We start from the raw sequence: 242,202 nt of genomic DNA on the forward strand, positions 1-242,202 counted from the left end.
GGCTGTGTGTTGATGACTTTCAAAACACGTCACAAGAAGGACGTGTACTAAATCTGCATCAGTACAGCAGTGGACATGCGACATGTTTTTCCTTCTGTATTTATGCTGACGTTTTGTTATTTACTTGTTTCTTTTAGAACATTTTTTCTTGTTGAAAAAAATGTACTGGTTTTGACTTGTTTTTCTGTGGGCACACATGATGGTAAGGTGGCTAAGAGGCACCAAGTTAAAAAAAACATTTCTGAACTTTCAGCATGCCTCGGTTACGACCCTGCAGCTGATTTCGTGCCTGAAATCAATTAAGCGATAATATAAAAGATCACCCTTTTGTCCGAGATTGCGGATGACTGAAGACTTTGCTGGTGTTTGTCTTTCTATATTCGATTCTTTTTTAAAGACACTTGGCTATGTTATTTTTCAACTTAGTTGTTATGTTGTCTTGGTTACGACTTGGTGCCAGTCATGCGTGAAAGGTCACCATTCAGTCCCATTGCTATCCAAGATTGTGGATAACTTAAGACATTGCTGGTGTTGTTTTTTTGTTTTTTTTTATGTTCAGTTCTCTGCTTAAAGACTCTTGGCTACATTATCCTGGTTAAAATTTTGGGGCTACGTGAAAGTTCTTTTGAATTCTCTTCTGGAGTCTGAAATTAAGGCGTTTCCAATTTGTTAGATGTGGTGTGCGTATTTTCTATTTAATATACCAACTATTCAAACTGTGGGTGTGTGTGTATGTGTGTGTATATATATTTATATATATATATATATATTGTAATAAATAAAGAGTCCTTTTCAAAATAGAAAAAGGTTAGGGGGTTGTCCCCATATATTGTCGTCCAGACAGAAATGAAAAGAAGATGATTCAAAATGACTTTTCAGTACAAAGTGAATAATGTATTGCATCAAAATGACGTTTATATAACAGATGGAATGATGGGAGAGGAAATGGTTGGCAGGAAATGATTGGAGGCGGGACCACGGAACAAACGTCATCATGAGTAGACCGGAGTAATCGATTGTGGAACCGGAAGTGACATCATCAGATTGGAACCGGAAGTGACGTCATCGCGGCCATTTTGGAATTGAATCTGGAAGTGTTTATTTTTCTTCCGGTTTTCTGTAGATAGAAAGAGATTCAGGTAAGCACCACGTGATAAACCCTTGTCTCGCGAGATTTCACTCACCTTTAGGCTCTTTGACTGCCTCCAACTCGCACGTGTGTGACAATATATAAACTTGAAAGTGCATCTTATGAGAGAGACTGAAGAGTGAGATCGTTACGGGCCATTAAGGAGGCAAGCGGGATGTTGGGTTATATAGCATGATGTGTGGAGTACAAGTCAGGGAGGTTGTGCTTAAGCTGCGTAACTCACCAGTGAGGCCAACAAATATTGAGAAGTTGCTTGCATCATGGATATACGACCACAATCAGAAGCGTATCCCCCTAAGCACCATGATGATCACAGCAGAGTTTAAAAGTCATAAAGAAAAAGCAGGACCTCCATACGAGTGTATTCAACCTCTCTCCTATGATTCTGAAAGTATTCCTATTGATTTGAATTGAAATGTTACCTGGATGTAAGCTGATCAAACAGGCAGTGCGTATTACTGAAACGTCGGGTACTAAAAGTACGCATTTTAAACGTGGTGTGATTGTTATCTTTTGTATCCAACTTTGAGCTCATTGCAGGAAAAAGTTTTTTGCTGAATGGCACAAGAATATAATTACTACAACACTGCCGTTTCCTTGAAAAGATGAGGATAAAAACTTCAATGTTACGTGTTTCAAAGTGAATTCTAAATATAGAGGCCATTTTCAGTGAACCTTTATACAGCATATGGTGTAGTGCATCCTAATACTTGGTCGTATCTGAATTTTACCTTGTGCTTATCTCGGATTAGTTTTTTGGAAATGCGATCTCAGTGCTTTCGTTGCATATCAGCAAATCCAGATTGAATGGCCAAAAAATAACACCGACGTTGGACAAAAGATGACTGGAAAAGCATATTATAGTCCGAATCCTGGAGTCGTCTTTACTCTGTTGTAGATAACATTGGTATTTTGTTTGTATTGAAGGATGAAACAAATTGAGGTCCTGTAGATGGACACTCCTAAACACCAGCAAAACCAAGGAGCTGGTGGTGGATTTTAGGAGACCAGGCCCCTCATGTACCCCGTGATCATCAGAGGTGACTGTGCAGAGGGTGCAGACCTATAAATACCTGGGAGTGCAGCTGGATGATAAACTGGACTGGACTGCCAATACTGATGATCTGTGCAAGAGAGGACAGAGCCGACTATACTTCTTTAGAAAGCTGGCGTCCTTCAACATGTGCAATAAGATGCTGCAGATGTTCTACCAGACGGTTGTGGCGAGCGCACTCTTCTACGCGGTGGTGTGCTGGGGAGGCAGCATAAAGAAGAAGGATGCCTCACGCCTGGACAAACTGGTGAGGGAGGCAGGCTCTATTGTAGGTACGGAGCTGGACAGTTTGACATCCGTGGCAGAGCGACGGGCGCTGAGCAGACTCCTGTCAATCATAGAGAATCCACTGCATCCACTGAACAGTGTCATCTCCAGACAGAGGAGCAGCTTCAGCGACAGACTGCTGTCACCATCCTGCTCCACTGAAAGACTGAGGAGACCCCACACTATGTGACTCTTCAATTCCACCTGGGGGGGGTAAACGTTAAACGTTAACATTATACAAAGCTATTGTCTGTTATAGCTGCATTTTATATCACTCTTTAATTTAATATTGTTATTTATCAGTATGCTTCTGCTGGAGTATGGGAATTTCCCCTTGGGATTAATAAAGTATCCATCCAGACAGACAGACAGACAGACAGACACTTTATTGATCCTGAGGGAAACACATTCCCAGGTCCTTCTGCTCTAATAACCAGTTAGCTTTAACACCTGCCTAATTAGGACTAAGCTAAAGGAGTTGACCATTAGGGCACTGAAGGAATGTTTGCTGATAATCGGGCATTGAAGCCACATGTGAATAAAAAAAGTTAAAAATCAGTAGTTTCGAGCAGTAAGGAGCCGTTAGCAAAACTACTAAGGTTGTAGGTGTATTTTTAAATTCATTTGCCTAATTTTAAAAAATGCATCAATTTCTATCAAAAGCCTGAGTTCCCTCAAAAGCTTGCATATTGTAATCTTTTTATTTAGCTAGTAAAAGGTGTCATTTTGCTTGACTTCTCACTACGCCAAAAGTATGAAAATTTGTAAGTGTGTCCAGACTTTTGACTGGTTGGGTATGTTTGATCAAATTTCTATTTTTCTTTCCCTAAAAGTTTAATGGAAGCCCATTCCCAACCCAGTTGTATAGCACACAAGACACAGCCCAGTCTGGGATGAGATGCCATGGCACACTTCTACACAAGGCCACACTCGCTCGTAGGATAAGTTATGGAGAAAAACCCATGCTGATAAACTGTGGCCCTGATACAGACTGCCTCTTTGGGTTCCAGGAGGAATGATAAGACATCCCTGTAGCTGCGTTTGCCAAGAATTTCCAAATAGTTCAAGTGCATCTGCCAGAAAGCCTTTCAAGCACTAGTATGACTATCATTAAGAAAATTCCATTAACTTTAACTTTGCAGGGTACAAATGTAGATACCATAAAGGCGTTTCTGCACTTGTTTGACTCGCTGTCTGTACTGTAAACTCCACAGACCAAGTGGCACCATTTTAAAGATATTTAGTGAAAGTCAAAGCAAATAGTTCACATATAAAAATAAGGAAAAAAGTTGGTAATACACCCCAAAAAATGGGGGGAGGAACTTACGGTATTCTGCTTGAGGGTTAAGAATCTAGGTTACGTTTCTCAAAGATTTATATATCTTAACTCCTTTACCGCATTTACTTTGTGAAAGAACCAGCCTCGGCACACACAAAAAGGTTTGACGCAGCCAACCGTATATTGTCCCTGGCTGCAAAAAGTTACGAAAATCGGCACTGATGTTCCACACTGAACTCTGCTATTCTGCCAAAGATGGCGGCTTTAAAGTAAGTGTTGTCATTAAGTTCGGAACCGGAAATGATATCCGTCTTGAGGGCCGGAACTTGAAGTGACATCTGTCTTGAGGGCCGAAACCGGAAAAGGTTGAATCAGTCAGAATTTCCCATATTTGGTCTGCAGAAATAACAGAAGAAGGTGTAATGGACCCTGCCACCTCCTGGTCTTGTGTGGAATTACCTTCATTTGGTCCACTCAGCTTCCTGTTAAGCGCACGTTTGTGACAATGTACGTAATGGTCCCCTTCATGTCTGTCTGTCTGTCTAATTGTTCAGGTCTCTTTGTAACGGTCTAACTTCAATCTAAGGGCTATTCTGTTGTCGCACAGAGCTGATATTAAGAACGTTCCACTAACTTAACCTTATAGGGGTTAAACGGAGTCTTTCAGTATCTATAAGGTAGGGTTACCGTTAACATTAACTCAAGGATTTAGCTTCTGACAGTCCTCACTGACTGCATTTACTCATTGATTGATTGATTGATAGATAGGACAGACATCAATCAATCAATCAATCAATCAATCTATCTATCTATCTATCTATCTATCTATCTATCTATCTATCTATCTATCTATCTATCTATCTATCTATCTATCTATCTATCTATCTATCTATCTATCTATCTATCTATCTATCTATCTATCTATCTATCTATCTATCTATCTATCTATCTATCTATCTATCTAGTCAAAACCAAACTGTGCAAAACAAACGAAGCTGCCGACTGAGACGGCTCAGGCCGTCTCGAGTGGCGTCCGCTTTCTGAACAAGACCCGCCTTGAGCAGTTTCTTGTTCAGAATGGAAAACTCACTTCTGAATCTGCATCTGAACTTTTTAAGCTTCTTCGCACCTTGAGCGGACAGTCTTACATCAGCACATCGGGTTTTGGCCAGGGAGTTCTCGCCACTTCATGAAATGGTTGCCCAAAGTAGCACATACACTGGTCATTTCTAGTAATTCGGACTTTGGCCACACCTCTCGGCCAAAATGCGAAACGGCTAGCCAATTCAGGAACTGGACGAACTTTGTGTTTTGGCCGTAACATATACGGTAATTAAACAGGCAACAATTAAAACTTAAATGCAGCTGCTAAGAACTAAAACGGGCAATTAAGGCTTTTGAATTGTAACAGGCCAAGTAACTCAAATCCCAAGCATTGCTTTAGTAGTAAATAAATGGGTTCTAATTAAGAAATTGGTTGAAGTGAAAACCTGCGGACCTCCAGCACTGTTTTTGAGGACCTCTGATCAACAAAGTAATTTAAATTTGTCTTTGATGAATGAAAGCGCTAACAAGGCCTAGAGTTCAATAGCAAGTTTCATTATCAGCAAGGTCTGAGTTCTGATTGGGGAAACCGGCTGGAATGAAAACCTGCAGCCACTGCAGCCATCCAGGACTGTGACTGAGGACCCCCGGACTCTACATCATGTGCATTTTCGGTCTTTTTAGTGTGGGCAGAGATGCTTTCATAAATGATGTGAAAAGGCTTGTTTGGACGGAGATTGTTTAAAATCACTCTAACCTAGTAGTGTTGGCGTACCCTAAATGAGAGAGCCAGCCTCACACGGCTTCGAGTCGGAGGGCACGTCGCTCTTGAGGAATACATTTGCTGGATCTCTTTGCCATGAAGATGACAGATTTTTGTGACTCCCTCATGACTTCCCAGCAGTTTGAAATTTCCTGTGGTGCCTTGAAAAGTTTGTTGCGGTCGACACATTTTGGCAGCCTTTTCACTTTTTCCACACTAAAGATGAGAAAGTGTTGTTCTGGCTCCAAAGTTTCATAGGCCTCTCCTCGCAGACCATACAGAACGTCTGTTTCCCGTCGTTTTTTTCAAGTTGCCATTGCGCTGCTCTGTTTTTCTCGGTCTTGCACGTTTGATTGTATGCTGTGTACTCAATCGGAGCGCTCGTTGGTTGTCAGCTCATCTCAACGACTTGTGACAAAGGTCGTGCCCAGTCACGGAGCACAGTAACGTATGGTAGCCAAGTTGCAAGGAATGTCGCAATACGTATCAATTATAAAGCAATTTGCTCCTATTCTTTTGCAGCGAAACGGAAACTCAGCCTCTCACCGGGGCAGCCATGTAAATACTCAGACGCTTTCAGAATTAATTTGCCATTCAACAGCACGGCACAGAAACGTTGCTTGGCTCCTTCCGTAACGAGCTGCTGCCATGGGTCCAAAGTTGAAAGCGCAGAGGGGTGGCACAGTAAATGACTTTCAGACTTGAAGATTGTCAGGTTTAATATCCAACTAGACGTTCCAAAGGGTGGATGTGACTATCCGCTCCTCAGCAAAATGCAAGTGTTGTGTTCGCCAGCCTCCACCTAATGCTTAACTGTCCTTGTGATTCTTTCACAGACACGTGACACAGACGATACGGACGATGTGGAGATTGCAGTGGACAACGTTGCCTTTATGGATGAATTCTTCAGTCAGGTGAGCCGACCCGAGTGACAAAAGCCAGCATGGGATGTTTCGGGATTGTGAAGCATCCAGCCATTGGCCGGCCGGCCTGCCTTCTGCCTACAAGCCCCCTGTCAGGTGTTTGGGAGAGAACTGTCTTCTACTGCAAACAGACAACCCTCATTTTACATAGTGCCTTTTAGTACGAAAGAACATCTCAAGGTATCTCATAAGTGCACAGCTGAAATACAAGTGTACAGTGGTGTGAAAAACTATTTGCCCCCTTCCTGATTTCTTATTCTTTTGCATGTTTGTCACACAAAATGTTTCTGATCATCAAACACATTTAACCATTAGTCAAATATAACACAAGTAAACACAAAATGCAGTTTTTAAATGATGGTTTTTATTATTTAGGGAAAAAAAAATCCAAACCTACATGGCCCTGTGTGAAAAAGTAATTGCCCCCTGAACCTAATAACTGGTTGGGCCACCCTTAGCAGCAATAACTGCAATCAAGCGTTTGCGATAACTTGCAATGAGTCTTTTACAGCGCTCTGGAGGAATTTTGGCCCACTCATCTTTGCAGAATTGTTGTAATTCAGCTTTATTTGAGGGTTTTCTAGCATGAAGCGCCTTTTTAAGGTCATGCCATAGCATCTCAATTGGATTCAGGTCAGAACTTTGACTAGGCCACTCCAAAGTCTTCATTTTGTTTTTCTTCAGCCATTCAGAGGTGGATTTGCTGGTGTGTTTTGGGTCATTGTCCTGTTGCAGCACCCAAGATCGCTTCAGCTTGAGTTGACGAACAGATGGCTGGACATTCTCCTTCAGGAGTTTTTGGTAGACAGTAGAATTCATGGTTCCATCTATCACAGCAAGCCTTCCAGGTCCTGAAGCAGCAAAACAACCCCAGACCATCCCACTACCACCACCATATTTTACTGTTGGTATGATGTTCTTTTTCTGAAATGCTGTGTTCCTTTTCCGCCAGATGTAACGGGACATTTGCCTTCCAAAAAGTTCAACTTTTGTCTCATCAGTCCACAAGGTATTTTCCCAAAAGTCTTGGCAATCATTGAGATGTTTCTTAGCAAAATTGAGACGAACCCTAATGTTCTTTTTGCTTAACAGTGGTTTTGCGTCTTGGAAATCTGCCATGCAGGCCGTTTTTGCCCAGTCTCTTTCTTATGGTGGAGTCGTGAACACTGACCTTAATTGAGGCAAGTGAGGCCTGCAGTTCTTTAGACGTTGTCCTGGGGTCTTTTGTGACCTCTCGGATGAGTCGTCTCTGCGCTCTTGGGGTAATTTTGGTCGGCCGGCCACTCCTGGGAATATTTACCACTGTTCCATGTTTTTGCCATTTGTGGATAATGGCTCTCACTGTGGTTCGCTGGAGACCCAAAGCTTTAGAAATGGCTTTATAACCTTTACCAGACTGATAGATCTCAATTACTTCTGTTCTCATTTGTTCCTGAATTTCTTTGAATCTTGGCATGATGTCTAGCTTTTGAGGTGCTTTTGGTCTACTTCTCTGTGTCAGGCAGCTCCTATTGAAGTGATTTCTTGATTGAAACAGGTGTGGCAGTAATCAGGCCTGGGGGTGGCTACGCAAATTGAACTCAGGTGTGATACACCACAGTTAGGTTATTTTTAACAAGGGGGCAACAGAGGGCCATGTAGGTTTGGATTTTTTTTTCTCCCTAAATAATAAAAACCATCATTTAAAAACTGCATTTTGTGTTTACTTGTGTTATATTTGACTAATGGTTAAATGTGTTTGATGATCAGAAACATTTTGTGTGACAAACATGCAAAAGAATAAGAAATCAGGAAGGGGGCAAATAGTTTTTCACACCACTGTAAATATTCAAAAGAAGTGGAACACAGGCAGGATGAGCAACCTGTTGGAGATGACGCCATGAGTCAACGAAAGAGGCAGGGATTGAACTTGAATTATATATAGTGCCTTTCTGTAGTGAAAGTATCATGAGGCCCTTCATTACTACAGAGCTGCATTTGCTCTCTGTGCGCCTGTACAGATGAACTGACTTGCACGTTAGGAAAATTCTTTTAAACAATATCTGCAATCTCCCCTCTAATGGTTCCAATGGGTGCACCCTTGTTACATCAGATGTAATGAAGCCTGCATGTGAGCAGCCCGAGGTCAGTATGGCAAGACTGAAGAAATATGGGAGAGCGTTGGCTTGTGATGCCTGGGAGAATTTGCATAACCTAGTTACAACATTTACAGTTTGCACCAATCAACACAAAGGAGCCCAGTTTATACCCTGTGTTTTATTCTGAGAGAAAAGTCCTACAATATCTGGATATATTTAGTCTTTGGCAAAACCTCCATCCATCCATTATCCAACCTGCTATATCCTAACTACAGGGTCACAGGGTTCTGCTGGAGCCAATCCCAGCCAACACAGGGCGCAAAGCAGGAAATAAACCCTGGGCAGGGCGCCAGCCCACCACAGGGCACACCCACACACCAAGCAGCACACCAGGGACAATTTAGAATCGCCAATGCACCTAACCTGCATGTCTTTGGACTGTGGGAGGAAACCCACGCAGACCCGGGGAGAACATGCAAACTCCACGCAGGGAGGACTCGGGAAGCGAACCCACAGGTCTCCTAACTGCGAGGCAGCAGCGCTACCACTGCACCACCGTGCCGCCCTTGGCAAAACATCTTCTCATTAAATATGAGCTATAAACGGTGGGTTCAGAACATATTCAGACCCCTTCTTTTTCTGCACACTTTCTTGTGTTGTAGACTTAATTTTAAATGGGTGAATTTGCCATTTTTGCCCATTAATCTGCATTCTCAAACCCATAATGACAAAGTGAAAACATGTTTTCAGAAGCTGAAAACTCACCCCTAGAAGTATTCAGACCCTTAATTCAATACTTTGTAGAAGCCCCTCTGGCAGCAATTTTAACTTTGTTTTTTGGTTCGCGCTCTACAGGTTTGCACACCTTGATTTGGGTTTACCTCATTCTTCCTGGCAGATCCTCTCAGGCTCCGTTAGAATGTATGGGAACACGTGTGTAAACTGCCATCTTCAGATGGTCCATGGGGTTCAAGTCTGGGCTTTGGCTGGACTATCAGGCACACTCGGAGACTTGCCCTAAAGCCACTCCAGTATTGTCTTGGCTGCGTGTTTCAGGTCATCGCCGTGCTGAAAGGTGAACCTTCACCCCAGTCTGTGGTCACGTCCACTCTGGAGTGGGTTTTCTTCAAGGACCTCTCTGTTTTTTGGCTGCATTGGTACCCCCTCTCAATTCTGACCAGCCTCCTTGTCCCTGCCACTGAGATGCAACCCCACAATACGATGCTGCCACCACTGCTTCACCGTAGGGATGGTGCTGGGCAGGTGATGAGCAGACGTTGTGCCCAGAGTTCAATTTGTGTCTCATTAGACCAGAATATCTTTTTCCTCGGTTCTCAGAATACATTAAATGCCTTTTGAGTACTCGTCCATCACAAAAGTGCTGCTGAGATGGTTGTCCTTCCAACAGATTCACCCATCTCAGCAGGGGACTTCTAAAGCTCAGTTAGAGTGACCTTAGGGTTCCCGGTCTCTTCCCTGACCAAGTCCCTTCTTGCTTGCTTACTAAGTTTAGTGGGACAGCCAACTCTGTGAACCACATCTTCCATTTCACAATTATTGAGGTCACCTGGGAACACTCAAAAGCATTAGAATTGGTTTTATCCATTTGTCCTGATGTACTCTCACCACCATTTGGTCACAGATATCTACAGAGGGTTCCTTGGACTTCCTGGCTTGGTTTCTATCCTGACATGCAGCATGAATTGTGGGACCTTCTCTATACGGGTACACGTGTGCCATTGTAAATGATGTCCAGTCAATGTGGTTTGTCACAGGTGGTCTTCACTCAGGTTCCAGACACTTCTCAAGGAGAATTAAAGAAAACGGCACACACCTGTGCACAATTTGGAGTGCCACAGCCAAGGGTCTGAATATTTCTAGGAATGAGAGATTTTGGTTCCACACCTTTCTGAAGGAACTTTTTCACTTTGTCATTATGGGTTGCTGAATGTTCATTGATGGACAAAAATGGTTCAGGGGGCAAAATTGTCTTCTTCATTTGGCTGCTCCCGTTAGGGGTCCCCACAGCAGATCATCTGTTTCCATCTCTTCCTGTCCTCGTCATCTTGCTCAGTCACACCCATCACCTGCATGTCTTCTCTCACCACATCCATAAACCTCGTCTTAGGCCTTCCTCTTTATTTTCAGCTCTATCCTTAGCACCCTTCTCCCAATATACCCAGCATCTCTCCTCTGTACTTATCCAAACCAACACAATCTCACCTCTCTGACTTTGTCTCCCAACTGTCCAACCTGAGCTGACCCTACAATATCCTCATTTCTAACCCTGTTGTGGAATTAATGTCCACATATTTACCAGCAGGTCCAGCTTCCCAGGATCAAATCCTGCCCATGATTGTTACCTCCGTGGAACATTCATCTTTATGAATTTTCTTTGGTGTACCCCAGGCTTTCTCCCACAACTCCAAAGACTTTCATGTTGGATGCATTGATGGTTCTAAATTTGCCCAATATTTTCAGGGGACCCCCCTACAGCAGACTGGCATCATGCCCAGGGGCTGCTTCCTGCCCTGTTCACAGTGTTACTGGGGTAGCTCTGGCCTTCCTATGACCCTGAATTGGATTAGGTTGTTTGAAGAATGCAATATAACAGCTTTTATTTTATATAGTGCCTTTCAAGGAAACACCTGGGGGTTGGTGGCAGAATTGGCACTCCAGCCACCATAAAAGTCACACTGTTCCATCTGAACTAGTGTGGTGCTGAGGTGTCACCCGCTGCATGGCTGCACTTGGGTCCTAATCTGGGATCCTGAAGTTGATTTGTCATGTGGTGGGTGCGTCAATGTGCCATATCAGTGTGTGCTCCTCTCAAGATTGAACACCACACCAAAGTGCTTAACACAGGAGTGTGTAATCTTTTTGCACGTACTACATTTCAGTGCCCGCTCCAGGGCTGTGTCCTGCCTTGTGCCCAGTGCTGCTAGGATGCCTGCAATTTGAATTAACTGAGTTTGACTGAGAGGATGGGATTACACCAGCAACCTCTGTATGTTGTAGTCCCAACCCTGTGCCCACACTGCCAGCTCACAATAATGAAATGAATGCCCACTTCATTTTATGCATTGCGTCTGTAGCGCGAGCACAAGACCATTTACAGTAAGTGACACTCCCGGGGTATGGAATGTGATAAATACTGCAGTCTTGTGCTTTACAGGCAATGCAATGGTGCCCAGGCAGCTACACCGCCAATGTCGCTCACTCTCTCTTGCTGTCTTCCTTCATTTCAGATTGAGGAAATCCGCAGCAGCATTGACAAGGTTGATGAAAATGTTACTGAGGTGAAGAAGCTATACAGCATCATCCTTTCAGCTCCCACAACAGACCAGAGTAAGTAGCTATAGGTGGCCTTTTTGCATCTGGGATTGGATATTGATAAACAAAATGGCATAGATTTTGGGGGGGGGTTAGGGGTGGCAAGGAGACCAGTTGGTATGGCCATGGCCTTCTCAATATTCTATTAGTATGACCAGAAGCCTTTTACTAAGTCCTGGTGTCCGGTCATTAGGAGTCAAATTCCTGACGTAGAATAAAGACCATGAGGCCCATGGCCCATTATGCCCGACAGTCCTTAGGTGTCCAGTCAGAGATTTATTTAATGTGCTGCAGGTTGACTAGCTTTTGAGTTAATGACCCTATACACACTTCTGTTGGGATAGTTTGGATATTGTTTTTATGCCCACAGGCCTCTATTAGATGTTGGGTTCTGGATGTCTATTAGTGTGACTTTTCTAGGATTCAGGGTTCAGAAAACCTATTGGTGTGACCACAAACGGCCTCAATTTGGTTTCAGGTCAGGATAAAGGCTAATATGCACACCATCTTCCATTTCTTACCCAGTTAGGATAGTAGTGATTGTTATACCTGTTGGCCAGTGACAGGTTGTAGGTGGTAGTTAGTGTAATCAGAAGGCTATTTTAAGCAACCATACAGAGCAGTGTTAAGTGTACACACAGGCATCTTGTGGTGTGTCCAGTTAGAATTCAGCCCATTAAGTGTCCAACCAATGTAACGTTTATTATATCTGTAGGACTTCACAATCAAATAATATTAATCACAATTACTAGAAGAAGATCTGCCATCAAGGCATTCTTAGTGCGTGGCAAGGGGTCTTTTCACCAATCCCACCTGCTAAGCTCGATGACACGAGGGAGTATCTGTGCGATGAGATGATCAAGGCGGCCCACCATATGCCATAAGTAACAATAAAGTCGAAATGCTCCTCGGGTAATGCTCGATGAAGCAATGGGAGTATTTGTGCAAGAAAATGATCAAGGGGGAGTCCCCCACCTTGCCTCCTCTCCCCATTCACTGAAACTCAGTGTGAAGAAATGCCAAGGGAGAACCGGGGGGTGATGAAGCAAGCAAGTCTCTTACCTAAATCAAAAGAGAGAAATGACGCACTACATTAAACGACACAGAGTTGTCTCACTGCACAGTATTATCAACTCCCTGCTAATTAGCTAAGTCACTCAGGAATTTTTTTTTGGGTGGGGGTCTTTTCTTGATCCCCTGACAATTATTATTTTGACTACCGTGATACTCTAATTATGGATAGTGATGTTGACTGCATACAAATTAGTACTCTTACTCTGTCAGCGATTGAGCTTTTCAAGTCACAGACTGCTGTAAATTGCATGTTATTGTTATAATCTGGCACAGACGTACTCACTAAGTGTGAGGATACACGCGAATCAGAGGCACGTGCATCATATGACTCACTACAAGCGCAATGCTAAAGGAATGTTTTTGGAGTTTGATCATAAGCAACATCTTTTAAAAAGTGAAGGTTATTTTTCTTTTCTGTTTGCAACAGCTTCCAAGAAAATTGAGAAGCATAGTTAATGTTAAGCCTAGATCATCTGACATATTTTACCGTATTTACTCATGTACCACGCGCCCTCGTGTAAGAATCGCACCCTAATTTTTGCAAAGAAAATCGTTTTGCCCTGTGTATGACGCGCGTTGTGATTGTATAGGAAGCGTTGAGAGAGAGAGAGAGCGCCAGCAAGCGAGCGAGAGAAGGAGCGTGAGAGAGAGAGAGAGCGAGAGAAGGAGCGCGAAAGAGAGAGAGAGCGAGAGAAGGAGCGAGAGAAGGAGCGCAAGAGAGCGAGCGAGCCCAAGCAGAAGAAGTAAACATTACAGAATTACATTTCCTTGTGTATGACATGCACCTGATTTTCTAATGCTAATTTTCAGGAAAAAATGTGCACGTGGTACACGCGTACATACGGTAGATGTACCAAAACAAAACGGACCAATTGTAATTTGGAAATACTTTGTTTTCTGTATCCTGTGCAAAACTGGTAAACGACTGCATGCAAACAATTATACAGCCCTTTAAAGTTCAACCACAGAATCCAGTAGGAGGAGAGCATGAAAGCCAAACAGGCAGCACCAAACCCCAGTCACGTTTCGTTTGCAGCACAGATACAGTAGCCGTTACCTGTTTACGCCATCGAAGGTCTGTATACAACAGGGTATCAAAAGCAAATTTGGAAAAACCGTGATCACCGTACTTTGTTTATTAAAAAGGAAAGGCTCCAATTAAAACAATGCCCAATGAAGGTTTTAAATAACTTTGGGCAAGAGAAGACATTCCATCCTGCAGTTATTCTTCTAAAGTTAAGTTGCCTTTACTTTGTTCTAAATCATCTTCGTTTGGCTGCTACCATTTAGGGGTTGTCACAGCGGATCATCTGTCTCCATTTATCCCTGTCTTTATCAGGCATCATTTTCTGAAACACCGGCTGCTTTCATGTCCTCCCTCCCCACATCCATAAACCTCCTTCTTGGCCTTCCTCTTTTCCTCTTGCCTGGTGGTTGCCCATGTGCCCTTTGACAAACATTAGCCAAAATATTGTTTTTTTTTTTCCTTTTTCTCTCTCTTTGCCAGCCTCCCTTAAAGCTGTGACTGGTGAATCGCCCTGGCAGTAGTTGTTGTATGCTCAGTCTTTTTAATCTTAGCCTCTGTAGCTTGTAACTCCTTCAGAGGTCCCATAGATGTCAGGGTGGCCTCCTCCACATGTCATCTTCTTTCACAACCTTTGTTTTTGTGGGTAACCTGATCTTGGCAGATTTACAGCTCTGCCATTCTCTTACCATTTCTTAACGATTGACAGAAATTGATTTCAAGGAACAGTCAGTGTAGTATTGGATTGGTACTAAAAGTTTTCACTTTGTTGTTGATACCAGCATTCACACCTTAGTACCACTACTAAAACAGTTCTGAAGCAAAAAAAGCAGTAACTCCAAACTCCATCTTGCTCGAGTCTTCCAATGAACCACACAATTGTGTGCCTCCCTGGTGTGCTGGGCCATCACACCGCACTATGCACCTTTTCCCAATTAATAGAATAAAGTTTGTGTCTGATAAAACCTTGATTTAAAAACAAAAAAAAAATCAATTTCCATCAAAAACATGACATTTTCTTGGTGACCCCAAACTTTTGACCGGTACTGTAGATTGGCTTAAATAACAAATTGAGGCATCAGGATCAGTGGTATCATAAATTGGTACTTTAAATTAAGGAGTCGGGATCGGTGGTACCATAAATTAAGGGGTCAGGATCAGTGGTACCATAAATTGAGGGGTTGGGATCGGTGGTACCATAAATTGAGGAGTTAGGGTTGGTGGTACCCTAAATTGAGGGGTCGGGGTTGGTGGTACCATAAATTGAGGGGTCGGGGTTGGTGGTACCTTAAACTGAGGGGTCAGGATCAGTGGTACTATAAATTGAGGGGTCTGGGTTGGTGGTACCCTAAATTGAGGGGTCGGGGTTGGGATCGGTGGGACCATAAATTGAGGAGTCGGGGTTGGTGGTACCATAAATTGAGGGGTCGGGGTTGGTGGTACCATAAATTGAGGGGTCGGGGTTGGTGGTACCATAAACTGAGGGGTCAGGATCAGTGGTACCATAAATTGAAGGGGCGGGGTTGGGATCGATGGTACCATAAATTGAAGAGTCGGTGTCGGTGGTACCATAAATTGAGGAGTCAGATTTGTAGTCAGTGGTACCAAAAATTGAGAACTCAGTGTTGGAGTTGAAGGTTTTCTGTATGGACTCCACAGCCCTGCTCATCGAGAAGTACAACGTATAGAATACAGCGTTGAGGAATAATGAATATGAGTGTTTTGAACACTGTAAACCGAAGAGAAGCTCGCCTATCTGATGCCTCAACAGAACAGAAACAAAGGATCGAGATTGAGACTGAATTTGCTATGCCTTTTATTCTTTCATACAGTGCTAGTTCCGTCGGGCAGCATGCTATATTGGTCCTCACAAAAAGAGGCGATCAAGGCTGCTCTGGAACATCGGCGCTCAGTTGGTAAATTTGACTTGGGCAGTGATTTTTCAGTCATGTAAATTGACTGTGATCGGAAAATCTGCTATACTCCACAACTATAAGCCGAGTAATGTGCCATGTTTATTTGTGCAGCTGCAGGCATTTATTAGGTGACGGGATTACTGTGCCGATTAACATGGCATTAGGCCTCTGTTAGTTGTGTGGTCAGTATACAGGCTAGTGTACAAACAGGCCTTATTTAGGTGGCAGGATGAGGACTCGGATTATTGTGGTCACAGTACTTTTCTTGTATACTAATTCCAGAATCAGTTAGTGGAGCCTTCATTACGTTTCAGGATTACTATGCACATTAACATGACATCAGGACTCAATTAGGTATTAGGGTCAGTATCCCTAAAGGCGTTTCCTCAGTGCAGTGCCAATAGGGGAACCATTTCTAGTTCCCAAAAGACCCAAATGAGGTTCCAGAAAGAACCCACTCCATATGGTAAATAACTAAGAATAGATGGTGAGAGATTTGTGAAATACCAATGAGTCATGATTTTGAAAGGACCTTAGCTGCATACGAGCGGTGGACCCAAAGTAACTAATTTTTTTCTGGAGGCTGGAGGGGCGTTACTACCAGACTGCCCTCTGCATCATTTAGCCAAGTGGCATCGTTGGGGAAAGTTCAGAAGCTCTATAGTGTAATTTTGTTTTCGTCTTTGTCGATTTTGTGATGGCAGACTTGAAAGAATAATGTGTTTGTATCAAGTTCTGTTTCCTTTTGGGGAAAAACAGCAGCAGAAGCTGTCACAATGCTTCGAGAGGCTTTCAAAGAAGAAGCTTTGAGCCAGGCCAGGGTTTTTACCTTAAAGCGCTCAAGTGATTGCGCGATACAATGCAGAGAAAATGACCCAAATTGTGGCGATCAGGCGAGTGGCTTCTGCATCACGACAACTCTACGGCGCCTACAGCATTGACTGTGTGGCAGTTTCTCACAAAACGTGGGATGACAACAGTTTCCCCCCCACTCCCTGGATCTTGCACCTTGCGATTTTTTTTTTTCTTATTTCCAATAATGAAGAGGGACCGTAGAGGAAAGCATTTTCAGGATGACGAGGATGTCAAGAAGCAAACAACAGAGGCACTATCACTTTGCAAGAATTGCAGAACAGTTTTGAACAATGGAAAAAGCAGTGAGACAAGTGTATTGTGTCTCATGGGAGAGTATTTTGAAGGCGATTACATTTTGGAAATGTTCTGAAGAATATATGACTTTTTTGAAAAAACATTCTTTTTATTTTTGAGTCCCCCCTCGTACAGTTCAAGCATTGTTCATGTCTTCGTAATTTGTCGATGCCATGCTAGGTAGCCTACCAAACATGAAAGATTTTCAGGTTTTTTTTCTACAAATTTGGAAGTTTTTCAAAGCACAAAGAACCAACTTCATATACAAAGAACCGGCCCCAGAATGAAATGGTGCCTGGTCAAGCAGTGGCTGTAAGAGGAGCCACACAGCCCAGTAAAGAACCAGTATGGTGCCATTTAAGAGTGCAGTAGCTCCCTGACGTGAACTGTACATCCTTTCTTGTACAGAGTGTCTGGACTCTGGCCACTTGTCAAGTCGCTTGTGTGTTAATGACTGCAGGTGTACAGCGAGCTCATTAGCTCCAGAGATAGTTTACAAGCCCAGCGGGGTGTAATCTATAGAGAGAATGTTAGCCTGGCAGAAAGAAAACAGGTGTTGCTGCTCTAAAGAGCTGCTTGGTATAAGCATCTGTCCATCAAGTGGCATTTCCCCAGTCCGAGCAGGCCCAAGAGCTGCAGATTATCAGATAATCTGTTTGCTGTGTGAGATGACGTTGCACAAGTATGTCCAGCCAGTGAGTCTCTGTGTAATGCAGGCTGGTGTGCTGAAGCTGTAGAGGCAAACTAAAAAAAAAAAAAGATAAATTCTGGAAGGCTCAGTGTGTGGGGGGAGGGCAGGAGGGTTTTGATTGGTTCAGAATGTGAAAGGTTCAGGAGATTAACACTCAAGTTGGGGCCAAGCACCAGTATGAACTATCACTGCCATCTGCTCAGTTTGCTCGAGAGAGAGAGAGTTTGTGTGTGGGAGGACGGCACATGGGCTGGCAGCAGCCAGATTGACATTTAAACTGCCCCAGAGGGCAAAGGAGGTGTGAAGAGATCACCAAAGAGCTTGTAAATCTGCCACTTCAAACAACCCCTGCAGTGGCAGCAAATTCTAGTCCAGCTCAAGGGTGGCAGCACCTTGTGGCACTAGTTTCAGATGGCATTACCAAGGTGCTTGGCTCTCAAATGGTACTTTGAGTTGCCATTCATGACCATATGGTGCACCTCCAGTAATTCTGGCTCTTGGGTTGCCCTCTGCTCGCCGTGCTTATCCTCTTTTGTTGGATCTTTATTTCAGAAACCAAAGATGACCTGGAGACATTAACAAATGACATTAAGAAGCTAGCAAACAGCGTACGGAACAAACTCAAGAGTAAGTATAAGGGGCACAGACTGGGCGCAGTTCATTTAACAGCTGTTTGTGTTTGAGAATGGTGGCAAAATTGGATGACATCGTGAAAAACCCCTCCAGGAGGTGCTCTCTCTTGGAGCACTTTTAGCCACAGGCTCATTCCTCCATGGTGTGCTTTGAGGATCTTTTCTGCCCACTGCCTTCAGGCAATTCAGTGTTTTCTCCCGGATCAGTCATTTAAGTTGTGGAGCTAACCCGGACACAGACAGGTGGACATGTTGTTTTTCACCACCACACGTTTTATTTACACAAACAATTTACAGATATGGTCACCCAGACCCAGTCCATTAGTGCACAAAACCCCAAACACGCTCAGTCCTGGCCACAAATGCCTTTCTTCAGGCCGCCTCCACACCTCTCCTGTGCTTCGTCCTTCCGCCTCCCGACTCCAGGCCTGAATGAATGGAGACGTCCCTTTTTATGCAGTTCCCGGATGAGCACCAGGTGTTCCTGGCATTTCTCCCTTGGCCACGCCCCAGCGTGGCGGAAGTGCCGGCTGTCCTCCCAAAGTCTTCCCCCCAGCACTTCCTGGTGTGACGGAAGTGCTGAGGTACCAGGTCCCCAAGGCATTGGGGCGCCTCCTGGCGGTGACCACGGGCCCCTACAGGGTGGGGCTTCCATGCCCTCAACCCGTGGCCCCCAAAGCAACCAGGAAGGCGGCCCCCACGTGATCCAGGGTGGGCTTTGACCCTCTTCCGGTCCCTCACGGCGTCCCGGCCGGGTCGTTGCCCCTGGCATCCCTGACAAAGTTCATTTTGAAATACCAGCAGCCATACCACATGCATTTCAGAACATGTCATCCACCTAAAACTAAGAATGTTTGGGCCCGGCTAGTACTTGAATGGGAGACCATCTAGTAGAAGTTTGGGTTGCTCCTGGAAGACGTGTAGGTGAGGGAAGCAGGGGGCACGGATCCCTTTGTATGGATACCAACGCCCCAAAATAGTGATGGAGGGCACTGTGCTGTAAAACTGAGGTCCTGACTTTCTGTGGTCATAAAAGGTGCCTAGGCATCCTTCATAAAGAGCAGAGTGTATCCCACTGTCCAGGCAGAATTGCCTTCCATGGCCTAGTCTTTCTGGCCCCCTAATCACCCCCTGTCTCTAATTGGCTGTCTCTCTCACCATTCACCATCTAATAGCTTGTGTGTGGTGAGCATACTGGTGCAATAATGGCTGCCGTAGCATCATCACTCATCATGCATCAGTGGTGGTTGAAGTGGCTCCCCGCTCACTAAAGCGCTCTAAGTAGTGAGAAAAGTGCGATATACATGTAAAGAATTATTATTATCTGAACAATATGCATGTATTTGATTGTTTTTAGGTACTTATTGATCGATTGATTGATAGATAGATTGGCTATATTTGTCCTGTGAGACTGTACCTGTGTTTTTTATGTATCTGCTCTTGTATGCATCTGAATTTCCCCTGGGATATTAATTAGGCTTATCTTATCTAATGCAATTCAGGTATTGAACGCAACATCGAACAGGATGAAGTACGGTCATCAGCTGACTTGCGGATACGGAAATCCCAGGTAACTGTTATTTCAAATGTGTCCTTGACTTTGCTGTGTCACAGGTGGTGGTTGGGTGTGGGGAAAGCAAACACCCATAAAGATTTATGGAAAATTCCCATGCCAAATTTTGCTAGAGGGAAAATTGCCAAGGACTGGTATAGACCCTCAAGTAATGGTGTCTTTCTTTGTCTTGGCAGCACTCCGTCTTGTCTAGAAAATTTGTGGAAGTGATGACCAAGTATAATGAGGCCCAAGTTGACTTCCGGGAACGGAGTAAAGGGCGGATACAGAGGCAGCTGGAGATCAGTGAGTACAAGTCACCGGTGTGCCTCCCTCGGCTGCTTCATTTGAATAGGCAAATGTCCAGCCGAAAACATGATGCGACATTCTGGGCTGGAAACCTGAGGCTGGTAGAGTTGACAAAAAAACACATGATGTCATTTTGTGGAACCACATTTGCACATCTCTCTTTGTTACCTGAGTTGTTTTCAGGAGACTAAACATGGTAACTGGTGGAGCTCCTGCTTTTGTTATTTCAGAATCTGACATTTGGGATGATTCTCCACATATAGTTACATGCAGACAGACACACAACTGATACCTGAGATAAATACAAGACAAAGAATGTAAACATAGGCATACAAAATGCAACTGAAATAATTATTTAGCTGTATGTAAAAGAGTTTTGCAGGATGGGAAGAGGGAGACCCCAGACACCCCAGACTGACCAAGGACAGCCAAATTAACCATTTGTGAGCTGGATGGCCAATATCTGCTTTTTCTGATGTAGTTTAATCTGTAACATCTGGCAGATGGGAGCACTTCAAAGAGGTTGTGGCCTGGATGTGAGGAGTTGTTGGTGATTTTCTCTGCCTGCTTCATGACTCTGGAGTAGTACATCTCCTGTGAGATGGGAAGACTGGTGCCAGTGATCTGTTTGGCAGACCTGACTATTCGTTGTAACCTGTTCTTGTCACGTTCAGTTGCTGATCCAAATCGCAATGTAATAGATGAGCTGAATAGAGATTCCATATGTTTATATATCTGTGTATATGGGGTGTGTGTGTTTTATATTTATTTATATATTTATATATATATATATATATATATATAAAATGTGTGTGTGTACATATTGTAATGGACAAACATAACTCTTATCTGGCCAGGACACCTTCTTAAGGGAAGATTTGGAGGAAGGAGCTTACATGTGGCAGTACCTCTCCTGGAACAACAGAGGGCAGTCCCACTTGCTTGCTATGGTGCCATAAATTTGGAGCATGAACGGTCAACCGTGTTGGGGGCTGTGGCCACAGGGAGTGCATGGGGAATGGATGAGCCCTTCTCTGCAGGGCTGCCGCCACACCCTGACAGAGATTACGGGTCACCTGGAATCCTTCTGGGTGCTCTACAAAAGGAGCTGCCTCACTCCATTCAGGGAGACCGAGTCAGGAAGAAGGGAAACAAAGCTTGCCGGGAGGAGTGGAGGTGGAAAGAGAGACAAAGAGAAGAAAGAAGGAAAGCTCTCTGTGCTCTTTTACTAGGGCTTTGTGCCATAATATGTTGGAGGGAAACATGGGAAGCGTGTCCCACAGTTGAATAAAGCCTGTGTTGTGCTGGAACAACTTCTTGTGTCTATTGTGTTTGGGTGTTTCCCCCCCCCCCGCGGGTTACCTATGTATGTGTGTGTATATATATATGGCAAACCAGAAGTGGCAGGGTCATTTGCCCTCATTGGGCGGTTTCTCAGCAATTTGGGAGAAAGAAGGAGATGAAAATGTTAGCGCCCCCATCATCCAGAATGGTTATTACATACCTTGATGGAGACCGTAAGGAGATCCTCTGATGTGGATGTGTGTCTATATGTGTCTATATGTGTATATATATATATATATATATATATATATATATATATATATATATATATATATAATTTGTGTGTTTGTATGTATAAATGTTTTTATATATAAAACACTGCATGACCCTGATTGATTTACTCACTTGTCTATCAATAAAAAAAAAATTGATATTTCTATAAAGTAATGGAAAGTGCATTAATTTCATGAAAAGTACTGTACAAATCTATACTAATAAAATTTCTCCAACTTCCCGTGTAGGTAGAAGGCTGAAATTTGGCAGGCTCATTCCTAACAGCTTACTTACAAAAGCTGGTCAGGTTTCATTTCGAAATTCTACGCGTAATGGTCATAACTGGAACCTATTTTTTTGTCTATATACTGTAATAGACTGCAGCTCGATGGCCGTGGGAGGCGGAGTTACGCCTCCCACATAATTGAGTGCCTGCCCATATAAGGTAAATATTCGTGGGTGAAGGACTGTGCTTAGCATATTCATAAGTAAAAATATCTGAATCACAAACTGATGTTAATTATATTTTGTCCATGAATACTTATTAAATAATTCCAAATAGTCTGTACACTTCTTTTCATAGCTTTTCAGATGGTTGTGCTGCTTCCAGACATGTATTTTCGTAGTAAAGCATTTAACCAATCACATTTCAGCCATCATTTGTTGCCAGGCAGAGAGGCCTTCACAATCCGTTGTGCAGGCACTCAAACACAGAATAAATGTCGATTAACCTGTTGCTTCAACCAATCAGATTTTGAGTTGGAGTCAGTAGGGCCCTGTAGCAGGCGTACGGCGACGTCACCGTATTCAGACCCATTGATTGGCTAGAAGCTGCAGGTTCGATTTTCAGCATTAGCTTCAATGGCGATAGAAAAGGGACTTTTTGATGGAACTGAGGCACACGGATAATCCGTACGACAGAGTGATTGAACTGTTTTTGAGGAAAGAGAGGAAGATGGATTTTGTTTACAAATAATCCGAATTTTTGGTGAGTAAAATGTTGCGATTTTCCTAAATAATATTGCAAGTTTATGAGTTATTATTGATGTTTTTATGTGTGTCGGCTGTAGCTGCAGTAGAAAGGAACTTGTTCACCCCTGGTTTGTCTATTCAATAAAGGCATTTATTGTGGCTACAGGAGTTATCTATCTGCGATGCAGCGGCTCTTTATACTGTATTTCTGCATATTAAGAGGTTTTTATAACCATAAATTATTTTTTGAGGGGCGGGTTGATTCAGATGGAGCAGTACTGAAGGCCTAGGTGTGAGATACACGGTCCGCCAATGGACCAGATGATACGTAAATTTAATGAACATTACAACCCGAAAATAAACAAAACTGTAGAGAGGCCCATGATTAAATGAACGGTAAAAAAGTAAGAGCATCACTTTTTCCACATTTTCTTATGTTACAGCCTTATTCCAAAATGGATTAAATTCATTTTTTTCCTCAGAATTCTACATACAACACCCCATAATGACAACGTGAAAAAAGTTTACTTGAGATTTTTGAAAATTTATTAAAAATTTTAAAACTGAGAAATCCCATGTACATACGAGTATTCACAGCCTTTGCTCAATACTTTGTCGATGCAACTTTGGCAGCAATTCCAGCCTCAAGTCTTTTTGTATCTGATGCCACAAGCTTGGCACACCTATCCTTGGCCGGTTTCGCCCATTCCTCTTTGCAGCACCTCTCAAGCTCCATCAGGTTGGATGGGATGCGTCGGTGCACAGCCATTTTAAGATGTCTCCAGAGATGTTCAATCAGATTCAAGTCTGGGCTCTGGCTGGGCCACTCAAGGACATTCACAGAGTTGTCCTGAAGCCACTCCTTTGATATCTTGGCTGTGTCCTTAGGGTCGTTGTCCTGCTGAAAGATGAACCGTCGCCCCAGTCTGAGGTCAAGAGCGCTCTGGAGCAGCTTTTCATCCAGGATGTCTCTGTACATTGCTGCAGTCATCTTTCCCTTTATCCTGACTAGTCTCCCAGTCACTGCCGCTGAAAAACATCCCCACAGCATGATGCTGCCACCACCATGATTCACTGTAGGGATGGTATTGGCCTGGTGATGAGCGGTGCCTGGTTTCCCCCAAACGCGACGCCTGGCATTCACACCAAAGAGTTCAATCTTTGTCTCATCAGATCAGAGAATTTTGTTTCTCATGGTCTGAGAGTCCTTCAGGTGCCTTTTGGCAAACTCCAGGCTGCCATGTGCCTTTTACTAAGGAGTGGCTTCCGTCTGGCCACTATACCCATACAGGCCTGATTGGTGGATTGCTGTAGAGATGGTTGTCCTTCTGGAAGGTTCTCCTCTCTCACCAGAGGACCTCTGGAGCTCTGACAGAGTGACCATCGGGTTCTTGGTCACCTCCCTGACTAAGGCCCTTCTCCCATGATCGCTCAGTTTAGATGGCCGGCCAGCTCTAGGAAGAGTCCTGGTGGTTTCGAACTTCTTCCACTTACGGATGATGGAGGCCACTGTGCTCATTGGGACCTTCAAAGCAGCAGAAGTTTTTCTGTAACCTTCCCCAGATTTGTGCCTCGAGACAATCCTGTCTCGGAGGTCTACAGACAATTCCTTTGACTTCATGCTTGGTTTGTGCTCTGACATGAACTGTCAACTGTGGGACCTTCTATAGACAGGTGTGTGCCTTTCCAAATCATGTCCAGTCAACTGAATTGACCACAGGTGGACTCCAATGAAGCTGCAGAAACATCTCAAGGATGATCAGGGGAAACAGGATGCACCTGAGCTCAATTTGAGGCTTCATGGCAAAGGCTGTGAATACTTATATACATGTGATCTCTCAGTTTTTTTATTGTTAATAAATTTACAAAAACCTCAAGTAAACTTTTTTCACGTTGTCATTATGGGGTGTTGTGTGTAGAATTCTGAGAAAAAAAATGAATTTAATCCATTTTGGAATAAGGCTGTAACATAACAAAATGTGGAAAAAATGATGCGCTGCGAATACTTTCTGGATGTACTGTGTATGTGTGTGTATATATATATATATATATATATATATATATATATATATATGACAGGAACACTCATAACAGTGACAAAACTATTACATTGTCAATCATGCTACGTTCTTTTCAAAACGTTTCCTTTTATTTTTCATTACTTCTTTAACACACTACTTCTCCGCTGCGAAGCGCGAGTATTTTGCTAGTATTATTATAAACGCCATTTGCTAAACTGCACCCTGTGGACAGCCTTACCCCATTGTCCAGGATATCAGTGCTGGTTTTGCAGAACTCATAGGAAACAGAACTGAGACCAGAAAGGCTGCCTTATTTTGTGAATTTTAATTAATAATATTAATGACAGTTGATTTATAAATCAGGAAATCCTATCTTGGCAGCGGGGTGGTGTTGTGGTTTGGCACTGCTACCTCACAGCTTCCTAGAATGGGTTTGAACCCCACTGTGGTCACTGCCTGTTCCCCCCCCCGCCTTGTTCAAGTGACTTTTTCTCCTGATAGCCTGGTTTCCAGTCACAGTTCTGACTCTGTATCTGGCCAGGCATGAAGGTGCCTTGGAAAGGACTGACACCGCACTTGGAAAACGAATGGTGGTTCTTATCAGCACAGTACATGCAAGGCAAGCTTTCAAGTGTCTGTCCTGAGCAGAACAAACAGAGGAACTTCTTGACGAAATCTGAAATGGTGACAGTTTGATGTTACTTAAAAGTGACCTGATGGTGATGTAATCAAAGGAGGGATTCCAAGTGGCCTAAACAAGATGAGGTGGCACAGAGGTTTGGCCTGCTACCTCCAGTTTCCAGCCTGTTCACAGACTCTGTGGAGCTTTCAAGCTGTCCTGATGTGTTTTGTTTCTTTTACCTTCATGTCCTTTGGTTTAGTCGTACATCTCAAATATGTGCAAGTTTGGTTTACTTCATGGTTTACATGATAGAATGTGCCAGGATGACGTGCATTGTCCTGCTGCCCCACCCACTGGTGGCTCATGCACTCAGGCACTCTGAGTAGATGGTATAAATCAGCAATGGGAGTGTGCTCCTCTCTAAGTGAGGCTCAGCCGCCACGTTCTTGTAGGGGGCCTGTTTGGGAAGTTGTCTACAGTGTGCTGCTCACTTGTATGAATTATTCAATCGGTAACACCAATCAGTCATTTTCTAACTCGCTTAGTCTTGAATAGGGTTGTGGGGGGTCCATCACAGGGTGAATAAACACCCCAACCACACACCAGGACCAATTTAGTATCTCCAATCCACCTAACCAGCATGTCTTTGGACTGAGGGAGGAAACCCACTCAGACATGGGGAGAACATGCAAACTGCACACAGCAATGCCACAGGATACAAGCCCTGGTCTCTTTACCACGAAGCAGCAGTGCCATCCCTGCGCCACCATGCCGTCCCCAAGTTCATGGATATAAACCTAATACCAAGCATTGTTCTTTGAAGGTTGAAATGAACCACTGGTTTTGAACTCTCTTGTGCCGCCCAATCGGTAACCTGAGGTCTCATTATTTATAAACGCATTTGGCAGTTCAGTGGTCACCTTAACAAAATGGGGTGAAGACGGGTGATTTACAGGTTGATTTTAGGAGGAAGTGCAGCACTTTAAAAGGAGACAAAATAATAATAAAAAAAAAGGTAGTTATCGACTTCTATGCCTTTGGGCCATTTCTTAGAACATAGGCGTAGCAGGAAGAAAATTTCTTTTTTAAGTGCTTTTTTTTAAATCGCTATTGTCTCTTAAGGAAGTTAAAATAAACAAAAATGCTTGGAAGCTGAAAAGAAAAACATGACAAACGTGTCTCATTTTACCTTCATATTTGTTTACATGCCTGGAAGCAACATTGGCGAGGTGTTGCCAAGCTACGTTCGTGAATAACAAATAGCACTGAGAAAACCGGAGGAAAACAAAATGAGAAGGAAAATGACGATTTTTAAACATAAGGTGTTACGACGAGGACTTGTAGTGATAGTACGAGGGCGCATACAAGTAAGTGTTTCACTGTAGTGCCGACCATACGGTGGAAAACTAAAACTGGAGTCCACAGACAGTGTGAATATTAAGGGTGTGATGTCTAGTGACACGTTTACTGACTGTGTCTTTGTGTCTGTGTGTACAGTATAGGTGTGCCTTTATACACTGGATGTGTGTGTGTCTGTCTGCACACAGGTCTTGTCATTTTCTTACCCACTTAATCTAGACATGGGCCGCGGGGGGTGCCGGAACCTATCCCAGCTAGCATAGGGCGCAAGGCAGGAACAAACCTTGGACAGGACCAGAGCTATGGAGTCGGCAAAAATGTACCGACTCCTAATAAATTTAAATTGTAATGAAAAAAGTATACAGCAAGTTGAAATGTCCCATTTCACAAACAGTAGTCCTAATGAAGCACTTCTCTGATGTAAGAATGAAGCCCAGTGCATAGTTGTGTGACGTTCAGATGAGCGATTATACAACCTGACATTCACAGATTGTAATCCGGATTATGGCACATTACAAAAAGTGTTTTCATTTTATCCATCCATTATCCAACCCGCTGAATCCGAACACAGGGTCACGGTGGTCAGCTGGAGCCAATCCCAGCCAACACGGGGCACAAGGCAGGAACTAATCCTGGGCAGGGTGCCAACCCACCGCAGGACACACACACACACACACACCAAGCACACACTAGCGCCAATTTAGAGTTGCCAATCTATGACTACACTGCTGCCAACACCCACTGGACTAAGATTATACGCTGCCATATAAATACTTGCACATGTTTATGTGAACATTGTACACATAAGCATGTTGAACTTGGTACTTGAAAATAACCAGGGTACAGTTTCTGTCATAATGTAACATACTGTCAATCTCAGCTGTTTAAGAATACGGCATTCTGACTTGATTTCTACCTACCTACTTCTTCGTCTTTTTCTAGTTCTAACTTTATTTAAAACTCTGTCTAGTTTAAATGCATATTGCACATTCTCTAGTTTAAAATGTGTCACTTATTTATTGTCTATTTCATATGCCTATTTATTCTATATTCTCTGTTATGCTGTTCTATGTTTGTCTACACTGAAAAACCTGGAGCCACGTCTCGTCTCTCTATGTACCTGTACAGTGTATAGCAGAGATGACAATAAAGTTGACTTTGAACTTTTTGAACTAACCTGCACGTCTTTGGACTGTGGGAGGAAACCCACGCAGACACGGGGAGAACATGCAAACTCCACGCAGGGAGGACCCGGGAAGCGAACCCGGGTCTCCTAACTGCGAGGCAGCAGCGCTACCACTGCGCCACCATGCTGCCCGTTTTCATTTTATTTCAGATATAATGCGTTTATCAAGTGTAATAATGTAGGTGGAGGTGTGCGCTACGGCCTGATGTGTGTTCAGGGGTTCTTGTCTTTTAACTGGCCAACACAGTAGAGGGTCATCTTCCTCGCCAGTAGTTCTGTGGTTAAATGGCGTGTATGTTGCCTTCCTTCAACCAACATGGAAAATACCTTAGCATATTAAATACAGAGGAGTCGGAGTCAGAAGTACCGGAGACTAAGGAGTCGGAGTCAAAGGATTTATCTACCGACTCCACAGCTCTGGACATGGACGCCATTCCATTGCTGAGCAAACACACACGCGGACACGAGGAGAACATGCTAGGAGGTCCTGGGACACGAACGCTGGTCTCCTTACTGTGAGGCAGCAGCACTACCACTGCAGCATCCTGTCGATCACATATAAACGTATGTGTGTGTGTGCGCGCCAAAGAAAAAGTTATTTTAATTATACTGCCAATAAAAACGTCTTAACATTGATGTCATACACTTGATGTGTGTGTGTATATACAGTGGATGCCTTACGTTTGTCTATTGCTTAGTCTGCTTAACCTTTTGTGAATGTCTTCAATTTAAATAAGTTCTTACTATCATCCAGTATTTTTTTTTTCAGTCCATCACGTCCTCAATTTCTGACGAATATCTCAAGTTCACAACACGTGGCTATTGAATGTTCGGTTTTTCATTCCAGCAAACTAGTTAATTGCTGGTTATGCAATGAATTTAGAAAGTATTCAGACCCCTTCATTTTATTGTGTAGATTTCATTTTAAATGGATGCATTTCCCTTTTTTTTTCCTCTCCCCATCAGTCTACACCCATAATAACGAAATGAAAACCTTTTTACAGAAAGGTTTGCAAATTTGTTAAAATTCTAAAACTGGAATCTGTCATTTATAAATGAATTCAGTCCCTTTGTTGTGGTGCTCCTCAATTGTGCTCAGGTGCCTCCTGTCTGCTTTAATTCTCCTTGAGATGTTTCTAGAACTTGATTGGAGTCCACCCTGCGGCAAAGTGAATTGATTGCACGTCATTTTAGACAGGCACACGCGTACCTGTGTGTAGAAGGTCTCACAATTCTCACTGCGTGACAGGATAAAAAACAGACTGTGATGTCCAAAGAACTCGGCAGTAAAAGTCTGATGAGGCATGCATGAGAACAAGGAGGAAAAAAACATTTCTGAATCTTCTCAAGCAGCGCAGTTGCCTCAATAATTGTGAAATGGAAGACATTTGGAACCATCAGGACTCTTCTTAGAATTGAATGAGTAACCGGACAAGAATGGCTTTGGTCTGTAAGGTGACTAAGAACCCAGTGGTCACTCAGAGAGATTCAGAAGCCTTCTGTTGAGATGGGAGAACCTGTCAGAAGGCTTACCATCTTAGCAGCGCCCCAGCCATTTATTTATGATGGCAAGATGGAAGCAACTGTTTGAAGAAGAAGCGTATGACATCTTGTTTGGAGGCACCACTCATCACCTGCCTAATAGCAGCAGCCAGTCTAGCAGAGCTGGAGGGGATCTGCCAGGAAGAATGGGATCAACTGGCCAAAAATCTAAGTGTGCAAAGCTTTGTAGAGACTTACCCAAGATGACTGGAAGCTGTCATTTCTGCCAAAGGGGCTTCTACAAAGTATTGAATTAAGGGCCTGAATACGTCTATGAAAGAGAGATTTCAGCTTTTGATTTATACTAAATTTGCAAACCTTTCTGAAAACACGTTTTTAACTTTGTCATTATGGGTTACTGAATGTAGACTGATGGGTAAAAATGGTAAATGTATTTGTTTAAAATGAAACTTACAACACAATAAAGTTTGTAGAAAATGAAGGGGTCTGAATAACTTTTGAATCCACTGTGTGTGCGTGTGTGTGTGTGTGTGCGTGCGTGTGTGTGTGTGTGTGTGTGTGTGTGTGTGTGCATATGTGTGCACTCGCCAAGCAGTGGACTGTCCAGGGTTTCTTCATGCCTTGTGCTCAGTGCTAACTGGTATAGGCTCCAGCACCCCAGGCAATCGTGGTCTGCATTAAGCAGGTTAGAAAATGAGATGAAGTGACAACATTAAATATATAACACAATAAAGTGTGCAGAAAATGAAGGAATGAAGGGGTTTGAGTAACTTCACACATGTGTATATACAGTAATCCCTCCTCGAACCTGTTGCGTTCCAGACCCCTCCGCGATAGACGAAAATCCGCGAAGTAGAAACCATATGTTTCTATGGTTATTTTTATATATTTTAAGCTCTTAAACTCTCCCACACTGTTTATAAATATTCCCCAGAGTTATACAGCATAATCCCTTTGTATTCTCTTAGATATTAGGTAAGATTCATTGAAATTATGTATATAAACACACTGTTTATATACAGTAAAACCTAAATATTATTTTAAAGATCTCGAGTGTCTCCGATATCACATATGTTACAGCCATTACGATAGACAGGCCAGCAGCAATAAATACGTACAACGCAAGAAAAATAGTATACAGTAAATGTGTGTACAGTGACACGAAACGTACGTACATGTACTAAGTACTGTAAGTAGAAAATTAATTATGGTTACTCACCAACAATGACACGATGACTTGACCGATAACAATGAGTTTAATTTTACTGCACAACAAAGGAGAGCGTTACAGCTCTTCTAAAGGAGCCTCTTCAGGCGATTGTGTAGCACGTTGTTCTTCTTCAATCCAAATCTCTAAAGCAGATTCCATCCAGACTACTGCCTTACTACATCCACTTACAACTCGTTTTGCACCCTGGTTAAAAGGACACTGCGGCCGTAGATCTTATATTCCTTTCCTACTTTTTAAATAAAAAGAATCGTAGCCTCATTAATGCTGTAATGGCGTCCTACAGCAGTGTAGCTTTTCCCTTCCTTCAACAAATCCAAAACGTTTACCTTTTCGGCAGTCGTTAACATCTTCCGTTGGCGCTTGGGCATGGCCCCTGAAGCAGTAGCAGGAGCAGATCGTTTTGGAGCCATAACAAAGGGCTTGACTACGCACAAAGATAAACACAAAAGAGCACAAAAGTTAACTCTTTACACAGCGAAACACGTTGATGCTGAATGAGCGAGACGAGACTTCCTGGTTAACGCAGCGCAATTGAATTCGGTGCTCCATCGCTGAGCCAGTCAGCACACAGGAACTTTACTGCGTGCTCTGATTGGTTAGCTTCTCAGCCATCTGCCAATAGCGTCCCTTGTATGAAATCAACTGGGCAAACCAACTTAGGAAGCATGTACAGGAAGTAAAAAGAACCATTGTCCGAAGAACCCGCGAAGCAGCGAAAAATCTGCATTATATATTTAGATATGCTTACATATAAAACCCGCGAAAGCGAGGGATTACCGTACATGGATACATTCATATATACCTATGTACATATACAGGTGTGTATATATACAGTATACATATATCCATATACACATACATACTCACAAACACACACACAAACATCTACAAAGCACATGTAAAAAGGACAGATGAATAAACTAATGCACCAGGCCCGTCTGAGGATTGGCAGTCTGTGCTTTCGCATGTGTTGCCTGCAGCATGTCTGACTTTTAAGGAGGCCCACTATCTATTACTACAAAATGTCAGGATAGTCACTTAAATTACCAAATCGTTGCTGCATAATAAGAGAGGTAATCTGTTATAGTCATATTTATTTTACACACACATGGAATAAGTGACCAAGTAGTGTGGTGGACAGTAGGACTTTAGGGACTTTCAAAACTTGATGTTATTATGGAAAACACTAAATGGATAGGACTGTTCTAATGTTCTTATACTTTTTTTTTTTTTTTAAAAGTGATAATTCTGCATGTTTTTTGTTCCTTCTGTACTATTAGGGGTATGAATTGTGCAGAGTTCATTTCTTTTTCAGTAAATATTTTTCACGATTGGTTTCCAATGTATTTTCATGCCTTTCTTGACCCCTCATTTTCTTTGTGGGCGCTGTCATTTGTTGTGCTGGTAGCTATGGTAACTAGCTCCGGCCGTGTGATTGACACGACCACGTTAAGGTCATTCCCTAGGATCTCTGAGTTGTCCATGATTGGGCTGAAAACAAAAGGCTCTGTGTGTTTGATAAATTCCACGTTAATTTGAACCTTTACAATAATTATTTCAACAACAATACTGCTCTGCTAGAGAACTAGTGAAAGTTTTTGATAGACAACCGGGAGAAAAGACACATTTGAAAGCCGGGCACATCATTACCAAAGCCAAATCGCAGGACAAAAACCAAAGTCAAAAATACTAATGCGAGTCAGGAAGAAGAGAAACTTTCAGGAAAAGGATTCGATTTGAACAAAAACGTGATTGGCAAAAAGGGTTTGGGAATCCGACAAATTCAGACAGAAAGTGAATTATTCATTGACTTTTTAAAATCTGCCAAACTGGTGACAAAATTTACGAACTTCAAGTACACACTTCTAATAACACGGGAGTACAACTGACGATGATCGTGAAACAACTAAATGCTGGTGAAAATGGCCCACCCACATAAATTTACAGAATGAAAACAAGCTTGTAATCCACAAACTAACAGTAATAATCAGAGTCTTGGGAATTAAAAAAAAAAAAAGTCCAAGAGCTCACAAAAAGCGGGGGATTTCATTCAGAAAATATTAAATAAAACCTCAAATTAACAGATTGGAGTTATGATTTGTGTTTTGATGAAAGATATGGCAGGTTTCTTTGGTTTTCGAATTAGACTCAGTTCTCGATTACGTTTCTTCTTCCAGTCCCTCTGTAAATGAAAACGAGGTCTGCTTTCTTCTCTCTAGTGTATGCAGAATACAGTCTGATGCAGAACAATGCTGCTCAATGTTGCCCGACCTTCAGTTGGATTCCTGGCTAACGTGTCAGCGGTGCTGAGTTGGCCCTTTGTTCACATGACTGTCCTCTTAGTAACGCTGGCTCCACCTACATGCTGTAGATGTGCCCTCTAACGGACTATCACGCCATCCATGGTCATCTCTACCTCTAGATATGTCTGTAGTGGATATATCACACTGCATCATGTTATCCTAAATTGGTAAAAGTAAGAAAAAGTAATCGGCCGGCCAATGAGTGAATGAGATGGGTCCAGCCACAGACCTCCTGTGGACAGCCAATTGGAGTGCAGGTTTTTGTCACTTGGTGTAACCAGATGTTATCATTAACAATCTAGAATAAAGCGACAATCTCCTTCGCGAGCTCTGGAGGTCTTCAACTAGAGTCTATTTGAATTTTAAAAGATGTAAATGGCTCATAAATGAACTCAAGATTGTGTCTAATATAAAATGTCTCCGTCACCTGAAATACTATCTGGTTGAATGTTGCCTTTGGTGCTAAACTTCTTGCTGTTCTCTTACTCCTTTTCTCTCCCAGCTGGAAAAAATACCACAGATGAAGAACTGGAGGAAATGCTGGAGAGCGGGAATCCGGCCATTTTTACATCAGGGGTAAGAGAAAATAGAGTCACAATGATCCGTCTGGGAAGAGATGGGTGAGAAACAGGGAGGGACAGGACCGGAGCTTACAGGGTGCAGTTGTGAAAGAACAGACACATCAGGCTGAAGAGGGCAAGAAAAAGTTCTAATACTGTGTCGACTTTTCCAGATTATCGACTCCCAAATCTCCAAGCAAGCACTCAATGAGATAGAATCTCGGCATAAAGACATACTAAGACTGGAGAGCAGCATCAAGGAACTTCACGACATGTTTGTGGACATCGCCATGCTAGTGGAGAATCAGGTTAGTAAAGGGATGCGGCAAGGAATACAACTGGGACGCAATGAGATGAAGAAAGAGTAGTGTGGACTAGGTGATCTCGGGGATCTGAGAAGCCCACGTTGGGGAGAAAACAAAAAAAAAAACAGATCTCTATATAGCCATATGTGGAAAGACTGGGACCAAACCATGCCACTGCATGCCATGCTGGGAGGTATGGTGCATTGATAAAAGCCAGGGCCTTGTGTATGAACAGAACACGTGTTTAACTTGGCATCTACCAGTTTGATCAAACTGGCTTATGAAACTAGCCTATAAATGTTGTAAGCTGGTGTAGTGTTCCTCACCACTTTTGGTATCATGACCCACCTTTTCCCCCGTAATAAGTGTTGTTGCGACCCACCTTGGGGATTATACATGCATGATCGTCAGAGTGATCAAGCATGGTAGTCAGGGCATAGATGGGATCCCTCATGAACAGAATACGATCTTTATAGCGGTAGGGTGAGAGAGCGCAGACCCACTGCGCGACACATTCGTGACCCAATAACGATATAAACAATCGCAATTCGTGGCCCCTAGTGGTTGAGAACCACTAGGCTAGTCAAACCACTTGTCGAGAATTCTGCATAGTTCTGTGTATGCCACATCGAAAATGCAAGCAAGTGCATCTTGGAACTAAAGGGCATGTTCTACTCTGAGAAGCTTTAGAGAATTCAGCATCTTTAGTCTTGAGCCAGAGAACGTCCTGTGGACAAATGATCTGTAAATACTGGAGGATGAGTATAATATCAAGGGAAGTGTATTTTAAGCCCTATTCAGACGGGATTAGTTTCATACCAAGACGTGGAGGTAATGTAATTATCACTCGAGGACCTCTGAAATTTTAGTCCTGTCAGTAAGTTTTTACAGACCGTACGTTCAAGTCTCAGTAGACATCACAGAGCCTTTTACGTTCTACATAACGTCTGTAAAAAATAACTCCATAATAATAATTACTTTAACCAGTGTCTAAATGGGGGGTGGGGAGAACTGCTAGTACTCTTAATTGTGAATAACAGGGTGAGGTATCGAAGGTGCACCGTTATGTATAGTTTATAATGAAAAGCACTGCTGAAGGCTGAATGTGTGACCGGACATGATGATGTTGTTATAAATAAGAGTTGATAATTTGATCTGAAGTGACGGCATGCAAACAGTAACTAACGGTACTCGTAAGACAAAAACGGCAAAATGCCAGAATGGAGTACTAGTTCTGTGGACCACCAGGGGCGTACCGCTCCCCAAACCTCGACAGACAGGCTGAGACACAAGTTCAACACAGCACACATTTTATTCATCAGTGGGGAAATTCTTTTTTGTTGCACCCCTCTTCATAGTACAGTACAGTACAGTACAGAAGCACCCACTCATATGCCACACAGTCCTTTCTCGCTCTTCTTTGCCTCCACTTCCTGACTCTGGCTCATTGCTGTGAGGCTGGCAAGTCCTCTTAATAGTGGTAAACCCGGAAGTGCTTGTGTTCTTCTGTCCATATGGACTGTAAGCACTTGTGGGTTAGACGGAAACCCCATGCCATATGGCTCCTCCATTTTGACTACACCAAGGGTACCCAACAGGTCTGAGATAAAGACCTCTAAGTCCCTTAGTGCCCTGTGGGAATCTGGGGCACCGCTACAATCCAGGGGAGCTGCCATCTAGCGTTCTGAGTGAAGCAGCGCCCTAAAGAAGGCCGCCTTACCCTCAATCCTTCCACTTCTTAGGCATCCCAGGGCAGGTTGGGCTTTTACATGCTCACTTCAAGCATTGACTTTACTCTGCCTCCTGGTATAAAGCTAATTACATCCAAATAGGGCTTAAGTTGGAAGCCAAGGGACACTTCTTCATGCACAGGATCATGGAAATCTGGAACAAACTACAGAGTCATAGAGTTGAAGTGGAAGCCTTGACAACTTTTAAAAAAATATGTGCATAAGATACTAAGGTAACCTTGTTTACTGTTATGAGATGACACCTCAGAATTATTGTGAGAAAAGGATAATGGACTGGAAAATGCAAAACACACACCACAGTCGAGATCAAGCAGAATGCAGAGGCCAAAACTCTAAGACAAGAAGCATGAGTAGCCAAAACTAAAAGGTGAAGCAAAAAATCAATGTCCATGAACTGAAGAGGATTTCAGAAAAACTTGGAAAGATTAGGGTCATCCACAGAGGGATAACCAAAGACGTGAACACCACCATATTTAGAGTGTTGTGTCTGAAAACATCAATGACACGACAGAATTGGTCATGTGATGCTGGACAGAGTGTTCCATAAACAGTGGAAACAAGGTGTTAATAAAAAATAAACTCTTCCAATTCAAGTCAAAATAAAATTTAATCCACAGAAGATCCTTAAAGGAAAAGTTGGGTATTTTTCAGTCGAATTTATGTCTTTACAAATAACACAAAATTGTGTTCTAAAGTTCTATAGGTGGGCCTCAAGGATCAATACTTGGTCCTCTTCTCTTTTCTCTGTATATTTGTTCCTTGGGCAAAGTTATTTCTTCTCATGGCTTCTCCTACCACCTTTGTGCTGACAATGCACTGGTCCTTCTCTGATTTCCCTCTTATAGTCCAAAGGTTCAACCCAGATCTCCAGTTGTCTCTCTGCAATCTCCTTATCACCTTAAGCTTAACCTTTCAAAGTCTAAGATATCTTATACTTGCCCTCAGATTTGTCTCTGATGCATCACCCTCAAAGATGTCACCCTTATACCCCATCAGTCATGGTCAAGAATCTTGGCACAACTCTGGACTCCTCACTTTCATTCATCAAACATATATTTTCAATGGCCCAGTCCTCTCGTTTCTTCTCTTCATAATATTCAAAGGATTTGATTCTTCCTGCCTAATTATGGCACACCAGTCCTTTTTCAGGCACTGGTTCTCTCTTGGCTGGACTATTGCAACTCTCTCCTGGTGAAGCTTCCTTCTCGGATCCTCGTTTCACTCCTAATACTCCTCTGCTTCAGTCTCTCTATTGACTTCCTGTTGCTGCGAAGATCCAGTTCAAAACTCTTGTCTTGACCCACAGCTCTCTGAATGGTTCTGCTCTTCAATATCTCCAATCCTGGGTCTCTCCTTATGTCTCCTGAAGAAGTCTCCAATCTGCCATTGCTTATCTGCTGACTGTTCCTCCTCTTGTCAGACATGTCAAGACTGGACATTTTTTTTTTCTCCATTTCTTTACTCTGAAGATGTGGAATGATCTTTCTTAATCCATTTGAATAACACCCAATTTACTTTAGGCATCTTTTAAAGCACAATTTTTTATTAAATATTTTGGATCTGTTTAGTTTCCCTCCTACAAGGTGGCTGCTGCTGCACCGAAAGAGTTTAGGATGCTGATTTTTGTAGTATTCTAACTTCAGGGATAATTATGTAGTTCTAATTCCCTTGTGTTCTCTGTTGCTTTTGATGCTCATACCTTCATTTTCATATGTATTTAACCTACATTGCAACTTGCCTTGGGTGGCACGGTGGCGCAATGGTAGCACTGCTGCCTCGCAGTTAGGAGACCTGGGTTCGCTTCCTGGGTCCTCCCTGCGTGGAGTTTGCATGTTCTCCCCGTGTCTGCGTGGGTTTCCTCCGGGCGCTCCGGTTTCCTCCCACAGTCCAACGACATGCTGGTTAGGTGGATTGGCGATTCTAAATTGGCTCTGGTGTGTGCTTGGTGTGTGGGTGTGTTTGTGTGTGTGTCCTGCGGTGGGTTGGCACCCTACCCAGGATTGGTTCCTGCCTTGTGCCCTGTGTTGGCTGGGTTTGGCTCCAGCAGACCCCTGTGACCCTGTGTTCGGATTCAGCGGGTTAGAAAATGGATGGATGGAAGTAACTTGCCTTAGATAAAGGCATCTGCTAAACATATATATATATATATATATAATCACTAAGGGCACGCAAGACAGAGCCCCGCCCGCCAACACTAAGACCATGGGATACGCTCGACAGAGCCCCGCCCGCCAACACTAAGACCATGGGATACGCTCGACAGAGCCCCGCCCGCCAACACTAAGACCATGGGATACGCTCGACAGAGCCCCGCCCACCAACACTAAGACCATGGGATACGCTCGACAGAACCCCGCCCACCAACACTAACTCTCCTACCGCCTTAATGGGATACGCACAACAGAGCCACACACGCCAACTGTAACCTTCCTCCCGAGTCCAGCATCGCTTTCGAGGCATGCAACAACTCACCAAACACAGACTCAGTCGCTTTCGTCTGTGCAAAAGTCCACATGCACCTTTGAGCCACATTGACTTTACACCGCATGCAACACAGAGAGCCATGATCGCCAACTTAGAGCCCTGCCCACCAACTCTAAGACCATGGGATACGCACGCATTTAGTGTATAAATGGATATAAATAGTTGCATGTAAACGATTCGCCAAAATCTGTTGTATGTAAACGATACTGTTTAAAACATAATTGTTTTTTCATCAGAAAACCCGGTTTCTAAGTCTACCTGTATTAGTTTAAATGGCACTTTTACCACTCGCAATATGGCGGACGCGCTGACTTATCATGTCGACTGGGCAACACAGTGAATGCGGCGTCTGTCTATATACGTCTATGTTTTCCGCAGCCTGCTACAGGAAGGTACTTTCTCGACCATTGGCATTGGTTTCGCTCCTTGCTATTTTTGTTATACTGCGACGGTGGTTTCCTAAGCCTTTGTTATACTGAATTCCTTTCTCACCATTTTCGGTTCCTATTCTTACACCGCCATATGCTACAGCGGGCTTCGGCTAGTTAATAGTAAAGTCTGAGTTTCCTATAAATAAAAAAAAAAAATAAAATACATAGCCTGTCCTTGTATTTTACAATACAACCTTATGGGGCCTGAGGTGCCACTGGAAGATAAACATGCCTACCGTGTTTCCTACATGTTTGTGAAAACAAAATAAATGTGGATATTATAATTTTGTCTCATATTGCTGGTACTGTGCTGTGGTGGTGCAGTGTCCGCACTGCTCCCTGGTGTTAAAGAGCCCCAGGATCACTTCTCGGAAGACTTTGTCTTCATATCAGCCTGGTGCTGCCACCTAGTGTGTGAGAGCCCTGTGTTCCAGTCCTGGAGGACCTTGTCTTTATTGTACACTCTCATTTTTTGCCAAATTTCCCTCTGGAGACAAAGATCTGTCTATCTATCTATCTACCTGCCTACTATATAGTACCTTTATCTGTCTTTTTCTGACTGTCTCCCCCACAGTGATATCAGTTGAGCTCTCCCTGTGTCAGCCCCTACTTTATAACCAGTGCAGAGGGGAATGTGTCTGTTGTTTGAGCTGTTTGTGTGTGTTCACGGTAGGTAGAAGGTTGTGTGTGTGTGTGTGTGTGTGTGAAATGAACAGCCTCAACACGCACAAAAAGGTTTGGGGCGGCCACCCATACATTATCCCTGGCTGCAAAAGGGTTTAGAATGAGCACTCATGTGCACTGACTCGAGTCCTCAACTGAACTGAACTGAACTGAATTACTCTTCAAAGCATGGCGGCGTTAAAGGCCATGACCGGAAGTGACATCGTGGAACCAGAAGTGATGTTCCTCTGGGCGCCGGAACCGGAAGTGATGTCTTTACGGGTGAATCAGGCAGGTTTTCCCATTTTCAGTCTTTAGAGACAACAGAAGAGGGTTTAGTGCACCCCACTGGGCCTGGCGTGGAATTACCTTCACTTGGTCCATACGGCTCCCTCCTAGTCGCACGTGTGTGACGAGAGTTTGCTCCGTGAGACTATGGGCTCTGGGACAGACCTGCCTGATGACCCCCTGCCCGCTTTCACTCCTTCCTTTGCCCTCAATTACATTCCTTGAGCTCCTTTCTCCTTATTCTTATCCATAACCCCAATTTTGTCCACTCTTCACTGTGTCACACTCTGCTGCCGTCCTCCAGTTCCCCATGACACATTTTTCTTTGTGTTTTGTCTTTAATGTGTGTGTTTTTATTTACTCTCTTATTTTTTTGGTAGTATCAATTGTAATAATCTGTTTATTTGCTATTGTTGCCTTGCTTGCGGAGGAGTATCTACACAGGTAATACATAGATATTTCTTTTTCTTTCTTTTTTTTTTTTAAATTACATGTTGAAACCTTCATGAGAGGCTGTGGCATGCTGGGTGCCTAGAAAGCAACTGTTGAACCAGCAAGGTGCAGTGTGGCTCACCCATTGTCATGTGCCTGACTCTGGCCCGCTTGACGGAACAACCATACCATCATGCACCGTCTTGCCACCTTGTGACATTGCTTTTCCCTTCTTAAAGCCCCCTACCTGTGACAAGCCACACCATTGCTGTCTACATCTTATTAGCAGAAAACTGTTCCACACTTCCCCTGACTCTCTCCAACTGAACACCTGTCTTGTGTTTGTGTTTTTCACAGGGAGACATGCTGAATAATATCGAGATGAACGTGTCCCAGGCGGTCGATCACGTTGCAGCAGCCAAAGAGGAGACCAAGAAAGCGGTCAAGTACCAGAGCAAGGCGAGAAAGGTGTGTCTGTTTCAGCTGCCTGGGAGCTAATGGCTTCTCTGCCTCTGTTTCTCTCTTTCTCTTTCTCCCTCCCCACTCCTGCCACCACCCTGCACCTCTGCTTCCATTTTCCCTTCCTCCTTGCCTCTCCTCCTCCTTTCTGCCCCTCTCTTTCTTGGTTTTCTTGACCTAACCCTCTAGGGGAGCATGATTGACAGAATCGAAAGCAATATGGACCAATCGGTGGGATTTGTAGAAAGAGCGGTGTCTGAAACAAAGCAAGCTGTTAAGTTCAAGAGTGAGGCACGCAGGGTGAGTTTTGGTTTGCTTGTGTTTTGTTGTGTGTTTTTTATGCCTATTCCTCTCAGCTGGGGTTTTAAGAGGAGCTGTGAAGTTTCCTGCTCCTGTGTTTGTAAGGTGTGTTCCCTCCTCGTACAACAAATAGATAAAGGTATTCCACAAGAAGTATTAAAGACAGAAAACCAGAACATTAAGATTGGGGAAAAGAGGTGAAAACCAGAATTGACATATCGTGAGTTGTGTGAACTGAGGAATTTGGATTAGAAGTAGTGATCCAAGTAATTACCAAGACAGTTGTTGGCCTTCCTGTCCAGCACAGTTAAAAACCTTTTGAAATTGAGACATGCGGCGAATGACATCTAACCTAAAGGGAAGAGGCTGAAATTCAAACTGATCATTTCCTTCCTGCACACAACTGGAAGCCGGCAAGCATACGGTTTCCTTGGTACATGACATACACGTCCTTCCGAGTCTAGTGGGATCAGACAGCAACCTTCCTTCACCTCAGTCATTTCCAGTAATGTTAGAAAGAAATTGCTAATTTCCGGTAACCGCAGCAGTGGCTAATGGGTACCTGCAACCTTTCACCTTCTGGAAAGAAAAAGTCTGAACACCCTACACCTTCCGTTTAGTCAAGATGGTTTATTTTAGCCTTTGGTCACTTCTGCATCATTTACAGCTCTCCTTGAGGGTTCAGGGAGTCCATGAGCCACTGAGGGTCGTTCTGTTTCTCTCTCTCTGAAATAATGCAAAGGAGACGTTTTAGCTGAGCAGTCTGAGAACTTTTTGTCGAGGTAATGGCAATGCTGAGCCACCTACTTTTCATCTTTTCAGAAAATGATAATCATTATAATTGTGGTCCTTGTGGTGCTTGCAATTGTTGCATTAATAATTGGTCTCTCTGTTGGACTGAAAAGGAGTGGATGACGGGCCTTGTGGTCTCCAAAGCGTAAGTTATTGAGAGGATAAAATGTTCCTTGTTGGGATTTGGGCTAATGGTGACACTATTGCATCACTTTAGTCAGTGGGTTTCGTTTATAAGTTTAAGGAATAACATTTGTGTGTTTCTTTTCTGTTTAATAGTATCATTGGTCCTAAGGTTTGGGATGAGGGGCTTATCTGCTGGGCTATTTTGCATTGGTTACTGATTATCCATTTACTAACATGTAATATGTGTAGTGAGTCAACAGTACATTATGCTTTGTATTCTCTCACTAATAATTTTATCCTACTTCTTACACCAAGCAAATGAAAACTGTGGAACAACTCGTATTCCTAATTTATTTCACAGTATGTAATCACTTAAGTAATAAATATCTTGTATCCCACCCCGGACACCAAATAAGAATCCCATCGCTGTTAAAAAGCAATCCTAAATGGCCCCATAACATGTATCCTACTGTCAATGCCAGACAAATCAAGTATTATAGAGTACTTATCCCACTTCTAACACCAAACAAGAATTCAGTCTTCTGTTTCATATCATGAATTAGTAAGAAGTGTAAAATAAATGAATTAACAGTTTGTATCCTACTCCTGACACCAATCAAATTTGTATATTTTAAATATATTAATTTACCGTATATACTCGCATATAAGTCGGATCTTGAAACCCATAAAACGGGACACGACTTATACGCCTGTTCAAAAATGTGACAATTTATTTTTTTTACATCTTCTTGCCTCCTCCAATCTCGCACCAGTTTCTCAGACACATCGGCTTTTGTTGCAATTTCTTTTGCCACTTCAACAACTTTTAATATAAAACCAACTTCACATTTTCTTCTGATCGAACGCTCCATCGTAGATAAGGGATGCTCTTACGATAAAGGTGTATGAGGGTGTAAGATACAAAAAAAAAACACCACAAAACAGTGCAAATGTCGCTTTGGAATAGTTTGGGTATTACCGTGTGGTCACGTAGGCACCGTTACAGAAGAAAAAAAAGGCTGTGTGCTCTGTGGTTACTCTCTCAGGTGGGCATTAGCATATCATAATCTCTTGGATCAATAGCGTTAGTTTTCCGCATTTGACTTAAACGACCGACATTATAAAATACTGGAAATAATTTGGTAAAATCGAGCCCCGACTTATCCGCGGGAGAACTTAAGTGCGAGTATATACAGTACATATATTAACTTAGAATATAAGTCACCACTCACACCAAGGTAATCTTCACACCTATTTGTATTTGGAGTCGCACATTAATACATTTGTATTTTCAAATGTTTTTAGGAAAAAAATGTTATTCTTAAATGATTATGATCTCCATCCACACTATCTTTTTGCCATCATTAATGAAAGTATCTCCATGCACACTTAAATGACTGAAAAACGTTTGCCTACGCTGGACATAATTGTGTCGGCAGAAAAAAAAAAATCTTTGAAGGTTTGGTAATGCGGCCGGTCATGGGATTTATCACAAACGGTAGTGACTGCTAAGTTCTGTGCCTTTTGCACACGTATCCAGCATTCCAACTGCACAAGAGGCATTTTAGATGAACACATGTAAGCGATACAACAAGCACCATGGAAGCAATTCTTCCATGTCTGATATATTGGAATATGTTTTTTTCAGTGAAGAAAATGCAAAGTTGTTATGAGCAAGAATTGATTTAAAGTCTGCGTTTTCAAAACTCTCCGTTTTCACTCATCTACACTGCAGCGCAGAGCCAGTATTTTCAGAAATATACACCTCTGGAGAGCATTTTCAGATGGTTCTGTTTTTCCGAGGTTAAAATGTTGGGGCAGTGTGGATAGAAATGTGAATACTGAGACAAATGGCTATGTTTTTAAACAAAAATATAGTATTGTGGACGTAGCTCTAGATTGCGGTGAACACATGACATGAAAATAACTTTTCAGTTGTGTTTAGTTGTATAAATATAATGAAAAAACACTGGTATTCTATTAATAACATGGAGTTAAAATATCTACTGATCCTTGTAGACCGTACTGCCAAGGTCGAGAGGAAAAGATCTGGGTCCTGTTTATCACGTTGAGAGACAGAGAACATAATATTTGATATTAATAATTAAGATCCTATTACCAGTATCTATTCTGACAGAATGAGAATTAAACGTTCTTAGTCTCGAGCAGAGGCGACAGCATAGGAGCCAAATACATGTCTTCAAAATTCTCAAAGGCTTTGATAAAGTAGATCCAGCAGAATTCTTTCAACTTCACAATGAATCACATACTTATGGAAAGTATCGTGAAGTGCATTTAGAACTAAAGCCATGAAGCACTTCTGAGTTGTGGGAATCTGGAACAAACTAACCAAGACATGTAGTTGAAGCAGAAACCTTAACAAATTTTAGGGAAGTATCTGGATAGAGACAGAGAGATTGGAATGGCTTAGCTATTGTTGTGGAAAAATACTGTCCTCCATCTTCAAAGAAGGCAGCCACGGAGTCCAGATGAGAATGCAGAATGCTTCTTTATTTGCACAGAGTTCTGAACAAATGTCTCAGTCCATCGATGTGTCTGCTTTTATACTTTTTCTAATTACTATCACCTCATCTAAGACATCATGTTATCTCTTAATATGCTGAACTTCATTACCTCCTCCAAACAGCTAACGCCAAAAGTAATTTCTGTCTCGTGTCGATTCTCCCGTTATTCATTAAAATTGGTGTTTTGTGGATTGTCCTATTGATATTAGCACTGCTTCATAAGGTTGGAGGGAGGGGTGTATGGGCTTTCCCATCAGTTTAATTCTGTTTTCTGGAGGGGTGTTTGTTACTCATTTACCTCATTCAAATCTTGGAAAATTACATTGGTAGCTTCTCTAAAATGAAGAGTCTTGTGCTTTCAGTGTTGAGTTACATTTGGTTAACCCTTGAGTTATACTCAATCCTTTTCCTTATGTTTAAACGTTTACGGCGAGATAAATTGTAAAAGTTTATTATACACAGTACATTAAATAAGAATTTCACACTAGTAGCTAAACAAACAAGTCTGATGGACTTAATGGTCTCCTCTCATTTGTCAAATTTTGTATGTTCTTGTGTATCTAAAGAAAGAAAATATCGACAGTCCTTAAGCCACAACAGAAGCTGAAGTAAAAATTTTATTTTCCACTAATAATACGAGGTGTGGCAGAAAAGTAATGAGACTGATTTTTTATTTACCAATGTTTTTATTTTTTTCAAACATCAATGTTATCCCCTTCAAAGTAGTTCCCTTGGGCAGCTGCACACCGATGGAGACGTTGTTCCCACTGTTGGTAGCAGCGCTGGAAGTCTTCGACCGGTATGGTCTTCAGCATGTCCGTTACACTCTTTTGGATGTTTTCTAAATTCCCGAAATGACGTCCTTTGAGGACATTTTTCTGTTTAGGAAAAAAGAAAAAGTCACACGGACTGAGGTCAGGTGAATAAGGGGGCTGGGGAACCACAGGAATGCCTTTTTGAGGTCAAAAATTCTGTTATGGAGAAGGCAGTTTTTCGGCACCATTTTGGCACAGACCTTTTGCATGTGCAAATGTTCAGTCAAAATTTGATGAATGGTAAATCTGTTCAAATTTAATTGTTCACTCAACATTCTTAATGTTAAACGACGGTCTGATCTCACAAGAGTGTTCACACTTTCGATGTTTTCATTGGTTTTCGAAGTTGAAGTCCTCCCTGAATGGTGTTCATCTTCAACGTGTTTTCTGCCTTCCAAAAATGATTTGTGCCAGCGAAAAACTTCAGCTCGGGATAAAGAATGTTCCCCATAGGCCTGTTTTAACTTTTCAAATGTCACACTTGCCGTTTAATGGCACAACGTTGCTCCAAATTCCGCTGTTCCATTTTGCGTGACGCACAACCAAAAACACAACTTCGCTAATAGCAGTCACAAAAATCACGTAGTTAACGAAAGGAGTTGAAACTCGCACTGAGCTATGGGAGGGTACTGATGCACGTGCTCTATCAAGGACAACAGCGCAGCGTTGCCAGATCGCTTGCAGTGTTGCCAGTCTCATTACTTTTCTGCCACACCTCGTAACATGGAAATGCAATATCATTTATTCTTTATAAAGTTCATGTAAGTGTTAACCTTGGCAATAATAATGTAGTGCTCTTCTTAAAACCTTCACGTACATCATATGTAACAATATAACAAACTACACGAATTACCGTATCCTGCAGTCCTCGACGTTGCATTACACTAACTATACTATGCAGTCGCCAATGCTGTTAGAAGAACTGATGGTGATGAATTCTGTGCCCCCCTTAAGTGACACACAGTAAAAATCAGTCCCAGCAGTCTTGTGCCTTCCACTTTCGGTGTTGTGTCATGCATGTCCATTAAATATTTGTGGTTAAAATCATGAGGCTGTACCCCTCATGTCAGACAATCCTTGGCTCACTTTGGTTCAGATTCAAAGCTTGTGTAGGGGGACTACTAAGGTGGGCTTCCTAACAGTTAGGTGGCCCTTGCCCTGTATTATTTCATATACCTTTTACGCCCCCATACAGGTAATGCTGCATTTCAACAAATATTTATGGACTTGCAATTATTTCTTCTGTGCCAAAAAATATCCAGATTGTGCTGTTAACGGAGAAGCAGGATTTGGGGTAACGAATTTTATTACCACAAATGTTTGTGATGTCTGTTGGACCGCCAAACACAATGCATTTTGGGTATTACATGAATTATTAAAATACACTTCAATAGATGGTGCAGAGCAAACGTTAACACTGAGGGCTTCGTTGATTACTTAGATTTCAACCCGTCTTAGATGAGTAGCCACGTTAGTTATGTCATTAACTATTTTCTCTCCATTGTGCATGAAAACATGAATTTCAATTCATTTCTTCGCCATTACTACAAAATATATGGGCTAATTAAAATAAAAAGTATCATTTCTGGGTGGAGTATTCCTTGTACTACTCTGTGAGAACAAAACCAGCAAAGAGATGAAAATGGGTGGCCTGTAAAAACTCCACCAAGTATTACAAGCATTCAGGAAGTGCGATGTGACAATGCAGCACATTTCGTCCTTTCTACAATGAGAACTTTCTCTGACTCAGTTTGCAGTTTTTTCCACTAGATGGCACAAGTATTCTTTTTTTGTTTCCCTGCTTGGTAAACTTGGGCTTACCTCGAGCTCATTTTATGCCAGTATTGAAGTACTGTAAATGCTGACAACAAATTGGTGGTGTTTTGTCAAAATGTGTCCCCTTCATTCCTCCATGACATGCCGTTGGTAACTACAATTGTGTGGTTGAACCCCTACACTTACATTTATTTGCTTAGCAGACACTTTTATTTAAGGCACGGGTGTCGACCTCCGGGCCTGGAGGGCCGCAGTGGCTGCAGCTTTTCATTCCCACCCTTTTCCTGATCAGTGACCAGTTTTCACTGCTAATTAACTTCTTTTCCCTTCATTTTAATAGCCTTGTTTTTAAGGATTTGGTCCTCTGGATTGATTCTTTTCTTCATTTAATGGCAGACAAACAGAAATGAGCCAACAGATGAGCAGCTAAACTGGGATTTCAAACACCAACCAATCTCTTAATGAGAATCTGATTCTTGCTGTTAATTAAACTCGTTATTTAGTTCCATGGCTTGTTGCTGCTCTCATTCTCCCACAGCAGACATTTTCAAAACTGCTGATATTCTGTTTTTTTTTGTTTTTTTTTTTTCTAAGTACGCCGTCAAGATGTTTTGGTGACCTGAGAGATCAGCCTTACCAAGACCTTCACCTTTCTCTATTTTCACATATTGTGTGATGGCCACAGGTGAGCTGGTTATCTGGTGGCTCGTTTTGTGTCTCATTATTGTTTTGCTGCTAATTAAGGAAAAAGAGACGACTCGGGGGGCCTGAGTCAAGTTAATTAACACTAAAGCAAATGAAGTTATTTAGCAGCAAATACAGGTCACTAATTAAAAAGGTGGTTAGGGTTAGGGTTCTAAATGGTTAGAATGAAAACCTGCAGCCACTGCGGCCCACCAGAACCGGAGTTCGACACCCGTGATTTAAGGCGACTTACAAAAGAGGTCAGCAGAAGCGAGTAAACATCAGTCTGGGGCAGGGGTCCTCAATCCCAGTCCTGGAGAGCCGCAGTGGCTGCAGGTTTTTGTTCTGACCTGGTTGCTTAATTAGAAAGCAATTCTTGCCAATAAAGCACTAACAAGCTATGAAATTAAATTAACTCTGCTATGTCAAGTCATTCTCATATCCTAGATTTTCTTTCCCTTTCTATCATGCAAATGATTTGAAGGCTAAAATGGACGAGTAATTCTCAGTCCTTCACTTTTTTCTCTTCGTTCTTCTTCCAAGTATTTAATTAAACCCATTAGTGCAGATAAATACACACAGGTGTAAATGTAAAGAAGCTAAATGGAGAAATGCTGCTCTCTCTTGTCATTTGCATGTTATTGATAATAAGGAGCAATTAAAATAGCTGGTCAAGACAAAATTAAGCAATAAGGGCTCAAAATCACTAAAGTGAAGCAGAAGTGTTACTTTAGCAATAAGTGCTTTTTATTAAGCAACTGGATTGGAGCAAAAACCTGCAGCCACTGCGGCTCTCCAGGACCGTGATTGAGGACCCCTGGTCTGGGGGGAATGTTTGGCAGCAACTGTGACAGGACAAGATGACAAAATTGATCACCACAAGTGACAAACTCAGAACAAAATGCAAGTGAGTTACGATTTGCAGGGTACAAAAATGGATAAAGACAGAAATGCACCAAACAGGAGAGTTCCCATACGAGGTAGGGGGGTCAGCAGTTCGGATAGAGGCGGACAGCTCATTTCACCAGCTAGGGGCTACACAAGAAACGGCTCTGAGTTAAGACTTGGGTGGCATCACCAGACGCCTTTCATCGGCAGATCTGAGTGGTCAAGGAGGATCTCGGGACCTCACACGTATGTCCATATTCATAGGTGCTGACCCTCTGCAGACAGGCATCAAGGATTTCAACTTAATACGTTAGATTTATTTTACTTAGCAGACAATTTTATCCAAAGGAACTTGCAAAACAGGTGAACAAAATCAAGTAAACATCAGACTGTCCTGTTTGGGCATGAGTGTTACAGGATCAGGCTAAACACATCTGGATATTTCTGGGCACATGGCATGCCTCTGTGTCTTCATATTGGTGTTTGGGTTAGGGGGTCTGAGGTCAAAGGGGGTTGTGTGCTGAAGAGCATCTTGAGGGCACCTTTCCTTGGGGATCCCTAACTCTGTGCTCCTCTCTTCTTCCTGCAGAAACTCATCATCATCATTGTGGTGGTGACAGTTGTACTCCTCATCATCCTGGCTATAATCCTGGGCACAACCCTCAAGTGATCGCCCACCCCGTCCCCACACTTTACCCAGTCTTCCCTTACTGTGGTAGCATCTACAATGGTTTCCATCCAGTCTTCCTGTTCACCTCACCCCTCCTCATCCTCCTCGACGCTTTCCACGGTCCCCTATCCTGGACTCGGCTGGCACAGAAATCGCATGGAAGCTGCTCCCTCCAACAGTCTGGTGGAATTCCTGCTCCTTGTTGTTGCCTCCATGCCTCCCTTATAGGATTAAGAACTCCATGGATGGCTAACGTGGCTCTTCCTCGCACTTGTGTCATATTTACACACACGCCGCACACATCAAACAGTCGTGTGCATGGGGTTCTTTTTTATGCGTGGATTGTTGTCATAAAGGCTGCTGTTGGTGGTCCCCGTGTGTGCTGTGGGTGCTCAGAAGCAGATTTGCACATTCGGTCCTTAGCCGGGCTCAGGGGGCCACGAGCGACGACTCTGCCCCACCTCCATTTTTTTCTTTATGAGCTATGAAAGTTAAGGTGCCTTTTTAACATGAGTTTTGTTTTACGGGGGTCCTTGATTTTATCTTCCTATGGAACTACACTCAGGATCCGGGGGTTTGGGGGCTATTGGAGCTGCCTTGCCAAAGATGAAGACTCCCGGCATAGTTTTGGGGGTCCTGACCAGCCATTTGCAATGGCGCTGTCACCCCTTACACAACCAAAGCCCCAGAGACCTGGCTCCCATGAAGAAAATATGTATTTTTTTTTTAACAAAATAGTACAAAATGTTGATTCATACTAGAACTTTTTAATGTATACATTCCAAGAAGAGTTGTGATTTTAATTTATTTTGCAATAAACAAACATGGCTGAAAAATTAAACAGAATGTGTACTTTCCGAGTCAGCTGGAGGCCATGACCCCCATTTGATGTGTGAGCTGAAGTGCCAGCTTTGGAGTGGACTTCATTCCCAGACCAGCAGAGGGCGCTCTAGGTCTCGGAGTTGTGTTCGTCATTAATAGGCCAGCTGGCTGTGTTTTGTTCATTTTAACTGTAACCAGTGCCCTGAAACTGGAGCGGTGAGATCCACCAATGGACTCTGAGCAGATGTGGGGCCTTCAGACCAGCAGGGGGCGCACTGAGCCACTGGAGAAGCAGTTGTGTGGTGCTTTGTTGATAACTATTTGGACTTTTGGGTCACACCAGTAAGTGTCTGAGTGGTCCCCTAAGGCGTTGTAACATTTCACAAACTTGAAGCTGATTAGGAATGTTGGGTTTGACAACTGCAGTTGCTGATCTTGTCGCTGGAGAACGTCAAAATACACAACTAGATTTCGCAGGGGTACGTCAAACTAAGTTGATATCACATGATATGACTAGGGTTCGCAGGACAATTTGAACTTGATGACTACAGTTGCTGAACTTTTTCTGGAGGATGTCAAATTATACAATTAGAATTCACAGGGTATGTCTAATTAAAGTCAAAGTCAAAGTGAACTTTATTGTCATCTCAACCATATACAGTACAAGTATACAGATAGACGAAATTGTGAAGCTCATGGTCCACAAAGTAATAACATGACGTGCAAATAATAAATTTATAAATAGAAATAAAATTTAAAATTAAAACACAAGACAAAGAAGTAGTAGCAATATTAGATAGATAGATACTTTATTAAGCCCAAGGGGAAATTCACATAATCCAGCAGCAGTATAATGATACAAAGAAACAATATTAAATTAAAGAGTAATAGAAATGCATGTAAAAGCAGACAATAACTTTGAGTAATGTTAGCGTTTACTCCCCTGGGTGGAATTGAAGAGTCGCATAGTGTGGGGGAGGAACGATCTCCTCAGTCTGTCAGTGGAACAGGACAGTGACAAAAAGTCTGTCACTGAAGCTACTCCTCTGTCTGGAGATGACACTGTTCAGTGGATGCAGTGGATTCTTCATGATTGACAGGAGTTTGCTTAGTGCCCGTCGCTCTGCCACAGATGTCAAACTGTCCAACTTTACTCCTACAATACAGCCTGCCTTCTTAACAAGTTTGTCCAGGCGTGAGATGTCCTTCATCTTAATGCTGCCACCCCAGCACACCACCGTGTAGAAGAGGGCACTCGCCACAACCGTCTGGTAGAACATCTGCAGCATCTTATTGCAGATGTTGAAGGACGCCAACCTTCTCAGAAAGTATAGTCGGCTCTGACCTTTCTTACATAGATCATCAGTATTGGCAGTCCAGTCCAATTTATCATCCAGCTGCACTCCCAGATATTTAAAGGTCTGCACCCTCTGTACACAGTCACCTCTGGTGATCACGGGGTCCATGAGGGGCCTTGGCCTCCTAAAATCCACCACCAGCTCCTTGGTCTTGCTGGTGTTAAGATGTAAGTGGTTATTGATGTGTAGTTAGCAATATGAACATTAATGCAATGTTATGGTATTTGCAATCTAGATACATAAATATAGTCAATCGATATGTAATATAATAAATAAATAATAGATATAGATAATACAGAAATTATCAGTGTATGATAATCGTTGTTTAAGACGTGTAAACAATGACAGGTCAGAATGTTTCACAGCAGAAGGATATCAAGTGTGTCAAAATCCTTAAAGGTCAGTATGAGATTTTCAGTTCTTCTCTACATGCACACTCGTCTTTGCAGGACAGTGGTTTGCATGTATAAAAGTTCTGTTTTTAGAGGTGGTTGAGGCCGTGTGGAAGATCCCAGGGGGGCAGTCTGGTAGCTTGGGGGTAAAAACTGTCCTGCAGATCTGGCAGATTTGGCTCTGGTGCTGCAGTATCTTCTCTTGGATGGCAGAAGTGTGAAAAGTCCATGGGGTCCTGCTCAATGCTGCAGGCCTTGCGGACACTGCGTTTGTAAAATATGTCCTGAGGTGAAGGGAGAGGCACCCCAATAATGTTCTCTGCTGTCTTCACCATCCTTTACAGGCACTTGCGGTTGGATATGTTGCAGTTTCCATACCAGACAGTGATGCAGCTGGTCAGAACATTCTCAATGGTGCATCTGTAGGTGAGGATGGAAGGGGGAAGACTTGCTCGACTCAGCCGCCTCAGGAAGTGTAGTCTCTGCTGTCATTACACATTACACGACCTCTAGCAGGAGGGGATGTTAAACTTGATGATGAACGCAGCTACTGATCTTGTTGCCGTAGGATGTCACATTACACGACCGGTACTCATAGAGTACGTCTAAACCAATGTCACATGACGCAACTTCAAGTAGGAGGGGATGTTAAACTTGATGATGAACGCAGCTACTGATCTTGTTGCCGTAGGATATCACATTGCATGACCAGAAATGACAAGAGTGTACCACTTTATATGACTTCTAGTCGGAGAAGATTTTGAACTTCACAACTGCCTTTGCTGATCTTGTTGCAGGAGGATATCGCATTACATGACTGGGGTTAATAAGACATGTCTAATTAAACCGATGTCACGTTACGTAACTTCTAGTGGGGGGGGGGGATGTCAAACTTGATGACTGTGTCACCGATGTTGTTGCTGGAGGATATCAGATTACATATCTAGTATTCAAAGTGTGTGTCTAATCAAACCCGGTCACATCACATGACTTCTAGTAGGGAGGGTACATCAAACTTAATGACTGCGTCGCCGATCTTGTTGCTGGAGGATGTCGCATTACATGACTGGTGATAATAAGGTATGTCTTAATTAAACCGAAGTCACGTTATGTAACTTCTAGTGGGAGGGGATGTCAAACTTGAAAACTGCTTTTGCTGATTTTGTGGCTGGGAGATGTCCGATTACACGCCTAGTTTTCCAAGTGTGTGTCTAATCAAACCGGTCGCATCACATAACTTCTAGTAGGAGGGTACTTCAAACTTGATGACTGCATTGCTGATCTTGTTGCTAGAGGATGTCACATTACACGACTAGTATTCATAGCGTATGTCTAATTAAACCGATGTCACATTGCATGACTTCTGTTAACTCTTTCAGGGTGGATGTCGACTTTTGTCGCAATTCAGGGGTAGAGAACAATAATCCGCTGTAAACTGTGACATTTTAGTTTGACTCTCTTTGGTAGAAGGAAAGTTAGCTTCATTGATTTGACCTTGATTTATTTTGCGTGCATAAGTGGTGAATTGCAAACAATCTCTAAAATGGCATCAACATCTGGTGAGAGACCAACGTGAATGTGCAAAGCCAAATACTCGGTGGATGACATTTTGCCTATTTTCCCTGAAACGGACTCGGACTTGTCAGGCTCCTGATTTTGATGCAAGTGATCCGGAGATGGAGATCAAAAAGAACTGTGAGGTACCAGCATTAGCTGACCGGCCCCCAGCTGATTGCAGTACTGAACCCATTCGTGCAGCTGATGTGCCTGCAGTAATGTTCACCTGGTAGGACCGCCACTTACGATGACAACAGCTACAAAACAGCAACTGCCACAGGAAGACAATCAAGCATCAGGCCCACCATGTATTCCTGCTGGCCATCGAGCCACCCTCATTAGTAGCCGCTGCTGCCAGAGACGCCGAACAGGCAACCAACTGCGGCCACAGCACACAACAACAGACATTTATCTGTGGAACCATTGCTTTGTGTGCTTTTCAGAAAACTGAGTTTTTTGGAAAAAATTTCTAGCCGTCAAAGAGTTAAGTCGGGATGTCAAACTTGACGAGTGGAGTTGGCTGCAGTAACCCTAACCCTACTCTTGCCACCTGAGGAGGTCGTATTACATGACTTCTAGTAGGAGGAGATGTCAGACGTGATGACTGCAGTCAACTGTAGTTGCTCATCTTATTTCTGGAGGATGTTCAATCACACCACCAAAAATTACAGGGCATGCCAAATTAAGCCAGTGTCATATTGTAAAGGATTAGCAAGGAGGGAGTAAGGATAGCTATGATGAGGATGAAGAATGGAAAGGCCGATGGTCCAGATGACATACCTGTGGAAGCTTGGAGGTGTTTAGGAGGGATGGCAGTGGAGTTTATAACGAGATTGTTTAATGGAATCTTGGAAAGTGAGAGGATGCCTGAGAAGTGGAGAAGAAGTGGACTGGTGGGCCGATATTTAAGAATAAGGGGGATGTGCAGGACTGCAGTAACTACATGGGGATAAAACTGATGAGCCACAGCATGAAGTTATGGGAAAGAGTAGTGGAAGCTTGGTTAAGAAGGTGAGGTGATGATGAGTGACCCGCAATATGGTTTCATGCCAAGAACGAGCACCACAGATGAGATGTTTGCTCTGAGGGTGTTGATGGAGAAGTTTAGAGAAGGTCAGAAGGAGTTACATTGCGTCTTTGTGGACCTGGAGAAAGCAGATGACAGGGTGACTAGAGAGGAGCTGTGGTATTGTGTGAGAAAGTCAGGAGTGGCAGAGAAGTACATAAGAGTTGTACAGGATATGTACGAGGGAAGTGTGACTGTGATGAGGTCTGCGGTAGGAGTGACGGAGGTGGGATTACATCAGGGATTGGCTCTAAGCCCTTTCTTATTTGCAATGGTGATGGACAGGTTGACAAACGAGATTAGACAGGAGTCCCTGTGGACTATGATGTCTGCTGATGACATTGTGATCTGTAGTGAGAGTAGGGAGCAGGTTGAGGATACCCTGGAGAGGTGGAGATCTGCTCTAGAGAGGAGAGGAATGAAGGTCAGTAGGAACACCAAGACAGAATACATGTGCGTAAATGAGAGGGAGGTCAGAGGAATGGTGAGGATGAGGGAGTAGAGTTGGCGAATTTGGAGGAGTTTAAATACTTGGGATCAACAGCACAGAGTAACGGGTATTGTGGAAGAGAAGTGAAAAAGAGAGTGCAGGCAGGGTGGAATGGGTGGAGAAGAGTGTCAGGAGTGATTTGTGACAGACGGGTATCAGCAAGAGTGAAAGGGAAGGTCTACAGGACGGTAGTGAGACCAGCTATGTGATATGGGCTGGAGACGGTGGCACTGACCAGAAAGCAGGAGACAGAGCTGGAGGTGGCAGAGTTAAAGATGCTAAGATTTGCATTGGGTGTGACGAGAATGGACAGGATAAGAAATGAGGACTTTAGAGGGTCAGCTCAAGTTGGACGGTTGGGAGACAAAATCAGAGCGGAGAGATTGCGTTGGTTTGGACATGAGCAGAGGAGAGATGCTGAGTATATTGGGAGAAGGATGCTAAGGATAGAGCTGCCAGGAAAGAGAAACAGAGGAAGGCCTAAGAGAAGGTTTATGGATGTGGTGAGAGAGGACATGCAAGTGATGGGTGTAACAGAACAAGATGCAGAGGACAGAAAGATATGGAAGAAGATGATCCGCTGTGGCAACCCCTAACGGGAGCAGCTGAAAGAAGATGATGATATTCCATGACTTCTAGGCAGAGGAAATTTCAAACTTAGCGACTACAGTTGCTGATCTCGTCACATGAGGATGTCAGGTTACATGACTAAATTTCTCAGGGTAGGTAAAATCAAGCCAATGTCGTATCGTACGACTTCCAAGTCAGAGGGGCAGTCAGTTGGAATAAAAAATAAAAATAAACGGACTGCTGCAGTGCACTTGACTTTCTGATATTGGTAACTTATTGCCGCCTCTGTGTAGAAGAACAGCAGCAACACACAGGTGCCCCCTTCGGTGCGGCACGGTACTGTCTGCCTCACTATGTGCCTTTTCACTGCAGTTTTATGTCCAGTCAGTAAGACTAGATCTGTCACACACATTCATTAAAGATATTAGCCAGACTGTGGAAACTCAGGGTGTATAATAAATGTGTCAGCAAACATTATATTGGCGACATACAGAGAGACAGCGACAGGCATGCGCCAATTGCAGGCATCAACCCCGTGAGAGCGCAGTCTGAGGTGAGGCTCATCGCTGCAGCACGTCACATTTCTCTCCTGTATTTGAACAGACAGTGCACCAATTCAGCGATTCTGACTCTAAAAATAATCAAAATAATTGGAATCATATAGAAAATAAATTAATAGCACAGATCAGTGGACACATTTATTTTATGTTGTCATTATTAGTTTGTTTTTTTTTCCTGCCTCCCCTGACCGCACATACCTGAACCCAAGAGTATGTGAACTGTACAAGGATTGTACTCTTTAGTCTGACCAGGCATACATTTCAGAGTTCTCACAGATTTATTATTAAGTAATGCATTGAGTGGGAATTGAATCCTTGCCTTTAGGGGTACGCTGAACCAAGAGGTAAGCTTTACATTTGAATGTTTGGTAACTGCAATTTGACCAGCAGGGGGCAGACTGAAGGCAGAGCCCTGAGATTTTCTATTCCACTGGTGAGTAGCAGATGCTGATTTCATGTACCGTATTTACAACTGAATAATGGCTGGCATTTGTGTCTTCACCAATAAGGATCACACTGAACCCTGGCCATGACTACTGGGGTGTAATGCAATCTGCGGCTTCATCAGTCGGGGTCTTCACCGACTCCTGGACTGGTGAGTAACGGGCAAGTTTGCCAACTGGGGCACAGCACACTGATCTCATGAATAGAGAACTTAAACATGGCTGGCATTTGCATGTGCACCAATAAGGATCACACTGGACCCCCGGCCAAGACTACTGGGGTGTAATGCAATCTGCAGCCTGATCAGTCTGAGGGGGCTAACCTGACTCCTTATAGGAGTGACATTTACCTCTGGGTAGGCTGCAATTCTCTATCCTAACCAGGAGTGGACATTAAGAATCCACATCTGGAAGATTAGCCAACGGGTGCCCCACACCATGGGCTCTATTTATTTTAGCCCGGTATTTTAAAGCGTATCCAGTTCCTTTCCTCCAACTGAATTGTCCACATCAAATTTTATTTTTTTTTCTGCCCCATTTACTGGCTTCTTTCTCAAGCTTTTTATTCTCACTCTCCTCTCCCTTTTCTCCTATCTGCAAACTTCCCTCCCTAAAACAACTGTGACCATGCAGAAGAAGATCATGATCATGGTCTGCTGCATTATTCTGGCCATCATCCTGGCATCCTCCATCGGCAGCGCCTTTTCTTAGGGCCCGGGAGCAGCACAGACACTTCTCCAGGTCAGTGTAATGATCCAGCTTCCCGTTCCCAGCATGCCGTGTATGATTTTGTGTGTGTGCGAGACTCCCAAGTATTAAAGTCCACATTGAGTCTGGACTGAAGCCAGGGAGCACGTCTTCACTCAAAGACTTGTGGAGCCATGGAGTTGAAGCACAAACCCTGAAGACGAATCTGGATGAGATATGGGGGCGGCTTTGCTATTAGCTAAAGAAAACGAGCGTGATGGATTGAGTGGCCCCCTCTCGATTTGTCTTATGCTTTAGTCACTAATGATTTCTTTTGTCTTACAGGATTCTTTCTGGAAGATGGCCGTGCCCAATATCGTCCTTCTGCCACTGATTATTGTCTTTATTTATTTATTTTGTTAAAATTGGTGGGAACACTTCGTTAATTGAGACCAATCCAAAAGCTCAACCATCTTCATGTTTCCAGACCGTTGCCATGTCTCCACCTTGGCACCAGTTTTCTGTCCAATTCTAACTTGCCCAACACCCCAACCCCACGCGTCCCCAGTCATCCCCATCTTTGGTGAAGGAGGCGTTGTGGGGTTGGACGTCTGTGTGCTGAGCGAGATGTGAGGAAGACCATGTGTTTCAAGACAGGGGTAGCACCGTGGCAGAATTTGCTCAGTTAAAGGTCAGGGTCCGCATTTGGCATATTAGGACAGTCATGTGAAAACGTAAGTGCACCCAATAAAATGTTTCTCAGTTTTTAACGGCAGGTTAGGTGGACCGGTGATGCTAAACTGGCCCCTAATGGACGGGTGTGTTCATCCTGTCATGGACTGTTTGTCATGTTGTTATCCTGCCTTGTACATGATGCTGCTGGGACAGGCTCCAGCTTCACTTGCTCAGGAGAAGCAGGTTTAGACAATGGAGGATAGCTGGGTTTTGTTCTTCTTTGCTTTTTCCGCTTTTAGAAAAGGACAGATGGATTATTTAAGAGATAAATTCCAATATTGAATCAGTTATTGAGCAATTGTTCAATTTTGTAGTCGCTCAATTACTGAAACGAATGAATCGATTAACAGCTTGATAAATACGCTAACTGTCTTTCCATTTGCCATAAAGCATCTTTCTAGTGGCTTTTCATTCTAAGTAAGCCCCAAATTGTCAACTGAAAAAACTTGCACCTCATCAGCCTCCCACTTGACTTTTATTAATAATAATTATAATTCTTCACCTTTATATAGCGCTTTTCTCAATTCCAACAAAGCACCTGCTAACCAGAATGTGAAATTGTAATTAATTAATCAGATTTATTTCAAGGACTGAAATAATTTAATTAACTCACTAATCAATAGATCAGCTCATTAAACTGATCTATTTATGAATGAATTATTGAACAGATTGACTGATTCCCTATTTGCCATAAAACTTCTTTCAAGCTAATCTTCATTCCAACCGAACCCCAGATCTGTGAGCTAAAAAAACTTCCACTCTATTAGCCTCACACTTGATTTTAATTCCAACAAAGCACCTGCTGACCAGTATGCCAAATTATAATTAATTATTCGCTTATTTTTAATGACTCTGTTATTTAAAGTTCATTTAATTAACTAATCATTCACTTAATGAATTGATCAACTCATTAAACTAATCGATTCATTAAATATTGAACAGATTGACCGTCCTCCTATTTGCCATAAGACATCTTTCTAGCTGTTTTTCATTCCAACCGAGCTTACCTAATATTCACTCCAAGTGAGCCCCAAATTGTGGACTGAAAAAAACTCCACTTCATTAGCCTCACAGTTGATTTTAATTCCAACAAAACACCTGCTGACCAGAACGCTAAATTGTAATTAATCAATCAGACTTATTTTTAATGATTCGGTTAATTGGAATTAATTTAATCAGTTAATGAGCTGGAGTAATTGCTCATTAAACTGATCTATTTATTAATTATTGAACATATTGACTCTCTTCCTATTTGCCATAAGACATCTTTCTTTCCAGCAGCTTTTCATTACAACTGAGCCCTACTTGTTATTATTTGAAATGACCTAATATACCTACCAAACGACTGTTTAAATGTTAATCAGTACCCTGAATTTAGAGAAATACAAAGTCATTTTTATATTAAAAGTCTAATTTTCTTTCCAAGTATCTTATTGAATTGATCTTTTTTGAATGAATTAATAAACATATTGAATGTCTTCCAATTGGCCATAAAACTTCTTTCAAGCTGCTCTTCATTCCAACCGAACCCCAGATTTGTGAAGAGACACACTTGATTTTAACAAACCATCTGCTAACCAGTATGCCAAATTATAATTAATTATTCACTTATTTTTATGACTCAGTTAATTAGGTTAATAAACTATTCATTCAGTTAATGAATTGATTAATTGATCAACTCATTACATCGATCAATTTAGTAATTAAATGGCTGTCCCACACAGCTGCGCCCACATAGTAGTGAAACGGGAAAAACTTTAAAAATCAATTTAAAAAATTAAAAAAAATACAGTTCTGGCCAAGCGTCAGGTAGGTACGCTCCACAGTCAAATGGTGGCACTGTATCTGACTGTGTTCAGCTCTGACGGGAGAGGGGAGAAAAGCACGAGGCCGTGATATCTCTGCTAGTGAGCAGCTACCCTCTAAAACACACGCAGCTCTGATCTCTCTCTCTCAAAAAAAAGTCAAACGTTACTCTTTAATATTAGCTAGAGGATTATTGAACATATTGACTCATTCCAACTGAACCCTACTTGTTACTTGGAGTCTTGTTGTTGAACAAGCCACACACCTTTAATAGCTTTTCATTGGTTGGACTCTTAAATTTGCTACCTCCTGACTCGTTACCTTTCGTTGAAGTCTAGAGAATAATAATAATAATAATTCTTTGCATTTATATGACGTATTTCACTACTCAAAGCGCTCAAATCACAGACTTTTCCAAACACACACTGTGAATATTTGAATGATGTATTCAAAATGTATAAGAACGATACAATCACTTCTGAGCTATTAGTTAAAACAGATTGCTTCTTTATTAATTGAACTTATACGAAAATAAACCCATATTTTCATTTATTTGTAAATAAATTCAGTTATTTCCAAAGGGTTCATTCATTTTTACTTGCCACTTTACCTTTCTGCAGCGCACATTTGGACGTTGAATGAATGCCGAGCTGCGGGAGACTGCGCAGCACGCCAGGCCAGTGCGCGTGCGCAGTAACAGGCGCTACAATTTCGGTGGTCGCTTTTCTCCGAACTCGTCATTGGAAATACGCATGCGCAGGGTCTTGTGCCAACCTCTTTCCTTGCCTAGCCAATTTAGATCGTGATCAGAGACTTTGTTCGTAGTGGAGGATTATTAAAAGCGCTTGAAAGTCCCAATCTAATTAGTTTAAAGTCTCAATAACTCAGCGACATATTTGGGGTAACTGGCCTTACAGATGTCTCATAGCGGTTTTTGATTTGAACTTAAATAATTATATGCTAAAAACAGCAAGATGTGTTTTAATGTCATAAAAGTATCGCAGCGACATTTCCTTGCAACTGTGGCTTTACAGTGGTTTGAACGGGTTAGGTGTTTCGGAAGATGTTCGTGCAAGAGCCATTTAACTACAAACTCAATTCTAAACATATACGGAGAAAAAAATTAACAGCTCGGAGATTTGATGAAGAGAAATGTGTGCGAACTCCGTTCCTTCGTCTAATGACTTCAATCGGCTGCGTTCACGTTTGATGAAGCGAACAGAAACGCTTGGTTTTTGGTGCGCCCTAGTGGCCGATTTATGAAAGTGCAGCACACTTTGTGTCCATCAGCGAGTAACTTTCCTTGTGATTTCTTGTCAGCGTTCTGTCCCATCTTTTCACCACCTCCTCTCCCCTAGTCTCATTCCATGTCCTCTTCTCTCCTACCCCCCTCAATTCAGTTAAAATCCCTCTGGAGGAGCCGACCGAGACTTAGCTCAATCCAAACTTTCAGTGGAGTGGTGATAAGGCATATTTTCTGTATGTTTTATATTTACTTCTTAAGTATGGGCAAATATTTGTTTTTGAATGTACACCTTTTGATTTGTGTGACTTTCTTCTGTGTCTTTGTTCTTCTCATGGAAAATTTGAACAGTGATGTTGATTAAAGGTTGGATCAAGTGGCCCAAGACTCGATCTTCCTTTTATGCCTCCGAAAGGTTTTGATATTATTATTGCATGACTGACCCCTTTATCTGAGTTGACTTACAGCATTTGAGATACAATCAGTTACATTTATTTCATTTTTAATTTTTTTCCAATTGAGGCACGGGCAGGTGAAGTGATGCTCATGGTGACACAGTGGTGTCAGTAGTGGGATTCCAATCAGAGTTTGAAGTCCAAAGCATTAACCGCTATGCCACACTACCTCCCTCATAGATGGGGGCAACACAAAAATAATGTATCTGATTTCTCTTAGCTCAGGTGGGCTCCTTTCACAATGTTTTCCTAATGAATTCCCGGGATCTGAACTTGAATCCGCACTTCCAGTAAAGTAACCAGCTCAGCTATTCTGGTCAATGGAGAAATCTGTTGGCTCAAATGGCTAATCTGGCTTCTAACTGCGAGGGTGACTTATTTTTTTTTTTTTGCAAGCTACTTGCTCCATTTGAGATTCACACTACATATTTAGTATTGGAAATATATCATGGTGGGGTGACCCTAAAACTGGATAAGGTGGTTAGTAAAGTGGGTGACTGGTTAGACTTGGACAAAGGCAGATCCATTGGCTCCAGAGGCTAATCCAGCTTCTGACTCTTCTTTGCAGTCGACTCGTTTCATTTGAGCTCCACAAGTTTCACGTGAGAACACAAAATCAATTTGGAGTCAATGACCTGCATTTTTGGTATTAGAACTATAATGTGGCGGGGCGACCCTAAAACTGGATAAGGTTGGTAGAAAAATGGATGACGGGATGTACTCGGACCAAATGAACACCTCGCCACTAAACAACAAGGAAGCAATATATATTATATTATAACTGTGAAATAATCGAAAACTTTTTATGAAACAATGCAACGCATTTTTTTTGGGTGGGAATAAGTCTCCGCACTGTTACGGTCTCAATAAGTAAGTAAAACCAAACTGTGTTTTTAGCGTTTACATCAGTGTTTCCCAACCTCAGTCCTGGGGGGCTGCTGTGGCTGCTGGTTTTTATTCCAATCAGATTCCTAATCAGGGACAACACCTGATAGCACTGATCTCATTTAATTAGCTGCTATTTATTTTCTCTTATTCTACATTCAGAAAAAAGCACAGCAGCATGACTTACATTTATAAGACATTTAGAAATATTTCTGCTTTTGCTATTGATTTAAATGCCTTTTGTTGATTTCATTCTATTTTGCCCTTTCTCTGTGCAGTTTTTCCCCTTCGTCGTATCTTATCAATGACAATTAAAAACAAGCAGAGCAGACATGCTGGCAAACAACATGGAATAATCAAAGGCTGCAACTACTTTAGCATCAGACCCATTGATTAGTAAAAAATGGATTAATGAAACAATTAGAACACCTAGAAAAGTAGAATGAAAATCAAGATGGAAATATTGTTAAAGAGAAAAAAAATACATTATTTCCATATAACTGCTATATATTGTATATGTGTATATATATATATATATATATATATATATATATTATATATATATATATATATATAATTTTACCAAACTTAGTTTTCTATATTGTTCCGGAAACAACGAACAACGAGTGAACCCATCACTTAATTAGCCCAGGAGTCCAATTAAAAACAGAAGCTGGTGGGAAGAAAAACCTGCAGGCACAGGGGGTTCCCCCGGGACCGAGTTTGGGCAACACTGGGTTACATCAAGACGTTAACAATAAATCATAGAAGCGCATTTAATAACTTTATGTATTTTGACCACTAGGGGGCGTTGCAGCACCTCAAACGCCACACGCAAACGCAAAGACACAAGTCCCAGTTTAATTGAACGGCTTTGCTCTTTAAATACCTTCAACAAGAGGCACACACAATACAATTCTGCAGACTCTTTCCTCTCCTCCACTCCTCCAGGCAAACTTCGTCAGCGTCAATCCCGACTCTGACTCGCCTGGATGAGGTCGATCGGCTCCTTTTATCTTGGACACGGGAGTACTTCCAGGACTAGCAGAAATCCTAAAAATCGGGAGTGGTCTCCCTTAGACTTTCTCATATACTCGGATATGAGGATGGGTATTTGAGGAGTAAACCGCAAGACAATGATTATATTTTTATATTATGTACATTAAAGAACCATTAACAACTAATCAAATCAAATTAATAATATATTGAACAATTATTATAAAAGTAAAGTTGAATAAATCGGACTCTGCTGCTGCTTGAATAAAAAAGGTAAAGTACCACTTCTGGTTAGTGGAAATAGCCCAAAAGTTGATGGAAATGTATGTTTTGTACCTAATACTTGTATGCAAAATTTGGTTGACCAAAGTGAAAGCAAACTCAAGTTATCGAGTTTACATACCGAACACACACTCACACAGACATAATTCCAAAAATGGTATTTTTGGACTCTAAAACGCTGAGATTCATCAAAATCTCGAAATTGAATTTTTGGACCATTCCAATACTTCCCCTATATTTTGTATACAAGAAAGTAAAAAGTAAGGATTGTGAACCCCTTTAGCTTTCTCTAGCCGCCTGCATGGAACCCAACAGGGCTGCCCCATGGGACTACAGGTCCCAGTATGCCCTGCGCGTGTTCGTGTGTGAATCCGAAGCCAGGGCGGCTGCCACCTAGTGTACTGGAGGAATAAAATGTCCCGAATAAATAAACGGTCTTCTTCCGTTATACAGTACTGGCCTCCTGACTGGGTAAGGATCCCTGTTTAGTCTCGGCTGGGATGCCAGTTCCTGCATGCCATTCATTATAATACCTACATATTTTTAGTTGATTCAAAATCATTCAGTACCCTGCACATTCCGCACACCTAATTCTGTTGTAGATTCAATGTTAAATGATTAATTTGCCGGCTATCATTTTGTAGATTTTTTTTTCCTCTACCTGCACAGTCCACACTTTGAGCACCCAAAATTAGGTCTCCTTACTGCGAGGCGGCAGTGCTACCACTGCACCACACAATTGATTCTATTTTAAATGGACAAATTAGCTATTTTGGCCCATCAAGCAACACTCAATAAACCCGTAATGACAAAGTGAAAATATGTTTTCAAAAAGGCATGCATTAAAAACCTTGTTAACTTTTAAAAAGTTTTGGCTACACAAACGGACATGATGGATTGAAAGTTCTCCCCTTGTTTGTCAAACACTTTAATTTTTTTGTATGCTCATTCTTTACTGCTCAGTAATCCGTCTTTTCACTTGTCGATTACTTATTATTCAATGTAGCGACACGCGTTGTGAGCCAACGTGTACAAATGTAGCGAAACTCACAATTGCGTTAGAGTGACATTTAGCCCCGCCCCCATCACCGCCCCTTCTCCCATAAGGGATTTCATTCCTTCACTCCGGTGGCTTTGCTGCAAAAAAGGCAAAAGGGAAACGGATCGCCGGTAACTTTTTCCACGTACCATTGCTGTAAACTCTACAAAAAATACAGCTTCACGCTAAAGTCCAGAACTGAATCGTGTCTGTTTTATGAACCGGTGAAAGCGCTACGCAAATACACATCGGAGCCGTTCAAGTGTTTGTAGCCGGGTGAGTCCAGATCTTCCTCCACTGAAGCGGCCGCTGCAGTTACAGAAGGTAAATGTAAAACAATAAGCCCATCGACTGTATGAGGATGAACTGAATTTCCACTTATTGATGACTCCAAGCTACACACAGATGGATGCGCAGCGGACAGAACGGAACACTGAATGTCCTTCCATTAAGACGGTCATCGTGGGAGACGGGAGTAGCGGCAAGACGTCTCTCCTGGTGACATTCGCCCGCGGGGAGTTTTTGGAGGTTTGTTCGCTTATTAGAGCAAAACATCATAATGTGAACTGTTGCTGTCCATTGTTAAAATGTCAGGGGTGTGTATGGGGGGCTGAGCGAGTGCACGAGTTCCAGGATACATGACGGTGAAACCACCGCTTCTCAATAGCTGCATTGTGTTTCTCATATAATGCCATGCACAAGTGGCTTAACTCGCTTCCAGTTATCTACTTATTCACGCAGCGTGATGTGCAAACCAGTTACTTATTCAACGCTAATAGAAAGACACAATGTTTGTGGTCCCGTTCCACACGACCCCCTTTTGGCTTTTTTTTAAATTCACTGACGACCCACTAGCAGCAATTGGAAAACTCACCACTGGTGAAACACGCGCGATCGAGGAGACCACCCTGGTGAAACACGTTCGATCGGGAGACCCTCGCAAATCGGTTTGTGTTACACCGTACCGGCAGATAAATAATGCAAACCGGAGACCCGCACCAGAGCCTCAACTGCAACGACCTGAACACTTCGTGATCGACGTAAAATGGAGCCGTAAGTCTGCCCATGACAGTATAATGCGACGCTGATGTTAAAAAAATCCACATTTTAAACATGCACAGGTACAAATGAGTTATATCATTTTGGGCCACTGTAATTTTTACAGTTTTGATAAGATATAAACATCTATGTTAAATTGCAGTTGACTTTTGCCCTGTACAAGGTGGATACCTGGATGGAATTGACTGGCAAAGTTAACACATCCCCATATCAAATTATTAGGATTTACTGTGATGTTTAATGGGCACCAATATATAGTCAAGTGCCTTTGGGCTACTCTAATCTTTAAACTTTTGAGAAAATACAGAAGAATAAACAATCAGATTTGCTGTGATATTAACCTTCACAGTTTTGTGACAAGACAGATGTCTTTGTTAGGATACAGTTTAGTTTTACCTGTCCAACATGAGTACCTGAGTGAAACTCACAGGCGAAGATTAGCACATTCCCATATCCAGTGAATGGGATATAAGCAGGTTCGCCAGGAAGCTGGAGTCCCAGTGTGTGGGCACCTGGGGTGAAACTGACTAGTACAGCTGGGAATAAAATGCCAGCCAAATAAGTCATTGACTTTAGAATGACCTGGACTCTGTGCCCAGGGCAGTATGTTAACTTTCACATGTTCTTCTGAAAACCAGGGGAGCCATTTTTGGGAACTCCAATGTCCTGGCTAAATTGTCTATCATTGAGTCAACATTCTGGCCCCCTAATCGTCCCATTTCTGAATGGCTAACTCTCTCTTTCACTCCTTCTCTCTCTCTCTCTCTCTCTATCATATAGTGCCTTTCACATTATCTATCTATCTATCCTACCATTCACATCTATTATATAGTGCCTTTCACATTATCTATCTATTATATAGTGCCTTTCACATCTATCTATCTATCTATCCTACCTTTCACATCTATTATATAGTGCCTTTCACATTATCTATCTATCTATCTATCCTACCTTTCACATCTATTATATAGTGCCTTTCACTCTATCTATCTATTATATAGTGCCTTTCACATTATCTATTTATCTATCTATCTATCTGTATGTAATTATCTAATGGGTGCCTAAAGACTTTGTTTTAATAAAACAAGAGCATTTCCCCTCAGACACACCTGTGACAGTCTGAAGACTAATAATAAGAGCACAGGTGAGTAAGTGGCTGGCAATCCGACCAAAGGCGCCCTGTTACATGGAGGCTGGCGACTCAGCTGGGCTTTGCTGTTCTCCCGGCCTACTGCTTGTGAACCAAAAGCCTCGACTTCTGCAGAAGTGGCTAAATGGTTAAAGTTCACAATCAGGACTGGAATGGAGACACAACCAATGCACTGCAGTGTGACTGGAATTAGCAAAAGCTTTGTGGTTTGGTAGATGTAGGAACTGAATAAGGGGCTTAGAAACAGAAAACTTCAGTTCTGTATCCTTGTACTCAGTAATAATCGGTACCTTTGTTAAGGCTGCCTGGATCTCGTGAGGTTGTGAGTTTAAAGTAATTTACTCAGTCCGTGCACTATTTGTTCATTTAATTCAGTGCGCCGTTAAAAGTCGAGGCTTTCAAACATTATTTGCAATTGCTACCCAAATAATTTGATTTTCCTGCTCATTGCTTCCATTTTCCTCTCTTCATAAACCATCATATCATGCTCTCCAATACCAAATCACCCAGTGCTTCCATTCAATTCAGATGATCTGTCCAGACTCCTAAATCAAGACCGTTTACTCTAATTATTTATTACCTTAGTGGTTCCAGCCTGTCTATGTACAGTAGGTGGTTTGAAATGCTGTAACAGTCTCCAGTTTGTGTGCCATATATGCTTGTAGTAGTAGGGTGGGTGTTGTACAGGGTTAGCCATTACGGACGCAATGAGAAGTCAAGCAAAATGACACGTTTTATTGGCTAACTAACAAGATTACAATGTGCAAGCTTTCAAGGCAGCTCAGGTCCCTTCTTCAGGCAAGATGTAAGCTGTAACTGCTGTGATAAAGACCCATTGGGATCAGTAAAAAAAAATAAAATCTACCAATTATAAAAACTCACGGCGCAAATAATTCAGAACACCTGTGCACCTGCTTACCCATGCAACTCTCTAATCGGCCAATCACATGGCTGCAGCACAATGCATCAAATCCCTCAGATGCAGGTCAGGAGCTTCAGTTAATATTCACATCAAACACATCAAAATGGGCGGAGAAAATGTGATTTTGACTGTGGAGCAAGACAGGCTGGTCTGAGTATTTCTGTAACTGCTGATCTCCTGGGATTTTCACAAACAACAGTCTGCAGAGTTTACTGAGAATGGTGTCTTCTTCTTCTTCTTTCGGCCACTCCCGTCACAGGTTGCCACAGCAGATCATCTATTTGTATATCTTCCTGCCCTCTCCATCTTCCTCTGTCATACCCATCACCTGTATGTCCTCTCTCACCACATCCATAAACCATCTCTTAGACCTATCTCTTTTCCTCTTCCTTGGCAGCTCTATCCTTAGCACCCTTTCTCTCAATATACCCCTCATCTCTCCTCTGCACATGTCCAAACCAGCTTGATCTCGCCTCTCTGACTTTGTGTCTCAACCGTCCAACCTGAGCTGACCCTCTAATGTCCTCATTTCTAATCCTGTCCATCTTTGTCACACCCAATGCAAATCTTAGCATCTTTAACTCTAACACCTCAAGCTCTGTCTCCTGCTTTCTGGTCAGTGCCACCATCTCCAGCCCATATAACAAACCCAAAACAAGAGCACCACAGATGCAATGTTTGCTCTAAGGGTGTTGATGAAGAAGTATAGAGAAGGCCAGAAGGAGCTGCATTGCGTCTTTGTAGTGTGAAAAACAAACAAAAAAAATTATCCAGTGATCATCAGTTCTATGGAGAGAAACGCCTTCTTGATGGGAGAGGTCAGAGAAGAATGGCCAGACTGGTTTGAGCTGACAGAAAGGCTACGGTAACTCTGATAACCATTCTGTGCAACTATGGTGAGCAGACAAGCATCTCAGGATGCACAACACGCCAAACCTTGAGGCAGATGGGCTACAACAGCAGAAGACCACTTTGGATTCCACTCCTGTCTGCCAAAAGCATAAAGCTGAGGCTGCAGTGGGCACAGGCTCACCAAAATTGGATGGACAAAGACTAGAAAAACGTAGCCTGGTCTCAACAATCTCAATTTCTGCTAAGGCACGCAGATGGTAGGTACCAACAGCAGGAATCCACATACTCAGACTGCCTTGTGTCAACAGTTCATGCTGGTGGTGATAGTGTAATGGTGTGGGGAATGTCTTCTGGGTACATTTTGGGCCCATTAGTACCAATCAACCATAACTTGAATGCTACAACCTGTTTACTGTTTGTGTAACATTGCTGACCATGGGCATCCCTTCATGGCCTTAATTTAACCATCTGCTGATGGGTACTTCCTGCATGATATTGCAGCATGTCACAAAGCAAAAGTCATCTCAAAACTGGTTTCATGAAAATGACAAGGAGTTGAGTGTCCTTCAGTCAGTCAATCAATCTGACTCCAGTAGAAAACCTTGGGGATATGGTAGAACGGGAGATTCAAAGCCTGACAAATCTGCAGAAATTGAGTAATGCAATCATGTCAACCTGGATGAGAATCTCAAGCGAATGCTTCCAACATCTTGTGGAATCCATGGCACAAAGAATTGAGGCTGTTTTAAGAACAAAAGAAGGCTTCACCCAGCATTGGTATTGAGGTTCTAAGAATGTGTTCAATGACTGGTTATACGTTGTCATGCGTGAGTGTCCAAGGGCCACTCTCTGAGTTCCACCCTGGACCCAGAGGGGGCGCTGCCACTAACTGTCTCGTCTTCTTCTTCCTCCACAGTGCAGAGACACCGCCCAATAAGGGCAACTGACTCCACCTCTTCTGGTTCCTGGCCCATAAAAGCGCGACCGCCAGGATGGAGGCATCACTTCTTACCCAAGCAACCAGAGCAAATGAGCTCCACTCTCGCCAAATGACAAACTAAATAGTTGTAATGGAGTTAGCCACGCTATTTTGGTGGCAGTATTTTGTGCTTCCTTTATATGCCATCGTGCCTTAATTTTGTTTGAAACCTTGAGTAAACACTCTAAAATTTATTTGTGTATCACCCTGTCATTCCTTCAGATGACCACAACATAGAGTGTTACAATGCTTAATGGCCAAATCTGTTTGGGTGTGATGCCAGCCTACCCATGATTCTGTCCATCCAAGTCTATAAAATGTTGCTTAGCCCAGTCATACCTATCTTTTTATGCTCAGATTTTTCCTTCTCTACCAGCTTCCCCACCTACCATGCAGGGAATACGCTGTTCAATATTAAACTGGAGTATAGTAGCTCACTGCTCCCACTCTTTTGACAATTCCATTGAACTCCATTGACTGCTTCCTGTCTGTCTACTCTGTGTTCACCTCTGTCTTCCATGTCTGGTGCTCTCTCAGTACTAAGCATCCACCCATCACCCAACCCGCTATATCCTAACACAGGGTCACGGGGGTCTGCTGGAGCCAGTCCCAGCCAGCAAAGGGTGCAAGGCAGGAACAAATCCCGGGAAAGGGCACCAGCCCACCGCAAGGCACATTCTTAACCATTACCAAGGTAAAATCTGGTCTTTTCCCCCATGTCTACTAGTCCACCTTAACAATCTGTCCTGTCCATTCCACTCTTCGCCTATTTGTGCCCACTACTCCCACCAGATCTCTCCTGTTTCTTAATACTTTTACAGAGTTCAGTGCTCCCACTCTGCCCACGTGTTCACCTCACTCTCACAAACTGAAATCGCCTGCTGCTTTTATTTCCTCAGGATTACATCCCCACAGTTTTTGAGAGGTACACAGCTAATGTCACTTCAGGAAGTCAGAAAGCTGAAATCCACCTGTGGGACACAGCAGGTATGTCTCACAAATCCTTAAATTCCTATCATTCAGGAGCTATCTCTCTCTTCTTTTTTGGGATTTTGGATTTTGTTTTGTTTTTAAGATTATTAACCAATTTATTTATATTTCTTTCTTTCTCTCAAGCTTGTGTAAAGTTCTATCTATCTATCTATCTATCTATCTATCTATCTATCTATCTATCTATCCATCCTGTTAAGTCGGGTCATGCTGTAAATCATGTGATGTTTTTTTTTACTCTGTTCTAATAGGCCAGGAAGAGTATGATAGGCTCCGGCCCCTGTCCTACACGGGCGCCAATGTGGTACTCATTTGCTATGATGTCACCAATCCCAGCAGCTATGAAAATGTCTTGACGAAGGTGAGGCGGCCTCACGCTGGGCAAGTTGCATTTGGTCTTTCCATTCGAGTTCAATGAAGTCACTTTTAAGTTGAGCTTGAACTTACAGTTGCTGCTACAACTAATTTGACTTGACTAACTTTGGCTTCTAAATACAAAAGCTAAAAGTACCGACATTAGCTTTCCATTTAAGCTTCCAACCTTAGTGTTTTGGTAACCCAAAACATCCCAAGGCACACCACTGTTCTATTAAACACAAAAAACATTCTATCTTATACACTTCCTGGACTCTCCAAAGTGGCGGGACTAGCAGCGAAGCTGCTAAAAAGCAGCTGTGACATCAGCGTTTGCAGACATGGCGCTTAGTGAGCACTTTGGGCGCATCCCCAGCTGCTTCATCCCTCTGCCCGCCGCTCTCTGCCTCAAAGGCAACTTGTATGCCCACTCCACTGTTCACCGGCCCTATGAGACTCACTGTGAGACTCGCTGAGTCCATCCAGGCAGATGGACTATAGCACCCAGGAGACACGTCTGAAGTGCTCCAAGTGCTGTGTCTGTAACATCGTTATCGTGGTGCTGCTTTTAAGCCAGCTTCTCCAGGTAGTTCTGTGCTCCACTGACAATACTCAACCTCCTGAGTAGCTTGTCACTCTCAGAATTAGACCCAGGTTGCGTTACAATATTATTTCCACGGCACACCTGCGTAGCTCTCATGGTGCACCACTGTGCCACGGCACACAATCAGAACCACACTGTTAACTACAGGTGTTTTAAAGAAAAACTGAATTTTCTGCTGTCCCTATACATCACAGTGAAAGGGCGGCGCAAGGTGGTGGTTAGTGCTGCTACCTCACTTATCCACAGTCCTGGTGGCTATCTATGTGATGTTTGTATGTTTCTCCTATGCGAGTGTAAAGGTACAAAGCTGGAATGAGTGAATTGGAGAAAGTTACCTTTGATTAAAGAGAGTTTCTATGCCACATATCTCCAGTTCGATAATGGGAGTCTATGAACCTGGAACTGTTTCCATCCCACGTCCTTCTGGATTCTGTGATGGAGCAGCGCCCCACATGCATTTGGTTCCTCTCTTATGGCACCTGCAGCAGGAAAGGCTCAGGTTTCCATGCGTGGCTACAGTAGTGTTTTTTAGCATCTAACCAACTTACTGTATAAAGTTTAAAAACAATATCTCTCAATGCCTGATCATTAAGAACATTATATTAACATGCAACTATTTATGTCAAGTCGTTTTCTTTTTCTTGTTTTTTAATTTTATTTGAAGAAAATAACATTCTATACAATCAAGTCTGACTTCTGCAAGAAAGAAGATAACATTACATACCATGAAGTCGAAGTTAACAAAATAGAATTCAACTCCCACCCGAGAGAAAGAGAGGAGAGCCAACAGCAAGAACAAATCCTTAAAAACAGCAAGCAAGGGAGAATGTCCTTCTCCCCGCTATAAATGCTTATTCTAAAATTGTATTAATTAGATCTATTATAAAATATAATCTTGAGACGAGACTATTGCCAAGAGATTTTTTCAAGTCCCGCCCTCCTCTCAACCATTTACGGCTAATGGTCCACGCCTGCGGTCCTCTTACCTCTCATTCGCGTGAATGATTTTGTCAGACACAGTTCCTGCGCTCTCAGTGCTTATAAATTTTTACGTTTTCCTCACTTTAAGTTCCCAATAAAAGAAAACTTATGTCCAAATCTTGTTGAAGAATTTCATCCTGAAGGGTTATCAACAGAAGAAATGAGTACATGAGCAATCCTAGCAACGAGAAACGATGAAGTGAAACAAATTAACGTAAAAATTGTTATTCGGTCACACAGCAAATTGGTTAAATGCGTATCAATAGACTCTGCTGAAACAGTTGGTGGTAGTGGTGGTGTGGGAGATGAAAACATCAACTTACAATATCACGAAGAATATCTACAACCATTAACACCGTCCGGTCTTCCACTGGCCGAATTACTGTTGAAAGAAGGATGTGTCATAATGTTATTGTGTAATGTATATATGAGTGATGCTATCCAATAGGACAAGATTAGTTGCATTCAAAATTGGTCGAACAATTTTGACATGTAAAATTTTAACAGGTGACGAGAACGGTAATGTAGTACATCTTCCGTGGATAACTTTAGACACCAAAGGAGATCTTAATATGCTATTCGTATTAAAACGTTTACAGTTTACCGTTAGAATAGCTTTTGCTATGACAATTAACAAATTACAGGGACAAACATTCGAAAAAGTCAGTTTATTTATTAGAGAGAAAGAAACGATATTCACTCACGGGCAGTTATACGTTGCGTTGTCACGATGTAACTCCAAACACGGAATCAAAATTCAATGCAATATTGACAAAAGTTAATTCCAAATATTGTTTTAAATGAAATGTAAGTTTAAAAAGTATTTGCAGGTTGATTTCAAAGCCAAACAGAACGAAAATGTATAACGCAACGAAAACCTCTAACACAACATGAAACATAATTTTCTTTCAATTTATTACATTTTACAATTTTTTACTATGGTTAATTACTTATTGTAATGTAAAATAGTTAGGTCTATTATGCATATGTAATAATTCCCATGAAAATAACAATCTGTTTAAATTGTACATCTGCTTCCCCATATGTGAGCCGGCAGAGCTGCAAAGTGGCTAACGTGTAGCGCCTGCCCAGAGATTGGCGAGCGAAGCGAGTGTGGGGCACAGCCCCCTAGTAGATTAAAAAGAGTTTTACATAGATTCTCTAAGCTAGAATTAGATTTCTTCCAATTTCAAATTCTATAGAACATCAGTTACCCACTGACTTACAACAGGTTGGCTGGGATTCTTCCAGTTGAGCAAGATAAGTCTATGTGCTGGTAGTGTGGTACAAGCAATTACAATCAAGTTGTCCTTCTCCACTTTAAACCCATCCAGGTGTCCACAAAGCACAGTTGTTAATGGGTTATGAATGATTATGACACCAAGGCTGTCTGATGAGCATTCACAGATTTTTTACTAAAATTATGTTAATCTGGTGCACTTCCAAAATATGTGTCCCAGTGAAGTTGTAACTTGATTGCAGTGTTTGCGGGGTGGATCGTGCCCTGGATACAATTTGGAAAATTTTAAATGAGATAAAAGTTATCGATGAAAGATTTTAAGTTGAATGATTGAATGCTTTGTGTGTATGGAGCTGGAGTGTATTCTATGCATGTCTACCGTCCACTCCTTTTCTGAGATACTAAGTGAAAGATCCTTTCCCCGCTGTACCCTCGGATGTTTGAAAGGAAGAGACTTAAATATGTTTTTACAAATTATTGAGATGCTGTTTGTGTCTTGGAGACTAATCAGTATTGCCTCTGGAATAGAAATGGGTGGGAGGTGTGGAAAATTGATTAGGTTCCTATTAGCAATGTTTCTGATTTGAAAGTAGTGGAAAAAATGCGTTGATGGGAAATTAAATTTTAAGCATAACTGTTCATAAGATGCAAAGTGTTTTAATCCTGAATATTTTCCAAAGATTAAATACTGTGTAGGTTTGAGAGGGAACAAAAAGTGGATTATCTTACAGCCACACCAGTTTGACTGTGCCTGATCTTGTCAAGTCAGATTCTAACCCAGTTAATCCTGACCAGGGTGTTTGGGGGTGCTGGTGCCTATCAAGCTAGCATAGGGCGCAAGGCAGGAGCAAACCCATGACAGGTTGCCAGTCCATTGCAGGGTGAACACACACACACACACACATACCTCAAACACACAATAGGGCCAATCTAGTGTCACCAGTTCAACTAAACGGTATGTCATTGGCCAGTAAGAAAAAACTGGAGCACCAGGAGGAAACCCACACAGACATGGGAAGAACATGCAAACTCCACACAGGGAGGACCCGGGACACGAACCCTGGTCTCTTTATTGCAAGGCAACAGCTACCACTGTGCCACCGTGCCACTCACAGCTATTTATATAAACCTTAAATAATCACATCACATTTTTAAAAGTGGGGATAATATTTGAAAATGTGGATATCCAATGTACAAATGTGAAATAGTTGATGAAATACTGTTTTTCTGTGTTGTGTATGGAAATGGAAATGTTATTTGTCTTGTTATAGACACAGTTCTGTTCTTTCAAAAAAGAATTCAATAATCTCTGTGTACCCTCATCCTGTCTCCCTTCTCTTTTAAAGTGGCATCCTGAAGTTAAACATTTCTGCAGAGGGGTTCCATTCTTGCTCGTCGGCTGCAAGACAGACTTGCGTAAAGATAAAATCCACCTGCGCAAGTTACGAGAGAGTGGATCTGAGCCCATTACCTACTCTCAGGTAATCTAACCGGCATATTACCAGCTGACTGGTGAGTCTCATACTTACTCACTGATGGAGAGACTCAAAAAATGTTTATGTTCCAGTTTGAATAACAGAAAAACATGTTGTGCCACAGCAGAGAACAGTTAGCATCAGTTGTATGGGACATCAGCCTTATTTAAAATGTGGTCATACAGAACTACAGCATTCACTTGCCTTTCTGTTTTCTGATAGAGATAATCCAAATGGGTGGCGCAGTGGTAGTGCTGCTGCCTTGCAATTAGGAGACCCGGGTTCGCTTCCCGGGTCCTCCCTGCGTGGAGTTTGCATGTTCTCCCCGTGTCTGCGTGGGTTTCCTCCGGGCGCTCCGGTTTCCTCCCACAATCCAAAGACATGTGGATTGGCGATTCTAAATTGGCCGTAGTGTGGGTGTGTTTGTGTGTGTCCTGCGGTGGGTTGGCACTCTGCCCAGGATTAGTTCCTGCCTTGTGCCCTGTGTTGGCTGGGATTGGCTTAAGCAGACCCCTGTGATCCTGTGTTCGGATTCAACAGGTTGGAAAATGGATGGATGGATAATTTGGTGGCTACCACATCTGAAGTCTGCCTTGTTGCACAATCCATTTACACTCCCAAGAAAGGGTGGGAAGGTGTTGATGAACAACAAATACTGTAGCTTTGCTTTGTGCCCTCCACCACCATAACCTATTATCTATTTGATTCATCAAAAATTTCAATGTTCGGTTTTCGCTGGATCTCAACATTTTAAGGTCCCGGATACTGAAAACATCGATATCACAATGATGGGTGTATACTTGTCTGTGTGTGTGTGTGTGTATGTCTGTGTGTCACAGTTTCGTGAAGATGGTCTAGAGCTAAAATGGCTGGAAGGAAAAATACCAAACTTGACACTTAAGCCTGTTATGAGATGACGATGTGCTGATTAGTTTTTGAGCCAAATCATGTACGAGCAAGAGTCACTGTAGAAGAACCCTCAAATACTGTAATTCTGCAATTAATTATGAACTCTTCTCGTCAATTGCTATCATAATGACCTATTTTATGATCAAAAAGGTCTGCATCACAGCGGTGAATAATTACTGAAATGTTATAGAATAGTTTGGGTAACACAAAGCCTATTGATGCTCACGTCTGAATTTTTTTTTATATATATTTTGATTCATTTCAGGAGCCCTACAGCCTGTGCATAATCCGGCTATAGGTCAAAGTGCTGATCTAAATGTTGTGTATAAAGGGAGATGTCACCACTGAGGCTCTATAAATTATGTTTCTGTATCAGAAGCTACTAGTTTAATTTTGCATAGTGCTCCTCACGGAGTACAGGTGCAGAGCGCTATAAATAAATCAATTTATACATATGAACACACAGAAAAAGATCACAATTTCAGTAAGATTAACGTAAAAAAAAAATCACAACACAAGTCCATTAACATTATACAGTAATTAAGAAATGATCAGTTGATGACAGAGGTCAGGAAACAGTAACTCCGTGGTGAGCTGTGTCCCTGATGGAATTATACTTCTGGTGGGGTGCATGGCACATTATAATAGAATGTCACAATTCTGGTGGCCTAGGCCAACCAATCAACCTCCCCCATTATTCAGTATTTTAAGTGTAGGATGAACATACTGTAGTAAGAAGTAGACTGAATTCTGTAGAATTTCAAGGCTCCCAATATCTTGGGTGTCACTTTTCGTTGGCAGTAGAAGTCACTTTGCAATGAGTGACCGACATTTCCTGAGAAAATTAAACCTCTGTGGGGAGGGGGTCCCATAGTTGGTTTTTACAATCAAGTCATAGTCAAAAACCAGACAAATATCCTGCAATATCATAAGGACAAGCTGGGCAGTCTAATAAGGAGATTAAAACATTCTATCCTTGGATTACAAAGATCCCAGTATATCTGGTGTCATCACTGGCCATGGGCAGAAGTAGCATCCAGTCTGGCAATATATTAGTTCATTTTATTATTATTAACAAAAAACAACCAAGAGATGGGTCTACAATTAAGGAGACAGAATCATAGACAAAACTGAATATAAAATTGAAACCGAGTACCAAACCCAAAACTCTAATCAGAAATTCTTATCATAAATAAATGTTGCAATATCCTTGGAGTTTTTGCCCCTGACCATTAGTTCATAGATAACTAATAATCCAAGATGGCACAGGAATGAAGTCACCAACACAACTAAAATAAACACTCAAAACTAATCCCAGGTGTGCACTGGGATGGATTGTGGCTGAGGTTTTTGTTGAGGATCAGCACCTTCAAGTCTGAGGTTATGATTCTCAGCTGGAAAAAGGATGGAGTGCCCACTCTGGGTTGAGGAGGAGAAGCACGCCAAACAGAGAAGGTTTAAGTATTATGTGGTCTTGTTCGGAAGTAAGGGAAGAGGGGACTAATAATAATAATAATAATAATTTATTACATTTATATAGCGCTTTTCAAGGCACTCAAAGCGCTTTACATACAAGGGGGGGATCTCCTCAACCACCACCAGTGTGCAGCATCCACCTGGATGATGCGACGGCAGCCATAGTGCGCCAGAACGCCCACCACACACCAGCTTACTGGTGGAGAGGAGACAGAGTGATGAAGCCAATCAGTGTATGGGGATGATTAGGAGGCCATGACGGTCAGAGGCCAATGGGCAAATCTGGCCAGGATGCCGGGGTAACACCCCTACTCTTTCCGAAAGATATCCTGGGATTTTTAATGACCACAGAGAGTCAGGACCTCGGTTTAACGTCTCATCCGAAAGACGGTGCTTTTTTACAGTATAGCGTCCCCATCACTATACTGGGGCATTAGGACCCACACAGACCACAGGGTGAGCACCCCCTGCTGGCCTCACTAACACCTCTTCCAGCAGCAACCTAGTTTTTCCCAGAAGGTCTCCCATTCAGGTACTGACCAGGCTCAACCCTGCTTAGCTTCCGTGGGCAACCAGTCTAGGGCTACAGGGTGATATGGCTGCTGGCTGAGAGATTGACAGGTGGATAGGAGCAGCATCAGAAGTTATGCGGACATTGCAAAGCTGAAAGCTCTCGATTTGTGTTCCTTCGCCTAACCTATGGCCACCAGTTTTGGGTTGTGACTGAGAGAGCTATATTATGCATACAAGCTTGGACATGAGCTTTATTTGCAGGATGTCTGGGCTCAGACTTAGAAGTAGGGTGAGGAGCACAGACATTCATTGATGAGCTCAAAGTAGAGCTGCTATTCCTCTGTAATTGAAAAGTATCAGTTGAGGTGGTTTGGGCATCTGATTAGGATGCCTCACTGCGAAGGTGTTTTTTGGGCATTCCAACTGGAAGGAGACCCAGGACATATTGGAGTGATTATATCTCTCAGGTGGACTCAGTATCCCCTTGGAGCAGTTGGAGAAGGTGGAGGGGAAAAGTAACGTCTGGGTATCTTTACTTAGACTGCTTCCCCTGTGACCTGGACCTGGATAAGCAGTAGAAAATGGATGGAGTTTTTGATGGCAGTTATCCTATATTAAGTACAGGCCAATTAATTTATTTCCTGAGGTATGACCCCCCCCCATCCCAATATTTTCTACAGGTATCCATGCTTTAGTTGAGATACCTTGCCTCGTTTAAAAGGACTTGTGTGTTTTAATTGATCAGGTCCTGCCTAGGACACCATCATCATGATCTGGGATATTTTGAGAGCCATGTAAAAAGTCAGAGACTTCTTTCATTTCGTCTGCTTGCACTTAGCCTGGAGCTCTCTTTAACAAACACCATACATAGTATACATCCCTCATGAAACTGAGGCAAGTCTCAGACGTGTCTCATTTTCGAATAAAGCTGGTGCCAGACGGCTTACCCGTGACAGTCAGCCCACAGCCAATTAAACAGAAGCGTCATTGTCCTTCGATGCTGTGTACCTGCCTCTCTGCAGACCTGGCGTCTGTTTCGGAGTCCCATAGGATTCTTTGTAGGATGTTCCTCTGCGTAGCCATGGTGTCAGTTTCAGGAGCCAGTGGAAGGTTGGTCCAGACACAATAGCTCTTGATGTCTAATGAAGTAGAAAACCTAGGCCAGGCTGCTCAACATTTCCCCCTGTAGTGCTAACTAATTAGAACAGGTAATGTTTAAAGGGGGCAGCTCCCTTGGGGAATCCACTTTGGTGGTTCAAACCTACAGAAAGGATATCCCACAGGCCTTATCAAAATTCATGTTGTTGTTGTTGTAAAAGATGGATCTAATCGTGGATGCTTGGAGAGCAAACAAAACACTGTACTGAGTAGCTCAGTATGATAGAGTCTATTATGAAACAATCTATATTCAATGAATGAATGAATGAATGAATGGTGATACTATTCATATTTCTAGTGTTGTTTATTAGCGTCTTACATGAATAGGACAAGTGCCAGAAACAAAGAAATAAGATTTATAGTCAACAACGGGCAGGCTCATGGTTAGATCTAAATCTTCAACTCTCCATAACATTTTGTATCATATCATATGGATTCTTTCTTGATAAATTACTCCTAGACAAATTTCTTCAGGCACACCAGGCATAAGCACCAGTTGCAGAGATCAGATCTCACTGCCTGTGGCGCATTATACTGCTGCTGGCTAAGCGATAAACCTGCAGTCATGAACTGGTGTGCTGATGACCAACCTATGCCGGCATTAGCTGTAAAAAGACTGCGATTCAAAAAAAAAACTGGCCACTATTGTTAGCAGTTGGGCACCATAATGCATAAAGCTTTCACATAAAATGTAATGCTGAAATCATTTTAAATTTACATATGCCAGAAACTACTTTTGACAGAACCATAACTGAGGCTTTAAACAATGGCACCAAGGAAAACGCTGCAAAAAAGGGGAAAAACAAAAACACAAGGAGAAAGAGACAACATAACGTCCTCAATTTAGCACACCTACATTTAAGGTTGTAGGGGGATGCAACCTATCCTGGCACCATATAGTGCAAGGTAGGGATCAACTCTGAATAGGGAGCCAGTTCAAAGCCAATTTAGCGTCCTCAATTTACATAACACCCATGTCCTTTGGGAAGTGGAAGGAAAAGCAGAGTGTCTGAAAGAAAACCCTTAGAGACACAGTGAGAACATATGAAATTCACACGCATAATGACCAAACATGGGATTCAAATGCAGGAATCCATAGGCAGCACTGTTGGGAAAAATAACAGCTGGGGTACGTGCTTCTTGAATTTGCGGTTATTACTGTTTTTTTATTGTGTTTTCAGTGGTTGCCCCTAACTTGTTAAAGTCAGGTTTGTGAAATATATTTTATTACTGTACCAAAAATATTACAGATAACTGGACATTCATCCATTCATTATCCAGCCCGTTATATCCTAACTACAGGGTCACAGAGGTCTGCTGGAGCCAATCCCAGCCAACACAGGGCGCAAAGCAGGAAACAAACCCCGGGCAGGGCACCAGCCCATCACAGGGCACACATACACCCACATACCAAGCACACACTAGGGACAATTTAGGATCACCAATGCACCTAACCTGCATGTATTTGGACTGTGTGAGGAAACCCACGCAGACACGGGGAGAACATGCAAACTCCACGCAGGGGGGACCCGGGAAGCGAACCCGGATCTCCTAACTGGAGGCAGCACGGCTACCACTGTGCTACCGTGCCGCCCATAACTGGACATATTTATATATTTTTTTGCAGCTTTTCTAGCTCTTATTGAGGTACTATATCCTTAGATATTTATGTAATAAGCTATATAAAACAGACATGTTTCCTGGGAAATCCCAACTGAGTGCAAATACTGGAATGACTGAAATTGGGCACAGAGAGTGTTTTATTGTGGGAAACTCTTTAAACCAAGCTTTTCCCACCACAGCCACAAGTACAAATATGCACAAGCACAACTTCTTTCTTTCTTTCGTCACTGCCTCTTCCGCTCCTCTCCCAAGCTTCATCCAACTCTGGCTCCCTGATGGTTGGCAGTTTCATTTTATTCCAGCTGCCCCTGATCTTCCACGCACGTAGTCTGTCAGCACTTCCAGGTGAGATGGAAACCCCATAATATAGGGACTAATTGTTGAAATGTTATAGAATACATAGATAGATAGGTAGATAGATACTTTATTAATCCCCAAGGGGAAATTCACATACTCCAGCAGCAGCATACTGTTAAAAACAATATTAATTAAAGAGTGATAAAAATGCAGTGCAAGTTAAAAAATGCAAGGTGGAGAGTGCGAGGCAGGTATACCAGACAATAACTTTGTATAATGTTAATGTTTACCCCCCCCACCCCGGGTGGAATTGAAGTGTCGCATAGTGTGGCGGAGGAACAATCTCCTCAGTCTGTCAGTGGAGCAGGACGGTGACAGCAGTCTGTCGCTGAAGCTGCTCCTCTGTCTGGAGATGATCCTGTTCAGTGGATGCAGTGGATTCTCCATGACTGACAGGAGCCTGCTCAGCGCCCGTCGCTCTGCCACGAATGTCAAACTGTCCAGCTCCGTGCCTACAATAGAGCCTGCCTTCCTCACCAGTTTGTCTAGGCATGAGGCGTCCCTCTTCTGAAATAAGTTGCCAGTTGTTAGTTTGGGTAACTTGGTTCCTAGGGTGCAAAGCCTACTGATGCTCACATCCCAATTTTAGTTTTTTCCAACTAGAGCACAGACAGGTGAAGTGACTTGCTCATGGTCACCGAGTGTCAGTTGGGGGATTTGAACCCAGATCCTCAGAATTTGAAATCCAGAACCTTAAACTCTATTCCACACTACCCTGTGTTGGAGCTATCAATTGTGAAATAAAACATTTAATCTCAATATTATTTTAGAATAAATAAATCAGAGCTGCAAATATCATACAATTAAAATAAAAAAAACATGTATAGCAGAAAAGTGTGGTCACTTTGTTGTGCTTTTGACAAAATTATTACTTATTGATCATTCAGGGTGATTTCAAATAAAACAATGAAAATCTACACCATGTTTTTTTTGTCCAAACAGGGCAAAAACTTGGCACATCAGATTGGAGCGGCCATGTACCTTGAATGCTCATCCAGGCTGCAAGAAAATGTTGCGGCCATCTTTTCCGAGGTGGTCGTTCTGGCAAGCAGCTCGGAGAAAAGACAGAAGTACAAGTGCAGGAATGGGTCTGGCTGTGCCGTTTTCTAAGGTGGCCTGCCTCTCCATCCCAGGTGGTCTCCGTCCTCCTCTTGATTTTTTTTTTCTTTTCTAAATACTGTAGATCTGAAAAATAAAATATTCATGTGAGTTCTAATTCAAGAGTAAAGGACTGTCATTTCCCAAACCGTACTCTGTTCCAGATTTAATGCAGTTTAATATTTGATTAGAGAAGAACTGTCACTGATTAAAGGAGTGTTGCATATTGAGAGCCTCTGTGTAAAGCGATACATCTCTTATGGTGAACTTTTACCATCATTTTTTTTTTTAGAGGCACAAATTGACTAAACATTGTCTAAAAAAGCACACATGTGCCTGCATACGTAAGGTCCCACAATTCACACTGCATGTCGTGACCAAAACCAAGCTATGAACTTCAAGGGGCTCTCCACCAACATTAGAAAGATTTAGACCGGTGATTCCCAATGTGGGTCAACTTGATTTTTCTAGGGGGGCAATTCGAGAATTTAGGTACGTTAAACAATTTATAAAATGGAAAAAACAGAAATTCACTGTTAAAAATGATAGAAAAAAAATTATTTTTATTTTTTACAGACACACATTTATATAAACATAGAAGGGATGGTGGAGAACCCTTTAATTTATGATTTTACAGCTGGCTTGGGTTTTTTTTTACTTAGAAATGGTTTTTACCATTAAAATAATATGAATTGTAACAATGTTTATAACATTTTGCAATATAACAAAAATATAAAATGATCAAAACATTACAGAAAATGGTGCCATTAAAGTTTTTATATTATTACATGTTCTCAAAACTGTATTTGCTGCATTTTCATATTACTTCATATTATATTATTATTATTTTTTTTTTTACAATTTCTTAGTGATTTCATAGTCAATACTTCAACTATCCTTTACCTCTTTTGTTTCCATGTTCTTTGGAAGCTTGTTTAGACCAAATTAATGACATTATGGGCTTCCTCCACGTGAGTAGGAGTTCACTTTTTGAATAGGTAATAATAAGAATAAGGTATATGTTACAGTGGGGGACATCATGATTTTAGAGAGGCCTAGGTGGGGCATGGCCAAAAAAGGGTGGGAACCACTGATTTAGACGTTCCCACTTACCTGTAAAATACTGGTCAGTCTTGAGGACTCAGACAGAATTTCCGTAATATATAAAACTATTTTGCAGTCCCTCACTTTCAAATATCCAAGAGAAAAGTGGGAAAAGGATCCCTTGCTCAATTTTTCAGAAAAGATTTAGACGAGAACAGGGCATTCAACCCAATAAACCTCGCCAGTCCTTTCCACTTAATTCCTCCAAAATAACAGCATTGAAGACCCCTAAAGTCCTACTGTCTGCCACACTACTTGGAAGCTTATCCCATGTTTCTATTGTTCTCTGTGTGAAGAAAAGCTTCTTAATTTATGTGCAAAATTTGTCCAGTTGTATAGCCTGAACATTTCCTCCTCCTTCTGCGCTTGGATAAAGGATTTCTTCACTCTGCCCAACAAACTGCTAGAATTGGCGCCCACATCACCTCTACCTTCACACTCAGCACCAGCTCCCCTCAGGGCTGTGTACTGAGCCCTCTTCTCAATGCCCTGTAAACTTATGACTGTACATCTAATTACTGATGACTCCACAGTGGTACGTCTCATAACCGGTGACAAAGAGTCAGCAGACAGGGACGACGTGCAGAAGCTGTCAGTGTGGTGCTCCATGGACATTCTCTCACTCAACACCCACAAAACTAAAGAGATGATCATTGACTTCAGGAGGCACAAAGCAGAGCCAGCCCCACTCTACATCAACCTGCATCTCTGAAGACCTGTCCTGGACAGCAAACACTCTGGCAGTGGTCAAAAAGTCCCAGCAGCAACTGTGTTTCCTGAGATTTCTCCGGAAAGTGGAAATGAAGGGGAAGCTGCTGTTGACCTTCTACCACTCAACCATCCATCCATCCATTTACCAACCTGCTGAATCTGAACACAGGGTCACGGGGGTCTGCTGGAGCCAATCCCAGCCAACACAGGGCACAAGGCAGGAACCAATCCCGGGCAGGGTGCCAACCCACCGCAGGACACATACAAACACACCCACACACCAAGCACACACTAGGGCCAATTTAGAATCGCCAATCCACCTAACCTGCATGTCTTTGGACTGTGGGAGGAAACCGGATCGCCTGGAGGAAACCCACGCAGACACGGGGAGAACATGCAAACTCCATGCCGGGAAGCGAACCCGGGTCTCCTAACTGCGAGGCAGCAGCGCTACCACTGTGCCACCGTGCCGTATCACTCAACCATTGCGGTTATTTTAGCAGACTATATTTCAACACGGTATGCTGGCTGTACAGCAGCAGACAGGGAAAGCTCTGCAGAGGGCAATATCAATGGCAGTGAAAATCATTGGCTGCTTTCTGCCCTCCCTGGAAGATATCTCCAGTGCCCCAATGCCTCTGCAGAGCCAGGAAAATCATTAAAGAGCCTTCTCATCCTGGCCACTCATTGTTCACACTACTGCCCTCCGGCAGGCAGTACAAGATCATTAAAAGTAGAACAAAATAATTTTTTTATCCTTAAATTTAAAATTTTAAAAACTCATAGACTGTTATGTATATATATATATATTGTGTATTATGTATATATATATATATTATTTCCAGTATGTACGATGATTACTTTAGTGGATAATAATTTCCAGCCCTTATTTATCTATGGTACAGTATTAATTTGTTCATGGATGCGTGTTTTTATATCATTTGTTTGTCGTTATTTGTTGTACTTGCACCGTTTACAGGTGTACCTTTTACAATTTCATTGTACTGGTAGAGAAAAGCCAAGCAAAATGACACCTTTTATTGGCTAACTAAAAAGATTACAATATGCAAGCTTTCGAGGCAACTCAGGCCCCTTCTTCAGGCAAGGTGTAATCTTGAAGAAGGGGCCTGAGTTGCCTCGAAAGCTTGCATACTGTAATCTTTTTAGTTAGCCAATAAAAGGTGTCATTTTGCTTGGCTTTTCTCTACATTCATAATGGCTAACACGGTACAACAACCTAATTGTACTGGTACAATGACAATGAAGGCTTTCTAATTCTAATTAACACATTTCCATCTGTACCCCTATGTTCTTGATGAACTGAAGTCTCAGTCTCAATCCATTGGACTAATTCCCATCATGATTTTAAACACCTCAATCAGGTCTGCACTTCATCTTCATTTGCTTAAACTGTAAAGGCTCAGCTCTTTTAATCTTTCCTCATAACTCACCCCCTGTAGTCCTGGAATCAGCCTAATCGCTCTTCCTGGACTTTTTCTAGTGCTGTTATGTCCTTTTGTCTGAACTGTAAAGGCTCAGCTCTTTCAATCTTTCCTCATAACTCACCCTCTGTAACTCTGGAATTGGCCGAGTCGCTCTTCTCTGGACTGCTTCTAATGCTGCTATGCCTGGAGGGCCCAAAATTACACCCAGTACTCCAGATGAGGCCTCACTACTGTGTTATAAAGCTTGAGCAGAACCTCCTGTGACTTGTATTGTACAAATAATTTCTTGTTAGGCTGAGGGGTGGGCTGCTTATGGTTTTGGCATACTATAACGGCTTGTAGTATAGCTTCTGAAGGGGAGGTGTTGTGTGCAATTGGTAGCCCGGAACATCCCACACAAACCTTAACAAAGACCTGAACATGACTGGCCAGGAAAGGCTGCAGACATCAAATAAGCATTCAAGGATAAACCACAAAGAGTCACACAATGCAGCAGGTGAAAGACTCTCCTTGATGTGTCCACACAGCCAAACTCACCTTAAAAAGCAGCAGCAGCCGCACCATATCACTGTGAATCATTTTTTTTCCCCTGATCCATTTGGCACATGCAGTGCATACGGTATATCACCCAAGTCCTATGTCACCTAGCAGCTTAAACTGCAATGGATGTTTAACCCGACAACGACCTCCATGTCTATTCTCATTTGAACCAATAAATCATTCCTTGACTGAGATTTTGGAATAATTTCATTGTTCTGTTTTCTGTATGATGGTATTCAAGCAAGCAAGATCCATACATCTAAGTGTTCTATTTTCATGGAATGTATTAACCTCTTAAGAAAATGTTTTAAAACGCCACTTGCTAGTGTTTTGTTTCAAACCCCTTTGCAATCGCGCCTTTAATGGCTCAAATCCATCCATTTATTTGCTCACTTCTCCAAGCTGATAGCCAGTGCCTGTCCTGGCTGCATTGGGCACAAGGCAGGAAATGACCCAGGACAAGGCAACAGTACAGTATTTTACACCAAACACTCATACCAAGCCTTTACTTTGAATTTCCTTAACCAAAGAATGTCTTACTCCAGGGGTGGGCAAAGTCATTCCTGGAGGGCCGCAGTGGCTGCGGGTTTTTGTTCCAACCCAGTTGTTTAATTAGAAAACATTCCTTGCCAATAATTACATTTCATGACTTGTTAGTGCTTTAACTCTGCTATGTCAAGTCATTCTCACATCCTAGGCTTTTTTTCCATTCTAAGGATATCATCCAAATACTTTGAAGTGTAAAACGGATGGGTAATTCTCAATCCTTCACTTTTTTCTCTTCTCTTTCCTCCCAAGTATTTAATTAAACCAAATAGTGCACAGTAAATACACACAGGTGTAAAGGGTAACAAGTTAAAATGGATAACTACTAGTTTCTTTTGTCATTTGCATCTTATTGCTAATAAGGGGCAATTGAAAACCTAGAATGTAGCTGTTTAGGACTTAAATAAGCAATAAGGGTTCAAAATCTTAATGAGGGAGAGAACTAAAATGAAGCAGAAGTGTTTCTAGAACAATAAGTGCTTCTTATTAAGCAATTGGGTTGGAACAAAAGCCTGCAGCCACTGTGGCCCTCCAGGAATGAGTTTGCCCACCTCTGTCTTACTCCAATCCACCTTTGCCCCGATGTTTTTATGGTAATAACTATTGTGACCCTGTAGGGGGTGTTGCAGCACCCCAAAACCCTGACACAACCACAGTGACGCAAGTCCTGGGTTAAAATATAAGTTTATTATAATAAATTACCTAAAGAAAAGGCTTCTTCAAAGACCAAAAAAATGATATTTGATTTTAAGAGACAGAAATCTGTATGTTCACCTGTTGTAGTTCTGGGAGAGGAGGTAGAAATAGCGACTGAATATAAATACTTAGGAACTTACCTAGATAACAATCCTAATCGGAATACAAATACAAAAAAATTATTCTCTAAATGCAACCAACGCTTATTTCTCCTCCATAAACTCAAACTATTTCAAGTAGACAAGGACCTCATGTTGTCCTTTTATAACAGTATGATCCAGTCTGTGATCACTTTCAGTTTATTAGTCTGACAAACCAAAACTCAAAAAAGCTCCAGCAGATTACGAAGCATGCAGCTAAAGTTATTGAGGCTGATGTAGATGATCTGACTAGCGTGTGCGTGTCAGAGGGCAATGTTAAAGAAACTGGAAATCATCTCAACTGATGACAGTCATCCATTACATGTAGAACTAAAGTTCAGTAAATCAGGAAGGAGAGTCGCTTTGAAAACCCACATAAATCGCTCCAGAAACTCCTTTCTTCCTAGTGCTATACGACTTTAATAAGAAATATCGGAGATAATGATTAAGGTTTTGATATATACAGTATTCTGTAACCTTTATTTTTTTGGTGTAAATATGTGTTATCTAACTGCTTTACTGTAACCTTTCTTGTTTTTATTTGTCTGTTTTATTTCATTCTATTTGTTATTAGATGCAACTGAGAAAGCAAATTTCATGTTTTCTTGTGTAAGCATGACTAAATAAAGAAACATTAAACCTTCTTCATAATACTAATAATAACCACAACACAAGCACAACTTCTCTTCTTCTCTAATCCTACACTCCTTCCAGGCGAGCTTTGTCCTCTTCCACCCGAATCCAACTCGCTTGGATGAAGCGTAGAAACTTCATTTATACCACACGGCTGTAAGGAAGCAGTCTCCTCCTGTCCATCCATTATTAAGGCCTCCTGGCCAGGAAAGGTACCACTATTCAACCTGGTCTGGATCTCTATCCATCCACATCCTTCCTTTGGAAAGCCCTCCTGGCCAGGTCAGGAACAATCCATGCCAGCTGGTATACCAGCCAACCCATGTCAACTACTATTTATATTATGAGTCTACTTTTTTCAGTATACACCAGGTGTTAAAGGATAAGCAAAATATTTTTCCATTAAAAGTTATTTTTCGCAGTCATGGTATATATTAATTCACCACATAAAACTGTCATTTAAAAGCAGGGCTGTGGAGTCGGTAGATAAATGCTCCGACTCCGACTCCTCAGTTTCTAAATCTTCCGACTCCTCTGTATGTATATACTATGCTAATGTATTTTCTACATCCATTGAAGGAAAGGAAGGCAACATACATGTCATTTCACCACAGAACTACTGGCTAGGAAGCCAACACTCTACTATAATGCCAGATTAAAGACAAACACAATTGATTGGCAGCCGCAGATTGCGGGTGTCCACATGGACGGGCAGATCCAGCTTGCCGAAAATCTCGACCACCGCCCCCATCCAAAGTAATGTGATGCCTCTGTCTGCTGCAGTGGCTGTCTCCTCTGTCAGCCAGACGGAAGTTTAGTGCATTGTGTCACTCACCGGCCAGCTGATCAGCAGAACGAGCCTCTGCTGGAGACCGGTAGGGAGATCTGTGTTCTCGGCTCCTTCGGCCCCCTTCACTAGCGCATAGCGAAGGGGAGCCGACGGAGCTGAGAACACACCAGATGATTTTTCAGGCGTTTGACGCGTGATGACTCGTTGAACGGCCGAAAAATCGGCAGTGCATCTGTAAATGTATGGGGGGCTTTAGGCTAGGTTCACAGTTCCTCTAACAGTGGAACACGACACAATGGAAAGCGGTGCCGCACCTTACCTGTGCATTACATCCCATATAGTGACGCATACAGTCAATGAAAAGCATGCTTCATGGTTACTTGACATGTTCGTTTTGTGGTAACATTATGCACTGCATGCATTGGGCTTTATTCTTACAGCAGAGAAGTAGTTCATTATGACTGTTTGTGAATTGGGACATTTCAACTTACTTTTTTAATTCCCATTTAAATTTAGTAGGAGTCGGAGTTGGTTAACTTTTTGCTGACTCTGACTCCAGGTACCCAAAATTGTCTCTGACTCCTACACCTCAGCCCTGTTTAAAAGTGAAGCATATTTTATCAGTTTTTAAAAATGAACAGCTTGCTCTTGCATTTTGTAATGGATCAACTGAGCAATGAATTACCAATGTAAAAATAAGCCTTAAAACATACTGAATGCGTCCACTGATTTGATTTAAGAAAACATGCCTTCTGCAATTCTAAGGTACGTGTGTGACAACAAAAGTAAACTGGAAATAATACATTTTATCACAGATTCTCTGTACTTTTTTCTCAAGGTAAGGGTATATTTCTTGCTCGCGTCGCAGCTGCAGTGGCCGCCTCGTGTGGAGTTACGACAACCCATGGTGTGCTGTGTGCATGCACAATGAAAAAAGAAAATACACATAAAATAAAAATGGCAGAATGTGCCATAAAGCACACTGGTGCCAAAAACCAATTATGAATTTTTTTTAATGTATGAGGAGTCACTCTTTTCAAGGATATGGTAATAAAAGAAATAAAGACAATGTTCTTAGAGTGAAAACTCACTGACAATAATACCAATCAATCAATAAATACACAGGGAGAACATGCAGACTAATTGTGGGCAAAGGAATGACAGCCGTGCTTTACTCGGCCTAAGCTAAAACATTTGTACCAAACTTACTAAACTTGAATCTGAATAAACTTAGGCGAATTGGCATTGTTAAACTGGCCTGTATGTGTGTGTTTGTGTTCACCACATAATGGAATAGCACCCTGTCCCTGTGTTGCATCTGATTCTTAATGGGATAAGCTCCAGCTTCCCCACGATCCTGTCCTGTATAAGAGGGTTAAGGAGATACATGAATTATTTTTACTTATTCAGGTCCTAATTTGGGATCCTGAGGTGGTTCATCGTGTGTTGGGAGCAGCAATGTACTGTATCAGCGGATGCTCCCTACCTCCTCCTGTGCCTATTTTGGAAAAAAATATATGAACAGAATAATGGATGGAAGATAGTGAGGGCCCAAAAATTATGATGATGATGTGATTATTATTATTATTCAAACATTTTTATTACTATTCAGGTGTTGCTTCTGCCTTGCAAACTATGACTGCTGGGATAGGCTCCATCTAACCCATGACCTGCTCTGGATAAGTAGGTGAGGAAGATGGATGGATTATTATTAGTGGAGAAAAACGTACAAATAGCATCATTGATTGAAGATGTTGGAGACAGCAATAATTATTATAATTACCGTTGGGTGGCATTATTGTCTTGCAGTAAAGAAGAATGAGGCTTGTGTCCTGGGTGTCCCCTACATGGAGTTTGTAGGTTCTCCACAGGAGCTCAGGTTTCCTACCACATTCCAAACAAATGCAGGTGAGGTGGAATGGCATTACAATTGTGGCACGTGTGTTTGTGTGTTCACCCTCCAAAGGGACTGGCACCCAGTCTTGCATCCAGTTCTGGTTGGGTTAGGTTCCATCTGTACTGTGATGGATGGCTGGCTGGCTGGCTATAATGTTTGTTCATTTCGTGTCACTTGACTGCAGGCTACGCACAAGCTCAATACTCTGTCACTGAAGTACTTGCTTTCATTATCAATCCAGTGGAAGCTGGCACTGTCCGTATAGTGAGAGAGTATACGCGACCAAGTTACTTTTATTAGTTATTATTGTTTTGTTCTCTACAGAATGAAGATAGCAATTCACATCTGGGCATCAACATTCATTGTTAATAAGAGTGACTGGCAATGACTTTTTAGTGAATCCATGGCCCTGGGGTTGAACGATTCCAGGGAGGAAGAACAACGTGGTAGGTGCCAGACACAGCCAGTCTCCATTTAAAATGGATGAATTTCACAAATTCCTCCTTGAAACGTCATAGATCCGCCGTTTTACAATACGTGTGTAATCTCAAGTCATGGATCAATACTCAATAACATTCTTGGCTTGAATAATTGATGTATTCGATTCGTTTCAAGGCCTTATCACACTGTGAGTCCAGTACCAAATAGCTCCATTATAAAATGCAAGAGTTAGATAATTATTTATTAAAATGTATAAAATATGCTTCACTATTGAACGCGATTTCAAGTGGAGAATTACTAACTTAAGACTTAAAAATACCGAATTTATCCTTTTTTGTTTTTACATAGTCGCCAATCAATTCAGCAGCAGATCGTTTAAACTGTAGGAGAAAAGCCTACTTGAACATGTAAAAAAATCTTTGCAAAAAAACACCGAAAATGATCTTACAATCGAACTAAAACCGAATCTTGATCCGTGTCAGTCCGTTTGGACACATTTACTAAAAAACAGCAAATAAACAGTTGCCTAACGCGCAAATCCTTTGGAAAACATACACATATAATATCAAGCAAAGTCGCTTTAACTTACAAAACACAGTGTCAGTATTCACTTTCTTATATTAGAACATCATCATGATAAGTTTCTAAAACAGGTCTGAGGTGAAACGAGCTTGCTTTAAGTTTCAGAAGTCCGTAGATTTTGTACAGCTTTATAAATGTGACTAACGTAAAGCCTGTGGATTCCCTCTACAATCTTTTACATGTCACTAGCGTCAACTTGAACAGCTGCATGCAATATTAACACATTTTCAATTCATATAATTTAATTTTTAAGACGAATATTTACTTTTCACCATTCTCGCGACTCCACTCCACAGCGCTTATGCGAACTTTTTATCAGGAGGCATACTCACGCATGCGCGGATCCATAGTGCATGTACGCGCGCACGCACGCACACACACACACACACACACACACATCTGCGCATGCTCCCTCAGCCAAGGCGGGGCGGCAACCACCTGGCCTGAGGTAACGACACGCGGAAATCTAGAAGGTATGGGCCTGATGGTAGAATGACACTTTTTTCATTCTTTGCTTGGAACTGCTTTAAGTTTCTCCATATTTTGAGAATTATCACTGATTTCTAGCCGACTTTCCAGAATTAATAATTATCAAATTGTCAAACGTGCTCCTCCCGCCCAAACACCCAATCAATAGGCAGCACTTCACTTTTAAATCTCCAATTAAAAAAGACACAACGATGCCGAATGTGACTTGTGAGCACAAACCACGCCCACCACTTTAGAAGCCAATCATTGGCAGCCGGAGCCTTTTAATGCTTAAAACGCCCAATCAAAGACTAAAAGCTTAAGCTATGGGCGAAGGCGGGCTTCATTGTCAGGAAGGCGGAGACTTTTATTTTCAATTGGGTATCTTCCTTGGAATGACACCCCAGCTACCCATTCATAACCTCTTCAACTATGACGGACAGGTTCCGCCAAGCAGTTCACCTTTCCCCTCGCTAAGCCGATTGGTGGAAGATGCTGCTCATGACCCCCACGTGGGTGCGGTTTCAGCTGTTTGGCCAGACTGAGAACGCCTGTTCAACGAGCTTCTAAATTGACTTTAGTGCTGACCAATGAATTGCAAGATAGCCCACACTTCTCATCTGTAATTGGGCAATGAGGCGCGTAGGGGCGGAAACACCGCGGCGGGCGAGCTGGTGTGTGTGTGTTATGTGACGAGTTGAAAATGGCGGAGCGGCTAGAGGGACGGCAACTTTAACGGAAAACGAAAACAAAATATTATTTTTTTAAAGAAAGAAGTCTATTTTTTATTACCGAACCGCACAAAACTTTAAGAGACTCCGGTATACGGTGGAGGAAATACGAAGTCTATGATTGAAGATTTAATTTAGGAAAGCTTCAAAGATAAGAAAGCGAAAGAGCCGCTTTAAAGCAGTACTCCCTCTTAAGCACACAGCCTACCAGTCTGCCTGCCTGCACTTCTGGGTCTTTTTATATAATAACTTCGACACTTGAGCATGGTCGTGAACGTCATGCTTCTGCACGTCCAGCGCCCCATGCTCTGATTACCTTGTGGCAGACAGTTTGGTTCCTGAGACTAAGAGGGTTACATGTTTTTCGACATTCTATGGTTTTCGTTAGAAACTGCAGCGAACTACACCAGAAAAGCCTTGCAACTGTCCCAGCTGATAACGTTAAGAGATTGAAATCCACTTTGAACCCTACCCGAGTCTCCGGACCGCGACTGGCATTCAGTTTGCACTTTTTTAAGGAAACACTTGGTGTCCTGAGAAAATAAACTGCAACAACAGGAACGCCCACAGTTCTGGTACCCGGGGTAGTCCAAAAGGATGGAGCAGGAAGCCAAATTGCGCTACAGCAAGCGACTGGTGAGTGGTGGCTTTATGGATACATAGAGTGGAGCTTGTATTGGAGGATACTTGCTGTTGAGCTCTTCGTTGTTGTCTAGTCCCAGAAAAGACGCACGTGGATTTGTATCCTCTTGTTGTCCAGTGTCATCACCTCGAAGCCAGTGTGTTGTAGTAACCCCCCCAGATTGCATGGCTACACCAGCTTCTTGCACATGTTGAGCTTACTCAGCCTTGTATCGGTTTGGATTGATTCACAAGTGATGAAGGGGGCAAGGTTTTGGGCACAGTTTGGTGATCAGATGCGTACACAATCTCAACCGAATAAATCCACACATACTGCTGGGGATCTGGTGATGGTGCTTCTACCTCCTTTGCCACCCATGTGTGAGTGTGGAGTTACTGGGTATTGCGTTTATATGGATGATTTGGTGAAAACAGTTGATCTCTTTTTATTTTTGCATTTTGTTTTTAATAACATCCTTTGTCTAAATCCACGAAGTCCAATTTTTGATACTTTGATTGCCTTGCATCCGCTGGTATTGGAGGTTTCAGCCACTCAAGGGGCATGTTGGCACACTCTGACCCAGTTAAGATTCTTCTGTTATTACTGTTATTATTTGGCAGTTTTGTATTTTGCATGGGCAGCCTCTAATACATTTGGCGATGCCTTTACTATATAGTATAGTATATTGCACCTTTGACGCTTGGGAAGCCAAAAGAATATTATCTATTGTGGTGTCACTGATTAAGTTTTGAATAAATGCAATTTACTTAGTCTTGCTAATCAGAAACCTTATGTTTTACTAGCAGTAGCCCCTGCCTTTGCTTCGGATAAGTAATTCAAAGGTAAAACTTATCTAACTTTTATTTCTCAGCAGAAGATGCCTAATTAATATTTTTTATTAAATTATTTCAGGGATCAAAATCTAGGAAAAAGCGCTATCCTTAAAATCCACTGTAGTAAAAAGGAATCTTTTATTCTTAAGGGAGTGGCTATTAAAGGGCTAGGACCACCGATTAAAAAAAATATAAAACATATTCTCATACTATTGATCAGCAACCCCAAAATAACATAAAACACTCCATCTGCCTGTGATACCAGTCCTCATTTTTTTTTTTTCCAAGGTTTGTTAAAAGGAATAATTTTGATACCTTGAATCCCATTAGGGATTTCCAAAAAAATAATTGTAATTGTTATGAACACCAATCCTTGATTGTGTGCTAGTCAAAAAATTTTAGCAGAAGGGCAAATCTCCCAGACACATCATTGCTTTTCCCAGGTTGTCTGTATCGCTAACACTCTATAGAAATACACCAGATGCAAAGAAAAGCAAATTGTTGCCAACAGTTTACATAGTGCTCAGGCGTTTGTCGTGATGGGATGTCTTAGTAAAGTATGGCTTCAGCTGTATGCATATAAAGTTGTTTTTTTTGTTTTTTTTTGTAAATTTATTGTTACCCGGAAAATGCCAAAGGGTTTGTGTGGCTCTTTTACACCAACAGTTAACAATCCATGCTCCTAAATCAATCAGATTTTCAGGGAATACGTACATTATGGATAACCCCACTGGGCTACGAAAGGCAAATTGTCTTTTAATATATTGAATCTAAACTCGAGGATCTGTATTCAAATCATCAACACTAATACCAGACCACACTTTTGGATTTTTATAATGAGTGTTACTATTTTACTGGCAGATCCAGAATTAAATAGACACTGTTGTACACCACAATAATTAATTGCATTCAACCTCTTTATTATTTTTATTACTCCCTAATGGTCTTTTTTCACTAGTGAGATATTAAAAATACAATTTTTTAATGCAAGATTCTTCATTATACTGTATTTCTCAAAAATCACAATGGACTTTTTTTCTAATCATTGGCTGTGGTGGTTTAAAAGCTCTACGTAGCATGCTAGCCCCCACTTCAAGTAGATTTTCAAGAAAGGAGCACACCATAGTTGAATGGTGTGGGCTTGTCATGTATGTTAACAATGAGATATTCACAGTAATTATTGCTGTAAGTTTACTGACTTAGAATGAATTATTTCTAACAATTTTAACTTCAGGGAACACACCCTTTTATTAATTATTTGCTTACTTGGCTGATGCCTTTATCCAAGGGCGCTTACAATATTTTAGATACCACTGATTACATTTTTTTTTTTTTCCCCAACTGAAGCACAGGTGGGTAAAGTGACTTGCTCATGGTTGGTAGCAGGGTTTGAACCCACATTCTCCTGGTTTGAAGTGTAAAGCTTTAACCTCTACATCAATCTGGGTGTCCTGTCACAATGCATTATTTGTTAGAGTCTTGGACTGGAATGAATTGTCTTACATTTACATAGGTGTCACCATCATAATAATTCATGACAACATACCTTTTTTGATTGTTTTTTTTTTTTTTAACCGCTGGGCAGCTTTTCAATACATTTCATAACCATGGTCATACATTGTGAAAAAATTATGATTTAAAGTTCAAAGGGTCAGACAACCATGTGGTGGTGTGATAAAGGCCACAAGTTTCAGGTTTAATATGACAAGGCTTATCTGAAGTCATCTAATTTATCTCTGCTGAAACTAATCTCTGTGTTTCAGTATTAAAAGGAATGTTGTGATACTGCAATGAAAACAAAACATTTTACAATGTTGCCCATTTTGTGCAGCACAATATAAAAATGATTATATTTTCACTAAAAACGTGGAATTTCAATTTTTTTTCTTTCCCTGTAGACCATGCATTTAGTGATTTCCAAATGTTGCTTGGTGGAAAAATGGTAGTTCATTTTTATGGCCAAATTTTGCATGTAAATGTAGTACTTGGGTGTTGTACAGTGTTAGCCATTGTGAATGTAGTGAAAAGTCAAGCAAAATGACACCTTTTATTGGATAACTAAAAAGGATTACTATGTAATCGAAGTTTTTTGTTAATTGTAATTTTATTTTTCTTTATTTTTGTCTTCCTTACTCATTTAGTATACATTTTTGTTGATTGGTGAATATAAATACATCATTCATTTTTTTTACCCCCAAATCTTTCTATTTCAGTTCATTATCATGAGCCATAGCATTCCCTGGCATCCGTGTGCTTAAGAAAGATACAGATCATGAATAGCCTGTTTATTGGCATTCTAACTCATGAGTTCACATATTCTGATATAATGCTACTTTAATGTCACCAGTCAGCGTAACCCATGTGGCTTTTGGATGCGGGCAGTAACAATTGTACCACTGTGTTACTTTGATAACCTGTTACTTTATTTCTTTTATTGTGGTTTTCAGGTTTGCATTTATCAATAAGCTCATACATATGTTGCGACAGGGAACTGTCACTGTTGCCTAACCTTTCTATTCTATTCATATGCCCCCTGCTCGCTTTGCTCGCCCACCCCCGGGGTTGGTTTACCGGATGTACAATTTTTAAAGAGATTATTTTCATGGGAATTGTTACATATGCATTATTTTCACTTTTACTTTAAAACGTTTGTAAAAGCAATATTTGTCTTTTATTTTCGGCCTCGGGCATGGTTAAATCTCTTTCTCACGGAACGTATAATGCTGCTTGCGTCGGGGGGTTAACGCTGAACACATGCTAAGGAGATGCGGTTGGAGCATCTGCTGTCTTGCTGCTGGCGAGATGTGTGCTCTGCTTGTCGCGCTTCGCATCAATCATTTAAAAGCCTGTACAGCAGCTGTCCTTTTGCCACTTTGCATCTCTCCTGCTTAAGTTGTTAAGGGGGGGAAGCTGAATGCTCGCTAAGGAGATGCGGATGGATCAGTTTCTGGCTTTGTGCTGCTTCTGCCAAGGTGCGTATTCTGCTTGTCGTGCTGTATGTCGATCATTTAAAAACCTGTACAGCAGCTGTCCTTCTGTCTCACTGCCTTGTTTCATGGGACATCAAATTGTCTTCCGAGAAGATCACGTCTCGTCTCCCTCCCAAGATTTCCCAAGTTTTTTATTTTTATAACAGAGAGATATTAATACCAGTAATGGTGGACTGCACAATAACGTGCATTGATTACACTTGACTTATAGTTTTCATTCTCTTTCTCTGTACGTTTAGCATTCATTTGCTCAGAGGCTGATGCGCTTGCTGCTTCCTGAGCAGCTCTTCTTTTCTCCACCCTAGTGGCCCGCTTCTTCTCTTCTTCCATCGGCATCTTTTCGTGTTAAAACTGATTAAGTCCTTGTTTGTGTTGCAATTACTTAGTGCATTTTTCCTTAATTTTTCACTTAAGGTGGCACTTAAGTCTTCAATCTGCCTCAAGATTGATTTAAGATATGAAGAGGTAGGGGAAGTGATGGCGAAGGTGGTAGGGAATGAGAATGGTTCCCGTACGCAAGCGTGACATGGCCTGCCTGCTGCTGAGAGTTGATTCTACAATAAAACAAAAATAAAATAAAGAGTAATAAAAATCATCGTCCCAAAAAGCGTACAGTAGAGGTCACGTAGTATATGTGTATCAAATTTCAGTTCAATAGGTGAAACGGTTTGTGAGCTACAGGTGATTTTAAAATCCTGGACAGACAAACAGCCCTGGTAGCATATTATATGTAAAGATAAGGAGAGCTAGACTCCTCTGACAGCAAAAGTTTGTTGCGTTTCCCCGCCAACCCTTGATGAAGTAGTCTCAGAATTTCCCAATAACTTTCCGGATTTCTCAGAGCCAAAAACCCACTGACATGATTAGCTTTTGTGCTGCCCACCTAATGCCTTTCTGTCTGTATTTGCTACTCCTGTTCAAATCAAATGAGCTACAAAGTGTTGAACTGGAATTAAGCTATGTTTCATAAAACTAATGGAAAGCTATATTCCAGGTTAAATATCAGGTGAAAGAGATCTCCAGCCAGACTGAATCGGCTCAATTAGAAAATTTCATAAGCCATTGAGTGCAAGAAATATTTATTTTTTGGGTGTGAGGATAATTGGGCAGCTGAACTGGTTCACCAGTATTTTTGTGCCCACCTCAGACAAAGAATAGTTGATAGGTGGTTGCTCTAAACACCAAAATAGTGACTAAATTAATCAGGGTGTGTAGATGTGTGTGTGCAGCACAATGTAAGAGTTTTTATCCATTTATGGGTAATCTTTGTTCTTTTATTAATGTTGTAGATGAATAAAGTTTATGGTCATTCCAAAACGGTTTATGAGTTTAAGTGAGGAAAAACAATATGGTGCCACTATAACAGAAATATGCATTTTTTTTTATGTAGTCTCTGATGGTTTTGGTGTTTGAAAATTGAAATATTGTGTCTTTGTATTAAAGACATTCTGGTGATGACTTGATGATGATGATTTGACTAGTGCATGTCAGAGGATAATGTTAAAGAAACCGGAAATCATCTCAACTGATGATAGTCATCCATTACATGCAGAACTAAAGTTCAATAAATCGGGAAGGATAGTTGCTTTGAAAACCCACACAAATCACTCCAGGAACTCCTTTCTTCCTAGTGCCATACGACTTTTCAATAAGAAATATTGGAGATAATAATTAAGGTTTTTGATATATATCCTGGAACCTTTTTTTTTTTTTTTTTGGTGTAAATATGTATTATCTAACTGCCTTACCTTAACCTTTTCTTGTTTCTATTTGTCTTTTATTTCACTCTGTCTGTTATTAGATGCAACTGAGAAGGCAAATTTCATGTTTTCTTGTGTAAACATGACTAAATAAAGAAACCTTAAACTTGTCCGAGTCAAGAAAGAAATTGACACCTATGGTGCCTTTCATAACAGTTTTCAGTTTGTTATGATAGTAGGATACTGATTAGCACTGTTAATGCTTGTATCATTTCAAAACCTCTTGAAAATGCACATTTGGTCACTTTGAACACTGGCAGAGTAGATGACAATAAGTTTGGACTTCATGTCAAATACATCTTTATTAAGTAAACTGGCATTTACTGCTTGAAAAGTAAGAGTGGCTCACTTGTTTCTGCGGGTTTCATTTACAAGGATTTTTTCATTTTGTTTTTAGCCCAGTGTTTCCCAACCTCGGTCCTGGGGGCACACTGTGGCAGCAGGTTTTTGTTCCCACCAGCTTCTGTTTTTAATTGGACTCCTGGGCTAATTAAGTGATGTGTTATTTCCCAAGTTCTGTGTTTTGGGAACAATATAGAAATTAGAAAACTGTTTGGTTAAAAAAATATATATAAATATATTAAAATGTACCAAGCAGTTATATGGGAATAATTATTTTTTTTTTCTTTTTAACAATATTTTCATCCTACTTTTCTAGGTGCTCTAATTGTTTAATTAATCCATTATGTACTATTTAGTGGGTCTGATGCTACAGTAGTTGCAGCCTTTGATTGTTCTGTGTCGTTTGCCAGCGTGTCTGCTTTGCTCATTTTTAATTGTCATTAATAAGATACAAATGTAGGGGGAAAACTGCACAGAGAAAGGGCTAAATATAATAAAATTAACAAAAGAGAGTTAAGCATTTAAATCTATAGCAACATTAGAAATGTTTCTAAATGTCTTATAAATATGAACATCATGCTGTTGTGCTTTTCTGAATGTAGAATAAATGAAAAAATACCAGCTAATTAAATGAGATCAGTGCTATCAGGTGTTGTCACTGATTAGGAGGCTGGTTGGAACAAAAACCTGCAGCCACGGTGTGCCCCCAGGACCGAGGTTGGGAAATACTGTTTTAGCCTATGTTGTTTACATTTCTCATTTATTCAGTTTGTTTTAGCTCCTTTGCAGTCACTGATATGAGAAGTCTTGCTTTTATTTCTGAATGGCACTTTATCAGTTTAATTTGAGTAAATTGTCTACCATTGTTTTTCCTTATCTTTTGTATATTATAAATTCTGATCTTAAAGATTTGTTGTTTTTTTTTTTCTCTGACCAAAAGCTGTTTAACAATTTGGTACAAATCAGTAAGTAACCAACCACTAACACTGTACTGTTTACAGATGTTTTTCTCTTGAAGAGGCTATTTTATTTTTTTGTTCAAAAAAAAAATGTGGGAAACAAGGGAAAATTAAAAAATGTGAGGGACCTTCTCTCTTGTGGCCTGTAGAAAGTTTTTGTTGACTCCTCTCCCAAACCCCTATGTAAGATACACACAGATAAGATTTTTTGACTTCGAGATGCTGACCTTTGATTAAAGCACAATGATAGCAATTAAGAAACTGGTTGGGGAGTGCAAACCTACAGCATCTGCAGCTCTATATGGCCAAGTTTGCTGACACCTGCTCTAGCTTCTAGATCACACTTGAACTTCTCTGAAACAGAATTTACAAAATGCTTCTTTAATTCTTTTACTCGACACACCATCCACTTTTATAGTTGAAGGAAGCTAGAGCAAATCCCTGTACAAAGCAAGATCCAATCTGATCAGACCGCCATTCCTTTACAGGTCAAGTTCCTAAACCAGTCATACAAGTCCATTTTTTGATCTTGAAGTAGGAACCAAATATGCACATGCTTAATTATTTGGACATAGACCACTTTATCTTCAGTCAAACAGTGTTAAAATTTTGAATTTGGTATCGATACCAGCTTTAGGACCTCCAAACCCTCTGTCGTAATCCAGCCTCACTAATGTTTTGCACAGTTGCTTGCCTCCCTGGTGCACCACTTCTCTTTTAATGGCTGTGAAGCCTCGATTAAATGGAAGTAATAAGGGGATGGGGTCCCCGGAGAAGTTCTGGTTGCATTGAAGTGTGTGGTTTTGTTTTGTGAAATCTGTAAAATGTGTTGACTCGGAGAAAAGCTGCTGTTTACTTCTAGTACCCCAAATCCCAAAGTGCTGGTAACATATATTTTAATACTTGGTTTTTTATTTGGTATTTTTCCTGTACCAGTATACTGTGCAACCCTGACTCTAAGTAACTAGATTGTCTAATTTCTGAAATAAATCCTAGAAAACCTGTTAAGGGCTGAGCAACTGAAATAACTGAGGGAAAAATAATTGGCCTTCAAAATGTCTTTTATAGTGAACATCAGTATACTGATAAGATAATCACATAATAGCTGTGAAGAATCTGTTAAAGAACAAGAACAATTTGGTATTATACAGATAACTTAGCCAACTAATCTATGAAGTGCAAATAAATGTACAGCATTAATAACATCATGGCACTTGCCAAATAGTGTATTTGTACACTATAAACATTTTGTCACCTGAGTGCCACATGTTTCCTTGCAATGAATCTTGTTCAAAAAATCTGGTCTCCTATAGCTTTCTGGATACATGTTTACACTGCTTGCTTCATATACTGTAATTCTGTATGTGTTGTATGAATATTCTGAGAATTTGTGAAACATTTGCTTTTAGCACACAGACATTTTCCTGTAGAACGTTATCCAGAAGTTGGACCGATTTGGCTTTTTGGCTCATCTTTATACTGGTACTCCTTACATCAGGTCGCTATATAACTGAACATTCTGAAGCTTGGGGGAATGGCGTTTTATTTCTGTGTAGTATGGAGTATACCAATTACAGCAATGGCATCGTCGTCTATAAATAACACTAGGAACGACCCAAAAGAATAATTTTGTCAATGAAAGACCATAGTAGTAGGATAATCATTATATGAGTAGAAGAAATATATTTGCTTTAGGTAATTAATTGTGAACATTTTAGAACGTGAATGTTGTTGCTTTTAAACAGAGGCTTAATATTGCCTTTGTGTTTTAGTCAGCTGGGACCTGCTCATCATGCATCCTGGTGTCTTTTCTCTTTGTTTTCATCTGAAGACATTGCTGCAGTTAATGGCCCTCTAGTCTAATTTTCAGTCTTAGATTTGCCATAAGTTTGGAGGGGAAAGCTACTGTGTATCACACTTTGTGAAAGTATTTGTCTGTGTGTGACATGACATGTAATTCATGAGACAATCTCGTTTTGTAAACCACTTAATCTGCACATTAAATCTGCATTTATTTAAATTATTTGAATTTTTATTTTTACAAAATGCATGGATCTGTATAGTTTTATAATTGTAACAGAATTAAAATTCATTCATACTGTATCAATACATATTGTGTGTTTTATATATTTATTTATTTGAATTCAGGATTACGCCCGTCACTCAACACACGCTGTGTGTTTATGTCCAAAGTAGTCCATCACGTTTTGGCTTCCATAAGTGTACTTTTAATATATTAGGTTTCAATGAACATTATCTTTATGAAAGAATTTTTAAGTGTAGCTTTGCAGAGCGTTCATATTTTGTAACAGAAATATCCTGAAACTCGAAATATTTATTTGTGGTAGTTTACATTAAATACATTATAATTACAAGTGCACATATGGAAGGTTGCTTGCTTTGCTGCACCCCATTGTTGCACCGACTTTCTTTTTTAAGTTGATAATGAATAGCAATCATTGGCCTCCCAATGGAGGTTTACATGACTGAACTCCAGTGGGGCTCCTGCACTGTGACTGCAGAATCAGTTTCTTTTAGACACTTGAAACCTCCTGAGTAGGAAGGGGTTTGTAGGGTAGACAGACTGCTAAGGTGTCATATGTTCAGCAGTTGTAATCTTTTTTTTATTAATCGTGTAAATCTTAAGTGTTTGCAATGAGCATGTTTTAATATTTGGAAAGATTCTAAATGTTTGTGTTTGGGGACGGAAGGCTACAGTGCAGTTTAAGGAAATTTGTAAAATAAGACAATTATCACCACAGTAATTAACTGAAAAATGGAGACATTTGTCCACTTGGGTATTTGTGCAGATGTTGGTTTCTTATTTATCACTGCATTCCCTTTATATATTACCATGTACTTTGTGTCATTACACATATCTAATAAGTTTTAGATTAATCTTTATAGGCATATATTTATTTTTAACATTAACAAAAGAGATACTACTGAAATACCTAATTGCAAAAGGGGAAAATCCTTTCAAGGTTTGTATTTAAGATCCATTATTTATTGTCGGCAGTGTGTATGTGTGTGTGTGTGTGTGTGTGTGTGTGTGTGTATATATATTTATTTAGTTTTTATTATATATATATATATATATATTATATATATAATACACAATACACACGTGTGAACATAAAACTGCTGTAATTAAGGGTAAAGGGTATAATTTGTCCCCAACATTACGCCAAATTTTAATAATAACATATTGACTAAAAAATACACTCCAATTGTATTTAATGTTATCCTTTTTAATTTACAAAAAAAAAGAAATTACAGCTATGAAGGACAATATCCTCATCGCCAGCACAATGCTGTTCGTTACCAACCATTCAGATGTAGATGTTACATTAACTCAAAATAGAAATGCATGCTAATAAAATATCTGAATTGTATGACAGGGCTTAACAAGCTTTCCTTTTTATTTGTATCTCTGCTGCTGCTGATTTCATCAAGGGCAGTGAAAAACCTATAAAAATACATGGCTTTCCGGCCCCAATCAACCAAGTGTTACATGTTTGTATACAGTGAGCAGTGGTTTATTTCTGTGGTAATGGTTTATGCATGGGTAATTCACTTTAGCAAAACAGTTTGGAAACTTCTATCAGCTGTTCTCAGGTGTGTTCTGCAGACCACTTGTGAACTTCAAACATGAGTCAGATTTGACTTTCCTCAGATAAGTGACTTCTAAATTGCTCAGATATGCCAGCTCCTGTCCAGCATCCTCGCTATATCCATTGAAGACACTATCTGAATTTCTTGCTAGTGGTAAGCAGTGCTTCACTACCTTTGTTGTGGACAAGCATGTAGAGAAGGTTCACAATGAACCAACAAAATGAATGAAAAAGAATTCAGAATATTTTTAATGGTGGGTGGATGAAAGGAAAACATGCATATCATTTTGCTGCTTTTTACGCATAGGTTCCTGTACTTCTCACATTATTCTGTATAACTGTAAATCTTTAAATATGCTGTTTGTTACTACTGCATGGTTCTATTAGTACAGCATCATATACACATAGATATTACAGCAGGGACCCTTGTGTTGTCCAAGATTTTTTTCCTTCTGCTACGTTTCCTAATTCTCAACTAATTATTGGTACTGAAACAATTATTTTCCAAGTTAATTTTTAATTTATTTTTGGGGAACTCCTTGTTAAGACTCCTGACATTTAATTCTGTGTGTTTTTTTTTTTTGGTATAAGTATGGCTAAACATAGAAATTTCTCAATTTCCTCTACATGTAAATCTCGTGCTACTGCACTTGTTTAAATATAGAATAAGAGAAAAAAATAAGACCAATGAGATAAATTAGAGCCATAATAATTCACTCATTGTGAAACTGGTTGGAATAAAAACCTGCAGCCACAGTGAGCCACTAGGACAAAGAAGAAGAAGAAACAGATCTAACTTGTTCCCATTGTGCAGCTGTCTGCACTCAACAAGGCACATTTTAATTAACAGAAGAGTAAGAAAGTAAAGGACTGACAATTGCTGTTTTGCTCTGGTTCTCAAATAATTTGGATGATATCCTTAATGTAATCAGAATTATTTGACATGGCAGAATGCATGGACCAACGAGCTGTTAAAATTAAATAAGTTCCATTATTGCCAAGGACTGGTGTCTAAGCAATTTAGTTGAAATGAAAGCCTGCCGCTTTTGAGGTCCCTCTAGGACTGAACTTAAGGACCCCTGTACTATAATAATAACTTTTACTTCAGCCCTCTTCTTTGATTCTCTGCTCCTTTTTGCTTTATACGAGTTCATCCTTTCTTTCTCTTGCTCAACATGTCTTGATACTCGGTCCCCCTCTTTATTGATCTTTATTGATCACTAAAAATAAATTTGTCGCTTTGCAGATCTTTTTTTTTTAAATTCCATTCGATGTTGGCCAATTTCGCATGGTTGGTGATGTGCGCTCCATCACTGGTGCCAGTCAGCCTACTGTTACACTGTGTTCATGGTCATGGCTGAAATTCTGGACTAAAGCTTAACACCAGAAACAATGAATATAGTATTTTTCATATATATACCTTTAGTAATGTTATGCTGAATTAGGCTAACAGGAGGCTGTTGACTGTAGGAGGTCTTTAGCAAATTAGCGAAACACTTGCAGGAAGCCTGTTTTCTTTTAGGTTTGAAGAAATATGATTGCTATATTTTCACATTTTGTTTATTATGAATGAGTACAGGAGAACAGTCACTTTCTCTGATCCTTTAATAGCAGAAAGGAGTCCTTCATAGGGGATTTTTGAATAATTCACACCATAAAATGATGCAGTTGTTTTTGGGAAAATACACCTGAAAAGAGTAGTCCAGTGACATCATTGATCTAGTATTGCAGTTGGGAAAGAACTCAAAATCCAAGAATTAGAGCTGCAGTTAGGGGCCGGACTGGCTCGGTGTTTGTGTTTTAAAGAAAGAAAAAAATACTACTGTAGTACGGATGTTTTAGTGAATTTTTTTAACCTGTTAATCTATTGTACTATGGCTGGGCGATTAATCGAAAAGTAATTGAAATCGACATTCAGAACCTATAATGATCAAATTTTTCCAGGTCGATTATTTCGATTATTTTCCCTTTAAAAACACTACCGCGTGTGGAGTCACGTGACCCCGCTCCGTTTCGTTACGCTATTCCGCCGACCTGCTGAGCATGGAGAGCTTAAACACTGACGCAACTGAGCAACAAGAAGCTTGTACCAAAGAAAAACGCAGTCTCCGTCATTTGGACATATTTTGGCTTCAGTAAGGATGACATCAAACAAAATGAAGTCAGATGTAGACACTGTAGAAAAACAGTTTCGACGCCCAAAGGTAACGCCACCAATTTGTTTCAACACTTGAAGCACAATCAAGTTACTGAATATGAACAGTGCATGACTCAAAAAACCAAAAAGAGACTGACAAGCCCCCAGCAACAAGTGCCTCCGCAAAGCAGATGTCGATAACACAAGTGTTCACAAATGCCACACAGTATGAGAAGAGTTCAAGAAGATGGAAAGAAATAACTGACGCTATTTGTTATTACATCGCAAATGATATGACTCCCTTGGCTACAGTGGAGTGGAGCGGAGCAAAGCGGGTTTAAACACCTTGTTAAAACTCTCGACAGAAGATGCACTGTGCCATCGCGATCACATTTTTCTAAAACTGCACTGCCAGACATGTACAAGACATGTTGTAAAAATGTAGCTGCTGAACTGAAAAATGTTCAACACTTTGCAGCCACATCTGATCTCTGGTCAAGTAGGACGATGGACCCATTCTTGAGCCTTACTTTGCACTACATTGACGACGATTGGAAGCTGCGCCAGAGATGCCTTGAGATGGCATATTTTCCAGCCGATCACACGGCAGATATGATTGCGCAAGGTCTGAAAGATATGCTTTCTGAATGGGACCTCGCGGAAGAAAAACTTTCAGCCATTACGACAGGCAAGGGTGCAGAGATGAGCAGCTATTTGGTGTCCCCCATGCTGGATAGTGAGGCAAATCCACTGGACTGGTGGAGGAAGCATCATGTACACTTTCCCACTCTAAGTAAGGTGGCAAAAAAGTATCTCTGCATACCAGCTGCTAGCTCCCCGTCAGAGCGGGTTTTCAGTTCGGGCGGAAACATTGTTACATGTCTCAGGTCCTGCCTGAAACCTGAAAAGGTTAACATGCTCGTGTTTCTTAATAAGAACTTAAGAGTAAATTCATGTTCATATAGTGACATGACAAGATCGCTAAGATCACCTCATGCAACAGTGTTTAGAGAGTTCGATTTTCATTATAACAATTTGTTGTTTACATTGATACATTGCACATTAAAATATTTGCAGGAGATGCAAGAAATGCACTGTTTAAAATATTATTTACAGGGTATATAAGAGTTTTTATTTAGAAGAGATACTGCTTATTTTTTACTTTTAATAGGAAAAACATTAAAAATAATTTATTTTGTTTCCAAAAGTGCAAGTTATTTATTTTTACTTTTTTTATAAGAACAAAGTGACTGTTCTTTTTAGGCAATGTGTGCTTTAATTTCAGTTGTTCAACATTGATGTTCAATAAATAATCACAGTGTGTTTTCTTCAATTATTTTAAAATCAAGTAATGCACCCTTCATTTAAAAATCTCTCACTTGTAATATGTGAGCATATTTACTGTACAAAACTTGTCAGTGAACTATGAGGGCAAAAAAATAAATCAAATAATCGTTCATTAATCGTAATCGAGTTAAAATGTTCAATTTAATCGAGATTTTGATTTTAGGCCAAATCGCCCAGCCCTATATTGTACTACCGATAACTGTTAATTACTATCCCTGTAGGTTGAGATACTGTGCTGCATTTTTTAACATTGAAGAGCTTTCTGAGAAGTAACTATTTTATTAATTTACATTGAAGGGTTGGCCTTTCTCAGTCAGTCATTCATTCTGTTTTTTGTGCTTATTGAATCAGAACGAAGTCAGATTAATAGCCAATTGAGCTTTTGGGGGAAAAAAAAAACAAATAGTGCAACTCCACAAACAACTGTGCTGAACTTAAAGTACTGAGAATGAGTTCTTTATGTCCTTTTTATTTATTATTTGATGTTTCATGTTTGTGCAGTGTGCCTTTTGAAACGTGCCTTATTTTAATTGTTTTTTGTAGTAGTTTGATGTGAATGGTGATATACAGTATTAACGGTGTATTGAACTGTTGAGATGCGATGCACACATTAGTAAAAACACAGAATGCAGACTGCTTGTGGAGGTCTGCGTTTTAAGGACCACATTTCCCTACTGACAGGGCTGTTGAATCCTGCTGGAAATGAATTCTCTGCTTGTTTTTAGTAATCAGCTTGTTTGCACTGTCAGCAGACACTAAACTGATGAATCAAATTAGTTACCAATATTATAATTTTACAGATGTTCCTCCAAATTATTTTTATTAATGGGGTGCATGTAACTATACCAGATTTTTTTTTTTTATTCAATGCCATTACCAGTGAAATTTCATGATACAGTACTTAATACCATGGAAAAAAAAGGAAATCCCATTCAAAGGCTTTTTGGAAGTACCTCTATTATTCAAGTGAGCAATATTGTTCCTTTTTCGCTAATAGAATGTAAAAATGATCAATGCTAACTGTATTCGCAAATTTAAAGCACTGGTATATCTAGTAGATTACTGACTATAGTTTAAGTATTATTGACTTTGATAAATATCAAGATACAATGCAGGATTTCTGTTTTAAGGTGTGATGGACATGAGAATTTCCCCTATTGTAACAAGTGGGGAATATTACAGTCTTTGGGGGAATTTCAAGATAGGTTTTGTAAAGAATAAAATTGCTACAGATGACCTGATTTATCTTCCCATGTACACATTCCAAACTTATTCTGACATTTCTCCCAAGTAACTGAAAATACTGCTTAAAATCAATACTAAAAATAAAATTTCAAACATTAGTATAATTCTTGTCGATACTATTAGTGAATTCCAAGATAATTCAGTTTTTGTAACAACCTGCTTTTAAAAGCTGTTTTGTCAGAGAAATGCTCCTTTTGGTTTGGAGCGTTTGCTGTTGTAAGATTTTTGCATCATTCACTTGTTAAAATACTAAAGGGGGGTATTTAATGGATGAGTCAAATTGATTTAATTATCAAATGACACAAAATCCTAGTGATATACTTACCCAAATCTTTAACTCCATTTTTTTTTTTTTTTATTTTACATTTAATCAAACTGTAAAGCGAAACTTGTCAGTTTAATATTCGTCTGTTATTTCTGGACTTCTGTAACAGGAGAAAGTAGGGTGAAATGACACCTTTTATTGGCTAACTAAATAAACAGATTTGAAATTTAAGCTTTCGGGGCAGCTAAGGCCCCTTCATCAGGCAAGGTGTAACAAAGAAACTGAAAAGTACTCTAGCTTAAATTTGGAACAGCAAAGTGATTTTTTTTTTCTTTCATCTTAACAACCTTTTTGTTCAGATGTTAGCAAAATTAATAAACCTTAGATGAATTAACTCTGAACGAAGAGAACAATGAACTAATAAAATGTAGAGATAAGATAACCATCACTAGAGAAAGTCCTGTAAGGTTTTTTGAAGTGCATTGTCTGTAAGATAGACCTCTGACGTAGTCAGCTGGTCAATCAGTCTGTTAGTCCACATATCTGGTCATAAAGCTCTTGTCTCTATTCAGACAATTTTGTAGAGTATTGATTTTAAGCATAAGTTTATATTCCCATTCTCTCCGCGCCTGTTGGGTCTTGCATTTACCAATAAGCACAGTGACCCTGAGATCCTTTATGCTGTGGCCATTACTGTTAAAGTGTGCTGCCACCGGAAGATCAACACTGATCCGATTGATATGAAATCTATGCGAGTTCATTCGCTGGCACAGTGTCTGAGCAGTTTCCCCTACATACAGTCATACATACATACTCTCCTTGAGACAAGAGTTTTATGACCAGATATGTGGATTAACAAACTGATTGACCAGCTGACAGCTTTTGTCCGAAACTCTGTGTGGCTCAGCAGCTTGTGGCACAACTCCCTGCCAACAGAACAGGTGTGGCACCCATGCACACATCTACACGACAGATCAGGTAGTTATACCCCATTGCCAGCAGGAGCATAAAATAAAGGGTTCATTCACATGCAAACCTGCTAATGCGGTCTACCTAATCATGTGCATGAGGTACCCCAACACTGGACTGTATGTAGGGGAAACTGCTCAGACACTGTGCCAGCGAATGAACTCGCATAGATTTCATATCAATCGGATCAGTGTTGATCTTCCGGTGGCAGCACACTTTAACAGTAATGGCCACAGCATAAAGGATCTCAGGGTCACTGTGCTTATTGGTAAATGCAAGACCCAACAGGCGCGGAGAGAATGGGAATATAAACTTATGCTTAAAATCAATACTCTACAAAATTGTCTGAATAGAGACAAGAGCTTTATGACCAGATATGTGGACTAACAGACTGATTGCCCAGCTGACTACATCAGAGGCCTCTCTTACAGACAATGCACTTCAAAAAAAACCTTTACAGGACTTTCTCTAATGATGGTTATATCTACATTTTATTAGTCCATTGTTCTTTTCTTTCAGGGTTAATTCATCTAAGGTTGAAAGTCTCCATTCCTTTATCAGGATTATGTAAGACACTTTATTAATAAGCAATTTATCTTGCCATCATTTCAACTCGCATCTGATCAGTCACAGTTTTTTCTCTTTCAAGGCATGCATTAATGTATTTCTCTCAAAGCACACACTTATCTCATTTCTGCTCTAACTCCGAATGGGATAAAAGTGGAAATAACTAAAACCTGTGTGTGTGTGTTGTCTCTTTTTTTAAAAATAATAAGCATCATTCCTGTTGAAATTCTTCTGCCTTGAACACAAAGCATTTCTAGACATGTAATGTTTTTCTTTGAAACATTTCAATGCGTTACTGTATCGTCACCACAGTTTACCATTTCCATAAGTAGTTTTTACTTGCATTTTCACATATTATTGAGCTTTTCAAAGTAATTCATCTACTTTTCAGTCACACAAGTGTCAATTCTGACGTACACGCAGTACTACGGATACCGTAAGAAAGCTATTGCCGTTAAGTTTTCTGCCTTTTGTTATTGACTTGGTACCAAAGTGTCCAGTTCTTGTGACAGTCCCATTCATTTACTAATGGGGGGAGTTCCTCAACAAAGCAAAGAATAATAGTGAATAATGTCTTTTCACAACAAAAAAGAATGCATGCAACTTCTTCATTGAATTACTCTAATAGCATATCCACAAAAAAGCTTATGTGCACATTTTAATTTGAATCTCATTTACAATAGGCATGTACGCAAAAAAAATGAACATTTCTGGTTGAATTCCACTTTCAAACTTGTTACAATAAGTAACAACACTGTTGTTGTCTGTGCATGTCCATTGCACTCTGGCAGCCTGCGCATGTATTTGCTTCGAGCATGCTGTTTCAGTGGCTATGAGTAGAAGCATCCACAAAATAACCTTTCCACAGGCAAATGTTCAAGTGATTGCATTATTCCTTTTCTTGGCTGAAATAGTATGTCTCAATATTTCAGAAATAACTATATTTATGTTGATAGGCTGAACATACCATGTTAAACTTGGTAACATAATCTCAGTGCACCTTACATGGTACACTTTACTTTTTAAAGTACCAAGTACCTAAATACAGTATTTGTCTTATTGAAAAAAAAAAATACAGCGGGTCCTCGGGTTACGACACAATTCCATTCCTACGACAGTGATGTAACCCGAATTTTGGTGCAAGTCGAAACACACCCTAGCCTAAGTCACTTACTTATTCTAACACATTTGCAAAATCATAATCTAGAACGTAAAAATAAAACTAAGCCACAGAAAAAGGAAAAGGACATAAATATACTGTACCGTACACTGTACGGTAATAACAGAAAAAAATAAGTGTTGGAAAAAAAAACCTTTTATTCCTTCTTATGTCTCAATTTTTTTTGAAGTTTTTAAGGGAGTGAGTGTTGTAAACTCGAAATGTATGTCAAGACATTGTAACCCGAGGACCCCCTTTACCTGAATTATAATTATTCTAGCAGCCCTGAATGTGAGGCAAGAAGCACACATATTGGGTTATTTGCAGGGCTCAATCACACAGCCACTCAGAAAACAGTGAACTGCGTGAAATTCGTTAACAGAAACCGATATAAAGCATCAATTTTACTAAACGTATAAAACTCAAGAAAACTGTCAAAGGTATCGTGTTTGCTTCAGATTCACAATGTCCAAGCATTCTGACAAAAGAGAACTCCGGAAAATTACTTGCGCAAGTAAATGTGGATTATTAAGAAATCAGGTTTCTGCCTTAATCTAGATTGGTGTGCATATAAATGCACTAAATGTTTCCAAGCCGCATACTAAAAATAATACAAGGTTATGATTATTTTACCAACCAGTTTTCATAAAGAAAATAAAAATGGAGCACCGCACAAAAATAAACATCATTCACAACTTGGATGCAGTGTGACTCCTTTGAAAACACACAACATTTTAATAAATTAATTCAGTTTGCTATGAGATTGGATTCTGCAATGTCATTCTTCCATATTAGTGGTCAGAAAGATTAGGCCCACCCACTAAATGTAAGTGTAGATGTGTAAGTGTATGAAAAGATACTGTAAATATACCACAGTTACTGCAAACCTCTTTTAATCCACACAGGCAGTTTCATATGGGATACACTAAGGCAGTATGTATCCAAAGTTCACATAAAGTGAACAAGAGCAGTTTTAACCCCCAGACAGCTTAGCTTTATAACATGTGTGTTTCTAAGAGCTGTTTTTTTTTTTTATTTTTTTTTTTATATAATAACTCCTTTGAAACAACAACAACTCCGACCTAAACATGGACATAAGAGGTCTCAGTAAAGTGTTAGCCAGCAGAGTTAAAATGAACTTTGGCACTGATTTTTCACCGGTGAGATGCTTTGCTGTGAAGAACTTTACACTTGTGTAATAGGTAACTTTTTATTTTACAGCATCCATATAAATAACTTGACTACCAGAGATAGCTTTGTAAATCTGATGTATTTCACAATCTTTTATTATGTATATTATTTTATTTAGTATTTCTTTATTTTCATGGGCTGAAGGCTGATATTTGTAATCATGAGATTTTTGTTTTTACTCATGATTTGGGGGCTTTGCTCGCCAACTCCTCGGCCTGTGCCATGCGCCAGCCATTTCATGTCTCTGGATTTCACTTTCACCAAACAACAAATCTTTTAATTCTCGCAAATACGCCTCTTCATTGGGAAGAAACACTACTTTTCCCTCATGGCAACACAAATTAGACGATCTACAAATCTCCGACTTAAAGTTTAAATCCGAACAATATATTTGATCTCTTTTCGCTGTTCTGTTATCTCACTGAGTAGTAATTTCCATTTGTTTGCACTAATGTGATCTTTACTATCATTTTTTTGAGACTTTCAAATTTTAGTACTTCCATTATCTCTAACCTGGTCTGCATGTGTATCATGCCGCTTTTGAATTCTTTACATTCTACTTTGTCATCTAATCTTTGTCTTTTATTTGCAGCCCCAGGTGTGGTTAAATCTCTTGGCACAAAGTCTCGCCTCGTCTTGCCGGACTTGAAAGTATCTCTCTGGAAAAAGTCACGTCTCATCCCAGGCTAAAAAGTCATGTCTCGTCCCAGGATTTCTTTTTAATATAATAGAGAGATAGGATCACAGATAACTGTATATACTTGAGGCTGTGAAATTCCTCTGCTTTCTTGTTGTATCCGTTTGTTGCGCTTTGAGGGATGTGCTTGTCGGTCTGCTTTTGCATATACCAAGTCTAAGTTAATCTACTAGCTTTTTAGTTATATACCATTGGCCTACTCTGACACCATGGTACTAGTTGAAATTTCTAGATCTGCCTTTGGGATTATACGTTTATTACTTCAGTTTCACCGTGGTATTATTTGCTCCAGACATTTAACTTTTAAGTGAATATGTATTTAGTAAAGTTAAAAAATAAACTAATAAACAAAGTGCTTCATTATGGCTTCCAATTTTGGTCAGTTTTGAAAAGTCCATTCACGATGCAGAAGCCTTAAAACTAATTTGTTTACTTTAAGGTGGAAAGTATTGCTTTGTTTTAAATTTATAAGTGCTTATCTGAAGTAATTATACAACAGTACTTTCTGCCTTTATTGAAAGATGCATCTTTGTCATTTTATTGTGAGTTTCCCTTTACCCAGTGTTTTGCAACCAGCAGTTTCACAATCAGCCAGTCATTTTATCCATCCATCCATCCTCTCCCGCTTATTCGAGATTGGGTCGTGCGGGCAGCAGCTTGAGCAGAGATGCCCAGACTTCCCCAAGTCCACCAAACCTGACCCCCTCAGTGCCCTGGCTGCGCCTAGAAATTCTGTCCATAAAAGTTATTAACAGAATCTGTGTCTAAGGTGACAGTCATTTTATCTCCCTATATTAATCCCATTTAATTAGTCTGGGATTTTTTTTCTTCTCTCATTTTGCATTCATAAAAGCATGGTAGTGTGAGTGTTCACATTTATAAGCCATTTAGAAGTATTTGTATTTTTCACATAGCTTTTGAAGCTTAACTCTTTTTGTTGTTTGTTGTATTCCTGTTAATTTGGCTGTTTTCCATGTTTGCTTTCTTAATCGTATCCTTATAATGGCAGTGAACAATGAGTATGTTTACATGCGCACGCATGATCGGATTAAAGAGTATACAGAGATGAGGTGAAACGGCTGTCCACATGGTGTGAAGACAACAATCTATCTCTCTCAATGTCGACAAGACAAAAGAGATAATCGTGGACTTCAGAAAATTACATCCTGCCCACATCCCACTCGGCATCAACGGTTTAGATGTGGAGATTGTTACAAACTAAAATGCACATAGCCTTTAAACCAAAAAAAGTGCATTTAACTTAACCAAAAATACATTGTTAAAACAGAAACGTTTTTCATATCTTAGTAATAAATGACAAAACGTAGACAAACTATATAATGTGTAAAGCCTGAAGTGCAAAGATCAAATAAACACTTTCACAAAAGGTTCAAGGATGATACAATAGCTTCCATGGTGCAGCAGTAGGAATTGCTGACTTATAATCAAGAGTCCCCCGGTTCAATCCTGACTGCCTCAAATATTTACCGTTTTGAGTAGTGAGTTGCTCTTATTGTTAATATTATACAGTAAACACATACATTTGATTTGTGTCTGTACCAGCCACTGTATTAAATGTATAGTATTTGTAAAAGTTAACACTTTTTTTTTTTTTTTCACTTTTATTCTCAGTCACGATTATAATACATACTACGCCCCTCCCCCCCCAGCAATCTGATGCTGTTACTTTTTAATTGATACTGGGAATAACTGTAGATGTGAGTGGTGTTTTGAGAAAATCGAACTCTAAATTCTCTGATCTGGATGGATAAAAGCTGACACACAAACACTGGTGAATCTGCCTTATTCATATCTCATTGTCGCTTGATTTTTTTATTCAGTTTTATTGAGTGTTCCTGAATTAGTATGGGCCTTAAGTCCCGTGACGTCAAAGCCACACCGACAAAATAAGAGACATAGGTATATATGATATCTGGAATTATTCATTTTATGACCTCATAATACATTTCGGAAAACTTTGTGGCACGGATGCAACATTATTCATATTCATTCCCTTACCTTCTTGCGGTTCTTGCAGTGACTGCGTTTTTTCCCCCCCCCAACCTTACCCAGTCTGCACAGGACTCCAGGACCTGCAGAGGAAAGAATGTTCCTCTGCAAGGTGAGCCATGAACGCTCTTCTTTTCTCAGTGGACCCCGTACATGCCTTGCACAGTACATGTGCTATGATCGCCGCCATGTCAAGTTTGTTATACAACAAGCAACCGGCCACCATTGTGGTGAGCCTCTGTTGGAGGTTTATGACACGTCAACAATAAAAAATGCACATTGACGATTTTTTGTAGTAGACGTCGTATATTACATCGACTAATCATTGCAGCCCTATTAATAATACGATTGCCCAAATATTTGCCTCTGGAGATGTATTTAGTGGATGCTTCTACCCATGGCTGCATGTTTGAGCAAATACATGTGCAGGCTGACAGAGAGCAATGGACATGTGCAGAATACAAAATCCTTAACAATGTTTATGGGTGTTTATAGCACATTATTGAATCATTCAGAGAAATCTTCCTATGTGAATCAGATTTCTCTGAAGCTAATAACCTGATTTCTCTAACTGGAATAAGGGTTTACATGGCATTTCTGAAATCAGGTTTGGTTATTGAAGCGCATGCAAGTAAACTGAATGAGCAGAGCAGACACCTGGGCAAATGAGTCTGATTACGTAAAGGCTAACACTACTTCAGCATCAAGCACATCCTCTTTAATAAAACGCCTGTGTGCGTCCAGGTGTCCGTGTGTGTGTCTTCTGGTGAAGTGCGCATGCGCGGGCCGCGCTGTGCATCACGCCGTGCGCATGCACCGTGGACACACACACACACTGGAAGCTGGGCACACAGTGAATGGCCTTGCCGCTGCCACTCATGATAAGAAATAAAGGACAACATTGCTGGGGAGAGTGCTGACTGGGTAGTTGCGGCCGCGTACATAAAATCCATTGCTGGGGAGACGCCTCACATACAATAATCAGCTGCACGCCAGCACAGATTAAAATACTTGCTGGGGAACTAAACAGTACTTACTGGGGAGACGCCACAGGCACGATTATCGGCTACACGCCACACATTAAAGCAGTTGCTGGGGACACTCTGCTGATTGCCCAATGTTGTGACAGAAAATTAAAGTCATATTCCGGACAACAAAGCCAGTATTACTGTCAGAGAAAATTACAGGCATTTTACGGAAATACAAACCAGTATTACTGCGAGAGAAAATTAAAGACACACAATATAGTGACGCATATTACAGCCACATACAAGCCAATATTACTGTAAGAGAAAATATTATGGATGTATCTACTAACAACATGCAACCCAAAAAAAGGACACGTCAAGTAGAACAAAAGACACAGACAATCAAATCCTATATAAGCAACATCTCTTGGAAGAACGGTCAGCTCAACAAGTAAACATCAACAAAAGAAAGGCTGAAAGACAAAGAAAAATACGAGCAAATAGATCGATTGAAGAAAAAGAAAATGACCGTCAGAAACAAACCTAAAATAGAAAGACTCAGAAGAGCAAACCTTAGAAAAAGTTGACATTTACTTGCCAGAACCAGCATTCAGATGCAGGCAGTTATATATTGCATTATCAAGAGTTAGAAGTTTTCCAGATGTTGTTGTCAAGGTTGTAGATTGTCCTGATCAAGGTAAACTGTTGCCAAACTCGGACAGAATATTTACAAGAAATGTTGTCTGCAATCAAATTTTATAGAAACATTTCATGAGGTAAAAAAATAGAAAATTTTTCCTCAATATCTTCTACAGATATTGTGTCTTACAGATTGTTACAAAGTTTTACACCAAGACAATATTAATTATACTTACTGTGTTGTCATACGAGGTGTGGCAGAAAAGTAATGAGACTGATTTTTTATTTACCAAAGTTTTTATTTTTTTCAAACATCAATGTTATCCCCTTCAAAGTAGTTCCCTTGGGCAGCTACACACCGATGGAGACATTGTTCCCACTGTTGGTAGCAGCGCTGGAAGTCTTCAACCGGTATGGTCTTCAGCATGTCCGTTACACTCTTTTGGATGTTTTCTAAATTCCTGAAATGACGTCCTTTGAGGACATTTTTCTGTTTAGGAAAAAAGAAAAAGTCACACGGACTGAGGTCAGGTGAATAAGGGGGCTGGGGAACCACAGGAATGCCTTTTTGAGGTCAAAAATTCTGTTATGGAGAAGGCAGTTTTTCGGCACCATTTTGGCACAGACCTTTTGCATGTGCAAATGTTCAGTCAAAATTTGATGAACGGTAAATCTGTTCAAATTTAATTGTTCACTCTACATTCTTAATGTTAAACGACGGTTTGATCTCAAGAGTGTTTACACGTTCAATGTTTTCATTGGTTTTCGAAGTTGAAGTCCTCCCTGAATGGTGTTCATCTTCAACTTGTTTTCTGCCTTCCAAAAATGATTTGTGCCAGCGAAAAACTTGAGCTCGGGATAAAGAATGTTCCCCATAGGCCTGTTTTAACTTTTTAAACACAACGTTGCTCCAAATTCCACTGTTCCATTTTGCGTGACGCACAACCAAAAACACAACCTCGCTAATAGCAGTCACAAAAATCACGTAGTTAACGGAAGGAGTTGAAACTTGCACTGAGCTATGGGAGGGTTGCCAGTCTCATTACTTTTCTGCCACACCTCGTATACGTTTCTATTTTATTTTTATTATTTTACTTTAGGCTTCTTGCAAAAATATTTTTGATAAAAAAAAATTTAAGACAAGAAACAGAATGAGGTCAACGTCCCTTGCCATTTAATATAGACTGTTCCTACTAATGTTCATGCACTACTGTTCTAGCGCCCGTTATTGTAACGTGCTTAATGTCTAGTTAGTAAATAATGGATTAAATAACTAGAACATATGTAACAAAACAATGAAAATGTTAAAAAGCAAGGTTGAAAAACACAATTACTGTATCCCCATGTAATATATTTAGGTGCCTGGTAAATTCTAATAAAAATTTACCAAACTTAGTTTTATGATTTCTACATTGGCCACAAAACGTAGAAACTGGGAAATTTAGGATAGGAATCCAAATCGAAAATGAAACTTGGTTAGAATAAAAACCTGTAGTCTTATGTAGTCCTCAGGACTGAGTTTGATAACCAATACTTTAACCCAAGAAGTATGATTGTTGAAAGTTAGCTTTGTGAAAGCTGAAGTTAAATACAGTACTCACCTTGAAACTGGTTCTTTTTTCTTTTGCTGTTCTTCAAACTAATTGTCACTTTTGAAGTCGGACAGATTTTTGTATAAAAGATGGGGGTGAGACATTTAATCATGTGGCTAAGACCTGCATGAGTTGGAATATACTAAGAAAGATTTGCAGCACGCTAAGGGCAAGGGGTTGACAATATCTGAAAGAAATGCAAGGGAAAGTTCATAATGTGCAGCTGCAGAATATTGCCAACTGAGAAGGAATGCCTGTCCTGAAGGGAGTAAGAATTGTTTCAACCACTATTGTAAATCATGTATGTTTTGGAAAACTAGACCACTTTCTCTAGCTATAATGTGTTTTGTCTTACTGAAGAGTTCTCATCTACTATGAAATGAACAGTTTTGGTAACCTTATTCCATTTTCCAAAAGCTAATTAAAAGGAGGCTGGAAGGGCTAAATAGCAAGATTAATGATTTTGTTTAGCTGTAATGCGATTACCTGACCTGCAACTTTAACACTGTGACAAGAGAGGACTGAGACTGTTTTTTGTTGGCTTCACAATATGTATTTGAAATAATCTGCTGTAACACTCGGCTGTTTATTGGAGTATTAACTTCCACTTTAAGTACTGCTAACCGTGTCTTTGAAGAATCCTTATTATTATAAGGATTGATTTGGAAGCCTAGACATGATTTTGAGTATGCATTTTTAAGCAATAATTTATGTGTATGACTATTGTGGGCTTCGTTACTCCAGACACTTTGTCTGGATTATTTATGATTTCATGCCATTGAACATTTCCATTTGATTCCTTTGTGCCCATTGTTGTTTATCTAAAAATTCCACACATTCTAGGTTGTGAACATAGATAAATGGGTGTTTTTTTTTCCCCTTTTAGAAGCCAGAAATATTTTGCATCTTCCAAATAGACATACATTATTAGGTAGTTTTTAAGGTTTCTGTTTCATATTTGGTTTAGTGTATTATTGCCTATACCAGGGGTTGGCGAACTCCAGGCCTCGAGTGCCACAGTGGCTGCAGGTTTTCATTCTTACCATCCTCTTAATTAGAGACCAGTTTTTGCTGCTGATTACTTCTTTTAGTTAACTTGACTCAGGCCCAATAGTTGTTTCTTTCTCTTTAATTAGCAGCCAAACAATAATGAGACACAAAACAAGCCACCACATGACCAGCTCTCCTGTGCCCATCACACAATATCTGAAATTAAAGAGAGGTGACGGTCTTGGGAAGGTTGATCTCTCAGGTCACCAAAGCATTTTGACATTTGGTGCTTTTGGAAAGAACAGAAAAACAATAGTTTTCGAAATGTGTGCTGTGGCAGAATGAGAGCAGCAACAAGCCGTGAAATTGAATAACTGGTTTAATTAAAAGCAAGCATTGGCTTCTCATTAAGAAAGTGATTGGAGTGAAATTGGTTGGAGTTTGAAGCCCCAGTTTAGCTGGTCATCTGTTAGCTCGTTTCACATCTCATTTCTGCATGGCTGTCATTTAATGAAGGAAGGAATCAATTCATAGGGCTGAACTCTTCTAACAGGGCTATTAAAAAAAATAATGGGGAACAAATTCATTAGCAGTGAAAACTGGTCACTGATTAGGAAAAGGATTAGAATGTAAACCTGTAGCCACTGTGGCCCTCCAGGGCTGGAGTTCGCACACGCCTGGCCTATACTTTTTAGCCACCCAGATTGATGAGTCTCTTTATTATTATTATTATTATTATTAACGTTTGTCAACTCTGAAAACTCTTGAGTTATAAGTCTCTTGAATTCACCAAGATTCGATCTGGCAATTTCTGCAGTTTGCCTATCACGCACATAAGGTGAGAAGGATGAGTTTAAGAAAAAAACGGCAGGGTATACATTATATAGTATTGCACTAAACCAGACAAATAAAGGAGAGTAAGATAGTAAATTCAGAGGAAAAAAAGCCAAACGGACAACATCATTGATGGTCTAGCACACACACACACACACACACAGGTTACATGAGGATCTTGACAGAGAGAAGGGTAATAAAGTCAAGTAGAGCTAAAAGCCTTCCTGAACAGATGAGTTTCAAGTTGTTTTTTTAAAAGAATTCATGGAGTCAGCTGAACTGATTAATTTCGGTAGGTCATTCCAGAGTTTGGGCGCTATACAGCTGAAGGCCCTGTCGCCCATGGAGTGCAGGTTAGTGTGGGGCCCAACAAGATTGCCAGAATCAGAGGACCTTAGTGGGCAGACAGGGACATAGTGATGGAGAAGCTCACTGATGTAGTTTGGCAAAAGGTCATTTAAGGCTTTGTACGTTATTAGTAGAATTTTATATTCGATTCTGTAAGACACAGGGAGCCAGTGAAGATGAAGTAGGATGGGTGTTAAGTGCTCACTGCTGCTGGTATGAGTAAGGACTCTTGCAGCCGAGTTTTGAATAAGATGGAGCTGTGATATGAGATTAGAAGGGGCACCTGCCAGTAAGGAATTATAATAATCGATGTGGGATGTGATAAAAGCATGGGCAAGTTTCTCAGCGTTAGAAAAGGAGAGGCAGGAGCGAACACTGGATATGTTACAGAGATGAAAGTAAGAAATTTTCTTAGTTTGATTTATGTGAGCTGAATAAGAAAGGGAGGAATCAAAAAGGACACCAAGATTCTTTGCAATAGCGGCAGGTCTGTTGAGATCACCGCCAAGATAGACTGGGACAGAGCTCATTTTATAAAGTTGTACTTTAGTCCCAATTTGCAGGAGTTCAGTTTTGTTGCAATTTAATTTTAAAGAGTTCTGCTCCATCCAGGTTTTAATTTCACTGGGGCAAGTTGTGAGCTGAGAGAGCTCTGATGAAGTTCTACTTTTAACATTGAAATAGAGTTGAGTATTGTCTGCATAAAAATGATAACCCAGTCCAAAGCTATGAATAATATGGCCAAGGGGAAGTATAATAAATATAGAAGAGAAGAGGGCCGAAGACAGAGCCGTGAGGAACTCCTTGTGTGACTGGTGCTGAGCTGGTTCTGCTGTTGCCAAGACTAACACACTCTTGTCTATTGGTTAGATAGGACTTTTGAACCACTGGAGAGCAGTGCCAGATATACCCCGCATGTTCTCCATTCTGGACAGTAGAATGTCATGTCTGACCTTAGTGTCAAATGCTGCACTGAGGTTCTATTCTTCTACTCCCACTTGTACAAAGCTGGTACCACAGTCAGAAATGTGTTCTTTGACTTTCCCAGTTCTTTTAACACCATTCTGCCACACCGACTCAGGAGAAAAAGCCCAAGGCTTTGAATCTGAGTCTCTGTGGAAGACGTTTGCTCAGTCGGAAGTAGTTTAACTAGGTTTTCCTTTGTGTAAAATGTCTGCATTTTTTATGTGTGCAAATTGTATTAAACCATGCATGCTTGTCTGTTTTCTCTTTGATAATGTTAGTTATCTGTAGTTATCATAAATAGCTTTCTGCTTGATGGACCTCTTGCTCCAGTGTCCCTATGTTCGCTTTAGAGATGGACATTCCCATTCCAGTAGTAAAAAATGAAAAGCTGAGCTAAACCATGATCCTTTGTTGTTTTCTGTCCATTTCTTTGATGATAGAAGAACTTTCCAGATGAAACAATAACTATCTCCTGAAAGTAATGTGCAGACATACGTTATTTAGAACATTAAAGTATTGTTACATAGTGACATTTGGTAGATCTTTTTTCTTTCTTTCTTTATTTAATGTGAGCAGTGATGTTCTTCATGTATTCTAAAGATCTGTGATTCCCAATGAGATTTCCTGTGCTGTGGTAAGCCAGTGGCATCACTTCATGAGAGGCCCAGTGAATCTACAAACTAATCAAAACAGCTGTCTGTTATGGGTGTCTCTAGAAGAATTAGTGGAGCAGTGAATGAAAACAGAACTGAGTGCCATTATGAATAATGCTGCACATCCTCTCTCTGACGCACCAACTCTGAGGACTTTCAGCCGATGAAATATTCAGTGGGAGTGCGTCAAGAAATGCTACTGGGACTTCTTCATACCAGCAGCAACACACCTGTGTAATGCTTCACTATGTCTGTGACTGCAGAGTCAGACGTTTTCTTACTTTTTGGTCATTCTGGTATTTGTGTTTAATTATGTATTTATTTATTGAGTGTCTGTAAAAAGCCTAATTTGTCTTTGGGGACAAATAAAGTTCTATCCATCTATCTGTTTTACATTGTGCTAACTACTTACACAATGCTATGTACTGCCTGACAGCTACACTCTTTGAAAGGCACCGAATAAACTATCAAGAGGTGATTTGATATTTCTGCCTGAAGAGAGAAACAGTGGTCTTCCTGAAGCACGATGAATGTTGCTGCAGTGTTTGTGGGTTTCATTTTTTTTAAACACCTCAGGCAGTTTAATTGCAGGACCCGTGGATTGAGCTCTCTTATGGCATGCATGGTTTCTTACTTGAGGGCTCTTAAAGTAAGGTACTCTCTAGTATTAGCGTATTATTAATTACTTGGTTACCTTTTTTACATGGTTATTGGACTTCTCAATTACCTGTGTCCATTCCTAATAAAGATGTGTTTTCTGTTTAGACAAGGCCAAAACAGACATTCTAGTTCTGCTAAAATATATGAAAGGTGGGGATTATGGCTGTTTTTAACTGCTATATTGGGAAGCAGCAGTTTAAGTCACGTTTTTGTTGTAGCTGTAATTTCAGCAGCTAAATTAGGATATTTACAGCTTTACCAAAACCTCAGTCAGACAAAAGCAATTAGTTTGTTGTTCTTGCAATACAAATTGATAGCCTACCTGTGATTTTTTTTTTTTTTCACATTCGGCAAACAAACTAGAAAGTAAAAACACATTTAGCTATTTGTGTCAGTTGCAGTGGATAGACAAATTAGTGGAGTGTGCAAAACCTATAGAAACAAAGTTAAAAAAATTATACTGTTGTAATTATTTATGTAAACTCTCTGTACTTAACCTCCACTTTTAAAAAGAGCCAGCTTATATAGTAACATAAAAACAGTTCAAGACTGCATTCTCCTGAAAAGGGATTGTTAGTGCTCTAACTGTGTAAGAATCTGTTTTGGTGTTAAAGGTATACATTCTACTCAAAAATGTCTTTCCTTTTTTTGTTTAAATATATTACGTTTCCAATGTAGTTGGCTGTGATGGCCAAGAAAATTTTATTTCCGTTCTGCATGAAAACATGAAACTAAAGTTTCTGATACAGTATTGGTCGATGGTAACCAACATTGGTTAACAGCAGACAATATCAAATCATCCATGAAAACGCACTATTGCATTTTTCTCTCAGCCATCACTAAAAAATACATGTGTTAAGTAACATTAAAAAATATAGCTGTGGGTGGTGTATTCCTTTAAATGAAAACGTGTTATAGATAGTCTTTTTACATTGCTGGAAAGCATTTTATGTATTTTCTTATGGAATGGGAATATGTTGACTAGGGACGAGGGGTCAAGAATCTGTTTCTTACATGTATTGCGATTCTTTTGAATGGTTCTGCATTGATGCACAAAACTCTATTAGACTTTTACACGGGCTTAGGAATATATTGGAAAGTGTGCATGTTACAAAACATTTGCAATAAAAGTAAAATGTTGAAAAAATGATTAAACAGTATAGTGCAACATCTGAGCAACTGACTTTGGGGACAAATTTTATCAATAAAATATTTTTATTAGTTTTGTGTAAATTAACTTAAAAATAACATGCGCCAAGAAGGAATTACAGTGGGTACGGAAAGTATTCAGACCCCCTTCAATTTTTCACTCTTAGTTATATTGCAGCCATTTGCTAAAGTCATTTAAATTATTTTTTTTTCCTCATTAATGTATACACAGCACCCCATATTGACAGACAAAAAAAAGAATTTTTGAAATTGTTGCAGATTTATTAAAAAAGAAAAACTGAAATATCACATGGTCCTAAGTATTCAGACCCTTTGCTCAGTATTTAGTAGAAGCACCCTTTTGAGCTAATACAGCCATGAGTCTTCTTGGGAAAGATGCAACAAGTTTTTCACACCTGGAGTTGGGGATCCTCTCCAGTTCTGTCAGGTTGGATGGTAAACGTTGGTGGACAGCCATTTTTAGGTATCTCCAGAGATGCTCAATTGGGTTTAAGTCAGGGCTCTGGCTGGGCCATTCAAGAACAGTCACAGAGTTGTTGTGAAGCCACTCCTTCGTTATTTTAGCTGTGTGCTTAGGGTCATTGTCTTGTTGGAAGGTAAACCCTGCCCAGTCTGAGGTCCTTAGCACTCTGGAGAAGGTTTTTGTCCAGGATATCCCTGTACTTGGCCGCATTCATCTTTCCCTCGATTGCAACCAGTCATCCTGTCCCTGCAGCTGAAAAACACCCCACAGCATGATGCTGCCACCGCCATGCTTCACTGTGGGGACTGTATTGGACAAGTGATGAGCAGTGCCTGGTTGTCTCCACGCATACCGCTTAGAATTCTTAAGTTCTGTCTTGGAGTTTGCTAAAAGACACCTGAATGACTCTGAGATGGTGAGAAATAAGATTCTCTGGTCTGATGAGACCAAGATAGAACTTTTTGGCCTTAATTCTAAGTGGTATGTGTAGAGACAACCAGGCACTGCTCATCACTTGTCCAATACAGTCCCCACAGTGAAGCATGGCGGTGGCAGCAAGTGCTGGGTTTAATCGCTTAATACAGTTAGTGGAGAAAATGCACCTTACCAACAAAAGGACCTAGTGTTAATTAACAAATGTCAGTTTTATTACATTAATGGTATAGAATTGTGTTGCAACTGGCTTAGCATATGCAAGCAAGAATGTCACTATACTTTGTACATGTGACAGTTATGACCCTATAAACCTTATAATGATGAGTTAATTTAATTTTTCTATTGCCAAAAATTTTTTAGACAGTTTGTAGTGGAAAACTAATTTAAAAATTATAACCAATGTACATAGCTACTGTATTTGATAATTTGACTCCATTCAAGTTAGTCAATACAGTTGGGTCTCTTTTTCATCCTTTTTTAAAAATTTTTCTTAAAAAATAAAACCTACTGCCAATCTTTTAGACTGTAAGTATGACTGTTGCTGTGTTGGTTAAAGGATACTTATGACATCTATAATATAAAGTTTACACACACTATTTTTTTTCTTTTGTTACAAAAAAATCATGTTATACCATAAAAGGTAACATCAGAGTTACACCTCAAAAGCACTGAGGATTGGGTTTTACACAAAAGACATAAATTAAGGCTGCAGTTGTGGACATCTCACTGTATTAACCTGTCTGTCTGCCTCTAGGTTGCAAATACCAAACATTGCATCAATGTTCATATTGTTTACTACACATCAGTATTGCTGCTACTACTTTGTCTTGTCTTTGCACAATGTCTTGTCTTGTTTGTGTTTTAATTTTAAATTGAATTTCTATTTTTAATTTTTTATTTGCACTTCATGTAGTAACACTGTGGACCCTGAGCTTCGCAATTTCGTCTGTCTATATAATTGTATGTGGTTGAGGTGACAAAGTTTGCTTTGACTTTGACTCCTCAGTCGCTGGAGCTGTCACCTTAAGTAAAGTGTGGTGCTTGATTGCTTACAAAATTGTTTTTGAATTTGCTTCACTGATAGCAAATCACGTATAGCTCATTGCATATTGGTAGTCTTTTCGAGTTCCAGAATAAGAGGTGCAATGTGCAAAAGTAAACAAGCAACCAAACATACAAACTCCCTTGTTTTTGTTTGAGTTTGCTTCAGATTTGGGTTCTACAAAGCCTTAATCTACTACACCCTTCCAGATTCGAGGGGAAGCCCGTCTAGGCTGGTGTTCAAGATTTTAATTGTAGAAGAAACACTGCATAACTTTTATTGCTTTATCTTTCAAGCCCCATGTTAATGTTTGCTTACAATTGTGTATTTTGCTATGCTGTGTTTAAATTGATTTGAAATGAGTTTTATATGTCGGTGCAAATGAAAAAGCTTGATTACTTGTTTTTGGAATAGAGCAATTGTTTCAGATTTTATTAATGTAACGTTTTTTGCACGTGGTGCACATGCACAACTGATGATTCCAGTGGCAGAAATGATTCTTTCTTAATTACCTGCCTCTACTGGAACCTGTGTCCAAGTGTGTGATATCTTGGTAGACAGTGAGAACAAAAAATTACAAAGCATTTTGTGTTTTTGACAGATGTTAGGGGCTTTCTTCAAAACTAGGACTTCTTGTTAAAGTACTTACTCGTAATGCGTTGTTTTACTATATCACTGATCAAATAAATGTACAAAGATAAAAGTTAAAACTAACACCTGCCAAAATGTGTATCAACAATAACAACTTCTATAGTACATTGTCATATACAGGATGTAGCTCAAAGTGCTTTATTTTCAAAGAATGAGTTACAAGAAAAGAAAAACTAATTCAGTTAGGTAAGAATAATAGTAAATAAGTAACAAAGTAAAACAGTAGAAACATACATAGCATAGATCTATAATTAGTAGAAAAATAGAGTCTTTATATTTAATGTCATATTGTAAGTTTCTAAAGATGAGTCTGATGACAGAAAGAAGCCAAAAAAAAAAAAAAAACACTGGAGGGGTTTCAAGGCTAAAAGACCACCCCTGCCTCACTGGATGTTATACCTAACTTAAATGTTCTCAAGTAATTCTTCATTGCTTCTGGGCTTTGTTCCAGATGATTCAATACAATGGGTCTTGTGGACAGCTGGGTCATCTGCATTCATTCGAGCATCACAGGTGACTGCACAGGGCCACAGACAGGTGGTGGTGGCACAAAGTGTCACCAGTGACAACTGGAAAAGAAAGCAGAGAAATGTAGAGATAAGTAATGATTGTATATCCCTGAATAGTTCTTTGCATGTGAAATCCATTAGGACAAAAATTAAGGTGTAGGTACTAGCAAGCCAAACTTAGTGTCTATTTATTTTATTGTTTCATGATGCTAGCCTGATGTATCTCTATTGGTAATGTATTCCAGATTTTTGTTCATAACTGCAGAAGGCCACTTTGCCACTTCTTTTATGCTTAGCCCTAGGAATAATAAGCAGTCCACAATCGGAAGATCTTAGGTTATGGCTTAGAATGTAGAGAGATGGACATTCCAAAATACAGGGATGAGTAAAATTATTTAAGGCTTTATATACCATTAGTGGTATTTGAAATTAATTCTAAACATTAGCAAGGAAGAGAACATATGACAAAACAGTTGGGTCAAGTCTGCTTTCCTTTGGAGCTCTCCGTGTTCCTTCTGCATTGATAACATAAGTGGATATAAAATAATCCATCATGATTGAGTGTCCACCCCTAGCTTTTTCTCTTGATTTGACATTAGTTAAATATTATTCAACTATGTAGGATTTTTCAGAGTTGCACCCTGAAACTAAAAACCGTGGAAATATTTAAAAACTTCTTGTCATATCTTACTTTAATATTACCTCATATTACTCATGGAATTTTAGTTTGCATGGGTTATTTTTCAAGATGCATAACTCCATTGTGTGGTGTGTGTGTATTTTTTTTTTTTTTAAATATCCTTTTCCCATGGCATTTTTAAGCATTAACTCCATCAAGGAGGCTGAATTAAACACCTTCAAATGTATGTTTGATTAGGTGGCAACATTCTATTAAGATCAGTCTAATTTACCCTCATTGTTTTGTCTACCCTGGTATTGTTAACTTGTAGAACCAGCTCGAGATAGAGAGTGGGGGCCGCCCGAGACAGGGGTATACTATTTGATCAGGCAAATGAGTTAAACATTATTTTGGCATTATTATTCACCGTAAATGAGAGATCTGAAGTATTAAAGTATCTTTCATTAAAACGATTAGGTATGAAATCAAATGATTGCTGTGACAGCACCAATACTGTTCATGCTTAATAATTTTTCATATCTGCAAAAGTATTTATTGTGGATAATGTGATGTTACTGCAGTTTAATTCATCCCAACACCTTAAAGTGCGTGGCTGATAGCAGCAGTTATAGTTTTGAGTATTGGCTGCGATCAAATACCGGAAAAATCTGTGGTTTTCAAGACCACATATATGTTTTGCGGTTTCCTTAAATGTGCCCAACACGTGAAATTTTCAAGTCGAGAGAGACTTTTGCTGAAAAGAGCCAAGAGTCTCCCATCCCCCCACCCTGTATCCCCACCAATGAAGATTACAGATTTCAGTCAGTGAACTGACTGACATCAGCTTGCTTCCTTCTCTAAATTCTAAGAAAAGGTATGCTAAAGGAATCTTTAGACTTAAGAATGGTCATAAATGTCCAATTATTGGGAGACTTGCAAGTTCAAAATTGCATAGCAAGGGGCAGCTTTCTAGAGAAAAGCTGAAATGATGTTTAGCAGCTCATCTCAGCATGTGATATTTATATTTTTTCAATAGTAATTTTAAGGCAACAAAATTACTGTATATTTTGTTTTTTCTGTTGTCAGCGTTCTGGCACCCGACGCCGCTACCAGGATGATGGAATATCAGATGATGAAATTGAAGGAAAGAGAACCTTTGACCTGGAAGACAAACTTCTTAGTAACAACTACTCTGCCAACTTTGTCCATATTATGGAAGGCAAAGGTCAGCTACTTTTAAATTTCTGATTCTTAATAAACTAATTAAGCTTGACCCAACTCTACTAGAAAAAAAGGCCAGTAGAATCCCATCTTTTTCTACGACTATGTCTTTGGAATGCGAGTGTAATTTTTGGGATATTTTGCTTTAATATCACCATGCAGTGACCGTGACAAGGCTGTCTGACAAAAAGTCTTTTGTTCTGTTTATAGTTTGGTATTGTTTCTCATTTATTTATTTATTTTATACAGACTTCAGCATTGAGTACATACAGAGAGAAGGGCTCCGAACACCTTTAGTATTCACAAATTCTGAGGGCCTGGGACTAAAGTAAGTAATACTACATGTACAGTGATATCCACTAGCCCCCTTCCCAAAAAAATTAAAATTGACATGAATTTAATGAATTTATATTTTCCTGTGCTGCTATTAGTTTTATAGTATGTTGCAAATCATTTGGAACAGATTATGACAAATAACACGTTACTTGTTTTAGTAAATGAGACAGGATAGCCGTAATAATTTAAGGATTGGAAACTGCATAGAATGAGAACAATGTTTGGCTAGCACACTTGTGCATTTATTCTCATACTGGTTTATTGAAAAAAATGAATCATGTTTAAAGAAAAGGAACATTATTTCCTTGTTACATCTAAGTCAGATGATGGAATTTTTCTGTCAATCATATATTCATATTCTCTTGAATCAGCATGTGGTATTAGTTTGTTATCCACCCTGCCAACATAATTTTTAGTTTCATGTCTTTTATGAAATAAATAGCAAAGCTAAAAATTGTTTTTCGTTTGCAGGATGCCTGGCGAAGACTTCAGTGTGAATGATGTAAAGTATTTTGTTGGTGAGTTTGCCCATCACATTACCACAAATATATGATGAACAGCGTAAAGGTGATAGAGCATTTTTAGCTACTTTGATATTGGAAATGTTAGAAACCATCTGCTGATATTTTTCAAGGGCTCATGTTTATACTTTCAACCAATTCTTACAAAATTCTAGCAGTAGGTTATCTATTACGTTCATTTGGAACATTCTGATAATAGTATCCTAATTAAAAATCCAAAAATGTCATTGTGCTGTTAAAATGCAGTGTGTTTGATTTTAAAGTAATTAGTTGATTTTGTTTTTAAATGACTGACAAGTGGCTAGTGATGCAACACATTATGTCTTGTTTTGAAGGAGTATTGATTGTGAACTAAAGGCACAGAGTAAATTGTGTAATTTACAGTATGTTAAAGGAATATTCCACTTACAGTTTTTTGTAAATGTTACTTACTCAGTGTTTGTATTGATGGCCAAGATAAAAAATTAAATGTCATGTTTTCGTACAAAATGAAGCTAATAAAATTTATGCTTCAATGCAAGTGAATGATGGCCAATGCCAGAAACGGCAAACAATATCAAAGCATCCATGGGGGGCGGGGAAATCTTGTTACTCATGTTGCTTAATCCACATGAAGTCATCCAGCCGAATACTCAAAATGTGCAAAACGCACACATTTTCACTAAATTATTTTTGAATTGATTCCTCTGTTAACATGAAAGTAGCCCACAACCTGGGGCCCTTTCACATGAAGTCACTCTTTTGAATCGAAGATGCTCCTGTCACCCAATACTTTGGCCAAAAGTCCTGTCTTCAGTTCAAAAATGTGACTGCAGTACACCTTCAGAGGTCTTGTGGAGTCCATGTCTTGATGGATCAGAACTGTTTCAGTGGCACCAGGAGGACCTAAACAATTTTACTCAAATGTTGTGAATGTTGTGTCTGATTAATGTTCCTAGCAGTAAATCACAGTCACATTACTTTGGGATTATTCACTGATTTTCACACTTGTAAGGCATACTTTCCATTTGGTAGTGTGTTTCTTTGCTTATTTACTTGCTTATTTACACTTCAAAATTTTATACATGCTTCAGACCATGCTTTGTATTGTTGATATCATGTGAAGCACCATGGTAGCCAATGAATGAGTTATTTTTGGACAAGATTCCTTGGCTGATGAATGAGTAGCAGAGGCAGGCAAATTCAGAAACTCAGTTTTGTTTGGGCACACTTTATTGTTGTGCACCCGATTATCCAGAAATGATTGAAATTACATTTTAGCAAAAATACATGCATTTGGCATGTTTTGTTTTTATGACTGGGTTACTTAATGTTTAGAATAAGTAATACGAGTAGTTTAAGTTTTTTTGTTTCCTGCCCAGAAAGAAAGGCATTAGTCCTTTTAAGTACTCTTCAAAATGCAGCAACTGTTGTTCGTGTCAGGCGAAATTTAGAAGTCACTAAGCCTTGCACTGTGGTAGCCTAAAATAACACAAAGGATGCATCGATTGTGCAGATTAGCCAATAACATTATACCCTCTCTTACTCAAGCAACAGAAAAATAATATAAGAAATGTGCGCGAAGAAACACACTTCTGCTGTCCTTTTTGCAAAATCGTGCAACATTTGTGACACGTACACTGCTATACTGATGTACAGTAGATTTAGTACTCCTCCTTCATGCAACAGTAGACTTACCTTTCCTCGTTGACTTTTTAATATTTATATGTTTGTGTTACATGTAGTAATAATTTTTTTCTTGCTGAGAAAAATCCAGTGTTTTTGGCTCATTTTTCCAGGGGTAAACAACACTAAGAAGACTACATTTGGGTCCCCATTGAAACTTGTTATATTACAGATTTAGTTTTTTTTGTTGTCTATTGTCTAAATTTGACATTAAAAAAGTATCTTGGCCAGCAGTATAAACAATAAGGGTTAAGTAACAGATACAAATGTTATTTTTTGGGTGGGGTATTCCTTAAATGAAGCGCCATCTGTAATGAGTAAATCATGTGGTTTGATGGCATGATGAATTAGGTAATCAGTACAACATAGCATTTCTGTTCCTCTTCATGGTGATCTTCACTCACATGGTATTTGTAGCTAATCTGATGTACCACTCCACTTTTCGTTTAATTAGCACAGTGAAAAAATGTTTTAAAAGTTTGGTATAGTAATTGCATGTTATACTAGAAATGCTATTGCAATATTTTACAGCACTGAGCAGATTCTCATTGAGTGAGAGGTTGCTTTCCTATCTGATCTTGAAATAGATTAGATAGAATAGATAGAAATAAACACCAGACTGGTGTTTATTTGTGTGATACCAAAGAGCAAAAGTTATCTGTAAGAGACAATGGTGTATTTTGATATTCCTCTCAACTGTTTGTGTTGTTGTACAGGTAGTAGCACTGCTAATTGTATATAGATAGTTATTCTATATAGTCCAATAGTTATTTTTGATCTGTGTAGATATGTCTGCTCTTTAAATATTAATTTGTTTCCCCAAGTTACTAAAGCTTTAAGATTAGTGCTAGGATATTGCTGGTAATTAAATGCTATCGCTTTTTTTTTTTTTTTTTATACATAGAAATAAAGGAGAGACCTTATGCTTTTCCATATAAATATTGTGTAGCTGTATTTTTATAGAGACAATGATAATATATATTTTTACATCTTCGTGTTATCAAAGAATTCTGGCCAATTTCCAATTTAAAACCACATTAAATCCCCCCCAATCCTCAACCTCCCTTATCCACACATTGTTCAGGATTATTTAAAACGCGAAGTGTCCAAAGCAAGACAAGTGTAACTGATACTCCTACTTTTTCCACATCAATCAGCTGTGTGTGTTTAGTTTTGGGGACTGGTGCCAGTAATAGTCCCTTCAAATATTTGTATTAATGCAGCGGCTGAAAATATTCAAGGACATTCTAGTATAAAAAGCATAGGAATCTCTGCCCTTTTATAAGTAAATGTGGATGCTTTTTTTTTATATTAAAAATATAGAACTTTGCGTTTTTGTTTTTTTTTGTTTTTTTATTTGCTGTTCAGGATTCCATAAGATAATAAAACCCCAAATACATGCCCTAGTCTTTCCAAAGTTTCCCTTTAATTCTCAGTATCTTCCACTTACAGGCAGCCGACGCATGATTGATGTGATGGATGTAACAACCCAAAAAGGAATTGAAATGTCCATGGCCCAATGGAGGAGGTATTATGAGACGCCACCAGAGGAGAGGGACAAGCTTTACAATGTAATTAGCCTTGAATTTAGCCACACAAAACTGGAAAACCTGGTTCAACGTCCTGCAAGTGTGAGTGCATTTACGTTATATTATGTTTAATATGCCAATTCAAATTTTGAATTTCTCTGTTGTGTTTATCTATTTTTTAAAGTATGTATGGCGAGGAAAGTGTACTTCATTCAACGTTTCTCATACTTTTGTTAATTTTCTAAACCTGCTCAGTCCAGTGCAGGGTCACATGGAGCCAGAACCACAAAATGTCAACATTCTTGAAAGTTAAAATCACTAAAACAGCATCAGACACAAATACAGTACATTAACCAAAATCGGACTATCAGCCCTATCTATGTGTTTGGAGTACTCAAGAAAACCAAAACACACTGAAAATATCCAGGCAGATATGAGAACTTGTAAACTCTATCCTAAATGCCCAGGCCAAGATATTAACCCCAGACTTAGAGCGCTGATGCAGTTTCTTTTAGCACCGCTCCATGTGCTACCCTCGTGTCATTTAGGTTTTCTTAGGTAACCCCCCAGAAGCCTCTAGATATTACATTACATGACTGTTTAATAGTCCATAAATACATCTAGGGAACAGCATTGTTCATTTGTAACAAAAAAACTTTGTCATTTAACTATGTATGCTTGCTTGAGTTTTAACATTTACAACATGACAATCAGAGTCATTTAATTTTGGTAAGTTATTTATGTATATCATTTTTAAATCTCCAGTTATTTCCCAAATTCCACATTATGAAGCAATTTTTAGTTTTTGGCCCATTACTATAATTAGCAAAGAAACCCATGGTGTTCCCAAACAAGTGATATGATTGACAGTGATTTAGGCTGTCCTAGATTCCAATTGATTTCTTGCCCTTTCTGACCACTTTTCTTTGTTAATTTCCACCTAAACTGGCCTGGGGAAAAAACACATATATAAAAATATTCAGGTTCATTTTTAAAGTGAAGCAAGATTATTCACCTGCTCATGGAGTGACAAAAATCAAAGTGTGTTGCTACATGACATGCTCAGGCTCTCACTGTGCTTGTTTCAGAAATTTTACAAGGCAGTAACTCACATAATCAGACTACAGTAAAATAGAACTAAGCTAATTTTACGCATTCAGCGTATCTCTCTGCATTATGAAACTTCCAATCATTCATTTTATTTTGTGGTTGAACTGTCTGTAGATTTGCTGCTCTCCCTCATAACTTGCTTGTGCCACCTCTTAATTATCTGTAACATGCACTTCAGGGCAACAATAGCTTGTACATAATTGGTTTAAGCAGAATTTAAAAAAATCTGAACGGTTTTGTCACACCCTAGCTTCAGAGAATTAGACGCTGTGTTTAGTAGGCCTCCTGATTACGGTTGTAGTAATTTATGGGTAATATTAAGGAAAATGTCTTTAAGTGTGTTTAGTTCAAATGGTGTATTACACAACTGATACAACTGCTACACAATTGCTTGCAAAGATAAGTAATCATGACATTTGTATCAACTCAATAAATACTTTTCCCAAAGCCATCATTTATGCTGGAGTCAGATTCCTATGTAGCCTATATATTACAGTTATGACTCTTAATATAGAATGTGGATATGGGTTACTATATCCAAAGCTCTTAAGTTTAGTACATTATTATGGGGATGGCTAGCATTGTAGTAAAACTGTCTTAACTCACTAGTTTTAATGGTAGCATTTTTTTTTCGTTAATACACTAGACCAGTAATGAGCAACATTTTTAATAGATTTTTCTGTATGGCCTTTAGAGAAATTTTTTGTGAAAGTAACCAACGAATATCTGAAAGTGCTATACAAGTGGCAGTGAAGAATGACTTGACAGTCTTACCATTTATGGCCTAATTACTATAGCAAAACATATACCTTACTGAGTTATTTCACAATTAGATTCTCACCCAATAGTTCTGCAACTCTCGCCTTTTCATTTTGTCTTTTTAATGACCATGTGAAGTGGGGTATTTTGAACATCTTGGCTACATTTGCTCTTTTCTGATAAATGATGATTGAATTTGTCATTTTTGCTTACATTCACCTTATTTGTTTCACTTTAAATTACCATCACTTTGTAGACCAGTATGAATACTCCAATCTAGTAATTGTATTGTATAAAGAAGAATACATGCTTTAAGGTGAAATGCGAAAGTTTGATAGTAATTTGAAAATGGTATCCAATTCTTTAGTCAGACTGTGCATTGAAATGTATATTCACTCAGGCTTTTCACACATCAGGTCAATTTAAAGTAGTCCGTTTATCAGATTGAATTAATGTTTTGGAAGTATTCTGTATTTCACAGAGAAAATTCATGCAAGCAAGGGAACCTCAAATGATGGACAGCCAAATGAGGTATTAAATGTGATTCCAAACACTAAGCCACCAAAGCTATCCACAATATCATAAAAATAACCAACTCTGTTTTTTGGTATTGTCCATTTCTGTTTCAGTGCCATTAGACAACAGTTGGGCAAAGTAGTGCAGGACACTGCAGTGTATATGTCAATGTCCTGAAAATAAACTTGCCTGGATATAGTGCCTTTAGAACTGTTCAAAATTACAAATGGTACAAAAACTATATGTCCTCCTATTGACATAGCACACTCTAGGACAGTGCACAAAATGTATTTCAGCTGTTTTTAATTTGAAATGTATGACTTTATTGTGTATTTAGAGTGCCTTCTATGAACAGTTGAACTGTGAAAATAATGAAAAACTAGCTAATTAAGATGCTATTTAAAGAAGGTTGGTGTTAGCTAAAATGTGTTTGGGGAGGTACTATTTATTAGACTAACTATAAGGGTTTTATTAACTATTTTTTCTCTGTATTAAACAGTACAAAAGGTCATATAATCTTTCGCAGTTCTGAATTGGACATTATTGTCATGGTTATTATAAATATTATCGCCCCTTGTAAGATCAGATCAATGTCCAAGTGCTACATTTTCTGAGTGAAACCTCCAATGAAAAGACAATAAGTTGCGTAGCAGCATTTCACAGAAAGTAATTGTTGCTGGAAGGATTAAGAGTTCAGAGGTGACCAGTAAAATATAAATGTGAGGGGTACAAGCTACATTTTATTTAATGAAATCAGACAGGGCTAAGGAGTCATCTGTACAAAAGAACACCATGGAGAAGTGCCAAAAATGCCCTTATTTGTCCTTGAGAATGCTGGAGGCCCATTGTGTTTGAAGGGAACATCAAAGTGTATCTTATCTGTGGTGTAAGGAACAGCCTGTCTAAGCACTGAAGCTGTGTATATTGGTAATTAGGGTTTTTAAAGTTTTCTTGCAGCATTCAGTGGTGATGGATACCTTTAGTGGCAAGGTCATAAGAACAAGTAGGGAGGAGATTGGATTGATTTTCAACTGGATTCCCAAAATAGGAACTGCAATGAGGAGACTAATAATTCATTTCATTTGGAAGATAAGGACATGAAAAGGGGATGATCATGAATCCAAGAATTAGATGGGATACTTTTCATTTTTGGACAGAGCTTAACTAGATAAACAAGAAGGAATAAGAGATATTACATATAGCATTTCATTTCGTGAAACACGTGGAACACCACGTGCTCTCAAACAAATCATCCAACTTACAAATGCCACTGTTCAACCAGGAGTGGTATGTGAAGTGTTGTCCTAAAACTGTAATGTTTTTATTATTAATTAGCATGAATGTCTGCCATGTCAGATTGCATCCAGCTGTCCTTCCTGAAGTTGGCCACATCTGCAAAATGTTGTTTTGTCCCAGATGTATTTTGCAAGATTTGATTTAACTTAACAAAAAAAGTTGACAAGATTAGATCAAAGATGGCCTGCCTCAGTCTTTTTCACTATTAATAGAAATACTACACAAGTTTAATAGGATGTAAAAGTGTATACCCAGTGATTACAGTGGAGATTTGTGAGAAAAAATTGAGAGTATCGAGGAAAATCTGTGCTGACAGAGGGATGGAAGTGGTAACTGCACACAGAAAATGACCAGATGCAGCATTTGATCGCTTGATGCTGTAAATCCATGAAACTGCAGTGTTAACCCCTGTGCAATAAAAACATAAAATAAATGTACTTTTGGTTCCCTCCCTCTGTTATCCCAGGTAAAATGTTTCTTCTTCTGAATTCATGGTGACTTAGTACTTTTGCTGACACATTGTCTACTTGTGAACTAAATATGGCAACTTATATATCGTCTACACTGTAATATGATACAATATTTGCATATCGTAAACCAAACATTTATTCTGACATTTGCTACATCACCTGCTGTGTTTTTTTTTTTTGGAAAGTTTTATTGCAGGTGTTGATTGGCTAAAAATTCTATTTAGTGGGCAATGTTGGCTTTTCATTAACAGTTAAGTGCTTCCACCTTTGTTGTGAAGTCACCTTTAATGAACATCCTGCATTATCTGTTTAGACACTATGGAAAACTAAAGTAGATTTAAGATGCCTGAACAGAATTTCAGTTACCATTACTGTATATGTTCAATTGATTGCAGTTTGCCATCTGAACAATTGAGGTGGCAATAAAGGTTTAGGTTAAGTCTAAAAGTCAGTATACAAGAGGTGCAATTTGATAATAAGTAGGACCATGTGCGGCACATTGCTGAATCTCTGAGTGTTTTTGGATTTAAGAATTCATTACAAGACTGAAAATGGAGTCTTGCATTTAGTCTACCTCATAGAACTTTGGGCAATCTTTCCGTTGCCATTTGTTTCCTGTTTTTAATGTGGCAAAGCAAGATAACTTCTAATCAGTTACTTTATTAGTCATGTAGTTCTTGCTTTTTATTCTTTAGTTATTGAAACCCAGAGCTCATAATTTTTATAAGTTCTAGGAATAAAATGTGATCATGTAGCATGTACTTCATTGTGCTTAAAGTTTGTAATGTGCAAGCATATTAGTGTTCTTTGTTTTAATTCATCCAATAAAGTCTAGAATTGCTTAAGATGAGCATTGATAATGTTGTTTATGTTGCTCAGGTGGACAAGATTGACTGGGTGGACAATATGTGGCCACGACATCTAAAGGAAAGGCAAAGGGACTCAACTAATGCTATATTTGACATGAAGTATCCAAAGGTGCAGAAGTAAGTCTTGGCACATTTTGTTTACAGTGAAGCAAGTGATTAATGGTGCCTGCATTCAGTCAGCTTTGTAACAACATGGTTTATTTCTAGGTATTGCTTGATGAGTGTTCAGGGGTGCTACACAGACTTCCATATTGATTTTGGAGGTACATCTGTCTGGTACCATGTCCTTAAAGGGGGTAAGGTAAGTTATAATTTACTTTTCTTTTCTTTCTTGTTTGTCTTAATTTTGTGTTTTTGTATGCATTTTTTTTTATTAACAGCAAAGGAAACAATGCGGGTCTCTAACAAAAGCAATTCAAATATAATGAAAAGTGAGCCCATAACACATCTATATTTAAACTTCCCAAACCACAATAAAAATCCTTTAAAGCTTATTTGTTTTAGTTATCCTTTTCCCACCTCTCCAGTAGATCCAATTTAATAATGGTTCACCATATGTAATTAACTCTCACACCCAGTGAACCCACTTTGGCTTTTCTGGTAGGGTTTCAGCTGGTCACTTTTTATGTGTGACTGACAAGTGAATTAATATTAGTTTATCCCTAATTTTATTCTCTGTGTTTGCATTTGCAAAACTGTTCAATAAGTACTAAAGGGATGTGTTCAACTCTGTATTAAGCAATACTATTTCAGTATCATAGCATAAAATGCAGAAAATTATAAGAAATAATTCAGAAGTGTAGGGTAGTATGCATATACAATCTGTTCAGTGTACTTTTGTGTAATAATGCTTTTTTTTTTTTTTAAAGAACCAAGATAATTGAAGTTCATTGTTGCCCCATTTTAAAGTCTTAATTTCTGCCATGTTTTCTGTGATTGTATAAGCATGAAAGTAATTGATAAGTGAGTGTAGCAATAATCAAGTGAACAAAGAGTGACCTGACTGGTGATTCCAGGTATTGAATTTCTGAATCAAATGTATAATATAAAGGAATACGCCACCCAAGAATGGTATTTTTTTTTAGATATTTTACTTACAATGTATACTCTGTAGTGATGACTGAGAAACACTTTTAATTTTGTCAAATTTGAGAAATTTAAATACTGAAGATTCAAACTCAACGGGATCCTGCTCTGGCCAGTTCTGGAAAACGGCAAACGATGTAAAAAAATGTCAGTGGGGGAAAGAAAAAAAAAAATGTAGAACTCTACAGTTCTGGTGTCCATTTGTATGGTGAAAACATGTGAAATGTATACATTTTGTGGTAAAATATTACAATAACAGTTACTTCCTCAAAACTCTCCATTGAATGTCAACAGGAAATATGTAATTCCCGGAATCCTTTGTTTTGAATTGAAAATTAATTTTTTTTCCCCCCTCATTCAGTGGTCAAGAATCCTACCTTCAGTTTTTCAGATTATGCAACATACGTTATGTGACTTTTTTTCCCCCAATTTTCCATGGTGGTTTTTCACATCTTTTGCCGTTGTCCAGAGCTCGTCACCACAGGGTTCAATTGAGTTTGAGTCTTCAGTATGTAATCTCTCTGTGAAAAGATGAGATTACATTTTTTCTTTGCCAGTGCTGCAAACTTCACAAGATAAGTAACATATATAATTTTTTGGTAGAGTATTCCTTTAAGCTAGTGCACCCCTAAAAGTTTTTCACCTAATGCATCTATACTTAGTATTACCAGTAGTGTAACTGAGCAACATTTATCACAGATTTAGCATATTCTATAGCGGTACTCATGGTTGTTGAAGCTCCTTCTTATCATTTTTACATAATATGGATTTTGGCATCATTTTAATCTTTAAACATGTATACTGGATATGAAGGCATGAGCAATAATGTTGATCAGTGTAAGAAATTTGTATGACCTGGCATTATGAGAAAGCACAGTGATCATTTTGAAAAACTTTAACACAAAGGATTATCACTTAATATTTAACCGTTTGGTCCTTTTGATTGTTATAGAATTGTGTTACAATTTTTTTCCTAAATGTATTGGGAGCTGTGGGCTTCAAAAATGAGGTTAAGAAAATTAGTTTGCCTGGAAGTAGCCAATAATTTTCCAAACTTTGTACAGGTTTTTTGGCTGATTCCTCCTACTCCACAAAACCTTGAGCTGTATGAAAATTGGGTCCTCTCTGGTAAGCAAGGTGATATTTTTCTGGGAGACAAAGCATTAGAATGCCAGCGCATACAGCTGAAGCAAGGCTACACATTTATGATTCCTTCAGGTGAGTATTTAATAAAGCATAATGTATGTGTAGCAGTAATCTCTCTGCATGTATGCAGTTCCCCCAAGAAAAACTAAGATATCCTCTCATACTGAAGTAGTAGCTGCTATGTCCTCTTTCTTTTTTCACTCATTTCTAATATCATTTGCTTGAGAAACAAAGAATATGTTCCATCCACCAAGAAGTTATTTATTAAAGTGAGTGATCACAAGTTCAGAGTGCAGCCATAATGAACTCAATACGCTGTGTCACACAGATAACATATAATAACTTTTTCCATTGGATGCAGGATAATACATTATGGTGTTTCTTCTAGGGCAGTCAACTGAACAAAACAGATTTGTGACCACAAGAGGAAGTTGGTGGTACTGAGATTGTAAATTTCTATAGCATTATGTTTCCTTGATTATATAGTATATTGTATAATATAAAATACTGTTTTTTAATTATTGTATGCTTAAAATGTCTAACAACAATTACATCGTACTTGTTATATTTTTTATAGAAATATATGTGTTGAACAGTAAATATATGCATCTTTCTGTTGTGACTGTGGTGTGTACTCTGAAGTACAGGCCTGAAGGGTTTTTTTTTTGTTTTTTTTTAGGTGAAAAGATGCAAAGTTGCTAAAGGGTTTTTATGTTTTAGAAAGTAAGGGAACCAAAGTCTGTGCTAAACAGAAAGCTTGTGTGGGGAATTAACAGACTAAGATATCAGGGCTGTACTTTCTACTTTAAGCTGTGATTCTGCTGGTGACAACATTCTTATGGATCTGCTGATTTGAAGTACAATGATTAAATCAGCCTATAATAAAAAACTGAAGTTGTTGATTCTTCCCGGAAAAATGATAAAAGCAAAATTTTATTTGCACTGCATAGCAAAGAAAGATTATTTTTCCTATTTTATAATTAAGTCTTGGCACATTCCAAGTAGACATAGTAGCCAAAATACAAGCTCTGGAAATTTAACATTGACAGTACCTTATTGCTGTTTTCAGGCTTTCCACCCACCATAACAGTTGAAGCTGCTTGAGAATTCTCTGAGTCTTTCTGCTTGGCAAGATGGCAGTTTCTTTTCTTTTCCAATGCGGTTTTTAATTTTCATTCTACAAGCTGGAGTAAAGTGTCAGTGCATCGCTCCTCCTGTGCCGCAAATGGGTATCTTAGATTTTCTGTGTCACAGTTTAGATTTTTTTTTCACCTCAATATCTGATAGAGTTTAAATTCTGCTCTCTCTAGCAACCAGTTCATGCATTTCTATGCAAGAGCATTTTCATCTTTATTGAATTAATGTCCCACACATGTATGTCACTGAACTGACACTGCTCCAAACTCCAACCCCTTTGCCTTGCAGATAGTGAGCCAACTTGGTGTCTCCATGCAGTTTTGTCATTGTCAATGAGGGTCTAATTATTTTTTTTTCTGCTTCTTAAGCCTTTAGAAAGAAAAATTGTGTGGAACTTTTCATTTTTAAGACTCTCCATTCATCTGCTATTGAATTTGTCTTCTTGTGTTCAGCATTATGAAGGTTAGGGGAATATTGCAGCATCAGCGTGGACAAGGGAAGAACAAAACAGGGCATATTTGCACACATTCAATCTCTCCCATGTAAAATGAGTTTATAGAATACCAGAATTTATTAATTTAATTATTTTAATTTTTAATTTAATTATTTAATTTTTTTTAATATGTAACTTACCCCATTTACTTAGTAGTTGTGATTGAGTAAAAGTTTTTAACTACATTTTTCAGGCAGAATAGAGAGAGAGAAATTTAGGACTTAATAAAACTCAATGGTCGCTTGCTCCGTACAGTGGGAAGCAATGTGAAAAACATCTATTAAATCTTGTGTTACTAATGTCTCATAATCCGCATGCTTTTTATAATGTCATTACATGCTAAACAATTGCATTTTTTGCTAAAAATATTGGGAAATAGTGTTTCCTGCATTTTCCATTTGTACATAAACAGACTCGTGAGACTGACTTTTTGGCTTGATGACCTGCCTTTCCCTGTTACTTATTGGTCAATAGTCCTGTCTTCAGTTCAAAAATTCTCTCCCATGAGTCTTTGTATTTCTTGATTGTGCTGACTGTTTACCCCATATTTAACAAATAATGCCCCATTTCTGTAAACTTCAAATACAATTGTAAAAATTTCTGATGCAGCTAACAATTAGCAAGTGGTAGGATAGGTTTAAATGTTTGCATGTTATTCATATACATCCCCATTTCAGAAAAAGTTGACGGTGTGGAAATTACAAATTAAGAAAAAAAAATACAGTGATTCTTAAATTTACTTTTATTTCAGTGCAGGCAGTATGAACCGAAGAAATTTCATTTTTTGTCTGGTCAACTTCATTTCATTTGTTGATGTGCAGCTGTTCCTGCATTTCAGGCCCACTCTAGCTGTGTTACTTTTCCCAAATAATTTTCTAAAGAAATGAGCCTCAATTATAGTGCTGTCAGTGAATCAGAAATACTGTGTAACTAGGATTTTTTTTTGTATATAATATATGTAGAGTGTTTCTTTTTTAAAACCATGGCCTGATATTAGATCACTGGAAATCACTACTTTTGTATATGCTTCATATAACTGCCCATTAGTACATCAATTCTTTGTTTTCCTGCTGATTCCTGTTGAATATGAAACAGTTTTACAGGAAACTATTCTTTTCAATTCAAACAAGTAATACATTGAGTAAAAGGAATTTTGACAATTTATGTCCAACTGCCTTGTGGCCTGTGCTTGTTGGGATAGGTTCCAGCTTCCCTGCAACCCTAGTCAGGGTAAAGCAGGTTTAGAAAATGTAATGTATTATTATTCTTAATAATAATAAAAAATCAATGACAAAAGATTAATATTAATTTTATTACACTGTTCATTCAAGTATTACTTTTCCTGTTTTTCATCATTTATATGTTCAAGCTTGCATTTTTTTCCTTTGCCAAACCCAAACAATAAAGTTGTAACACTGAATCATGTTTTACTTAAACTAATTAAAACTTATTACAAAAGCAATTTACACACTTCACATTTAAGCTGCCATTGCAATGAATTAAATGTTTGAAATTCTTATATAATGTATTAAAATGCATTTTTAATTTTCTTTTATTAGATTAGCTAGTCATGCATAGTTTATTTTTTTATTTTCTTTTAATTTAGTAAAATTGTGAATATAAATGATCTCAAATAGCCTGGGAATCACATTTTTTGATTAGACATTTTTTTCAGTGTTTATAATTAAAAATTACATCCTCTGCCTCAACATCATATACAAGATTTATAAATAGAAGTAAAGCCATCAGGTATGAATTTGCTAAAAAAAAGTGGAGTTAATACTGCTATACATATTTTCAATAAGTAATTGGAGATCTGACTTTTTATATAATTTACAAAAATAGATTTGAAAATTCTGGTAGAAATTAGATTTTTTTTGATAGTTTAAATGTTTGTATATGGCAAATTACTAACAGATATAAATGCTAAATGATCTTAATAATGACATTATTAATGTTATGTAACATTGTTTTAATATTATGGTGATTAGTTGTAAAGACAAAGGACAAAACATTTGTTTTCCTTCAGGATGTATATTTATGCTAATATTATATATTGTATATATTCAAGTCTTCATGTGTAAACAATGAGTGTTAACTTTTAAACAACTGTTTTACTTGATAAATAAACATTCTTAATTACAAAAAGGAAAACAAAACCCTTATTTTCAATATGTTTGTCATTTGTAGTGTTTTTTTTTTTTTTTTTTTTTTTATGCCCATGACATTTCATACTGTACTCTTGCTTGGGTTATATATAATGTTGTGTTTCTCTCCTTTACTAAGTTTTGATGATTTTTTCCCCTTGTACCATTTTCCATTTTATTTGAGCTTTTATTGTGTGTGTGTGTGTGTGTGTGTTTTATTTATTTATTTTTTTTTTTTGTCACTTCTCCCAGGATGGATTCATGCAGTGTATACCCCAGTGGACACTATTGTATTTGGAGGAAATTTTCTTCACAGCTTTAACATTCCTATGCAGTTGCACATCTACAACATAGAGGACAGAACACGGGTAGGCAAACCGCTTATGATAAGTTCGCTGTTTTGAACTCCTTGTCTTTGTTCACAAAATTGAGTTGGTTTAAATTGTATATGTCTTGTTTGGAGCGTTGTCAGAAATGCATGTTGGATTTGTATTTTCTTAGGTGCCAGCTAAGTTTCGATACCCGTTCTACTATGAGATGTGCTGGTATGTGCTTGAGCGATACCTTTACAGCATGACCAAGAAATCATTTCTCACTGTGGAGTTTCAGAGAGAGTCCCTGGGCATTGGTAAATTTTATTTATTTGTTTATTATATTGATTTATGCATTTATAACAAATTTATTGTGAAACTTTTAAAATTAATGTTTTTAGTTTAATTTACAAAGCATCTTTAAAGTTACAGTCTGTAGGACTATATACTTAAGATAACAGAGACTAGTAACATTTAAAAGTTTAAAGAAATAAATGAACAAGCAAGGTGTGCAGGTTTTATTTCATGAGATATTGTGGTTAAACAGTATATTTTTAACATCTCAGTCAGTGTTACTTGAAGTGACATTACAATAATTTGAACAAATAGTTCAATTTGTTCCTCCAGGCTTATAGAAAATGGCATAAACCTAATAGTGTTTTTTTAACTGACAATAAGATAACTATCTCTCTTCCTTATTGTTACAAACAACGTTTGCCAACAGTAACACAAACCTTTATCTGTATTTTGTTTATCTTGTTAAAAGTCCATAAATAACTTGTTTGAAACAAAACAATCTTGACTTTAGTGGCTACCAGTAAAGTTTTGTAGCATGAAGCAATTCTATTGCAATTTCAGTCTGTAATTATGTACAGTATTTTAGCAAGACATTTGACATCTGTGTTTGGAGCAGTTCAGTAAATTAATAGTAGATAGAGTGGGTTGCTTACGGGTTTACTAGTTGTGGGGCTTTGCAGACAAGCAACAATACATAGTCAGGTTTTCACAGACTAGCATTTGGCAATAACAGGGTTAATATACTTACCATGCCTGCATTTTTGTGGACTGGCACAAAATGTCTACGGACTGGTCCAGTCCATGGGAAACACTGGCTTAAACCATTGGTGCACTGGTTCTCTTCTGTTTTGTGGTCAATCTGCTGGGGATTAAGAAAATATATGCTGATGGAAAGTCTTCTGCCCATGCCCAGCTGAACTTGGAGATGCCAGATTAAATGTTACCCAGCCACCCACACAAACAGCCAGTGACAACGAGTAACTTTATTACTGTGCACGCAATCTGCTGCTGTTTCATTAATTTGTACTGGGGATCTGTTTGCTTTCAGTAGCAGCTTTTGGAGGCGCTTCATGCATTATACCCGAACAAAACTGAAAAAGAATAAAAACCTGTTAACCCTTTGTATGGGCAGTACACTGTTGGCCATAAGAAGCAGGACTGTTCTGGAAAGTCACTAAATTTGATATATTTAGAAATTACCAGCGATGTATACTGACATAATGTGGAGACAAGATCATCACATTCCTTCCAAGTAGAAGTCGCTTTATGCGACATCAGCTTCAGAAAAAAAAATCAGTTACGTGATGAAAACTAATTCAATTGAAGAGAAATATTTTTGTGTTCTGTGCCCTTCTGCAGACTTTCTGTAAGTCATGCCTGCTGCAATTTGAGACCCGTCTGTACTGTTGTATTTCAGGCTAATGGTTTTTGTGTATATTAGTTTGTACATGCTTTGTTGTGGTGGCTGTTGTGCTCATTAGGCAGCGATGATGTTTATTTTTGGAACACTCCTCTCAGGTTAGTCCTTCTGAATGGAAAAGGGAATTGGTATTTGCTGTCATGAACACAGAGTTAAAAACCAGTACTCTGCTTTTCTAATTTTTAGTGGGCATATTTGTTACATTTTATGGCTGTTGATCACATTTGATCTGACATCTGTCAGCCACAATTGTAAAATACCCTAATAGGGTGTTGTTTTTTTTTTGTATATACAGTAATAGTAAAAACACTTTAATGTAACAAACCAAACTCTGGCCCAACTAATAGTGTGTCACTTTTGTGATTGTTTTGGTTAAAATTCCTAAGTTTCAGCATGGAATAGTCCTTTTCCTGCTTCTCCAGGTGTTTTAGAGTGATTAAGCATACATGCTATTTTGGTATAGAGGAAAATGAATTGTGGTGTTGGAAGTACTAGGTAATCCATTTACATTGCTGTGCTGAAGTCATAACTCATCCCAAAACAATTGTAATAATAATTATTCTCTGCATTTATATAGCGCTTTTCTCACTACTTAAAGCGCTCAGCAATTGCAGGCTAAGGGCCTTGCTCAAGGGCCCAACAGGGAGTCCCTTTTGGCATTTACCGGATCTGAACCGGCAACCTTCCGATTGCCAGTGCAGATCCCTAGCCTCAGAGCCACCACTCCGCCTTTGAACTTACATGTTGTATTTTTTTTTATTTTTTTTTTTTTTCCTCCCCAGGTTTAGAACCTGAAGTAAATGGAAATCTACACAACGGCGATGCCTTTGATGATGGAGAACACGAAGATAAATCGCCAGAAAGTGGTTCTCCAGAAGATGGAGGAGGGGGTGGTGGTGGTGGCATCAAAGATGAGAGTGGTAATAGCTGGATCCACCTTACCGCATTTGAGCTGGAGGGCCTTAAGAACCTGGTTGGCAAACTAGAATCCCTTCCTTCAAATAAGAAGTGTATTCCTGCAGGCATTCAGAATCCAGATGGATTGCTGATTGAAATGAAGGTATGACCTACCAAAGCACCTGGGCTGGCACCACATTTATTTTTATAAGGAAGTACCACTAAAGGCATTTGACTTTCTTGCAGTGATTTTTGTTTTCTTTTTCCACTACTGCTTTTATTAGGAAGTTTGGTATTTGCAGGCAGAATAAAACACACCACATTAAATGATAACTTTGGCATTTTTCAAGTTGAAGTTATTTCTTCACAGTCATGGAATGTATTAATTTACCACATACATTTGTATTCTAAATTGAAACATTTTTTTTATAAATTTTAAAAATTACTTGTTTGTTCTTGCAGCTTACTATGGGAGTGAAGGCTACACATGTCCATTGGTGAACGAGATAACCTTCAAACGTACCGAATATGTCCTTTTTTTTTTTTTTTTCCGAGCCAAAAATGTTGTTCATTATTACTTAGTGTCTTGATTATACACATTATAGCAGATTACAGCATATCCATGTTTTTAAAAGGTTAAAAACAAAAATCAAACCTTTGTTGTGACATTCAACTGTTTTAAAAAGCGACTGGCTGTGCACGTCACTTTACCAACTACCCTGTTTGTCATCCTTTGCGACTACATTTCAGCCCCATAGAGACTGTCCTCACTATAGGTTGTGGAATGTGGAGGAGGAATTTGAACCCGGTGTCTTAGTTCACCTTGAAAAGTCCTTGTTAAATATTCATTATTAACTTTATTAAATGTTGGAACGTGCAGGTGTGTGTTGAGGCTTCTGTTCTGTAAACAGCTAGACAATAATAACTGAAACCTCCACACTTAATGATCATTTGTATTATTTTACTGTAAGGAAACTTATTTCTTTATGTTGAAAAAATTGCCTACTGCTTCTAGATTGATAATGCACGTGTGCTTCAGTAAGAGAAAATATTGAGCAGGCATGTAATATGTAATCAAGGGACAAGAACTGAACAGATGGGTTTCCATCTTCCTACCCCATTTATCCAGGGTAGAGTTGTTGTGCAGCAGTAGCCTATTCCAACAACCATTGGGAGCAAGGCAGGAAAAGCATCTAGACAGAGTGCAAGTCCCATTGCAGGGTGAACACATATGCACTGGCCACTTCAGCAGTGCCACTATTTGAACTGGCATCTGAACTGGCATCTGGCTATTTGTTACCAGCCATGGTAAAACATAACCGCTGCAGCAGCAAAAAGTACAAATATAAGCAGAATAATATTGCTTGAATGCAGGGGACTTGTTGGGATCTCAATACTCCACTAATGAGGAAGGGGTTGTGGGTTTTTGCCAAATAAACAGGAAATGTATTCTTACCTCAAAAAATACATTTTTAAGAATCTATAATAAAACAATGAAAGGAAACTAGAAATAATTATCACAAGGATGTCTTATAAACACAAAAGGTATGTTTTCTTAAATCAAAACCTTTGCATCTTTGAAGTTGGATGCATTCAGTATGTTTTAAGGAGTTTTCATTCTCCTATGGACAAGTGTACCTCTTTATCCCCATTAGAAACTGCAAGATCACAAAAGGTATTTTTAATAATTATAAAAACAAATTCACTTTAGAGCACAATTTTTTTTATGGCAAATGAATATATACCTTGATTGTGAGAAAATAACCTCAGCTTGCACCATTTTTGCAACACACATTTTATTGTTTTGGAAACAATAATCAGTTATATCTGATTTGTGCTGCAGCTGGAAATTTTGGCTTATTTGTTAGATTGGATTGGACCTCAGTGGATACAAACATTAATTTAAAACATATGCATTTTCCACACTTTTTTTTCTATTAAGTTATCTACATAATCCTTTTAATGCCTGTCTATTTTACAGCAGCACATGCCAATATGTGTTTTAAAAGTCCAAAATGTATATCCCTACCTTTATAACTGCACAATTCTTACTTAGCTTGTGGTTATATCTGATAGCTTTTACATTTTGTTCACACGATTCCAGTACATGTTGACTATAAATGTCACTTTTTATGATGTGCAGTTAATTATATTCTATTTAGTTGCAAAATAAGTAATGAACCATCCATGGATTGTATTCTGTAGCTGTGTTGACAAAATGGCTACATGATCTTATTCTCTATCTTAAATAAAATAATTTTGGTTTGTTTTATGTACTTTTAATCAGAAGAAGTGACTGGAGCAGACTGATCATGAAGTTTCTTGTCCAGTGCTACTAAAGCGTTCATTTTCTTTGTCTGTTCTACAGTATTCTCTTTACTGGTCTGTTTCAAGAATCTGAGTAAAAAAACGGAACACTAAGATATAATTTTTTTATGACAAATATTTGTCTTCAGTCCATCTCTGTATACCTGCAAATGTATTTGAAAAATGATTGACTAATTTACAAAGTTTTGTTTTGCCATTTCTGATTGAGCCTTAACTGTCATATCCCAAGGAGGTGCCCATTTGGTGAAATAAACTGCTGATGGTTTCTGTTTTTTGTCATCTTATGCAGAAATTGTTAGAGGAGCATAGTAATGATGACCTGGAATTAGCCTGTACAGGGATCCCAATTGTCAAGTGGCCTAAGAGGGTATGTGTTTCTGTTATCTTATTTGTGAGTTTATTAATGTCTTGTGTTTCACTGTACGCATAGCTGTGTAGTAAAGAAAACACTTAAGTTGTGTATGGTATCTTGTTTGTGTTGCTTTCTGATGAGCTGTTTATTGGTAATACATGTTTGTATTTGTTATTTTGGACACATGTACTCGCACATTCTAAATATTACTTCATTAAACAAATGCCAGATGGGGAAAAAAAATCAAAAATGGAATTTGTGAAAAATTTGTTTATCAAATTTGTATGATTGCATTTAGTTAGTCTTAATCAACCTCAAGTCTAGAATATCTTGGCTTAATATTTTTTTTTTCCCTACAATTTTACTTAATCAGAATAAATAACTGTTTTCTCTACAGCCCCCCTCCTATCAGCCGCCTACCCCCCTCCCAGTGGGGCGACCCAAGATGAATATATATCCAACTGGCTCCAGGCCTGTTCGGTCTAACTTGGGGGGTGGCTCCCGTAGCAGTGTATCTGTGCTACGACGGCGAAGGGTGCGGTGTCGAAAGTGTGCAGCTTGTACCCGCCGGGAGTGCGGTGAATGTAATTTCTGCCGTGACATGAAGAAGAATGGAGGCCCAGGCCGCCTTAAGCAGTCATGTGTACTGCGTCAGTGTCTTTCTGTAAGTACCTGTCAGCTCTCTGTAATAAAAAGATGTTGTCTAAAAGGGTTGTCAGTTTATATATTTAATTATTATATATATAATTAAAATTTATATATTTAATGTTTGATACACAGGACTAGGTATTCCTACTATTTAGTCATAACTAATATAGCCCATTCAAGAGAATTTTAATATACTGTATACCTATAGCATGTCCACATGCATGTAAGTTCTACTGTATCACAGTGATACTTGGACATATACTCCCACATATTCTCATCAACTGTATGGTGTGTATACAGCAGACACACCCTTTACAGTACACCCATACAGACAGTATACACTGAGTTATACATACAGAGAAACATATCTGTAGAGATAGAGAAATAGGAGTGCATATTAAACACGCTAAATATACATAGTTGTAGATATTTACTAACATCTGTGTATCTGTACTGTTTACACTAAAGTACTGTGCAAACAGCTGAGCCTATTTAGAAAAATTATTTTAAAAGCTAGTTGTCTTATCATGTTTTATTTGCTTGAGAAAGCACCATCTCTCTATTATCATAAAAAAATCTTAGGACGAGACAATATGTGACTTTTTGAAGAGACTTTTTGGAAGGAAGTCCCATGAGACTGAGACTTTTACCATGAGATTCCTTTCGAGTCACAACATACTTACAACTATTTTCATACAAGACCATGGTCATTAGGTGCATTCCGGCACTTAACCTGGACAGACACCAATCCATTAAAGGGCTCACTTACACAAACACATACACACTCGCACACTTACAAAGATCCAGTTTAGAATCACCCATTCATCTAAATATGGCAGTGAGAAACGATGAAGTCAATCGAATTAACGTGAAAATGATTGATCGGTTACACGGCAAATTGATTAAATGTGTATCAATAGACTATGCTGAAGCAGTTGGTGGTGATCGTGCGGAAGATGAAAACATCAATTTACAATATCCCATAGAATATCTACAAGCGTTAAAACAGTCTGGTCTTCCACTGGCCAAATTACTGTGGAAAGAAGGATGTATCGTAATGTTATTGCATAATTTATGGACTTTGCAATGGAACAAGATTAGTTGTATTAAAAATTGGTCGAACAATTCTAACGTTAAATTTTAACAGGCGACAAGAAAGGTAATGTAGTACATATTCCACGAATAACATTAAACACAAAAGGAGATCTTGATGTGCCATTCGTATTAAAATGTTTACAGTTTCCCGTGAGAATCGCTTTTGCTAAGACAATTAACAAATCACAGTGACAAACCTTCAAAAAAGTCAGTTTATTTATGAGAGAGAAAGAAACGATATTCACTTATGGCCAGTTATATGTTGTGTTGTCACGATGTAAATCTAAACACGGAATCAAAATTCAATGCGATCTTGAAGAAAAGTTAATTCCAAATATTGTTTTAACTGATGTTTTAAAATAATGAAAATAATGCATATGTAACAATTCCCATGAAAATAACACTCTTTGAATTGTATATCCGGTTAACCAAACCCGGGGGTTGGCGAGCAAACCGAGAAGGGACGGAGCCTCCTAGTACAATTAGAATAAAAGCTAATAAACCTTGAATTGTTAATTTTCTGTATCATTGTACTTTCCAAAAGGTTACTGATATTTTCTGAGAATTTTTCAAGAATAACACCAGTTTTATTTCTCAAACTCTCTTCACAGCACCACATTTGTAAATTTGTAAAATTACACAACTAGCACACTTGATTCAAATTGAATTGCACTCTAAGGGAGACCCCAAAAAATGCTGACGTAAAAAGAATGTCTTTTGTTTCTATCTTTTTAACATATTAATATTTATTTCTCTTTATTTTAATGTTATATAGTGTTTACACAGTCACTAGACCTCTTATTGTCCAGATAACTAGCTTAATATTTTATTTTTTGGGGTTTCTAAGACTTTATCATAGTACTGTATATACTGTATGGGTAACTAGATTGCTAATCCTTTGTGTTTCTGAGCAAGCTGTTGGCAGGTCCCAGACATTCAGATAACTTTTTTCCAACTGAAACCACTACAGTAAATAAATCATCGCTTTATTGCCATTAATAAACATTTAAAGTTTATTCAAATGCTTCTCTGCTTTTTTTTTTCTCTCCTCTCTCTTCTTTGTCACAGCCGGGGCTACCACTTTCTGCAGTCTGTGCAGCTTGTAATGAGGGCACCCAAGATCCTGAGGAGGCAACTGACTTGTCACTGACCCTAATGGAATGTTCTTCCTGCTCTGAAATTATGCATCCAAAGTGTATAGATGTAAGATATTCACATTAATATTTAAATCTTTTTGTGATAGCAAGCAGTGGATAATCATTTTGGGAATCTCAAATCTATATAAAGCAATTCATATTCAAAAGCAAAAGCTGATGTGATTGCAAGCATAGTTTTTCTCCTAATCCTTTTTCTTTTTACAATTGAACCTGATCTGATTTGTTATTGGGTAAAAAAAATCTTAACAAACCAAAGCTATGAGGTTTTTTTCTCATTAAACAAAATGAGAAATAACAGACACATTTTTGGTTTTTATTTTTTTATTACAGTGGCTTGAAAATCGCCATTTTAAAAAGCATTTTCAGTGTCAAGAAAGCATATTTAGCTACCTCAACCAAAATGTGTCTTGTGGAGGCTTTTGGCTTGATGCATGATTCGTCAAACAAAAGCAAAATTAAAAATTGTTATATGCGTTTTATTTTTGCAGAATCTGCACAGGCAGAAAAAGTCTAGTCTAGTTTAATCCTGTATGTTATCCTTTGCTTACTGGCTGCTGCACATGCTTGATCTACCTTCGGCCAGCCTTTTTTTAAAAATAAACTATAACCTATGCCTGTCCTGCTTAGTTTTGTGTTGTTTTATATGTTTACTTAGTAGCATAATTTTTAAGCTGCTGTTAATAAGAGTGTATGCAAAACAAAAAACATAATGAGTAGGGAATACTTAAAGATCATTTTAATGTAACATTTAGTTCTTCCAGTGGCTTCTTTTGGGAAACATGAATAGACTCCCCATGCCATGACTTAAATAAAACTTGGATGGGCCCTAACTTTGTTTGCATCCTTGCAAAGACACAAAGCCGAGGACTGGTTAGGGGGGCAGGTTGTGGAGGACTGAACTAACAAGAGCATTTATCTTGTTTGTCATCAAGGGGAATTTTGTACAAGTTTCATAGTTTCGTTTTTTCTCTTTGATCTTGTTGCATTCCATACTTAAAAAAGTCCTTTTTTTTGGGAGAATTGTCATTACGTGAGTTGTAAGTGCTATATGCAATAAAGCAAAAATAATAATGAAGCATCTGAAAGCACATTAAATACACATGTGTAGTGTATAGTATCACTTATAACTTTTTAGCATTTGTTCAAAAATATTCAAACCAGTAATGGCGCACTGTACGATATCGTAGCAGGTCATTTTTTCTTTACCCTAGCGGCCCGTTTCTTCTCTTCTTTCGTCTGCATCTTTTCACGTTCAAACTGATTAAGTCAGTGTTTTTGTTGCAATTATTTAGTACGTTTAACACTATATATTGGTTTTTTAGGTGTTGTTTAGTTCTGTGTATGAGACCAAAATGTCATATATTCTAGTATTGCAATTTAGGACAGTTGCAGATTACATAACTTAAAAAAATCATGTAATTTCATAGTCTTACTGCTTGAAAAAGTTCACTCTTTCAATACATCATTTTATGTAGGTTCCAGGAGAAGGCGAAATAAATAAAGATCTACTTAACTGCTGGGTTTGTCCCAAGTGTGTCTTAGCCAGAAGGGAAGAAAGCCAAACAGAGGTATGTTAATGTAACCTGTAAACCAATTAACTAATATTTTATAGAATGACCTAAATGGCACCATCTGAATGTACGTTACAGTGCTGACTGTTTTATATGTATGCAGAATAGGCAAGTCAAGTGATTTGCTAAAGGTCCTATAAAAGGACAGTGGCTGGAGCCAAATCTGTTGCCTTGTGGTTTTTACAGTCTAAATATTTAAGCAGATGACAATTTGTCCCTACTACACACTGATTTGTGGTGAAGGCAAATGTATGACCCATGTCCGTTTAGGGAGCTCAGTGTAGACAAATACTTATTTGGAATCTGTTATAATTAGTCCATTTTTTTTTCTTTCCCAATATTTGTAAAAGAATAATTTTGCAGACCTGTGAGATAAGACTAAGATTTCATTGATTAGTCTAGATCTCTCCAATGTATTAAACATGCAGTAAAATGTTCCACTGTCATTTAAAATACTACACGTGTCTGAAATAAATTGAGATTCATTATGGCACGTGTAAGAGTAAAGTAGATTTAAAAAAAAAAAAAAACTACACTGCAGAATCAGAAAGAAAATGCTCACAAGTATATGCAGTTTAAAGAATAGTTGTAATATGGTGGTCTGCAAAAAAAACAAGCCAGAAAGAAATATGTCCTTACTGAAAATAGCATGCAAAACAAATTACAGTGTGTTATAAAATACAGTATGGTCTTAGAATTAAAATTGTTTTCCCTTTTTCTATTTAAATAGTCTGAGGAAGACAGTGCGTCCCCTGCCAGCCCCGCTTCAGCTGACCTCTCCGCTTCAACGATTGATTATGACAAGCGGGGCCTTCGTGGAAGCAACTCTGAATCCCGTGTTGGAGGAAAGCTGACGGCTAGTCACACAGATGGCAGACGCCGGCACCTACTTCACAATGCCATAAACCAGAATCCTGCATCAGCTGCAGGGCAGAGGCATCGTCGGCTTACACCAGCACAGCAGCAGTATCAGGAGTACCTGCAGCAACGGAAGAGGAAGCTACATACAACCACAAGTCTTGAGCTTCGACACAAAAAGAAGGTCAGTCTTCATTGTATATGTCTGAACAGCAAACCTTATAGATAGCTTTTTGTGTTACTGTTACACAGAAGCTGAAAGATGTAGCTATATATTTTTCCATCCATCCATTATCCAACCCGCTATAACCTAACTACAGGGTCACAGGGGTTCTGCTGGAGCCAATCCCAGCCAACACACACACACCAAGCACACACTTGGGACAATTTAGAATCGCCAGTGCACTTAACCTGCATGTCTTTTGATTGTGGGAGGAAACTGGAGCACCTGGAGGAAACCCACGCAGACATGGAGCGAACATGCAAACTCCACGCAGGGAGTGTTGCCTACTGCGCCACTGTTTCACCCCTGTGTATTTGTCTTTATTTAAATTAAAGGAACACAAGCAAAATAGGGAGACTTGTTGAGTCTTCTCTTCTGTTTTTTGTCTAGTTCTGTTCACAAAGCTCAGAATGCTCACCTTGATTTACAAAATACAGAAACATTAAAATACATGAAATATTTGCGCAATTCAGCATATCCCTGTAAATAAATAGTAACACAGATGTTATTCTGTATTTGCTAATAACCTAAGCCAAAAATTGTCCAGATGACAGAGGAGAACAAAAATGTAGATAGTCTTTCTTCTGAGAAGTATATTTTTGGTAGAGGTCTGTTGTCCTTTTCAGTAAACAGAGTCACTGACTTTCGAAAAGAGCAACTAACAGTTAACATTCTTAATCTTATTTCATGGACAGAAGCAGTACATTGATCAAGTAGCAATGACACCAGCTGGCCACAGCCAGTTACTTGAAGGAAATATAGAATACAGAAAGTAGATTAATGGTTGGCAGCGATTGTCACCTTTTTATTTTTGTTGAACCAATAATAAAATGTGTCATAATTTCAATATAACCTTCATAATTATTCTGGATGTAAATGCTAATTTAAATGGAACATTCATTTTCACCTTTTTGTTGAACCAATAATAAAACCAGTCATGATTTCAAAATAAACTGTATACTTATTCTGGATTTAAATGTTAATTCAGATGGAACATTCATTGCACTAACAGTCAAAATATTGTACAGTATGTGTATTCTTTAGCTTAAGACTCTACCATCTCCAGTATCGTTGTGTATCCTTTTCTATATGAGACCAGTGCACACAATAGAAAAAACTTACTTAGACATACAGTATATTTATAAAATGGCTATAATTGTAATTTTTTTTTTTTATTAATAACAGTTTTGAACATACTTGCCATTTTGTATCTACTTTTGACTATGGGCCACGTGAGCTTGGTGACAGATAATTGCTTGCCAAGATATTTCTGAGGGATCACTAGTTTTTTCCCCTATTTTTTATCCTTTTGTAAAAGCTCTAAAGTCGTATGAATAATTTTACATTAAATTCACCTACTGATACACAATGATGCCTTCTGGTGGTGCAAGGCTTTCCCACGAAGAAGTCTCCTACCTGAAAAAGAAATATCCTTACATAAAAAAGGCACACCCTTGAGAATCTGTGGCTTTAACTTGAAGTCAATGGCAGCTGAAGAGAAATTGGCTATGAAGGACTCCAGCCTAAAAGCTCTGCTGGGTGAATTCTGGTCTCTCTGTGCACGTTAAGGAAGTTGAGGATGAGCAAAGAAGGATCTCAAGGGAGTTTGGGAAACTGACTATAAGCTTAGACCATAATGGGGAAAAAATACTTGAGCATCAGGTGTCTTCCTTGAACACTAGGCTGATGCATCCATCCATCCATTTTCCAACCCGCTGAATCCGAACACGGGGTCACGGTTGTCTGCTGGAGCCAATCCCAGCCAACACAGGGCACAAGGCAGGAATCCAATCCCGGGCAGGGTACCAACCCACCGCAGTAGGCTGATACACCTCGAAGTAAAACTCATTGCAATAATTTACATATTCTGGGAATACTGGAGAATGTCGAAAGTGATCATGCCAATGATTTTGTTAAAAGTTACTGCCCATGCTCTTCTTCAGCTCTGTTTGGCTTTGGTCATGCAGTAGAAAGATGTTAATACATTTATAACTAGGCCCATGATTCCTTGGGCTCTAGACTGCTAATTCTGAAATTTCTCTGCTTTATGGGCGGGCAAACTTTCCTGTGTGAAGCCCAGAAAAATAACAGGTTGTCATATAGTGTGTGCTATCTGAGGTATTACAGTTGGGTGGGTGTTCAGTAGGCATATCTTGCCCTCTTTAGCAAAAGATCCAAGTGAAAGTATCTTTCTTTCCTACAAGAGCCAACATTTGGTTGAGCCTGAACATGAGACTGACTATATTAAAACTTAACTAAACTGCATGAAATCAAAATTAAGATCTATTGTGTGTGAGCGCATGCTAAACCTTACATCTCAGGTGCTAAACCTAGTGAGTTAATCATCTTTAATCTCTGAAGATGTTGGGCATGTGCATCCATTTCTGCTATTCAGATAAGGTCGGGTAAACTAATTCACAGTTCCCTTTTAATTAGAGTTTTCACAAGTCTTGCTCAAATATGTTCCCTGAATGCCATTGCCTTTTTTTCCGCCTGCACGTCTTTCATTTAGAAACTCCCTCTTCCAAAGTCAATTTTTTTTTTAATTCGACTCTGCTTAAACCATTTGCACCAGTGGTCAATGGGGTATCTGGCTGCTATACAGAAAAATGTGGTGATTTGTACAGTTAGTTCAGAGTCCGGAGCCCTTTGGTCACTGCCTCAATCCTATTTGCAGCTGTTCTTCTGAGCTGGCTCTGGTGCTGCTTAAATTCTTGATGAGTTACTCCTTTTTTTTTTTCTTTCTTTTAAGGCTAATCTGTTTTTTTTTTTTTCTTCTTTTAAAATTCCATCTTGCAGGTAATGAATATGCAGATCTTTATTTGGATGCACACTTCATTACATTTTATTTCCAATCACAATATGATTTTAATAAAAGTCTGAAAACATAATTGACCATTTGGTCAAGGTGAAACAGACTTACTTTGACTGGGGACCTATTAGCCTGATTTTGGTGTCACTACTTGGAAGATTTTTAGTTATTTCAGATGTGCATTTTAATAGAAGTAGGTTTCATTCAAAGCTTAGCCCCGTCTATATAACTGTTTTTTTTAATAACCACCAGAGGGCATCATGCACTCTGAAGTTTACCACGAATGGCATGATTTTCTGAACTTTTTTTTTTTTTTTTTTACACTGTTCTAGTAAAACTCAACATTCATAAAGAATTATAGTTAGACTTGGTAGTTCTGCATATTAATACACTAAAGGGGAGATTATTACCTATAAGGTAAGAGAATCACAATTACTCTGACTCCAAGTGCAAAATCAGTGTTCCGCTATGATTTTGCTTGAAGCAGTTGATCAGAATTCAAGATTCTACATTTTCTACATCTTCTGTTAAAATTCTACATTTTCAAGCTGTTGGGAAGAAGGGCATCTCTGTTTCCATCTGTCCTCCATGACAGTTCAACATGTATTTAGCTCGTGCACACAAACCTATCTTGTAGTCATCAAGTACAAATTAGCTAAACAGTTGGAATAAACAGTCCTAGATCCTTTCATACAAATGTTGTAAACTTTATCATACTTTTAAATAAGAGAAATTAGCATGCTGCATTTGTTTCAATAGCTTACATAATACATAATTACATACAAGCTTTAATAATTGTAAGTTGTTGGCCCTTGTCTCATGGTAAGGTAGAAAAAGCTAAAATAGAAAATAGTTTGGCATTTTTAGCATTATATTTGTTTGTGCTAATGCACTGCCCAAAACATTACTGAAGTCACTGCCTCTTCTTATAGAAGGAAAATGTTTGTGAGAATCATTGATTTATGAATGTTAATGATTGTTAAATAACATACAGACTAATATAAACAAAATACAGGCTATTGGATGCACAGGGCAAACTAACAAATTTAAGTGTTATAAATATAACAACAACAAAATGCAATTCTATAGCACAGTTTCATACAAGGCATGCAGTGCAAAGTGCTTTACAAGACGTCAGCGAAAAAAATGACAGAAATAAAGAAAAAACAACAAATTAGAAATGAGTACATAAATGAAAAAGTTAAATGCCAGAAATAGTAAATAAAAATAAATTACACAATTAAATAACACAGATATGCAAACACAGTCCTTAATTATGGAAGTACAGAATTTTATCGTCCACCTCTTCGCTCTAACCAAAATGAACAACTTCTTTGAACTGAATTTTCAGCACTGCTACTTTATCCAGACTCAAAATACAGTATATGCTTCCGTGTCTATGAATTCTGCTGTGCTTGAATGTGCATACCCAGCAGAATGAAATGAAGAAAACTGTCCCACTACCAAGGGCCTCATGGTATACACCTTAATTGTGATCTGTTTAAAAAAATACCACTTTGTATTGTACCACCAAATAGAAGCAGCATGGATATAGCACTGCTGCCAGTCATTAAGGAAACCAAGGTTTTGGGCCCTGTGTGTTGCCAGCATGGTTGTCCTCCCAGTGTTCCAGATTCCTCCTACAGTCCAAAGACTTGTAGGGTAGGTGAGATGCCATTGCTTAATTGGCCCCTGTGCATGCGTGGGGGGTGTGTGTGTGTGTGTTCATCCTGTGATAGAGTGGCACCCTTTCCAGGTGGTGTATCTGCCTTTCACCTTTTGATTTCTGGGATAGGCTCCAACTGCCCCATGACCCAGCCATGGGGTGGGTATGTTGGGAAGATGGACGGACAGATTGATGCTACAAATAACATCAAACCAGTTGTTCATTATCTGATGTTTGTGGGCAACAGTACATTTTCAGTAAGCCTTCCTTTGTCAGATATGTCACTGTGAAAATTTACATACCTGTAGTGAAAACACAATAATGGAAATTGCCTCCTTGTAACTAGATTAATGAATTACCCTGTAATATTACATTTATCAGTTTCTGTATAAGGCAAAGATGCAGATATATTTCGTCATAAACAGTGGTGTGTTGAGAACCCCTGTTAATCTGGCCATATTCCAGGTGTTTTACTATTTTACCTGACTGTGGTTGCAATCCAGGCTTTGTGGAGGCAATGCAAGAAAGCTATAAATAAACATGATGAAATTTAGCTAGAAGTGACCACAGTTTTTAAACTTGAGCTGAAACCTGATTTGGTAGTATAGCCTGCTGGTCTAGTGTTTCCGTAGCATACCTGTTTTGTGGTAAGACTGAAACAGTCCAGCAGGCAACTAAAGTAATTTTCTCATGGATGTTTAGTTACTGTACATCTTAGTTACTCAAACCTTTGTACTGTGAAGTATAGTAAAGGTAACTATATTAATTTAAAGCAATTTTGAGTACTGATGTTGAAGAGAACATTTTTGGCTCAAGGTTCATTGTATAGAGTTCTTTATTTCTTTCAGGCGTGTATGTGTGTGTGTGCATGGAGTTCCCCCACCGTCTCTTTCTGTCGCAGCTAAAATTCCTTATTGTATTGTTGTTATCTCTTTATAGATGAAACTGGAAAGGGAAAAGCTGTTCTTGCAAGCTGTAAGTATATATTAGTCTATTTATTAAGATTAATATTGAATGTTGATTAAACTAAATCTGAAGTGCATATAATTTTGATGTTATATGTAGCAATATGTGTTATTTTTGCATTTTAATTATGGATAGAAGTGACAATAATCCATAGCACACATAGACAAACTGTTGTCCAAAAATTTTTGTGCATTGATTTTGGCTACTTTTAGTCTTATTAGAGTTGAAGAATTTTTGTGACCAGTGATGGCATTCAAAACATACTATTTTAAAAAAAAAAGGACTTTATCCTGCTTACTGTTTTGTTTTCACACCCAACACATACTGTATTGTTAAATGAATTTCTTGCTAAGAGTAAGCAGGCAGGCATTTACCCTTTTTTGGCCTTTTTGATAAAAGCTTATAAATACCTCTTCTCATGGACATGTGCATAGCAAAGTACATGTTCTGTATTATTAAATATTAGTAATATACTTAATTTAGTGAGTGATTCAACATAGTCTTTCATAGCAGTCTGGTTTTGTTTGTCAGCCCTCCAGTGTTTTCATGGTTAGATTACAGGTGACTATCCCATATGAAGATTTAGTAAATGCTGTATATTCTTTTAAAGAAAAAAGCTGCCAGTTGTTTCATACTTACAAAAGAAGCAGAAACAAAAAAAAGATTTACAAGTGAAGAGGTGGTGCCAGATGGCATTCATTATTCTAGAATTTTAATATACTGTGTATATAAGTGTGTACAATATCTCTCTATTATAAAAGCAAATCCTGGGATGCGACTTTCAAGTCCCGCGAAACAAGACTTTTGCTAGTAGATTTTTTTTTTTTCCTGCACTCCTCTCAACCATGTTCAACCACACACATGGTCTGATCACTTCTCATTCGTGTGAAGCATTTTGTCCGACACACTTCCTCTGCTCTCAGCTCTTATAAATTTTTACGGTTTCCTCATTTTAAGTCATTTATGAAAATTCCTCCGTTTCATTCTTTAAAAAAGTTTTTCTGGACAGTATTGTTATACATACAATCTATTTGTTACATTCGTAATTTTCCATTTCCGGACAATAATTCTATATGTTCTAGATGACATGTCAACGACTAAGCAAAGAAGAAAAGGCAGCGCATTGTGTGTGTATATGTATGTATGTATGTATGTATGTACAGTATATATAAATTTCAGAATATCTTTATTTGGTTTGGTTTATGTTTATTTGTCATATATAGGTTAGCACAGGGTCAACATACAACGAAATGTGTATGACGAGAAAAACAAGTCACTCAGCCTAGATCCAATAAAGCTAAAAAATAATAATAAAAAATTACAAGTTAAAAATAGACTAGCTATATAAAATAAAATGTGTACATTTTAAAAGAAGTTATAGAGCAATATGAGTTGAATGAGCAGCAAGTACAAATGACAGTTATTGCACAGATAATGTTTTATAAGTACAGATGCATATTCCATAAAGTACAGCTGTATTTTCCATTCAGTATTCAGAGTGTATGCAGGTACAGTTTATGTGCGAGTAGTTCAATGTAGGTGAAATGTAATGCAGGTGTTCAGGTGTTGCTGTTGAGGAGTCGAATGGCCTCATGATAAAAATTGTTCTTATGTCTTGTAGTCCGAGCAGCCAGACTCCTGTATCGTCTGCCAGACGGTAACAAGGAGAACAGCAGGTGTGCTGCATGGCTGTGGTCCTTTATGATGCTGCTTGTCTTACGCAAGCACCGATGGATGTAAATGTCTTCAACGGCAGGGAGACACTTGCCCGTGATGTGCTCTGCTGCCTTCACCACTCTCTGTAGTGATTTTCGGCTTCTGGCAGAGCAGCTCCCATACCAGACGGTAATGCAGCCCGTCAGCAGACTCTTGACCACACTCCTATAAAAGTTTGAGGTGATGTTGGCATTCATGCCAAGCTTCCTCAGCCTCCTCAGAAAGTAGAGCCGCTGACGAGCTTTCTTAACCACAGTGTCTATGTGAAGGGTCCACGAGAGATCCTCGGTGATGTTTACTCCGAGGAACTTGAACCTGTTAACCCTTTCAACTTCTACGCCGCTGATGTAGATGGCCTGGTGTTCTCCGCCCTGCTGCTTCTGATAGTCCACAATCATCTCCTTGGTTTTGCTGACGTTAAGAGACAAGTTGTTATCCAGGCACCAATTACTCGGTGCCAGCACCTCCTCTTTGTAGGCCATCTCATCGTTGTCAGTGATAAGGCCTATGATGGTTGCGTTGTCTGCAAACTTGATGATGGTGTTTGTGCCATGTTTTGCAACACAGTGTTGGGTGAACAAGGAATATAAGAGGGGGCAAAGCATACAGCCCTGCAGCACTTCTGTGTTTAAAATGAGTGATGAGGACGTGTGTTTGCCAACTCTCACCACCTGGGGCCTGTTTGTGAGGAAAGAGAAAATCCATCTGCAGATGGTCGTCCCTAACCCAGGGTCATCAGGCTTCAAGATGAGTTTTAAGGGGATGATGGTGTTGAATGCCAAGCTGTAATCTATGAACAGCATTCTTACATATGTATTTCCTCTTTACAGGTGGGTGAGGGCAGTGTTTATTGTTAGCGCAATGGCATCCTCTGTAGATCTGTTTGCTCTGTAAGCAAATTGGAGTGGATGCAGCATGTCGGGAAGGGAGGAGCAGATGTAACCTTTGACCAGTTGCTCGAAGCACTTCATAATGACTTCATAATATATATATATATATATATATATATATATATATATATATATATATATATATATAAAATAGTGGTGAAAAACTGTTAGGTATTTTACTGAGAGTTTTTTGTTTAACAGTACACATACTGGATCAATATTTTATTGTACTAGGTGTATATTCTTTATTTTGTTGGCATGACATTTGATTTGATGAAGAGATAAATATATATATATATATATATATATATATATATATATATATATATATATAATATATATATATATATATATATATATATATATAAATATATATATATATATATATATATATATATATAAAAAATAATGGGGAAAAAAAAAAACATCTTTAAGTAAGCTGTTATCATAATTCCTCCATTGCTTCCCACACAGCACATGTGCCTTCCAAATCAGTAGTTCTCGGTTTCAGTCCCTGTGCTTATAGATTTTTGCTGCAATCAGTGGGTGATGTTTACCTTTAATTGAGTTTATTGCTCAATTAGTTGTCCTTTCTATAGCTTCTATTATTTTGCCTTCAGAAAATTGAAGTGCACTGAATTATACATCTAACACTGATGTTGGAAGTAATTCAGTTAAGTAATCAGATATAATGAACAGATTTTTTTTGAATCCCGTAGGAAAGGCCGTGAGTGAAGTGTTTTTCTAACATTAAGACCTACAAGTTTATTCAGCAAACACCGATTAATAGCTACATGCTCTTCAGAAATGAAACTAGTGTTTTGGGTTGTATAATATCAGATTTGTGCTTCAGCTGTGGCTAAAAAAAAAATTGCATTTTAGTGCGACGTTTTTTTCTACATGTATTAAATTTTACTTTCCTGTCGGTGATACTGTATATAAAGTGCCTGGGTTCTGTTGTTGTAACACTTCTTTATTTGTGTGTTTTGTGCTTTAGAGGAGGAAGGCTTATGAAGTAGGCTCACGATACTCCAGGCTGAAGATTTTGCGACCTCTAAGAAGCAGGGAAGATTCCAGTGGTACTGCCTCATCTTCTCTGGGAGGATCTGCTATAAGCCGAACAAGAATGAATTCCTCGTCCAGTAAAAGGGGTAGAGGAATGTCCACTCGTTCCTGTGACCGAGGCAAAAATGAGGGAGTGTCACGTTATCCAACAAAAGCTTCATCTGCCCGCATGGATTCCAGGGAGAATCTAAGTTTACGAAGTGCCAGATTCAGGAGGCGGCAGGAGCAGCTGCAGTCAAGTGTTCCCACAGGTGCTACAGGGGTGCCCAATAAGCAAGGACAGGTTATTATTCAGGGCAAAGAGAACCGGCCAAACCAGACACAGGGAATGTCAGCAGATGAAGAGTGCTTGGACAGTGATGGTGACATGAGCACAGAGCCCACAGTAGTAATTGCTGACCTAGGAGAGGAATTGGAGAGGGCACGACTCAAAGGCTCTTATCTGACTGTCACATTACAGAGACCTCCAAAAGCTTTTAATGGGTCATCTATTGTACCCAAACTCCAAGCCATACCCCACTGTCCTTCCGGCACGCAAGGCTCTCTGAGAAAGCACCCGCGAGTAATTCCCAGGCTGGAAGCAGATAATGAAATGGATGATGTTCAGGATCAGGATTCTGAGACATATTGCACAGGGTCAGCGCTCAACGGGTCACCTCCAGGAGCTAGCAATGGGGGCATTGCTATGAAAGGCATCTCTCTCTCTTCACGTGGAATCATTGATGACTGTCGGGATCCCACTATGCAGAAGGAGATATGGATGTCGGTATTTCGCTACCTCACCCGCAAAGAGCTCTGCGACTGCATGGCTGTCTGCAAAACCTGGTACAAATGGTAGGTATCCAATGGTGCTTGTTGCATTGTCCTTTGTCTACGGTTCTCAGAGTCACTCTTTAGTGGGCTGCTTTGCTTCTAGGTCAAAGCCGCATATGCAGTATATGTTATTAAGTAAATCACAAATCAATATCTAGTATTTGGGTTCAAAAAAAGTATTATTTGAAGGAAGGTAATTCATAATTTTGAAGGGAAAGTACAGAGTTTAATTGTACAGTTTAGTTGATCTGAGTCTGGTTATTAATTATCAGAAACTCTGCAGCCATTTGTTAGTATATACGTTACAGCAGCTGTTGGCCGAGGTGTTGTCTACTTTTTGAACATTAAATTACAGCTGCTGCCCGAAGTATTCTTCACTGTTTGCCTTTAGGGTAAATGTTCTTTCTGACAGTTAAGACCCTGACATCAGTTGTATAGTCTATTGTCACTAAGAAGGAAAAAGTCTTATTTAATGTGTTAAAACCTGGAATTTCTTAATGGTTAAAAAACCTCTTGGCTGCAAAGAAAAGTAAAAAAAAAAATAAGTAAAGGGGAGACTTGTAGTTCATGTCTAATGTAAGAGTGTTTGCAAGTGAGTCCATTGAACTATTTTTCCATTTTGTTTCATTAATGCTCTAGCAATCCAAGTTTGTTATCCATGTGTTTCTTATATGCTTTCTGTGATTTCTAGTGCTTTTTGTTCTTTATTTAGTGTTGATGTCTTCAAGTGTTCATTTTTATTTTAAAACTAAAGTAGCGCATTTGCAATGGTGACTTTTCATATTTTTGTTAGGTTGAATCTCTGTTTCTTGGTCTAAGATTCTGTCATACTAAAGATATCTTCTCAGTTTCTGTCTTCTGTATTAAATGGCACACATTTCCCAGTACTGTGACACTGATGCATTAATAGTTGAGAAGACATACCTTGATTTTTTTTATTTCTGGTTAATTACATTGAGTTTCTCAAATTAGACACACTTTACATTTTCCTTTGTTGATGTAATAATCTAGTCGGTTATCAATACAACATGTAAGGGGCATCACTGGTTGCTATAGTTAAAATTGAAAATTGAACTTAGAGAATCTTACAAATAAAACCCAATACCTCCCCAACCTGTAAAATATTTAAAGAGAATTTGTGTGTGGAGCTTGTAACGTCTTCAGAGCAGAAAAGACTTGTGCAGCTGTTAATTCATAGCAGAAAACAGACCAAGCTACCCCCAAACTCCATAGTAGTGCTCGATTTATACTCTAGCTTGTAGAGACCTAACCCAAGAAGACTTGAAGCAGGATTTGCTGCCAAAGGGGCTTCTATAAAGTAGTGAATTAAGAGTAAGGCTGGGGACATACTTAATGCTACGTGACTCATGAACTTGAGCAAGAAGCAAGGTACTGTCTATACTTGTTCTTTAAGTAAATCTGGAAGACTCCACTAGGTGTCAGTGTGAAAAATCATCACGAGGAGAAACCAATGTCCAGTTTTACTGTGTTGTGAATTGATGGAAGTAAGATGTTAAAAATAACAATTATTTGCATTCTAATGCTGTTGCAAAGGTGCAAAAAAAAAGACTGCAACAGTGACACAATGTCGAGACAGTATGTGATACCTTTAAATGTGTTGCATCATTATGATGGGAAATATGCAGTACTTGTATTGTGACGAAGAAAAGCACCACAAAGACATTTACATGTCGGCATTTAATTTTGATGATTTGCTTCACCGCATCAGACCATTCATCAAACATCGAAGCACGCAGATAGATCCTGTTGGAGCTGCAAGCCTGCCGTCACATGTTGATAGTAAACAACAATGCTGACGTCACATACCAAAACTAGCACAAATGCCACCCATATTTTTGCTGGTATTGCAACTTGCGCATGCTGTTCATTCATTTCTGAGGACGCGTCAAAAGAACACTGGGAACACGTGGTAGCCATGATGCATATGCGTATGTGTTCAGAGCGTGTTGTGTAAACTGGCCCTAGAGCATGAAACACGTACGATGCACTGGACCACAGTTTGGAATCCCACTGCAAAGGTTCCAAGTACTTGTATAAATAAGAGATTTCAGTTTTAGATTTTAAATAAATTTGCAAACCTTCCATAAGGCATGCTTTCACTTTTGCTAGTATGGCGTATTGTGTTGGATTGATGGCTACACTTGCCATTTTTACCTATGTAGCCATTTAAAATTGAATTTACAATTAAAAGTGCGTAAAAAGAGAAGGGGTCTAATACTTTCCGATTTCACTCTATGTAGAACATGCATGGAAATGGAAAATATATTCAAGAGATCTGACTTACAGTTTCAGATGTGCAGCTAAGCTAACTTGATGGATTGTGCCTGAAAGAATGCTACATAAAGTAATGATTGACTGAGACAGTGACCCAAAAACACCCCCCTCACACACACACACACACACACAGATATCAAATGCGTCAGTCATTTCATAAGAGAGGCAGAATTTTGCAGCTTCCCAGAGCATGAGGCAAAAAAATGTCAAGTGAAAAGATTTAGATTGGTCCTACTATTGAGAAATTAAGCATTACATTTGTTTAGATATTTTATATATTACCAAAAAACTATAAGGAAAATCTCAAAGTGGAAAGTATTTTAACATAATACAATGGCATTTCATATGCTGAGAGAGTTGTTTCAGTTGTACCCTCCCTCTTTTATTATTTTTTCAAATCAAATTGAATTTGAATTTTTTATATGTATAATTTGTATAAAACATATATATTGCTTAGTTTTGCCGTACCTTTTATTCCATAATGTTCAAAATTTTATATAATAAAGAGAGATATTTATTCAAAATACTGAATTGTCTTAAAGTAGGAATGCATTAGAGAACAGTTTTCTTTACAGGTGCACATTACTGGCAGTTGGCTGAAGTGGCAAATTCTGAAACTTAAATGCAGTTTAAGATGTTTTTGTAAATGAGGGACCAGCAGATGATGAACTTCTCTTGCATCAGCAGCTACTCAAGTATCCATAGCAACTGGACAAAATGAGTTAAAGTGCATTCTTTTGGTTGTTATTGTTAGTTAATAATGCATGTGGTTGCTCATTACTGTGTTATTCAGCAGTAAACATGATGCATGTATTTCCATAATTTGTAAGGGACCACTTTGGTACTTTATATTTAGTATATTTTTTGTCTTTCATAGAAGGACCACAGAACCTAATCCTTTGCAAAAAAACATCTGGCATTTTATTGAATGCCTTTGCATTTTATGTAGTTCTGCCTTTCCATACTATGCTGATAATTTACATATTGTTTATTCTGTGAGTTTACTGTATGATGGACTCAATGCAGTCTGAGGCAAGTTCCTGCCTTTGTCTCCATGCTGCCAGGAAATAAGTTTGAGATAAATTCATTTCTGTAGCGATCATATCATTAGCAATACCAAAATGGCTTTTTTTAAGTTTGTCGTTAATGATCATTGACTCCTTTTCACTACTTAGTGTGTGTGTTAAACATATATGGTACAAGAGTATATCATATACCACTAAAAGCATGTCCTTAAAGATGATGTTATTCATTTCTAGTAAAGTAAAGCTTGTTGCACACGTCAAACTGGTGAGGAAGGCAGGCTCTGTTGTAGGCATGGAGCTGGACAGTTTGATATCCGTGGCAGAGCGACAGGCGCTGAGCAGGCTCCTGTCAATCATGGAGAATCCACTGCATCCACTGAACAGGATCATCTCCAGACAGAGGAGCAGCTTCAGCGATAGACTACTGTCACCATCCTGCTCCACTGACAGACTGAGGAGACCCCACACTATGTGACTCTTCAACTCCACTCTAAACGTTAACATTATACAAAGTTGTTGTCTGTTTTACCTGCATTGTTATCACTCTTTAATTTAATATTGTTTTTTATCATTATGCTGCTGCTGGAGTATGTAAATTTCCCCTTGGGATTAATAAAGCGTCCATCCATCCATCCATCCATCCTTCCAAATTCCACATACTTTATCTTGGATTGTAGCTTGTGTGAATAAGTTGTTGCCGGCTCACATTTGTCACATAATGTCCAGCCACACTTCACAATGTGTAAGTAAATAAAGGATGGCAAGCAATACAGCCATGATCTTGATTGCATTTGTCTGCTTATCTAAATGGAAAACTGCAGCATGGTACTAAATAGCCCTCACATCCAGCCAGCTCCTTTTCAGAAGCAGAGTAGGTGAAATCACACCTTGCATTTTATTCGTCTTACTATTGCACATCATGTTGGTAAGGATGATGTGTCACATTCTCCATAATGGCCACAAAGGAAGATGGCTAACACATTTGTGTAAATGATAATTTGAACGTTCTCAACTGTCTTACTTTCCGAATCTACTGAATTATCCTACTACAACCTTGTACATGAGTTGTTGATTATACAATTTAAAGGAGGAAAAAAAAATGATTTGGAGGCCGTATAATCCATTAGATTATAGTTGAAAGAGTATAACTGCTAAATTTTCATGACTGTTTATTTAACTGGGTCTTAGGATGTGAAGTTCATTTTAAACAGTTATACATTAAATATGTAGCCCATGGCTCATTTAAGACTACTGAAGGTGGATGCTGACACACTTTATACTCTAAACAAAGAAATTAAAGACTTTTTTCTTAATGTTTAACCTGATATTCCTTTTTTGTCCCATAACTTGGCAGGTGCTGTGATAAGAAACTGTGGATGAAAATTGATTTGAGCAGGTGCCGATCTATCAGCCCTCAAGCACTCAGTGGTATTATTAAAAGACAACCAATCATGCTTGACCTCAGCTGGACCAACATCTCCAAAAAGCAGCTTGCTTGGCTTATCAATCGCCTTCCAGGTAGGCACCTTTTAAAGTGTTGTCTGCTTGAATATCCTCCCCTTATTGATGGGTTCTGGCTTCTGATCTACCCCTTTAAAATAAAAATCCTATGTCAAAAGCACGTTTAAAAAAATCATTGACGTTTGTTTTTCATGTTACAGGTTTAAAGGATTTGATCCTTGCTGGTTGCACTTGGTCGTCTATTTCAGCTCTCAGCACTTCTAGCTGCCCTCTCTTACGAACTCTTGATTTACGATGGGCAGAAGGGGTGAAAGACTCTCAAATACGAGATTTGCTAACACCGCCAGGTAAGACTACAGTGTTTAGAGGACGGCAGGTGGCTATTTCAGTTCTTTGACGTTATCGATCGTGTGACAAAATGATAATAAGAAAGGTCAGTTCCTATGTAACAACAAAGCATTGCTTCACTGTCTCTGATAGGACCAAGTCTTTTCACTGCCCGACCTCCAAATCCATTAAATTAATAAATTAGTAGATGTTTTAATACTTTAATACAAATAATCGTATTTTCTGGATTTCTTTACATTTCATTTTGGTTGTGGGTATGTCACTGATGATTCTGATTGAGACTAAGTTAATGTTGAAAATATGCTGCCTTCGTTTGTCCTAAGCCTAGAATTGCTGGTGTATACTGTAGTTTAACTATTTGTTTTCTATTACTGTCTTTATAAGGACATTTTATCATTTGTTCTAGTAGAACTCGGAAGTAAAGTTTCCTTTGATACTTTCTCAAACAAAAGAGTCAGCAATTTAAACAGCTATCTTGTATAATAAAGTATGACATCCAAATTTAATATGTGAATTGTGGACAAACAATGTCATTAGTGTAGCATATCAGAATTGTCTTTTCACATTAACGTGACATCTACAGATTATGGAGTAGCTATAAAAAAAGCTTGTTTTGTGCCCTAGATTGTACCTATTTACAAAGCAAGAACACCGCTTTAGTCAGCGTTCAGCCCCTTCATAGGTAGACATCAGCAACGTAAGCTTTACCACACGCTGCTATCCAAAAAGAATTTGGAAGTCTACAGTATTTTTTTGAGAAGTTTACTAGCTGAAATACCCAGTGTTTTTTTTTATTGTTTGAGAATTAACAATGAAGAGTCACTAACGTGCTTGTCTTGCGGTCTTGTGTGTATGTTGTCATCCAGGCGACACTCGGAACTAGTCAACTCTATTTAATTTCAAAAGCAACAGGGGCGCGGTGTAGTGCTGCTCAAACATAAAGAATGCTGGCAGTCACCTCCAGTTCGCCCTCTGGTGGTTGTTCCGAGTGACCATTGGATGATAACAGACATACATGACCGGGAGTTCGCCCCCCACCCTACCCAGAAGGGGGTGGGTTAGGGTTGATTTCACCCTGTTTTTATTAGTATGTTTAGTCGACCAATGAGGGACATGTGTACCAAGTTTCATGAATAGTTCGGAAATGATGCTGGAACATACACACACACATAGATACATACATACATTCAGTTTGGTGGTTTACTTTTGGTAACATAAGATAGATTAAGCTACTCTTTGTGTTTCTTACTTGGGAGCCTTATGACAAGGTAGTTTTTTTGTTTACATTACTCTTTTGATTATACAATGAATGCAACTTTACTGGAAGATCACACTTTTATTGTTTGCGTGGTTGAAAAAGGTAGCATAAACAAACTTCAAAAGGTTAAAAAAACATACACAGACACGCCAAACTTTCATTGTTTTGTGGAAGATGACCTATTGGATTGGGACAAATGAAGTCTGAGACAGAAGGAATTAAACTGACATTCATCCATTGGCTTCTGTTTTCTCACCTTTTAATCAAATTAGGGTCAGTGGTAGCTAATGCCTATCATAGCAACATAAGGTGCAAAGGACCACAGTCCATCACAGGGCGCACACATGCATTTGAATTTACTGGGCCAGTTTAGAGTCGCCAATTAATCTGGTATAGAACTAAAACCTGTGCAAACTCTGCAGACCATGTAGGTTTAATAACAACCACCATCCTTCTAAATATAAACAAGTAGATACAATTACTGTGCCAACAGAAAACACAGGGACCTGCTACAGAGTCTAAACAGGCAATTGTTCTTAAAGGGAACCTTTTTGTTTTTTTAAGGTTTGATTATTTACTTTGCTCAGAGCATGCTGTTCACTGCATTTTGCAAGTGGAAAAAAATTGTTTCAGTTATTGTTCAACCTTCTCTAATTGAGGTTCTCTGCATCTTTCCCCAGTTTTAATGCATTTAGCAATATATATATAAAAGCATGAAAAAATATTTTTTGAAACTGGTTAAGTTTTTTTTCCGCCTTCGAGTATATGCAAGCAATGCCAGCATTTCTCCCTGCGTGGAGTTTGCATGTTCTCCCCGTGTCTGCATGCGTTTTCTCCAGTTGGTCGGGTTTCCTCCCACAGTCCAAAGATATGCAAGTTAGGTGCATTGCCGATTCTAAATTAAAAAAAAAAAAATAATAATTGTAAATTTAGACAACAAGGGGTTAAACACTGAACACATTCTAATATCAATCACCACATGGCATAATTTCCTTTGACTATTTGGTAATGAGCTGAACATTCTTACTGAATCTGTTTTCTATTTATAAATATCGCAGGTGCAGACAACCGGAGCAAGCTTCGTAATATGGTGTCTTTCCGCCTAGCTGGTCTTGAAATTACAGACGCCACACTTCGCCTGATTATTCGACACATGCCCCTGCTGGCTCGCTTGGATATCAGTCACTGTACCTACGTAACTGACCAGTCTGTGAACCTGCTGACTGCTGTGGGCTCATCAACAAGGAATTCTCTCACAGAGATCAACCTGGCTGGTAAGTTTTGGTTTAAAGCCTTCACTTTCCTCCTGCGTGGCCAAACATTTTTATGTCAATGTGTGCAGCCTTCCTCACGTCTGTCCTTTCCCCTTCACAGGCTGCAACAAGCTAACAGATCAGTGCCTAGTATTCCTCAAACGCATCTCCAATGTGACTCTTATTGATCTGCGTGGTTGCAAGGGGATTACACGGCGGGCCTGTGAACAGTTCATTTCAGACTTGTCCATCAACACACTGTACTGCCTAAGTGACGAGAAGTTAATCCAGAAGATAGGCTAGTGACGAGCTGTGGACAAAGGACTGCAAGAAAAACTTGCTTTGGTTTATCTGAGCAACTCTGTTACCAGGACGTTGAACTGTTTCACAGCAGCACCCTGCAGGCCTAGAGACTTTGACAGACTAACTGCTGGTGCCACTGTCTGTACATATATATAAATATATATATTTTTCCCTTTTTTTTTTTTCTTTTTTCAAAAAAGTCAAATTTTGACATTTAAAAAAAAACAAAAAACAAAAATCTTTCTAAAGTCACTTATGAGCGCAAGGGTTTAATGAGCTTGTTTGTGTGTGAGTAGCTTGAACAATCACTTCCTTTGAATTTCAACCCAAACAAATACACATTTAGAGAAAACGGGGCAGAGGGTTAGACTACTGCTTTATTCTTTTTTTTTTTTTTCTCCTTTCAAGTCCTGTCAATGAAGACCGAACTTCCATATTTAAACATATAGTTTGCCATTTGCGTTATCATGGAGCTGACATACTGAGAGGGAATGGTTGCCAGGTGGGCAGTACCACCGATGTATGGTGTGTAGCTTGTCAATAAACCCGTTTCTAAAGCATTGTGTCAGACAAATCATTTCTGCCTTAACCCTGGAAAACCAAAGCTTCAAACTCCCACCAGTATCCGATGCAAGTAGGAAATACAATTTAATTAGAAATGCTGGGTGGGCTGCCACAGATTAATTTTATATGTACCATGGAGAAAATGATGCTTATTGGACTGTTTTTTCAGCAGACATCTCACAAGTTTGCCTGGTGTTTTAAGTAGTGTGGTGTTTTGAGTTTCTCTAAAACTTTTTTCAAGTCAATTTTCTCTCAACAGCGTACTGTTTCAGGAACCCACACCAGATTAAGCTGTTTCCGGTTTGAACAATAAAAAAAATAAATAATTGTTCAAGGCTGTGTCTTGTCCTTTGACACCTAACATTGGTATTCATTCAGTATTGAAACAGAATTTGTACAAATTCTCTACCTAATTATCTCCAGTATTTACAGGATCGAGATTGAGAGCAGTGGGAAATGGATCAAATCCAGTCTTTTAAGATGTGAATATAGAAAACCGGACAGGAGAGGAAGCTGAGGAATCACAAACACCCGTGACCCCAGCTGTCCCAAACATTAGGGTGCTGTGAAATGAGGGGAACCAAACAGGAAAAGGTGTTGTGTGTCCAAAATGTCTGCAAATCCCCTTAAATGAAAGTCTGCCATGTGCATTTCAATCACAATGTCTGTATTGTTTGAATTGTAATTTTAAACTGTGGGAGGGAAATCAAGGAAAAATAGGTCTTTGTCCCAAACTTTATCTAGGGCAGGGGTGGGCAATGTTGGTCCTGGAGGGCCACAACGGATGCAAGTTTTTGTTCCAACCAGATTCCTAATCAGTGACAACACCTGATAACACTGAGCTCATTTAATTAGCTTGTTTTTTCTTTTATTTTACATTCAGAAAAGCACAGCAGCATGATTTTTACATTTATACGACATTTAGAAATACTTCTGCTTTTGCTATTAATTTAAATGCTTAACTCTCTTTTGTTGATTTCATTCTATTTTGCTCTTTCTCTGTGCAGTTTTTCGCCTTCGTTGTATCTTATTGATGACAATTCAAAATGAGCAGAGCAGACACACTGGCAAACAACACTGAATAATCAAAGGCTGCAACTACTTCAGCGGCAGACCCACTAATTAGTAAATAAAGGATTAATGAAACAATTAGAACAGCTAGAAAAGTACTGTAGAATGAGAATATTGTTAAAAAGAAAAAAAAAAACATTCCCATATAACTGCTTGGTACATTTTAATTTATATATATATATATATATATATATATATATATATATATATACACTCACCTAAAGGATTATTAGGAGCGCATACTAATACGGTGTTTGACCCCTTTGCCTTCAGAACTGCCTTAATTCTACGTGGCATTGATTCAACAAGGTGCTGAAAGCATTCTTTAGAAATGTTGGCCCATATTGATAGGATAGCATCTTGCAGTTGATGGAGATTTGTGGGATGCACATCCAGGGCACAAAGCTCCGTTCCACCACATCCCAAAGATGCTCTATTGGGTTGAGATCTGGTTACTGTGGGGGCCATTTTAGTCCAGTGAACTCATTGTCATGTTCAAGAAACCAATTTGAAATGATTCGAGCTTTGTGACATGGTGCATTATCCTGCTGGAAGTAGCCATCAGAGGATGGGTACAGGGTGGTCATGAAGCGATGGACATGGTCAGAAACAATGCTCAGGTAGCCCGTAGCATTTAAACGATGCCCAATTGGCACTAAGGCGCCTAAGGTGTGCCAAGAAAACATCCCCCACACCATTACACCACCACCACCAGCCTGCACAGTGGTAACAAGGCATGATGGATCCATGTTCTCATTCTGTTTACGCCAAATTCTGACTCTACCATTTGAATGTCTCAACAGAAATTGAGACTCATCAGACCAGGCAACATTTTTCCAGTCTTCAACTGTCCAATTTTGGTGAGCTTGTTCAAATTGTAGCCTCTTTTTCCTATTTGTAGTGGAGATGAGTGGTACCCGGTGGGGTCTTCTGCTGTTGTAGCCCATCCGCCTCAAGGTTGTGCGTGTTGTGGCTTCACAAATGCTTTGCTGCATACCTCGGTTGTAACGAGTGGTTATTTCAGTCAAAGTTGCTCTTCTATCAGCTTGAATCAGTCAGCCCATTCTCCTCTGACCTCTAGCATCAACAAGGCATTTTCGCCCACAGGACTGTCCGCATACTGGATGTTTTTCCCTTTTCACACCATTCTTTGTAAACCCTAGAAATGGTTGTGCGTGAAAATCCCAGTAACTTAGCAGATTGTGAAATACTCAGACCGGCCAGTCTGGCACCAACAACCATGCCACGCTCAAAATTGCTTAAATCACCTTTCTGTCCCATTCTGACATTCAGTTTGGAGTTCAGGAGATTGTCTTGACCAGGACCACACCCCTAAATGCATTGAAGCAACTGCCATGTGATTGGTTGATTAGATAATTGCATTAATGAGAAATTGAACAGGTGTTCCTAATAATCCTTTAGGTGAGTGTATAAATAATATAGTATGTGTATATATGTATGTATTGTGTATGTGTGTGTGTATGTGTGTGTATATATATATATATATATATATATATATATATATATATATATATACACACACACACATACAGGTGCCGGTCATAAAATTAGAATAAAGTTGATTTATTTCAGTAATTTCATTCAAAAAGTGAAACTTGTACATTAGATTCATTCATTACACACAGACTGATGTATTTCAAATGTTTATTTCTTTTAATTTTGATGATTATAACTGACAACTAATGAAAGTCCCAAATTCAGTATCTCAGAAAATTAGAATATTGTGAAAAGGTTCAATATTGAAGACACCTGGTGCCACACTACTCTAATCAGCTAATTAACTCAAAACACCTGCAAAAGCCTTTAAATGGTCTCTCAGTCGAGTTCTGTAGGCTACACAATCATGGGGAAGACTGCTGACTTGACAGTTGTCCAAAAGATGACCATTGACACCTTGCACAAGGAGGGCAAGACACAAAAGGTCATTGCTAAAGAGGCTGGCAGTTCACAGAGCTCTGTGTCCAAGCACATTAATAGAGAGGCGAAGGGAAGGACAAGATGTGGTAGAAAAAAGTGTACAAGCAATAGGGATAACCGCACCCTGGGGAGGATTGTGAAACAAAACCCATTCAAAACTGTGGGGAGATTCACAAAGAGTGGACTGCAGCTGGAGTCAGTGCTTCAAGAACCACCACACACAGACGTATGCAAGACATGGGTTTCAGCTGTCGCATTCCTTGTGTCAAGCCACTCTTGAACAAGAGACAGTGTCAGAAGCGTCTCGACTGGACTGCTGCCAAGTGGTCCAAAGTTATGTTCTCTGATGGAAGTAAATTTTGCATTTCCTTTGGAAATCAAGGTCCCAGAGTCTGGAGGAAGAGACGAGAGGCACAGAATCACATTGCTTGAGGTCCAGTGTAAAGTTTCCACAGTCAGTGATGGTTTGGGGTGCCATGTCATCTGCTAGTGTTGGTCCATTGTGTTTTCTGAGGTCCAAGGTCAAAGCAGCCATCTACCAGGAAGTTTTAGAGCACTTCATGCTTCCTGCTGCTGACGAACTTTATGGAGATGCAGATTTCATTTTCCAACAGGACCTGGCACCTGCACACAGTGCCAAAGCTACCAGTACCTGGTTTAAGGACCATGGTATCCCTGTTCTTGATTGGCCAGCAAACTCGCCTGACCTTAACCCCATAGAAAATCTATGGGTATTGTGAAGAGGAAGATGCAATACGCCAGACCCAACAATTCAGAAGAGCTGAAGGCCACTATCAGAGCAACATGGGCTCTCATAACACCTGAGCAGTGCCACAGACTGATCGACTACATGCCCGCCACATTGCTGCAGTAATCCAGGCCAAAGGAGCCCCAACTAAATATTGAGTGCTGTACATGCTCATACTTTTCATGTTCATACCTTTCAGTTGGCCAACATTTCTAAAAATACTTTTTTTGCATTGGTCTTAATTGATATTCTAATTTTCCGAGATACTGAATTTGGGACTTTCATTAGTTGTCAGTTATAATCATCAAAATTAAAAGAAATAAACCTTTGAAATACATCAGTCTGTGTGTAATGAATGAATCTAATGTACAAGTTTCACTTTTTGAATGGAATTACTGAAATAAATCAACTCTGTCATGATATTTTAATTTTATGACCGGCACCTGTGTGTGTGTGTGTATATATATGTATATTAAATATTATATATGTGTATGAGGTTGAAATAGTTTTACTGTCAAATAATGCAAAGAGTACGCAGCACGTGTTTTGCCCTAATTCTGGGCTCATCAGGCGTACACACTCCCTCTCGGGGAATCAAACCTCGGATGTCAGTGCTAGAGGCGAAGCCTCTTGCGTTGCGCCACGGCGTGTGGTTCGTTTATTTGACAGTATGTAGATCGGGGTAGTTACATTCATGGCATTCGTAGTCTGAATCACAATCTGATTGTATGGGTGGTTACCTACCAGGTAACAGAATTAGGGTGAAACACGTGTCGTATACTCTTTGCATTATTTGACAGTAAAACTATTTCAACCATTCTGTGATCTGCTTCTCGCAACTGAAAGGGGGCACCGTGGTGGATGTTAGCCGACGTGCTGACCAACCACCCATAAAATCAGATTGTGATTCAGACTACGAATGCTGTGAAATATACAGTATATACAGTAATGCTTTTTTTTTGTTTTTAAATTTCTGTATTGTTCCCAAAACACAGAACTTGGGAAATAACACATCACTTACAGTGGTGTGAAAAACTATTTGCCCCCTTCCTGATTTCTTATTCTTTTGCATGTTTGTCACACAAAATGTTTCTGATCATCAAACACATTTAACCATTAGTCAAATATAACACAAGTAAACACAAAATGCAGTTTTTAAATGATGGTTTTTATTATTTAGGGAGAAAAAAAATCCAAACCTACATGGCCCTGTGTGAGAACGTAATTGCCCCCTTGTTAAAAAATGACCTAACTGGTGTATCACACCTGAGTTCAATTTCCGTAGCCACCCCAGGCCTGATTACTGCCACACCTGTTTCAATCAAGAAATCACTTAAATAGGAGCTGCCTGACACAGAGAAGTAGACCAAAAGCACCTCAAAAGCTAGACATCATGCCAAGATCCAAAGAAATTCAGGAACAAATGAGAACAGAAGTAATTGAGATCTATCAGTCTGGTAAAGGTTATAAAGCCATTTCTAAAGCTTTGGGACTCCAGTGAACCACAGTGAGAGCCATTATCCACAAATGGCAAAAACATGGAACAGTGGTGAACCTTCCCAGGAGTGGCCGGCCAACCAAAATTACCCCAAGAGCGCAGAGACGACTCATCCGAGAGGTCACAAAGACCCGAGGACAACGTCTAAAGAACTGCAGGCCTCACTTGCCTCAATTAAGGTCAGTGTTCACGACTCCACCATAAGAAAGAGACTAGGCAAAAACGGCCTGCATGGCAGATTTCCAAGACGCAAACCACTGTTAAGCAAAAGAACATTAGGGCTCGTCTCAATTTTGCTAAGAAACATCTCAATGATTGCCAAAACTTTTGGGAAAATACCTTGTGGACTGATGAGACAAAAGTTGAACTTTTGGAAGGCAAATGTCCCGTTACATCTGGCGTAAAAGGAACACAGCATTTCAGAAAAAGAACATCATACCAACAGTAAAATATGGTGGTGGTAGTGTGATGGTCTGGGGTTGTTTTGCTGCTTCAGGACCTGGAAGGCTTGCTGTGATAGATGGAACCATGAATTCTACTGTCTACCAAAAATCCTGAACGAGAATGTCCGCCATCTGTTCGTCAACTCAAGCTGAAGCGATCTTGGGTGCTGCAACAGGACAATGACCCAAAATACACCAGCAAATCCACCTCTGAATGGCTGAAGAAAAACAAAATGAAGACTTTGGAGTGGCCTAGTCAAAGTCCTGACCTGAATCCAATTGAGATGCTATGGCATGACCTTAAAAAGGCGGTTCATGCTAGAAAACCCTCAAATAAAGCTGAATTACAACAATTCTGCAAAGATGAGTGGGCCAAAATTCCTCCAGAGCGCTGTAAAAGACTCATTGCAAGTTATCGCAAACGCTTGATTGCAGTTATTGCTGCTAAGGGTGGCCCAACCAGTTATTAGGTTCAGGGGGCAATTACTTTTTCACACAGGGCCATGTAGGTTTGGATTTTTTTTCTCCCTAAATAATAAAAACCATCATTTACAAACTGCATTTTGTGTTTACTTGTGTTATATTTGACTAATGGTTAAATGTGTTTGATGATCAGAAACATTTTGTGTGACAAACATGCAAAAGAATAAGAAATCAGTAAGGGGGCAAATAGTTTTTCACACCACTGTAATTAGCTCAGGAGTTCCATTAAAAACCAGAAGCTGGCTGGACAGAGTTTGGGAAACCCTGAACTAGGGCAGGGGTGGGCAATGTCAGTCCTGGAGAGCCGCAGTGGCTGCAGGTTTTCATGCCAACCCAATTGCTTCATTAGAAACCAATCCTTGCCAATCTGAGACCTCATTTAATTTTATGGCTTGTTTGTCTGCAATGTTAAGTTCTTATTTTGTAGAATTTTTTTTTTCCTTTCCAAGGGGGAAGCCTAAAACTGATCATTTTCAGTCTGTCACATTTTTCTATTAAGTGTTTCATTAAATCAGACATCAGTGCATGAACACCACACACGAATGTAAATGGGGGAAAAAAAGAAAACTGCTGGCCGCTTTGTCATTTACATCTTGTTGCTAATAAGGACCAATTAACACACTGAATGCAGCTGTTTAAGACTGAAATAAGCAGTTAAGGGTGGGGAACCTTAACAAGTGAGACCACTAAAATGAAGCATTAAAATGTCACTTGAGCAGTAAGTGCTTCTTCATCAGCAATAATTAACTTCTCATTAAGAAACTGGGTTGGAACAAAAAACTGCAGCTCTCCAGGACCGACATTGTCCGCCCCTGATTTGGGTCTTCAGAGTGTAGTCAGACCCCTTTTTCCATGTTTTTTATATGCTGCAGCCTTGTGCTAAAATCATTTCAATTATTTTTTTACCCACATTAAAGCAACACTCAGTACCCCCAAAATGACTAAAAGCAGATTTTTCAGAATTGTTGTAGATTTATGAAAAATAAAAAATTGTAATATCGCAGATACAGGAGTACGATTTCCCTTTAGTCAATACTTGTTGAAGCCCCTTTAGCAGTGATGCTAATTTGAGGTCTTCTTGGGTTTGATGGCAACAAGCTTGACTCACTTGGATTAGGGAATTTATCCGCCTTTTTTTTGTGGATCCTTTCAATCTGTGACGGGTTGGATGGAGACCATCAGTGGACAACTGTTTTCATGCCTGTCCAGAGATGTTTGATTACATTCAAATCTGGGCGACTCCAATGACCTGTTCAGAGTTAACCCTAATCCCACTTGCATATCGTCTTTGGTTTGTGTTTAGGATTTTTGTCCTAGTGAAAGTTCACCCCAGTGTGAGGTCCAGAGGACTTTGCCCTTTTCTTGGCATGATACAGCGCCAGGTGTGCAGAGGTCAGTGCTGCTACCTGACGGACCAAGCGCCCTGGTTTGTTCATGTGGACTTTGCACACTTTCCCCTGTACCCATACAAATATACGTGAACAGGTCATCCACCAAAAGCTAAGTATGTTTGGGCCCGTCCAGTACTTGTATGGGAGACCATCTAGGAAAAAACTGGGTTGCTGCTAGAGGAGTTGTTGGTGAGGCCAGCAGGGGGCATATGATGGGAACACTGTGCTATAAAAATTGGTGCCATCCTTTGGATAAAACTGAAGTCCTGACTGGCTGTGGCCTTTAAAGATTCCTGGACATCTTTCAAAAAGATAGAAATTTATCTGCATGTCCTTAGCTAAATTGCCCACCGTGGCCTCCTCCATTCTGGCCCCCTTATTGTTCTGTATTTGGTCATGGCAATTAGCAATGTGTCATATGCTTGATCAGGCATTTAAGCACAGCTCGGCCGGAGTATAGCAAGGTAGTTGTTGAGAGGGAAGTGGTGGCAGTCGATCACGGAAGAGCAAGAGAAGGAACTCGAGATAAAGAGATTGGGTGAAAGCAAAAGGAGAAATGGGCAACGTCAGGAGACAGATGTGCTGTGCGATTATTGACCTTGAGGTTGTGAATGGCGCCATGGAATTAAATAACGGGTCTAATTAGCAACGAGACTTGGCTTCAGATTAAGAAACTGAATGAAGTGAAGTTGGTTGGAGTTTTGAGGCCCCAACTTAGTTGCTCGCTTCACATCAAATTTCTGTTTAGGGAAAAAAGTATCAATTCAGAGGTCAGAGTCTCAAGAAAAGTCAATTAAAATAAAGGGAAATAGTCCATTAGCAGCAAAAACTGGTCACTAATTAAGAAAAGAGTTAGAATGAAAACCTGCAGCCACAGTAGCTCTCCGGCACTGGAGTTGGAGACCCCTGGTTTAGATCCTGAATTGACGTTACCCGCTTGGCTCTAAGACACAACACAAACCCCTCCATTCCTTCTCTGTGCTCACCTTCTTCTCCTAATGTGTTATGGTGGTTGGTAGACCAAGGTAAGTTGAATTATTGCCACCCACTGCACTGGAGTGTGAAGCAAAATGAAGGAAAAAGAAAAAAACAAAACTCACGTGACACTGTAAAGCCGACTCTGTTGCAAAACGTCACAGTCATGTATGCCATTCATTTTTAAAACACTCCAGAGACACCTGTGTAACTCTTAACTCCTCCACCTTTTGCCATAAAGTATGTTCACTGCATCTCAAATGACCCACAGACAAATAAAACACCCTATTAGGTCTCTGGCGCGTTACAATTTTACATAGTTTTCAATTATTATTAAATGTACGTCATGTGTTATTTAGTCCACAATATCCATTTCTGAGCCTTGTCAGTATTATTTCTTCCCTTTCATTATTCCCACCTGGCTACTGCATTCTAACCTCCTTTTGGATTTTAAACTGGTGCCTTCCGGTTTTCTCTTCATTCCAATAATTCTGCCAAATTTTCCTAACGGGTTTCTTAATCCTAGTATAGTTTCTATATTTGCTGCACCTGCTGAATATTAAAATGCTCAGGGCTGATAATGAATCAGAGCACGTTAACGTTACGCCTGGACGTACATTTACAGACCATCGTAGACCTAAAACAATAGCGATTAGTTCTGATGTTATAAAGGACCCGAGCTCAGCTTTACAGCAGCTGCAACTGTCGCTACCCGCGCGGATCGCTCAGTGAGTGACAACACAGCCTCAACAACATCCCGCCAGGAAGTGCGAAGTGACGGGACCCGGAAGACGTGTCTGTGGGCGGGCTTCTCTTTTGATCTCGCGATTGTTGTGATTTTTTTTTTTTTCTCGCAGCGCCGCAGCGTCTCTTCTCGCTTGACAGCCGCGCTGCTTGTAGTGCTGTGGCCGCCCGGCAGCTGGAAAGCCGATCTGGCCCCGCTACGCTGCTCTAGGTTCTGAAGTCCGAACGACAGAGCGAAAGCGACGCTAAGTTAGGACTATGCGGACGGTGCAGCCATGAGCTGGGTCAGAGACGAATTTCCGCTGCACCTCCTCGCCTGGCACAACAACTACCAGGAGCTGGACCGAGAGCTGCAGAAGCGACAGGTAAGACAGCTCGTCGCCATTCGGGGTTGGGTACAGGGAGGGGGTGGGGGTCACGTAGCCGTCAGTAGCATCACCGTGTGATTGTACGGTTAACCCCCGGTTCTATCACCGGTGCTTATGTTTTCGAGGTTGTGCACCAATTGTTTTGTAGACGTGCGGCCGGTCTGACAGGCCCTCTCAATTATCCTCCAGTATCCCCCGCCCAGCATCACCACCATTTCGATCATGTCGGCAGCCCCCTCCCCTTTTTTGTAGCTGAGAGCCCGTTTTTTTATTTATTTTTTTTTTGTCTTTCTTCTATTTCAGCATGACATCGAAAAGCTGGATCCCCGTGGACGTACCCCCCTGCAGTTGTCAGTGTCGCTGGGTCACTTGGAGTCCACCCGCGTTCTACTGCAGAATCGGGCGGATGTCAGCAAGGAGAACCAGAACGGCTGGACCGGTAGGTCCCAGTGGATTGCTTGTAGTAGCGAGCGATAAAGGGATGTTGCGTCCGTGTGTTTCCTTTCACCGTATCTCATTTGGATCCCCCGCCTCTTTCCTTTGTCGTTTTCCAGTCTTGCAGGAGGCTGTAAGCACCGGTGACCCAGAACTAGTTCAGCTAGTTCTTCAGTATCGGGATTACCAGCGTGCCACAGAGCGTCTGGCGGGGATCCCAGAGCTGCTCAGCAAGCTACGTAAGGTAAAAAAAAAATAAAGGGGCAGGGTATTTATGTGACGTCACACATACAAATACTATGATGATTTTTTATTATTATTTTTGTAATGCCTTAACGTTTTATATATTGATGGGAAAGGGCAATTCAGCCCAGCATGTTCACCAGTTCTGTTCACGTAATTTACTAATAATAACATCGAGCCAAGTTTCGAAGGTCCACACACCTTGGCAACCTACTCCAGTGCTTTTCAGACTATTTCCATTCACAGCCCCCAAGCCAAAACAAAAACCCTCATGAACCTCCCTCACAATAAATTAAGCATATGGGATAAGTTTGGTATTTTATTAAGTCAGTTATTTTTTTTTCACAATCTATTATCCAACCCGCTATATCCTAACTACAGTTTCACTGGGGGTCTGCTGGAGCCAGTCCCAGCCAACATAGGGCATAGGGCAGGAAACAAACACCCAGTTTTTTACAATCATGCAATGTATTTTTTATGTCTCGTTAGGTTAGGGAGCATGCAGTGGTACAGCACGTTGCTACACCCACCACACTACGAAACAGCTCAGGATCCTGGTTGGCAACCCCCAAAGCAGACACGTACTCCTGTCCCACCCTTTGAAAATGACCCTCTATCTGCTGCAGCCAGGTGTTACGTGGGGTCCCCTTAGACTGGTTCAGCCACTCGGGTCCTAAACAGTGACGGTCCTGCGAGCCGGATCACCCTCGGGGAATTACTAAACATGGCCGTAGTGCCGTAACTGATGCTCCCTCACAATGCGGGTAATGTGCTTTATTAGCGACTCCGTCAGCAACACAAAGTCAAACCACCAGCACCCAAGGATTCTCCAAAGAGAGACAGTGCACTGTGTGTCTATATCTGTATAGCAATAACAGAACCCGCATGAGTATAACAGATGAGTTCACATTTTTTAGGAAGGCTTTTTGTTCATTCATTTTCCACCATTTATCTGAGACCACATCACCAGGCAACAGTCTAAGAAGTGAAGCCCACATGTATCTTTCCCCAGTCGCACTTGCCAACTCCTACTGTGGGATCCCAAGGCGTTCTCAGGTCATCTGGGAAATCTGTATAGTGATCACATATCTGGGTTGCTGTTTAGGTCAAACAGAATGTAAATGCATGTCTTATTCAGTTGAATGACGAGCCCCATCTTAGTGAGGACATCTGGATTCGTCTGGAAAGCACTAGGAAAAGGAGCCTTACTTCAGCAGTGTGCTATAGAATCCCCAATGCAGACAGTAATTTCAAGATGAATCTTTTTAGTAATATTAAAAAGGCAAGTTTACAGGTGGATATTATAGTCATTGGTGACTTTCGCTACTCCGAATTTAACTAGGCTAATGCTGCACATACCGGAATTCAAGAACAGGAGTTTTCAGATGTAATTAGTGATGGTTTTGTAACACAGTATGTTAAAGCACCAATGGGAGTGGGGGCCGTCTAGATTTATTATTTTGTAATAATCGGACCACTAGGGTCAAGTGGACATAATATAGTTCTTAGTGTTCAGGAAAAGCGCAAATGCAAAGACTAAAACTGCTAAGTTTAACTTCGGTAGGGTAAAATTTGAGCAGATGCAACAGATTGTAAGGGGGAATAGAGTGGGATAAACTTAAGTGTGAAGGCAGTCGAGGAACAGTGGAGCAGAAATAAAAATGTTTTACATATAGGGTGGTCCAGATCTAATTATGCAATTTTCATATCGCTATAACTTATTAAGTTTATTACATAGAAAATCACCCAAAAAATCCCAGACCATCGAGAAGTGTGCGAACTGACGACATGAAGAATCAATCTTCGCACCAAACTGGAATTGTCCCCACTTAAATCAAAGTCATCCAGACGATCTGGATCTGCATAATTAGATCTGGACTACCCTGTATAATGATGGATAGGTCCATACCTAAATGTGGAATTTAGTGGAAAATAAAAAAGGGGGGGTGGCGGCATTATATTATATTAAATATTATATTAAAAAAAAAAAAATCACTTTAGAACATCATGTTAATATCATATACTAGCCAACCCGCGGCGTACCATACGCCGCATAATCAGAACGGTTTTTTAATGATTTTTAAGCACAGGGAGAAAATTAACATTCAAAAAATCAGTAATGTAATAAATCAGCAAGAAAAGCAACATTGTAACAAAGCACGGCACGAACCAACATACAATCGTCCGTGACTGAAAACTCATTTTTTAAAGACTGCTTACTTCATTGTGTTTTAACCTCAGTTGTAAAGGATTGTTTTAAGGATCCCATGGGATACCCCTCGCAAACCGTTTTACACGCTGCATATGGCGATTCACCTCCGCGAGAAACATGCCTCTATGAACAGTCAATGTGGCTCGGAGGTGCCAGGAGTTGGTGGGCGTGGCTCCTTCTACGTGCGCCATAGGTATCTTACTTGTCGGCGGCTCAGTGAGCTTTCCATGGTTGTCTTGCCTTAGTGAATTATATATATAGATATTAATATAAATAAATGAATATCATCTGTATTTTTCAAGTCAAAGTTATTTCTTCACAAAGTTACTCCTTAAAGGAGAACAAAAATATAATAAAAATTATTTGGGTGTGAAAATCAACTTTAATTACCTCTTGGTATAAAACTACTCCATGTGCAAACAGGACTATAAACACACAAATTTACTTTTGTACTGTGACTAAACTCTGCTTTTAGTGAACTGAAAAACTTCAGTATTTTTCAAGTTGGAAGTTATTTCATCACAAACATGCCATAGATGCATTTTCCACTCAAACTTGTGTTCTAAAGTTAAGCGCGTTCTGTAAATTTAAAAAGTTTCTTGCCCGCACTTGTGGGACATTGCGGAAAAGCTTAAAACTTGCCAAATACGTCCATTTTTCATGCCAAGACAGTTGTCTGCCAACTATGCTGGAATGATTGTTGGTGGTCAAAAATGTGACTTGAGCTGTGAGGCAGCATTGATAGCCACGGTACCACCCTGCCTCCCTGCAATAAAATTATACTCGGAGTCCTTTATCTTTCACTGTGTCTCCTGAGCTCCTATGTCTGACTAGTTAACACCCACAGGGCCAGTTACACAAGGGATCTGCATTATATACTCGAGGCCTTGTGTTGCATAGTTGGCTGTCCTTGTCATGACCCGATCTGCGCTTCATAGCAAGGAGCATAATGTGCTTATTCCAGCAGTGAAGACCTAATGTTGAATGATTGTGTTCATAACAAACTATTTTCATAATGTTCTCATTATGGTCTGCTGATGAACCCTTTGAATGAAAATATTGCACTTTTTTTTTTTTTTAAATATTTAATTGCAATTGCGTTAGACATCTGTCTGGAGCACCGCTCACGTAGTAATATCATGCATGTGTAAATATGCTGTAAATTATTCACACTTGCACATACAAAGCTGAAAAAAAAAGTGTGGCTAAGGCGGCCACACATGAGATTATCATGGAAAATTTTGATGATCCCAGGAAATGCGCTGCAAAAAATGCTTTGGTGAGTCTCGCCCTCCAGCACTAATTATTGTCACTTTTATGGTACAATTAGAGGTGCTGACATGGAGGCCCAAGGTCCACTAGGGACTGAGAGTTTAAAACTATGTTAACTTCTAAATTTGTCTTGAAATTAAATCACACACTACTGCTCTTTTCTAAACATAGAATTAGAGAGCAATAAAAAGACCAGTTTATTAAATGATGAGATCAATTGGAGTTGAAATGCCTCACTGGTTACGAAAATGGTTGGGACAAAAACCTGCAACCACTGGGAGCCCCCTGGACTGGCCAGTGTTTTAGGTGAATCCCTGAGCAATTGCATTTTCAGGTGTTTTGTGTTCTCTTTACTTCCTAGGCTCCAGATTTTTATGTTGAAATGAAGTGGGAATTTACCAGCTGGGGTGAGTAGAACAATGGGTTCCTGTAAAACTGTTTGCAAAACAACAATCTCCATGATGTCACTGAGGTCTTTTATTGTACTTTTCTTGTTATTGTCGTCTCTAGTGCCTCTTGTGTCAAAAATCTGCCCCAGTGATGTTTACCGAGTGTGGAAGAGCGGGGCTAACCTGCGAGTGGATACAACACTTCTTGGGTTTGAACACATGACTTGGCAGAAGGGTAGACGCAGCTACATTTTCAAGGGTGAAGGTGAGAACTGCATCTAAAGCAGAATGTGAAAGTGTTTTAAAACTTGCTTAGTTTGTTTTTGATAGAAATATTTGCTTTATTTCGCATAGACCTTTTGAGAGAATGTTCACTCCATGACAATGACAGAATAATGTAATACAGTGGAACCTTGGATTGTGAGCATAATTTGTTCCGGAAATGTGCTTGTAATCCAAAGCACTTTTGTATATCGAAGCAAATTTCCCCATAAGAAATAATGGAAACTCAGATGATCTGTTCCACAACCCAAAACTATTTGGCTCTGAGGCTATGGATCTGCGCTGGCAATCGGAAGGTTGCCGGTTCGAATCCCGTAAATACCAATAGGGACTCTGGTCTGTTGGGCCCTTGAGCAAGGCCCTTAACCTGCAATTGCTGAGCGCTTTGAGTAATGAGAAAAGCGCTATATAAATGCAAAAGAATTATTAAAATTATTCATATAAAAATGAATAATACAAACTATAATGTAAAAATACATTAAACAAATTAACCTGCAGTTTACCTTTTGAAGAGAATCATGGGTGTGAGGGAGACGAGAAAGAGGTTATTGTGTAGGGTGACTTTCACTGTAACTAACGGAATCCCTGCTATCTGTTGGCTCACTGGAATCTTCTGCTTTTTTTGCGACTTTAACAAGGAGCCTATCCAATGACAGTTGCTTTTGCCTGAAGAGTCTCTACACTTGGACACAAAATAAAAAAATGCTTTACGCACAGTAAGGTTTCTAAACTCTTTTGGGATTCCCCCTCCAACGGGACGACACATGGAAGAGCATCCCGAAGAAACCACAGGCTCCCAGTGCTGTAGCAGTTTGCCGTAAAAGCAAATCCAAAAAGATTGCGGACATGCTATAAGCGCCTGCCGTCTATGGGTGATACTGTGCCCTGCACATTTATAATGTTCCTTGTATTACTTGGCCACTACCCTGGCCATGACCCTGCCTGACTGCTGTGTCTGTTTATAAGAGAGCGGCAGATCCCGCTACAATAAATAACCGTGCTGTTCCTATTTCAAGCTGAATAAAGCTGGTGTTGCTAAAGTACTGAGACTCAGCTTCGTGTTTTGGGGTGCAAGACAGGGACTTGCACGTTAAACACACACACGTGGTCACCATGCTGTAGTAGCCAGTAAATGCTCATACGCATGTTGACTATATGAGTTAGGCATGCCGACTGAGACCGAGAATGGGAGATGATTACCCACAATCCTGCGTCGAGAGAGAGAAGAACCATCCGCTCAGTTGTGATCACGTGACGCTCAGCAGACAAAGCGTATATGTGCAACTCGTATGGCAAAACCTCGCTCGTTTATCAAGTTAAAAGTTATTAAAATTTTTAGCTCATCTTGCAAAACCCTTGCAGAACAAGTTACTCGCAATCCAAGGTTTTACTATACTGTACATAGTAATAGCTTTATTGCAACCATAATGGTGAACACACTGCTATCACACAACTCTGGAGTCTGCAATTAAAAATCCAGCTCGTTTACTATCTCTGTGAATGTTACACTTTCTAATTTTGTGTGATTTCTTTGCATAATCATAAATGGATGGCCAAAACGTGCATCTGCTACTTTCCATGCAAATGACAGGATTTATAAAGAAAACCTGACGGGAGAACTTGAATATATTTATGGCAAGTCTGTGTATAAAACATTTTGGAGAAAGTGGTAAATGACAACACCCTTCATCAAGTAGGGAAATCCAACAAAACCAGCTAAATGACAGCTTACTTGTAAAATAAATAAAATTCATATCACCAAGCCTTTAATATAACGTGGACAGATCTCTCTACCTTATATTAAAAAAAAAAAAAAAACGATGAGATGTGATCTTTTGAAGAGAGACGGAGAGAAAGAGACACTTTAATGTCCCGTGAGACGGCCAAGTCACGTCATACTTAAAACCTTTGGAAGCAAGTCCTGTGATACACATGCAGAGAGAAAATAATGGAAGTAAGAAAATTTGAAAGTCTCAAATAAAGTAGAGTAAAGATTTCATTAGCGTAAACAAACGGAAAATATTACTCAGTGAAATAACGGAACAGCGAAAAGAGATAGAATAGTGTTTGTGGATGTTTGAGGGAGAAGAGAGATGAAATGCAGATCACGCGGCACTGCAGCAGCTGCAAGCCAGCAGCTGATTGAGCAAAGAGGAGGTAAAAACAACAACTGTTATTTGTTTCCCATTGTATCACCATTTAAGAGGGGTTCCAGGGGAGCGACCGCATCTCCTTGGGGTGCGTTCAGCCACCCTCTTCTGCCGGGGTGGGTATGAAGGGTTTGGCAAGCCAAGCCCCCTAGTTTGATAAATGTATGAAACCTTAAAAGTGATGCATAAGAAGTGCAGATTTTATTTATTTGTATTTTAGGAAGGCCAGTGCTGCGTATTTGTACAGCAGAACTTGGGGTTTCCTCGGTTTCTGTCCGATTAGCTATTGTCACTTCTCAAGATTAGAAACCAATGCAGTCGCTTGTTATCAATAATTGTGTGAAGTAAACACACAGGTGTCATTCACTCCTTTGCTACGGAAAGCTCTAAATATCATAATCTCACACTTTGACACAATATGATTTGTTGGCGCTGCTTTGGCAAATGGTTACATATGAAGGGGGCCAGCAGCATTTTTTTTTTGCTCTTGATTACAACCCATTATAGGTTTCCAAGAGCCACTCTCTTAGAATTTGTGCCGAATTGAGCCCTGCATTAAAAAGATGGACTCCCCGAAATCGGGTTATACCCGTTCATATCTGGGGTAAACAGCAATTGCCTTTTTTTGCAACAGGCACCTACCAGAGGCAACTATCCAATAGGTCAAGAATATCTCGACCAAGCTTCAGCTCCATCATGCTTTCTGTGCTGGAAGCCATAAACTGACTGCAAAAATATTCAGTTTCCGTATGGTGTGGCTGCACAGGCCAACGTGAAAAGACATTTTTGCAGCAGCAGTGCCCGGTGTCCCTAATGCAGTCGAATGTCTCATTGCAAAAATGGCAACTAGCAAGAATGAACCAGTTACATTCCTTAACGCACAAGACATCTGTGATGCCAAGATGAGACTGACAAATGTTGTGGCTCATTTGCATGGGTCAACCCATGATTCATTTATTTATTCAAAGCACCATTGGCAGACAGCTTGATAATGGTGCTGTTCATGATAGCTGACTTGGGGGTTCACCCAAGTTACCTTTCCAACAATTTATTCCATGTGTCCTATACTAATCTTTGTGACAGCAATAGTGTCATTACATGTGCCAGGTGACACTGGCGCTTTATGCCTTTCCCAGATCCCACGCAGAAGGTGAAAGGCACCACAATGCCTTGAAGAGCACACCACTAGACTTCTCAAATGCAGGTGGTGGTGTCGTGATGTGTCAGATGGGAGGCTGCACTACCAGCCAGTGGATGTTTGGAGGATCATGACTGCATATTTACAGGGTTGGTTTATCAGCATAGTCCACATATGGTCGTTTCAGGTTGGCAAGCAGGCAGTTTTCGTTGCAAGTTCACACGCACACACACACGTTTACAAGATGATTGTGATGTAAAAAGTTTAAATATCGTAGAAATGTGTGGCAGGTTTTATAAATCAGATTTTTTTCTGCCATACGTTGACTTTCATACTCCGATTAATGCAAAGTTTCCTAAATGAGGCTTCAAGAGGATGCCAGCAAACATAATTTTTTTTAATCACATTTTTCTCTTTTGCTCAGAGGATGGAGCAGTTGTTATGGAGGTGGACCATGAAAAGCAGATTGTATATACAGAGATCCTGTCACTATCCCTCCATGAGCCAGAGTTGCTGCTGACAGCGATGGTGCCCAGTGAGGAAAATGTTGTGCAGCGTGTAACTGCTCCCATTGTGTCAACTCATCTGGACACAAAGAACATCTCTTTTGAAAGGTATGGATGCCAGAGGGTGTACCATTCATCTTTTCCCTGATGGTCCTTGTGTTAGCCCTCCAGAAATCTGAACAAGTCTTTCCATGGTGCCTAGAGGTCAAAGCCATACATTATAACTTGAGGCCATACATAGCATGTACTTGTTCCCTTTTGCTTTGGTTAGTAGCAGTTTAATCTTTTTCCTCTAATAAAATAAAACATGCAAACGACTTATTTATATATTTGTTTTCATATCTTTGGATATTATTTTTGTTGACGGGGGAATTCTGTGTTATTGTGTCTATCAGTAGTTTGAAGATCCACTGTGTTTCTTTAGACATCATCATACGAGTAGCTTTATCTCTAAATTCTTTCCGAACACCAGTCAACATGAAACTACTTCTAACGAATGGATCAAGGTAGCAAAAATGCTTGTGAAATGTCATTTCAATCCATCTGGCAGTGCTCTGGTTGAAGAGCAGCCTCTTTTTGTACGTACTGCAATCACATTTCAGTTGTAAGTTAGCCCGTACACTAATTGCCCAGCAAGCTTAAAGGATAAACCGTACGTGACCTTGTTTTATGTAGACCAGGGGTCTCCAATGTTTTTTCCCCTGAGAGCTACTTTTACAAAATGAAAATGGCCGAGAGCTACTTATGTTTTCAAACGTTTATTCTCATAGCTTAAATAAACTTGTTTTGCCTGAACGTTTACAAAATGTTGGTGTTCACAACTCGCATTTTGCATTAAAACATCACAAAAAAATGTTTCAGTTCACCTGCGAGTACATTTTGTACGTCTGTATGCATTTTCTAGTGTATCTCACACTATTGCATTAAAACATGAATGCTGTCAAAACAAAACCATGCCATTCCAAATACACAGATCTGACTTCTTCATTTGTCATTTTGTTCCATGTCACTGTGTCACTTTATTCACAGGTCCAGTTGCATGTGTGATGTGTTTTTTAGTTAGTCAGATGACTGGCACTAAGGTGTCTGGTGGAGCGTAGCCACTTAGGTTCACTCTTATGGAGTCATTTAAATGTTCGTCTGTCAGTCTTGCTGTGATCTTTGATTTCATGACAGTCATGACAGACTCACAGAGGTATGGGGACCCAAACAAAGCAGACATTTTCAGAGCTGCTTGGTGAAGATTCTTATAGTTATCTGACTCTGCTAAGCTCCAGAAATGCTGAGAATGCTATTGAGACTTTAACTGCACATTATTTTGAAGGTTTACTAATATATAATATACGATAGTGTGCAGTGAATCCACTTGACTTGAACATTCATAGTTTTCATCCTCTTTCTCTGTACGTTTAGCATTCATTTGCTCAGAGGTTGATGTGTTTGCTCCTTCCTGAGCAGCTCTTCTTTTCTCCACCCTAGCGGCCCACTTCTTTTCTTCTTTCGTCAGCATCTTTTTGCGTTAAAACTAATTAAGTCAGTGTTTGTGTTGCAATTACTTAGTACGTTTTATTACACTTTTCACTTAAGCATTTTCAGTGTCAAGAAGGCATACTTGGCTACCTCAACCAAAATGTGTCTTGTGGAGGCTTTTGGCTTGATGCATGATTCCTAAAACAAAAGCAAAATTAAAAATTAAGGTTGTATACATTTATATTTTCACAGAATCTGTGCAGGCAGAAAAAAATAGTCTAGTTTATTTTAATCCTGTGTTATCCTTTGCTTTCTGGCTGCTGCACATGCTTGATCTACCTTCTGCCAGCCTTTTTTTTTTAAAAATAAACTATAACCTATGCCTGTCCTGTTTAGTTTTGTGTTGTTTTATATGTTTACTTAGTAGCATAATTTTTAAGCTGCTGTTAATAAGAGTGTATGCAAAACAAAAAATATAATGAGTAGGGAATACTTAAAGATCATTTTAATGTAACATTTAGTTCTTCCAGTGGCTTCTTTTGGGAAACACGAATAGACTCCCCATGCCATGACTTAAATAAAACTTGGATGGGCCCTAACTTTGTTTGCATCCGTGGAAAGACACAAAGCCGAGGACTGGTTAGGGGGGCAGGTTGTGGAGGACTGAATTAACAAGAGCATTTATCTTGTTTGTCATCAAGGGGAATTTTGTACAAGTTTCATATATGATTTACAGGCATGCCAAGTGTCCTAGTTTCATTTTTTCTTTTTGATCATGTCATTTTCCATGCACAAAAAAATCCTTTTTTGTTTTTTTTGAAGTCGTAAGTGCAAAAATAATAACGAAGCATCTTAAAGCACATTAAATACACATGTATAGTGTATATTATCACTTATAACTTTTTAGCATTTGTTCAAATATATTCAAACCAGTTAGTGCGCATTATACGATAACGTAGCTGTGAATCCACTTGGCTTGCGCATTCCTAGTTTCTCTGTATGTTTACCATTCGTTTGCTCAGAGGTTGATGCTCTTGCTGCTTCCTGAGCAGCTCTTCTTTTCTCCACCATAGCAGCCTGTTTCTTCTTTTCTTTCGTCGGCATCTTTTCGCATTAAAACGGATTAAGTCAGTGTTTGTATTGCAATTAGTACGTTTTCTTTCATTTTTCACTTTGTCTTCAATCTGCCTCAAGAATTATTTAAGATATGAAGAGGTAGGGGAAGTGACGGCGAAGGTGGTAGGGATGAGAACGGTGCCCGTACACATGCACTGCATGGCCGCCCTGCTGGCTGCTGCCGAGACTTGATTACCCTGAAAGCGGATAGTAGACATCACGTAGTATATGTGTATCAAATTTCAGGTCAAAAGTTCAAATGGTTTGTGAGCTACAGGTGATTTAAAATTCTGGACAGACAAACGGACAGCCACGGTAGCGTATTATATATAAAGATAAAATCCAATGTGTGTATGTCTGTCCACTTTTCACGAGAGAACGACTTAATGGAATTAGATCGGGCTTTTTTCTATAATTCGCTTGAACATTCCGGTTGATTTTGCGACTTCTCTCATTTCGCTATGTATCAGAGTTCACTTGCGGTACCGATTTATTTGCGCAAATCCAAGAAACATGCAGCAGGCCGAGGGGAGAGGCTTTCTTCACTCACTTGCCAGCTTCGGGGCGTGTTCCTTAACTCCGCTTAGCTAGCAAACGAGAGAAAAATTGAATTCAACTTTGAAGTGTTACTTAGGTCTTGATGAGTTTGAGTCCGGATATTCTTTTAAGTGTACGCCACAAGAGATTGCAATTCAGATTGTGGAAAGATCGCCCGCCCCTAATTTGCCTAATCAAGTTTTCAAATTTATGTAGGATTCATTAACCTTTTGGCGAGCTACTTGGAAAGGGGTTGTGAGCTACCGGTAGCTCGCAAGTGACGTGTTGGAGACCCCTAATGTAGACATTAAGTAATAATAATAATTCTTTGCACATTAATTGCACAATAACCATTTCTATGATATTAATAGGTGATTCATATGTAGTCAGAATGTCTTGTCTTCGGTCAAAACTGCTAGCATTTTTCTACTTTTCAAATGTTTTCTGCTTCTTTGATTAGGAACAAATGTGGCATTTGGGGCTGGCGGTCCGAGAAAACAGAAGTCATTTCTGGCTATGAAGCCAAGGTAGAAAAGATACTCCTCTCTTTGTCACATTTTCTGATAGATTTATTTATTACAAGTGCCACATTTTTACAATTTTTGTTTTTTCCTCCAGGTATATGGTGCCAGCAATGTTGAACTGGTCACGAGGTCAAGGACAGAACATCTATCTGACCAGGACAAATCAAAAAACAAAGGCACGTGGCCGTGTGGTTAAACACGAGTTGAGACAGATGGACTAGGATCTTATCCTGTTTTTTGAAGTTGTTTTTTTTTTAATTTAGGAACCAAAACGCCTCTTCAGTCATTCCTGGGAATTGCGGAGCAGCATATATCTCACAATGGGGTAAGTGGAGATGGGCTTACTGTTTTAATCAGTTTTAGGGCTTGTTTATATTTCACACGCAGAACGTGTACATGCATGCATCATAGCTGCCACCCATTCCCAGCGTTCATTTGATGCGTCCTCTGAGCAGGTCCTCAGAAATTAATGCAACGCGTGTGCGAGTTGCAGTACCAGCAAAAAGTCGGGGGGCGCAGTGTGATAAAAGTTGGAATGTGACGTCTGAGTAAATGGTTATTGTCTACATGTGACAGAATGCCGCTTTGCTGATCCTTTGGGATAGATGTTTGATGAATGGTTCGATGTGGTGAAGCAAAATGCCGACATGCAGATGCATTTGTGGTACTTTTATATTCAAGCATCACATATTCCCAATCGTAATGACACGATACATTTTAAAGGTCTCACATACCATCTTTTGTGCTGTCTTTTTTTTTTTTTTTGCACCTTCACAACAGCAACATAATGTACAGCGCTGTATTTGAGCCACAGAGAAAAAAAAAATGAGGACCCAGTGAAAAGGTGTATTTTATGATTAAAGTGGAAATTTCGGCTTTAATCTCGTAGTTTATCATTAAAGCAGACCGTTGTAAATGTCATCTTAAAACCGACGTCTGTTGTTAATTGCTACATGCTTCTGGGGCTTCCTCCTGACCTGACAGCAGTAATCAGCACACAAAACACATTAAATGTATGATATGCCAGCTCCAAATAATGAATACTGCCAATAGTTACACACATATGGGGTGACATGGTGGCAGAGCAGTAGCTCTGCTCTCTCGCAGGGAGTCACGTCGCTGGTGTTCCCTGCCAGGAGTTTGCATGTTTTCCAGCTGGGTTTCCACCATGTGCTCTGGTTTCCTTGCAAAGATATACAGATTTAGGGATTTGGTGACGCTAAAATGATGCCTCTGTGTGTGCTTGTATTCACCTTGTGATGAGCTGATGTCCCGTCCAGGGATTGTTTCTGCCTCGTGCCCAATGCTTGCTGGAATTGGTGCATCCCTGGATTGATGGATGTAATCATTGAACATCCTTTTCAGAGATGTTTGGGCAAGGTGTCCTCAGAATTTGATGGATGTTTCTGGCAAGTCGCAACACAGCGAAGCCGAATATGTTCTCACTGTGATGATATCATGCACTGCCACCTGGTGGAATCTTCCAGATTTACATAAAGTACTCGCGCGAGTATGAACAGTAAAACGCTCGTGTAGTAGTAGCGTCTGCTGGAGCATGTGTCGCTTCGCGTGAAGTAAAACCTGGCCTTTAAGAGAGATTGGTTGAGGATAAGCTTTAATTATTTATTTGTAGGTGCATTTTACTCAAATCGCTGTAAGGCTTTACTCTATAAACCAAGTAAACAAATAAAGCAGATTCTGAGATGTGTTGTAGCCCAAGACATAACCTTCATATTTTAGACGTTAAATAAGAGCCATTCAAACCTGGGATATTTTTTGTAAATCTGAAACTGCCCAGATTATTTTATATACATTTAACTAATAAATATTATTTTAAATAAACAAAATCTCAAACCGTGTAGTGCAGTTCAAGTGCAGTTGTCGATACTGGACATATTGGCTGCAAAGCAGGAACAAGCTCTGGATAAAGCACTAACCCATTATAATGATGTGCAGTACATTCTATTCCATCCATCCTTATATGTTATGTTTTAGCCCATCTTTTATAAATTATACAGAAGGACAAACAAAATTCCAGGTTACTAGCTTAGTAAATCATGGATTTTGTTTGTACATTGAATACTTTTATTGAGTACAAATAGCACTAGAATGTTGTACTGTGTTAGCCATTATGGACATAGTGAGAAGTCAAGCAAAATGTCACCTTTTATTGGCTAACTAAAGAAGATTGCAATACGCAAGCTTTCAAGGCAAATCAGGCCCCTTCTTCAGGCAAAGATGTAATACAGAGTACAAATATATACTTAACGTAGTAATTCCTCTTTTGAACTAGTCTGATTAATGTAATTTGGTTGATTGGTCAGACAAAGCAAGGTATGTGACCATCTGAAAAAAACAGGTGTTGTGAATAGAAAAAACTGTTCTTTTAATACGTGACATAAAGGCAGTCAGTTTTGGCCTAAGTGACTGAGGCATTGAAGTATAAACCTCGAGATCACAGTCCCCATTTGTATGTAGAAGTGTTGTGAACAGAAAAGACTGGGCTTTATATGTTATATATGGGCAGGCCATGTGGCCCAGTGGCTAAGGCACTGAACTGTATAAACTACAGGGCTGCCAGTTCAGCAATTTTGTACTTTATTTGAATGGCACAATTTTTACTGAAAGCAAAACATAATTCTTTTAGCTAATGTTTTTGTGAAGCAATATGTTGGGTTTTGCTGCAAATTCAATTTTGTGAAATTAGCTTTGCTCACCACTAAAATATACAATTTCAATGTTTGTTCATATTAGGGTCTTTTCCTCTCTTTACTTGCCACACTTTCACAGCTCACTATTTCAATTTTAGTTAAATTGTCCCTCTAGCCATCTGTTCAGGGTTAGTTGTTTTCTGCTGTGTACCCGATGCTGTTGTGATAAGCAGGCTCTGTCCCCTGTGACCTTGTTTTGGATAATACTAACACTGAAAATTAAAGGATGGATAATTCTAATTTTTATTTGATCCTATCTTATATGTGGGGAAAGTGGTGGCTCTGAGGATAGGAATGTACACTGGTATTCAGAAGGTTGCCGGTTTGAATCCCGTAAATACCCAAAGTGTCTCTACTTCATTGGGCCCTTGAGCGAGGCCCTTAACCTGCAATTGGTCCATCTTGGCTACTTGGCTATGACGTTAATCTGCATCCAGCCCTGCATGTAACCTGGGGGTTGGTGGCAGAGTTGGCACTCCAGCCACCATAGAATGGAACCAGTGTGAGACTTTTTTATCTGACCTAGTATGGTGCTGAGGTATCACCCATTGCATGGCTGCACTTGGGTCCTAATCTGGGATTCTGAGTTCGTTTGTCATGTGGTGGGTGCGGCAATGCGCTGTATCAGTGCCTGCTCCTAATCTCTCTCTCTCATATCAAAAATATATTATGTCTTTATTACATTTCTTGGATGATTTCTTGCAGACCCTACTGTAAAAGTAAGATTACAGAATCTTAATTGTTGTTCTTTGCTTTACTTACCAGTGATTTCTATTGTGTACTTTGTATCCCACTGCTGTTACTTTGTGGTATAATTGAAATCCTCTTTAGATTTCATCTCCTTCTCAAAGATTGTATCTGTACAATTCTCTTTCTGTGCAAGAACTGCCTATACAGATACACAAATAATTGTTCAGTATTAAAAAATATGCCATTGACATAGTTTTTGCTTAAGTTATGTAAGATTTTGAGAAACCGTTCTGTCCCTGTTCTTGTTACATGTACCACAATTCCAAGTGGCATGTATAAATATTTTTATAGTTGATGCTAAATCATTCTTTTTCTCTGTTGTGTTCCAGACTCATGTTACGCAGTGTGCAAGCCCCACAAATCCTACAGCCATCACTCCTGAGGAGTACTTTGATGCAAACTTTGACCTTGAGACCAGAGACATAGGACGGCCTGTGGAGATGACAAGCAAGATTCAGAGGTGGAGCTGGGAGCACAGTGGGGGAGGCAAGGAGGGAAGCTGGGAGCATGCTTTAGTGTTTTTTAGGGCAGTTGGTGTCACTTGACGGTAGACTGCAAGCTGAAATACAGTTGTGTTTTGCCGGAAGTTAAACAGAAAAGTAACTGGCTGGGCCAACGTAAAGCAAAGTGCCGTCAAGCAGAAGAGCCCTATGAGGATGTGACAGGCTCAAGTGTTTGGTAACCGACTGAATATATTAAGGAAGATTTGTTTTGTTTTATTGCCTTTACATTAGGGTTTTGCAAAAGGTGTGTAGTAGAAATTTAAAAATGACTATCTGGTGTAACAGAACATGTCCCAGTAATATGAGTACGAAACGTTTGGTAAAAAGGGGAGGCACTTAATACGTTAACTATAGACGAGTTGGTAGTAATCTTTTTTCAATAAACTCTTAACTGCGGTCCAACCTCCTCTCCATCCAGGTTTAAGGCAACACTGTGGTTGTGTGAAAATCACCCGCTCTCCTTGGTGGAACAGGTAACGCCGATCATTGACCTCATGGCAATTTCCAATGCCCATTTTGCCAAGCTGCGGGATTTCATCACTCTTAAACTCCCACCTGGGTTTCCTGTGAAGATTGGTAAGCAGATTTTTCCAAATTTTCATTCAAACAATGCATAAAGATCCCCTAAACATTTATTGCATTTTATGTTGTACCCTTATAGTAAAATCAGTTGAATTTTATTTTTTTCCCTCATCAAGCAACACATAGTATCCTAGAAAGAATAACAAAGTGATGAAGAGGACTTTAGAAATTTTGGAAAAGTTTATCGAATAACTGAAATACTACTTTGACACAAGAATTCTACTCAGTACCTTTACTCTGCACTTAGGTGACCAGTTTTGCAATAATTACAGACTGGAGTCTTCTTGGGGTTTGATGCAGGCATTATACACCTGGATCTGGGATTTTCTGAGATTTTCTTCTTTGTAGATCCTTTCAAACTTTAGACCAGTGGTGGCCAGCTAATTTTAAGTCTCTCTGGAGATGTTTGATTGGGTGTAAATCTGATCAATGGCTGGGCAAGTCAAGGACATTCTCAGAGTTGACCTTAAGCCACACTTGTGTTATTTTTGCTTTGTGCTTAGGGTCATTGTCCTATTGGAAGATGAGCCTAAGGCTCTGTCTGAGGTCCACTGTGTTTTGGATTAGGTTTTCATTAAGGATATCTCTGTATTTTACTCTGTTCAGCTTTCCCTCAACCCTGTCTAATCCTCCCATCTCCTTCCAACCCCTCAGAATGATTCTACCACCACCATATATTCTTGAGTATAACGTGACAAGCACTGCACACTTCATGTTTGTACCCCTCATTTTACTTTGCAGAGATCCCTCTCTTCCATGTGCTGAATGCACGGATCACCTTCAGTAACCTTTGTGGATGCGATGAGCCAGTGAGTTCTGTGAGAGTGACGTCAAACGAACCACAGAATGGCGAAGATGCTGCTGGAGCATTTTCAGGTATGTCCTGAGTGTTCAAACTGGAACTATTTTTACTCAAACTGTGGAAGTCAAGGGAATTTAAGACCTTGTAAAGTTGTTTTAGCATTCACATCTGAGTCCCTCCATCTATTTTTGTTTAAATCCACCCATCTAAATTAGTGTCACGAAGGGTAATGTCTATGAAGCACAAGGAAGAGAACCAATCCTAAATATAACACAAATTAGAACAGCATATGTTAATTAAAAGTGGGTAAATAAGTACACTTGGGATTGATACTTCATTATTGAAATATCTAAGTCATGGATCTCTGAGGAAAGCAATGAAAGTAATGACAAAATTACATAGTTACCTTTCTACATTGTCAATACCAGCGACCACAGTATGAGATGTATACCTTGTATGAAAAGGTGAATGCCACCCTGTAACAATTTGTCCCACACACTCACACGAGAGGATTGCTACCGCTGACCTGTCCTAAGTGGCGGCAGATGATTAAAGGATAGGCCAATATCACACCCCAATAAATCCCTCATATACCCCTTATTCTATACGGTTCAGTCATCCTTGATGCTGGCACATTTTTAATCCTCAAAAAAACTAATGGTCAATCTCTATAATCACATGAGGAATATATTACATAAAAAAAAGAATACAATCCCTTACATATGCCCCCCCAACCCTAAATATATATATATGGAGCTACAAATATATACATACGATAACAATATTCCTATCCCCAGTTCACCAGTTCCCCATCCAGAGATTATAAATAAGTCCACAGTTCTGCCCCCTGATGTTGGAAGGTGAAATGAAGAGTTCTGTCGATTGCGGACTCCTAGCAGCAATCAAATCGTCGCCATAAAAGATATACAGTCAGTCTTGCGCCATGATACAGTACAGTAAGTCCTGTGCTATAACTCAGCCGAGTCCGTAGGAAATAGCGGAACGTTCAATTCCCCGGTTGAAAAGAATTACTTCCACACTTCTGACACGACTGTAGGAGCTCTTAGACTTCATCACATGGCCCATGCAGTAGCTCATCCTGCTTTTTCCGATTTCACCCCCACCCCCATCTTCTTGCCTCTCTTCTGTTTAAACAACATGCTATATGCAAATCGCTCCCCCCCAAAAAAAAAGGAAATGGAAGTCCCACCTCTGAGGCACCGCTGTCAATCTCGGGATGTAAGAACGATCCCCACAACACCTGATCGACAGCAGAAAAACATATTATATTTATGTGGCAGCGCTACAACATTGAGTAATTCTGAACACGTTTCAAATACAGCAGTCTAAGAATTGAATGTTTGGATATCATGTCTGAATATATGTCAAATTTTACAAGGCTGCATGTGATTATTATATAATGCTCATCTTCTTAAAAAGTTTTGTGACTTTCTATTACTACTGCTATTGTATTTAAATCATGAGCTGAAAGTTTAAGTGTGATTTTTTTTTTTTTTTATTAATTTCATTTTGGAGATCCATCTGCTGTTTGGATTGATTTGGTATGTCTGATCAGATCTCTGATGGTATCAAACTTCGTCCTTGACTTGGTGACCTGTGGGTTGTGGTAGCCAGTTCATAATTCTTGTGGCACCTGGATTAATTTTCTTGTTATGTCATCTTGGGTGCAACATGCAGTACCATTACAAAAAAAGATTGTTTTCTGAACTATATGGTATAACCTTTGATTTAAATTTAACAGAATTCAGTTTGAGATGACTGAGCTACAGAACCTTGGGATTATTTGGAGGAATTAGATTATTTAGAGGAATTTTGGAAAGCACACCAATACACTTTATAGACCAGACCTTCTTAAACTATGGGTCTTCGGTTGCATAAGGTTGAGTTAATATTGTATTTTATAGGAATGGGTCACGTGTAATTTACAAAGTGATCTCTGTGAGTCGCCGTGACATTACTGCGCTCTAACAGTTGTCGCTTATTCTCCAAGGGGAGCAGGCCTCACTATTGCCCACTCTATTGAACCATCAGGAGTCCTGAAGATACTGAGAAGAGAGTAAGAAAATAGCAAACTTTATCAAAAACGTCCATGGAACAAATCGCACAGTAATCCTGTCACATAATCTGCACGTCTGGTCATTTAGCTGTATGTTCACAAAGTGCAAAAGACCTATTTTTTTTTTCTAACATTTTATGAAATGAATAACTCTGATGACCAATGAATGAGAGTCGTCAATTCTAAAGCTCAATGTTTGTCATTGTCCAGGGTTTGTTACCATTGCAGGAACTTTATCTCTCTGCACCAAGAAAACTAGAGATTAAAAATGTTCACTTCAGACTATATGAGCTAAGTTTGCTGAACGTTATTGTTTTCATCTTATGAGTAAAATCGTTAAGCATAACATAGTTTGAGCATCTAGCTTATGTTAATTTTACTTCTCTGTTGTTCTTCCTGAAAATTTTCCTCTGTATTTTTTTTTTTTTCCCCACATTTTCTGCTCTGTTAACATGAGTTTATCGGGACCTGCTCTGGCGTTTTTAGGTGATATCAATATTTATATTCACTTCCCAAATAAGAAATTGACTTTTTTTGTTTTTTTGCATTTACTAGAATGATTAAATTCATGTCAGAATGTCTGTTTTCCCACTCAAAAACAGGCCGTATTCTTTGATTTGGTCTTTAATTTATCAAGTTATGATCTTACAGTATTGGATCATATGGAATTCATTTGTAATTAATCTTTGCCTAAATTCCCTGTAAAGAGGAATGTTACTGTTAGAAATACGAAGCTCATTAATATTTCCACTCTCATGCCTTCATTAGATGTGCAGTTTTCCATTGATTTACATTGGTCTTTTGTTGACCTGCCAGTTCACTGTGGTGGTGTCCTATCGTCTTTTACGCATTTAGTCCCTTGGTCCACTCCTGAACTGTATCGTGCAAGCCTGTGACAGGCAATAAGAATGTTCCTGCGACTATACTGGTCTTTCTGTACATGCCAAAATAAGCAGATATTTCAACTAAATTAATATCTAATGTTCCAATGAACACTAAGGGTAATCCAAGAATTTTATTAAATTATTGCAATCAACACATTTTTGATCAATCTCACCCTCATCATCCGTTAAAAGAAATTCAATAGTTCTTTTACAGAGAAAGTTCAGTCTCTCCATTAACTGATCTCTTTATTATAATAAAAAAGTCCTGTGACGAGATGTGATCTTTTGAAGAGAAACACTTTCACGTCCCTTGAGACGAGACTTTGTACCAAGAGATTTAACCACGCCTGGGGCCAGAAATAAAAGACAAAGAGTAGATGACAAAGTAGAACGTCGTAAAGGATTCCAAACGTTGGCATGATACACACGTAGAGCAGGTTAAAGATAATGGAAGTAATAAAATTCAAAAGTCTCCAAAAATGATAGTAAAAGCACAAACAAACGGAAATTGTTAGTCAGTAAAATGATGAAACAGCGAAAAGAGATTGAATATATTGTTCAAATTTAAACTTTAGTTGGAGACTTGTAGATCGTCTAATTTGTGTTGCCATCAGGGAAAAGTAGTGTTTCTTCCGAATGAAGAGACGTATCCGTGAGAAATAAAAAATTTGTTGTTTGGTGAAAGTGAAATCCACGTGAAGTGGCTGGCACAGGCATGGGGGTTTAAAGCCCCCTAGTATTATATAAAACTTTTGTAGGTGTAATTTCAACAGTAGCATTCACAAGTTTGGAATTGCCCAGAAATGTTCATGTTTTTGATGGAAATTTGTACCTTTTTATATCAAGATACCATTAAATTGATTTAAATATACAACACTAGTGTTTCTAATTGCTATTACTGTTTGAAGTGTCTATTTATTTATTATTCACATACAATTGCAGTTATTTAAGTAAATATTTAACTCTTAACTACAGTTTGTTAACCTTCATGGATGCATTAATTCTAATTTCTGATATATCAGAGAAATAAGACACTTGATTGAATCTAAATATGAAACCGGCTGACTGCTACAATGTTTAGTCTTGTTTTTAACAGACGTCACGGTTTCTGTTTAATCTGACAAGGTTCTAACATGGTCCTCAACTTTGCATATCTATGTTGCCGTATCTAAAGTGAAAACTAGACGGAAAACACTCCGTAATCTAAGGTAGTGTTGACTGCAGAATTAGGAAATCTAATTCAATTCAGTCCTTGTTTTTTTTTTTTCTTTTTTTGTAAAGTGCTCTTCATGGAGTACAGTATACAGTAATAATTGATTTGGGCGTTTAATTTGCTGTGCATTCTGCAGCCACAAGGCTTTCTAGCACTGCATCATGATTTTTATCAGCACTTCTCACCACCACAACTTGGTAAAAAGTCAAAGTTCTGCTTTTGCTGAGTAACAAAGTGGTGCGGAAAGCAACCCCCTCCCCATCCCAGCAAACTTTGAGTTGCACTTTAGATCTCACTGTTCAAAAAAAATAATAAAAAGGTTTGACATTAATGAGGAAGCTGATATTTTAACTGCAGTAAAGAGCACTCCAAAGAACTGCAGTGATTACTGAAAAGAAGCCTCTGTATCTTTGCTGAATTTCATAGAAAACCAATGATGGCTATTAAGGAGTATAGATCTGTGCAGCTTGTGAGTTATGTTCCTGGTTTTTGAGGCGGTGCTTGTTTGAAGCTTTTGAATGGCACTTTTGCTGCCTTCTGCACTCCAGCATAGCTGAGTTGGTCTTTTCAGCCGAGGAGCACTTAATTATGTCATCCTGCTCTTCAGCATCCCCATTTTGCACCATTTGCTTTTTTTTTTTCTGTCCCAGCTGATTTCTAAAGAAGACCTCTGAGTCAAAAAGCTTCAGCTATATAAATTGCACAGCCTCCATGTTCATTCTGGGAATAGACATTTTTAATTTCTGTTATCCTTAAAGGAATTTTGCCATTTAAAAAAAAAAAAAAAGATAATGCAAGGAATATTTAGTTACTGTCATACATGCTGCTTTTCTAGAAGATCAAGTTTTTTTTTTTTTTTTTTTTTTTCTTTGTTCCTCCACAGGAAATTCAAACAGAAATTTGGTTATACAATGTGTTTCATGACACCTTTTACATATTAAGACTGAAGCCATTTTTTTGCATAACTGGGCCATAGTAAGCCCAGGAGCAGATTAAGGAACCTTGACTGTTTTCTTGACACACATACAGTGGATATAGAAAAGAATCCCCAAAACAAATACTGAGATTAATAAAAGAGCAGCCCTCAATGTCATTTTGTTGAACCACCTTTTGCTTTAATGACAGCCTTGAGTCTGTTGGGATACTGCTCTATCAGAATTTGCGACTTTTCTCATCACAGAATCATAGTTTGCTTGCAGGAGCGATATATTCACGCTAATCCGAGAGAGAGGCTGCGGACCGAGGGTGAAGCTTGACGTCGGGAGTGGGGAGCCACCCAGCTATATATATATTTATATATTGTGAACGCTGGCCCGGACACAGGCAATCTTCACTCTATCGCGGATTTTATATGTAAGCATAACTAAATATATAACGTGGATTTTTCGCTGCTTCTGCGGACAATGGGTCTTTTTACTTCCTGTACATGCTTCCTCAGTTGGTTTGCCCAGTTGATTTCATACAAGGGACGCTATTGGCGGATGGCTGAGAAGCTAACCAATTAGAGCACGCAGTTAAGTTCATGTGCGCTGAATGCGATGTTAACCAGGAAGTCTCGTCTCGCTCATTCAGCATCAGCGTGTTTTGCTGTGTAAAGAGTTAACTTTTGTGCTCTTTTGTGTTTATCTTTGTGCATAGTCAAGCCCTTCATTATGGCTTCAAAACAATCTGCTCCTGCTACTGCTTCAATGAGGCTATGATTCTTTTTATGGGAGCACATGATGTCTCTCTCCCAAAAACCATTCCAACAACTGCTTGGGTAGATGTCCCTGAACTTGTTTTAAAAGTTGGCTCACTGCCTTGTCACTGTTTTTTTTATAATATATAAAATATATATATATATATATATATATATATATATATATATATATATATATATATATATATATATATATATATATATATATAATATATATATATATATTTATATATATATATATATATATATATATATATATATATACACAGTGCATCTGGAAAGTATTCACAGCATCACTTTTTCCACATTTTGTTATGTTACAGCCTTATTCCAAAATGGATTAAATTAATTTTTTCCTCAGAATTCTACACACAACACCCCATAATGACAACATGAAAAAAGTTTACTTGAGATTTTTGCAAATTTATTAAAAATAAAAAAACTGAGAAATCACATGAATACAGTATTCACAGCCTCTGCTTAATACTTTGTCAATGCACCTTTGGCAGCAATTCCAGCCTCAAGTCTTTTGAATATGATGCCACAAGCTTGGCACACCTATCCTTGGCCAGTTTCGCCCATTCCTCTTTGCAGCACCTCTCAAGCTCCATCAGGTTGGATGGGAAGCGTCGGTGCACAGTCATTTTAAGATCTCTCCAGAGATGTCCAATCAGATTCAAGTCTGGGCTCTGGCTGGGCCACTCAAGGACATTCACAGAGTTGTCCTGAAGCCACTCGTTTGATATCTTGGCTGTGTACTTAGGGTCGTTGTCCTGCTGGAAGATGAACCGTCGCCCCAGTCTGAGGTCAAGAGCGCTCTGGAGCAGGTTTTCATGTGTGTGTATCTATCTAGCTATCTATCTATCTAATAAATATGAGGGAGAGAGAGAGAGACATATCCAAATGAGAAGATACCGGTGTGGAAACAATAAGAATCTGTTTTGTTTCTTTTTTGCCTGATATATTTAACTGGTAAAATATGCACAAACCCTTACTTTTTCTTTGGTCTTAAGATATGTTGAGAGATTTTAAAATAGTTGAATAGTTTGGACTATTTTATTTGTATCTTGTCATGTGCATCACCAGAGTCAATAAGTTCAGCCAGTAGCTTTTTATTAAAGTTGCTGTGCCAGCACACCATTAATTCTGGTTTAATGCTACCGCATCAAATAGTTGGCTAAGTAATCTTTTTGCATTTGCATTACAATGTTTGGTTTGTGTCATTTAATAAACTTAAGTAATGCAGTCCATCATGTTGTTGTCAAGGATGGTATTAGGTCATGGAATTAACAGTCCCAGAATACCATTTTCCATACTATTTTCAGTTGCATTGTAAATAATTAAAGGGAATAGCTGTAAAATAAAAGCTGCAGTGACTTGATGAAGTGTTCACCCTGTAAAACTGTTTTTAAATTTTATTGTCTCTGAGGTGTTGGTGAGGCCATCAGGGGGTGCTTACCCTGTGGTCTGTGTGTCTGTCCCTATGCCCCAGTACATAATGGAGACACAGTGCTGCAAAAATTGACACCAACTTTCAGATTAGATGCATAAGTAAGGCCCAGACTCTCTGTCATCATAAAGGATCCCTGGTATCTTTCAGAAAGAGTAGTGTATCCCTGCATCGTGGCTAAATTGCCAACCGTGGTTTGGTTGTTTTGACCCCCTAATCATCCCTGTTCCTTATTGGTTAATCATCTCTCTCCACCCCTTCACCACCCTAAACCTAATGTGTGATGAGCATACTGGCACAAGAATGGTTGTTTTTTCATCATGCAGGTTGATGCTACACATTAGTGGTGTTTGAACTGGTTCCCCCCTCTCTATGTAAAGGGCTTTGAGTAGGTTAGACAAGTGCTATGTAAGTGAAGTTTGTTAAACTCCATGACTGGGTAGTTTGTTTTCCAATTCCCTCAACTCTTTGAATAAAGCCATTCTGCCTGACTTCAGTTTTAAATGCAGTTCCACTGGTATGCGTTTCACTATTTAGTTGAAAGAATTTGGCTAGATCTGTTTTATTAATTAATACCTTTGAGAATTTTGAGGATCTGGATTAGGTCCCCATGCAGATGTCTCTGCTCGAGACTAAACAGGTTTCATTCTTTTTGCACGTCAGAATTTGACATGTCCTTAAATTTTGCAATGGATAGATATGTCTGTACTGTTAAATATATTTTCCTCAGCACAGTCTGGTAGACTCAAATGATACTGAAGACAATCCATACTCTGCCAAAATAATGCAAGATAACACGTCTACTATCGGGGTAGTCTTGTTTGGCCAGATATGATTCTCAAACGCGAATACACATCTAGGGACAACCGGTTACAAAGTGTGTAGCATATAGAGGTGAAATCTTGCACTGCAAAGGCTACCATCCACTGGGCTTCTACCTAAAACACACCCCCGGTTTCTCCAGTCCATGCACTTTAAACCACCAGGAAGAGAGCAAAAGAAACTTGATGGAAGAATTGGTGCTGAAAGAAAATAAAAAGCTATAATTGTTGTGATCAATTCAGGAGCTCAGTAGCACAAGGTAACTGAAGTTTGATGATTCAATTGGATGTTGTAATGAACGTGGCAACCACCACAGTTTCTTGGCTGCTCACATTCGAGAAATGTAGCCAAACCTGCTAAATAATGACTCGCGTGCATATTTGATATCACTGAGCCATTATTATAATCCGTGTTGACGTGACAGACGTATTAAACCTTAAAATTTAATGACTGATGAACAGGCTATATATACCTTAGTTCACTTTTAAGAGAGCTAATTCTGCATATTTGCACTGAAGAAGTTGCTTGGTTTTTCATCAGATTACTTACAGTAAGCTACCATCTCGGCCTTGCTGTGCAGGAAGACTTTAGTCAATGAGGCGCTATATTTATTTTTCAGATGGTGTGTGGGTGTACATACATAAAATATAATGTATTTTGCCAACATAAAAAGGTAATTTGCTGAATTATTTGGTTTTCCTAACATAATATTAGCAGTTTACTACACTCTTATTACATTAAGGGCACCTAGTGAGAATGAAGCTACTTTACTTAACGGTAAATAGTTGCATTATATTAACACACAAATTATAATAACAAGATGAGACTGACAAGTGTGGCATGTGCCAACCTGTGATTTTTTTATTTTTTAGACAAAGTAACTTTGGTGCCTTACGCCTTTCCCTGGCCCCCAGAATGCAGAAGAGAGGAGCTGCAGTGCCACACCAGCTCGTGTGCACTCAGTAGCGGAATGCAGCATAAGGCATGATTAGGGATACTTGGATCAGGTTTTTAAGGCCTATACCGACAACCAATTTCATGTTACCTGATCGGCCGAGTCCAACATCGATTTTTTAATTTTTTTTTTAAACCTTTAAAAAAACTTTTTACACTAATCTCCTGTATAACCAGACAAACAGAAGTATTTTATCCTATATTAAAGTGTATTTTTGTAATTACATTATGGAGCACAGGTGTTATTTGTTAATTTTGTACTAGCAAAACGAAATTCTGTAGGCTTATTGTTCAGTGACCATAAAATAGTAAACTAAATAAAATTACCTTAAAATGCATACTTTAACTAATACAATTTGTGCAAAAGTATTTCTCGATAATACATATGACATAAAAGAAAATAAAATGATTCTCATAATTACAAGCTGTCTTATTATTTAGTATTTATTTATTTATTCTTACACAATCAGTTAACTGATACTGGCAATTAAATGCTGCTTAAATGTAAACATGCATGCACCTGTACATTTTTATCATTTTAAAATATTAATTGCACTCCATTTACTATATTTATACAGTTTTTTCCTTTAATACATCAACTAGACAGTTGTAATTTTTGAGGTGTAGTTCTAAAATATAGATTACCATTTTGTTATCTTGTATATGTTTCTTACCAAACGTATGCCATGTGACACACAGCAACAAATAATAAACACAGTACAAATCTTTAAAAAGAAAAAATGGCAATTGCTTACTAAGCAGCAATTTGAAATTCGTCTATCTTTTTCTTCTTCCAATTAAAAATGTAAGCTGCTGCATCTAAGCTGTCCAAACTCAAGAAGTGTTAGTTTTAATTTATCGGAAATAAAAAGGTCTGAATTCATTAAAGTAGCTTTTCTTGCCATTTGCCTAGTTGCCCAGGACGACTTCTCTGCTTTTTATTCAGTTTATTACACTACTTTTTTTTTTTTTTTTTAAAAAAAGGCTAATACAGTCGATTCCGGTAAATCGGACCACCGGTTAATCGGACCAGCCTTTTATTCGGACTGAATCCTAAAGAACCGAAACAGATCATATTACATAAGCCTAATGTTGTTCGCTTATTTGGACCAAAATTCCGTTTAATCGGACCAAAGAACGTGACAGAGAATAAGAAAAAGAAGCCTCAATCTGCCCACGGAAAGCAGTTGTAAAGCGGGTCAGCGACACTGGGAGGATCCCTGGGCTCCCCAGGAGAATTTACGCTTTTATCAAAGGTCAGGAAGTCGGAAAATTTGTACCAAGTGCAGACCAGTGGAGGTGAACATGCCTGCTCTTTCTTTCGTAAAACGGACCGCCCAGTAGCCGGCGACATGAAGTCGAGCGTAAACAAGTGCAGTGTGTCAACAGAATGTTTAAGATAACACTAGACAAGTTCTTCAAACACTGACTGGAATTAGGTAATGTAACCTTTTTTATTGTGATTCGCATGCTGAGTGTCGTGCAGATTGTTTCGAAGAATTTGTAGATTTCTTTTTCAATAAACAAAGTTATAAGGAACCGTACATGTACGTAGTTCTTGTTTGTGACATTCGTGCAGCACAATAAAAGTCATAATGACAGTTTAATATGTTACTTATAGCACGTCCCGTCTTGGTTGCACATGTATAGGGCATGTTCGTGTATTCGGACCAGCCAGTTATTAGGACCAAAATGATCATGTCCCGATGTGGTCCGATTAACAGGAATCGACTGTATACCAGTTGCCTCTTGTTCACTGATAAAATAAGGTTGCACTCGCTGCCCTTTGTTTACACTGCAAGAAGTTTGTTGCAAAAGTAAAAAGAAGCCTGCTGCTGACTGAACTACTGTAATACTTTACACAAAGATGGACGATAACTAAATTACTATAAACTTAGAAAAGCAGGGGCTGAAAATAATAGTTTTTTGTGATGGGTTTTTTTTTTAGCGATTACTGATAGTCTTTTTTAGTGAAAATCGGCAGCCAGTCGATCAGACCGTCCCTAGCCATAATGCATCAGGAGAAAGGCTGATTTACCAGCCAATAAATTTCTGCAGTATCGTGATCGCATATGTACGGGATTGATTGGAGTACTTCATATATGGTTGTTTCATGATGGCAGCTACACAAGGTTCAAGCAGTGTTCAAGTACGCACATTTACAAGATGATTGTGATTTATAAACTGTAAATTGCATAGAAATGCAGGTATGTCAGGTTTTATAATTCAGATTTTTCTGTTTAGCATTTTCCTGTGTTTTGGCCTATGATTATTTTCACACTCAAATCTAGGCAAAGTGAGACCCCCGATTGTTTAAAGGACTTGTGAGACTTGTCTTTGTATTCTATCATTGATCTGATTATTTAAAACAATTCTTGTGATTACCTTGTCGGGTAGCTTCCTGCTGGACAGAGAGAGAACAAATAAGTCTATATTCTAGAGACAATTGAAATAAATTACAAAAGGTGATGTAGCAGTAGTAGTCTGTCACAGAAGGGTTAACAATTTTATTTTTATTTTTTCCTTCAAATAAGGAACCGGAAGAGGAGACAAGAGCCAAAAGACAAGCAAAGATTTGTAACTGGGAAGTCAAATATACACTGTCGCCAAGCCAAAAATTGAAGCTTTAAATTGCTGAAAATACGTAGAGCAGAAGTTGTGTTACTGGAAACACTAAATAAACGCATATTAATATTTTTGTTATTTCTCCATAAACCCGGATGAACTGGAAGTAAACATTATGACCTTTGTTACCCACACAGCGTTAATGTCACTATCAAAGGCGTTCTGGTCGATTACCTGGCAACACCGTAAGAAGTGCGCGAAAAAATGGTGGCAAAAACATTGCAAAAATAATTCAGCTATGTTAAATAAACTTTATTTGGTAGATAAAAACCCCAAAACATGTTAGATTTTAACCCCTTACATTCTAAACATAATAACAGGATCAACAGTTTTTTTCAAAAACAACAGGGAAGCAACCAGAAGAAATTGCAATTGTAACCAAATCGTAACTGGTAGAAAAGTTATATGCCACCCCCTTCCATTCACTATAATAATTATCACTTATTTTTCAATGCATTATCCAACCTTCAAACATTATCTTCAAAAAGTTTGCAAACTCTTTTACCGTTTGACTATTGAAGACTATGAAAAAATCAAACGTTTCAGCAAAGATTGCATAATTTCCCATGAAACATTGTGTGTGTTCAGTTGTTTGAATAAGTAATTTATGCTCAGTTGCTGCTGGTCCTACTGCTAGGCGTTTAAAGGTTGCATGAAGAAAGCTATGTTTGATTCCTGACCCTGCCACTGGCTGTGAGGAGTTTGCCCATTCTCTCCTTGTTCCCTTGAGTTTTCTGCATGCCACTATTACATTTCAAAGATGTTCAGATTAAGCTAACTCTAGACTGGCCATGGTTTGGCTTTGTCCTAACCTGGTAACCCATCCTAATTTTATTCTTGCCTTGAACTCAATGTTTCCTGGAAATGCTCCTGTAACACACATGAACTTAAATAGTTTATTGTAATGACCCCAGGAACTCAATCAGGTTAGAGTTGGTAATTTTTGTTTTTGACATTTTAATTCTAAATATTTTTTCGTCCTCTGTTCAGATTCTACAGCTCCACTAACCTGTGAGGTTGACCCATCTGTATTTGAAATTCCGCAAGACTACACTACTATAGGTGCTGGCCGCAATGAGCCAATGAGAGATGAAGATGATGACCTCCTTCAGTTTGCCATTCAGCAGAGCCTTCTGGATGCAGGAACAGAAAGTGACCAAGTAAGCAGCCACAAAGCAAGGATGCGGGCAAAGTATGGTGGCTACTTGCAAGCTGGGTAAAGTGCTACCAACTGACGAGGCTAAACTTGTGAGCTGTTTAGTTGTCAGTTTTTTTTTTTCTTCTTTCAATCTCACAGGTGACAATTTGGGAAGCTCTGACCAACACTAGGCCCACCTCAAACACGCCACCTTATGAAGAAGACCCCCAATTGGAACGGTAAGGAAAGAACTGGGTGCTGAAAATTTTGTGTCAAGGTAGAATTGCAGATTGGAACACCATATTAAGATTTTTTTCTTTGCTTTAAATATTTTTTTTTTCTGCTGCCCAATCATGGTTTATTGGTTTTAAACCTTCCATGAAATATAAATCTACTAGCCAACCTGCGGCGTACCATACGCTGCATAATCAGGCCAGTTTTTTAATGGTATTTAAGCACAGGGAGAAAATTAACATTTGAAAAATCGGTAATGTAATAAATCAGCAAGAAAAGCAACATTGTAACAATGCACGGAACGAACCAACACACAATTGTCTGTGACTGAAAACTGGCGGACCGCCATCGCTCATATGCCCTTGAGTCGTTGTCGTCTTTGCACAGTCCAGATGCACCTGTGACTCGCGTAGACTTTCCGTGTTCTGCAGGAGCATCTAAGAAGACGCATGTTTGTCACGGATGCGAATTGCTGTATGTAGCGTGTAAAACAGTTTGCTATGGTGCACGCGGTCTTGCGTCGTAACCGAAAACTCGGTTTTTAAAAACTGCTTACTTCATTGTGTTTTAACCTCAGTTGTAAAGGATTGTTTTAAGGATCCCATGGGATACCCCTCGCAAACCGTTTTACACACTGCATATGGCGATTCACCTTCGGCGTGGCTCCTTCTTGCGTGCGCCATAGGTGTCTTACTTGTCGGCGGCTTAGTGAATCCACGCCCCTTCCGGCGTGCTTTCCATGGGTGTCTTGCCTTAGTGAATTATATATATAGATGGGAGTTTTGTACCAATAATTCAATTACAAGGTAATTTTGAGTCTGTTATGTTGCCATTTTGTGGTGGTGTTGTTTTTTTTTTATTTTTATTGCAATCCATACAAATCAATCAAGTTTTTACAAAAAGAAAAATTAAGTTAAGGACAAATCGATCCCCACCCCTGAGAGAGAGAGAAGCAAGCAAAGCGTAAAATTTAAGGCTGGTAAACATACCTAAATTAATAAATTCTCTGTGCTTTATAAGCTTATTTTAAAATATTACTGATTAGATCCTGCCATGTTTTGAAAAAAGTCTGTACAGATCCTCTAACTGAGTATTTGATTTTTCCAATTTCAAATAATATAACACATCAGTTTCCCACTGACTTAAAAGAGAGTTTGGGTTCTTCCAGTTTATCAGAATAAGTCTGCATGCCAACAGTGTAGTGAATGCAATCACAATTTGTTTATCTTTCTCCACTTTAAACCCATCTGGAAGAACCCCAAACACAGCTGTTAATGGGTTAGGAGGGACTGTGAGTCCAAGGCTGTCTGAAGGTAATTAAAATTTTTGTCCAGAATAATGTTAATTTGGTGCAGGCCCAGAACATGTGACCCAGTGAGGCTGGGACTTGGTTGCAGTTCAGGTTGGATCATGCCCTGGAAACATTTTGAGAGGTTTAGACGAGACAGATGTGCTCGATATATAATTTTGAGTTGTATAATTGTATGCTTTGCGCATATGGAGCTCGAATGAATTCTCTGCATTGCTACTTTCCACTCCTTTTCTGATATATTAATTGAGAGATCTTTTCCCAGTGTCCTCTTGGATCTTTGAAAGGAAGGGATTGTAAAATGATTTTATATATTGTAGAGATGGAGTCTAAGTCCTTTAGATTGAGCAATATTTTTTCAAGTGTGGATGAGGGTGCAAGATGAGGTAAATCGGGAAGGTTCTGTTTAACAAAATTCCTGATTTGAAGATAGTGAAAGAAATGTGTAGCTGGAATGTTAAATTTGGAATGTAATTGTTCATAGGATGCAAAGACGTTGTCTATATAAAGATCTCTAAGCAAGTTAATTCCAAATTTTTCCAGATATTAAAACTGCATATGTTAGTGAAGGTTGAAAGAGGTGGTTCTCTTGCAGAGGTGCCACAGATAGAAGCTTCTCCGTCTTAAAATGCTTTCTACATTGGTTCCAGATTCTAAGTGAGTGGAGCACAATTGGGTTATTAGTGTATTGCCGATAACGTGTGTTTATTGGAGCACGGAGCAAGGAATACAAAGAAGTACTGCAGGATTTTACTTCTATTGCGGTCCATGCCTGTGTATGTTCTTCTATTTGTGTCCAGGTTCTTATAGCCTATATATTTGCTGCCCAGTAATAAAACTGGAAGTTAGGTAGAGCCATGCCACCTTCTGCCTTTTGTCTTTGTAGGGTCGCTCTTTTGATGCGTGGATGTTTTGAATTCCAAATAAATGAGGTTATTGTTGAATCTAATTGCTTAAAGAATGATTTATTAATGTATATTGGATGTTTTGAAATAAAAAGGAGCTTAGGAAGAATATTCATCTTAACAGTGTTAATTCTTCCAGCTAGTGTGAGATGAAGGGTTGACCATCTATGCAAGTCTTGTTTAATTTTTTCCATGCAGAGCGAAATTTTGTTGATTAAGAGCTTTATGTTTACTTGCGATGTTTACCCCAAGGTATTTAAACTGTTCTGCAATGATAAAAGGTAGGGTATCTAATCTAATATTGTATGCTTGAGAATTCACTGGAAAGAGTACACTTTTATTAAGATTAATTCTGAGACCAGAGATCTTTTGAAATTCTGTGAGTGCTGCTAAGACTGCAGGCACAGAATTTTCTGGGTCGATATATACAGTACCATATCATCTGCATATAATGAGATTTTCTGTTCCAGTCCTTCTCTGCTAATCCCCTTTATCTGATCAGTATTTCGACAATGTATTGCCAGTGGTTCAATGGCAATTGCAAACAGCAGTGGTGACAAGTGGCATCCTTGTCTAGTGCCACGTTCTAGTTTAAAGTAGTCTGAGCAAATGTTGTTGATGCAAACTGAAGCTTCTGGGTTAGTATACAGTAATTTAATCCATGCACAAATGTTCGGGCCAAACCCAAACTTCTCCAATGTAGTAAAAGGTATTTCCATTCAATCATGTCAATGCTTTTCTGCATCCAATGATAATAATATTTCTGGGGTGTTTGATTTAGTTGGTGAGTATATTACATTAAACAGGGTGAAGATTTGAAGATAAGTGTCGGCCCCTAATAAATCCAGTTTGGTCTTGTGATATTACAGGGAGCACTTTCTCCATCCTTCTAGCTATGATTTTAGAGAGTATTTTAACGTCGTTATTCAGAAGTGAAATTGGTCTGTATGATGCACATTGTAATAAGTCCTTATTTTGTTTTGGAAAACAGTGATTAGTGCTTGGCGAAAGGTTTGTGGAAGAGATTGGTTATCTCTGGCTTCTGTAAATGTTGCTAATAGGAGGGAGCTAGCTGAGCGGAGAATTTCTTGTAAAACTCTGCAGGGTAGCCATCAGGGCCTGCTGCTTTCCACCTTGGAGTGACTTTATAGCATCTAGTAATTCTGATAATGCCAGAGGTTTATCAAGTTCCTCCACACTAAAAGCGTCTATTTGTGGTATCTGTAATGTATCCAGAAATGCATTAGATTGTGTATTGTCTTCTTTAAACTCAGTAGTATATAGGGATTTATAGTAGTCTCTGAAAGTGTGCATTATATTTTTGTGTTCGATGATTTTATCTCCGTTCGTTGGTGATTACGAGATTGCGTTGCACTTCTTGCTTGTGAATTTGTTGAGCTAAAAGCTTATTAGCTTTCTCTCCATGTTCATAGTAATGATGTCTGGATTTGTAAATTAGTTGTTCAGTTTCTTTAGTTGTCAAGAGGTTTAATTCTGAATGTAGAGCCTGCCTTTTCCTATGTAGAGTCTCGCTTGGTAGTCTGGCATGCTCTTCATCTATTTTAGTAATTTCGCTTTTTATCTCTGCTACTTTCTTGGCTTCGATTTATTTCTGTGGGAAAGATATGAGATAATCTGTCCTCTTAAGAAGGCCTTAAGAGTTTCCCAGAGTATTCCTGCAGAGATCTCAGGGGATGTATTTGTCTCTAGAAAGAATTTGATTTGTTTGGATATAAATTCAGTACAATTCTCGTCAGCTAATAGAAGCGGTTGAGGCCATCTGCAGGGTGAGTGTATGGGGCTTAGTAATTTTAGCTCCAAGATCATAGGTGCGTGGTCAGAAATAACAATAGCATCGTATTTGCAAGATTTAATCTTAGGCAAGAAGTTATTGTCTATAAAGAAGTAATCAATCCTTGAGTAGCAATGATGTACTGGTGAGTAGAAAGAATATGTTCTTGAATTTGGGTTTAAAACCTCCAGGGATCTGATAAGTTGTGATCAGTTATAAACTTTGTAATTATCTTTGTGTTAGATGTCGTTCCCCTGTGGAAGAAGTCCTATCTAAGAGTAGATTTAGAACACAATTAAAGTCCCCAGCCATTATAACTTTATGAGTGTTCAGATTGGGAATGGATGCAAATACATTTTGTATAAATTCCTTATTATCAACATTAGGTGCATAAACATTTATCAAGATCATTTTACAGTTAGATAAGTCTCCCATGACCATTGCATATCTCCCTTCAGGATCCAATACAACCTCTGATGCTATAAATGGGACTGTTCTGTGTATGAGAATTCCCACACCTCTAGTTTTCTTTGTAAAACTAGAATGGAACATTTGGCCAGTCCAGTCTTTTGCAGCCGGAACTGATCTTTGCTTAGTAAGTGTGTCTCCTCTAAAGATACTATTTTAGCATTTAGACCTATGGTGGTTTTGTCTGCTAGAGACTTCACGTCTAGATGGCATGATGCAGAATGCTTCTGATATTTTGCTTGATAACCTTGCACCGCATTCAGTGTAGTGTCTGAGATTAAGGATTATAATCTTTGAGTGTGAGCTCTTAGTAATAAATCTCACATAGTTATCTACTCAAAGCAAATCTCCTTCCAGTGTTGTGTCTAGGCTTTGGTTTGTGATGGATGGCCAGGAGCATTGGGTGGAAGGACCAAGGGAGATGGGCAGTATCAACATTACATTTTAGCAGATCATCTCTAGATTTACTGATTGGCGTAATACAGTAATAATAATTCATTACATTTATATAGAGCTTTTCTCAGTACTAGGTAGGATCCGTGCTAGATTGGTATACTGGTAGTTTCTCTTTATGAGCCTGCGGCTGTGCTAATAAAAATGTTGTTGAACTGTCTTGTTTGGCATCAAAGATTATGCTGACTGCCTATGGTAATTTTTTAGTTAAACTTTAAAAGAGAGGAATATTCCAAACACATTGAAAAGAAATTAGCAAAATTACAGTTTAAATTTCAAATGCAGATTAGAAGCAGGGTTAACAGGAAATGTGCTTAACACGCCTCCTCTCTAACTCATCTTGAAGTAAACATTGATAGGGGGTTGGGTGGCACAACGGCACAATCATTACCACTGTTCCCTTACATACCCAGAGTCCAGTTTGCATGTTCACCCCAATGTCTGCATGTTGTGTTCTGATGACATGCAGGTAAGGATGATTGGAACTTCTACAATGGACTGACACATCATTCATAGTTAGTCCCAGTGTTGTTTTTAATGTAACAGGAATTTAGATTCTGAATCTTCAAATCTTAAAATGTGGGTTAAGAAGACGTATGAATAGATAATGAGTAGTGATGAATGAACCCCATCAACACAGAACTTTTCGTAAACTCTCCCGAAGGCATTGAAGTCAATAGGAGAGTAAAAACTGAATTTGCTTTGAATGGACTATAATGGTGCAGTGGTCTTTTAAGTGTCCCTAATGGCTAAGGAAGTGTCTACAAACTATGCTAGACCAATTATTGTGACTTGAGCTGTGAGGTACCGGTGCTAACCACTGTGCCTACACAAGATAACATTATTCTCAGAGTCTTTTATTCTTCAGCCTGTGATGTCCAGGATCAGCATTATATACTCAGGGGGCTCTCCTTGTTATGACCCAATCTGCGCTACATGTCAAGGAGCATACGAGTAACTCGCTTAATCCAGCATTGATGACGCAACGTACAATGCATCTGTGCGGAGCAGCAAAGTATCATAATATTCTCATTATGATCAGCTAATGTACTCCTCAAATTTACAAGCTTTTACAAGTTTTTCTTTTTAATATGTAAAATCCAACTGGAGTACCAATCAGGTAGTGACATTACGCATGCAAGTATACGTCGTAAATTATTCATGCATGCACAGGGCAGTTTGGGCAGTGCAATAAAGTGTGAAGTGGTGTACGCTTATAGTACACTTGTGAGAAAGGTCAGTGTATGTGTGTGTGTGTGTGTGTGTGTGCCACAGATCAGGTGGTGACATCTGTGGTGTTATGTTGGCCTCACAAAACATCATGCAGTGCTGGGAAAAATACTCTGCCTAAGCCCACTCACATGATGACTGGCAAACCCGGAAATTTTGCTGAGACAAACGCTTTGGTGAATTTCACTGATTGGTTTAAATGCCCATTCTGTAGTATAATAAAAGTGTATGGAGAGGGCTAACCGAAATCGCTGTGCTGCCACCTGACAGGCTTTATAACTTTTGGACAATCCAAGGATTAAGATGGTATGTTGAAGTTAACCCCAATTACAGATCTTTCACATACACAATATCAGGGTTTAAACAAGTACCACTAATTAAGAATGTCTGTTGCCATTGTTATGCATTTCTGTGCTCATGACTAGTTGACGAAAGTGAACACTATTCCAGTCACTAATGCTAATTTGTGACCAGCAAAATTCGAGGAGGTGTTTTAAGCTCTTGCCCAAATGAAACTTCACACTTCATTATAATTACTGGGCAATTCTATTTACTGAAATTAATAACCTCTGATTTTATCAAACATAAAACATTCTCAAACTTTCCTTATCCAATTTAGGGTTCAGGAGTACCAGTGACATACACTCTAATTCATTCATTTTCCAGACTCAATAATTTCAATTGTCTGGTGTAACCTACTCCTGAAGCAGCTGGCACTGTGCAGGGTCTGCCACTGAAAAGCATTCATAAAACAATCTAAATGGTAACATTTCAGTAGCTTGCCAAGGCGTGGCAATTAGGGTGTTGAAACTGTTGTGTGAACTGTAACCAGTCAGTTGCATAATTATGCAAACCAGCCCTGTGCCAAAGCCCTGTCTCCTACCACTTGTGCCATGATGCAATTAATGCAACTGAAATGTTGTTTTAAATGTGTGACTCGCATAAATTCACAAGTCTTTGCAGCCTGCTGTTCTCCAATTTTAAAAAAACTGACAGTAAGGAGGTATTGCATTTTAAAAACACATAGATAAATACATAAAAGATTCTCTCATCTGATTGGACAGCCAGCCAGCACAAGCTCTATTATAGGCAACCCAGTAGTGGGTAGGCAGCCAGTTGGCCGAGGTCTCCAGGACTGTGACTTTAAAATTGTACAATTGTGTATATATACTGTATGTGTGTGTGTATACAGTGCCCTCCACTATTATTGGCATCCCTGGTTAAGATGTGTTCTTAGGCTTCTAATAAATTTCTTTTTTTCCCCAAAAAAATATAGGCTCATTACATAAAAAAGAGAAAACTCCAAACTTTAATTAAAGTACATTTATTCTTTGGGGAAAAAAATCCTACATTAAGAAAGACATTTTTACATTAAATCATGTGTGCCACAATTATTGGCATCCCTAACAATTACTATAAAATAAATGTAATTGAAGTGTTTTTGTAATTTCTAGTTTAGTTTTTAAAGTTGATCAGAGTAAATTGGACCGTTTAATTAGTAATTAATGACATCCTGTGTTCCTGGGGTATAAATATGACGTGACACAGAGTCCTATTGCTCTTAGCCACTCTTCAATATGGGAAACACAAGAGAACATGCTGTTCAAGTAAGGCAGATGTGTGTTGACCTTCATAAGTTAGGTAGTGGCTACAAGAAAATAGCTCCTCGCCTAAACCTGCCTGTATCTATAGTCGGAGGAATAATAAAGAAGTGTAAAACAACAGGAAGAGTGACAAACAAGGCTGGACAAGGACCCAGGTTTATCTTGCCACCACGCACTGTGAGGAGGATGGTAAGAGAAGTAAAAATTCTCCAAAGCTCACTCTTAGAGAACTGCAGCAAAGAGTGGTATCTTGGGGGGGTCACAAAGTCTCCATGACAACCATAAGACACTATCTCCATGCCAACTAGCCGTTTGGGAGACATGCAAGAAGAAAGCCTTTTCTCACCTACAATCACAAACGTAAACGGCTGGAGTTTGCTAAAAGCGGTACTGGGGCTTCAACTGGGACTGTGTGCTTTGGTCAGATGAGACTAAAATTGAGCTTTTTGGCAACAAACATTTTAAGTGGGTCTGGCATGAATCCAAGAATGAGTATGTGGAAAAGCACCTCATGCCCACTGTAAAGTATGGTGGATGATCTGTGGTGCTGTGGGGCTGTTTCTCTTCCAAAGGCCCTTCTTAGGGTGTATGGCATCATGAACTCCTTGAAATACAAGAACATTTTAAATCAAAATCTGGTGGCCTCTGTCAGAAAGCTGAAGATGGGTCGTCATTGGATCTTCCAGCAGGATAATGACCCTAAACATACAGTATGGCAAACTCTACACAAAAATGGCTCAGCAGACACAAAATCAAGCTCTTTCTATTGCCATCTCAGTCCCCAGACCTCAACCCCATTGAAAGGCTGAAGAGGAGAGGACTCTAGACGATCTAGAAAGGTTGTGCAAAAAGGAATGGTCAAAAATCCCTGTCTGTGTATTCTCCAACCTTGTAAAATGCTATAGGAGAAGATTAAGTCCTGTCTTGTTGGCAAAAGGGGATTGCGCAAAATATTAACAGCAGGGGTGCCAATAATTGTGGCACACATGATTTCATGTAGAAAACGTATTTCTTAATGTGGGATTTATTTCCTAATGAATAAATGTACTTCAATTAAAGGTTGGATTTTTCTCTTTTTTGTGTTGTGAGCCTATATTTTTTGGGAAAAAAAAAGAATTTATTAGAAGCCTAAGAACATATCTTAACCAGGGCTGCCAATAATTGTGGAGGGCACTGTATATCTATCTATCATATCTATCCAACAACATGTATTTCTATAGCACATTTTCATACAAAAAGTAGCTCAAAGTGCTTTACATAATGAAGAATAGAAAAATAAAAGACACAGTAAGAAAATAAAATAAGTCAACATTAATTAACATAGAATAAGAGTAAGGTCCAATGGCCAGGGTGGACAGAAAAAACAAAAAAAAAACTCCAGACGGCTGGAGAAAAAATAAAATCTGTAGGGATTCCAGACCATTAGACTGCCCAGTCCCTTCTTGGCATTCTACCTAACATAAATGAAACAGTCCTCTTTGGATTTAGGGTTCTCACAGAAGGACTTGGTGATGATGGTCACGTAGACTTCTGCCTTTTAATCCATCCATCATTGTTGGAGCATCATGATGCCTTGACTAGCGCCACCACCACAAAGAAACCAGAAAAAGAAACAGAAGAGAGAGTAGGGGTCAGTACGGATATATAATCTCCTTATATATAATTTGATACTATCCGTATGTATGGTGTTTGTGTCAATACCTTGACTCGATACAAGTTAGAACCAGGCAATGGGACTCTGCCTCTGTAGTTAGAACATAACGTGGCAAACGTGGATGCAGTATTGTATTGCATGATTGGCTAAGAATGTTCGAATGCTTCAGTGACGCCGCTGGATGGCTGAGTATAGTAAGTCGGTGTTGGTTTGAGCAGATAACGGTTAAGTTCGGTCGGTTTTTGGAACGTTGGTTTGGTAGGGCGTACTTTCCAGGACTAACATCATCGACTGACTTAAACCCTTCGACCGCTCCGGAACCGTAAGTAATTTAGAACGTATCGCCATTTGCTTGGTACGTCGAAATCTATCTTTGGACAGTTCGGTTTTGTCATCCGTCCTTCTGACACCTGTTGGGAAACTGAGTAATTACGGCTGGGTATTAACAACGGGCATTGTTTAAATTTTAGCCGATCTCGGATCGAAAATGACCATGCCAACATAATTATTACTCCTACTCTGATTAGAGTCGTAAAAAACGGTTTGTTTTGAAAATTTGTTTGCCAGAAAAAATCAAATGAGGTGCGCCGAAGAGCTGAGTTCACATCTCACAATCCCGTTTAAACAGGAAGCTCTTCATTACATCGGCCGAAAAGGTCTATTTTAAGCACAAATCAGTGCCATGATAACAAAATCATTTCAAGGACTTAAAAAAAACAAATAATTCTTTGTAGAGAAAGTATGGATTTCACAAATGTAGAATTTGTAGCCCGATTCGATCTGGCTCCCAATCGGTTCTGTATATATATATATTATATTATATTAATAATATCTAATATAATATATATATATATATATATATATATATATATTATATATATATATATATATATATATATATATAATATATATATATATATATATATATATATATATAACTAGGGGGCTGCCGCTTGCATATGTGGATTTCACTTTCACCAAACAACAAATCTGTGAATTCTCGCGGAAACGCCTCTCCATTGGGAAGAAACATTACTTTTCCCTCATGGCAACACGAATTATACAGTCTACAAGTCCCCAACTTAAAAGTTTAAATCCGAAATATACATTCAATTTTTTTTCGCTGCTCTGTTATTTCACTAATAATTTTCGTTTGTTTGCAGTAATGCAATCTTTACTATAATTTTTTTGAGACTTTTTTGAATTTTATTTCTTCCATTTTCTCTAACCTGCTCTGCAAGTGTATTGCGCCGTTTTTGAATTCTTTACGACTTTCTACTTTGTCACCTACTCTTTGTCTTTTATTTCCGGCCCCAGGCGTGGTTAAATCTCTTGGCACAAAGACTCACCTCACGGTACGTGAAAGTGTCTCTCTGAAAAGTCATTTCTAGGAGAGAGAGAGTGCAAATTATATGCATTTTTGTTAAAATATTATTAGCACTTTCTTCCTAAAAAAACGCGATTGAATGTAAACCTCTGGATTATGTGACTCGAGTTACGTGACAATTTTTCTTTTTTCCGTGGACTTTTTTTCACATCATTGGACTTTGTATAGCATTGGCCTCCTGTCAACCACCTTGTGTTTGAATATTCAGTTTTTAATTTTTCCATGAACATGAGATTTTTTTTTTTAGCCACCACTACAAACTACATAGAGTAAGTAACATTTTAAAAGAATACTGTATATCATTTTTATTCCTTTAATGCTTGCGTTGTGCCATCTTTTGGAATGTAGACAACCGAACAGACACATGGACACTTATCGTTTTGCTAAAGTGAATAAAGGGGATTATAAAAAAAACTTAGGGGAGGGGGTGTGTGTGTGTGTGTGTGTGTGTGTGTGTGTGTGTGTGTGTGTGTGTGTGTGTGTGTGTGGTTGGAGCTTTGGCACTCAGACATCGACTAGGTGGATGGATGGACAGTGTAGACTGTTGGCATACTTGATGTCTTCAAGCATTAAAGTGTGTGTTTTTAACCTGAATCTTTCTAATTCTCTTTTTAGAGCAATTCGGGAATCTCTCTCCCTCTCAGTACCGAAAGCAGTAGGCAACAGAGGGGATGCTGACGGTAGCAATACTGCCAATGATGACACCCCAGTGCTGCCCCTCTCTCCAGTTAACCAGCATCTGACGCCTGTCAGTTCACCCCCACCACCTTATAGTCTGACGAGCTTTGACGAACAGCTGCGCCTCGCCATGGAACTGTCATCCCGTGAGCAAGAGGAACGGGACCGGCGGTGGCGCGAGGAAGAAGAGGAGCTGCAAAGGATACTTCAGCTGTCATTGACTGACAAGTAGGGCTCAGGGAGTGGGGAGACGGGTACGCGAACAGCCAAGGAGAGGTCTCCCTTAGTTTCTAGAGCAGGAAGCACTGATGGAGGTAGGGCCTGCCCCGGTGAGAGAGAAAGAGAGAGTACAAGGAATGGTCTTAGCTGTTCCGTATGTAAGTTTTTGGTGGGGGCCCTTCTCAAACCTCCCAACCTCCCCATCCTAAGTCTTCACAGCAGACCAGTATTGATTACTTCTGTTCAACTGAACAGGAGCTGCTAGGCACACACTTTTTTTTTTTTTTTGGTGGTTATTTTTAATTTTGCTCTGCAGGGGTCTCTCTTATCTCAGAGGACAGAGGAGGGGGGTTAATTTTTGAGTTTGTATTCATCAGCAAAACATTACACTTGGGATGGATTTAAACATGAGGTGGCATCTGTCAGTCTTGCCCCCACCATCCACTGCACTCTCTCTTTCTCCGCTCAGGCGGGGTGTTGCTGAGAGCGATCTTGCACCAGGAGAGAGCAAGGCTGGGTGGGTTTAGATACCCAGGTCTGCCCTCCCTGCCCCAGAGCAGTGTGTGCAATAGCTCATATGAAGAATGTGTTATGCTAGCTTAAGAGAAAATCAAAGAGATAATGTTAAAATGAAAAATTAATTTAAGAACTGACAAAGATGTTTGTGTTTTCAGATGTTTTTAAAAGCCAGCTCACTGTTCTCCATTTCTGTGGCTCCTTTCCCATCATAAAGAATTGCAGACAGGCAAACAAGCAGATGGGGGGCCGGGAAAGTTGAGCCACATAAAAGCGGACTTGCCCGATGTATACTGTAATTAAAATGGCTGGAAAAATATAATTCACCTTTTCTACTGGGTTTTTGTTTACTTCCTCTTTTCCTCAACACTTTCTGTTTAATGTAAAAGCTTGAAGGGACTGATGAAATGTGTGAGTTTATTTCCTAATTGCTACACTCGAGTGGCTTTTGCATCATCCCCTTTTGTCTTTTCAGCCCAGTTGCACACACCGTTTATATTTTGTTACCACTTCGATGTGTCCATCTGCTCATTTAAAAAAAAAAAACTGTATTAGCTGTTTACATACATAAACATTACCGCCTCTCAAAATGAACTTTCACACATTATTTATATCTCCATCCATCCATTATCCAACCCGTTATATCCTAACTACAGGGTCTGCTGGAGCAAATCCCAGCCAACATAGGGCACAAGGCAGGAAACAAACCTGGGCAGGGTGCCAGCCCACCGCAGATTTATATCTCTTGATATATAAAAACCAATGTCCGTCTGTCTGTCTCTCTTCATGAGAGAACTACTTAACGGATTTAGATTGGGTTTTTTTTTTCTATAATTTGATTAAACATTCCGGTTGATTTTGCAACTTCTGTCACCATGCCAAGAATCATAATTTGGTAGCGGGAGCGATATACTCGCAGTAATACGAGAGAGAGGCTGTGGGCCGAGGAGAGGAGGAAGCAGGACATCAGGCGTGGGGAGCCGGGCAGGGCTCTCCTCACTGTCCTGTTTCACTACTGCGTGGGCAGAGCTGAGGGGGACAGCTAGTATATATATATATGTGTGTGTGTGTGTATATGTATATATACTGAGTTTCTAACCCTATCACGGAGTGTCAGCCCAGCAACATTGCGAAGAAAAATAATTTCTGCTGCTTGTAGTCGTAGTCTCATTCATTTGGTCCTTACTCACAGTTGTTGACCATAGGTGAGGACAGGGATGTAGATGAACTGGTAAACTGAGAATTTTGTCTTTATAATCCTCTCTCACTTCCCCACCATGGACAGGTACAACATCCACGGAAAACAAGCTGCCACTTTAATCTTCTTAATTGGTTTTTCATTTACTTCTTCAAGCACTTGTGAACAACATCCGAAAAATATCTGAACACCTCCACTGAGGGCAATTGTACCCTCCTCACTGGGAGAGAACCATGACCTCAGACTTAGAAGTGGTGATCCTCATTCCTGCAATTTCAAACGACTATGTGGCAAAGGCCCCAGCCAGAAGAGGCAAAGAGGACAACATCATCTGCATGAAGTAGTCTCCCCAACTAGATACCCTCACATCCTCGATTAAGCCTTGATATCATGTCCATGAACACCACAAACATCAGTGATTTCAAGTGTTGTGGTGTGCAAAATCTGCAGATTTTTGTCTAATTTTTCATTATATTTTGCTTAAGACAATTCTAGATGAACTTAAATACAGGAGACATCAAAGCATGTGCTCTTCTCGAATTGTACCTCACTTTTTAAAACAGCTGTTTAAGCAAAAAGAGGAAGGCACAGTGATGCCTCAGGCTCTCAATTACTTTATAACCGGAGAAAAGATGGGCATCTGGGGCGACACGTTCCTAAATGGGTTTACAGCCCGGGTAAGGAAGACATGCTCATAGTTACTAAACAACATCAAAACCTTTATTGCTTGGGAAAACAGACATACTCAAACTGAAGAGAGAGTTTGAGCAAATTCATTCATCATATTGACAACCAGCCAGTCAGGTGCATGTTGTGAAACCCCCGGTAAAATTTTATAAAAATTTGCCTCGTCTGAAGAACGACATCAAAAGAGAACAGAGCGATGTCAGAGGAGGGCAAGAGCGGCATCTGATTGTCAGCAAGATCATGCTTGCGACATTCATCCTTGAGATATAGTTTATTATTTAGAGCATCTGGTGCAGCCGGAGGTTTGTCATACGCTCTATGCTGCGAGGTTTGTTAAGGCTGAGGGCCCACCCAATAGTAGGGAACAGTGCATAAAGTAAGGCATTCTTGGCTGATAAATGGCCTATACTCAAGGATGGTGAGCCTTTTGTATGTTTAAATGTAGTAATATTTAAGTCAGATATATTTTAAACATCGTATGTTGTTCGTGCCAACAATAAGTAAGACTCTTGAAATGCCAAAAGAGCAACAGGCTGTGTTATTCCTATGGCATTTGTGTGGTGTGAAGTGCTAGAGGTTAACCAGCTGTGTGTGTCATTCATAGGGCATTGTTGAATTCCTGTGTGTATGCATGCGTTAATCTTAAGGTACAACAGACCAACCCGGTAACGAACCTGACGAGTACACTTACCCCTAGGTAAAGAGTAAGTAGAGGGAAATATCATGATAACACAACAAGACACTGCCTTGATGCAGTCTGACACCCACAGTGAACAAATTCAGCTTAACGTCAAATATGCAGACACAGCTCTCGTTGCACTGTTCCCCCATATTCCCGAAGCACTTTCCACAGCACATCATTCCTACACCCATCGGCTGCAATGGTAAAAGCACTGTCAGGTGAAGTGAGTAACATTAGTTATCTTGTCACAATGGCACCTCTCAAAGGATGGGACGTATTGGGTAACATGCAAACAGTCAATTCTTGAAGGCGATGTGTTGGAAGCGGGAAAAACGGGCAAGCGTTAGCATCTGAGTGACGTTGAAATGGCCAGATTGTGATGGCTGGATGGCTGGGTCAGAGCATCCTCAAAACTGCAGGTGTTGTAGGGCATTCTCGGTATGCAGAGGTTAGTGGCTACCAAAAGTGGTCCAAGTGAACACCCAAGTGGGTTATGGGTGCACAAGACTCATTGGTGCTTGTGGGGAGTGAAGGCTAGCCCGTATGGTCTAATCCCACAGAAGAGCCTCTGTAGCACAAATTGCTGAAATACTTAATACTGGCCATGAGAGGAAGGTGTAGGCTTTCTGCTTATGGAGCAGTGTAGCCACAGACCAGTCAGTGTGCCCGGGCTGACCACTGAACACAACTGAAAGCGCCTACAATACGGAGACGTGAATGCCCTAACTGGACCATGGAGCAATGGAGGAGGCTGGCTTGGTCTGATGGGCCACATTTTCTTTTAGACTCTGTGGACAGCTGGATGTGTATGTTCTTTGTTTACCTTAGGAGGAGATGGCACAGGATACATTATGGGAAGAAGGTAAGCCAGCATAGGCAGTCCGATGGTCCGGGCAAAGTTCTGCTGAGAAACCTTGGTTCTTGGCATTCATGCAGATGTTACTTTATCATGTACCACCTACCAAAAGATTTTTTGAGACTATCATGACAACAGGATTCCCTGAGGGCAGTGGCTTCTTTCAGCAGAATAATGCATCCTGCCAAACTGCAAAAATTGTCTGGGAATGGTTTGAGGAGCATGGCGAGGAATTCAAGGTGTTGATTTGGCCTCCATATTCCTCTGATCTCAGTCTGGTTGAACATCCTTGGGATGCGTTGTGAAAATAAGTCCAATCCATGGATATCCCACCTCAAAATTTACAGGACTTAAATGATCTCCTACTAAAGTCTTGGTGCCAGATACCAGAGGACACCTTCAAAGGTCTTGTTGGAGTCCACGCCTCGATGGGCTAGAGCTGTTTTGGCGATACAAGGGGGACCTTCACAGAATTAGACAGGTGCTTTCAAGGTTGTGGCTGATTGTTCATATCTCCTTTTTCCAAATGTATGGAATCTATATAGAGTGGGGTGTCATACTCTCATGCACCCTAGAGCAACTGCACCAAGGAGATGATCTGGGCTATTGTTCCACAGCCAGGATGAAATTGACATTGCACCTCCTGTATCTTGGGTACCGTCGGATGGGGTCTTCCCTCTATAATGAAAAATGGGAAAAAAGCCTGGGTTTGAACCCCATCAAGAACCTGACACTTTGCAGCTGGAGATAGGGTAGTCAGGTCTGTCCATGTCAGCGTGTTAGTGCTATGACCCTCACCAGTACAAATGAGGGTGAATTATATTAAAAGTACCGTATATACTCGCATATAAATCGGCTTTTGAAACCCAAAAAATCGATCATAAAATCAGACCCCAACTTATACGCCCGTTCAAAAATACAACTTAATTTTTTTTTATTTTTTTTTTACATCTTCTTGCCTCTTCCAATCTCGCACCAGCTTCTCGAATTTTGTTGCAGCAGTGCAGTTGCCAGTTTCTTTCACAACTTCAATGACGTTTAATTTAAAACCAGCTTTATATTTTATTCTGATCAAATGCTCCATCGTGGATAAAGGATGCTCTTACGATAAAGGTTTATGAGATGCAAAAAACACAAATCAGTGCAAACGTCGCTTCAGAATAGTTTGGGTATTACTGTGTGGTCACGTAGGCACAATACATAGGAGAAAAAAAGGCCATGTGCTCTGTGGTTACTCTTAGGTCGGCATTAGCAGATCATAATCTCTTGGACCAATAGCGTGAGTTTTCCACATTCGACTTATACGACCGACATTATAAAATACCAGAAATTATACAGTAAAATCAAGCCCTGACTTATCCGCGAGTATATACGGTATTTATACCCTCTGCGAAGGATACCTGGGCATCGGCAGGCCCCAAACCCCCAATATGAACACACAAGCTCAGTCCCAGGTTCAAATAAAGGTTGGTTTATTACACTACACTCATTTAGTGTTACAAAAAAGTTACAAAACAAAAGGTTTTTCTCTTCCTACTCTTAATTTCTCTCACCCTCCTCCAGTCGAGTGTTGCCTCTGTACCTCCCAGCTCCAACTTGCCTAGAAGAGTTTGTGCGGTCCCTTTTATTACAGACCCGGGAGTACTTCCAGTGCCACGGCGATTGCCCAATGGAAGCACTTCTGGGTCACACGGCAGTCCATTATAACCGGGAGTTTGTCTCCCTGTAGAGCCCTCTTGTGGCGCCCAGTGACTCTTTCCACTGGGCACAGATATCCGGGACTGCTGCCATCTAGCATGCTGGGGGAGTAAAAACTCCCCAGCTTTGTCTTTTCTTTTACATGGGGCTGCACGTACATCTTTTCGTATGCTTCCTTCCAGGTCTGCTTCTTGTTTCCTTCCCGGCCGGGATGCCGGTCCAGCCCATGTGGCATCTATACAAAATATCAGCTGGTCATCATGAAGTGAAAACTGGATCTCCACGTGGCTTGACTTGACTATACATGAATGTCATTTGACTGAATATCTGATACTCTTGGGGGCAACGTTTGAGTGGCAGTTCTTATTTTCAGGAATTATGCTCAAAGGCAAAAGCGTTGCAGGTGATTTTAGAGACTTGATCCTACATGTTACTGAAAATAACTAGACATAATTATGTTTCACTCTGTAAGATTTTTCAGTTCTGCTGCTGTTGGAGGGACGCATTCGGTTAAAAGAGCACAGGTGGAGAACACGGGGAAACAGATTTCATGCAGGAAACCCAACCTGACTAGGTCTGCACTGAGCGGTTTTCACCCGAATAACCCAAACATCACTTTGGTCAGTGTTTGTGGTCCCTCTGATGGACTATGGTGGGTGTCTGCGTACTCGTGAGAGTCAGCAGGTAAGAAATTTTAGTAGAGGGCTTGTCTTGATGCTATTGTGAAAATCCTTTGTTTGGCAGCACAACAGCATGACTGGCTGGCTCTATGACAGCAGTCACCGGCCATTCTTCAAAGATTCTTATAACAACTTAGTATACACTTTGAAAGTGAGCATCACGGGGACCCTACCTCTTAAAAATCCACAGTGAGATAGTCACAATCGCTCCAAAGCAGGGGTCTCCAACTCCAGTCCTGAAGAGCTTACGGTGGCTGCAGGTTTTCATTCTAACCCTTTTCTTAATTAGTGACCAGATTTTGCTGCTAATTAACTGTTTGCCTTAATTATTTCTTTTTTCCTTAATTGGCAACCAAACAACATTAAGACACAAAATGTACCAACACATAAACAACAACCTGCGCCCATCACACAATAACTGAAAATAAAGAAAGGTGAAGGCCTCAGTAATGTCGATCTGCTCAGGTCCACAAAACATTTTGACAGCCAGCGCCCTTAAAAAAGAAAAGAGTTTTAGAAACGTCTGCCATGGCAGACTGAGCGAGCGCCATTGAATTAAATAACAGGTCTAATTAGCAACGAGACTTGGCTTCAAATTAAGAAACTGAATGAAGTGAAGTTGAGGCCCCAACTTAGTCGGTCATCTCTTGGCTCACTTCACATCAAATTTATGTTTAGGTGTCATCAATTCGGAGGTCAGAGTCTCACGAGAAGTCAATTAAAATAAAAGGAAATGGTTTATTAGCATCAAAAACTGGTCACAGTAGCTCTCCGGGACTGGAGTTGGTGACCCTGGTCTAAAGTAACCCTTGAAACCCACCTGCCTCTTAGCGAGTCTCTTTCAGTGGTGCGGAGGACCCTGTGCTTCCTTCATGTGACGCACAACTTGTTCTCAAAGGACATCCAAATCCAGTTTTATCACCCTAACCAGTAACAGCGCACCGCATGATAACGTGCAGTGGATACACTTAACTTGAGCGTTCATAGTTTTCATCCTTTTTCTTTCTCTGTACGTTTAGCATTCGTTTGCTAAGAGGTTGATGTGCTTGCTGCTTCCTGAGCAGCTCTTCTTTTCTTCACCCTAGCCGCCCGCTTCTTCTCTTCTTTCTTCTGCATCTTTTCGCGTTAAAACGAATTAAGTCAGTGTTTATGTTGCAATTACTTAGTGTCTTTTCTTAAATTTTTCACTTAAGCTGGCACTTAAGTCTTCAATCAGCCTCAAGAATGATTTAAGATATGAAGACGTAGTGGAAGTGACGGCGAAGGTGGTAGGGATGAGAACGGTGCCCGTACGCATGCACTGCATAGCCGCCTTGCTGGCTGCTGCAGAGTTGATTCTACAATAAAATAAAAATAAAAAGAGGAATTACCTTGGAGGCCAATCATTGCCCCGAAAGCGGATAGTAGACATCACGTAGTATAGGGTGGTCCAGATCTAATTATACAAATTTCATTATGCTATAACTTAAGTTTATTACATAGAAAATCACCTGAAAAATCCCAGACCATCGAGAAGTGTGCGAACTGAAGAATCGTCTTCACGCCGAACTGGAATCGTCCCCGCATAAATCAAAGTCATCCAGACAATCTGGATCTGCATAATTAGATCTGGACCAGATATGCGTACCAAATTTCAGGTCAATAGGTCAATCGGTTTGCCAGCTACAGGTGATTTAAAATCCTGGACAGACAAGCGGACTGCCACAGTAGCGTATTATATAAGAATTCCTCCTTTTATTTCATTTCCTTTACTATTTTGTCGTTCAATTTGAACTTAATCCAGATGGAGTGACTGAGTGAGTAAGTGAGTGAATCGATGTGTTGAGAAGTGAAGCAAAATGTCATCTTTTATTGGCTAACTCGGTGTTTCCCAAACTCTGTCCTGGGGGACCATTGCAGGTTTTTGTTCCAACCAGATTTAAAAAAAAAAAAAAGTGTTCTTTTAATTTTTTTCAGCAGTATACATGCACACATACGTACAGGGTGGTCCAGATCTAATTATGCAGATCCAGATCATCTGGATGACTTTGATTTATGCGGGGACGATTCAAGTTTGGCGCGGAGACGATTCTTCATATCGTCAGTTCACACACTTCTCGATGGTCTGGGATTTTTCAGGTGATTTTCTATGTAATAAACTTAATAAGTTATAGCGTAATGAAAATGGCATAATTAGATCTGGACCACCCTATATATATATATATATATATATATATATATATGTATATATATATATATATAGTAAAAGAAAGATACACAAGTCGTCAAGGTTTGGGGTTTCCGGCCCTGTATACTGTAAGAAATATGCAAAAAATTAATTTCGTCAGTGCAGTATCGATTTCCATATACAACAGCAGACAGTCAAAATGGAGGAGTGGGGAACATTTATGGTGAGGGACCGGAAGTAGAGAGAGAGGGCTGCTGGGAAGGAACCGAGATGGATGCTAGGAGCGTTGATGTCATCAGGGATCGACAGAGGGAAGGCGGAAGTGGCAATGCGTGGTCAGGGAGTTATGGCAGATTCATGGCGGCGGTGCGTCTTTCTTTCTGCAGAAATAGAGGTTAGTACCCCGCCATTCCCTTCTAGCATGTGACTTCACACTAGAGTTTGGGTCCGTACATGGTCCCCTAATCACACGTGCTTGACTATATATATATATATAATATATATATATAATCTATCCATCCATCCATCCATTATCCAACCCGCTGAATCCGAACACATATATATATATATACACATACAGTGGGTATAGAAAAGAATCCCCCTCGAAATTTTTTTTTGCTTTACAGCCTTAAATGAAAACACACACACTAATATTTTTTCCAGCTTTACTTACTCAATGCAACCTCTAACATCCAAGTGAAAGATATCACAGCTACAGTTCAGAAGAATTTTAAAAAATAAAAAACAAGAAATCCTGAGATGAATAAAGGATCAGCCCCCTCGTAAACTCAATCAGGTGTCAGTGCCCACCGTTTCCATTGCAATGTTAATGGCTTCCTTCCACCTGTAATCAATTGTAATCCATGGGATTAGTGAAGCTGTTCCTGGAGCATTCATTTCCTTGCTTGGTAGTGCAACTGTCAGCAAATCACTGTCTCCACGTGGCAAGCAACTTTCAGAAGATCTCTGGGATAGAGTTGTGGACGGACACAAGGCCGGAGATGGAGACAAAAAAAATCTCAAAGGCTTTATCAGTCCCAAGGAGCACAGAGTGATGGGCAGAATGTTCACCTTTCAACACGACAATGACCCAAAGCACACAGCAAAATTGACTACACAGTGGCTGAAGGAGAAAAAAGTGAATGTCCTGGGGTGGCCCAATCAGAGCCCAGACCTAAAACACATTGAACGATATGAAGACAGCAGACCACCAACGCTTATTGTCCAATTTGACCAGACTTGAACAGTTCTGCAAAGAATAGTGGGGGGCAGATGTTACTCGATCTAGGTGTGCAAAGCTGATAGAGAAGAATCCCAACAGACTCAAGGCTGTCATTAAAGCAAAAGGTGGGTCAGCAAAATGACTTTGACATTGGGGGGGTGGGCTGATCCTTTATTAATCTCAGTAGGCCTTGTTTTTGAGTTTTTATATTTTTTCTGAACTGTAGCTGTGATATCTTTCACTTGGATGATAAAGGTTGCATTGAATAAGTAAAGTTGGGAAGAAATATTAGTTTTGTATTTTCATTTAAGGCCGTAAAGCAAAAAAAAAAAATGGGAATATTTCGAGAGGGGGGGGGATTCTTTTCTATACCCACTGTGTACAGTGGAACCTCAGTTCATGACCGTAATTCGTTCAAAAACTGGTCGTAACCTGATTTGGTCAAAACCCAAAGTAATTTCCCCCATAGGATTGTATGCAAATACAAATAATCCGTTCCAGACCGTATGAACTGTATGTAAATATATTTTTTTAAAGATTAAGCACAAAAATAGTTAATTATACCATAGAATGCACAGTGTATTAGTAAACTAAATGTAAAAACATTGAACAACAGAGAAAACTAACATTGCAGGAGTTAAGGCTACAGCCTTACGAACCGCTCGCTGTAAACACTTTTTTTTTAATGAGTTTTAAGCACAGGGAAAAAAATGAACATTTGAAAAATCCGTAATTTATACAAAAACTAACCATAAACAACCAAGAAGACTAACCTTGCATGAGTCGAGTTCTGGCATGAAGGAAGTGAGGAGGAACTGGGTGGAGAGGAGATTACAGTTTTGAGGTAAAGTCCTCCTGCGCGATGCACGTCTGACCGAGAACAATGTACTGTACAGGGAGAGACTGAGCACGTGCGCAAATCACCGGCGGGTACGAACTGGAAAGGAAACTGGCTTGTTCGTCACCCGAGTGTGTGGTCGTGAACAGACGCAAAAGTTTGACGAACTTTTTGGTCGTAACCTGATTTATTACTGTTCAGAGACGTTTGTGACCCGAGGTTCCACTGTATATGTATGTGTGTGTATGTGTATATATATATATATATGTATGTATGTGTATATATATGTATATATATATATATATATATATATATATATATATGTATATATATATATATGTATGTATATATATGTATGTATATATATATATATATATGTATATATATATGTATATGTATATGTATATATATATATGTATATGTATATATATATGTATATATATATGTATATGTATATGTATATGTATATATATATGTATATATATATATATGTATATATGTATATATGTATATATGTGTATATATATATAAAAAACATAAATATGATGGTTTTAATAGGCCTGCCATTACTGTGTCCAAACATTAAGGTACCCTGAAATGGGGGGACTCTATAGCGTAAGTGTTTTGTGACTAAAATGTCTGCAAGTCCCCTTAAATGAAAGTCTCCAATGTGCTCTCTAATCTCGATGTCTGAATCGTTTGATTTGTCCCTTCAAACTGGGGAGCAGAGGGGCTAACCAAGAACAAATGTGTCTGTGCCCCAAACATTATGCAGGGCACACCATGGTACATGCTTACCACCTTCCTTTCAATACAATCTGAACAAATCCAGCTTTGTCACTGGAAAGTGGAAAATGAAAGTTTGCTTAATGAATGCAAGCGTTGAATTATGTTAGTGGGGTTTTAACCTGCAGCCACCGGGACCCCCAAGACTGAACTTGAGAAGCGCTGGCCTGGAGCAGCTTGAAAGTGGATGGGATGAAGCTTACAGAACAAATGGGGAACTGATATTTGAGTAGCAGATCTTTACTTGATGTAGCGCCTTTCATTAAGGCTTCAGTGTCGCCACTCCATGCCGTCACATTACAATACAAATATTAGGACTCGGTCGTCCAGATGGCTCACATTTTATTTTGGCTGCTGGAGGAGTCTAGACGTGATGCCTCTAAAAAGGGTCTGACTTGGTGTGGCCTCCATGCTGCTAACAAATTAAAAATGATTATTCAAAAAAGCCATATAAGCTTATCAAGCAGTGGGAGGGGGTGCGTAAAATCGAGAAGTGAAGTACCGTCTGCTGTTTCCTGAGGATTACTGCATGAATGGTGCTGAAGGTGATAAAAACAAAATGGACAGTCTGTGCAAAGAAACTCTCGCACCAGGCTTGTCAAGTGTCACACTGTGGCACACGTCCGACTAAATCAGGCAACTCTAAGCTTGAGAAGTGCAGTAGGCAGCTAATAGATTAGCAGGGAGGAAACAGGCTGAGCGCTGCCTTGTGACTGTGGCGTGAACGGCTCAACAGCCTGCCATCGGGCTGTTAACTTGTGTCACAAACTCCACAAAGAGCCACAGCAACGTTTGGGGCAGCCACTCGTATATTGGGTTTCTTGGCTGCAAAGCGAAGTTTTAAATGATAGCACTGCTGTGCATAAAACCGAGCCCAAAAAAGGTGGAGGCTTTTAAAGGGGAAGACAGGAAGTGAGATCAAAGGGGTCGGGCTCAAGAAGGTCTTCAACCATAGGTTTGAGCACGGATGTGACATCACAGGGGCCGGAGCCATAGGCTTGGTCCCAGAAGGGACGTCAAAAGGGCCAGTTGGAACCTCCCGTGAATGGTCTGCAGCCAAGGGAGAAAAAGAGTCAGAGCACTCTGCCACATCCCAGTATGATTCACAACTGTCCTTACTCAAGCTACACTTGTCACCCCGGCTTGACCGAGGTGCCTTATACCTCTAAGGGTTGGATGCTTGGATGCTTTGGAGCCCCAAATCGACTGAGGCAGGTCATCCCTGTGGGGATCACATAAATGAAAAAGCGTAACCCCATAGCTCTTAAGAGTCAGGAGGCCAGTTTGCCAGATGGACCATATAGGAGCATCCTGATCATTCCTGGGTAAAGGGCCAGTGTCAAATGAGGGTTTCGTTAAGTTCACCAACCTCCCAAAATAAATATTATATCTGCGCACCAAGATGTCTGATTTTTATAACTTGAACTTATCAGCCTCTTCAATTACAATTTGCAGGGTCAGACAGATTATTAACAATGCAAATGCCCAACTGCACAGGGTCCATGCTGTTCTGACCAGGGGCTGCATGTGTGCCAAGGTCTTCATAATGTGTCGGTAGTCATGTAAGACTAATGGGATATGAGCTTGGGGCGTAGTCTCCCTGATATGTGAAACCATCTCATTATTGAAGTCTACAGTCAGTGTACTTCACCAAGAGCACACAAGAAACAGAAGACCTCCAACCTCCAAGTGCAGACTTGAGCTTACCAGCTTCCATCATTACAGTGTTTAGGGTCAGGCAGGTTATAAACTGCAAATATCCATCAAAGCCGTAATGTCTTCTGTACTAGAATCCACAGATATCCAAGTTTGAACATCATCATGTCCTTCAGGCCAGGTTGACCCCTTCCTTAGGGCCAGACATTGCTGCCATCATCAACTATTAAAGTAAAATATAGAACGATCGGCCACAACCTTTAAAACAACCTGCCTAATATTGTGCAAGTCCCCATTGCTACCAAAACAGCTCTGACCCATTGAGGTGTGGACTCCACAAGACCTCTGAAGGGCACCAAGGCGTTAGCAGCTAATCCTTCAAGTCCTATAAGATGTGAGGTGGGGCTTCCTCGGATCGGACTTGTCTTTCCAGCACATCCCATAGATCAGGGGTCGCCAACTCTGGTCCTGGAGGACCACCGTGGCTGCAGGTTTTCATTCTAACCCTTTTTCTTTTAATGAGTGCCCTGTTTGTGCTGCTAATTAACTTCTTGTGAATTCATTTGAATTGATTTCTCTTTTACGATTTGTTCCTCGGAGTTGCTTCATTTCTTTCCTTAAATGGCACCCAAACAGAAATGAAATGTGAAGTGGGGGAGCCAACAGAAGACCAACTAAGTCAGGGCCTCAAACTCCAACCGGCTGCTTAATTAGGCTCTGATTCTTCTCGTTAAACTCGTTCCTTAATTCCATGGCTTGTTGCTACTCTTGCGGTGCAATGGCAGACATTTCAGAAATGAGTGATTTTCTCTTTTCTAAGAGCGCTGTTGTGGACCTGAGCAGATCAGCATTCCTGAGACCTTCATCTTTCTTTATTTTCAGATATTGTATGATGGACACCAGTTGTGTTTGGCTCATTTTGTATCGCATTATTGTTTAGCTGATAATTAAGGAAGAAGAAACAATTAAGGGGTCCGAGTCTTCAAGAGCAAGTCAAATAGAAATGAGTTCAAAAGACGTTAATTAGCAGCAAAAACAGGTCAGTCATTAAGAAAAGGGTTAGAATGAAAACCTGCAGCCACTGTGGACCCTCCAGGACCCCTGCCATAGATGCACCATCAGATTGAGATCTGGGGAATTTGGAGGCCAAGTGAATCTGGCAGGGGGCGCTAGCTCCCTTGTTGGAATAAGTTCTTTTGTAAGTGCAGCGTCTTAAGTAACCCGAATCTATAGAGATATAATATTAAAAGGCGATACCCCTCCCTTAGTGATACGGCGGTAAGAAATCACATAGGAGAAATAGCTTTGTTTAATGACGGTGTACGTGGCATAACAGATGAGAAAGCCATGACAAGACTATTACCGAAGTGGGGGCCAGATGTGTAGAGTCTGCCATTTTCTTCTCTGCGGTGGAAGGATTTTAAGGATCGGATGACGGCATCTCCCATCCGTCCGCCAGCTTCAAAGGTGTGCCAGGCAATGTTCCAAGGCTTTATACTCTTTCTCCATGTGCAGACCCCGACTTAGATAAATCACGGCATTCCAAACAAGGAAAAGAAGATCCAATGTCATGCTGACTCTGACACACAGAAACAGTACACGTTGTCCATTTCGCAGTCGTCCTTAACTTGTCTTGTCTTACGATGCTTGCCCAGCAATTCTAAATGATGAGCCCCTGTGTGCTAAATCTGGCTTTGTGTTCGCTTTACATGTGAGAAGAAAAGAAAAGCACGTTTAGAATATTTGCACAGAGCACCGTGCCATATTGAACTTGTATTCTGATTACGCCAAGTCAACACCTTGAACTCTTTTGTCACGCTCCTCAAACCACAACTGAGCACCGTGTGGCAGGGTGCGTCAATCAGTGGCGGGCAGAAAAGTGAATACAGGACACTAGCGGAGGTCTTCGTTGAATGGTGCAAGCTTCATCACCTGTTGCTCAACAGCAATAAGACAAAGGAGGTGATTGTAGACTTCAGGAGGGTCAAGCCCACATTGCCACTGGTTCTCATTGATAGTGAAGAAATGTAGGTGGGGAAAACATACAAACACCTCAGGGTGCATCTGAGCGACAACCTTGAGGTTTATGTATAAGGGTCCGAGTCGCCTCTGTTTCTGTGAGCCAGCCACTCATACCCTGTTTTCCATCAGCCTGTAAGTGGCCAATGTAATTTCCTGTGTGGCAGCGAGCTGGGGAAGTTGCATGAGTGCAAATGATGTCAATAGACTAAGTCACGAAACTGATTAAAAAGGCTCCCGTCTTGAGAGTCTGGCTGGATTCACTGGAGGGAGTGGTAGAAGAGAGGAAGCTGCTTACCATCCTGGACAATGACTCTCACCCTCTGTATGAGGGGTACATTCAGTAACGGGCTGGGACAACCACGTTGCTCCAAGGAGCGCCATGTGGGGTCGTTTCTACCCTCCGCCCACGGGGTCTATAATGAGTCACCCCTCTGCGCAAGTGGTCTTCTTCCCTGTGTGCTGAATGGTACTGGGCTGGTCTAGCGGACATCTTAACAGACAATGATGCGCCAGGGACTGACACCCCATTACTTATAAGTATGTGTGGAATTGTAATCACTTTACACTAAGTTAATTTACTTATAAATAATTCTTTTTATACAGTATGTGTATTTGTACTTGGTTCACATACTTAAGAGTACTATAATAATTGTTTCATGTATACATGTGCCGTTTTTAATCTGCTGTTGTAACCCTGCAATGGCCCTTGCGATTAATTAAGTTTCTATCTATCGAAGTACCTATTTCGGAATAAGGTGGCTGAATTAAATTTACATATTAAGCCCCGGTGGCGCAGTGGTTAGTGCTGCCGCCTCGCACCACCAGCGCTCTCAGTTCTAACGTCACGCCTTTACGGAGTCTGCACGTTGTCCACATCACGTGTGACGTTTCCTTACACATTACACAGACACGCCTAAACTTAGTTTAGTTTATATTCATTGTCGCTTGCAGAATTTTGAATAAGGTGCATGATGATGCTGCAATATTTGCGAATGAAGCCACAATGAATTTTCTTAATTGCTGCCGCCTCGCGCCTCCAGCGTTTTCGGTTCTAGCACCACGCCCGTGTGCGGTGGGCTTCAGTTTAGTTTAAAGTTTTTGTCGCTTACATGAGTTTGCACCAACGTCTGCTATATTTGCGAATTGAGCCAGAGTGGCGCAGTGATTAGTGCTGCCGCTTCATACCTG

At 39.7% G+C, this 242,202-nt stretch overlaps 4 protein-coding genes and 2 long non-coding RNA genes across 7 annotated transcripts; 4 read left to right on the plus strand and 2 right to left on the minus strand.

Moving 5' to 3' along the window:
• Nucleotides 1-6,363: 6,363 nt before the first annotated feature.
• On the plus strand, nucleotides 6,364-49,720 carry stx3a (syntaxin 3A; the record flags this gene model as incomplete). Its single annotated transcript, XM_039767769.1, has 9 exons — nucleotides 6,364-6,471; nucleotides 11,807-11,906; nucleotides 18,298-18,372; nucleotides 19,880-19,947; nucleotides 20,127-20,235; nucleotides 33,495-33,568; nucleotides 33,726-33,860; nucleotides 40,264-40,374; nucleotides 48,861-49,720. Coding segments are annotated over 9 exons (861 nt in total), but the record flags the coding sequence as incomplete, so codon positions are not given.
• A 14,680-nt stretch (nucleotides 49,721-64,400) lies between these two features.
• LOC120538098 (rho-related GTP-binding protein RhoF-like) lies at nucleotides 64,401-82,185 on the plus strand. The gene is made up of 5 exons (XM_039767528.1): nucleotides 64,401-64,855; nucleotides 70,189-70,276; nucleotides 70,531-70,640; nucleotides 74,805-74,939; nucleotides 81,912-82,185. Exons 1-5 carry the CDS (start codon nucleotides 64,712-64,714, stop codon nucleotides 82,077-82,079), a joined length of 645 nt encoding a protein of 214 aa, XP_039623462.1. The 5' UTR covers nucleotides 64,401-64,711; the 3' UTR covers nucleotides 82,080-82,185.
• A 10,505-nt stretch (nucleotides 82,186-92,690) lies between these two features.
• Nucleotides 92,691-173,926, plus strand: LOC120538099 (lysine-specific demethylase 2A-like). The gene is made up of 22 exons (XM_039767529.1): nucleotides 92,691-93,427; nucleotides 129,124-129,262; nucleotides 129,508-129,586; nucleotides 130,066-130,112; nucleotides 133,233-133,411; nucleotides 138,340-138,446; nucleotides 138,537-138,630; nucleotides 140,480-140,633; nucleotides 144,591-144,706; nucleotides 144,840-144,966; nucleotides 147,149-147,426; nucleotides 149,881-149,958; nucleotides 150,341-150,607; nucleotides 152,755-152,889; nucleotides 154,319-154,411; nucleotides 155,145-155,456; nucleotides 160,913-160,948; nucleotides 164,543-165,444; nucleotides 170,098-170,261; nucleotides 170,405-170,551; nucleotides 172,869-173,084; nucleotides 173,185-173,926. The coding sequence occupies exons 1-22, from the start codon at nucleotides 93,389-93,391 to the stop codon at nucleotides 173,364-173,366; spliced, it is 3,891 nt and encodes a 1,296-aa protein (XP_039623463.1). The 5' UTR covers nucleotides 92,691-93,388; the 3' UTR covers nucleotides 173,367-173,926.
• Nucleotides 125,027-133,280, minus strand: LOC120538101. The gene is made up of 3 exons (XR_005635442.1): nucleotides 133,270-133,280; nucleotides 129,431-129,434; nucleotides 125,027-125,144 (listed from the first exon to the last, which is right to left on the minus strand). It is a non-coding gene; the product is annotated as an uncharacterized LOC120538101 (long non-coding RNA).
• Nucleotides 171,869-183,261, minus strand: LOC120538102. Of its 2 annotated transcripts, none has more exons than XR_005635443.1 (2): nucleotides 183,095-183,261; nucleotides 171,869-172,705 (listed from the first exon to the last, which is right to left on the minus strand). It is a non-coding gene; the product is annotated as an uncharacterized LOC120538102 (long non-coding RNA). The 2 variants fall into 2 exon arrangements; XR_005635444.1 differs by having other exon boundaries at nucleotides 182,603-183,261.
• Nucleotides 183,262-183,377: 116 nt separating this feature from the next.
• ankrd13d (ankyrin repeat domain 13 family, member D) lies at nucleotides 183,378-226,862 on the plus strand. Its single transcript, XM_039767531.1, has 15 exons — nucleotides 183,378-183,586; nucleotides 183,893-184,028; nucleotides 184,144-184,268; nucleotides 188,113-188,158; nucleotides 188,262-188,405; nucleotides 192,135-192,324; nucleotides 195,800-195,866; nucleotides 195,958-196,039; nucleotides 196,127-196,188; nucleotides 199,654-199,784; nucleotides 200,246-200,403; nucleotides 201,151-201,285; nucleotides 213,926-214,095; nucleotides 214,233-214,312; nucleotides 225,725-226,862. The coding sequence occupies exons 1-15, from the start codon at nucleotides 183,497-183,499 to the stop codon at nucleotides 226,017-226,019; spliced, it is 1,911 nt and encodes a 636-aa protein (XP_039623465.1). The 5' UTR covers nucleotides 183,378-183,496; the 3' UTR covers nucleotides 226,020-226,862.
• The last annotated feature ends 15,340 nt before the right edge of the window (nucleotides 226,863-242,202 follow it).

Source organism: Polypterus senegalus, chromosome 10 (genome assembly GCF_016835505.1).
Source record: "Polypterus senegalus isolate Bchr_013 chromosome 10, ASM1683550v1, whole genome shotgun sequence".
Classification (NCBI taxonomy): domain Eukaryota; kingdom Metazoa; phylum Chordata; class Cladistia; order Polypteriformes; family Polypteridae; genus Polypterus; species Polypterus senegalus.

What these genes read in the sequence shown, in the direction of transcription:
- LOC120538098 (XM_039767528.1), top strand. Translation starts at nt 64,712, where the DNA reads ATGACTCCAAGCTACACACAGATGGATGCGCAGCGGACAGAACGGAAC. An exon ending in CCCGCGGGGAGTTTTTGGAG is followed by an intron (nt 64,856 to 70,188) that starts GTTTGTTCGCTT and finishes TTATTTCCTCAG; the next exon opens with GATTACATCCCCACAGTTTT. An exon ending in AGCCCATTACCTACTCTCAG is followed by an intron (nt 74,940 to 81,911) that starts GTAATCTAACCG and finishes TTGTCCAAACAG; the next exon opens with GGCAAAAACTTGGCACATCA.
- LOC120538099 (XM_039767529.1), top strand. Translation starts at nt 93,389, where the DNA reads ATGGAGCAGGAAGCCAAATTGCGCTACAGCAAGCGACTG. An exon ending in TACTGCGTCAGTGTCTTTCT is followed by an intron (nt 150,608 to 152,754) that starts GTAAGTACCTGT and finishes TCTTTGTCACAG; the next exon opens with CCGGGGCTACCACTTTCTGC. An exon ending in AAAAGCTGTTCTTGCAAGCT is followed by an intron (nt 160,949 to 164,542) that starts GTAAGTATATAT and finishes TTTGTGCTTTAG; the next exon opens with AGGAGGAAGGCTTATGAAGT.
- ankrd13d (XM_039767531.1), top strand. Translation starts at nt 183,497, where the DNA reads ATGAGCTGGGTCAGAGACGAATTTCCGCTGCACCTCCTCGCCTGGCAC. An exon ending in GAACCAGAACGGCTGGACCG is followed by an intron (nt 184,029 to 184,143) that starts GTAGGTCCCAGT and finishes GTCGTTTTCCAG; the next exon opens with TCTTGCAGGAGGCTGTAAGC. An exon ending in CAGGAACAGAAAGTGACCAA is followed by an intron (nt 214,096 to 214,232) that starts GTAAGCAGCCAC and finishes TCAATCTCACAG; the next exon opens with GTGACAATTTGGGAAGCTCT.